Raw genomic sequence first — 225,930 nt, forward strand, 5'->3', positions numbered from 1 at the left:
CATAGCACCCTGATTACACGTTATATATAGGTATTGAAATACTACACCAAACCCTGTTTGTATCCATTATGTGTCAAGCAAAAATGAACAAATTGAAATCAATTTTTTGTTTCTTGCTTAGATTTTTAAAGCCATTTTTTAAAATTACAAATACTGATTTACATGGCTCAAAATGTGTAAGAAATTCACTGAGAAATCTGTTCTCTCATCTCCATCTTCTATAGGTACCATAAAAAACAATGTTTAAAATGAATGAAGACAATGAGCCTCTTGCTGCTGCAAAGGACCTTCAGTCACACGTGCTTGAATTAGGCCATGATGCTATACAAGCAAGTGCCTTTTACCTGGGAACCATTTCCCCATTCCATGGGTAACCATTTTTGATGAGTATTTTGTTTATTTTTACATTCTTCACTTACATACAAGCAAATGAAAATCTAAATTTTGGGGGGCAGGGTCACACTTTAGCCCCTTCCTACCTCAGTCTCCCAGGTGGTGGGATTAAAAATATGAGCTACCACATCTGGGTTGGATTTCTTTTCTCCTCTCTCTCTCTCTCTCTCTCTCTCTCTCTCTCTCTCTCTCTCTTTGTTTTTTTCAGGTAGGGTCTCACACTCTCACACTAGACCAGGCTGACCTGGAACTCACAATGTAGTCTTGGGGTGGCTTCAAAGTTACAGTATTCCTCCTACTTCTGCCCCCCAAGTGCCATGATTAAAGGTGTGTGCCAACATGCTTGGCTTTTTGTTGTGGTTGTTTTGTTTTGTTTTGAGATGGTCTCATGTAGCCCAGGCTGATCTTGAACTTGCCGTGTAGCCAAGAATGACTTGAATTCTTTATCCACCTGCCTCCAAAACAGAATATAATTGTGGGAGTATTTTTTTGATTAAGAAAATCTGGGGCTGAAGAGATTGCTCAGTGGTTAAAGGCACTTGCAAAGCCTGACTGCCTGGGTTCAGCTCCCCAGTACCTCTGTAAAGCCAGATGCACAAGTGACACATGCATCTGGAATTCACTTACAGTGACAAGAGGGCCTGGAGTTCCTATTTTCTCCCTGCTGTACCTCCCTCTTTCTCTCTCTCTCTCTCTCTCTCTCTCTCATTTAAATTATTTAGAAAAAGAGTCTAAGGAATAAAATCTTGAAAAGCATCAGAATATGGGTTAGAATGATAAAGGATATATCAAAATGATATTGCTGTGTGATAGGAAGGCTAAATTTGGAATGACAGTGTTAAATTGGCACCATTTTTGATACATTCCTCTAAATATAATCAAGAATCGTTTTTAAAAATTATGTATTTGAGAATGACAAAGAAAGAGGCAGATAGAGAGAAGGAGAATGGGTGCACCATTGGCTTCTAGACACTGCAAACCAACTCCAGATGTGTGCGCCCCTTTGTGCATCTGGCTTACATGGTCCTGGGGAATTGAGCCTCGAACCGGGGTCCTGAGGTTTCATAGGCAAACGCTTAACTGCTAACCCATCTCTTTAGCCCAAGGGTAGTTTTTAAAAGGAGACAGGGGATGGGCATTTGCCTGTGAAGCCAAAGAAACCAAGTTTGAGTCCCTAGAATCTATGTAAGCCAGACACAAAAAGTGGTGCATATGTCTGAAATTTGTTTGCAGTAGTTGGAGGCCCTGGCATGCGCATTCTCTCCCTCCCTCCCTCCTCCCTCCTTCCCTTATCCCTCTCTCTATATATACATATATATATATATATATATATATATATACATATGTATTATTTATTACATACATAATAAATAAATAAAATATTTTTCTAAAAAAAGTAGAGGAGGCTGGAGAGATGGCTCAGTGAGATGTTTGCTTACAAAACCTGCTGACCCAGATTCAGTTCCCCAGCTATTTCCATAAATCTGGACATGCATTGATTTACAATAGCAAGAGATCCTGGTGCATACACACATACATACATATGTGAACACATACACACAAATGTGCAAAAATGTAGAAACAGGCTGGGCGTGGTGGCACACGCCTTGAATCCCAGCACTCAGGAGGCAGAGTTAGGAGGATCACTGTGAGTCCAAGGCCACCCTGAGAATACATAGTGAATTTCAGGTCAGCCTGGGCTAGAGAGAGACCCGATCTTGAAAAAACAACAATAATAAAAAGTAGAAACAAATACCTTTTGCAATCAAAGTTTAGACTAATATTATAGAAGTATATTTTCCTTAATTTCTTCTACTGGGTTGATAAAAATAATTATTAGAGTGCTTGTTTGCAAAGCCTGAAGGCCTGGGTTCAATTCCACAATACCCATATAAAGCCAGATGCACAAAGTGGCACATACATCTGGAGTTCATTTGCAGTGGCAAGAGGCCCTGGTGCACCCAGATGCACTGTCTTTATCTGTCTCTCAAACAACTACTAAAATATTTAAATAGTAAACATTTTAGCTTGTATGATTAATTTTGAGTCTTGGGTGCTGAGGAAAAGACTTGTATTAAGGTCTATTATCTTAAATGAGCTACAATAGTCTATAAATACGAATCAGCAGTAAGAATGGGAAACAGACTTTAGAGCCCTTTGACCAGACAGAATGAAGATAATGAGAAAGATGAAGTTGATGACACTTCAAGTAATTACTTATTATTTTTTTTCAAATATATTTATTTATTTGCAAGCAGGGAAAGAGAGAGAGAGAGAAGAGAGACAGAACGGGCACACCAGGGCCTCTAGCCACTGCAAACGAACTCTAGATATGCCACTTTGTGCATTTGGATTTATATGTGTCCTGGGAAATTGAACCTGGGTTGTTAGGCTTTGCAGGCAAGCACCTTAAGCTAAGTGCTGAGCCATCTCTCCAGTCCTACTTGTTATTTTTTTAAAAATATATTCTGAAATGTTGTTAATTAGCATTTTGCGTGAGTGTGTCATTTAAAAAATTTCTGAATTGAAAACCATGAGGATTTATGAAGTTTATAGAAAATCCAGCTAGGGGTGTATAGTAGATTGCTCCACAATGCCAAGATAAACATCCAAACCAGGCACAGTTTAGGGGAGGAAGGGGTTTATTTTATGTTTACAAATCCAAGGAAGTTCCATCAATTGTGGAAAAAGCTGGCTCCCATTCATAAATCCAAGCAGAGAGAAACTACTACCAACCAGCAACATCAAAAACTAGCAAGCAAGAACCAGCAGCAAACAGGACCCCCCTCAGAGCCCAAAGCTCTCTGCATACCTTCGGGATGGAATTCATATTCCTTTCCACCTGCCAAACACACTTGTGGGCTGGACTCAGGTTCCACTCCCAGTGATTTCTCCTCTAGAGACCCAGGTTAAAAGCTTTAATAAAATACCTGAGTCTATTGGTGGGGCATACATTCAAAATTCCATAGGGAGTAAAAATAAAATGTAAGTAAGGGGCTGGAGAGGTTGTTCAGTGGTTAAAGGCACTTGCTTGCAAAGCCTACAGGCCCCCAAGTTTGAATCCCATTCTCTCCCCTCTTAAATAAATAATTTTTTAGATGTAGATAAATAATCATTATATTAAAGTGACCTTACAAATATATTTTTGTAAGATAAAATAACAGTGTTATACCTAAAAGATGATATATTTGGGGCTAAAGGGATTGCTCCGTGGTTAAAAGCATTTGCTTGCAGTGCCTGATGACCTGGGTTTTTGATTCCCCATTACCCATGTAAGCCTGAGGCACAAAGCAACACATGCATTTGGGGTTCATTTGCAGAGTCAGGAGGCCCTGTGTGCTCATTCCCCACCAATCTCTGCTTGCAAATAAATCTTTTTGAAAAAATGATGTATTTGATAATACTACCTTTGGATTTAAAAATATGTTAATAAATTTGGCAAATATTTCAGGTGAAGAATATTTTAAGACGTTTAGTATATTTGTGAAATTAATATAGCTTTTTGTTTTTTGCATAAAGTATATCTTTGTAAGTTATTAAAGCTTTGAACTTTGAATTTGGGGAAAGTAAGTGGCAGTTGTAACACCACTTGGGAATAAGTTTTGATTTGCTTTTGCTTTAATCCTGTGGCTATGAGTAATGAAGTTCAATTTTTAGTGTACCAAACTCTAGATGAATTTGTGGGAAATATCAAGCAATGCCCAGATCTGATGATACTTGGTGTTGAAAATTAATTAAGCTATTCTTCACTGACTGAAGGATAAAATTCCAAATGTAAGAATGCAGGTAATCCTGTCTGTTTTAAGACTTCAGAATAATGGATAATAAGATGATGTGCCCCGATGGTTAAAGGTATATATAACTTCATAGTTTTGGTATGCATATACAGGGAGAAGGAGATAAGGAGAAACTATACATCCCTATCCAATAGTAGTTCTTATACATAAATGTTCTACAACTCAGTGAAATATTTAGTACTAATTATCCAGAGTTAGCACAGACCCTACACCTTAAAGTTTCAGTCTTGGACCCACAGAATGTCAGCTGGTAGGGTTACACATGCTGTCAGGTAATGCCAGAATTTTCTAAGGTGCTTAGACCAGTTTATAGTCCTGCTATCTGAGTGCTATGGTTTAAATATGTTCTTTTTGGCCTGGAGAAGTTGGCTCAAAGATTAAGGTGTTTGCCTGCAAAGCCTAATGTTACGTCTGTGCTTCCAGCCTATTTCATGGTGCTTCCTGCATTCTAGACAGATCTCTCCCCTTCAGCATGTCAGTTGTCTGGTCATGCCATCACAGAAACACCCAAAAATGCTTTTATAATTTCTTAGGCATCTCTCAATCCAATCAAGTTGACAAGAGAGCCATCACATTAAAAATATTGGTTTCATATATGTCAGTAGTTTAAGTCTGACTAGCTTTTTGTGTTATCTTTGTTTTCTTGAGATTTTGTCCTATGCTCAGAGAATTATGCTTCTTCAACAAGAACTAGTGAAAAATTAGGTTACAGAATTAATAGATTGAAAGTCATACTTGTAAAACTTACTTATTATGATTTATGCAATGAACTCAACGTATAGCTTCAAGTATTGTCAACATTTGACCAATCTTGTTTCTATTCCTTCCCTATCTATCTATCTATCTATCTATCTATCCATCCATCCATCCATCCATCCAGCCATCCATCCATGCTCCATGTATTACATCCTACTCTCAGCCAGCATGATCCTGGGGCAAATGTTTGACATTTTTCCTTCTTTCTTTCTTTTTTACTTTACTTTACTTTTCTTTCTTTCTTTTTTTTTTTTTTTTTTTTTTTTTTTTTTGCCTTTTGAGGTAGGGTCTTCCTCTAGCTCAGGCTGACCTGGAATATGCTATGTAGTCTCAGGGTGGCTTCAAACTCAGGGCAATCTTCCTACCTCTGCCTCCTGAGTGCTAGAATTAAAGGCATGTGCCACCATGCCCAGTTCTCTGCCATAATATCTTACCTAATATCCAATGTTATAATTTTTCAAAAGAACATTCTTTTATACTTGTCAAATTAGAAGCTAACCTATTTCTTTTTTTAAAACAAAACAAACTTTTTATTGACAGCTTCCATAATTACAGACAGTAAATCACGATAATTCCCTCCTCCAGTTTCCCTTCCACACATTCACTCTGCATCATATCCCCCCCCCTCAATTAGTCTCTCTTATTTTGATGCCATCATCTTTTCCTCCTATTAGGAAGGTCATAATGTAGGTAGTACTAGGCACTGCAAGGTCATGGATATTGAGGCCAATTTGTGTCTGGAAGATTGCATTGTAAGCAGTCCCCCACCTCTTTCACAATGGACTTGAGTCTTGGAGGGTGTGATAGAGATATTTCAGTGCTGAATACTCCTCTGTCACTTCTTCTCAGCACTATGGTGCCTTTTTGTGTCATCCCAGTGGGCACAATCATCTGAAAAGAGACGTTTTTCTAACCAAAAGTGAGAGTAGCATTAATATATGGGTATGAATGTTAAATAAAGTGCTTACAGGGCAGTTTGGTGAGCATAATATATGTCTTTAGCCAGACAAATCAGGTGTTACACCCCTAGGGCTCATGACCTCCCTGCCATGGATTTTTTGACTAGGTTTTCAGTGTCAGGCATGTATTTCCTCCCATGGAGTGGGCCTCAAGTCCAAGTAAAGAGCAGTTGGTTTCCCCCATACCAGACATGCCACTATTGCACCCATTGGATCATTTGGCCTAGCTGGCCAAACTTAAGGCTTGCAGTGTCCACTGTTGTTTATCCTTGCGGATAACTTTTCTCTGTGGTACATATATACATGGATTTCTATTTAGCAGTAAGGAAAAATGAAAGAATAAAATTCCCAGGAAAATGATGGACTTGGAAAAAAATCATTCTAAGCAATGTGAGTAAGCAATGTCACTCAGGCTAAGAATGACAAATGCTGAATGTTTTCTCTCATAAGTGACTCCTAACCTGGACCAGCTGAAGTTGAGTGAAAATGGGAGTAAGTATAAGGATTATGGACATACAGATAGAATAAGACCAAAATAAAGGGGAGATAGGGAACGAAGGAATAACTAAAAAACTAGTAGAGAGAAAGAATATGTGTGGTGGGAGGGACATGGGTATTTGGGGCAAGGGAAAGGAGGGTAATTATACAAAACTAAAGGCTAAAGAAAGTAATACAATAGGAACCTTCCTTCTGGATACCAATATACAAGACAAACCTCAGTTAAGGAAGTGGATGGTCCAGAATGAAGTGTCCAGTAGAAGGTAGAGAAAGCTTAATCCTAAATCTATCGGCTCTGGTTTGTGAATCCCAGGGCCAGAACTGGGGTACCCCTTATAGCGATCAGCTGGCCAAGGGGACCTGTTGGGTCCCCAAAACAATGCAGGCCATTGCCAAGCACTTGATTACCCAACAGAGCAAAAAGGCAAGATCCTATTTCTGAAGACACCATAGACTGCTGTTTCAGGACATCAAGAGACCATGTGGCAACTGAGAGGAAAACCAGTCTCATGGTGCTGGAAAGTGCTATGGGAGTAACTGGATGATAATGATTGCCAACAACATGAATAAACAGGAGACCCTGCAAGCTACACTGTCAACCAGCCAGACAAGAAGTAAACACTTGTGTAGTAGTGGGACACAGCCCTTGTGGGTAACCTCTAATTGGACATGAGGCTTGCTCAGTGGGAGAAAACTCATAACTGGTACAGGGAACCAAGTCAGAAAACTTGTGGCTAGAAAACTCAAACCCCAGAGAGAAGCCCCCATTGCTATTTGGATAAGTAGAGTGGCATACACATCAAGATGTCTCTCAAACTTCTATGCATATCCCCTTAGTTGAAGCTGCTTTAACTCTTGGTTGGAGAATTTGTTTTATTTTACAGATATCAAAGAATACTGGGGAGAGCAGAGATCCATCAATATGGCAAATAAAGAGAGCCAGCTGCTCACCATGAAATGTGCCATCTCTTCCACATTTACCAGAGTCCAGAAGAAACTATAGAGGAAGCAGCAATACAAGCATTGCTGTCAATGCTAGCCTGGCAACTAGCTCTAGGGAAATGACAACAAACACTATTGTGAACTGAAACACATCAAGCTGAAATACAAAGGCTACAGAGAACTCAACACTAAAACTGCTAACACACCTGCAGGGATTGTTTCAGAAGAGGGGGTGGGAAGATCTGTAATAGCCACAAGGCAGGTGGAAATACCCTGAGACATAGCCCCTGCACCCAAGGCTGACAAAGGCCCTAATGACCCCACAGTTATCTCCAATAACCCTACTGAGGAGGGCTTTCAGGGAAATATGGACAAGGTAGAGGGGATATAAGACTATAACCTACATAAAAATAAGTAAGGCTTTACTACTGACTGTGGTAAAACAACTTAGAAATTAGGCTGAGCTCTTGAATATAACTTTTCTGTTTATAAATAATTCAAGATGTTTCCAAATCACTCCTTTTTTCTTGTATTTGTTAATTATTATTGGTTATTTTTATTATTGTTTTTGTTGTTGCAATGTTAGAAATTGCATAGGAACTTGCATATGCTAGGCAAGAACTCTACCACTGATCTACACCTTCCCAAATAGGTTTTTGAATTTCAATATTTTAAACTTTCATTTTTAATATAATTTCTATTTATTCATGAGAGAGAGAGAGAGAGAGGGAGAATGGGCACACCAGGGCTTCTAGCAACTGCATACAAACTTGAGATGCATGCACCACATGTGCATCTGGTTCATATGGGTTCTGGGGAATCGGACCTGGATCCTTAGGCTTCACAGGCAAGTGCCTTAACCACTAAGTCATCTCTCCAGGCCTAAACTTTCATTTTAATAGTATCATTGTTACATTTGATAAACTCACATATTATGTTCATTATAACTTTGTAATTATTTTTATAATAAATTTTGAATGAAGTCAAAATTTTCTGTTAACAGTCAAGATTTTTCTTTATATTATCACTTACTTTATATCCCAGATGCAGCACTTATACTTGAGCACTGTTTCTCCTTCTCATTTTTATGATGTTTACCCTTATTGTTTTTTTACTTTTAATTAATTTTAAAGTTAGCATGCAAAGCAGCAAGTCTCTTTTATGTATATTACTTTGTATTTTCAGAAGTAAGGTCTAAGTGCAGTTTGTATTCTATAATCATGATATAAGGTAGAAATTCCAATGTTTCATAATAGATCATGTGTTTTGACACATGAACAGAACACTCATAACTGGATATTTTGTCTTGATTCTTTGGTTAGTAGCAAATGAAATTCCTACACATATTGTCACAGCTAATTGATTTACATTAACCAAAAAATGAGTTTAGTGTTTCCATTAAGGTAGTACTTAAATTGGTATCTTACACAGAAAATCCAATGAGAAGACAGCAGACAAAATATCCTAGTCAAAGAGCTGGCATTGTGGCATATGCCTTTAGTCCCAGCACTTGGGAGGCAGAGGTAGGAGGGTTGCCGTGAGTTTGAGGCCACCCTGAGACTACATAGTGAATTCCAGGTGAGCCTACCTCAAAAAGCACCCCCCCACACACATATCCTAGTCAATTCATGTTTTATTTAATAATCCTCTTCATTAATTGTTTCTCACAGTGACTGCAGGCATTGTGGTGTTTGTGAAACTCTACATGGTCTTTGCTGTAACTGAGGAAATTGCTCTGTCACTTCTGTGAAAAATAACCACTGTTTCAGTGCCGGCTTGTGCCAGTGGTGCCTACAGTAAGCCAATTGTGCCTGAGGTGTTATAGTATGTCACTAGACTCAGTGTTTAGAGGGAATGTAGTATTGTGATTAGTCTCATTTGAAAGTAATGATTTGTTGCAGATCTAGGTGTCAAATAGGAAAGCACTGCAATTAGTTTGTAACTCATAAAGAAAGTGAGTTGACTAATATGAATGTAAACTTCAATTGTAAAAACATTTATACCCATACAAGAAGCCAAGCATTGCTCTGGGTACTGTTACAGGTTTTCTCTGGATTGGCATAAAGGTCAAAAGAGTTTGATTCACTGGGTGTGATTGTGCACCCCTGAATCCCAGCACTGGGAAGGCAGAGGTAGGAGGGTCACCATGAGTTCAAGGCCAGCCTGGAACTACAGAGTTCTAGGTCAGCCTAGGGTACAGTGCGACCCTACATCACAAACAAACAATACAAACAAACAAATAAACAAGAGTACTGTGATACAGATGTGTGTGTGTATTTTCACTATCCTAAATATGTATGTGTGTGTGTGTGTGTGTGTGTGTGTGAGAGAGAGAGAGAGAGAGAGAGAGAGAGATTGAGCACATTGCCCTAACTTTTCATATAATGCAAATCTTATTGGTTGATTTTACTTTTCTAAATTTAAAAATATGAGGGTTTTTGTTGTTGCTGCTGCTTGTTTATACTGCAGGATTTTTTGATGATATTTCTCACTAGATTTTTTTAAAACCCTAGTTTTAAAGAGTGCTAGTGTTTTAATTCATTCGTATTGCTCCACTGAAAAATTACTATAAGGCAGGCCTATAAAGACAAATAATGCATGATCTCTCCCTCAACCTCTCTCTCTCTCTCACACACACATACATACTTGGGATACTGCAAATACACACACACACACACACACACACACACACACACACACACACATTTATGTCACATTGCTTAAGGTTCTATATATAGTTCTTTAACTTAGCAAACTCTTGTTTTGTTTTGTTATCCTGAGCACATGCAAAAGAGATTGGTGTACATTCAGGTGGGAGGATCACTTTAGCCCAGGAGTTCAAGGCCTAATAATAATAATAAAATAATAATGATAATGATAAAGCCAGGTGTGGTGGCACACATCTTTAATCCCAGTACTTGGGGAGGCAGAGGTAGGAAGATTGCCATAAATTAGAGGCCACCCTGAGACTACATAGTGAATTCCAGGTCAGTTTGGGCTTGCGTGAGATCCTACCATGAAAAACCAAATCAAACCAAAACAAAACAATAATAATAAATACAAGAAAAAAGACTTGGAAAAATCAAAGTGCAGAGAAAACGTTGAGTGACAGAGTTTGTTAAATAACAGAAAAAACAACCCTTTTTTAAACCACTTAAAATTACATGCCAGGTATAAATCAGTGATCAAGTTTATGGTAATTGAGAGGGGGAGATATGATGGAGAGTGGATTTGTGGAGGGGAAACTGGAGGAGGGAATTATCGTGGTTTATGTTCTATAATTATGGAAGTTGTCAATAAAAAGTTTTGTTTTAAAAAAAGAAATAGGTTAGCTCCTAATTTGACAAGTATAAAAGAATGTTATTTTGAAAAATTTTAACACTGGATATTAGGTCATCATTTTCAGGAGATAAAAGAGGTTGTGGTTTACCTTGCTGGTAATGAGATACTGAAACTGCTGGATGTGAAGTCAACCAATCTTATTACAATGTTAATGTTCTGAACTACTACAAATTGTTCAACCCATGTGAGCCCAATGCCCCTAAGGTTTCAGTATTATACTCTATTAAGAGGTGATACCCTATGTTATACACTTTTAGATGTTCAATCACAAAAGTATGTAGTTTGTCTTGACAACTTGGATTTAAAAAACACCTAGGGGATTAATAAAGGTAGCACAAGCACACCTCTGATTATGTCTTTGAGAGCTTTTCGAAGAGGTAAGACCTTCTCTGACTCATAGGCTGAGTCTGCATCTGGAATAAAAGAGGGAGAAAGAAAAAGGCCCTAGCAAGCATTCTCTCTTCTTAGTGCATGATGTGAGCTGCTTTTTTTTTTGCCATGCTCTTTATGGAAAGACTTCTGAAACTATGAAGCAAAATATATCTTTCCTCCCTTAACTTGTTTTTCTCAGGAATTTGTCATTGTGACTAAATGTCTAACACACCTATTATTTGTTAAGTGGCTAATCATGTCAGACATTATAATATGAATATTATCTAGCCTCTGCAGTAACCCATCAAGGGACTCTAATCAATATTTTCCAGAAGTTCTTAGAAAGTGATGATCAATAATGTTTATAAATTCGCCCATAGTTGTTTTCTTACTAAGCCACAAAGGAGATTTGAACTTATGTATCTGTGCTACCAGAATCTGTACTGTTTTTATACTAATCTTAATTTAGCTGTATTATATAGTCAGGCTTCCTTACTGTAGATTCCACATCTGCAGTCAATCAGGAATGAATTGAAACTATTCTGACGGAGGTGGTAGGGAATGGTCTGTACTGAACATGTGCAGCTTTCTACCTGTTATTCTCTAAGCAATGAAGTATAAATAGCTACTACAATTTACATTATATTTGATGTTTAAGTTACCTAAAGATGATATAAAGAATAAGGGTGGATGTGTGTAGATTATATACAAATTTGATGTCATTTTATACCTGTGGTTTTGTGTATCTTGGTGTGGGGTGGTGAGGGTATTCTGGAACTAATCTCCAAGGCTACCAAGAGACTATGGTATTTATTGAATCACATCCTTATAGTTTACCCATGATACTATGGCTGTGTAACCACCTTATCAAGTTTGAGAAAAGTTTTAATCATGAAAGCATAGTCACTGAAATCATAGTTCTCAAACTGTAGGTATATAGGAATATTATATAATCTTAGACCTTAGCTAAAATGCATTCAATTAGATTTTCCATGAGCGAGTGTTAGATGTCACATCTTCAAAATCTTCTGCTACAATGCTTATGCAAGGACCACATTTTGAAGAACACTGTAAAGGATGGAGATGGTTCAGATACTACTGGCATTTAAGCTTTCTGGTTGAAGCTTTACTACAGTGATACTAGCAGTACCATAGATTATTATATGTTACTATTTCATGTCTGCTATTGTTAACTTAGCTGAGGGCAAGAACGTAACCAAGCAGCATGTTGTCTGCCTCCTGCTCTAATGCACATCATTTCCCACTCTGGTTCGTTCTCACTGGTGACCACACAGCTCAGCAAGGCCTCGTGGTGAGACTGTTTATAATGGAAGGCAAAAGTGTGGAAGTTGTGTAGGGAGAGAGCAGTGACTTCAAACCCTACTACTGCCTATCTGAACTTAGGTTCTCTCCTCCATAAAAGTGGGTTGGCAGAACTCTTTCCCAATGGTGTGAGCTGATACAGTGCTAGCATATACTTAATCTTTCAATAACTACTGGTTATCATCAATGCATAATGAAACTTTAAGTTTGGAGATAGAGATCATAGAAGTACTATGCTATAGGGAAATGGAGGGATATTATTTCTTAGTAATTTTCAGTAAAAGAATGATAAAATGAAACATGTGTCAACCTGTATTTCTTCATGAATAATAGCATTTTATTTCAGACTATCCTAAACTTGACCCAGATTAGACATTTACATTTAGCAAATATTTCACAACCATTTCTTCTTCATTCATTATTCACTAGCAGAGTAGGTCAACATGACCTGCTATTCTCTTTGGATAATACCTACGGATCAATTATTCAGTTATCAAAATGTTATTTTGAGCCAGGCATGGTGGTGCATGCCTTTAATCTCAGCACTTGGGAGGAAGATGTTGGAGGATCATCATGAGTTTGAGGCCACCTGAGACTACATAGTGAATTCCAAGTCAGCCTGGGCTAGAGTGAGATACCTGGAAACAACAACAAAAGTTATTTTCCCAAAAGACAAAAGTAACAATTGTACACACACTTTTGTTTCTGAGAATTATATTGTTCAGTCACAAATCTGTTTAGTATTCGGCTGGGTTTTTTCTTCAGAGGAAAATAAAAAAACTTTTACAAAGAAAAAAGCTGGAATTCACTATAATATTGCCTACCTAGGAATATTTAAATAGCATAAATATGATGAAGTAATCAAATTTTAACTCTTCCAGAATTCTACTGAGAGAAAGACTTTTGTTGTATTAGGTTGATAAGTGCCAAACTTGAATTTTTCAAGTTGAGATTGTTGTTACTAAGGATTTCTAAACCTGATGTATCAAAGAAACAAGGTGTCTCTGATGATGTTATGTGAAGTTATTGCTTTAATGCAACCAATAATATTAACTGGTACTACTGAATACTCAGGGCTCCAGACACTAAATTCTATTGCATATACTCAGTATTCAAAGCAACAATATTGTGCATTACTAATTTTCATAGTTTGTAAGTGAGGACCCAGAAAATCAAGAAAGTTTAGGAAATTTGCCCTATGTCATACAACAAAAAAGGATAGAGCTGGGATATGATCCTAAATCTGTTTGATTCTGAGCTCAGACATAAAACACTTTGTTATTCTCCTGAAACCTCAGAAGTGAATTTGTTTTTAAAATATATGCTGCTTATTTGGGGCTTTTATTCAGTTAGGTAAATCAAGTTTGTTTAATTACAAGAAAAAATTGCTCTGGTTTATCAAGATTATCAGGATAGTTTGGGTTTAGAATTTATTTTCTTTTTCTCTTTCTGTACACTCAATAAGCAAACATGTGCTTATTTGTGAGTTTTTCCTTTTTTCTTTTCGTTCTTTCTTTTTTTTTCCTCATGAACTCCAGATGCATGTGCCACCTTGTGCATCTGGCTTACAAGGGCCCTGGGGGAATTGAATCTGGGTCCTTTGGCTTTGTGGGCAAGAGCCTTAACCACTAAGACATCTGTCCAGCCCACATGTGTTTATTTGAAACAAGCAACTCCAAAACAATGTAAATGTACTGGTTGTTTCTACTCTCTGGACTGAAGTATCATGAAGCATTTGAAAAGATTTTAGGGTCTGTGAGGATGACTATGCAAGAAATTAAAAAAATTATTTATTTACATGTGTGTAAGTGTGTGCATGAGGGTCTCTTGCTGCTGCAAACTCCAGATGCATGTGCTGCTTTGTGCATTTAATCTGCATTTCCCTGATGACTAGTGATGTAGAACAACTTTTTAGATGCTTATATGCCATTCGTATTTCTTCCTTTGAGAATGCTCTATTTAGCTCCATAGCCCAGTTTTTGATTGGCTTGTTTGATTCCTTATTATTTAACTTTTTGAGTTCTTTGTATATCCTAGGTATTAATCCTCTATCAGATATATAGCTGGCGAAGATTTTTTTCTCATTCTTTAGATTGCATCTTTGCTTTTTTCACTGTGTCCTTTGCAGAGCAAAATCTTTGTAATTTCATGAGGTCCCAGTGATTAATCTGTGGTTTTAATGCCTGAGCAATTGGGGTTATATTCAGAAAGTCTTTGCCAAGACCAATATGTTGGAGGGTTTCCCCTACTTTTTCCTCTAGCAGTTTCAGAGTTTCAGGTCTGTTATTAAGGTCTTTAATCCATTTGGACTTAATTCTTGTGCATGGCGAGAGAGAAGAATCTATTTTCATCCTTCTACAGATATATATCCAGTTTTCAAAACACCATTTGCTGAAGAGGCTGTCTTTTCTCCAATGAGTATTTTTGGCATTTTTATCGAATATCAGGTGGCTATAGCTACTTGGGCTTACATCTGGATCCTCTATTCTGTTCCACTGATTTACATGTCTGTTTTGTGCCAGTACCACACTGTTTTTGTTACTATGCCTCTGTAGTATAGGTTAAAATCAGGTATGGTGATACCACCAGCCTTATTTTTTATTTTTTTTTTAATTTTGGTTTTATTTTTATTTATTTACTTGAGAGCAACAGACAGAGAAAGAGGCAGAGAGAGAGAATGGGTGCGCTAGAGCTTCCAGCCACTGCAGAAAATTACAGATGTGTGTGCCCCCTTGTGCATCTGCCAAACGTGGGTCCTGGGGAATTGAGCCTCGAACCAGGGTCCTCAGGCTTCACAGGCAAGCGCTTAACCGCTAAGCCATCTCTGGAGCCCCCACCAGCCTTATTTTTTTGCTCAGTATTATTTTAGATATTTGAGGATTTTGTGATTCCAAATAAATTTGTGGATTGTTTTTTCTATTTCCATGAAGAATGCTTTTGGAATTTTGATAGGGATTGCATTAAATTTGTAGATTGCTTTTGGTAATATTGCCATTTTCACAATATTGATTCTTCCAATCCAGGAACAGGGGATGTTTCTCCAATTTCTAGGGTCTTCTGCAATTTTTCACTTGAGTGTTTTAAAGTTCTCATTGTAGAGATTCTTTACTTCCTTGGTTAGGTTTATTCCAAGGTACTTTATTTATTTATTTATTTTTTGATGCAATTGTGAATGGGAGTGATGCTCTGATTTCATCCTCTATGTGTTTGTTGTTAGCATATACAAAGGCTACTGATTTCTGTGTATTTATTTTGTATCCTGCTACATAGCTGTAGGTTTTGATCAGCTCTAACAGTTTACTAGTAGCGTTTTTAGGGTCCTTTATATATAGAATCATGTCATCTGCAAATAATGATAACTTGATCTCTTCCTTTCCAAGTTGTATCCCTTTTATGTGTGTCTCTTGCCTTATTGCTATGGCTAAGACTTCCAAAACTATATTAAATAAAATTGGGGACAGTGGACACCCTTGTCTTGTTCTTGATTTTAGTGGAAAAGATTACAGTTTTTCCCCATTTAGTAATATGTTAGCTGTAGGCTTGTCATAAATACCATTTTTTATATTGAGATATGTTCCTTTTATTCCCAGTCTCTGTAGGACTTTTATCAAGAAGGGATGTTGGATTTTGTCAAATGCTTTCTCTGCGTCCAATGAGATGATCATGTGATTTTTGTCCTTCAACCCATTTATATAATGTATTGCATTTATAGATATGCATATATTGAACCATCCCTGCATCTCTGGGATGAAGCCTACTTGGTCAGGGTGAATAATCTTTTTGATATACTCTTGTATTCTGTTTGCCAAAATTTTGTTGAGAATTTTTGCATCTATGTTCATGAGGGAGATTGGTCTGTAATTTTCTTTTTTTGTTCTATCTTTGCCTGGTTTTGGTATCAGGGTGATGCTGGCCTCATAGAAGGAGTTTGGTAGAATTCCTTCTTTTTCTATTTCCTGGAAAAGCTTCAGAAGCAATGGTGTTAGCTCTTCCTTAAAGGTCTGGTAAAATTCAGCAGTGAATCCATCTGGGCCTGGGCTTTTTTTAGTTGGGAGATTATTGATAACTGTTCATATCTCCATGTTTGTTATAGGTCTATTTAAGTGATTAATCCCATTTTGATTTAATTTAGGTAGGTCATATAAATCAAAGAAATCATCTATTTCTTTCAGATTTTCATACTTTGTGGAGTATATGCTTTTATAGTATGTCCCTATGATTTTTTGAATTCCTCTGGAATCTGTTGTGATGTTACCTTGTTCATCTCTGATTTTATTAATTTGTGGCTCTTCTCTCTTTCTTTTGGTCAGATTTTCTAAGGGTTTATCAATCTTGTTTATCCTTTCAAAGAACCAACTCTTTGTTTCATTAATTCTTTGGATTGTTTTTGTTTGTTTGTTTGTTTCTATTTCATTAATTTCTGCCCTAATCTCTATTATTTCTTCCTGCCTACTGATTTTTGGTTTGCCTTGTTCTTCTTTTTCCAGGGCTTTAATGTGAAGCATTAGGTCGTTTACTTGCGACCTTTCTAATTTCTTAATATAGGCACTTAAGGCTGTAAATTTACTTCTTAGAACTGCCTTCATTGAGTCCCAGAGATTTTGATATGTTGTGTTCTTATTATCGTTTGACTCTATAAATTTTTTGATTTCCTTCTTGATTTCTTCATTGATCCATTCATCGTTTAGTAGTGTATTGTTTAGTTTCCATGATTTTGTGTATGCTGTATAGCCTTTTTTGCTACTGATTTGTAGTTTAATTCCATTGTGGTCAGATAGAATGCAAGGAATTATTTCAATTTCCCTAAATTTGTTAAGATTTGCTTTGTGTCCTAATATATGGTCTATTTTAGAGAATGTTCCATGTGTTGCTGAAAAGAATGTATATTCTGCAGCCTTTGGATAAAATGTCCTGTATATATCTGTTAGGTCCTTTCCTTCTTTGACCTCATTTAGTCCAGATGCCTCTCTGTTTATTTTTTACCAGGATGACCCCTCAGTTGATGAGAGTGGGGTGTTAAAGTCACCCACTACCACTGTGTTTGGTGTTATCTGTGACCTTAGTTCTAATAGTGTTTGATGAATTTGGGAGCCCCCATGTTAGGTGCATATATGTTTAGGATTGTAATGTCCTCCTGTTGGAGTGTGCCCTTAATCAATATAAAGTGACCTTCCTTATCTTTCTTGACTAACGTTGGACTAAAGTCTACCTTGTCTGATATTAGGATAGCAACTCCTGCTTGTTTTCTAGGCCCATTTGCTTGAAACACCGTCTTCCAACCTTTCACCCTAAGATAATGTGTATCCTTTGTAGAAAGGTGAGTTTCTTGGAGACAACAAATTGTAGGATCCTGCTCTTTAACCCAGTCTGCAAATCTCTGTCTTTTCCTTGGTGCATTGAGGACGTTGATATTAAGAGAGATTATTGAAAGGTGTGTATTTATGTTTGCCATTTTTTTTTTTTTTTTTGTGGTTCTGGTTCTACCTGTGCTCTCTTGTGCTAACTAGTGTTTGAGTACTGCTTGTTTTTCTATGTTCCTTATATGTGTGCTTTTCCTTTTCAGCATGGAGGATTCTATCAAGTATTTTCTGTAGATCTGGTTTTGTCTTCAAATACTCCTTTAACCAGCCTTTGTTGTGGAATGTCCTTATTACTCCGTCTATTTGAATGAATAACTTTGCAGGATAAAGTAACCTTGTTATCTTTCAGAACTTGGAATATATCACGCTAAGCACTTCTGGCTTTAAAAGTTTGTGTTGAATAATCTGCTGTAATCCTGATGGGCTTGCTTTTGTAGGTAACTTGATTTTTCTCTCTAACTGCTTTTCAGTATTTTTTCTTGTTGTGTGTGTTTGAAAGTTTGATTATAATATGGTGAGGAGAGGTTCTTTCCAGGTTTTGTCTGGCTGGGGTTCTAAAGGCTTCCTGTATCTCTATTGGCACCTCTTTCCCAATTTTGGGGAAATTTTCTTCTATGATTTTGTTGAAGATGCCTACTTTGCCTTTGGAGTGGAATTCTTCTCCTTCTTTTATGCCCTGATTTCTTATATTGGATCTTTTCTTAGTTTCCTGAATATCTTGAAATTCCCACTCATAATTTTCTATAAGTTTGTCTTTCTCTTTGTTGGCCTATATTAGATCTGCCACCTGGTCTTCTAGCTTAGATATTCTGTCCTCTCCCTCATCCATCCTACTGGTGAGATTTTCTACAGAGTTTTTTATTTCATTAACTGTGTTCTTCATTGCTAGTAATTCTGACTGGTTTTTCTTTACTATGTCTATTTCCTTATTTATGTCTTTCATTGTCTTTTTTATTTCATGAAATTGGTGTCCTGCATCTTCTTTGATTCCTTTGATTTCCTCTTTAAGTTCCTCTTTGATTCCTTTGATTTGTTCTCTGACTTCTTTGAACATATTTACTGTCATTCTTTTGAAATCTTTCTCAGGCATTTCCTCTAACTCGTTCTCACTGGAGGTCATTTCTGATGCATGAATACTTTTAGGTGGATTTTTAGTCTTGCTTTTTAGTGTTTCTTGTGTTATAATGTATATATTTTTGCATCTTGGATTAAGTTAATGTTTGGATTTTCTAGCTAGCTGGGTATTCTTAGCTGTATCAATTGATTTGATGTCATATATTTTCAGGGTAGGAGCTTAAGGTGTTAGGTGTGGCTCTTAAGACTCTGAGAATATCTACAAAGGTGTTCCTAGGGGTTGAGTTTCCCTGCTATGGGAGTATTCAAGTAGGCTGAGTAGAATAAAATACAGGTAGATTCTAAAAGTTAACTAAACACTGTACCCATTCAATCAAAAACAGCCCCAAGTATGTATGCCAGAGTCGTTATTATAACAACCAGATCCTCTATCAACATAGAGGTTAAGATTTCTGGTCTGTTGAGGGATCCAAGTCAGCTCGTGACCAAGTGAGACCCTTCCCTGGTGCAATCCCAGTTCCCTTTTTGATGATTTTGGTCTCAGTGAAGTTGCTGCCTGGGTTGTCGGGCTGCTGTTCTGATTTCTGGAGCTGGGCATTTGCTTTTCCTGCGGGGCAAACCAAGCCTGGCAACTGTGGCCATGCAGATCAGCACCCCAGCTGCTGGAACTTCTGCTGCTAAAGGTGCCTCTGCTGGGTCTGTCAGCAGCTGAAGCTGCTGCTGCTGCCTCTGCTGCTGCTGTAGCTGCCACTTCTGGAGCCACTGCTGCTGCTGAAGCTGCTGCTGCTGGGTCCACTGCTGCTGCTGCCACTGAAGCTGCTGCTGCCTGGTCTGCCTCTGCTGCTGCTCCTGGGTCTGCTGCTGCTGGGTCCGCTGTTACCGGTGCCAGAGCCTCTGATGTTGCTGCCAAACTCTGCTCCTGCTTGGTTCCCGCTGTCATTCCAAGTTGGTGTGGCCGGGTCCGGGACCGCTGCTCTGTTCACTGGAGCTGGGCTCAGGTGATGGGGGAGGGAAGGGAGCCGCAGCTGCTCTGGTTCTCTCACTGTTCCACATGTTCTTCTACCTCATGGTCTGCTCCTCCGTTGCTCACTGCCGCTCTCTGTTCATGTTTCTCGAGTTGTGGAGAGCTCTGGTGTGAGTGGAAGCTACCCGCACCTGGCTTTTCCTGCAGCTGGAGCTGTGCCTGGTGGCTTTCTGGTGCAGCCCGCCGCAGCCATGGTTGGAGGGGCTGCCGGGGCTGCTTTTGCCGGCCTGTGCAGGCTCTGGAAGCTCTGGATCTCTTCTACTTCTCCGCTGCAGCTTCAATTTCCTATATAGCTCACTGTTTAGTAAAAGTGTGTATTTTGCTGAGGTTTTTTTTTTTCCCCCCCAGGCTGCTTTGGTGTGGTACCTACACCCCCATCTTAACCAGAAGTCTCTCTTTTTTTTTAGCTAATCATTAAGGCATTTTGTCCCAGAGCTAGAGGAGGATATATGAATAGTTCTAACTTTCAGAGAAAAGAATGGAACAGCACTCCACATGTGATTGTTAACAAATCCTAGCCATTTAAGTGTAAAAAGAGGGTTTATTATATTTTAGATTGTTAATCTGTCTCCCTATTCTGACACATGAGTAGCTGGACTCTTACTTTTGACATTTGGAGTGAAAAGCCCTATGTGCCATAAATACATATAAGATATGTCATTAAAAACTGCCTTCCAGACTGGAGAGATGGCTTAGTGGTTAAGCGCTTGCCTGTGACGCCTAAGAACCCCGGTTCGAGGCTCGATTCTCCAGGACCCATGTTAGCCAGATGCACAAGGGAGCGCACATGTCTGGAGTTCATTTGCAGTGGCTGGAAGCCTTGGCATGCCCATTCTCAATCTCTCTCTCTCTCTATGTGCCTCTTTTCTCTCTCTGTCACTCTCAAATAAATAAATAAAAATGAACAAAAAATAAATAAAAACAACTGCCTTCCTGGGTCTTTTACATCTTTTCAAGGGTGAATCCCTTACTTTGTATAGAATAATGAGCATGTATTTTCTTGTGCATTCTTAGGACCTTTTTACTACCTTTAAATTGATTAGCAGGCGCCCCCGTTCCCACGTAGAATGAAAGGCTGGGGCGATGGTGGAGTGAAAGGGAGACCGCAACTTAATGACATAACTGACAAGCACTCCTAAAACAGGATTCCTGATCTTGCAAAACTGTAATAGTAAATATTGCTGTCTTAAGTCTCTAATTTTTGCATTAATTTTTCATGCAATTATATATTAGTAATACATGACAAGAGAAAAGAAACTCTATATCGATCACCTCTATTTTGTATTTTCTGTCATTGGACCTAAATCTATGTCCCTTGTCTAGTAAATTTGTAGAGTTAACCAAAGCCAACAGATTTCAAGATGCTTTTCCTAGGGTTTCCAGAAATTAAGAACTGGCAAAGGCCAAAGAAAATATCCTACTATTTTATAGATAAGGAATAATAGTGAAAATTTAGTATTTACTATGCCAGCTTCATGACTACTTCCATAGATTTTGTTATCAGGATAACCTGGTTTTATGGACTCTATCCCATTTTGCATGTGAAAAAATGGGTTCATGCTCATACATTTGTCTTACTGTCACTATACTACTAAAGAATAGTTGTAAGGCTGGGCATAGTGGTGTAGCCTGTAAATATCCCCATCCCTCAGGAGGTAAAACCTGGAGACTGGTGAGTTTAACGCCAGCCTGGGGCTATATGGTTTGTTCTGTGTCAGCCCTGAGATCCTGTCTGAAAAAAAAGAAGGTCTGGGCTGTTGCTCAGTGGTCACTCATTTGCCTAGCATGCACAGATACAAAAAGCTTGGGGTTCAATTTCCAGAACTACAAAAATAAGTAAGCAAATAGCCGGGTGTGGTGGCATACGCCTTTGGATCCCAGCACTCAGGAGGCAGAGGTAGGAGGCTTACTGTGAGTTCAAGGCCACTCAGACTATATAGTAAATTCCAGGTCAGCCTTGGCTAGAGAAAAACCCTACCTTGAAAACCAAAAACAAAAAATAAAATAAAGGGCTGGAGAAATGGCTTAGTTAGTGGTTAAGTGCTCGCCTGTAAAGCCTAAGGAACCCGGTTTGAGGCTCGATTCCCCAGGACCCACGTTAGCCAGATGCAGAAGGGGGCCCACGCGTCTGGAGTTCATTTGCAGTGGCTGGAGGCCCTGGTGCGCCCATTCTTGCTTTCTCTCTCTCTCTTACACACACACACACACACACACACACACACACACACTCGTTCTCTCTCTGTTGCTCTGAAATAAATAAAAATAAAAAATTTTAAAAAAGAATTATTTAAAAAAATAAGTAAATGTTTTAACAACAACAAAAAGAATACTTTGCAAGAGCTAAAGGTATAGCTTAGTGATGGAGCGCATGCTTGGCATGTGTGGTGGTTTGATTCAGGTGTCCCCCATAAACGTAGGTGTTCTGAATGCTAGGTTCCCAGCTGATGGATATTTGGGAATTAATGCCTCCTGCAGAGAGTGTATTGTTGGGGGCGGGCTTATGGGCTTTATAGCCAGTTTCCCCATGCCAGTGTTTGGCACACCCTCCTGTTGCTGTGGTCCATCTTCTGTTGGCCAGGGGTGATGTCCACCCTCTGCTCATGCCATCGTTTTCCCCTGCCATCGTGGAGCTTCCCCTCGAGCCTGTAAGCCAAATAAACCTCTTTTCCCAGAAGCTGCTCCTTGTTGGGTGATTTCTACCAGCAATGTGAACCGGACTGCAACAGTAAAGTGGTACCGAGGAGTGGGATTGCTGCTAGACACCCGACTGTGTGGCTTTGCCTTTTGGAGCTGATTTTCAAGAGGAATGTGGGAGGATTTGAAACCTTGGCCTAAGAGATGCCTTGCAGTGCTGTAAGTACAGCTTAATGGACTATTCTGGTCTGAGCTCCAAGACCTGAATGCAGTAAGAACTATGGACTGTGAGGTTTGGCTTATGAGGGTGACAAAGAGCTGTGCCTGGACTGGGCTAGCAGTTTGTGTGAGAAGCTTGCTCTTGTGCCTGTGTCCTGAGAAGTTGTGCAGGGTTGCTTTGCGTAGAAATGAACTGGTGTGTGCAGAGGGATATGGCACAGAAAGGAAAATCTTTGGGTGAACTGCTGCCCGTTCAGCTGCAACTGAGAGATTACAACCTTTGAGACTGGGCTAGCTGACCTGCGCTAGGGCAACAAGAAGAATGTCAACTCTTTTGAAGGTGTCTGAGTGCTCAAGGAGTGTCCTGTTCTTCAAAGTCTGCTTTATTCCCCCCTGGATTAACAAATTGGCACCCTACCTGGTATCGTGGAGTATAAGAAATGCTGGAAAGAGGGTCATTGAGTTTGCAACACGGTCTTGTGTTTTGAAAATGGCCATGGGCAGTGTGAAGCGGGTTTGCTGGTTGCCTGCATAGAGACCCCATGGGGCCATGAGGACGAACCGTGGCTTGCAGTGGAGACCCAGTGGAGATGCCGGGACCATGAGATGGCTGCCGAGGAGCTGCCGGCCCCGATGAAGTTTCCCAGGACTGTGAGTAGCCTAGCTGGAGGGGCGGAATTGGAATGCCAGAGACTTGTTGCTGGTTAGAATTACGGGACTTGAAGATTTGTCACTGGTTTGAGTTGCTGTACTTGAAGCTACAATTTGATGTTTGCCCTGGTTGTTTTAAATCTTGTATTGGTTGAATGTTTCTTTGCTATGCCCAATGCCATCTATTGCAGTGTTTATTCTGTGCCATTCTGGGTTTTTTGAGGTTATATTTTGGTATTATGGCTCAGTTAAAAGATCTTGAACTATGGGGATATATGAACATCACTGGAATTGATAAAAACTATGGGGACTTTTAAAATGAGATGAATGCATTGTATTTTACATCATGTATGGATATCAGTTTATGGGGGCCAGGGGCGGAATGTGGTGGTTTGATTCAGGTGTCCCCCATAAACTTAGGTGTTCTGAATGCTAGGTTCCCAGCTGATGGATATTTGGGAATTAATGCCTCCTGGAGAGAGTGTATTGTTGGGGGCGGGCTTATGGGCTTTATAGCCAGTTTCCCCATGCCAGTGTTTGGCACACCCTCCTGTTGCTGTGGTCCATCTTCTGTTGGCCAGGGGTGATGTCCACCCTCTGCTCATGCCATCGTTTTCCCCTGCCATCGTGGAGCTTCCCCTCGAGCCTGTAAGCCAAATAAACCTCTTTTCCCAGAAGCTGCTCCTTGTTGGGTGATTTCTACCAGCAATGCGAACCGGACTGCAACAGCATGCATGGGGCTCTGGTCCTCCAAAAGAAACATACTATTCCATTATAAGCATATCAGTTTTATTTCAATTTTTCCTGTAAGGAATAAGATGTAAGAAGTAATCCAGTGAATCACCTTGGTAGTGATATTTCAGAGTCAGTGAAGTTGGTTACATAGAATGATAACTAGTTGAAGTCACTTAGTTGTTTACTGACTTAGCTGGCTTGTTAAGTTAAGAACTTGCCTGACAGTTATTTTTGCATGTGTTGTAGGTTAACAAATATTTATTAGTTATCTATCTTATCACTCAACAGCATTACAGACCAAGTATGCAGCTGAGAGTACACGGACCCTAGAATGAGCAGGTGATTAGCCCATGGACCTACAGATAGGCAGTGGCTCAGATAAGAATTCAGGTCAGTGTTTTATATATTAACCAGGTAGGTCCAGAAGAACAATCATTATAACAGAAGTCCCTGTCTTTCTACCTATATAGTCTCAGCAATTTTAGACTTTTAGAGCATTGTTTTATGTAGTTTGGCATATTTTGTGTATTTTTTTAAGGAGGCTTTTGTTGTTTTAGACAGGGTCTCACTCTAGCACAAGCTAGCCTGGTGCTTACTGTGATCCTCCTGGCTCAGCCACGCAAATGCTAGGATTCCAGGCATGAACCATCACATTTTTTGCCCAGTCAGGGATAGGGAGGAAGGAAATATAATTGATATTTCCGTAAACATTTTCTTACCGTCTCTTTGGGCAAGGATTAAGCAATTGCCTGCCAGATTTCATCATCACAATGAATGTAAATCTGACAATTTACAAGAAACTTGTCAATTTTTTTTCCAGAAACTCGTGATACTTTCCCTTAATACATGAGGTAAACAGCTGACTTAAATTGTCCACGAAACTAGCCACTTTTCCCTCAGGCCATACACACTGCTCATTGCCAGACAGAGCCTTGACTTGACTTATTTATCAAGAGCAGGACAAATGGGCAAGAAGGGAAATACTCAGTGGTAGAGCACTTGCCTAGCACCCATAGGCTATAGGTTCAATCCCCAGCACTTAAAAAAAAATAAATGAACAGCAACATAAAAGCTAAGATAGGTAGTGTACATATATGTTTAAGAAATGGAAGGCTCTTGTCTGGAGTGCTGGCAAAGAAACAACAGACTGCTCTTCATATTTAAAAAAAATATTTTATTTTTATTTACTTACTTGACAGTGAAAGAGGGGGGGGGAGGAGAGAATGGGCATGCCAGGGCCTCCAGCCACTGCAAATGAACTCGAGATGTGTTTGCCCTGTGTGCATCTGGCTAATGTGGGTCCTGGGGATTTGAACCAGGGTCCTTTGGCTTTGCAGGCAAATGCCTTAACAACCAAGCAATCCCTCCAGCCCTGCTCTTCACATTTTATCTAAACTACTTTTCACCAAATGGTGATATAAAAGCCAGATTACGTGGCAATCCCAGCACTTAACCCTCTAGGAAGCTGAGGCAGGAGGATTACCATGATTTCAATGAAGCCTGACCTACATAGTATCAACTCTGGTACAAAGTTAGGCCTCTGATTCATAATTACAACTATTTTTCATTGTTTACTTTACAACCAACCCTCTATTGGGAGCTTAGTATAGCTTAGAACTGATCTCCCCTAATACTCCTTTCCAAAGTCCTCAAAAGTCAAGTTGAAAAATTCTGTAGAAAAGGTCTAGTGCCATCATACTTTCAATCTGTCAAAGAATGACTGGAACTTTCTGCCCCCTCTGTAGAATGCAATTTTTTTTTTTCAGAGAATGGGTATAGGGACAAGAGAGGCTCACTAATCCAACATGTACTCATACTTTTCACTGTTCTGTTAACATGTTTTATCCAGTCTTCTTGTGGTAGCAAGTGGATAGACAGTGTATTAGAATTTTTTGTTATACCTGAAACAATCATGTAGAGAGGTGACTAAGCTGACAACCTGGACCCCAGTAACAATTCCTATCTGCTATACCGGTAGGAACCTACAGTGACAATATTGCACTAGCCAATCTTGTTTTGGGCTAAAGTACAACATAAACCAACTGTGTGTGTGTGTGTGTGTGTGTGTCTCATATTACTAATTACTACATTATTCTGCATATGGAGATAATGTTAACAACTTCCTTGAAAGGAAAATTATTTATAGGCCTTATTTTTATTTTTTTCTTTCATTTTTATCATCTTAAGCAAATTTCTTGAAATAGTATAAAGCGTTGCTGTGAATCCTCTTTAGCTGACTGCACAGCTTTACATCTGGGTCACAACTGAACTCAGTAGATAGATTTTTTAAAAATGTTTTATTTATTTATTTGCAAGGAAAGAGAGGCGGTGATGGCAAGGAGAGAGTGAGAGAAAATGGGCATGCCAGGTTCTCCAGCAGCTGCAAACAAACTCCAGATGCATGTACCACTCTGGACATTCTGGCTTTATGTGGGTCCTGGGAAATCAAACACAAGTCATCAGGCTTTATGGGCAAGTGCCTTAACCACTGAACCATATATCCACCTTTGTAGATAGATATTTTGTTGCACACCTTTTTGATGAGACTGGTTTTAGTGAACAAGAGACACAAATAGGTAAGAAATTCAATATGGTGTGCTAAAAGTTAGTTAAAATAAAGAAATTATAAGAATGCCAGGAGCTCCCCATTCATTCTTAACAATTATGAGTCCAATAGACCTTGTTCTAGCTGTTCAAGATTAAACCAAATTGCACCTTCTCATGGCTAATTTCTCTATATAATTGGTTCACTTGAGGTCTTATTCTATATCCCAAGACAGCTCGAGTGAAATTTCAGAATGAAATAAAACAAGAGGGAATAAAGAAATGCCTTTTGAGGGTTACTATAAATATAGAGGTGACAAAGATGGAAAAACAGTGAAACAGGAGAGAGGGAGAGAGACAGACCCGCTAAGGATTTGGTTTTCTGTTCAATGAGAATTTTTTCCTGTTTCTTTGGGTAGATGGTATATGAGTCCTTGGTGCCTTGGGGAGTTTTGTCAGAACGAGATTCATATGGCCAGATTAGTTACTAATTTATGATACCTTGGGCTTAGAAGTTTCCTTTGGCACTGTCTCATAGCTGCTTTATCTAACATTGCTTTCAGACAGTATTTACTATGTGCTAGGTACTCCAAAAACACTTCCAACATATCAACTCCCTTAATTCTCATAAAAATCTTACAAAGTTGGTATTATCTCCCTACATCATTTTATATTAGATGCTACTGAGACACACAAACGTTATGTAGCCCATGGTCATACAACTGGCGTGGTAAAACGAGGGATTTACTTTTCATCTCCAGAGTGTTTTTAACTGTCTCACATTTCCTGTCAATAAATGTCACATGGTAAGATGAGAACTAAACAGATACACTCCAGGGTAAGGCTCCTTCTCACCCTTTCTGCTCCATTTGTTGACGACCTGACATCCCTCTCCCCCACCCATGAAATTGTGATGGAGAAGACACAAAGAAATTTGCCCTCTGGGAGATTATGGGCCTTGAGAAAATAACACAGCTCCCTGCACAGGCTTCAGTCTTGCTCTCTGCTCCCATCTCTCCATCAGTCCTGGAGCCAAAAGCAGCAAAGCCAACCGCGAAGGGAAGACAACCGAGGGTGGGTGACCTATGGGGACAAGGCTCACTGGCCTTTGCTTCCAGGCAGTAACTAGTATTTAAGTCTGGGCGTCGGCTTAAAATGGCGGGATTCGTGCTGAGGCTGGGAGCACCGCCTTCCACGCCAGCGTGCGGCCGGCTCTGCCCTGCCCTGCCCAGCGCTGAGGGAGGCCGCGGAGGCCCGGGCCCCGTCGGAGCACCGCAGGCCTGGGCGGCTGAGGATGCTAGGAGCCCAGGCCTAGCTGCGGGCCGACCCGGCCTCGGCCTCAAGGCCACGGGCGGCGTGGCAAGCGCAGACGCGCCCTGGACGGCCCGAACGACACGCCCTCACCCCAGATAACGTGTTCTCAAGAGGGGAGACCATCCGCTCCCGGCTGGGGCACACGAAGAGGGCACGGTACCGGCGTGGCGGCGGGAGGCGCGCGCGCGTCACGTGGGCTCGAGCACCGCATGGTGGCGGCCCGCGCGTCCTCGCGTCTCAGCAGCGCGGGGTGCGCGCGCCGACGGGGCGGGCGCATGCGCAGGGGGGCGCGCCGCCTCTGCCCCGCGGCGAGGGTGTCTATGGAGAGGCGGCGGCCGCGGCTGCTCCAGCCGAGGTTGAGGCCGCGGAGATGGCGCCCTTCCCGGATGAGGTGGACGTCTTCACCGGCCCGCACTGGCGGATGAAGCAGCTGGTGGGGAGCTACAGCGAGAAGGTAACGGAGCACGGGGGCCTCCCGCTGGGGGCGGCGCGGTCGGCGCAGGGCAGCGGGCCGGCCCCCGGGGCGGCTCGGCCTGCGCTGCGCTGCGCGGTGCCCCAGTCCCGGGTCCGCCGCCGCCGCCGCCTCCCGTGAGCCACCCGCCGGGCGCCCCGCAGCTCGCCACGCCGCGCGGGGTCCCTCGGCTTCGGCCCGGCGCGTCCTGCCGCCCCGGGGCTGGGCCTGCGCGGAGGGAGGGGCGCCCGCGGCCTGCTGCGGCGCCTGGGGAGCGAGGGGCAGCCTCCGGGGACCCGCCGGGCTCTGCCCTGGCACCTGCACGCCCGCCTTCCAGGCTGGCGCTGAGGTTCCCGAGTCGACTGCAGACATCATCCTTCTGACCCTTCCGCGGGCTTCCTGCCTCCTGTTCCGCGGGCGGCCTCCCAGCACTCCTGCGGATTTTGCCGCCTACTTTGAGTGACAGTCTTTAAGAACTCAGAGGACCTGCACTCATCACGCATCCTTATCCTTTGCGACTTTTATTTACCCGAGTATTACTCAGTTGTTGGTTTTGTTACAAGACAGCTGTTCTTCTGTTGTAATTTTATGTTTTTAAGTGGACTGAAATGAAAGGGGCCTCAGGAAAAGTTGGTTTGCCTCCGGAACGCTTTTTGGACTTCTAATGGATGCTGCAGCATAAGCCGAAGAAGCACTTTGTGGACAGAGTTTAGGGGCTTTTGTTCACGAGCCTAAGCATAGAAATAAACTTTTGAATTTTCAAAAATTATGAGACATTCAGGAGCACCACTGCCAACAGCGCACTCAGGGTTCTTAGAGCCCACAGAGGCAGTTGCAAGGTTCCCAGAGTTTTCAGTGCTGGTCCTCACCGAAGATTAGCAATTTGAAGTTTCAGATCTCAGTACCCCTGGCCCACAACCATCTTCTCTCTCCCTCCATTTTGGAAAAAACAAATTATACATACACATATTTCCAAGTCAGGTGTTGTTTTAAACATCAGGACTGTTTAGTTCTGAACGTGGTTGCTTATTAGTTACCTCAAAGGCTATTTGTTCAAAGTTTTGATGCCCAAACCCTCACTAAAATCATAATCTCTTAAGTGTGGAATTCAGCCATCAAGTATAATTTAAAGCTCTCAGGTGAGTGGTGTGCAGCCACTGGTGACTACCAATTACCCAAGAAGTTTAAAAAATAAATAAGCTGTTGAGCAGAAGTTTATGTCCCTGCATTTTTCAGTTGATTGTCTTGTTTTTATCTTCTCTGTCGTTTGAAATTTCTTATTTCTGACAGCATTTTTCAATCTCAAGACAGGAAATTGAGTTTTAAAAATTCTCTCAAAAATCAGAAAGGGAAATTAGTGAGGACTAGTGGCGCCCAAGCTTTTCTACAGTTTCTTATGGGACGAGTGATACAGAGATCCTGATGTTACAGAGAAAATTTTGTCAATGCATGTATTTTTCTATAACTTACAGATAATTGTGATTCCCTAAGTAATTGCAATTTTATTTAGTTCCATTCTAGATTATCCAGCCTTATTTTATAAATCTGAGGAAGTTAGCCAGGTGTGGTGGTACATGCTGTTAATCCCAGTGATAGGTGGATAGCAATGAGTTCCAGACCACCCTGAGACTATATAGTGAATTTCAGGTCAGCCTGGCTAGAATGAGACTCTACCTCAAAAAACCAAAATAATAATAATAATAATAATAATAATAAAAAATTTGAGGAAGTTATTCACAAGTCTTTGTTTTTGTTTTTTGAGACAGTGTCTTGTTTTTGTTTTATGAGACAGTGTTGTATATAGCCCAGGTTGGTCCTGAATTTATTGCCAAGGCTGGCATTGAAGTCCTGACCTTCCTGCTTCTGTATCCTATGTGCCAGGATTACAGGTATGTGCCGCCACATGAGACTCATTATTTTTGTGTCTGTCTGTGGTGATTGAGAAAGTTTGAACAAATTTGAAAAAGAAGCCCTCTACCTCACTTTTTTGAATCTGAGTCATACAAGATTCTTTTCAGTAATTAAATGTTCCCTGTTGCTTAACTAGATTAATAAAGCATTTTCAGTTAGATATAGCCTAAATTAAAGTTACCACTAATTGATTTCTAGCATCATAAAAGTGTTGTCACTAATTCTGAGTTAATTATCTTAATTAATGAGATTGTTGTGTATATTCATCAAGAAGATGAAAAGCTTAATTTTCTGTACTGTGACCAAAAGTGATTTAGCAAAGAAAAAAAAATCCATAGGAATTTTCATCATTATTTCTTCTTTATTAATAATCTCCCCTATTAGGATGCCCCAGGAAGAGCATGACTGGGAAAATATTTGTCACGGCTGAATGGTTCTAAAAGAATTAAGAAATTTTCTTTCTTTTTTTTGCATTTGTTATCACCATCTTTTGGCTCAATAGATTAAGGATAATAAATATGCAGCCTCCAGTAAACTTATCCAAAGTAAGAACTAGTTGTTATGCTCAAAACTAAAAAGCTACAAGCTGTATTATTTCCATGTCTTCTGAATTTTGACTCTGAATACCCTGTAGCTGTGAAGATGTCAGTTTTATTTCCAATATTGAACTTTTAAAATGAAATATGTTTAAAATGCCAATTTCTTAAGCAGCATTCAATAATTTCTATACTTAAACTCATTTTCTGGCCACCATTTATTTGTTGCAGGTGATGTTAAATATTGCTTTATCATACTGAATTTAATTCTTTTACACTTTCTTTTTAGTTATTTATTTGAGAGAGAGAGAGAAGGAATACGGATGAGCATTCTAGGGCCTCTAGCCCTTGCAGATGAACTCCAGACACATGTGTCACCTTGTGCATCTGGCTTATGTGGGTCCTGAGGAATAGAACCTGGGTCATTTGGCTTTGCAGCCCTTAATTTAATATTTTGCTGTAGGTTTTCTTTTATAAAAGTTCTTATGGAAAAGCTTTTATTGACCCTTGCTACCCAAACAACAGGCCTTTTGGATAGGAATAAGTAGGGAGTACTTCTGTGTTACAGCCTGGGATTTGTAGGCCTAGATGAGATAAGCTGAGGGTAGTTAGTGATAGGTCCAAATGGAAATCCAAGTCCACATCGAGATTCTTAGCTTAATCTTTTCCATGTGAAAGTACTCTAATTTCTGATTTGTTTTGTAACTGCAGAGAATTTTTTTTTATTTTTGTAATTCACAGACCTTCCAAATTGGGCTGAACTCAGTAAAAAATTTATATTGAATGATACCCTTTTCCCATTTTCCTTCTAATTCTCAGTTTGCCCAATCTTTTAAACCTAATTCTGTAGATGAGTATGGAGTTTTCTACTTATAAGTCGTGTTCACTGTTGAGAAGTTCACAATTTCAGATGTAACAGCATCTGTGTTAATATGGAAAGTAGAGTATGATGGGAGCAAAGAGAAGTATGTGGTCCAGTCCATATGAAACAGTACAAGTATTCCTTTTGAACTTTGTTCCTGAGAACTAAGTTAGGTGGTTGTTGGAAGGATACTAGAGAGATTTTCAGACTTAGACCTAAAGCATTTATGAAAGTTTGAATTGATGGAGGCCTTAGGAAATGCCTGAGTTTTTCAGGTATATTAAAAGTGCCATCATCTTTATCATTTGTTTCAAAAAAACAAAAAAAAAAAAACAAAAAAAACCCACAAACAACAGAAAAGGACATTTTATGACCATAGCTAAGAAGCTCAACATGATTTGTATAGATTACTTTTATAAAACTTGTATGTAACTTTCTGGTCGGGTTTCCTTGTTTTTCTCATTTGTCTACATTCCTGTAACATTGGCATTTGGGAGATTGATTTAAATGGAGAGAATATTGAATTGAGAACTGGGTTAGAAAGGAAAGGGGAATTTAATGAATTCTTACTACATACTGACATAATCCTCACGATAGCCCTGTAATACAAGCATTATCCCTAATTTAAAAGTGAGGAAACAGTCTTAGTGGTTAAATAATTTACCCAATTCACTCAACTAGTAATTAGTAGAACCTGCATTTTAATCTTAGGACTTTTAACTCCTCTGAAGTCTTTTTTTTTTTTTTTTTTCCCTTATTCACCTAGTTGCTCATTACTAACTGACTTTATGCACAACAGGTCATTGCTTCTAGACCTGTTGTGCATAAAGTCAGTTAGACATTGCATCTTACAGACAGAGCATGTATCAAGAATCATAAAAGCTGAATCTCACCTGCATAGTTCTTTGATTTAGGCCAAAATATTTCTGTGAGCCTGTTTTTGAATAGACACAATAAAGATATTTCTCATTCTAATATTGTTTTAAGAAGTAATATTTTAAAACACCTAGTATAGACTCTAGCACATTATATGCCTCAGTATAGCCTAGAATGGCTAATGCCTAGGTTTTATGTTTTTTTCTCAAGTAAGTCTAGATGTTTGACTATATTTACAGAGGGAAACAAAATATTGAGAAAAATAGTTTTTAAAGAATTATAAATGTATGTATGTTGCCTTGTTTGTGGTACAGGAGATTGAATCCAGGTCCTTGCACATGCACATTCTACTTGCTGAGCAACTGCAGCATGACTTCTTTTAACTGCTAAATCCACTAACATTTGGTGCCAGGTTAATAGCATTTGTACTTTTCATGTGGAGAAAAATTGATTTAGGTATTTTTTTTTTTTTAACTATCTAAACTTGGAGGTGGGGGGAAGAGAAAGACAGACAATATGGATTCCCTAGGATCTCTTGCCTGTGCAAATGAACTCCAAATGCATGTTCCAGTTTTTGCATCTGCCTTTACATGAGTATAGGGGAATTGAACCTGAGCTGGCAGGCTTTGCAAGCTAGTGTCTTTAACCACTGAGTCATCTTTCCTGCCTAGATTTGGGTACTATTTATTATAAGGACCTCTTTTTCTCCTTCTTTTCGTTACTGTTCTTTGGTCTTGTCTTTATTTATTAATCAAGTCAAGAAATACTGAGGATTTTAACCCAAATGAAAATCTTAATTTCTTCATCTAGTGTATAAATTTTTTTCTCCCCCAAGAATATGACTTTTTAAAAATTTTATTTATTTATTTGAGAGACAGAGAAAGAGAGTACGTGAGAGATTGGGCATTCCAGGCCCTGTAGTCATTGCAAACAAACTCCAGACACATGTGACACCTTATGCAATTGGCTTATGTGGGTACTGGAGAATTGAACCTGGGTCCTTACACTTTATAGTCAGATGCCTTAACCACTAAGCTATCTCTTCACCCTGTAAATGTGACTTTTTATCTTTGTTTTAAGCTTTGTTGAAGTGTAATCGACAAAAATTACACATATTCAAGATACACTGTGGTATGATCCACATACATCGTTTGTACTTACTACCAAAATGTAATTAACCAACACATCCATTGCCATAATTACCCTTTTTGTATGGGGGAATAGAGGGATTAGGACATTTATGATGTTTTCTTAGCAAATTTTAAGTATACAGTTTTGTTAGTGTTAATACTCTTTTTTTTTTTTTTTGAGTAGTCTTATTCAACCCTGGTGGACCTGTAACTTCTGTAGCCCAGGGTGGTCTGCTACTCATGATCTTCCTACCTCAGCCTTCTGAGTGCTTGGATATTAAAGGAAGGAGGCAGGAGCTATCAGCCACCATGCATATTTGCACTTTTTTTCTTTTTTTAAACTTTTTGTTATTTATATTTATTTATTTGAGAGTGACAGACAGAGAGAGAAAGAGGCAGAGAGAGAGAGAATGGGCGCGCCAGGGCCTCCAGCCACTGCAAATGAACTCCAGACGCGTGCGCCCCCTTTTGCATCTGGCTAACGTGGGTCCTGGGGAACCGAGCCTCGAACCAGGGTCCTTAGGCTTCACAGGCAAGTGCGTAACCGCTAAGCCATCTCTCCAGCCCACTTTTTTTCTTTTTGAGGTAGATTCTTGCTCTATCCCAGGCTGACTTGGAATTTACTATGTAGTCTCAGGCTGTCCATTGACCTCACAATGATACTCTTATCTCAGCCTCCTGAGTGCTGGACTCAAAGATGTGTGCCTCCATGCCTGGTCTTTGATACAGGTTTTTGAAGAATATATTTCTTATTTGCGAGGGGGGGGGGCAGTGTGTGAGGTGGAGGGCAAGCCAGGGCTTCCACTGCAAATGAACTCCAGAGGCATGAACCACTTCATGTATCTGGCTTTACATGCTACTGGGTAATCAAACCCAGGCTGTTAGGCTTTGCAAGCAAGAGCCTTTAAGAGCTTAGCCATCTCCCCAGCCCCACACCCAATTTTATAACAATTTTTTTGAACTCAGGTGAGTGCACTGTCATCATGCTGCACATTAGATTACCCAGCTTTACTTAAAAGTGAAAACATGTGGTCTTTGGATAACATCTCCACACTTCTTCCAACCCTAGACAGTTATCATTCTTTTTTTATGAGCTCGATTTTTAAAAGTTATACTTGTAAGGGCTGAAGAGATTGCTTAGCAGTTAAGGCGCTTGGCTGAGAAGCCTAAGGATCCACGGTCAGTTCCCCAGGACCCCTGTAAGACAGATGCACAAGGTGGCACATGTATCTAGAGTTCATTTGCACTGGCTAGAAGCCAGCCCTGTTGTGCCCATTCTCTCCCTATCGACCTCTTTTTCTCTCTGTCTCACAAGTAAGTAAAGAAAAATATTTTTAAAAAGATATACCTACAAATGAGACCATATTTATTTCTTTTAACCTAACGTGCTCCAGGTTCATCCATGTTGTTCCAAATGACAGAATTTCCTTATTTTTTTAAAATATATTTATTTGAGAGAGAGAGAGAGAGAAAGAGAGAGACAGAGAATAGGTGCGCCAGGGCCTCTAGCCACTGGAAATGAACTCCAGATGCGTGCACCCCTTGTGCATCTGGCTTATGGGCCTGGAGAGTTGAACTGGGATCCTTTAGCTTTGCAGGCAATGCCTTAACTGCTAAGCCATCTCTCCAGCCCAGAAGTTCCTTCTTTTTATTGGCTTAATAATACGTCCCTCTCTGGGTGTCTGTATATGTAATATATTTTTCTTATCCACCAGACTTGCAGAGTTGTTTGTATATCTTGTCTATTGTGAACACTACCATGGTGGTTTGATTCAGGTGTGCCCATAAACTTGGGTACTCTGAATGCTAATCTCCCCAGCTGATGGCAATTGGAAATTAAAGCCACATGGAGGCAGTGTCTTGTTGGGGGCAGGCTTATGGGTATTATAGTCAGTTTTCCCTTGCCAGTGTTTGGCATACTCCTGTACAGTTATTGTCCACCCTCTGCTTCTGCCATCATTTTCCCCTGCCATTATGGAGCTACCCCTCAAGTCTGTAAACCAAAATAAGCTTTTTAAAAAAAATTCTTTTTAAAATTTATTTATTTAACAAAGAAAGAAAGAATGGGTACACCAGGGCCTGTAGCCACTGCAAACAAACTCCAGATGCATGTACCCCCTTGTGTATCTGGCTAATATGGGTCCTGGGGAATTGAACCTGGGTCCTTTGGCTTTGCAGGCAAATGCCTTAACTGCAAAGCCATCCCTCCAGCCCCCAAATACCCCCCCCCCCCCGCCAGAAGCTGCTCTTACTTGGCTGATTTCTGCCAGCAATGTGAACCTTATTGCAACAACTATAGCATCTAGCATACAGATAGATGTGGAACTGTAAATAGTTGGATATTGATTTTGTTTTCTTTGGACATATACATAGAATAGGGTTGATACATAATTTTTAATATTTTTTTTGAGAAATTCCCATACTACTTTCGTAATGGTTTTATTTTTGGTTAAATATGAAAACCATAACGTAAAAGCATAAATAGGGGAGATAAATGTTATATTCTGTGCTCTTTAAATCTATTAACATTAAATCCTCACCAGAGCCAATGCAGTAGTGTAGTGTTGCAACTTCTTTCTTTCTCAGTGCTGTGTGACAAACACCCTATCAGAAGCAGCTTATTGTAGGACAGGGTTTATTTTAGGCTTACATATTCAGGGGACGTTTCATCAGGGCAGAAGAAGCTGACTCACTTCTATACAACTTTAGCAGAGAGAGACACCACCAACAGCCAGCAAACATGGAACAGCTAGAGCTCAAACTGGCTCTTTACACGCTTTTAAGGTGGGATTGAAAGATCTTTCCCCAGTAACACCTCCTCCAGCAGGCTGCCAGAGACTTAAGTAAGAAACTTAACCTTAATCAAAAATCGCTGAGGCTATGGGGAACATACATTTGCAGTCAAACCACCACAAGTAGTTAATAGTGTTAACACTGTTCATCAGATACAGAAACTAAGGTGTAGTGATAGTGACTTGATGGCAGAGTCAACTGGTGATAATGATCTGGCTCCAGTTTCATTACTTTGACCACACTGCTAGATTTGACTCTGTAGTGTTTATGTAGCTAACTTGCTTCTCAGTTGGTAATATGAAACAGGTCTTTACTTGAAATCTAAAAGAATTTCCAGTGAGAAAGTTATAAGAATTTCCTGCGTTTTTCTTAAAATGTTATGTTTCTGAACTCATGTGAGAGTATTTGTTTTTACTTTTGTGGTACTTTAAAAAGTTTTGTCAGTGGGCGTGGTGGCACACACCTTTAATCCCAGCACTTGGGAAGCAGAGGTAGGAGGATCACTATGAGTTCGAGGCCACCCCAAGAATACAGAGTGAATTCCAGGTCAGCCTGGGCTAGAGTGAGACCCTACCTTAAAAAAACAAAAAAAAAAAAAACAAACAAACACACAAACAAAAAAGTTGGGATTGTTAATTTGATTTACAACATATTTGTACTATGACTTTCTTTTCCCTCCTTGGTGCTGGGGATAAACTCAGGGCCTTGTGCTTGCTAGGCAGAGGCTCTACCACTGAATTATATCCCCAGTCTCTGTGCTAAGACTTTTAAAGGTATTTTTGTTTGTTTTATTCTTTTCCCCATTTAAGGAAAATGATTCATCATGGTAGTATTTGCAACTAGTAGTCAGTGATGAGGTTTGCTGTAAACTGGTATCATTTCTGAACATCCTTAAATACACAGTATGAGTTTTATCAGATTTGCCCTGCATACTGTTTTTGTTTTGGCTCAAGAGCTAAGTTATTTGTACATTGTTACATTGTTTGTGGGGAAAAGGATACGTGGGACATAAAAATTATATGAAAATTTTAATTTCAGTGTTTTTAAATACAAAGTTGTATGGAAATATAGCCATAAGCATTTGTTTACATGTTGCTTGTAACTACTTTTTTTTTTTTTTTTTTGAGGTAGGGTCTCACTCTAGCTCAGGCTATCCTGGAACTCACTATGGAGTTTCAGGGTAACCTTGAACTCATGGCAATCCGGCAATCCTCCTACCTCTGCTGGGATTAAAGGCGTGTACCACCACGCCCGGCTTTGTAACTACTTTTGTGCTGTAGCCGCTGAGTCAAGTAGTTTGCAGACTTACGTCCTTGAAAATTCAAAGATTTATGGTCCAACTCTGCACAAAAAGTTGCCAGACTGTGTTCTAGATGATGTACTCATGTATTGTGGGTCACTCCTTTCTGTATTCTTTGCATTAGAATGTAGATTCTATAAAGGTTGAGGTTTTCTTTGTGTTTACCATGAATCCAAGTGATCAGGACAAGTACCTGGCTCATCATAGCTGGTCAAAGAATATTTGAACAGAGTAAAAGATGCATGAATTTATAAAACAAAATTCAGCTTTCAAAAAGATGCTAGTTAACCCTAGTATAGTACAGGTATTTTCTTCCCATTTAGCACCAATAATAATAATAATAATAATAATAATAGTAATAAAAGACATTGAGAGGAAAGGTGACTTACCCAGGTAAACTATTGGTAGAACTGGATTTGGTTTAGGAAATCTGATGTTAGTATTGATTTTGAATGTTCTTACAGCTAGTCCACACTGCTCTTATAGAAGATGCACACTTAATTCTATATGTAGAATATTCTCAGTGATCCTACAGCTAGTCTACACTACTTTTCACAAAAGATGCACACTACTTTTCACAAAAGATGCACACTTAATTCTGTGTAGCAGATTCTCAATGGTCTTACAGCTAGTCCATACTGCTGTTCACAAAAGATGCACACTTAATTCTGCATGTAGTAGATTCTCAGTGGTCTTATAGCTAGTCCACACTGCTATTCACAGAAGATACATACTTAATTGTGTGTAGTAGATTCTCACTGACCTTACAGCTAGTCCATACTGCTGTTCTCAGAAGATGCATAGTGTTGCAGTCAGGTTTACATTGTTGGCAGAAAACACATGATCAAGAGCATCTTATGGGAAAAAGGACTTATTTTGGCTTACTGACTTGAGGGAAAGCTCCATGATGGCAGGGAAAATGATGGCATGAGCAGAGGGTGGGCATCATCTCCTGGCCAACATCAGATAGACAATAGCAACAGGAAAGTGTGCCAAACACTGGCAAGGGGAAACTGGCTATAATAATACCAATAATCCTGCCTCCAACAATACACTGCCTCTAGGAGGCATTAATTCCCAAATCTCCATCAGGTGGGAACCTAGCGTTCAGATCATCTATGTTTATGGGGGACACCTGAATCAAACCACCATATTCCACCACTGGTCCCCATAAACTGATAACTATCCATGATGTAAAATGCAATGCATTCAGTCCAACTTAAAAAGTCCTCATAGGTTCTTTTAAAATATTTATTTAGCCGGGCGTGGTGGCGCACGCCTTTAATCCTAGCACTCGGGAGGCAGAGGTAGGAGGATCACCATGAGTTCGAGGCCACCCTGAGACTACATAGTGAATTCCAAGTCAGCCTGGACTAAAGTGAGACCTTGCCTTGAAAAACCAAAATAAATAAATAAATAAATAAATAAATAAATAAATAAATAAAATATTTATTTATTTATTTATTTACTTGAGAGAGAAAGAGGTACAAAGAGAGAGAGAGAGAGAGAATATGAATATGGGTGTACCAGGGCCTCCAACTACTGCAAACGAACTCCAGATGCATGCGCTCCCTTGTACATCCTGGCTTATATGGGTCCTGGAGAATTGAACTGGGGTCCTTTGGCTTTGCAGGCAAATGCCTTAACTGCTAAACCATCTCTCCAACCACCCCCCATAGTTCTTATCAGTCCTAATAATGTTCAAACATTCCCATAGCCTGAGATCTTTTAACTGAGCCATAATACCAAAAAAAAAAAAAAAATTCAAAAAACCCACAATGGCACAGAATAAACATTCAGACCGCAAAAGATAGCATTGAGCATAGCAAAGAAATACTCTGCCAATACAAGATTTAAACAGGGCAAACATCAAACTCTGTATCTCCTACTCCAGCAACTCTAACCAGTGACAAGTCTCCAAGTCTGATGATTCTAACCAGCAACAAGTCTCTGGAGTTCCAGTTCCACCCCTCCAGCTAGTCTACTCAAAGTTCTGCAAAACTTCATCGGGGGCCAACAGATCTCCTTAGGAGCTGTCTTGTGGTCCTGGCATCTCCACTTGGGTCTATACTGCAACCCACGGTTCATCCTCACATCTCCATCCAGGCATCCAGTAAACGTGCTTCACACTGCCCATGGCCATTTTTAGAACACAAGACTGCTACAAATTTAATGACCCTGTCTTGCTTGCATTTCTCATACTCCACAATACCAGGTGGGGTGCCAATTTGTTTTTCCTGGGGGGAATAAAGCAGACTTCGAGAATAGGACACACCTTGAACATTCAGGCCCCTTCAAAAGAGTCTACATTCTTCTTGGTGCCCCCGTGAAGGTCAGGTGGTCCCATTTCAATGGTTGTGATCTCTCATTTGTAGCTGAATGGGCAGCAGTTTAGTCCCAAAGATTTCATTTTTTTCTGTGCCTATCCCTCTACTCACACCAGTCTATTTCTACACAATGCAACCCTGAACAAATTCTCAGGACACGGGCATAACAGCATGCCTCTCACACAACCTGCTTCTAGCAGTCCAGGCAAAGCCATTTCTCACCTTCACAAGCTAAACCTCATAGTCAATAGTTCCTACTGCATTCAGGTCTTCCAGTTCTGACTGGAATAGTCCATCAAGCTGTACTTACAGCACTTCAAGACATCTCTTAGTCCAAGATTTCAAATTCATCCACATTCCTCCTGCAAAGCAATTCCAAAAGGCCAAAGTGACACAGTCAGGTTTCTAGCAACAATAGCCCTACACCTTGTACCACCTTTACTGTTACAGTTAGATTTGCATCGCTGACAGAAAACACCCAACCAAGAGCAGCTTATGGGGGGGGGTAGGGGGAGGGGGAAGGTTTATTTTGGTTTATAGACTCGAGGGGAAAGCTCCATGATGGCAGGGGAAAATGATGGCATGAGCAGTGGGTGGACATCATCTTATTACCAATATCAGGTGGACAACAGCAACAGGAAAATGTGCCAAACACTGGCAGGGGGAAACTGGCTGTAATAATACCCATAAGCCCCTCCCCAGCAATACACTGCCTCCAGAAGATTGATTCCCAAATCTCCATCAGGAGGGAACCTAGCATTCAGAATTCCTAAGTTTATAGAGGACGCCTGAATCAAACCACCACACAGAAGATGCATGCTTAATTCTATGTGTAGTAGATTCTTGGTGATGTTACATCTAGTCCACACTGCTCTTCACAGAAGATGCATACTTAATTTTGTGTAGTAGACTCTCAGTGCTCTCACAGCTACTTTATTCTCCTATTTGCAGATGTGTACTTAATTTTGTATAGATTGGTTTTCCTTAGGAATTGTATGTCATCATTTTCAATGGTTTGTCACCAGGTCGCAATTCTTGATGTGAAAAGACAGTGTAGACTGAACTCCATTTTAACCTTGTTAGACCAGGCTTCAGAAGGCAAACCTAAAAAGTTTGGTGTTAGTAGCATTTGCCATTTCATTTACATACATGTTATATTAGCTTAATTCTTTCCCCTTTAAAAATGAATTTTGAAAGTGGAATTGATAAAATAGAAGGTAGACTAATACAGATTATGAAGAATTGCTTACATATGCATAAACATTTTTTCCTGTTGAATACTAGAATATGTACAAATCATGTTTTATTTCTGCATCTTTTTATTGATTTGTGTCCTTCACATGGATTGACTTTCCCTTGTTCTAGTGCATTAGGCTTCTGCATTGTACTATTGTAATACCTGCCACTCATAAGTGATTCTTATATAAGCTATCAAGTATTTATATCAATTTTCTTTTTTTTTTTTTAAATTTTTTTTGGTTTATTTTTATTTATTTGAGAGCAACAGACAGAGAACGAGGCAGAGAGATAGAGAGAGAGAGAGAGAGGGAGAGACAATGGGCGTGCCAGGGCTACCAGCCACTGCAAACGAACTCCAGACGTGTGCGCCCCCTTGTGCATCTGGCTAACATGGGACCTGGGGAACCGAGCCTTGAACCGGGGTCCTTAGGCTTCACAGGCAAGCGCTTAACCGCTAAGCCATCTCTCCAGCCCTATATCAATTTTCTTAAAAGTATAGCTCTGTTAAATTATCTAGTAATGTTCTTATAGCTCAATATTTTTTATTTCTTTCCTGAACAGATGAGTTTCATTTTGATATTAAAATTAAAACAAATTGTAGTGGAATTTTTAAAATATTTTTATTTATTTATTAGAGAGGGAGAGAGAGTGAGAGTGAGAATGGGCATGCCAGGGCCTCTAGCTGCTGCAAACAAACTCCAGAAGTATGTGCCATCATGTGCATCTGGCTTATGTGGGAGCTGGAGAATTCAGCCTGGGTCCTCAGGTTTCATAGGCAAGTGTCTTAATCGCTAAACTGTCCCTCCAGCCCAATATTTTAAATTGTATATGTAGTTATGTCATACAGGATATCTTGCACAAAGGAAAAAGAAACCATGGGGCTGGAGAGATGGCTTAGTTGTTAAGGTACTTGCCTGTGAAGCCTACAGACCCAGGTTCCACTACCTAGAACTCATGTAAGCCAGAGGCACAAGGTGATACATGCACACAATGTCACAAATGCACACAATGGGGAAAACACATCTGGAGTTTGATTTCAGTGGCTAGAGGCCCTGGCACACCAATTCTCCCTTCTTCCCTGTCCTTCATTAAAAAATAAATCACATTCTACATTGTCTTAAGCTAACTCTTTCAATGTTTTTGTATGTCTCTCTGGTATCCCTGCCTGTTAATGACATATTTGAGTAATGGAATTTTAGGATTGGTGGGAACCAGGGCTAATCTTGTTTTCTTTAAAGAAAGTATGTGTCTTGTTCATGTTCCTGTATCACCAAGTCCTTGAGGATGCAAACCAACAACTTCATGGCTAATCCTCTTTTCTTTTCCCTCCTTCCCTTCCTCCCCCCTTCCTCCCTCCTTTCCTTGCTTTCTTTCTGTCTTTTTTTGAGATTTGAGATAGGGGCTCACTCTTACTCATGCTAACCTGGAACTCACTCTGTAGCTCAGGCTGTCCTCAAACTTTAACCTAGCCTTAGAGTGCTGGGATTAAAGGTGTAAACCACCATGCCAAGCTCCAGTGTAATTGTCAATTATACCATTCTGAGTTGGCATTTTATGACTTTCCTTTAGTTGTACTGTAGGCCAATGTAAGAAAAATACAATGCTATGTGCAAAAGCTTAGTGCATTTTTGAATACATCTTATCATTACATTGTTTCATATTTTGATTTATTATGCTTTTCTTTTAAAATTTTTATTCAGCTTTCCAAAACCAACTTTTCCAATAACAACGATTTCCGTGCTCTTCTACAATCTTTGTATGCTACTTTTGAAGAGTTCAAAATGCATGAGCAGATTGAGAATGAATACATTATTGGTTTGCTTCAGCAACGTAGCCGGACCATTTATAATGTACATTCTGACAATAAACTCTCAGAGATGCTTAGTCTCTTTGAAAAGGGGCTGAAGAATATTAAGGTGAGTTACAAAAATGGGTATATGTTCTCCTCTGTTATGCCATTGGCAAACTTTAATAGTGATTTACAGTAAATAGCATTATTTTAAGGAAAAATAATCGTTCACTTATTAAGGCTGGAAAGACTGCAAAAAGGATGACTACAGTAAGAAAGAAAGATATAACTCAAGTATAAATACAGGAGTAAATAGGAATGTATAGTTGGGAAGCAGGGAATGAGCCAGTACATAGAAAATTCTTAAGAGAAAAATATCAAGATAAGCAAGATTCTTAATAGATTTTTTGTTGAAGGAGAGGCCAGAGCAGAAAGCCATTGGGGCTGGTGGCTTGATGAGGAATTTGATTAGAATATTGAGTTAATCACATACCAGGGGTAAGTGATTTTTGCAGACTTTGAGTAGTATTCTTGCTAAGCTATGTTGAGGATTCAGAGGAGTCTGTCTTAGGTTTGGTGAGAGTCTGTCAGTTATCTTCTTTATTAGTATTTAATAAAATTTATAATGAATACTGATCACCAAGGCTTAAAGTTGTTTTTAAGCTGAAATTCTAATTACCATGAAAGTGTTACTATAACCGTTGCTAAATTCTTAAGGCTATTAATGCAAACACTAGAAATATTAGTGACTGATAGTATAATTGCTATTTAGGATGCATATATTTTATAAATTTTAAAATTGAAGGCTGTGGGTGTGGTTCAGAGATTTTGCCTAGTGTAAGGCCTCGGTTTCAATCCCTGTCACTGAAAAAAATTGAATGGCAGCTGTATTGTTTATTTTATTTATTATTATTTTGTTTTCTGTTTTATTTTTCTTACTGTAGGAAACAGTAGTTAAAGAGATAATTTCAGTTGTGTAACATAAAAAGAACAGGTGTGGTGGTACTTGTCTGTAACCCTAGCACTTGGGAGACTGAGGCAGGAAGACTCTTAACTTGTTAGCTAGACTTGAATATATAGTAAAATCCTGTCCAGAAAAGTAATAGTGACAAATAAAGTAAAATAAGAAGCATTTTTGAGTGTGAATTAGTATATATGCATTTTAAAAAACATTTATTTGAGATTTTATACACACACACACACACACACAAACACACACATTAGAGAAGGAGAGAATAGGCACACCAGGGCCTCCAACAGCTGCAAGTTAATGCTAGATGCATGTGCCATCTATTGCATCTGGTTTTGTGTGGATACTGGGGAATTGAACCTGGGTCCTTTGGCTTTGCTGGCAAGCTTCTTAACCATTGAGCCATCTCTGCAGCCCTGTATATTTTTTTTAAAATAAGATTTATGTATTATGAAACTTGAAATTTTATTTTCTTTCAGCTAAGTGAAGTATAATTGTAAGTTATAACTCTGTCAAAGTAGCATGGTCTAGAAAGCTGACTCAGCAGCTAGGAGATTGGAAAGGACAGAAAAGACTCAAGCAGTAAGACTATAATTAAAGTGTCAATGTAAGTCTTTGGAAGAATACTTAGTAGCTGCCCAATGGGGATTTAGTGCAATAGGTAGAGGCTAGAGTATTGAATGGGAAGGGAAGAAATACTTTCCTATTGAAATTTCTTTGTACTTGTTTCTATTGTATTCAACTATTAACCTGTCAGTGAGTTCTGAACCAAAGTAATAGCTAGAGGAAGTACAGGAGAAGGAACATACTTGGCAGTTATGTAGGAAGTAAGACTGATGCAATGCAGTGATCGTACAAACATGTAGAGGAAGAGAGAGAAATGAATTGAGAATTGTACCTGACTTTCTAGAGTATGTACAGAACGGTAACTAAATGAGGCCTATTCTGAACATGTTAGATTTGAGCTGCTTGTATAATTCTGGTGCATGTTTTTATTAGTCAGAAGATTAGGCATAGATGGATTTGAAGGGCCAATGAGTGAACTAGTATAGAAAAAAAAAATCAGTGTTCTGTTTTCTTTCCAAGCATAACTGGAGTTTTATTAGAGATACTTTAATACAGACTTTAAGCATGAGGGAGAAAGAGGCACTTAGAAAGTAAGGAACACCAAAGAGTATGAATGTGAGCTTTCCTAACAGCTGCTTAGAAAACAAATTTGGTATTAGTTTACAAGTGCAATTGAAGGCATGTAGATGCATTTAAATCCCAAGAAAGTTCAATATCGAACTGAATATTGGGAAGCCACTGAATACATTAGTTCAAGAAAAAACTGGAGATGGATGCAACAGCGATAAAACAATCCCATACTTTTAAAGACTTCATTATTTTGTAAGCATTTCGTATTTCTAATTGGGAGGAGAAAAATAGAAGAGATAAGTTATAGGAAATAAGATTTTTGGTTCATATGAGGAACATCTGTTCAGCTGTTGAGTTGTCCAAAACTGAAATGATTCACTTCAAAATGAAGTGAGTCCCTTGCTTTTAGAAGTGTTGATACTATCTGGGCGTGGTAGCAGACACCTTTAATCCCAATACTAGGGAGGCAGAGGTAGCTGGATTGCCATGAGTTCAAAGCCACCCTGAAACTACATAGTGAATTCCAGGTCAGCCTTTACTAGAGCAGGACCGTATCTTGAAAAAAACAACCAACAAAGTGTTGATATTAATGCATGTGACCTATGACTATAATATTATGAATGTTTTACAGCAAATTTGCTAGATGAGATTAGGTTATGTGCTGTATCCTTTAAGCAGATTCTGTCATGAGCTAATTCAGTAGATATTTTTGTTTTTGTTTTTGTATTTTGAGGTAGGTTCTCTCTGTAGCCCAGGCTGAACTACAATTCATTCTGTTGTCTCAGGATGGCCTTGAGCTCACAACAGTCCTCCTACCTCTACCTCGGCCTCCCAAGTGCTGGGATTAAAGGAGTATGCCAACACACCCAGTTCTTAAGAACTGCTCAGAGACAGAGAAAACTGACACAGTGATAATGTAAATTAGAAATAAAATCAATAGAAGTTTTGAGCATATACTTGTTATTTTTAGACCTTTAATAACTTAAAACAGGATCACATTACTAAAATAATCAAAGCTTAAGCACTTGGTGGGGGCGCAGTGCTAGGGACTGTTTGGGATGTTAGCAAGTTCTGTACCACTGAGCTGTACCCCAGCCCAGAGTACATCTTTTATGAAAAGAGTATAGTATTTGTTTTATTTTGAAGTTTTGTATTGAATTTTTAAACTGACTATAAATAGTTGACTTCCTGGGATCAGGCACAATATAATGAAACAAAAAATGTTCATAAAGATTTACTGTTTTTTGCTTTCAGAATGAATATGAACAGTTAAATTATGCAAAACAGCTGAAAGAGAGATTGGAGGCTTTTACAAGAGATTTTCTCCCTCACATGAAAGAGGAAGAAGAGGTACGCATGGTCTTTCCTCATTATGATTTAGATTTATCAAATTGAAAAATTTTATTACCTCAATTGTACTTGAATAATGATTTTTAAATTTGTCATTAATATGCCTAAATGTACATATATTAGCAGATCATAAAATGAATGGGCTAAACTCTTTTTATCACTAACATGGAAGCCTAAGAGGGTAACCTACAAAAAGTGTTCCATGAGAGTAGAATACTTTTTTGGCTGTAAGTCAGTTATTATAGTGATTCCTAACTGTAGTTTTACCTTATAATCAAATTTTTAATTAATAAAATAAAACTTACCTTGAGAGATGGCATAGTGGGTAAGAGTGCTTGTCACATAAGTATGAGGACCTGAGCTCAATACCAGCCACCCACGTGAAAAGCCAATCATGGCTGCACATGACTATAACCCTAAAGCTGAGGTGGCAGAGACAGAGTAGCTGCGGTTCCCTGGTCAGCCAGTCTAACTGATAAATAGAGAGCTCAGATTTATTAAGACACCCTGTCTAAGTGAAATAAGGTTGAAGAGGAGAATAGATAACATTTTCCTATAGCCTCAGCAGTGTGCTCACAACAGGCTGTACACATTTCCATACATAAACTCTTAACACACCACTCAAAAACCAAAAAAAAAAAAAAAAAATTACAACCTACTTCCTAAACTCTTTACAGAAGAATTAAATCAGGTGTTTTTTCACATTGGTGTTTTAGGGCATTTCATAGGTTTTTCTTTTGTCTTTTTTTTTTTTGAGTTGTAATATGCAGCCAGGTAGTACTGAAGTTTGGGTTATTAGAGCAGAATTTCTTTTGTGTGGGTTACACAAGCTCTGGTGCGTGTGTGTGCCAGTTAAAAGATGACGTTGGGTGCTGGTCTTAGCCTTCCAGTTGGTTTGAGGTTAGGGCCTCTTGTTAGCACTGTCTTCTGTGAGCTTCTTTGTTTCACAGAAGAAATCTCCATTGATAAGTTTTATAGGAACCACTGTACTAAAATATGATGTGAGGAAACATCTTCAAAATCTAGAATCAGTGTTGAACATTTAAATATCTTAGTAGAATTGAGGTTCAGAGGCAGCTCTCTGAAAGTATACCAACTTCAAAGTAGGTCAAGTTTCTTATCTAGTTGCTATAAAGTTGTATAGAGGCCTGTCTCATTAGTTACAGAAGTCACAGGAAAATGGTCCTTTGGGCAGTCTACGTTTTTGGATAAATTAGCTTAATGATAATAGCTAATTTTTTAATCTCTTTGAAACATACATTCCCAACACTAGACCCGCAAAATGTAGAGAAAAATAAAACTAATTAACATCTTTCCTTATGAATATTTTGTTAACTTAAGGTTTTTCAGCCCATGCTAATGGAATATTTTACTTATGAAGAACTTAAAGATATCAAAAAGAAAGTGATTGCCCAACATTGCTCTCAGGATACTGCTGAACTCCTTAGAGGGCTGAGCCTGTGGAATCAAGCTGAAGAACGACAGAAGTTTTTCAAATATTCTGTGGATGAGAAATCAGATACAGGTGAGACCCATATATATATACACACATATACATACACACATACACACACACACACACACACATAAACACACACATACATATATATATAATTTTATTTTTTTAAAATTTTTTTATTAACAACTTCCATGATTATAAAAAATATCCTATGGTAATACCCTCCCTCCCCCACTTTCCCCTTTGAAACTCCATTCTCCCCATCTCAATCAGTCTCTCTTTTATTTTGATGTCATCATCTTTTTCTCCTATTATGATGGTCTTGTGTAGGTAGTGTCAGGCACTGTGAGGTCATGGATATCCAGGCCATTTTGTGTCTGTGGGAAGCACGTTGTAGAGGAGTCCTACCCTTCCTTTCTGCTACCTCTTCCGCAATAGACCCTGAACCTTGGAAGGTGTGATAGCGATATTGCAGTACTGAGCACTCCTGTCACTTCTTTCCAGCACCATGATGCCTTCTGAGTCACCCCAAGGTCATTGCCATCTGAAAAGAGAAGATTCTCTACCAAAAGTGAGAGTAGCATTAATAGAAGGGTATAAATATTAAGAGAAGTGCTTTCCGCACAGTTTGATAAGCATAGTATATATACATTTAGACAGACGTCAGTAGACATAACACCCTGAGGGCTCATGACTACCCGTTTTAAGTGTTCAGTATCAGGGTTGTATTCCCTCCCATGGAGCGGGTGTCCAATCCATTTAGAGGGCGGTTGGTTTCCACCATGACAAACATGTCACTATTGCACCCGTTGGCTCATTTGGCCTGGCTGGCCAAATATAAGGCTTGCAGTGTCCACTGTTGCGTATCTTCACTGGTGTTTTCTCTTTTCCCATTGAACTGCATGCAGAATGACTTCTTCCAGCTTTCTGTCAGCTGCTCTACATTAAGGAGGTTATCAGCTCTGTTCCAGCAGGATTTCTCAGTGGCCTTACAGCCCAAGTATGTGGAGTCTTCAGCAATAGGGAGACCCACATATTTTGATAGAGATCAATTTGTTAGTTCAGTGCCATTGACAATTGTTATGAATTTGTTTAAATGTGTAAGTTAACTTGTACTATGGTTGGTTAAAGCCATTTATTTTCACATGTAAATATAATTGAAGATAGTTGATTTTTGAATTTAGTGATTATGATAATCTAACATTTTACATACTTGAGTCACATGTAGTGTAGTGTTCTTGAGCAAATGTATTTGTACTCAGTAATTACTACTTTGACCAATCAGAATTGAGAATGGCCATATTTATAGCATTTTTGTAGTATACTGCAACTTTCTGAGCTCCACTGACCACAGTGGCTGCTTTTTACCTTGTGTTTTTTCATTAGTTTTCAAAATCATTAAAAAGTTTGTAAGTGGTCCCTGACTTAACATGGTTCAGCTTAGACTTTTGCAACTTTATAATGGCATGAGAGTAATTCACCTGCTATACTTTAAATTTTGCATCTTGACCGAGTTCTTTGCTGTGTGAAACTCAGTGCTGGGCAGCAGCAGTGAGCTACAGTTCCCAGTGAGTGTGTGATCTCATGGGAAGCAGCCAGTGCCCTGCAGTATGTGAGTTGCTCAGTTAAACTATTTGGTAGGTTAGGTGTACTAAGTGCACGTTTTTGTCCTTGTATGTATTTAACTTAGGATGGAAAGATTGTGATGTAAGTTGAGGAGTGTGTGCACTTTTATTTTCATCCATTTGTATTTAAGTTCTCTTGTTTTTTTAAAAAATTTTTAAATTTTTAATTTTTTCATTAATTAGTTTTGTACTTGGTTTGTTTCTAGTAATATTTAGCATTGTGAGTAGGAAAAACAAACCAAAGCTTTTCTGTGTATTACAAATAAAATATTCTTGCCTATTTTTCTTGACAGACTGCTTCCTTAGTTTTGTTCTTATTTATCTTAGTAGCTTTGTGTTTAAAGTGTTAATTAGTATCCTTAGGCTAGTAAAAATTCTTAGCTTGTTCTAGATTGGAAATAGCAATATCATTCCTATAATTTTTTGAAATTCATCCTTTCTGGTATTAAACAAAATAGTAAGATTCATGTTGAAACAAAAATTTTATAAGTCAAGCTATTACTGAACTCATGAATCTTGTAAGACTTACTGAGCTTATGTTTTAGATTTAACACTAAGACCTGTTGTGTCTTGTTTAATTGCACTTGTAATATAGGATTTTAAAAGCATCACACCTACTACATCCTTATTACATTTAAGGTTCCCACTCCTTCAAAGCAAATTAAAACAGCTTTTTATTTAAACTATTTGGTATTTTAAAAGTGGCAGTTTAAAGTAGTTTGATCACAGCATTTTGATGTTTAATGATGTTCATGAGAACAGGTCAGATAGCCAAGATAACCAGTCTTCAAAGTGCTTTGTAGATAACTCATTCGTAGGAAATTGTGTAGCCAGTGATTTTCAACAGTACTTACTGACAAGAGATTTTTTTTTTTTTTTTTTAATCAGTGGATCAGAAATAGTTGGGTTCACCAAGCTGGCCCTTAGTTTAAATGAGTTAAAATATTTGTAGATTAAAGAAGTTAGATTTCATAGACCTCTTACATGAAATGGGAAAATCAATCCATTTAGAGGGCGGTTGGTTTCCACCATGACAAACATGTCACTATTGCATAATCATAATGATAATCTAACATTTTACATACTTGAGTCACATGTAGTGTAGCCAGTGATTTTCAACAGTACTTACTGACAAGAGATTTTTTTTTTTTTTTTTTTTAATCAGTGGATCAGAAATAGTTGGGTTCACCAAGCTGGCCCTTAGTTTAAATGAGTTAAAATATTTGTAGATTAAAGAAGTTAGATTTCATAGACCTCTTACATGAAATGGGAAAATCAAAGTGTGAATACAAGAAAGGTACTCGCAGGAGTCATAATGCATGAATAGAAAAGGTGAGATTTGTGTGTGTCATTAACAACGCCCCTGAGATCTCATAATCTGACTGACTCTATACTTACTGACTTAAAGCTGTGCAACCTGTTTGGTTTGTTTTTCAAATGATGCTACTTATACTACAAAGTGAGTATTTTTTTAAATTTTTATTATACTTTTGTAAGAGGAAGTCTTACAATAATGTTCATTATTGTAGCTCCAACTGATGAAGTATGATCTGGGTCATGGTAGTTTAGCCCTACATGTCCTTAACATATTTAAATATCCCCATGTTACCTCTAATGCATGTTATTTCCTTTTCACATCTTGCAAGCAGGAAGGAATTAACTTCAGGCACTGGCTTTTACTTATGTGATTGTAATTTTTTATTACCTTTGCTTGTATGGCCTTTAATGCTAAAAGTTTTCTTTTTTGTTTTTTCAGAAGCAGAAGTATCAGTACACTCCACAGGTGTAGCCCATCTTCCACCTGAGGTAATGCTGTCAATTTTCAGTTATCTTAATCCTCAAGAATTATGTCGATGTAGTCAAGTCAGCACTAAATGGTCACAGCTGGCAAAAACTGGATCATTGTGGAAACATCTTTACCCTGTTCACTGGGCCAGAGGTAGGTAAATGGGACTTTTACTTTGCTTAATAAATATTTCAAATATGTTTGTGTAGCTGAATGTAAGCCTAGGGAAAGAAAACTCTCTTAGAGTATAAACAAAGATTTTATACCTGGTAATGTGTTCTTTCATTCCATTTTTAGAAAATTATTGAAGTTTTGGCAAATAAATTATATGATATTGTCCATTTCCTTTGTAACAGGAGCAAAAAGAACACAAAATATATTTGTGAAATGTTGCTAATTGTTGAGCATGGGAAATGGGTACAGTAGGATCTGTTGTACTATTTCTTTCTACATTTGACTGTGTTTGGATGTTTTCACATGGCTGGTTAGCTCAGCCCCTATTTATAATCTATAAATAACCCCAGCTTGGGTCACAGGAGGGAGCTCTCTGTACTGCTTCTTCTTTTCTTCTCTTAATCTAATAAAGTATCCCCAAACTTTAAAAAAGCTTAAGAATAAACATAATATGTTTTTTGGAACTGTTTTAAATATTTAGATTATCTTAAAAACGTGGATCAATTTTGTTAAATTTAAATGTAAAATACCATTGAAGTTACCTTTTAGTCATGTCTTCAAGATAAACAATATCTATTTTTGTCTTTAGCATATCTTTGTATGATAGTAGTCTCTTGTTCTCTAGATCACAATTTTGCTTTAATTTCACTGTGCAAAGTTACTTTCACATATGAAGTCATAGGAAATTTTGTTTCATATTCATACATGGGCTATATGTGACTAATATAAGATACTTCTGTTTTTGGTTATTCTTTTTTGTTAAATTTTTATTAGCATTTCCCATGATTATAAAAAAAATTCCATGTTAATTCCCTCCCTCCCCCCCACACTTTCCCCTTTGAAATTCCATTCTCCATCATATTACCTCCCCATCACAATCATTGTACTTACATATATACAATATCAACCTATTAAGTACCCTCCTCCCTTCCTTTCTCTTCCCTTTATGTCTCCTTTTTAACTTACTGGCCTCTGCTACTAAGTATTTTCATTCTCACGCAGAAGCCCAGTCATCTGTAGCTAGGATCCCCATATGAGAGAGAACATGTGGCGCTTGGCTTTCTGGGCCTGGGTTACCTCACTTAGTATAATCGTTTCCAGGTCCATCCATTTTTCTTCAAATTTCATAACTTCATTTTTCTTTACCGCTGAGTAGAACTCCATTGTATAAATGTGCCATATCTTCATTATCCACTCATCAGTTGAGGGACATCTAGGCTGGTTCCATTTCCCAGCTATTATAAATTGAGCAGCAATAAACATGGTTGAGCACGTACTTCTAAGGAAATGAGATGAGTCCTTCGGATATATGCCTAGGAATGCTATTGCTGGGTCATATGGTAGATCAATCTTTAGCTGTTTTAGGAACCTCCACATTGATTTCCACAATGGCTGGACCAGATTGCATTCCCACCAGCAGTGCAGAAGGGTTCTTTTTTTTCCACATCTCCGCCAACATTTATGATCATTTGTTTTCATGATGGTGGCCAATCTGACAGGAGATGGAATCTCAATGTAGTTTTAATCTGCATTTCCCTTATGACTAGTGACGTAGAACATTTTTATAGATGCTTATAAGCCATTTGTATTTCTTCCTTTGAGAATGTTCTATTTAGCACCACAGCCCATTTTTTGATTGGCTTGTTTGATTCCTTATTATTTAACATTTTAAGTTTTTTGCATATCCTAGATATTAATCCTCTATCAGATATATAGCTGGCGAAGATTTTTTCTCATTCTGTAGATTGCCTCTTTGCTTTTTTCACTGTGTCCTTTGCAGTGCAAAATATTTGTAATTTCATGAGGTTCCAGTGATTAATCTGTGGTTTTATTGCCTGAGCAATTGGGGTTATATTCAGAAAGTCTTTGCAAAGACCAATATGTTGAAGGGTTTCCCCTACATTTTCCTCTAGCAGTTTCAGAGTTTCAGGTCTGATGTTAAGGTCTTTAATCCATTTGGACTTAATTCTTGTGCATGGCGAGAGAGAAGAATCTCTTTTCATCCTTCTGCAGATATATATCCAGTTTTCAAAACACCATTTGCTGAAGAGGCTGTCTCTTCTCCAATGAGTATTTTTGGCATTTTTATCGAATATCAGGTGGCTATAGCTACTTGGGCTTACATCTGGGTCCTCTGTTCTGTTCCACTGATCTGCATGTCTGTTTTTGTGCCAGTACCATGCTGTTTTTGTTACTATGGCTCTGTAGTATAGGTTAAAATCAGGTATGGTGATACCACCAGCCTTATTTTTGTTGCTCAGTATTATTTTAGATATTTGAGGTTTTTTGTGATTCCAAATGAATTTTTGGATTGTTTTTCCTATTTCCATGAAGAAAGCCTTTGGAATTTTGATAGGGATTGCATTAAATGTGTAGATTGCTTTAGGTAAGATTGCCATTTTCACAATATTGATTCTTCCAATCCAGGAACAGGGGATGTTTCTGCACTTCCTAGTGTCTTCTGCAATTTCTCGCTTGAGTGTTTTAAAGTTCTCATTGTCGAGATTCTTTACTTCCTTGGTTAGGCTTATTCCAAGGTACTTTATTTTTTTTGATGCAATTGTGAATGGGAGTGATTCTCTGATTTCATCCTCTGTGTGTTTGTTGTTAGTATATATGAAGGCTACTGATTTCTGTGTATTTATCTTGTGTCCTGCTACATGTCTTTTGGTTTTTATCAACTCTAACAGTTTGCTAGTAGAGTCTTTAGGGTCCTTTATGTATAGAATCATGTCATCTGCAAATAATGATAACTTGATCTCTTCCTTTCCAATTTGTATCCCTTTTATGTGTGTCTCTTGCCTTATTGCTATGGCTAAGACTTCCAAAACTATATTAAATAAAAGTGGGGACAGTGGACACCCTTGTCTTGTTCTTGTTTTTAGTGGAAAAGCTTCCAGTTTTTCCCCATTTAGTAATATGTTGGCTGTAGGCTTGTCATAAATAGCTTTTTTAAAAATTTTTTTTAAAAAATTTATATATTTATTTATTTGAGAGTGACAGACAGAGAGAGAAAGACAGATAGAGGGAGAGAGAGAGAATGGGCGCGCCAGGGCTTCCAGCCTCTGCAAACGAACTCCAGGTGCGCCCCTTTGTGCATCTGGCTAACGTGGACCTGGGGAACTGAGCCTCGAACTGGGGTCCTTAGGCTTCACAGGCAAGCGCTTAACCGCTAAGCCATCTCGCCAGCCCATAAATAGCTTTTATTATATTGAGTTATGCTCCTTCTATTCCCAGTCTCTGTAGGACTTTTATCATGAAGGGATGTTGGAGTTTGTCAAATGCTTTCTCTGTGTCCAATGAGATGATCATGTGATTTTTGTCCTTCAACCCGTTTATATAATGTATTACATTTTTAGATTTGCGTTTATTGACCCATCCCTGCATCTCTGGGATAAAGCCTACTTGGTCAGGGTGAATGATCTTTTTGATATATTCTTGTATTCTGTTTGCCAATATTTTGTTGAGAATTTTTGCATCTATGTTCATGAGGGAGATTAGTCTGTAATTTTCTTTTTTTGTTCTATCTTTGCCTGGTTTTGGTATCAGGGTGATGCTGGCCTCATAGAAGGAGTCTGGTAGAATTCCTTCTTTTTCTATTTCCTGGAAAAGCTTAAGAAGCAATGGTGCTGTTGTTGGTTTTTCAAGGTAGGGTCTCACTCTAGCTCAGGCTGACCTGGAATTCACTATATAGTCTCAGGGTGGCCTTGAACTCAAAGCAGTCCTCCTACTTCTGCCTCCCAAGAGCTGGGATAAAAGGCATGCACCACCATGCCCGGCTGGAGAATGTTTTTGGTTTAATTTTTTATTTTTGCTTAAAAACAATTTATTTAGAAGAATATATAGCTCATGTTTATTGAAGTGTAGTCTTACTGGATTTCCCATGCTGACCTCTAACTCTCCCGTCCTTTTGCATTATTTTCCCAAGAACTGGGATTAGACGAACTTTCTTTATACAGTTACAAAATAAGGTGTTATTAGATATTTAATGTTTTGGCTAATGTTATTTGAGCTATTTAGTATATTCATAACTCAAACCATGGGAACTATTATTTTTGTATGGATTACTTTTTCTTATTTCTTATTTGTTGTAGGATAATAAAATACTGAATAAAAAGTCAAGGCAAATATCAAAAATGGCTTTTGTTCAGCTATTTTAAATTAAGAATTAAGAAAAATATCAGGGCCAGGAAGATGGTTTAGTGGATTAAAAGCCCACCCCACAAAGATGCGGACCTGAGTTCAGATTCTCAGAACCCACCTCAAAACTTGATGTGCTGGTAGGAATCTCAGCATGCCTCAGGGTAGAAGGGATGTAGACAGGAGCCTCTCCCGGAGATGTGGACCAGCTAGCCTGGGAGACTAAATGAGGAAGAGACCTTGCCTCAAATAAGCTAAAGGCAAGGACTAACATCCCAGATTGTCTTCTGACCTCCACATGGTCTGTAGCATGGGTTCCCCCCCCACACAATGAATTAAGAAAAATATATTATTAGATATGATTTGGTACAAATGCCATCAAATGTGATAATGATGTGCTAAGTTCCAGAGGTAGTCATATCTTAAATGTGCTTTTTCCTGTTTTCAACATATTTAAGTAAAAAATTTAGGTAAAATTATTTAAGTATTTTTAAACCACTGTTAGATACATTGAAATGCCTGGAGATGTTTTTGCTTTTCCCATCTTATTATACATTATACTGTCATCCGGTGGGTAGAGACCAGGTTGCTGAGAACCCTATAATCATCATTCCATGTTATAGAATTGTCCTGCTTAAAATGTCAGAGTTATCTAGGTTGAGTAACTCTAAAGTAAATACAATGTTAAGAATTTAGTAAATTGATTCTGTGTTGCCTCTTGCATCATGATCATGTAGTTTAGTTGTGGTGTATTTTTCAGGATGTATAAATTAATGATTTCATTGCACCTTGGTCTTTCCCTTTATTTCTTTTTGTACCTACTTGGCATTGCTGCTTCACTAGAGTAGAAAGTCCTGCATTCTTTGTTGCCTTCCAAAAGTTTTCTTAGACATGAGATTATGATGATGATAGTGGCTGGGCAGATGAGGTTGTCAGTAAAGTATTTGCCTCTTGAGGACCTGAGTTTGATCACTAGTGCTCATTAAAATGTGAGCACACTTGAACATGGACACCTGTACAAACATTAAATAGAGAAACTTCAGGGGTGGAGGAATGGCTTAGAGGTTAAGATGTTTGCCTGCAAAGCCAAAGGACCCAGGTTCGATTCCCCAGGACCCACGTTAGCTAGATGCACAAGGGAGTTGTCTGCAGTGGTGGGAGGCCCTGGTGACCCCCCCCATCCCTCCCTCTTTCTTTGACAAATAAATAAATAAATAAAATTAAAATAAAAAAAAAGAGAAACTTCTAAGCTGGGCGTGGTGGCGCATGCCTTTAATCCCAGCACTCGGGTGGCAGAGGTAGGAGGATCACCATGAGTTCGAGGCCACCCTGAGACAACAGAGTTAATTCCAGATCAGCCTGGACCAGAGTGAGACCCTACCTCGAAAAACAAAAACAAACAAACAAAAAAACAATAAAAGAGAAACTTGAGAGAATAGACACATAGCACATGTATAAAAGACTGGAAGTTTTGCTGGGCATGGTGGTGCATGCCTTTAATCTCAGCACTCAGGAGGCAGAGGTAGGAGGATCGCCATGAGTTCGAGGCCACCCTGAGACTCTATAGTGAATTCCAGGTCAGCCTGAGCTAGAGTGAGATCCTACCTCTAAGTTAAAAAAAAAAAAAAAAAAAAACGACTGGAAGTTTCTGTAGTTCTGTTTATTTGCTTTTAGACAAAAAGATTGGCATATAATTGTTTAATAATTAGCACTATCAGTTGATCTCATAGGCAGCCCGTTTGGGTGTCTTTGAAATTGAAATTTGTGATGTACATGTAATATTTTCTAGCTACAAATATTTATAAAAATAGCTGGCCTATTGCCTGGGGTTCAAATAGTTTTTGTACCAATTATTATTAGAGTATTAATAGTTTTTATGATGGTAGGCTATCTAATCTTACTCTGTTCCCTCTTTATTCCCTGGACAGGTGACTGGTATAGTGGTCCTGCCACAGAACTTGATACTGAGCCTGATGAGGAATGGGTGAAAAATAGGAAAGATGAAAGTCGTGCTTTTCAGGAATGGGATGAAGATGCTGATGTAGATGAATCCGGTATTTCATGTTTGGAATTAAAACTTTTACATGGTCCTTGAGCTGCCCTTGGAGCCCCCACTTTGCTAGAGGTCAAAGAAGGATCTAGTTTCTCCTTATTTCTTGCTGCCTAAAGGAGTTCTGTAAACAACCTGTGTCACTTTTTATGCAAGAGTTCCCTTTTCATAGAATTAAGATTCCTGGAAAGATTAAACCTGATCTTTCCCTTGTGTTTGGTTAAGCTCAGTCCCCAAAACTGTGGTTGTTTAGTTCAGTCCCCATTCAGAACGTATAAATGACCTCACTTTGGGTCTCTAGGTGGGCTTTACCCCCTCCTGCCTTCTCATGGGTAGGAGCTCTCTGTACTTCCCTATCTTTCCTTCTTTCTTTCTCTCTCTCTCTCTTTTTTTTCCCCGAGGTAGTCTCACTCTGGCCCAGGTTGACCTGTAATTCACTACGTAGTCTCAGGGTGGCCTCGAACTCATGGCGATCATCCTACTCCTCTGCCTCCTGAGTGCTGGGATTAAAGACATGTACACCACGCCCAGCTTCTTTCTGTCTCATAATCTAATAAAGTCTCTCTAAACTTAAATTATTACTTGTATTACAATGTGTTTAACTGACATTCTAGATAAAAGTTATTAATTTTATGTTTTATATATTTCATGTTTTGTGTATTCTCATGACACTTTTAAGCTTATTTTTAAAACTTGAAGGGATAATAAATTTAAAATTATTTTTTAAGTTTTAAAAATAGATAGTATCATTTTTTATATTAAAATAACAAAATCAGATAATGCATATTTTATATATGGACATATTCAACATATTCATTATAGTGCTTTATAGTTTAGTATATTCTTTAGGGCTATTTTGGTTAATTAGTTCATCAGCATTTGTTTATCTATGTCACTGAAAGAAAGGAAACATGAGCCTACTTAATTGTTTATTCATTTGTCAAATCACTTGTTGTAGAGTTAAGTAGTAATGTATGGGAAATATTCTGGGCTTTGATGTAGCTTAGTGGTAAGAGTGCTGTGTAACCTTCATGGGTCTTGGATTAAGCCCCAACACTTCAGGAAAGAAAAAAAGTTTCATATTGAAAATTCATTATGTAGTAAGTTATTTTCCCCCCATTAAGTACTCTGTGGGAGAGAGTTTAATGGTGAACTTGTAAAGAACTCAGAAATAGGGGAGAATTTAGGATACATAATTCTTAAAGATACATGATAGAGACTGCTACAGTAGAAGTACAGAGATGGCATTTGGGAACATGGAAGAAAAATTCTTAACATTGTCTTAGATAATATATAAAAGATGATAACAGTGAAAAAATTAACAGATTACATAGCCTTGCCCTTGGTAAAACTGAAAAGAAATTTCAATATATTTAGAAAGTAAGCAAGCTGATTTGGTGGAAGATCTGTATTTGTGTCAAAAGGAAGAGACCTGTTCCAGTAAGATTTGATCATGTGTCCTTACCTGTCCAGGCAATAGCATGTTTAGTTGTTAAATATTTTTAGAGTAAACAATACATGATTGGGATGGCTACAGAAAAAAAGAATGGATTAGAAATTAAAACGGAATAAGCAAGGTTTTCTATCTGTTGTATTTTATAGTTTACCTTAATTGAATTTGCTAAACTGTTTTATATTTAGAGACATCAGGTTGGATCGTTTTTTGTATTTTTTTTTTCCAGGTAGGGTCTCACTCTAGCCCAGGCTGTCCTTGAATTCACTTTATAGTCTTAGGATGTCCTTGAACTCAAGGCAATCCTCTTACCTCTGCCTCCCGAGTGCTGGGATTAAAGGCATGCGCCACATGCCCGGCTATCAGGTTGGATCTTTAGGTAAGCAAAATAGCAATAGGATCTTGAAAAAGGAGATAAAATTATTAGTTTCGTTTAGCGTAGTGTCTTAAATTGGTGTTGGTAGAATTCTTTTTTTCTCCTTTTCTTTGATGGTGCTTGGGCTTGAGCCCAGGCACTCACTCATGTTATGAAAGCAGTATGCCCCTCTGCTGCCTTCGTAAGTCTGGGGGAGGGGTGTTTATTTTTGTCATTGTGGTTGTTTATATCTGTGTTATACAAAGTTATTAAGTGAAATGAAGAAGCCATGCACATTGTTAACTGTTTAATGATTCTAAGGAACCTTTTGCTTGAAGATCTTTCCAACAAGATTGAGTTGTTGCAAATCAAGCTCTGTCTTGTTTTACTTTTACTGGTGCTATTTTACTGTGGATCAATTATTCCATTAATTGTGTGTTTGTGTGTGTATAATTCTCAAGTATTTTTTCTATTATTTCAGTGTTCATCATTCCTTTTTTTATTTTATGGTTTTATATTTATTTATTTATTTGAAAGTGGTAGAGAGAAAGAGGCAGAGAGAGACTGAGAGAGAATGGGCGCGCCAGGGCCTCCAGCCACTGTAAACGAACTCCAGACGCATGTGCCCCCTTGTGCATCTGGCTAACGTGGGTCCTGGATAATCGAGCCTCGAACCGGGGTCCTGAGGCTTCACAGGCGAGCTCTTAACCGCTAAGCCATCTTCCCAGCCCTCATCATTCTTTTCAAAATTGTTTTCATTGCATAAAACTGGAATTCTTTCTGAAAGGATAGCACAGAATGGTTCATGTTTAATGATTTGATGAATAGCCTAGTTCCAGTCGGTATATTAAGTTCTGAAATGTGTGAATTCATTTTACAGAAGAGTCTTCAGAGAATTCCACTGCTATCAGCGTTGCACAAATGGAAAAACGATTACTTCATGGTTTAATTCATAATGTTTTGCCATATGTTGGTACTTCTGTAAAAACCTTAGTGTTAGCATACAGCTCTGCAGTTTCCAGCAAAATGGTATGTATGAATTGACTGTAGCTTGAGTAATAAGAAAAAACACAATGATATAACTTTGATTTTCTCATTCCCAAGTTCAAATGAGGGAAAAAGAATAATTGAGTACCTTCACATAGATCGGGTACACTGCTAGCTTTCATTTAATTTCACTTACAGTAGTCTTTGTAGGGTATCATTATCTCCAAGCTACTGAGAAGGTAACTGAAACTGGGAGAGGCTAAACATTAAGTTCACAGAGGTTATGTGATAAAGCCCAGTTGTGTATGGCTAAACATTTATAATATGTAATACATGGCAAGATGGGCAAGGAAATTGAAAGTAGTGTTGTATAAAAGTATGACTCCTTACATCAGAATCTCCTTGGGGAATCCCTCAAAAATATTATATTCTGGATTCATTTGTCATAACTATTAAAATAAATTCTTAGAATTATGAGCCCAGAATAGATATACTTTTTGATTTTTAAAATCTGCACATAGGTTTGGGAACTGCTAGTATAGGTCCTCACAATTACTTTCTTCCCTTTTTAGGTTAGGCAGATGTTAGAGCTTTGTCCTAACCTGGAGCATCTGGATCTTACCCAGACTGACATTTCAGATTCTGCCTTTGACAGGTTAGTTTTTTTTGCTGTTTTTTTTTTTTTGTTTGTTTGTTTCTCGAGGTAGGGTCTCACTCTAGCTCAGGCTGACCTGGAAGAATTGTAGTCTCAGGGTGGCCTCAAACTCAAGACGATCCACCTACTTCTGCTTCCTGAGTGCTGTGATTAAAGGCATGCATCACCATGCCTGGCTTAGTTATGTTTAAATATTTAGATGTAATAAATTCTAACCATGAATCAAAATTATTGTCCAATTGCTTACTTTCATAATTGCTATTTACTCCTGCTATTATATTTTACTGCCATATCAGTATCATGTAAAGCTGGAATTTAATAGCACACTCCCAAGTGTTCACCTCTTGTCCATAGTTGGCAGTTGATCTTGCCGTATCATATCTTGCCATCTGTGATATAGTGTCTTGTATAGGTTTATAAATGTAGCTTTGTAACCATCTAAATTGATACACAGTTTTAAGCTTTCATTCATGTTCCTAAGTACAATTTGATAAAGGTGCTTTTTAATGCTTCATGGATTTCCTGGTTCACTACTACTTTTTTCAAGCCATATTCTTTGCATAGTATATTTTCTCAGATACTAATAATATTCCCCTTGGTCTAGATCACTCCCTCTTTTCAATTTTGGTGGTTCCTATTTCAGATGGAGACAGATTCTTCTCTAGATACTACCGATGTTTGGAGCTTATTTCTTGTGTCTTCATTAATGATTAGATACTCTCTTTCATATGTGTTCTAACTCTCCTCTGCTGCTTATTTTTTTCGAACAACAAACCGTAGTCTCTCCCATCCATATCTGTCTCATCCTAGCTTTCTGTTAGGTTAGTAATGATATTTGTTCCCAGTTACTACTCCTAGTATATGCTTGTATCCCTTCCTCTAAAAATAGTCCCTTACAATGGAAATTACATATAGGTTTGAGTGATTATATCAGGTTTAAGTTTTTTTTTGATACCCATCTCTGAACATACATGTAGTCTAATGTGTTTGAGAATCATAACAGTATTCTGTAGTAGTTTTGTTACTTCTGATTTCTAGTTGGTCATGGCTTGGTTGCTGCCAGAGCCTTCGGCATCTTGATCTTTCTGGATGTGAAAAAATCACAGATACGGCTTTAGAGAAAATTTCTAGAGCTCTTGGAATTCTGACACCTCATCAGAATGGCTTCTTGAAAACTTCAGCAAGCACGAGTACTTCAGCTGCATGGATAAATAAAGACATTACCATGCGTCCTACCAAGCAGTATGCTTGTTTACGTGATGTAACTAACAGAGGCGTTGGCAGAGAAATAGACAGTGAGCACACCTGGACTAAATCTGTTGCTCCTGAAAGTTTTACTTCTCCTTACGTGTGGATGTTAGATGCCGACGATTTGGCTGACATTGAAGATGCTGTAGAATGGAGACATAGAAATGTAGAAAGTCTCTGTGTCATGGAAACAGCATCCAACTTCGGTTGTTCCTCATCTGGTTGTTACAGTAAGGATATTGTTGGACTAAGGACTAGCGTCTGCTGGCAGCAGCACTGTGCTTCACCAGCCTTTGCATATTGCGCTCATTCATTCTGCTGTACCGGGACAGCTCTCAGAACTTTGTCAACACTCCCAGGATCTTCTGCAGTGTGTACAAAAGCATTAAGGACTACATTGCCTAAGGGAAAAGACTTAATTTATTTTGGGAGTGAAAAATCTGATCAAGAGACTGGACGTGTACTTTTGTTCCTCAGTCTGTCTGGATGTTATCAGGTCACAGACCATGGTCTCAGGTGAGTGAGTGGTTGCAGAATATTGGGAAGTAGGAAATAGACATATTGTTTTTCTTTTTTTTTTTTCATATTGTTTTTCTTAATGACATATTAAAAATTTTGGTCTTTCAGATTTATGTTCAATTTTTTTTTAAATAAATATTAATTAATTTATTTATTTAATTGCAACAGGGGGACAGAGATAATGGGCGTGCCAGGGCATCTAGCCACTCCAAACTCCAGATGCATGCACCACTCTGTTTTACATGGGTATTGGAGAATCGAACCTGGGTCATCAAGTTCTGTAGACAAACACCTTAACCACTGAACCATTTCTCCAGCCCCCCTTTTTTTTTTTTTTAATCAGAAGGATTAACCAAAATCTGTCAGTGTTGAGTCAGTCTAATTTCTGGTATCAACATGAAGTTTCATTTCATTCATTTCAGATTGGTTGTGATGTTATAGAAGAATGCAAGTTTAGTTTAGTATATACAAAAAGATGTTTGATTGCTATTTTAACATTCTTGTCTCATCAAGAAAGGTCTAGTCTAATACCGTATCTTGTTGAGTTAATCTTGATTTGTCTATAAGAATTTGTTCATTTTTATCTAAATTATCTTATTTAGATAGTTCATACTAATGTCATTTTTTTTCAGTTTTGTAAGTTTGGTAGTAATACACCTACTATAGTTTTTTTACTTTGGTACTATATTACTTTTCATATGTCAAATACTTGGCTGAACACCCTAAGAGAGGACAGTTTTATTTTGGCTCACAGTTTCAGAACTTTCATATAATCATGGCTTGGAAGGTGTTGCAGTCAGGTTTGCATTGCTGGTAGAAATCACCCAACCAAGATCAGCTGTGGGAAAAAAGAGGTTTATTTTGGCTTACAGGCTTGAGGGGGAAGATCCACAATGGCAGGGGAAAATGATGGCGTGAGCAGAGGGTGGACATCACCCCCTGGCCAACGTAAGATCAACCATAGCAACAGGAGAGTGTGCCAAACACTGGCATGGGGAAAATGGCTATAATACCCATAAGCCTGCCCCAACAATACACCATTTCCAGGAGGCTTCAATTTTCAATTGCCGTCAGCTAGGGAACCTAGCATCAGAACACTTTTAAGTTTATGGGGGACATCTGAATCAAACCACCAAAGAAGGCATGACGGACTCCATGGCAGGAGCATATGGATCAGGTTCCTCATATCTTGGTGATAGGCAGGAAGCAAAGAGAACAGGACTAGAAGAAGAGCTAGGCTATAACCCTCAAGACTTGCCCCCAGTGGGCTGTTTCTGCTAGCTATGCCCCATGTTCCAAAGGTCCCTCAGCCTCCTAAAACTGCCCTACCAGCTGGGGTTCAAATAAACCAACCTATAAAGGACATTTCACATTCAAACCATAACAGGTAATTCATGTTTTCCCCCCTTTTTTTTTTCTTAATCCAGCTAAAATGTCTGTCAATTTTGTTGACCTCAAAGACTCAAGTTTAGTTTGTTAGGTGTTTAGTTCCATTATATTTTTATTTTTTATGCTTTTGGTTTTTTGAGGTAGGGTCATCTTCTAGCACAGGGTGACCTAGAATTCACTCTGTAGTCTCAGGCAGGTCTTGAACTGACAGCAGTACTCCTACTTCTGCCTCCTCCTGAATGCTGGGATTAAAGGCGTGTGCCAACACACCTGGCAAAGAGAGGGAGAAGGAGAGGGAATGAGAGAATAGTACAACAGAGCCTCTAGCCACTGCAAATGAGCTTCAGATGCATGTACCACTTTTTTAATTAATATTTTTTTCTTTAAGAAAAATAGACAGGGAGAGAGGATGGGGAAGGGGGAGGGAAGGAAGGAGAGAATTGGCACGCCAGGGCCTCCCAGTGGCTGCAAACAAACTCTAGATACGTGTGCTTCCTTGTGCATCTGGCTTACGTGGGTCCTGGGTAATCACACCTGGGTCCTTTGGCTTCGCTGGCAAGCAGCTTAAACACTAAGCCATTGCTCCAGCCCACATGTACCACTTTTGTGCATATGGCTTTATGTGGGTACTGGGGAATTGAACTCTGGTTGTTAGACTTTTTGGGCAAGTACACTAACAGTTGAGCCATCACTCCAGCACTATTTTGTTTATTTTATTTTATTTTATTTTATTTTTATTAACATTTTCCATGATTATAAAATATATTCCATGGTAATTCCCTCCCACCCCACCCTCACACTTTCCCATTTGAAATTCCATTCTCCATCATATTACCTCCCCATTACAATCATTGTAATTACATATATACAATATCAACCTATTAAGTATCCTCCTCCCTTCCTTTCTCTACCCTATATGTCTCCTTTTTAACTTACTGGCCTCTGCTACTAAGTATTTTCATTCTCATGCAGAAGCCCAATCATCTGTAGCTAGGATCCACATATGAGAGAGAACATGTGGCGCTTGGCTTTCTGGGCCTGGGTTACCTCACTTAGTATAATCCTTTCCAGGTCCATCCATTTTTCTGCAAATTTTATAACTCCATTTTTCTTTACCGCTGAGTAGAACTCCATTGTATAAATGTGCCATATCTTCATTATCCACTCATCAGTTGAGGGACATCTAGGCTGGTTCCATTTCCCAGCTATTGTAAATTGAGCAGCAGTAAACATGGTTGAGCACGTACTTCTAAGGAAATGAGATAAGTCCTTTGGATATATGCCTAGGAGTGCTATAGCTATGTCATATGGTAGATCAATCTTTAGCTGTTTTAGGAACCTCCACACTTGTTTTCCACAATGGCTGGACCAGATTGCATTCCCACCAGCAGTGCAGAAGGGTTCTTTTTTTTTCCACATCCCCGCCAACATTTATGATCATTTGTTTTCATGATGGTGGCCAATCTGACAGGAGTGAGATGGAATCTCAATGTAGTTTTAATCTGCATTTCCCTGATGACTAGTGACATAAGAACATTTTTTTAGATGCTTATATGACATTCGTATTATTTCCTTTGAGAATGCTCTATTTAGCTCCATAGCCCATTTTTTGATTGGCTTGTTTGATTCCTTATTATTTAACTTTTTGAGTTTTTTGTATATCCTAAATATTAATCCTCTATCATATATATAGCTAGCGAAGATTTTTTCTCATTCTGTAGGTTGCCTCTTTGCTTTTTTCACTGTGTCCTTTGCAGTGCAAAATCTTTGTAATTTCATGAGGTTCCAGTGATTAGTCTGTGGTTTTATTGCCTGAGCAATTGGGGTTGTATTCAGAAAGTCTTTGCCAAGACCAATATGTTGAAGGGTTTCCCCTACATTTTCCTCTAGCAGTTTCAGAGTTTCAGGTCGGATGTTAAGGTCTTTAATCCATTTGGACTTAATTCTTGTGCATGGCGAGAGAGGAGAATCTCTTTTCATCCTTCTGCAGATATATATCCAGTTTTCAAAACACCATTTGCTGAAGAGGCTGTCTCTTCTCCAATGATTATTTTTGGCATTTTTATCGAATATCAGGTGGCTATAGCTACTTGGGCTTACATCTGGGTCCTCTATTCTGTTCCACTGATCTACATGTCTGTTTTTGTGCCAGTACCATGCTGTTTTTGTTACTATGGCTCTGTAGTATAGGTTAAAATCAGGTATGGTGATACCACCAGCCTTATTTTTGTTGCTCAGTATTATTTTAGATATTTGAGGTTTTTTGTGATTCCAAATGAATTTTTGGATTGTTTTTCCTATTTCCATGAAGAAAGCCTTTGGAATTTTGATAGGGATTGCATTAAATGTGTAGATTGCTTTAGGTAAGATTGCCATTTTCACAATATTGATTCTTCCAATCCAGGAACAGGGGATGTTTCTGCACTTCCTAGTGTCTTCTGCAATTGCTCGCTTGAGTGTTTTAAAGTTCTCATTGTCGAGATTCTTTACTTCCTTGGTTAGGTTTATTCCAAGATACTTTATTTTTTTTTGATGCAATTGTGAATGGGAGTGATTCTCTGATTTCATCCTCTGTGTGTTTGTTGTTAGTATATATGAAGGCTACTGATTTCTGTGTATTTATCTTGTGTCCTGCTACATGTCTTTTGGTTTTTATCAACTCTAACAGTTTGCTAGTAGAGTCTTTAGGGTCCTTTATGTATAGAATCATGTCATCTGCAAATAATGATAACTTGATCTCTTCCTTTCCAATTTGTATCCCTTTTATGTGTGTCTCTTGCCTTATTGCTATGGCTAAGACTTCCAAAACTATATTAAATAAAAGTGGGGACAGTGGACACCCTTGTCTTGTTCTTGATTTTAGTGGAAAAGCTTCCAGTTTTTCCCCATTTAGTAATATGCTGGCTGTAGGCTTGTCATAAATAGCTTTTATTATATTGAGATATGTTCCTTCTATTCCCAGTCTCTGTAGGACTTTTATCATGAAGGGATGTTGGATTTTGTGAAATGTTTTCTCTGTGTCTAATGAGATGATCATGTGATTTTTGTCCTTCAACCCGTTTATGTAATGTATTACATTTATAGACTTGCATATGTTGAACCATCCCTGCATCTCTGGGATAAAGCCTACTTGGTCAGGGTGAATGATCTTTTTGATATACTCTTGTATTCTGTTTGCCAATATTTTGTTGAGAATTTTTGCATCTATGTTCATGAGGGAGATTGGTCTTAATTTTCTTTTTTTGTTCTATCTTTGCCTGGTTTTGGTATCAGGGTGATGCTGGCCTCATAGAAGGAGTTTGGTAGAATTCCTTCTTTTTCTATTTCCTGGAAAAGCTTAAGAAGCAATGGTTTTAGTTCTTCCTTAAAGGTCTGGTAAAACTCAGCAGTGAATCCTTCCGGGCCTGGGCTTTTTTTAGTTGGGAGATTATTGATAACTGTTGGGGTCTCCATGTTTGTTATAGGTCTATTTAAGTGATTAATGTCATTTTGATTTAATTTAGGTGGGTCATATAGATCAAGGAAATCATCCATTTCTTTCAGATTTTCATACTTTGTGGAATATATGCTTTTATAGTATGTCCCTATGATTTTTTGAATTCCTCTGGAATCTGTTGTGATGTTCCTTGTTCATCTCTGATTTTATTAATTTGTGGCTCTTCTCTCTTTCTTTTGGCCAGATTTGCTAAGAGTTTATCAATCTTGTTTATCCTTTCAGAGGACCAACTCTTTGTTTCATTAATTCTTTGGATTGTTCTTTTTATTTCTATTTCATTAATTTCTGCCCTAATCTTTATTATTTCTTCCCGTCTACTGATTTTTGGTTTGCCCTGTTCTTCTTTTTATTTTGTTTATTTTTGCTTTAAGTTTTATTATTTCCTTTTCCTAGATTTGGGTTTAGTTTGAGTTTCTCTTTCTAATTCTTAATTGTAGTGTAGTGTGACTTTGGCTGATATGGACAAATGTGGTTACTTACCTACCACAAGACATAGACAACAGACCAAATCACCAGGTCTGCCTTGGTGAACCATTGAGTTTATGGGGGCTATTTACATGAAAATGGGTGAGGTGTTGACAGGGCATAGGTGGTTCAAAGGCAGCTAAAGCCTACTCTGGAGTCATGAAAGCTACATTACAGGAGCTTCCTGCTCAATTGTCAGTCAGCTAGAGTCTCCTCTCCCAGCAGTTATTTACTGTTTCTATAACATTGGAGAGGGGCCTTGTGAATCTTGTAAAGTTTCCTGAGTTTATTGACTCTAATAAGTTTCATGAGCTTCATGAGCCTTGTGAGCTTCCTCAGTCCAGGTGGGAATGTTTCATTTAAGAAGAAGTAATTATATAGCACTTCACTTCTTACATGAGTATATTGCCTGAACCTTAGCAGTAATTTCTTTTCTGCATTTATGGCTGAAGATTGGGCAACTGTCCCATGACAGTAGTCACTTACTCTCTCTATCTGGTCGTGTTAGGAACACCCTAAGTAAACACTGCTCACTGAAATTAGAAGTTTCTCTCCATGGCAGATGTTCACAGTAATCTATGGGCAGAGACACAAATGATTAAAAGGTAATTTGTAGGCACATCCCATCCCTTTCACAATACAATAGCCTCCCTGGCCACCAAATGACACATGGAGGTGGCCGCATTGGTATTATTTTCATTCAGCTGCCTATGCCGTGTGCATTCATTTAGTCAGTCTCTCTTCTCCATTCCTTTTCCCCTTCTTTTTTTTTGTCAGGGTGTCAGGTAGCCCAAATGGACCTTGAACTTAGCCCAGGTGGTTTTAAACTCCAGGTCCTCCTGCCTCCACCTTTTCAGTGCTAGTGTTTGCTGCCACATTGAGATCAAACTCTTTAATTTCCATTTTTACTGTTCTTCCAGATGCTTTTCCAAGTCTGTAAGACACCTAAGGGATTGATAGCATTATATACATTACCCTTTTATGGAGGGTGGCAACATCTTGGAAGGCTTACTGTCATCCATGCTTCTTGGTCCTGGATGCAGCAATTTAGGAGATACTTTAAAAAGTTAACAAGTTCTAATATATCATGAAAAAAATCCCATTTCTTTGTGGCAATTGTTCTGTCCAAAGAACAGCATTAGTACTGCAGCTTGGATAGGAGACATTGTCTTACTTAGCTGTCTCTGATACACATTCTCCATGAGCTGTCTGATTCCTCATCCTGGGATGCTGCTGCAGGGCGCCATGTACCGCCCACCTCCCATGGCCTTGGCAGCACCAGAAGAGAAGCAGGGTTGTGCTCTTTCTGCCTTGCTTGACTCTGGAACTGCCCTTCTGGTCTCACAGGCTCCTCTCCATTCACCTAGAGTGGAAGAACTCTGGGTTGAAACAATAATCCCCCCAGTATACTTTCTTTAAGTGGAGAAATGTACAATGCACACTCTGTAAGGATAACTACTCACTCCTAAGTCAGTCTTTTTCATCTGTACCACTTCATTATTTATTCATTTTTTCATACCTTTGGTGACCCATTGCTCATACTTTAAAGCTTTTCTGAGGCTCCCTAGCATCACAAAGCATTTGGCTTTCTGTCCGTTAAGTTATTATTATTATTTTCTGTAGGAATTACTGCTCCACACAAGTCTTTGCCATTTGTTTATGAGTAACTTGGACAGGCAGTACATAGTGGCAACTTAAGCTGTTAGGGACAAAGCTCTGGCTACATCATGGCTGCACTGGTTGCAAACAGTAAAATGGTAGAACCTGATAGTGTGAGGCCAGGTGTAAGTGGCAGCAAGGACTCTTTAGCAAAAGTCCAGTTGATTCTTAGGTCCTGGGGGGCAAGTACCTTAGTGACCATATTCTTTTGGGAGTGAGTATCTCAGCAGTTGTGACTTTATAGCAATACTTGTTTGGCTTGAAAGAGTAAGGTTTCACAGTCCAGTCAGTGCTATTTGCCTAGCATGTAGGATACCTTATCATCTTAGCTCTGCATTGTTCAACTCCTCATATATTTGATAGGCATGAAATTAATTCCTTGGAATCCAGGATGCTGCTTTAGCTCAGACATTGTAGGGTATGATTTCTGTGGACAGCCAAGGTATGGTTTTCCTAGAAGTCAATCAGTTCAGGCTTGGAAATATTTTCCTGCTTTAGGTGGTCAGATAAGACAGCATTTCCTTGGGAGGCATGGTACTGCTTCATCTTTGGCACAAAGGGGTTTGGCTATACATAGTGGCCAGGGCTTCGATTCTCTGGGAACCACCAAATAGGGGTGACTCAGTGATCAAAAAAGCCCTAGGGATGGAAGGGTGCTATAACTACTGCCCTCTGGAGAAGAGATTGTTCCAGCAGCTGCTCTGGTTCCAAGATGATGTTGCATAGTAGCTGTGTGGGCTGTGGCCAGGGAAACAATATAACTCCTCTGCTGAACATAATAACTTGTCAGGACTAAGTGTTCAAGCTGGGGGGCGGCTGGGGGAGTGGTGAAGGCTTGCTTTCCTTCAGGAAAAGTATCTCCTCCTTATGGGTTGGGGATTGGGTGATGGGAGACAAGATGTTTTCTCCCATTGTCTTTGAATGGGCCTGTGTGCTCCACTGGGTTTCTGATATTGCTTTCGTGTAACTAGCCTTTCTCCTTGTGTTACTGACATCAAAATACAGTTTTTATTCTTTGTTTGTCCTACCTTTTGTGGGGGGGACCACTTGACATCTAGTTGGGTATCTTGCACCATCACTCCTAAGAGTTCTCAAAGTCATTGTTTCCTACTTCTGTCATCTTTATTTATTGGTCTATTTCTATTGATTAATTTCTCCCAGGTTCTTTGAATATGTAGTAGTTTTGATTGTTATTTAACTTTGGACACTATCCCTTTAATAGTCGTCACTTTCTAGTCTCATTGATATCATTTCTATAGTTTGTTTATGTTTCTATAGCTTTTCTTCCATTATATGCTTTATTAATGATTTATGTTTCTTACCTTGATTTAGGGCAGAACTTGTACATTATTCACTTGGCATTTTATTTTTTAGTCCTGTTCTTGGCATACTTGGGCATTTGTGATAAGAGATAGATTTAATGAACTTTCTAGAATGCTTTTTCTTAATAGTTATTTGTTATTCCTCTTTCATTGTATTGTACTGCCCTTTGGTTAAAGCCCAAATTCATGGCCTTTGTTACCTCTGTACCTTCTCTTTTGTTACCTTGTTTAAATTTGTTGAGCACTAAAGAAAGTGAACAGTTAAATAATACATACATACCTGTAAAGATAGTGAACACTTCTTTGACTCCATCTCTTTTCTCCTTCCTCAAAGTTCCATGTTTCTTTTGTCTTTAGTTAATTGTATTTGCTTTTTGCAATATAACTTTGAGAAATGACAAAACTGATAATTAGTTTGAAAAGTTCTTGATGATTTTTACTTTTCTTAGACCATCTGGGAAGAAAAGGATCATTACAGCTTCACGGTTCAGTCTTTTCTTCCAATAAGAGTTAAATTATTTTAATGTTACTGTATGTTCTTAAGATGGAATAGTGTCAAGTACTTCTTGATTTTCATTAGGAAAAATGTAGAACATGTTTGAGTCACATGTACCTCTGTTTCTGCATTAAGTCAGATGTCATGGTTTTAGAAAAATTTTTAAATTTTCTTGTTGCAAAAATGAAAGATAGGTAAAATAGTGATCTAGTGAGCCATTGGGGTCTTCATACTTTTCATAGTCAACATATATTCTAACTACTAAATTATTTCTTTTGCAGGGTTTTGACTCTGGGAGGAGGGCTTCCTTACTTGGAGCACCTCAATCTCTCTGGTTGTCTCACTGTAACTGGGGCAGGTCTGCAGGATTTGGTTTCAGCATGCCCCTCTCTAAATGATGAATACTTTTACTACTGTGACAACATTAACGGTAATGCCTTTTAGCAGTGAGATACTTTGAAGGAATTAAGCTTTAAAATTTTGGAAGTTGTAATAATTTTTATAGTTTATATATTTTTGGATCCCTAAATGCATGAATTGTTTTATTTTCAGATTTAGTTCTTTAAATTTTATAAAATTAAAATATTACATTTTTTAAGAATTAACTTCTTGAAAGGTAAGTTCTTGAAGAATGGATATTTTACATATTTATTCTGCCACGTTTGAGGCATGTAAGAATTTAATCATTCAAAAATGACATCTTGTTATAGAAATGTTAATGCTAAGATATTGGCAGTTCTGTGGTGCTATAGTACTCACTCATTAACAGTTTAGAAGTGCTGACTGTTCAGATACAATTATTTCTTAGGGATGATGGGCTCATTTTTCTTGTAGCACTACTCCATCCAATGTAATAGATGAAGAGACCATTAGTAATGTGAACTTCTCAGGAATCCTGGGTCTAGTTCCACATCAATCTCACTGAAGAATGAGAGCAGTACAATATTGTGAAAAGGCTGAGATGAAAATTCCTGTAGTGTTCTGAAAATTGATTCTGGAACTTTAAAAAATCGTCAGTTTAAGTATTTCTTGAAACTGCATTTTTAAAAAAGTTTATCGTGCCTTGCAGTGACCCCATTGAACATATGCATTGAAACTACATTTGGTGCTCATTTGGACATTTGATAGTCATTGGTAGAGACTGAGTTTCTCAGAAGCACACAAAGGTACTTAGTTATTATTAAACAAAGTCATCTTCCTGTAAGCTATAATTGGGATGGACCAGATTGTACTATGTACCTCTCTTTGTATATCATAAATTATTATCTTCAAAAACCTAGTTCATTTAATGTGAAGGAAAATCTGGCAGCTGACAGGAGTCAGGAAGACTAGAGAGAACACTCACATACCAGGATGTAGAGAAGTTTATAAATGTGCCACTGCTTAGAAATTGGGTTTTACTTAAAATATATATCAGGAGGTAGAAAATTTCTGGAAGTATATTACTTAGCAGGAGATGACTTCCTGTGTCCTTGATAAAGTCAACATAAAATGGAGCATATCTTTTCTGTCTTGGTAGTGTGTAATCAAAGAATGATGAAAATGAAGTTATTTTTAAAACACAGTATGTTTATACAATGAAACATTTAGTTTTGTGGATAAAAGTGTTTCCAAGGGAGTTTTTGTTTTGCTTTTAAGTGTTTTAATTGTAGTTTCAGTTTACTTCCTAAGGCTTGCAGAATGTATTGTCAAGACTAATCAGTAAGCATTTATTTATTTTTATTAGAAAGTATATGAATTGTCTTTGAATTGTGCACATAATTTTATTAAAGGCTATGCTTGGGAATGAATCTCATTATCTAATTTGTTACTTATTTTTGGATTTATAGATGCCTGTTGATGAGGTATTATATGCCTACTTGTTTTATGTTTATGTGATCTTAAACTTCTTAAGAAGTTTTAGATGAATGTTAAATCCATAAGATCTCTTACATTTTCTCAGTATTATTTTCAAGCAAGTGCCTTTAATTGCTGAACCATTTCTCTAGTTCCTCAGCATTATTTCATCTTCATCTGTTTTGGGTATATAAAGTATTAATACTGTAGAATTCTAAATTTTTTGCTGAACAGTTTTTAATTTTCAATAAGTACATTTATTTTTGAGGTATGGTCTCATTATAGCCCAGGCTGACTTGGAACACACTCTGTAGTCCCAGGGTGTCCTCAAACTCATGGCAATCCTCCTATGTTTGCCTCTTCAGTAAATTTTAAAGAAGAGATTTGATTTTGAAAGTTTTAAATATAAATTACAATTCTTGAATAATATTGTACTCAATTGTGTGTGTGTTTGTGTGTGTGTGTGTGTGTGTGTGTGTGTGTGTGTATGTGTGTGTTTGAGGTAGGCTCCTGCTCTAGCCCAGGCTGACCTAGAAGTCACCATGTATTCACAGGCTGGCCTTGAACTCATGGAGATCCTCTTACTTCTGCCTCCTGAGTGCTTGGATTAAAGGCGTGTGCCACCAGTCCTGGCTCTATTTTTTTTAATAACTTGATAAATCATGCTTTGCAAAAAGTGAAAATAACTTAAAGTTTACAGGGTGACTTGTCCTAGAACTTGTGTTAATTAAAGCTAGTTCTTTTTAGTTTCTTGAGGTAGGGTTTCACTCTAGCCCAGTCTGACCAGGAATTCACTATATAGTCTTATGGTGGCCTTGAACTCACTATAATCCTCTTATTTCTGCCTCCTGGTATTTAAAGCTAGTTCTTAAAGCAATGCTCTGCTATAATTTTTTTTTCCTTAAAAAGAGGTATGAACACTTTATAAAGTGCCAGTATTGTATTCGATTTTAAAGATGATACTACTGGGATCTTTCAAAATAGGACCTATTTAATGAATGTTTAGGAGCTCTCTTATTTGTTAAGTTAGCCAATATGTTCTAATACATAGTTTTAGAAATATGTACTTTGACTATTTAAAAAATTAACATAAAGCCTCCGTGGTGGCACACACTTTTAATCCCAGCACTCAGGAGGCAGAGGTAGGAGTATCGCCATGAGTTCAAGGCCACCCTGAGAATAGAGAGTGAATTCCATGTCAGCCTAGGCTACAGTGAGACCCTACTTTGAAAAAAAAAAACATTGTGTTTTGTTAAAGTAAAATTGACATACTAACCACCAGAATATAGCTAAAAGAAGTAGATGCTTGTAAGCAGTAGTTTTAAATGAAAAGGCAGAATGATTGTTTTCTGCAATTTATTGGAGAGGCAAAATTGTCTCTGTAGAATTGCTACTTTGAGCAAGACATTGTACTCAGCCTTGGTACAAGATGAAAAATTTCTGATCCTTTTGAATGATTTCTAATTGTTCCTTGATTTGAATATAAAAGATTACTTAGCTATAATGCATTGACATGACTCTTTAACATCATTGAAGAAGTGCTTACTGTAATGAGTTTAGAGCTCTGAAGAACATTTGAACAATGACAGCAAATGAACTTTTTGTACTGATTTACATTTCAATGAATGTATAATCTAGGAATTAAAGTAGATTAGCTCATAGTTCTGGAGATGACATAGTCTCAGATGATTTGCTCTCTTATGTTTCTAATTTAAGTTATAGAGGAATTAAAGGTAAGTGAAGGTAAGTGTAGACATACAGCATGAGTAATATATAATACTTAAAACCAAGGAAATCAAGTTATTTTATAATCAAAATTTGGAGAAATAAAAGCTACCTTTATAATGCTTTTCATCTGATATTTAGAATGCTTTCTTAAAAGATTTATTCTTTGTGGTGACTTTAAGATTTTCCATGCTACTAGAATTTTACTTTTTAATTGTTTAATATAATTTAGCTTTCATTATCATAACTAACTTCTCTCTCATACATTAAGATAGATACTTGCTAGTGATAGCTCACATATATCAACAAAAATGTACTTTAAATTGTTGCAGTAAAATCTCTTGAAATATAGCTTTCTACCTGAGATACTTAGCAACCCAGTGTGTTTTGGTCATTTTTGCTTCTGCCTCACTTCCACTGTTGTCCTATTTTATCTTTTCTGACAGATCTTGTGTTGAATTTTAGGATCTTACTATTAATGTTTACAATTGTCATGCTTTGAAATATGTTCTCCCCTTGCTTTCTTTAGTATGAGATTTAAGTGTGAAACACTGGTTTTCTTCATTTGTACTTTGTTCTAGGCCTTCAGCCGCATGTAATCCCTTGATGGATACTTTTATGGATTATTAGAATCAGATACTGATTACTGCTCTGTTATTGAACTTACAATGGTAATGTAGTTTTGAGGCATTTAATATTGGTATTGGTTATGGACCTATGTGTGTCTCTTTATAGATCCTATTTTCTCACACTTGAAAGTATCATAGTACTATGTCTTATGTACTTAGAGTACCAATAGAACTTAGGTATTCCAGTACCTATTTGAAGGAAGTGACACATTTTATGTCAGTATAAGCAGGAATTTTATTTATTATTTTGTGATGAATATAGTGATGTTGGCAACAGAATTGTGATAGCTTTCTGTTTTGTCTGTTGTACAGATTTTTATAGACATCATTTTTCCTCTTTTCCTCCTCATGCCTTGGACTTTGAGGACAGTGATCCAGGTGCTCAGGGTGGAGACTGGAGATGCTGGCCTGTGTCTTCAGCTAGATGTGAGCCTCCAGGAAAGCAGCTTTCTTGGAGCACTTACTTTTGAGGCTCCCTTTTACTATTTTCTCCTCAAAACCAGTTTTACACTTCACTTGCTTCTAGCCGTTGCTTATGCTTTTGCCCTGACCACTGTTGAAGTCAGTTTAATATTCCTTCTTTACCTTTTTGTCAGTAAATCAGAGACGTGATACAAATCTGATCAGTTTATATGCATTTGTAGTCCATCTACTTGGAAGGCTGAGACATAAGGATTTCTTGAACCTAGGAGTTTGTGGGCTGCCTGGGCTAAATAAGATCTTGACTGTTAAAAAGTATAAAACATGTGTGTGTATGTGTGTTTTGTATGGGTATAAGCATTTTGAATTATTTTAAGTTATTTTAGTTTGGAAAATTAAAAGTTTTTATGTCTCCTATTATTTTCTTCTCCTTTAAAATTCTGAGAATGGAATTAGATACAAACAAAACATCAGACACATTTTGGTGAAAAATAGGCAGTTTAGACATTTCATAGATTATATGTCACAACAAGGGAATGGTAATGAGGTAGGCTTTAGTCTTTGAAAAAGGTACCAGATAGCTGGTTGGCAAAGCAGTAAGTATTTTTAGGGTTCCAGAAGATAAGCTAAGAAGGGAAATGGTAAGGCTGGATGGTGTATGGTAATGCATAAAATTGCAAATACATTCAAAGGAAAGACCTGGTCAAAGACTTAACAGTGGGAGCAGACTTTCAAAACTTAGGATTCCTTCTTGTCAGGGCATTTCTAATATTGTAATAAATGAATATGGGTTAGAAATTTTACATTGACCCAACAGTTTAGATTACTTAACTTGGTATCCTATTTTAAGGGGAAATAAGAAAAATGCTGCTTTATACATTTTTTTTGTTTTTATAAATTTTAACTATTTGTCATATTTAACTTTTAATTTAAAATAGAATATATTTTATTAAGTAACTAAAATGGACTTACAGCTATCTAATTTTAAAATATATAAATATATACTATTAATATACTATTATAAGCTGCAACAATCCTAAATTTGGGACCAACTTTTTTTTACTTATACTATTACCCAATTGCAAATATGTTCTGCTCCACCCCCTTTGAATTTGAAGTGAATTCCAGATATCATGTCAATTTTATAATTAAGTAATTGAAAATAAGTCAAATCACAAGCTATTGCAATTCCATATATGTGTGTCAAATTCATTGTTTTTCTTACTTAAATAAGTTTGTCATTTCGGCAGTGAAATGTTTGAATATTATACATCAGTGACTATATCCTAAGAAATTCTCCCATTTTCTTTTGTATATGCCATCTTGGGAAAACAATCAATTTTCTGGAATACATGTAATCTGCAGTTGCTAAAAAGTACTTTATTAGCACAGTTGCCTACTTTTAGAATGAAGAACTACTTAAAGTAGCAATGCACATTGAATCTGTGTTTCTGAATTAAGCTGGATATCTAGTGCAGCGATTTTTCAGTTATAATCCATGAGGTATTTTCTTTAGTCATAGTTTTTAAATTTCATTTTGTTCTGGCAAGGCACAATTGCAAGTGTTTGGTTTTTCTGTTGGGTACATAAAGAATATTGTGCAGGCATACACTAGTGCACACAATCCTTTCTATATTTGCTTTTCTTTATGAACACTATTTTTCATTCAGAATACTCAAGTATTGAGCATATGCTATGAAATTCGTTATTTTTAAATTTTATGTCCCATAATAGATTTTTCATCCATTGTTGGGGTGGTATAATGTGGCTGGGATGAAATTTTATTTATTCCACAAATGCTTTATTATTCTGTGTGAGTCATAATTTTCATTGTCTAAGATGTTAATTAATCACTTTCTATTCAGTTTTAAAAATAATTTTATCTAATGCTGTCATGTTTTGGGAGCTTACAAATGTTAATGAGAATTTGGCATATACATCAAATCTGTGTATAGTGTATATTTAAAAATTTGAATGTATTTATTACTGTAATTGTTCATCATTGAATTCTTTAATTGATCTATATCGGATAGACTTTTTTGGCCTTAGTTGTATTTCTAGGAAAAGTTTTCATATTATATAAGAACCTGTTGTTAAATTAGTCAGGTAGTCTGGATTTTGTAGATTGGCTTTTCATTTTATAAGACTGTTGATAAAAATTTCATTCCTTCCTTCCTTTAAATTACCTTTTGACCATGAAGGCTATATTAGATCAAGTCAAACTGTTAATAGCAATTTTTGCCTGAGTTTTAAAAATATACTCATTGTAAATTTCACTTCTGTGATATAAATGTAGTGTTAGTAAAACTAGATTTTTATAAAGATCCATAATAAGCAGATTCATTTTTATATGATCTCTAAAAATTTCCTCCTTTCACATACTGTGTTTTTGTTTTCATACAGGTCCACATGCTGACACCGCCAGTGGATGCCAGAATTTGCAGTGTGGTTTTCGAGCCTGCTGCCGCTCTGGTGAATAATCCTTGACTTCTGACCTTTGTCTACTTCGTTTAGCTGAGCAGGCTTCCTTTCATGCACTTTACTTATAGCACAGTTCTTGTGTTAACATCCCTTTTGAATGTGTCTTGTTTTGGCCCCATTTCTTACTATCTCAGAAAACTTACCAGTGAATTGTACAGTGTTGTTTTCCTTGCAAAATATATTTTTGTTTTAGAAAGGGATTATTAGGTCCTTTTGTTAGGATGAGAACAGTTTTACTGGATTTCTTTGAGAAGAATGTCAGTAATCCAATGCCATTTAAAGTACTTGGACACTAAGGAGGATCACAGGTTCTCTTGTGCAAACACTGTATAAGCTTGCAGGTTCTTTCAGATGGACATTTTGGAAGGTTGTTTTCAAAGACTGCACATGAGACTCTGAGTTTCAATGGGGGGGGCAGTCACTGGTTCTCTTGTGCAAACACTGTACAAGCTGGGCAGGTCCTTTCACATGGACATTCAAAAGGGTTTGGATACTAATCTTCTTCCCCCAACATTTTCTTTATTTAAATAGTTCTCAGGGGCCATTTCAAATACCCCACCCATGAGATTCTCTTAGGATTATAGAGTAAATTGGCTTCTTGGTGTTAGCTCAGTGAGCTAAGCAAGTACCAGTCTAGTTGTATTTGCTTTCTTTCAGACCCCTGGTTGCTACTGCTGCCCCTAAATTGTCAAATTTGGGAGAATTTTTAAAAATTTCACTATTGTTTGAAGAAATGTATAAATAAAATTTACTTTGAAGACTTTACGAAGTAGTGATTATTTTATAATATATGTGTACGCATGTATGTGAGTGCAGGTGTGTGCATGCCACAGTACACGTTGGAGTCGGAGGACAACTTTCAGGTTGGTTCTCACCTTCCACTTGATTTAAAGCAGTCAGTCTCTCATTCATTGTTTACTACTCCCATTTGTGTGCTCCTGGGAAATTCTCATGTCTCCACCTCTCCTCTCCCTGTAAACTTACTAGAATTGATGCAGGATTTGGGAGTTCAGGAGCAGTCTCCCAGACTTACAAAGCCCAATTTCGGGTCCTTATCCAACATTTTGAATTGATAAAATGAGCCTCAGGAAGTTAGATTATGAATTATTTAGTTTTTTTTTTTTTTAGGGAGAAATCACAAATTTGGGGGTTTATTTAAGGGAAATTGGGATCTAGGAAAAGTCTGGAGCAGAGTCACAAGCACATGGAAGATAGGAAATGCACACTCATGTGAAAGGCACAACACAGTTCATGAGGTTCATTCAAGAGAAATGGAGGCCTGGGAAGAGGTCAGAGCAGAGCCCAAAGTTAAGGTGTTTGTCTGCAAAGCCAAAGAACCCAGGTTCGATTCCCCAGGACCCATGTAAACCAGATGCACAAGGGGGGTGCATGTGTGCAGTTCATTTACAGTGGCTGGAGCCTCAGTGCACCCATTCTCTCTCTCCCCCTTTCTCTCTGTCAAATAAAAAAATTTTTTTTGTTGTTTTTAAAAAGCTTGTCTGTGCTGTTTCCACCTCTCTTTGCCCTGTAACCTCTGTCTGGATGCACATAAGTCTGCCTTTTCCCTAGGGAAAGCACTGTTTCTTGACCTGTGTTAGGTTTTCTGCTTGCCTCTGCTTTATGATTTGGGGTGACTTCTCACTTTAATTACATGTATGATTTTCCCGTGATCACTGAGTCTACCACATGTTTATTTCCTTTACACTTTAAACCTAATTGTGTATTTCCTCTAAACTCTGGGCCTGCTATCTGTATAATTTTTCTAAACTCTGGGTGACCATAATGCTCTTTATTATCCATTTCTCACTGCCTGGCACTCTCTCCTATTCTCAAACCATTACCACTTATTCTTAATTTTCTTCCATGAAGAGGTTCAGGGTAGAGGCTGTGCCTTCTACACAGGTGCGTGTTTCTTCTAAATTTCTCAACATAAGCTCATTTTTAAAAATTTGGTTGTTTTATTTATTATTTAGTTTTTTGACTAAATTTATTTGTTTGCAAGCAGAGAGAGAGAGAGAGAGAGAGAGAGAAAGAGAAGGTGAGAGAGTAGGCCTGCCAGGGCCTTCAGCTGCTGCAAATTAACTGCATGTGTCACTGTGCATCTGGTTTTACATAGGGACTGAGGAATTGAACCTAGTTATTAGGCTTTGCAGGCATTGATACATCTCTCCAGCTCTGTTTAGGTGTTTGAGTTCTCTGTCAATATAAGAAATTAATCTTCTGTCAGATGTATAGCTGTCAAAAATTTTCTCCGATTCTATACCTCAGATCATCTTTAGTTTCTCTTTGGAGTGCTTAAGCGTTTTTATTGTACAAGCCTTGTACTTCTATTGTTGGGTTTATTCAAAGCTTTTTTTTTGAGAGGGAGTAATTTATGAATAGGATTGTTTTCTGATTTTATCCTTAGCACGTTAGTTATTGGTATATTATAAAGACTACTGATTTCTGTGTTAATTTTATATCCTTCCACTTTGCTGAAAGTGGTTATCAGCTCTGTTTTCTAGAAGTCTTTAGGGTTCCTTATATATTAGAATTATATCATCTGCAAATAATGATCATTTAATTTCTTTATTTCTTATTTTATCCCTTTTATTTGTCTTCTGTGGGGATGAAGTGAAAGAATGAAATATAAGAATCAGGCTAGAGAGATGGCTTGGCAGTTAAGGTGATTTCTTGCAAAGCCTAAGGACCTGGGTTTGATTCCCCAGTACCCACATAAAGCCAGATGCACAATGTGACCCATGAATCTGGGATTCATTGACAGTGGCTAGAGGCCCTGGTATGCCTAGTCTCTTTCTATATATATACATATATATGTATATACACACACACACACACACACATATATGTATGTATATACCTCTTTCTCTCAATAAATATTAAAAAAATATATGAAGCCAGGCATGGTGGCACATGCCTGTAATCCCAGCACTCCAGAAGTAGAGGTAGGAGGATTGCCGTGAGTTCGAGGCCACCCTAACAGTACGTAGTGCATTCCAGGTCAGCCTGGACCAGAGTGAAACCCTACCTCAAAAAACAAACAAAAAAAGCAATATGAGAATGAGCTATGGTAAATCACTGGGAGAATATTTCTTATGGAACTTAGAAGTAACTTTTCTGGGAATATTGCTGTGATATGCTTTCTCTCCTAAATTCCTGTCTCATAATTTACCCAGAAGGTAATCTTACAACCATGCAATCATTGTGCATAAAATAATGTAACTAAGTCGCTTATGCCTTACTTTGTCTTTGGCCTGAAAAACACAGATGACCAGTATTGACAAGGAATGGTAAGAGATGCTGATTGATCTTGTTACACTTTTTGCCCTACTTCCTCAGTGACCTGGTTGTACTTCTGACACATAATAACACTTACATGAGTAAAATATGCTCACCATATTGAAGACAACACCCATTAAAAGTAACCAGTTAACTGTTGGAACTGTTGAAAAGAATAGGTGGGCTTAATGTAATTTTGTTTGTAAAGTGTGTGTGTGTGTGTGTGTGTTCTGGATTAGCCAGAACTGAATAGGTCATATCCCCAAATCCTTGCCCTTAATAAATGTTTAAAAAAATCCTTAGAATCAGAAGTTCCTTTTATTGAAAGGTGTGTATTAATGAATGTCATCTTTTTTTTTTTTTTTGGTGTTTTGAGGTATGGTCTCACTCTAGTCCAGGCTGATCTAGAATTCACTATGTAGTCTCAGGGTGGCACTGAACTCATGGCGATCCTCCTACCTCTGCCTCCCAAGTGCTGGGACTAAAGGCCTGTACCACCATGCCTGTCATGGATGTCATTCTTGATGTTGTAGGGCTTGGTGTTTTTCTATTCCTCTTTTGCATTAACTATTCAGGCATGGTTTGTTCATTCCTGTGACCTCCTGTATATGCTTTTCCTTCCTATTGGTCTCAAGGTTTGTTTCAAATATTTTCCATACATCTGGCTTAGTATAGACTTCCTTTAACCTGTTTTGTCATGGGAAATTCTCCTTTCTCCTTGAATTATGACAAATAGTTTTGCTGGATATAGTAGTATGTGTGGGCAGTTGTCGTTCAGGACTTAAATACATCATTTCAAGCTCTTCTGGCTTTTCTTTTTTAAAGTTTCTGTTTAGAGATCTGTTTTTATTCTGATGGGTTTATCTTTATGTAACCAGGTGCTTCTGTCTTACTGTTTTCAATATATTTTCTTTGGTCTCTGTATTTGCTAGTTTAATTATATGGTGATGAGAGGTTCTTTTCTGGTCATGTCTGGTGTTCTAAATGCTTTAAGTATCTGTTTTGGCATCTCTTAGTCTAAATTTGGGAAATTTTCTTTTATGATTTTGTTTAAAATACTTCCTGTGTCTTTAGGTTAAAATCCTTTTTCTCTCTGCCCAGAATTCTTAAGTTTTAGCTCTTCATGGTATCCCAAATGTCTTGAAAATTCTTGCTCATACCTTTATTTATTTCCTGTGAGAATGCTCCAAATCCTTTACCTTGCCTTGTCTTCAAGGTCAGATATTCTACCCTTTCCTTGATAATGTTCAGTTAGTGAGACCATACAGGGTTTTTTTTTGTTTGTTTGTTTTGTTTTTTTCAAGGTAGAGTCTCACCCTAGCCTAGGCTGGCCTAGAATTCACTATGAGACTGTACAATTTTTTATTTGACTATGTTTTCTATTTCTAGTATTTCAGGTTAGTTTTTCTTCAGTATTTCTGTTTCTTTACTCATATTTTATATTAACCTTCTTATTTCCTAAAGTTTATTTCCTGTGTTCTCCTTTAGGATTTTGTTTTCTTCAATGCATTTAATTTCTTTGAACAGACTTAGAAATTTTCTTTTAAATTCACTCTCTGGCATTTCATCTAATTCAGTCTCACTGGAGTTCATTACTGTTGAACTTGTAATTTTTGAAGGAGTTATGTTGCTTTGATTTTTAAAAAATGTGTATTACCGTGTTGGGATTTTTACCTCTCAGATTATTTCCATGCTTGGATTTTTGTTTATCAGCTGTATTTTTAGATGTGTAGGTCAGAAGTTGTATCTTTATGGTAGACTTAGTTGTTGTGGTTTTTAATCCTTTTCCTTTGGGCAAGTGTTTAAATACAGTGTTTTTCTTCCTCCCAGAGCCATACTGTTTTAGTGGGTGAGCATGTATGTGTATGTTTGCTTTATGTGTACATTTGCTTTCTTTTCTGTATAGTTACCTTATTTTAAGCTACTCAGCATATAAAATCCATCCTGCAAAAGTAATTTTTTTTCCACAGCAAAGTTGTAAATATGGCATTGAAAGGCAGACTACTAAATAAAGACACTTAGTTCTACACATTTTGAATGATATAATGATAATTTTATTTCATTATTCAAAAATATTTTCTCCCCATATCAGTATAATTAAAAAGTAGTATATGAATTACAATTTAGATTGATATTAAAAATAATGAACAAATTACCTATTGCGTATAAGAGAAGCAACATAGATCCAAACAGACAAAACATTTTTGGGATATGGGTGGATATATACAGCTAAAGCAAATTCAACATTAGGAACATCAATATTATGTACTCCCGTGCTATACACGGCTTCGATTAAAGGCTTTACTTCTGAATAAGGCATGTGAAGGGGAAATCCAGAGAACTGAGGAAAAAGAACCCATTTGTACTTATTAGTGAAGTTTGCAGATGGTAATACATTTTTGCCTATGTAAGTTTTATAATTTATAATATTGTCTTCTAGATCATGAGGTCATTTAATTCTGTTCAGCTATATACTAACAATATAGAAAATGAAGAAATTTCAAAAATGAAGTAGTGTCAGTATCTGTTTAATTGGTAGCATATAAATGCATTAATCCTGTTAGTCACCAGTCATTCTTTACTGTTCCCATTCCTTTTCCTGACAACATAACATTTGCTATAAGTATAACTTATGTAGTTCCACAGACGTCAAGCTAGTCAAGGCATTCTATCCTCAGCCACAAAAATTAGTCTCCATGGGTGGGCATGCGATCAAAGTGAATCTCAGGAAACTCATGAATAATGGCACCTAGATGTCCTCACCTGCTTTTGGCAGTATGTGTGCCCTAGACCTGTTCTAGCTCTTTTTTTCATGAGTAAAGCAGGCCTTAGGAGCCCATCATCCTGTGGAGGAGAGCAGAGTAGAAGACTTGTAGAGAAGTGGTACAGAATTGACGGCTGCTCACCTCTTAAGTTTTATGTAAGTAAAATTTCCAATGCTCAAATCTAAGTTTACATTCTGCAAGGCTGAATTCAGTGACTAATCCATTTTGACCTTTACATTATTTAGCTAATTGTACTTGTTATCAAACTGGCTTGGTTTTATTATCTACTCTTCAGGATTAGAATACAGGATTAGCTACCAAAAGCCAAAGGAAAAAATATAGTCTATTAACAAGAACTTCTCTTAGCAGTGAAATGCAATCTTGGTAAAATCACATCCTTAAAACCTTAGGTTTGTTTTCACCTTAATGTAGAGTTGAGATAATGGTTTAGCTAATGTTTTCTTTTTTTTTTTTCTTGTATGTTTAGGTGTGTGTGTGTGTGTGTGTGTGTGTGTGTGTGTGTGTGTGTTTTCGCATGTGGATACATATATCTGCATAGGTGTGAGTGCACATGTATTTTTGTGTACGTACTGACCGGAGGTTAATGTCAGGTGTTTTCACTTGGTTGTGCACCACTTTATTTTTTGAACAAGGGTCTCACTGAACCTAGAGCTCATGATAGGGTTAGACAAGCCAGCAAGCCTAGGGGATCTTCATGTATCATCACTCTAGAGCTCGGAGTACAAGTGCATGCTGCCATGCTTTTATCTTATTAAACCTTTGGATTTATTTCATAGACAGTACTATTTTTCATAGGGTCTTATTTAAAAGTGATATTTTTGGGCTGGAGAGATGGCTTAGCAGTTAAGCGCTTGCCTGTGAAGCCTAAGGACCCTGGTTCGAGGCTCGGTTCCCCAGGACCCACGTTAGCCAGATGCACAAGGGGGCGCATGTCTCTGGAGTTCGTTTGCAGTGGCTGGAAGCCCTGGCGTGCCATTTCTCAATCATTCTTTCTGTCTCTTTCTCTCTCTCTGTCACTCTCAAATAAATTAATAAAAAATAAACAAAAAAATTTTTAAAAAAGTGATATTTTTATTTTCTGTCGGCCCTTTTTGAGTGACATGTTAATTACTGAGGTTTAAAACGTTCTTTTTACACCAGGCATGGTGGTGCATGCCTTTAATCCTAGCACTCGTAAGGCTGAGGTGGGAGGATTGCTGTGAGTTCAAGGCTAGCCTGAGACTACATAGTAAATTCAAGGTCAGCTTGGGCTAGAGTGAGACCCTACCTTGGGAAGAAAAAGAGCCTTCTTTTAGTGTATGCCTTGTGTATTTACTTCATGGAGCCATGTAGGTATTGGAATGCCTAAAACCCACTGTTGTGTGATTTGTAGTTTGAAATGAGGGATTGGCTGGGTCATTTTCCCAGGCATTGTGCTTACCCTGTAGTCTCCCAGCTGTTTCAGCAGTTCTGCTCTGTGTTCATCTTCTACATCGTCACCTTGACTACTCTCCAGCAAAGGCAAGAAGTGACGCAGAGTAGAGGTACAGTACCTATTCCACCGAGTCAGATGGCGTGGCCTCCAGTCCATGATCTTTTCTTTTAATATTTTTTCAATCCTGTCCATAAAAAAGCAATTTCCACTCCTTTCTGTAATTTGTCTTTTCCCATGTTAAAAGGTTTAGTTTAGATTGTATGTACTGGGGTATCAGGTTATTAAATCACTATTTTTGATGGTAGGCAAATTAGTTTCTACTTTGGCTTTATCCCTGGGGATTCAAACCTAAGGTGACCCTTGTTCTTGAGGATTGTGTATGTACTGCAATGGGAAACAGACCTAAAAACAACTATAATATCCTGACCAAAGCGAGCCCTCAATGGAATGCATTCAGAATGACATTATTTACTTATTTTTATTATACAATATCTTCTTTTCCTTGGTAATGTGTAACTAGACAGATAAATTAAGCCTGGGCATAACAGGTGGTTTTAAAGTTGGACTTATGTATTTCTAAGACTGTTAATAACTTGTATTTGTTTTTTAACTCAATGACATTAATTATGGTAACATTTTTTTTTTTTTTTTTTTACAAATGACCTTAAAACTTCCTCTAAAATGCCAGTTATCATTGCTTTGGTTTGTAGGACATGAAGCTTAAACATAGAATGAACTAAAATAGTTACTATTTGTTAAGCCATTGTTTCCAAGGCACGGTGCCAAGTGCTTTTTACTGCATTTGTACTGACTTCCAACAAGAACTGTTTTTAAAAATATTTTATTTTTATTCATTTATATGAGGAAGGGTGGGGAGAGTGAGGCAGAGAGAAAGAATGGGAATGTCAGGGCCTCTAGCCATTGCACACAAACTCCAGATGCATGCCCCACCTTGTGCATCTGGTTTACATGGGTCCTGGGGAGTTGAACTTGGGTCCTTTGGCTTTGCAGGGAAGTGCATTAACCTCTAAGCCATCTTTCCAGCCCAAGAACTCTGTTTTTAAAGATGAAGACAGTTTGATGTGGGGTGAGTGATTAGACTAAAGGTGGTGGCATTCAAATTGAAACACTGCTGATTCTAAAGTGTTTTATACCCCCTTTTACTGAATGCTTAGACTTGGAGATCTGCATGACTTCTCACTGATGATAGACATGGGATTGCTGCTTTTGGGGCACTGAACATATATTTTTATTAGGTTTCAAGATGGTCTGAGAATGAAAGCATGGATGAACTGCCAAGTACTTCTAAACACTGGATACATTCAGTATACTTTCAGTTAAATATGCTAAAGCTATCAGAAGAAACAAGATTGTCTAGAGACTAGCCATTGTAGTTGGGGATCCCAGCAAGGATTAGCGAGAAACTGGGAGTGAAGTGATGCTTCATAGTAATAATGCCCTAAAGGTGGCCACATTTAGTCTTGTGTAATTTGACCTGCTGTTCGTAACCCTACTTTATTCTTTGGAAATGGCACACAGGCTTTGAAATCAGAATTATCTGTTGATCTCAGAAGTCTTCTTTAAAAGTTACATGGACCACTCTGAACCTCAGTTCCCACATTTGTGAAACTGGGAGAATAAATTCAGTTTTATAAGGCTTGAGGAATTATAAGGACTCGCACAGGTTTTAACTAGCCTTCTTCATGAGTTAGGTTCACAAACTAACTGAAGTCCTACCAGCCCCTAATTGGACAAAGAGGCATATTTAAGCTCGGGATTATGATGTGTCTCAAAAAGACTCATACTTACAAGATACATTCTCAAGTAAGGAAAAGCCTTTGGAGAACTACTTGTTACTAGGGCTCACATGTTTGTCCCAGCCAAGCTTATGTTAATACCTTGTTTGAGTCTTGGGATGTAGAGACAATATCTTTAGCTGGCATCTACAAACATTAATTAAAGCCCAACTGCTCTAATTATTCATATGGATCCAGGCTGAGATATGCTTAAAGTTTGTCATTACATTTCCAGTGATGGGTTGTATGCAGGTTTATGGATATTATATTACCTGTCTTGTAGTTCAGCCACAGCTGCTTTGTCTGTACGTTGATAAATTAGCTCTTCAGGCTGTAAGAAAAAATATGTCAGTAAAGCTAAAACGACCTACACTTAATTTGAATGGGTGTGCTCTTTCTAGATTTATTTATTGTTTGTGTGGTGTGCAAGCTTGTGTATGCACGTTTATATGGGTGTGGTACACATGTGTGTTTGCATGTTTGCAGGGCAGAATAACATCCACCTTTCTTGAAACAATCTGTTACTGGCCTGGAGCTCCACAGTTGGCTTGACTGGCTGGTCAGTGAGTTCCAGGCTTCCTCTAGTCTGCCTTCCCAACACTGAAATTACAGACATACATTGCTACACCTGGCACATTTTGCATGGGTACTAGAGATTGCATTCAGATCCTCATGCTTGCAAGGAAAGCACTTTAACATGCTGAACTATCTCCCTAGCCCCTTAAATTTATTTAAATTAAAAAATATTTGCACATGTGTGTATGTGCATGTGTGCATGACAGGGTCTCTTGTTGCTGCAGATGAATACCAGATACTGGGGAATTGAACCTGCACCATCAGGCTTTGCAATAAAGCTTTAACTGTTGAGCCATCTCCCCTGTCCATACTTTTTAAAAAAAATATTTCAGACACTGAATAAAAAGTAGAATAGCATAAAGAATAAGGAATGCCAGAGAATACAGAACACAATGTAAGTAAAGCATTACATAAAATGTGGTCTGTAGTTCTTTATCAATTTCTTTTCCCTTCTCTCTTACCCCAGAAGTAACAATGAGCTGAATTTGTATGCTTTCCCCCCCCTTAACACTCCATTCAACAAATATTTAGGACTTACTATTGTCAGACACCATTACAAGTGATGGAGATAGGTATGTGGCCATATACAAACATCTGTTTTTCAGTGTTTCTATTGTACTAAATGAAAGTAGACAAGTTCATTCAATGTGTTTGATTTTAATACAGACCTATGTACTTTTAGTCAAACATGTATTGTTTGCATTGTCTTCTAAACCTTAGTTTTATTTTATGAGCATGCAGTTTGCTTTTTCTACCTTAACAGTATATTAGGAATAATAATAAACATTTTTAGACTACTTACTAAGATTAGTTCATGTTGAGTCTTTTGATTACTACTAAGTATTTCATCATGTAGCATAATTTGTCTCTTCTATTATTGCAGTTTTATATTATTTTAAACCATGCTCCAAAGAAAGTTCTTATATATGTCACTTCAGCTGGGGAGAATTTCTTTTTTTTAAATTTTTTTTTTAAATTATTTATTAGTTTTCTGTTCTGCAAGTACAGGCAGTTTGGTACCATAATTAGGCTCATCCGTGACCTACCCCCCCTCCCCATTGGCCCCTCCTTGTTGAGGTATATGGGTCGTGCATTGTAGAGTTAGCCCACAGTTATTGGTACGATAAATGTCTCTGCATATCATGACCCAACATGTGACTCTGACATTCTTTCCGCCCCTTCTTCCGCAAAATTTTGGGGAGAATTTCTTAAGGCCAGTGATTTTTTAAATGTGGTTTTGAAAGATTGTGCCATAATAAAAATATATTTTATATTATGGATTTAATAACATTTAGCTGTCAAGTGAAATGAAAGTTTACAGAGACCATGGCCATACTTGCAACTTAGAATCTACTTCTGGTAGATCAATTTTATGAGCCCCTAGTGGATTGCACCTATAATTTGATTTCATGTTTCTTTAGCAGTTTGAAGTCAATATAGTGAATTTACAGCAGTATTTAAAAAAATGAAACAATATTTTATGATATTTTTTATGTCACGGTACTTTTAATATCAAAACTTTCAAATATGTCTAACATGTATATGCTAATTCACTTCCATATTATATGTTTCTTAGTGTGAATCTGGCTCAAATAAGTTTGAAAAATAAGCACTGTTCTAAATACCTAGGAGTAAAATTGAGGCCAAGAAATACCTAGTAACTTGTATAAGGATCCCATAGTTCTTTGTGTGCATTTAATTGTTAATAAAAGAATTATACCTGAACACTGGAAAGGCCAGGATATGGAAGGCTTCTAGAGAAAAAAGATTTCCAAAGCTTGGGCTTGGTGACATCAAAATTTATTCTTAGTGGAGAATCGTGCTCTTGGATATTAAACCAAATCTATAAAAAAAAAATGCTACATGAGCATATATGTTAGAAGATTTTTTAAAAAATTGTTTAAAAACATTTATTTTCAAGCAGAGAGAGAGAGAGAGAGTGTGCGCACGCGCAAGTGAATGGGTGTGCCAGGGCCTCTAGCCACTGCAAACAACTCAATATGCATGCACCACCATTTGCTTCTGGTGTATGTGGGCACTGAGGAATTGAACTTAAGTCCTTAGGCTTTCCTGGCAAGCACCTTAACCACTAAGCCATTTCTCCAGCCCTGTTAGCAGATTTGTACATATATGTGAGATGTATGTGTGGTATGTAGATGCAGTAAGCAGAGTAAGTGTTTAGATAGGCTATATAATTTCTATCATTTTTGAAAATGTATAACGTTTCTATTAATTTTACTATCAGAAGTATCATATGTTATTGTCCCTTTCACGTTTTGCAGTATCAGAAATCTTGGGGTGATCCTTACTGTTGATATATTTGGTGGAATGTAGTTCTGAATGTAAAATCCAGTGTAGGAAACAAGGACAACCTCTCCTTAAGCTATCTTTTTGTGGTGCCACCCTTCCCATTCTGTTAATTGAGTTGCTTGTCCATCTCTCTCCTCTTGTCTCCATGGCCCTCTGCAGTATCTGAGATGGCACTTGTCTTGCTGAAGTAGTGAACCATACTGGTCCTGGAACCACACCACTTCCATCTGATTTCACACCCAACATTCTCATTGTCTGACTCTGGATGATTTTTGTAACTTCTGTGTGTTTCAGTCCCCTCCTCTATAAAAGTGAAGGGAAAATAGTACCTGTTTCATATGGCTGAATAGTTTCAATGAGTTATTTCATGTATACCTCTCAGAACAATGCCTGGAATATAGCAAGTGCTCATTCAGTAGTTGGTAGCTCTTCCTACTCTGTATTGCTCATGACAGCCTCTCTATTTGTGTCTTTCCCAGAGGATAAAATCATTGCCTGAGAATACTGACCACATCCCATACTCGCTCCATGATGCAGCATAGTTCCTGGAATATAGTGGTCATATTGAAGACTGTGTGCATGAATGATAAACTTATTCATATAATGTGTGTAAGAAGTATTTCACCAAGCGTCTGCTCAACATATTTAGTCAAGTACCTGTGCAGCGATGGTTGTGGATAAAGTAGTGAATGAAACAGTCTCTACCTTAATGGAGTGTCTAGTGAAAGGATCGTGATAGATGATGGTATCTAATGAGGTGACAGGTCAAGTGAGCACGTGGATTATCAGATAATTTTGAGTGATGTGGTAGAATGTATCATTGGCCTCATTTAGGTTATTTTTGATTTATTTCCACCTCCCTATCCCTTCACTTTTGGTCAGAAGACTGGGCTGAAGTAACAATGTGTGATGGATCAGTCTAAGCTGAAGAGGTGTTCTGTGTTCCTGAAGCACAGTTCTGTCAACCTGCAGGTCTATAGTGAGTAGCAGATCTGTGCTACCACTGCATGCAGCCAAGCTGCCCATCCGCCTAGCCTCAATTAGCAGAACCTTCCCAAATGATGCACAGGTTGATGAAAGCAAATGTTTAAGCCTTTGCTATAGTCACTGTGTCTGTCACTAAAAAAACTATGGAGAAACTAACATTCAGGATCAGATGATATGTTAAGGTGGGCAGGTAAAGTCTCCCTGCAAAAGTGTCATATTAAAAATGCAAGATATGTAAAAGAAATTTATGAAGAAGTCCAGTAAGGGAAGAGTAATCATCAACACACATGAAGTATGAAGCACATGCAAAGTGGGTTTAATGACTGTCAGGGAATATTAAGTTGCTACAGAGGTGTGGGCATGTAACAGTGACATCAGCAGAGGAAGGGGCAGGATGGTGTAGCATTAGGGAGGCCACAAGGGCCATTTTGAAGATTTAGGTTTTGGGCTGGAGAGATGTCTTAGCTGTTAAGTGCTTGCCTGTAAAGCCTAAGGATCCCAGTTCGAGGCTCGATTCCCCAGGACCCATGTTAGCCAGATGCACAAGGGGGCTCACACGTCTGGAGTTCATTTGCAGTGGCTGGAAGCCCTGGCACACCCATTCACTCTCTTTCTGTCTCTTTCCCTCTCTCTCTGTCACTCTCCAATAAAGAAGTAAAAATAAAAACAAAAAAATATTGAAGATTTAGGTTTTTATTTTTACTTGAGCAAGAAAAACACAAGTACTTTGGGCAGAAGAGTGACATAATTTGCCTTCGTTTTAACAAGAATTTTCTTTGCTAATTTGAATTGACTGAAGAGGCTATGGCAAGTGAAGTCTTTAGTTAGGATGTTATTTTGAGTAATCCAGGAGAAAGCTATGGTGACTTAAATGAAAACAAGAACAGTGCTGTTGGTGAGCTGTGGCTGGACTCTGAGGATGCTGAGAGTATAGAGTCAGTAGGATTTGCTGAGAGACTAGAATGTAGAGCAGAGGATGGAGGATGAAAATGAAAATATGAATTCAAGTTGGGGTATGAGATGTCTGTCTGACATCCAGATGGGGTGCTGAACAGGTGACTGGATATTCTGGGAAGCTAGATGAGCTGTAGATACATTTAGGTGTCACTGCCATATATGGTTTTCTAGGGAAGAATAGAAAAGAGTTTTGGGGGATGTTTTCAATTAGCAATAATCTTGCCTTGGATAAACCTCAATGTCTACACTATCACTGTGCTTAGCTAGAAAAGTTTTGATGAGTTTGGAGGACCTTGAATGTTTCAAATTTAGAGACAGGTACAAAGTAGAAAAGGAAATAAGTAGTATTGACCCAAAGTTTGGATTAAGGCTCTTTTCAGAAGGCATCTGAGAATTTTAACTTGGCTGTAGGGTAAGGAATGTACCAAAAGCCATGGGGGAATACCAGCAATGGAATAAAGATAGAGTTCAGTGGTTTTAAGCTTTGAAATCTAGAGAGGTGTTTATTCTTAAAATTCTATACAGTGATGAACATTAAAACATTTAATTAAGCACTACTATCAAAAAATGAACTGAGCTGGAGTTTATTTAGTTGGAATGTTACATTAATGGAGAGTGAAACAAAAATGGCAAGATTTGGGAAACAGAAGAGGTAGGATTTATATAATTTGAAATATAAAATTGGATTAAAGATGAGGAAGTAAGAAGGGAGAGAAAAAATTAAGGGAAAATCTTGAGTTTGAATCTGAGTGATTGATATCCAAAGAAGCAGGAAACCAGGAGAAATAACACATACACATATTTCACACATATTTTAGAGAAGCATGTGTACTTTCTGTAATTAAGTTCAGAGGTCACCTAGGTAGAAGCTAATGATTTGTACAGTAATGACTATTGTCACCTCTGTTTTACCAATAAAGGGCCTGAGAGCATGAAAAACCAGGACTTTCCCATGCTCACATAACTAATAAATGAAGAAGTTAGGGTTTAAATTCAGGCAGTCTGAAGCCTTAACTCATGTCCCCCCCCCCTTTCTTTAAAGTATTCATTCCAAAATAACACATGTGCTCATTTTACTTCATACATACAGATACTTTATAGGTAGTTATTTCCAACTGACCTTTTCGAAAATATTTTCTATTTTTACTATTTTTATTTACTTATATGACAGAGAAAGAGGGGGCGAGAGAGTGAGAAAGGTGAGCCAGGGCCTCCAGCCACTGCAGACGAACTCCAGACGCATGTACCCCCTTGTGCATCTGACTAACATGGGTCCTTTGGCTTTGCAGGAAAATGCCTTACCTGTTAAACCATCCCTCCAAGCCCCTGACCTTTGTTTTTAATCACTACTTTATATAGCATTCTTCCCAATAAAATCAATGCCCCCAAACTGGGTACAACCGAAATTACTAGAGAATACTGCAGGTCATGGGTATCTTGGAATCTTGCTTTGAAAAAGAAAAAAAAAAATCTTAGGTGATAAAATTTGATTCTATACTGGAAACTGGACATTGTAAGCTCTATTTGGAAGAATAAGCAAGAAAGAGCCAGTATATTTTTCTTTAATTTCATTCTACTATGAAGGCCAGATGACTAACCAAAAATTGTATCTGGGTTTGTAGTTATTTAAAAAATATTTTATTTATTTGTTTTTTACTTATTTGGGGGGGGGTGCAGATAGAGAATGGGCACACCAGGGCCTCTAGCCACTGCAAACAAACTCCAGACACATGTGCCACCTTGTGCATCTGGCATATGTGGGTACTAAGGAATTTGAACTCGGGTCCTTGGCCTTCACAGGCAAGTATGTTAATCATTAAATCATATCACCAACCTTTTTCTGGGATTATTAGGTGGCTAGTTCTGTTATAATGTTTGTCATTTTTATGTTGCTATGTATGTGTATACATGTTTATGTTTGTGTATTTTTTAGAGATACAACATGTAAATCAGTCAACTTAAAAGAAAAATAACCCACAGTCTGCCAACGATATTTAGGAGGAAATGGTAATACTCACATTATCAGGACCAATTAAACAGCCTACAGTTTTCAAGGGACAGAAGGTATCATATTGTCCATAGCAATGCCCACTGCAAGGATTCCATATTAAATAATGATTTTTTTCCCGAGATAGCACATAGGCAGTTGGACCCTGAAAGGAAATAGCCATTAAAAATAATTAATTAAGCATGGAATTAAGGCCAATGGTAATTTGAACAAGTTATTTTAGCCCTCTGATTTCTAAAATCTCATACTTAATGGATTTCAAAAAATGCAATCAATTCTTTTCAAGAAATTTAAAGCTAATATCAGTGCAGTATAGTGACCAAATAAGGTAGTCACATTACCTAACTAGTATATCTTAAAATTGGCTGAAGACCTGTAGTTAGTGGAAATAAGCAGACAATAGCATTTTCTTTTTAGAGTCAGTAAAATGGCCATTTAAGTATCTAGAAGGCTTATAATGTCTGGATAGTTTTTTTTAATTTCTAATAAAATGCCTTTGATGTATCTACTTATATAAATGCACTGAAGCTTTGAAAGGGTGCTCATGTACATAGTGACTACCTGTGGATAGGAGCGTGGACTTGGGGCTTGGACCCTGAAGTACATTTACTCATTACTCCAAATACTTGTATGTTGTTAGATTATTTTATTACAATGAGTATTCACATATGGCTAGTGCACAATTTCACTTGATGCTCCCAAGTAGAGTAAAGTTGTGAAGTGACTTGCTTGGGGCCCATGTTCTAAGGAAGATTCCTCATAGACCTTCAACCCAAGCCTTGTGACTTCCTTGCCTGGTTACCTTTTCCTTGTACCAAGTTATGCTATGTACTATTCAGGATTCCTAGGTCATTATGGCCTCTTTGAAACAATTCTTAGATAAGCTGCTCCCTTCTACGTGAACTTTTAAACCTTGTGCCTGGAATTTCTCATTGTGTCCAAAACCTGGGGATATTTTGCTATGGGGTAGGGAATAAACTTCTGACCATCAGTAAAAATAGCAATAATAGTAACAAAATGTAGCAGCCGACATTGTTTTCTTTCTTCCTGTGGTTATCTTTTCTGTTTCCCAGATGTTTCTTAGATTAGCAGCAGTGAAAGACATGGGTGTGAAAGAAGAGATTCCTCGCCTGACCACACTTCACACTCTCTTTTACTCCTTACATGAAGACCATAAGATTACCAAGGGAATGAGATTATTTAGAAACATCAATGAGGTGAGGTATATATTAAAAGAACATTGCAAAACAGGGGCTTCAGATGGTAAAGAAAGGATTCAGGTTTGCCAAAGACACAATGTGAAGTTCTGTGTAAGGGCTCTGACTCACTTAAATCATTTCCTGTCTTTTCAATGCTTGCTCTGCCTGCCTGCCTGTCATGGTATCTATGTGCTTCTTAAAGCCTAACAAATCAAAAGAATGCTATAAAACTATTCCTGTTGATGATCTAGAACACATGACAAGCATACATGTCTTACCTCAGGAATGGCATTGCCCATCACCAGCCAGGCCTTTTTACCCAGAGAGAGAAAATAATTACATAGTAATACTGCATGCTCTTCTTCATCTCCTGCCAGTAGATCAAGAAATTGCTGGCAAAAAGAAAACAGGTTACAATGACTGCTTCATTCTGGATTAGTTTTCCAGGTCTTTACCCACTGATTTATGGCAAGAGTTGCTTTGTAGCTCAGGCTGATCTGGAATTGGCTATATAGCCAGGCTGGCCTTGAACTGTGGATCATCCTGCCTCAGGCTTTCAAGAGCTAGGATTTCCGACATGTACCACTCATGCAAGATTTTAATGTCATAGTTGAGATTAGTGACTTAATGCATCAGACCTTTTCCTCAAATCTTTTCCCAGTTTTCATACTGCACTGATAATTCTTTAGTGGACATAGTGTTTTCTCTAACATTGATGATGATGATAATGTGAATTTCTAGAATCAATAGTCATTATTAGGGGGGATGAGATAGGTAAATTTCCAAGTTTTAGTTTAAATTTTGAATATGTATATTCACTTAGGCACTATGGGCTTAATGTTCTTAAAAGCATGCACATAATATGACTAAAGATTCATTTAATCCTACAAGAGCTCTCTGAGGGAAGTCCAGTTCTACTGTTGCAGAGGTGAAGGTACACAGAAAGAGTTGATACCAAAGACATGGTGAAGCTCAGGCCAGCCCAACTGTACCTGAGCTATTTTTCTTCTTTATGCATTTTGTATTTACCCTGAGGGTTACATCTATCAAGTTATGAAACGTTTCTTCCAAAAGTTTTGAACATTCGCATTGTCAAAATATACAAGAGAGCAAAACATTTAAAGTATACTGAAATTTCTTCTTCTGTCAAGAGAAGTTGTAAATATTAAATTTTATTCAAACATAGTTCAACTTAAATCCAGAAACACATTAAATCCCTGAGATTACATAGGCTTGTTTCATATTACCTACAGTCCAGGATTTAGTCCAATGTCTCATATGTGGTAGATGAGAGAGGAAAAAAAATGACAAGGAGTATATTAAGAAGTAAGGATGAGGGGGTGGAGAGGGAGGGAATTACCATGGGATATATTTTATAATCATGGAAAATGTTAATAAAAATTAAAAAAAAAAGAAGTAAGGATGAAAGTTTGATATTTTTTATGAATATAATTGGGATGTTATTAATTTAATACTGGGATAAGTTAGCACCAAGACATCTGAAATTAGTTCATTTTGGAAAATATTTTTAAAGCAATGTTCTATTTTTATTTTTATAATTTACTTATTTTTATTTAATTTTTATTAACATTTTCCATGATTATAAAAAAATATCCCATGGTAATGACTTCCCCCCGCCACTTTCCCCTTTGAAATTCTATTCTCCATCATATTACCTCCCCATCTCAATCATTGAACTTACACATATACAATACTAACCTATTAAATACCCTCCTGCCTTCCTTTCTCTTCCCTTTATATCTCCTTTTTAACTTACTGGCCTCTGCTACTAAGTATTTTCCTTCTCACCCAGAAGCCCAATCATCTGTAGCTAGGATCCACATATGAGGGAGAACATGTGGCACTTGGCTTTCTGGGCCTGGGTTACCTCACTTAGTATAATCCTTCCAGATCCATCCATTTTTCTTCAAATTTCATAACTTCATTTTTCTTTACCGCTGAGTAGAACTCCATTGTATAAATGTGCCACATCTTCATTATCCACTCATCAGTTGAGGGGCATCTAGGCTGGTTCCATTTCCCAGCTACCATAAATTGAGCAGCAGTAAACATAGTTGAGCACATACTTCTAAGGAAATGAGATGAGCCCTTAGGATATATGCCTAGGAGTGCTATAGCTGGGTCATATGGTAGATCAATCTTTAGCTGTTTTAGGAACCTCCACACTGATTTCCACAATGGCTGGACCAGATTGCATTCCTACCAGCAGTGTAGAAGGGTTTCTCTTTTTCCACATCCCCGCCAACATTTATGATCATTTGTTTTCATGATGGTGGCCAATCTGACAGGAGTGAGATGGAATCTCAATGTAGTTTTAATCTGCATTTCCCTGATGACTAGTGACATAGAACATTTTTTTAGATGCTTATATGCCATTTGCATTATTTCCTTTGAGAATGCTCTATTTAGCTCCATAGCCCATTTTTGATTGGCTTGTTTGATTCCATATTATTTAACTTTTTGAGTTTTTTGTATATCCTAGATATTAATCCTCTATCATATATATAGCTGGCGAAGATTTTTTTCCCATTCTGTAGGTTGCCTCTTTCTTTGCTTTTTTCACTGTGTCATTTGCAGAGTAAAATCTTTGTAATTTCATGAGGTCCCAGTGATTAATCTGTGGTTTTATTGCCTGAGCAATTGGGGTTGTATTCAGAAAGTCTTTGCCAAGACCAATATGTTGAAGGGTTTCCCCTACTTTTTCCTCTAGCAGTTTCAGTTTCAGGTCTGATGTTAAGGTCTTTAATCCATTTGGACTTAATTCTTGTGCATGGCAAGAGAGAAGAACCTATTTTCATCCTTCTGCAGATATATATCCAGTTTTCCCAACACCATTTGCTGAAGAAGTTGTCTTTTCTCCAATGAGTATTTTTGGCATTTTTATCGAATATCAGGTGGCTATAGCCTGGGCTTACATCTGGGTCCTCTTATTTTGTTCCACTGATCTACATGTCTGTCTGTTTTTATGCCAATACCACACTGTTTTTGTTCCTGTGGCTCTGTAGTATAGGCTAAAATCAGGTATGGTGATACCACCAGCCTTATTTTTGTTGCTCAGTATTATTTTACATATTCAAGGTTTTTTTGTGATTCCAAATGAATTTTTGGATTGTTTTTTCTATTTCCATGAAGAATGCCTTTGGAATTTTGATAGGGATTGCATTAAATGTGTAGATTGCTTTTGGTAAGATTGCCATTTTCACAATATTGATTCTTCCAATCCAGGAACAAGGGATGTTTCTCTACTTTCTAGTGTCTTCTGCAATTTCTCGCTAGAGTGTTTTAAAGTTCTCATTGTAGAGATTCTTTACTTCCTTGGTTAGGTTTATTCCAAGGTACTTTATTTATTTATTTTTATTTTTTTTTTGATGCAATTGTGAATGGGAGTGATTCTCTGATTTCATCCTCTGTGTGTTTGTTGTTAGTATATATGAAGGCTACTGATTTCTGTGTATTTATTTTGTATCCTGCTACATGGCTGTAGGTTTTGATCAGCTCTAACAGTTTGCTAATAGAGTCTTTAGGGTCCTTTATGTATAGAATCATGTCATCTGCAAATAATGATAACTTGATCTCTTCCTTTCCAATTTGTATCCCTTTTATGTGTGTCTCTTGCTTTTTTGCTATGGCTAAGACTTCCAAAACTATGTTAAGTAAAAGTGGGGACAGTGGACACCCTTGTCTTGTTCCTGATTTTAATGGAAAAGCTTCCAATTTTTCCCCATTTAGTAATATGTTGGCTGTAGGCTTGTCATAAATAGCTTTTATTATATTGAGATATGTTCCTTCTATTCCCAGTCTCTGTAGGACTTTTATCATGAAGGGATGTTGGAGTTTTTCAAATGCTTTCTCTGCGTCTAATGAGATGATCGTGTGATTTTTGTCCTTCAACCCATTTATATAATGTATTACATTTGTAGATTTGCGTATATTGAATCATCCCTCCATCTCTGGGATAAAGCCTACTTGGTCAGGGTGAATGATCTTTTTGATATATTCTTGTATTCTGTTTGCCAATATTTTGTTGAGAATTTTTGCATCTATGTTCATGAGGGAGATTGGTCTGTAATTTTCTTTTTTTGTTCTATCTGCCTGGTTTTGGTATCAGGGTGATGCTGGCCTCATAGAAGGAGTTTGGTAGAATTCCTTCTTTTTCTATTTCCTGGAAAAGCTTCAGAAGCAATGGTGTTAGCTCTTCCTTAAAGGTCTGGTAAAATTCAGCAGTGAATCCATCTGGGCCTGGGCTTTTTTTGGTTGGGAGATTATTGATAACTGTCGGATCTCCATGTTTGTTGTAGGTCTATTTAAGTGATTAATCTCATTTTGATTTAATTTAGGTATTATTTTTATTTTTTGTGTTTAGTGTCTAACCCAGGGCCTCACATATTCTAAGCAAGTGGTTATGTAGCCCTTTTCTTTTTTGAAACTTATGAAATTTAAGAAAAATGAACCAGATTTTTTCCAAATTTAGCTCATCCTACTAAACAGATGGCCAAGTAGATTTTTACAATGATTAATGAATGTTGTGATATAAAATCATGTAAGCCATTTAGCTTACTTAGCCATTAAGTAGGCAAAAGTCTGTGAGGAAGAAGGACTTACATCAGATGTGCTCCATAGGTCACAGATGCCAGCAAACGAAACACTGTCCGGCAAGAAAGGAATCAGGGACACGTACCGAGCTACCAGTTCCTGTGTGAACAAGATTAGCTTTAAAAAATTTCACATAAAATAGCTGACATCCTACTTCATTTCTTAAAATGAGTTTCATGTGTGTACAACATGAAGTTAATGCTTTTAAGTGCTTTGTAAATGTTATATTAATACTACCTTTCTTAGTCCTCATCAAAACTATACAGAAGGTCGTATTTATTGCGTATCTTAATTTTTTATTTGCATATGTGTGTGCATGGGCATGATAGGGTCTCTTGCCATTGCAAACAAATGTCTGTTTGGCTTTATGTGGGTACTAGGGAATTAACCTTTAACCATTGAGCCATCTACCTAGCCCTATCAGACTTTTCTAAGAAAGAAATCTTTATTGCAATAAAATAGTTTCAATCATAAATTACTAATGATCTTCATGCAGTTCATCTCTTATACTATAGACTATGTAAAGGAATATATTGAAATCATAAAACACTTTGAACGACAGTACTGATTGGCTATGAAATACTTACTGTAGTTGCTTGTGAATTATTGGGGTAAACATTAAGGAGCTCCGGAGGAGGGTTTAAAGGTTTGAGATAACGTGTAATAAAAACTGTTTTCCCACTTATGTCAATTACTGTTGTAAGGCACTGACGATGGGGAAACTTTAAGGCACATTCAGCTTGAAACTTCTCTGTTGCTTGGAGCAATTTCTCATCTTCCTGAGAATCAAACTTCAAAAAGAAACACTGCATGGAGGTCATGATCATAGGACACACAGCAGAACACATTCAGATTCCAGTCAATATGAGTCACACATGTATTTTGGAAGTAAGGCCAAGTGTTTTTTTTTATGAAACCATCTTGTTCCACTGCCGCTTCAGCTTTTTTAAATTCAATTTTTAATTTACAAGTTAGACTGATCAGTGAACACATTCAACAAAAATGAAAAAAAAATAGTGAATAGGCAAGCAGCTATATGGAAACTATTGGCTTAATAAAAATCTTAAAAATTTGACCCACCAAAGGTTAGTGATAAGACCCTATTGCTGAAGACACCATATGCAGCTGACATGAAAAATGGAATGGCATGGCTGGAAGCCAGGAGAGAGTCAGTCCCCAAACAGTCAGCATATCTAGTACCAGAAGGTGCTACCTACCTGGGCAACTGGGGGAAATATCCAATCTCTCTCCAAGCAGCTCATGGTCTAACCTACTTAGCAACAAATAACCGGTTGTGATGCCCACACAAGTGCAATAGTGGCACACAGCCATGGTGGGGAACCAACTGCTCTTGATTTGGCTAACTGATCCCCTCAGTGGTATGGGACCCATAGCTGGAGCTGGAAAACAAGTCAGAATCATATCCAAATATAAATCCTCTCTCCATTATCAAGCTACCATCAATGATGGGCTACAAGAGGGCCTACACCTATTAAACTCTCTATTAAAAAAAAAGTAAGGGTTATTTCATTTATCCTGGAACTAACTTACTCTCCGTTGGAGAATTTGCTTCTCTTTTTCAGAGATCTGCAGATCCTAAGGAGAGAGCCACCCCATCATACCTCAAAAGGGCCCCAGCTGAAACTAAGGAAAATTAGCGAAACGAGCAAGGGTGCTGATTTCCTGATGAACCAGATGCCAGCACAAGGGGGAAGGAGACCAATACAGAGAAAAATCAACTCCTACCAAATCAGAGAGCCAGAGCCTCAGAGGCCCCCAACACCCCATCACTGAAGCAGACCAAAAATGAACCCAACATGGCTCAGGGAAATTTTGCGGAAGATGGGGCGGAAAGAATGTCAGAGCCACATATTGGGTCAGGATATGCAGAGACATTTATCGTAGCAATAACTGTGGGCTAACTCCACAAGACATGACCCATATACCTCAACAAGGAGGGGCCAATGGAGAGGGTGTAGGTCATGGATGAGCCTAAGAATGGTACCAAACTGCCTGTATTTGCTGAATAGAAAACTAATAAAAAAATAAAAATCTTAAAAATTAAATGGTGGGATACTGATGGATGACCCCAAGGAATAGAGTTTTTTGTATATTCTGATGCTGACTTTTCATAGGGAAGACTCAGAAACAGGACATCTCAATTATGTGACAGATTCCTAGGGTAGAATTGTCAAACCAGAAATAACTGTAATTTTAGAAATGCGAGGTATTATGAACAAAGGATGGTGTAAAAAAAAACACTGTTGAATTAATATGTGTTCCTTTAAATGCAAACATTTATTTATTCATCTACTCTTTTGAAAATACTTTCTTGGAGTCTAAGGTAGCCAGGTGTGGTGCCACACGCCTTTCATTCCAGCATTCACTCAGGAGGTACATGTAGGAAGATTACTGTGAGTTTGAGGCCAGCCTGGAACTACAGAGTGAGTTCCAGGTCAGCCTGGGCTAGAGTGAGACCCTATCACAAACAAGCATACCCCTTCCCCCAAAAATAATTTCTAGAAGTCCAAAAGATTCCAGACACTCTGGATGCAGAAGTGAGACACAATCCCTTCCAGAACTTCTAGTCTACAGGGGAACTGATAAGCAAGTAGGCAGTGAAGATACTCTAGCAGATTCTATGAGGGGTAGCCCAGGATGCCGGGGGTGGGTGCTGGGCGAACAGCTACAAGAGGAGTATGCAGGCCTCAGGGCATATCTATGAAGAACAACAGAATCATCACTAGTACTGACTCTTGACCTTTTAAGCTGACAAAAGCATGTCAAAAATGTTCTCAGCTACTTGGACTTGAATGTTCTGTTGTGTATCTTGGCCAGTCATATTGAGGGTAGATCCTGTGTTTGAATGTACCCCTTCCTATACCTACCACCTAGCTTGCACATGCTAAGCACTTAATACATATTAATAGTCATTAATGCTCAGCCACCAAAATGTCATTACATGGACTGAAATAGTAACTTAAGAAGAAATATGCTATATTTGAGGTACAAGAAATGTCATGGAAGGGCTTATGACCATGTTATATTGTCTATACTACTGGAAGTTTTCAATAAAAAGTTTTAAAACTTTTTTTAAAAGAAAAATGTCATGGAAAAACTGAATACAAAAAGAATTTGGGTTGTTAGTCTGAAAGAAATTCAGGTATGAAATTTGGAATGTTATAGGAAATGGAAAGAGTGTGTCCTGCCTTTGAACACCTACACTGGGATAGCTCTAACTAACCAGAGCTCATGTGTAGAGCTGTGCTGCCTCTGCAAGCAGCAGTCATGGGCTCTGCAGCTTTTGACGTAGAGCAGGTTAGTCCCATGTACACAGGTGATATTCAGACCCATGACTTTTTGGATTCATTGTCAACTGAAACTCTGACAGAATGAAACAGGCAAATAGATCAGAAAACAGTCTTTCTTTTTTTTTTTTTTAATATTAGTGATTGAAGACAGGGTCTTGCACATGCTAAGTCATACTTTACTACGGGACTGCATCCTTAGCCCTCAGCGAACATACTTCATAGATACTGTGGCATTGATATTTCCTTGCTAAAAAATCACACACACAATAGGACTCAGCACCTGTCTGTGCTCCTGGGGTTAGTGGACAGAAGCAGCTAGTCTAGTTAAGGCATAATAACTATTTGCTGATGGATTATGAAACAATATACTTGATACCTTCTTAAGCATGTCACTCATCTACCACAGGCAAGAAGGAAAAAAATGAGAGGAAGATTTTTGTTAATATACATTTCAAAAACTTGTTTTTAACCAATACAGTGTAACTAACGTAAGGGATTTAAAAATAACTATTTCAGTTCCCGTTGGCTTTAAAATTTTTTTTCACTAGTAAATACTTAAAAAATCATCTGGAATTAGGATGGAGGTGGAGGAACAATTCAAATCTGCTCAGCTGAAAGTTGCTATTAGTAAAAACAGCTCCTTCCTGGTTGTAGTTCTGATATTTCAGAGTTAGAGTCTCCACTTCCTGAGTAGTCTGCAGGTAAGGCACAAGTGGGAAATTCTGACTCTGCATTTGTAAGATAGCAGGAGCATTTCCACCAATGTGCCTTCTTTATCAAATAGTCAAATAATAAGGCCTCCTTGCAGAAGTGTAAGAGAAATGCTACACACAGTCACACTGGGGCAGTGAAATGTCTCCAAAGACAGCAGCTGGCTGCCTGATTCACAGCCTTAGGAAAGAAAGGTTGCAGGAATGAGAATTACGCACAGGAGGGCTCTCAGAGGCCCTGCAGGGCAAGGTTAGGCTGGGAATGGAGCCGCAGTCCTCAACCTCTCTGCCAGTCACAGATAGGGGCTGCTGCTTTCTTGTCTTTGGAAAGCTTATCTCCACATGACTACTTTTCTTAAGAATTCATGGAAATAGCAAAATCATCTGTTATTTTTCTTTTTTTCACTTATTTATTTTATTAATTTATTGGGACAGCATGTATCCAGGCCAACTCAATGTCACGATGCTGCTCTGAGCCTTGGCATTTCTGTATACACATGCTTATTGGTTTTCTCTTCAGTTTGCATATGGAGACAAACATTTAAGTATATATTTCCCATTCTGAAAATACTTTGAAATGCATCTGTTCTGTTTTCTAGGGACCTCAGCTATCATGAGAAACCCGGGAATCTAAGATCACTTTGAGTTTCAGTACACTTGTTTTTCTTCGAAACACCTGTCCTGAAAATGCATTGCACCTGGAATATACACATATTATTTTTCTCTGTGATCCAAACTGCAATCCTGCAAAACAAACAGAAGTATACTGTTTTTTATCTCAAGTCTTGATTACAGTGGAAACCAAGGAGTCAGTGCCATAAGCTATTCAGCTCAATAACTTAATAGTTAACTTCATGTACACATTTGCTTGGTGGAATTTCCCCCTGCTGTCTAGGTTCCTCTACCCCTAGTGCTTAAAGAATGTCTGTCTCGGGCTGGAGAGATGGCTTAGCGGTTAAGCGCTTGCCTGTGAAGCCTAAGGACCCCGGTTCGAGGCTTGGTTCCCCAGGTCCCACGTTAGCCAGATGCACAAGGGGGCGCACGCGTCTGGAGTTCGTTTGCAGAGGCTGGAAGCCCTGGCACGCCCATTCTCTCTCTCCCTCTATCTGTCTTTCTCTCTGTGTCTGTCACTCTCAAATAAATAAATTATTAAAAAAAAAAAAGAATGTCTGTCTCATACTGAATGCTCAGTAAGTCTAAATATATACTATGTAGAGTCACAGAGATGCCAAATTGTTACTCCTGCCATGTACGTCCTGTGTGACTGGACTAATCTAGCCTTATTTTCCCTAGCTGTAAATTGAAGACCCACTGCCCAAAACATCTGTATTAAAGGAGAAAGCATACATCTACTATCTGACAGAGCCAGGGACAGAGTAAGGATTCTCTCTCTCTTTTTTTTTTTTTTTACATTATTTATTTCCAAGCAGAGAAACAGGTAATGAATGAATATGGGTATGCCAGGATCTCTAGCTGCTGCAAACAATTTCTAGATGCATGCACTGCTTTGTGCATCTGGCTTTATGTGGGTACTGGGGTATCAAATCCTGATCATGAAGCATTGAAGGCTAGTCCCTTTACTTGCTAAGCCACCTCTCCAGCCCCAGAGTCAGGATTATAAATATGGTAGTAGTGGCTGTCACCACTGTATTAGTTTATATATGAATATATGATCAATCCTTTCCCAAATATAAAGAAGGTAGTAAATGTAAAAGTTGTACTAGTATGTTACATTAAGAAAGCTATTGCCATTTCCCAGTGATGAAGGTTGAGGAACAGTTGCCATAAAATGAAAATTCTAGAAATTGTTTTCTGGAGCTGTTTAAGAGTACTTGTGCATATGTTTATTTCATAAAGTGATTTGTGGTGACCCAATAAGGTCATCAGACATGATGTCTGTGTGAGTTAACTTAATGAATAGCATAGTCACAAATATGAGACACAACATGGAAATTACCTCGACATGCTTGCTAGTAAATGTCAGTTAGCAATCTGATTTTGTAATTTGTCATATTTCATTCCTTCACATAAAGAAGATTCTTCTAAAGCAAAACACAGTTGTATTTGTCTTGCTTTACCTCAAGTTTCGGTTTTTGGTTACCTTAACTACTCAGTTAGCTGTTCTCTCACCATTGTTCTGTCCTAGCTCAAAGAGCACTAAGTGCAGACCGAACCTGTCAACACGGTGCAAGAAATGTTTATGAAGCTTTGCCTTGCAAGTGTTTCTGATGCTTCAGCATCACATGGGTTTCCCAGTTGTACCCCATTACCTTTTCTCGAACTGGCTCTGCAGGAACAAGCTGAGGTTCAATGGTAATAAACAGGGTGATGTAGGAGCCTTCACTCAAGCTTCGGGCATAGTCGAATCCTCGCTCCATGATCATGTTGTGCTCCTTACTATACCCCAAAAGAACTGGGGGGATATCTATTTTAAATGTTCCATCAATCTGTAGAGAAAATATGACTTGGTAAACGGCGCAACAGAAGTTCAAAAGGAAGTATCCACAGCTGACAGAAAGCTGGAAGAAGCCGTTCTGCATGTAGTTCAATGGGAGAAAGAGAAAACACCAGTGAAGATACTCAACAGTTGACACTGCAAGCCTTATATTTATTTGGCTAGCCAGGCTAACGGGTGCAATAGTGGCATGTCTGTCATGGTGGAAACCAACTGCCCACTAACTGGACTGGAGGCCTGCTCCTTGGGAGGGAATACATCCCTGATACTGAAAACCTAAAACAGGTAGTCATGAGCTCGAGGGGTGTGATGTCTGCTGCTGTCTGACTAAATGTATATACTATCCTCATCAAACTGCTGAGTAAGCACTTCTCTTAATATTCATACCCATATATTAATGCTAGCCTCACTTTTGGTAGACAACCTTCTCATTTCAGATGACAGTGACCTTGGTATGACTCAGAAGGCATCATGGTGATGGGAAGAAGAGAAAGGAGTGCTCAGCACTGAAATATCTCTATCATACCTTCCAAGGCTCAGGGTCCAATGCAGAAGAGGTGGCAGAAATAATGTAAGAGCCAAAGGAAGGGTAGGACTCCTTATAATGTGCTCCTCCAGATACAAAATGGCCTGGATATCCATGACCTCACAGTGCCTGACACTACGTACACAAGACCATCAGAATAGGAGGAAAAGATCATGGCATCAAAATAAAAGAGAGATTGATTGAGAGGGGGAGGGGTTATGATGGAAAATGGAGTTTCAAAGGAGAAAGTGGGGGGAGGGAGGAATTACCATGGGATACTGTTTAGAATCATGGAAGTTGTTAATAAAGAATATAAAAAAGGAAGCATCTACTCCCTATTATCTAATGAATTAGATAAAAATTAAGCAAACCCCAGGCTAATCTTCCTAAGCTCTCAATCAGAAAAGACTCATTGTCCTTCCTTTTTTGGGTTTAGAAGTTACACAAATTATCTGTGTTCACACCTTGGTTTAAACCCACTAGCCTCAGCTTTCTCATTTGTAAAAGAGAAAATAACAGAAACCATAGTGAACATCAATAACCCTACTGAGGATGGTCCTCAGGGAAATGAGGACTAGGGGTGTGGAGATATAAGATTATAACCTATGTAAAAATATTGTTAATTTTAAAAAGATAAAGGGAGGTGGTGCATATGCATCACGATGTAGCATCAGGATTACTGGGATATAAGCACTGTGATGCCACAACAGTTGAGGCTTCAGAATGACTACTGCTTACGAGTATATCATATAAATTCACTGGGCAAAAGTATGGTTTTTGATGCAGTTGAATGAAGTGAGAGTGCATGATATTTTGTCATCTAATTAAAAACTGCAATTTAATTTTAAAAAGAAAACAGTACCTAGTTTGTGTGGCCACTGTGAGTACTGGATGAGGTAAAGAATATGAACCACTAAGAAATATCTGGCATATATAAGTGCTTAGGAAATACTGGCTATCAGCTTTCCCTTTTGTGGAATGACCCACTCGACCTTTCTGACTTTAAATAACTTCTCAAGGCTTAAGTCCCATATTGTCTCTCTGAATTTCTTTTCTTTCTCTCCACCCTCATATATAACTTGTGTTGTTTGATACTTGAACATTCTGCCTGACTTTATGGTAATGTGTGTATTTGTCATATTCATGTACAGAATTTCCCTCTACAGATGGAACCTGCTTTTACCTCTTTTTGTCTTTCTCTCTGGTAAAGAAGTGTCTTTTAAAATAGTAGGTGCTCAATGAGCACAAGCTTAGTGGATAACAAGCCTCTTTTCTAGAAAGGACCAATTTATGCAGAGGTTCAAAAAGGGAGAGGTTCTTTTATTTTTAAAAAATCAAAAGCAATAAATATACTAAAGACTATAATAATATATAATTATTAAAGGCTAGAATTTGAATTGGCAAACTTGCAGAGACTAAGTTTTACTTTAGTTTTTAGTATCATTCATGTCTCAGTAGAAATAAAGAAATGAAAATTCCAGGGATGGGGCTGGAGGTACCCACTTAAAGCCACAGGCACAGCGGCACATGCATCTGTAGTTCATTTGCAGCTTCTGGAGGCCCTGGTGTGACCATTCTCTCTAGCTCTCTGTCTCTCTTCTTCTTCTTTTTTTTTTTTTTTGGTTTTTCGAGATAGGGTTTCACAGTAGTCCAGGCTGACCTGGAATTCACTCTGCCGTCTCAGGGTGGCCTTGAACTCACAGCGATCCTCCTACCTCTGCCTCCCGAGTGCTGGGATTAAAGGTGTGCGCCACCAAGCCCAGCTCTTCTTGTAAATAAATAAAAATATAAAAAACCAGCTCCAATGATAAATTAAATGGTTCTAGGATGAATTAAACAATTATTTATATCAACAGAGTTCATCAAAGTCAGATGATAAAGGACAGGGAAAAGGGATATTAAAACCATAGACCTTTGCATAGCTGAGTACACTTACTCTGTAAAACAGGAAGAGGGGCTAGAAAGGACTGTGCACTAACTTTAAGTATTAAGAATTTAGAACAGGATTTCTTAACCTGGATATGGCTAGTATTTGGGTCCTGCTCATCTTTGCAGGATGTCTGGCAGCATCTCCCACTTCTACATGCTCGACACCAGTAGCAGCTCTACTATGTAACCTAGAACTGTTTTCAGACATTGCCAATATTTCCTGTGGGTCCATTTAAGAGGAAGGACTTTGGAATTAGACAAAACTTTAAAAATAACAAATATAATGAGGTCATCCTCCAAAGCTATATCGAGACATATAAATAACCCTATAACTTGGGTGGTTCTCTCTCCTTTTACTAGCCCTACTCCCCAGGGGTGAACAATGCTTGTGTGTTGGACATCAGTAAAAGTTGAATCCCAACTGTGCTGGAAGCTTTGTGATTTGAGTACATTACTTGACCTGTCCTGGTTTTTGTCTCTTCATCTTCAAAATGGAGATAATGATGCCTGTTGCATTATTGTGACATTTTAATAAAAAACAACATAAACAACCTAGTAATAGCATATAATATGCATCCAATATCGTTCTTCCTATTATTACCCAATTGGCACTTCCACGTTACACCTAGCCAGAGACAAGTGAAGCAGGACTAGGCATGGGAATGAGAGGGAAGCCCACAGCCTGTGGTGCACCACAAGGAAGCATTGGACAGAGCTAGTGGGAGAGAACCAACTGTTCCTGAGGTCGTGAGTTCTGAGATGGTGAACTCCACCATGTAGAAAAGGTGTTTGAAATAATTATTTCTGAGAATCCTCCAAATGTGAAATTCCACAAAGCCAAATATCAAGGGAAGTTTGATTTGTATAGTGGCATACTCTTTTTTTTTTTCATTTAAAATCTATTAAAAGAGAGTAGTGTAAATTCTCTTGATGTTAGCTGTCCCAGGTGAGAAGTCATTGAAGGACTAACAGATTCTATCAATCAGAATTGTGAACTCTCAAGAAGGATATCTATGATACATGTCTGTGCTCATGACTTTTCATATTCTAAACACTGTGTACTTTTGAAAATTTTGACAAGATGTACTTGCTTAAATGGACCATCAATTGTCTTGATTATTATTATTTTTTATTTCTCCAAGTCACTTTCAAGCAGTTAGCCACTACACTTTCAGGCTTCTATCCATTACACTTTTGTCATGTTGACACATTTTCACTTTATCTCACAGTCTTCATTTCCATATAAATGTTCTAAAACTTAACAGACTCAAGTAGTTAATGTCAGCTGTGAAGTCAAAAGAACACATGTTTAATAAGTCATACAAGCATGACAAAAGATCAATGACTATGCAGTGATTTTTATCATCCTGAGGGCTCTGCACATATATATTTTCTCAGTGTTAAGAGTTTAACAGGAAAAATGGGTGAATTCTAACTATAGATACTTACCCTTGTTTGGAAATATATAGTGCTGAATGGAATTTTCACACATCCCAACCAGTGTCTCTCAATGCGGGTATGGATTCCACTCCCTCGTTCCCGGTCATCCTAAGGGAAGAGTATGAAGTAACAATTGTTTCAGAACTGCAGACACTCATGTAATTAATTTGACATCAAGAAAACAGCAGAATTATAGCTGAAAGCATGTAGACTTCAGTTACCCTGACCTGATAAAATTCCACTTCTGAACCTTTCTAGTTGGTAGCCCTAAGAAAGTAATTTAACTGCTCTGAACTTCTCATCAAAGTTTTCTCATCATTCAGCTGGACATTTGACAATCAACTTACAGAATTATTTTGGGATTAAATATTGCAATATGTATGTAACAGTAAACACAACTCCTGGAACAGCAATAATCATCACTTACAAGCGACAAAAAAGACGAAAAGTATGTTTTGAACTTACACAGTGATAAAGTATAAGAAAATGAATGCAGACCTCCAATGTCTTCCTTACAGCTGAAAACTTACCTCTAAAACATCATATAGTACTTCATCAAAAATGTTAATGTATACATCGTCTTTCACGGACTGTAAACTGGCTGTGCTGTAATCCTCATTAGGGGCCCTGTGAAAAGCACATGGCCAGAATGAAAAGAAGAAAAACAACGAACACTCGAATCTCAGTGCTTGAAAGACACCAAGTGGGAACACACATGCAAAGGCCACCAGAAGTGCTTTCATTGCAAGTGTTTGTCTCATACAAGGATACTGAAGTGTATAGGACACATACTCTAATGGAGAGGTCACTGAACTTTGGTGCTGTGCAGCTCCAAGCCCTCCACCTGCCTCAGCTAGTGAGTCTTGAATCCCCCTGCCTCTATGGTGACTTTGTTAGGACCTGAGCTGGCTCCTAAATCTTGTGGGTGCTACAAGCTGTAGCACTGTAGTTAGTTCTGAACTCCCACTCACCTGGGCTCCAAACATACCCTCTTCAGCAAGAGCACTGCCAGCCATGAACTTCCTACTGTACTCAGGCCCCTCACTTTTCATATGTAATCCAAGCAATGCAAGTTGAAAATCCTGTCCTGGACCATAGCTCTCCTGAGATTTAGCATGCTCCTCCATGGCAGGACTAGAGACTGGGAAACTTCATGTATTAGACATTTGAATGGCAGTATCTTGTTTTGCTTGCTTATTGACTCAGCTACTCCTAACCTTTAATTTATTATGTGGTAAATCACTTTCTCTCTAAGGATTTTAGCTTTGCACCAGGAAAGGAGAGGATTAGATTAAATAAGGTCACTTCAGGTCCACAACTAATAGAAATCCTTGAAATATTAATTTAGGGTAAAAAATTTCACTTGGACTAAAGGATGTCAGAGCTAGGAAGAAAGCAGAGTGTCCCCAAGTTTCAAATGTTGGATATCTTTCCATCTCTATTCTTTTTTTAGTATTATTTATTTGACACAGAGAGAGAGGGAGAGGGGGAGAGAGACTGAGAGTCAGGGCCTCCTGTCAGTACTAACAAACTCCAGATCCATGAGCCACTTTGTACATCTGGCTTTAATGGGTACTGAAGAATTGAACCCAGGCCATTAAGCTTGGCAAGAAAGCGCCTTTAATCCCTGAGCTATCTCTCCAGCCCCCATCTTTATTTTTGAACAGAGCCAGCTGTGGGTATAGTGAAGAACATGGATGTCATGTCAAAACACCTAGATCTTGTTCCATTTTTCCTGTGGCAGCACAACCCTTTTACCTTAGCCATTTCTCATTCAGCCTCTTCAAGGTAACCTACAGAGGGCTGAAGAGGTAAGCCAGCTCTTGCCATGCAAGCATGAGGACCTGGGTGAATTCCAACACCCAAATAAATGCTGGTGGGCATGGCAGCTTGCCTGTAATCCAGGCTCTATGGAGGTGAAGACAGCCTCCCCAGGGCAAGATGGCTACCTAGAGTAGCAGAATTGGTGTCCCTGGGTTCAAGTGAGAGATCCTGTCTCAGTCAATAAGGTGAAGAAATATGAAGGAAGATACTTGCTATCAACAACTGGCCTCCACATATAAACCCACACACATACGCCTGTTAGCATTTGCAAGTGCGCGCGCGCACACACACACACACTCACACACACAGACACACACACACAGACACACACACACACACACAGACACACAAATTCTACAGTTCCTTACCTAAATGGAAGTTCAAGTTCTTCATTCCAGCTTGGATTTGGCCCTTCAGCAGTTGTTGTATGGCAAATTGTTCGCTGGAAAGAGACTTCTACAAAAGGCCGAACTAAAACCTTAAAATCAAGAACAAATCTCAAGTCCACAATGATTACTTTGTTCTTAACAGAAGGAGAAAATGCTGACTAAATAGTATTTATTGTTTTGTTCTTAGGTAGAGTAGAATATGCATACTAAATAGTGTGCCTCAGGAGCAGAATCCAAAAGTTTATAGGCAATTCCAAAAACATATAGAGAGCAAGATTTAAAGTGAAAACCGGGCTCTTTTCTCACCTGGCTGAGAGGGTAGTCAGCACTGTGTGCTGGGCTGTGTGCACTTGGGGAAGCCGCGTGTGGTTCACGGAAAGTTCTTGAAGATCTTGATGGCTGCTGGAATTTGCTAGAAAAATGGGATTAAGTAACAGAGAAAGTCTATCAACTGAGAAGATGATTTCTTCAGATATATGACTCTGGAAGCTGTCAGCATTGTCAGGCTGTCTCTCTAAGCTTGTTGACATTTCAGAAGAATTTTAGAGTTTCTAGTCTTCCCTTGAGCACTTGTGATTGCCAGCACCCTCCCTATCTTCCCTTCCTAGGCCTGTGTGTCTGGCAGAGAATAGAAGAAAATATCTCCTTCTCTTTCCTCTGCTCCCAGCAGGGACCTTCTTTTCTCTAGTAACTGAGCTTCAGTACCTCTCAGGTAGCAGACTCCCAACAGCCATTCTGGTTCTCTCCTCTCACACTGTACTTGGACTCCCCAGGGACTCTGGCTACATAAACTAAGCAAGGCAGCACTCTGGCCCTGCTATGCCTCACTGGGAAGGTGAGGCTGGGGAATGTCTAGATTGAGTTAAAATGAGTGAGTCTTCTCACCCCTCTGAGCTGCCATTCTTAAAGGAACAAATGAAGGTTATCTCCACAAATACTTTTCTACATACTTCCCCCACATCCTAACAACCCACTTGGCATATGTGTGCTGTGTTTTATAGTTTGCCAGCTATTTTGCATTCATTACCAAAAGTATAGATTGTTTCTTTCTCTCATACTGTAACCTTTTCCCAGCCTAAGTTGCAGACTATGAAACCCATCAGTTGCATTATAAAATAAATATGTTTAATACAAATATATTTAATACCAACTGTGAGTTAGGCTCTATAGTAGACCCTGGTACTGCAAAAGTGAATACGCCAACTGTGTTAGTTTGAATAGATGGCCCACAATATATTTAGTGTTTTATTAGTTTGTAGTTTGCATCTGTAGCAACCTGGGTGGAGGGGATGTCACTGGGCAGATCTTAAGGTGTGGTGGTGGGTTTAAGATTTCAATCTAAAGATATGCAAAGTGTGCCTAGCTGGAGTTCCTGAAGTGCTGTGTGGCTTTGGGCTTTTGGGCTTGTGCTTCTCTCTCCGTGTTTGGTCCTGTGAAAGCAGGACAGCTTCTTCTGCCATTATGGAACTTCCCCTGGATATGTAAGCTTCAATAAATTCCTTCCTCCATAACTGTGCCTGGTCTGGAAGTTCATCTCAGTGAACCTGAAGCTGTCTGCTACATCAACTCTTTGGCTCAGACAAAACTGAAAACAAATAAGCAAACAATCTTATTTTAGACTGCAGAGTAGGCATGGGAGCACCAAGAGGGGGGTGAAAATTTTATCTGGTTAGGTTCAAGAAGAGATGGTGAATATCTGGGGAAGTTAACGGGAAGGATAATGTCTCATCTGTCTTGATGTGTCTATATTGAAATGTGTAGCTTTTAGGGTCAGTGGTACTTCCTTGAATTACGTGAAGAGTTGAATACTTTAAAATAGTCTATAGAATTTAAAAATAATAGTCATTTCATGTTCTTCAAACAAAACAAAGCACAGCAAAACAGAACAAAATAGCTTTTTATCCTCTAATTGGGCTTTGAAGGCATCAAAGAGGAAGAGTCTCAACACCAGGACTTAAATGGACACTAGTATTAGAATCAAGACATGGAGAACAATGGGTGAAAATAGAAGTTCTGTAATAGGTTGAAGAATTAATCACTAAATAAAAATAGGACAAAACAGTAGCATGCAAGACAGATGGATGGGGCAAGAAAGAAGGACCTCAAGAGAGAAGGTATCAAAGGCTCTGCAACCTGGTAATGCTGGATGTTCTGACACAAGGCCAGGTCTGCAACCTGGTAGTGCTGGATGTTCTGACCCAAGGCCAGCTCTGCAACCTGGTAGTGCTGGATGTTCTGAGTCAAGGTCAGGTCTGGAACCTGGTAGTGCTGGATGTTCTGGCCCATGGTTAGTTCTGGAATAAGGTAGTGCTGAATGTCCTGGCTCATGCCTCTCACATCCTCTTTGCTTCCATTTTACCTTTTTAAAATTGTGATAGTCTTAGCAGTAAGAGTTAAATGAAATGATCCATTTATAATACTGTGGGATTGTTCATGGGAAATTTACAGCAAATTCTTGTTTCCATTTTATACTCATAAGGGTACCATCAAAAAGTAACTTCAATTCTTGGTCCTCTATCTCTGTTCTCTAAAGGAACAAGAAGCTCTGACTTTTCTCTCTTATGGGTAAGGTCTTGTCTTTGCCCCAGTATAGTGAACCATGATGGCTATAACTCACTTCAATGAAGAGCTTAGAGGGAAGGACCATGGGTAGACACCTCTTAGGTTCCTGACAGCTCATACCCACTTCTTTGGCCCTGCCTCTGCTACAGATAGATCAGTTTCTGACTCCAGTTAGCACGTTGGTTTCTCTCTTGAGAAGGTAATATTCATTTGGGACTCCTTCCACCACATGACAAAATGAAACAAACTCAAATGGAAGCAAGTAACAGAGATAAGGGGACTCAAGAGAACCATCTCAATCCCTACAGGCCATGTGTAGGTTTGTAACTCTTTCCCTGAGTTCTTTGAAAGGTTCCAAATACCACCTGTGGTAGTTTGAATGTATGTTCTCCATGGACTCAGGTGTTTTATTAAAACTTGTAATTCAGATCTACCGCTTCCTAGCTGGAGGAGGTGTCACTAGGGCGGATCTGAATTTCAGTGAAAGGTGTAAGAGAGCGTTCTGAGTTCTGGAGGTCTTGTTTACCGTCTGTTTTGTGCTTGCTGCTTTTTGGTGTTTGCTGCCTGGTGGTGGTTTCTCTCTCTGCCTGTATTCTCCTATCATTGATGGGACTTTTCCTGGATCTGCAAGCTGAAATAAATCTTGTTCCTCCTATAACTGTATTTGGCTGGATGTTTGTCCCAGCAATGTGAAACTGACTGCAACACCACCCTATCCCTTGATCAAAATTGTCTCTTACTTGCAGACAACAGGGCTTGGTCTCCATCAAGAATGACGGGCTCTGTTGCAGAAAAAATAACTATCAAAGAAGAGATTCTGCATATCCTTTTCTAGGGCTGTTCCCAGGACTCTCACCTTACTATAGGCTTCCTCACTGGAATGTCATAAGCCCGAATGATGTTTACCAGTAGCTTTATATCTCCATCAGAGAGATTTTGGGCTGTCACCTTCTTCCGACCTTTCCTCCGTGGCTTCAGTGGCCGCTTCTGTTCAGCCAGCTTGAAAAGGCTCAGGCCCAAAATGCTAATGATTACAGAATGGCATTAGAACCCAGTGGTAAAGAAAGATCAAGAAAGGTCTTATACCTCCCAAACTCATCTCCAAGATCTCTCAAAAAACTCTTCAAGGAGAGGATAAATAATTTAGAAATTTTCTCAAATTGGGTGAGCCTGCTGTAGGTCTCAATTGCTCGATGTCAAAGGAAGAAAAACCACACCTGACTTCTGCCTCTATCTCCCGCCCTGCTCTCCATCTTGCTCCCCCATCCACCCTCAGGCATGCCCAATACGCTCCACCTTTTCTTTGGCTCCCCACAAAGCAGATGCAACTTTATTCCCTCTCTTAGGGCCAGTTTGGAAGAAACCCTCCCTGAGCTGCTGTAGTGCTGTTAGCCTAACTTTCTTGGGCAGTTTTGAAGTAGGAGTTTTCCACTCCCTGAGGCTGGACAGACCTGGATGTGAGTCCTAGCTTTACTCTTTACTCTGGGAAAAATTATTTTTAGCTCTAAGTCTGTTTCATCAACTGTAAAATGGGTATAATAGTATCTACCTCTTGGGTGGTTGAGAGGATGAATGAGGACATGGGCACAGCATCCTGGCACCTAAGATGGTAACTGTTGGAATGATGGTGATGACTGGGATGCTTGTGATGAGGCTCGAGGAAGAGGTGGAAGGGGACTAAAGAGGAGAAAAGTCCATTTTTTTTCTTCTACTTTACATAACTGAGATATAATACAATCAATTAACACTCCAAGAACACAGGGAGTCACTGGAGAAAAGGCCATGGAGCAAATGAAATCTGGCCTGGAGGGACTCTGAAGAACAGGTGTGACTGTGCCTGGATGGTGACATCAATGTCAGCAGCAGCAGTGCACAGCAGAGTCACTGCGCAGAGCCACGGGCTGAGCTCCGGCTGCCTTGCTCTCTTGCTGAGCTGTGCTGAGCTGGCTGACACTGCAAGCACGGCTGGGTGAGGCCTCGTCCTGAAGCACTGCGCGAGCACTGCCGCGGCTCTCACGTGGAACCCTCAGACTTGGTCTCCAGGGTCCTGCAGATGTCACCTCCTAGTGCCATCTGTGTCACCTAAGTGCGCCATGAGCCGCATGAAGAATATTTCTTTTCTTTCTTTCTTTCTTTCTTTCTTTCTTTCTTTCTTTCTTTCTTTCTTTCTTTCTTTCTTTCTTTCTTTCTTTTTTTGGAGGTAGGATTTCACTGTTGTCCAGGCTGACCTGGAATTCACTATGGAGTCTCAGGGTGGCCTCAAACTCACAGCAATCCTCCTACCTCTGCCTCCCAAGTGCTGGGATTAAAGTCATGTAGAATATTTCTAATTTGTGCAAATACAACTATTATCCCAGTTTTTTTCTCAGCTAAGGAAACTAGAGGCTCTGAGAGGAGCTTTGATTTGTTGGAGGCTCCTCAGCAATGGAAGGAATCAAAGGTTCAAACTCAGCCCACTGACCCATTCTTAGTCCAAGGATGGGGGCCTCAGAGATACAGCTTTGCCAGGCATCCTAACACAACAAATCTATTCCCTTGCAAAATTTTCATCCCTCCCACCAGGGGATGACTACCCCTGTGAAACTTGAGCCATCAGCCTGGGTACATAATCGTGTTAGCTGACACCATGAGATTTAGAAACATCTTAAGATCAAGAACAAACTGAAATTATAAAAGAATGAACATACCCCGAGCCTTCAGAACTTAATGCAGAAAGTAAAGCAGAAAAAAAAAAGAAAGGAAAGAAAAAAACAATATGAAAAGTCATCATCTCTACTAACTTTAATTTTCCTGTCTAGGAAAACATTTAGTAAGTGGGTCAGGGAACATTCTGGGGCTATAATAAAGGCAAAGGTTTGGGATAGATTTATGTGGCTCTGCCTCTTTTCTGTGTGGAGATGGAGGTGCAAGGGACTGCCGTGGGTAGCCTCATTCTATGTTGTCTTCTCATCTTGACAGTGGGGAGGAAGTTCACGCATGGGAAACAACCTTTGCAGAAGACCAAGGTATGTGACAACAGAAAAGGTCCTGAAGTGAATGGGCCCTAGGCCATCACTGCAGGAAATTGTCTTTCACCTTTTATGCATCAACACCTGACTGAGACCATCTCAAGATTAGTCTAGTAGGAGTGAAGCAAATACGGCTCATTCCCAACTATGCCCATTTTTTTCTTACTGTCTTTGCCCTCGCCCAAGCATCCCTTTTAGCTCTGTGGAAAAACCAGACCTCACCTTGTGGCCCTAAAGTACTCCTAGCTCTGAGTCAGAACCAGACCTCACCACGTGACCCCCAACCTCAGAGCATGTGTGGTTTTAACCACCTCTGCTGTGTGTGAAGGAAAAGTAGGTAAGCCTGGCATTGGGAACTTAGAAAAGCTGAGAGATTGTGCTAGGGGAATTCTGTCAAAATTAGTTTAACTGGAGTGAGAAATGGTGAAGCTGGTGAGGTTGATTTGGAAATAGAGGAAGGTGAGATGGGAGGTACTGGAATGTGATGAAAAGGACCCTAAGATGACTTTTCTTAACAGAAACCCCTCAACGAACGTCACCAGGAACCATTATGCAGGTCTAACCAGTTCTGGGCCCAGTGCACTATATGATTAAAAAATCTTACAGACATTTTTCATGTAATAGAATAATATGATATAAATTATAGGAAGTAATAATGGGGTTGTTTGATTATTTTACCTGATATTGGGAACTTCTTCTTCTGCTACCAAATCAGTAAGAAGAAAATGGTGTTTTGCAATTAGAAAACGATTTACCACTGATTCTCTAACCTGGAAAAAGAAATTAGCCTTATTTAAAGTGACGTTATCACTTAAAGTCCATCACTTACTCTCTACACTTGTTGAGTCTTTGTTCAATGTCACCTCAGTTATCCCTACCTTCCTCCACCCCAGATGCTACATCTTTGCTACACTGCTCTTCTCTTGCTCTGAATGTTCACTGGAGTATAAACTTCCAGAGGTAAAGTTTTTCTTTTGAGTTTTCCTTCCTTTGTTAGTGGTTACATTTTTAGGACCTACAGAAACTCCTGAAGTAGGAGATAGTAATATCTTGCTGAATGGATGCATGAGCAATACAAAAAGCAAAATAAAACAAACACACAGGACCAGTTCTGAAGCATATACTAGTTTTTAACACCCTCCCCTAGTCAGAACGGTTCAATCTTTAATTTAATAGAAGGCCTCTAAATTGCCATAGACATTGTATTTGTACATGAGCCATAGAATAACCTTGACAGGAAAATTTCATTGCTATTATTACAGTAATTGTCATAAATTATGTTTTCTCAAGGAAAGGGGAAAAAGAAAAGTGGAAAGAAAAAAGAGAAAAAGAGAAAGTAAAAACACAAAGATATTTCAACAAATTTTTAGTTTTCTAGTGTATAAAGGTTGGAAGTATGTGGTTTAAAAGCTCACACTTTTTCTGATTCCAGTGGTTTTCATCACAACACAATGCAAATATCATAAAAAAGCATGACTTAGAAATCAAGTCCCTTGTAATTGTACTTCATTGGAGATAATCACCAATACCGACCATAACACAGTTTAGTGGATTCATATAGTCAAATGGTGAAGGCATTTGTAAATCAGCTACCTATGTGTACATGTGGGAAAAAAAATCTCGAGAGCTTAAGTAACTTACATAAGATAACAGAGGCAGCCCATCCTAGAATGCTGGCTCTTTTTTTCCCTATGAAAATGGCTGTAGATGTATTTCTTACCTGCTGAAGGTACTTGGCTACTGTAGCTCTATGAGCATCTAGGTGGTCTTTGGTTTCAATTACATTTCTGTCTCGTAATCGTTTCTCATAGTCCTAAAATTAAAAGTATATCATAATTTAATCATTTTAATGTGTTCTCAGTGGTTTTCTTGGGCTTGGGGGAATTATTTATCATATTGTAGTTGAAGTCACACACTATGGTTCTACATGTTTCTTCCACCTTCCTCATAACCTTTGGTTCAAAACACATCTTTGATGAAGTTCCCAGGGATATGGATCAGTGGGCTGAACACTTACTAGCAGAAGAGAATGCAGTGCTCTAGTTAAAGGCTCAAATCCCCATGCACAAGGGAACTGATAGCACTGGCGGAGCTGAGGAGGCCTGTATCATTCTGGACGCTCGGCTGAGCATTCGGCTTAGCCACAGCCCTGCTCACAGCCTGCTGTATCAATTTTAAGTGAAGTAACTACAAAAATTAAGAAAAGGTCCCACACAAACTCACCAATTAAACATGACCTTTGGATGCAGGTGACTTATGTCAGTTACACGGAGGAAAATTAGGGATCCTTTTGTTTTGTCTGTTCTGGCCTCTCTTTTTACTGTTGATAAAAATAATATGCATGCCTGGAAACTATAACATTGTTCTCTGGACACACTTTTTAGCCATAGCCGATTGCCCAACAATAACTTCTAACTTATGTTTGATGACTCAGAGCTATGTGCCAAAATTTTTGAACTTGAGATAGGAGAACAGCTCTTTCTCTCCCCCCCATTGGCTGAAACCAAATGGATGTGAACTTGGATAAAACTGGTGACCATGTGGCCAAGTACAGATACCTGTCTCCAAGTGAGAAGGAAGCCAGCATACCAGAATCCCACACAGGATGGAAAATGTCTGGACGATATCTGGGGGCACAGATGTGTTCCTGCTCTTCCTTCCCAAGCCTTTAGATATTCATCTCTATTTAGTGATTTCATCACACAATTACATCTGATGTCTGAGGTAATTCAAAATTGGGTTTTTATCCCTTAGAGTCATAAATTGAAATAAATCCAAGGAAGAACTAAATCACCAAAAATATCCTCCAAGAATAGATCTGTGTGATAGCTCTCAATGGCACCTATGTCTAGTGTCTCTGTGTTGACTTTGCCACATACAAACTGTCTCTATGTTTTTCAGTGGCTTGCCCAATCAACACACCCTGTTCCCCATAGTTCCTCAATAGATGCCCTACCCACCCACTGGCTTTTGATGTCTACGCTCTGCTGAGTCTCTCATCCTTTCCCTTGCCTGTTCATGGCTGCATTCTCTACTTGGTCTCTGGCTTCCTTCCTGCTCCAGCTGCCCCAGGCTATCCAAATCCTGCTTCGTTAGGTTTCCCTGGAATGTGCTGCTACTATGCCTCAGACTAAGCTTAGCCCAAACTGACTACATTCAAATGAAACTGACTAAGGCAGGAATAACTAGCTATCTTAGTTTGATAACTTTCAGTCTTCTTACTGTAGGCAATTTAACCAACTGACTTGGAATCCCGGTTACTGGTAGTTTATATGCCATTACATGGAGACAGAGATTATACAAATGTCAAAGTCAAGAAGAAGAAAGGATGGGCTACGTATGAAAGTGGTATAATGGAGAAACCAGTACTGCCGGGCATCAACAAGGTGTGCACAGGGCAGCATACCACTGTCTGCACTTCTTAGCTAACTATATTAACTCTTTTAACCTCTTTGGGGCAATTTCTTACCTGGAATACCTTTTCCATAATTTCTCGGTCATATATTGGAATTTGTTTATAATTGCGGAATTCTGGCACCTCTTGGCTTCTAAGACTGAGAAGCCTAAACCGTTTGGATCTACTTAATTCCTCATCTGAGACAAAGTTGAATTCCTGTTGCAGCTGTTCTATTCGAAAGAAATTGGGGATGTAGGATTCACCACTGGTAGCAATCTACAAAAGCCAGAAAATGCTCATCTTAGACAACAGGCACATACTTCCCCAAGAACTCAGCAATGGTCTTAGGGAAGATTGAAGAGTTATTGACTAACAGATTTGAAAAGTACATTATGTCAAAACACAATGGAGATCAGGCAGATAATATCATTTTTCTAAAAGTGTGAAAGTTTCAGTTTTGGTATGCATTATTCCCTAATACTGTTATACAAATATACAAAATACAAAAGAGAGATTTCTATTAGATTTTAGTGCATTAATGAGCTGCCTACAAGAAATACAATTACTGAGGATATGTATTCCATATAAGTATGATGTTTTAATTTATTTGTGTACACATGCAGATCAACCCCCAAGTCAGATTGCTTCATTTAGCCTTTGGGCTACCATAGTTGACTGTGTGAACAGCACCTCAAGACACTGATCAATAAGAAGTGAGCAAGAGACATAGATATGGGCCAGTCAAACTCCAATGCTCAGAAGAACCACTCCTGGACTCCAGGGAAAGGCTGAGCAGAGTGGCTGCACCCCTCAGGTACCACTGCCCACTCTTCTTGGTTCCTGCTAGTTGTTCTCCTGGGCAAAGGGGGCAATGAACAGTGACTTTATTAGGCTCTAGTTTCACAAAGGGAACCCTGCCTTTATATTAGGGAACATCTGGAAAGTTTCATTCTTCCATGAGAAAACAAATAGTTAAAAATGATCAATGTGAGCTGGGCATGGTGGCGCACACCTTTCATCCCAGCACTTGGGAGACAGAGGTAGGTGGATTGCTGTGAGTTCGAAGCCACCCTGAGATTACATAGTGAATTTCAGGTCAGCCTGGGCTAGAGTGAGACCCTACCTCGAAAAACAAAAACAAACAAACAAAAAAAAAATCAATGTGATATATGTATCATACTATTCCTGATTTCAAGATAGTAATTGAAATATGATTTGAAAACTATATGAAATATGCTACTTGTGAGATCAAGTGCTTTCTTCTTCATGATTTCTATTCTCCACACCAAAACCCATCATGTTTGAAGGCAGGTTTATAATGAAAATAGTCAGAAGAAAATAATGTGTTGTGAGACTTAAAAAGACAAAGGAAATAAAAATTTCATAGAACTTATAATTATGCAACTGATGATGAACTTATGCTTGTAACCATAACCCTGAGAATATGTTGTATAGACCCTGTGATGTACCCACTTTTCTACTATGTTTTTGTGCCTAAAATCCAGTGCATTTTATTCCAAGAAGCATAAGGTAGTAATGGCACACTTTTTAAATTCAATGAAGAACAGTTTTGAATACTAGGTAGAGGCCAACCATTCACCTACTAAGCACCTGTAGATTTCTCCCATCCAGGTCCAACAGTACTGAGCTGCTATGTTGGACTGGTTGTGTTTAGGATGGTATGGACATAGAGAGATTTCTTAATATAGCCCCTTCATATAATGGGGTAAAGAGAAAAAACACATGTTCTGAAATAAGATAACTGGCCTTGTGATCTTGAGCAAGTACTCTGAGTCCAAATCCAGTTTCTTCAAACAATGGAGAACAGAGTCTCTCTCTAGGGACTTTTCAGAATGTAGAGATCCAAGTAACAACAACAGGCTAATAATTATTACATGCAGATTTTGTACCCAGCTAAGTGTGCATGACAGAGCTTATGACCCACTGTGAAGATGGCACCAGCTTGGAACACTGATGCTTACTTTGGTCTCACAGCCAGAGAATCAGGAGAGGCAAAAGGTTTAACTCTCTCTGATTACTCTTTGCCCTTCAATAGCTGTACACCATGTAAAAGAGAGTGCTGGTCAGGGGCAAAGCTCTTCCTTTTATTATCACACTCAGTTTAGAAAGGGCATATATGTCTCGGACCACATTACCGAGATCAGCTGCATCAAAGGGGCATTGTTGGGGTCATTGGGGTCGAGCTTGGATTCTGCTGCCCACTTGGCCAACTTCTTCATGTCTGTCAGACCTGATGTGCCAATGGATGATATGGCATCTGCCCTCTTCAAAGCACTGCAAAACAAAGCCACACAAAAACAAAAAACCAACCATTTGGATCTTGACTTCACTATAGCAGTTTGCATCAGGACCATAAAATCCCAGAGACAGGGGCTGGGAAATGGCTCGGTGGATGGCGGTGCTTGCTCGCAAAGCCTGCTAGTTGCGTTCAAGTTCCCACTCATGTAAAGCTGGCCACGCAGCAACCAGAGACCCTGCCATGCCCATACACACATTCAAACACACACACAAGTAAGTAAACTTTAAAACTACTTTAACAATTCGAGAAATAAGCTGGGCATGTGGCACATGCCTTAAGTCCAAGCATTCTCAGAGGTAGGAGGATCGTTGTGAGTGCCCAGCCACCTTGAGACTACACAGCGAATTCCTGGTCAGCCTGGAGTAGAGTAAGAGCCTACCTCTAAAAAAAATTCCAGAAACATATTTACATGATCAATCTTGTGCAGGTCTGTTATCCACTGTCTAGTAAATCACCTCATAAAAACATTTAACCCAGTGGGTCAAAAACCAAACAAAGAAAGAAGTTATGACAAAAGATGGAGATTAATTAGGAAGAAGTATTTTACAGAGAGGGTGAGGGGGTTGAGAGAGGGTAATTAGAGGGGGAATAAAATTAAATTGTATATTCATCATATATCTAATAAAATCACATATATGTATGTATGAAAGTGTCAAAAATTAAAATGAAAATGCAATACACATACACACACACACACACACACACACACACACACACACAATCCCAAAGACAGTACTGCTTACAGAAGTCAGTGCCTTCTACCAGATGAAGAGTTACCACAGGACTTTTTTATTCTTCTGTCTTTGATGAATATAAAATATGTTGCAGGGCAATCAAGAAATGTGAATGGAAGGAATGCAGTCCAACAACACTGTCCAGTGCAGTGAGGTGCCCCTGATCTTGGCTGGGGTGAAGTAGGAACCTGAGCATGTGGTCCAGCAAACCCTGAGTGCCTCAAATTGCAGGCCATATGGGCATCAACTCTGGACACAGAATGCAAGAGATCCACGTTCAACATAACAGAGCCTAGGGCCTTATCCACGGTTGGCGCTTTTCATTGCACACACCGTGGTTTACCTCCTAAAGAATTGGAAGTGTCATCCTTCTGGAGATTCCTTAGCACTAAACTAAAGTGAAAGACAAAAAGCATCATTCCACGGCATAGCCAAGCCTCCCTCAGAAGTGGCTTCTTACTTGGTAGGGAGTGGCGTATTCCCATTGCAGTGCTATGGGGATGTTCAAGGAATGGAAGGGATAAAACAAGTCCTAGTCTGATTTTTCACATGTTGCAAAGGTGTCTCTTGATTGGAAAGTGTCTCTCCCATGATCAGTACAAATGCTCCCATATTATAGAGATGAGTCAACTCAGGCTCTGTACTCAGGTACAGAGGTGATGGACTTGGTATGGATGGCAGAGGGAGCTTCTGACAGAGGGATGCAGGCTCCCAGGAGGCAGGTCAGCCTCATTCCAGAGAGGCTACTGGGGATAGACAGGGATAGATGGAAGGCCACAGACTCAAGGATATTGCTATCAAAGGAGGCTAGAAAACAGAATTTTCATGTAAATAGAAAAATCTATACCAGTCATTAGCACGGAACCATTGAGGGGTACATAGTTATGACTGTGTGCTGTGCTCCTTCCAATCTGGAAGATGGAGAAGACAGAGTTCTTTGTGAAAATTAAAAAAAAAAATTCTTTTCACTGTATCTGACACTAATAAATACCTTGTTTTTATTAAAATTTTAGCATTTTAGGTTTTACCTTATGAACAATTAAATAGCACAAAACACTGTAAACTGAAAACAAATGGAAAAAAATACAATCTTGCTAGCCTCATCCCCACTCACTTTAAAAATAATGATGATATTGGTCACCTGTTCATTTTGGTCACATATTACCTTCGAAATCCAATGTTTTGTTGTGACAGTGGAGGAATTAAAGGTATCCCATTTTCTCCAATCGCCCATGCCACGCTGTGGGACACTTTTCCCGAGGTCATTAGAATCAGTTGATTGCTGCCATCAGCTTCAAAGGAGAAGGGCACTCCTAAGGAGGCATCAAGTTCAGAGGAATGCTGTTTAGAAAGGAGACAGTCCAAGCCTCCTAGCAAGCATGCAGATGGCTGACTAATGCAGCTGGGATGGTGGATGGAACACAAAGGCCAGGCTAATGCCACTGCACTGCTGCAGGTAATGCAGCACAGTCGGCGGCTCATGTGCTTCTCTCTTCTTTTCTTTTCTCTTTTTTGTTTTGTTTTCTTTCTTTAATTTTTTTTTTTTTAGAGAGAGAGAGAATTGCAATGCCAGAGCCTCAGCCACTGCAATCGAACTTCAGACACTTGTGCCACTTCTCCCTCTCTCTCCCCTTGACAGCTGAGTGCAATTTTTTTCATGGAGCTTTTTATTGGGCGAGCCCACCAGTGTGCTTATTCTGGCTCTGCTATTTTGCAGTTATGTAACCTTCCAAAGATTACTTCTTCTTTTACATGCAAAGGAGAATAGTACCACTTTATAAAAAATATTTCAAATAATTCAACACACTTATTAGAACTACTTTGTTTCAGGCATTATCATAGGTACTGAAGTTAGTAGTAAGGAAATAAAACTGACCAGAATTAAAACAGAAAAAGAGACCCTTTCTCACGGAGTTTGTACTTGAGTATGTGTGAAAGTGGCAGTAAATCAGATATCATGTTAGTGAATGAACGGTTCCAAGGAGGAACTTGCTGGGGAAGGTACAGGGAAAGTGCTTGCTGTGAACGAGTAGGAGAGGGAGAGAGTGAACTTTCTGATGTAGTGGCCTCAGAAGCCTCACTGGGGTGTCTAGTGAATAAATGGCTGGAGAAGGGAAGTGAGTTCTAAAGATACTTTTGGAGAAAGTGCTCCTAGCAGAAGAAGCAGGAGCTTTGACATATAAATGAAGACAAGCCCAGGAGGGATGCTTGTGAGGCTCTTGGTGCTCAGCAACTAATGACATGCAAGAAGCACTGAAGTGCTGGTTATCACTGAGCTTTGGTGCCACCAGCACACCTCATTGCTTTGTCCACCAGCAATTAGAAATAATGGTAAAACCTCCCTGGCCTGTATGTCTAATCATTAAAGGAAACAAAGATTTTTAGGCACTAAATATAGCAACTTTACAGTCTGGAATTTCAGTTACTATATTAATACATAACAGTAATAGCATTTTTATGCTTTTCAAATCTTATTAAAAGACTTCCTCCATCCTTTATTTTTGTGTGTAATTTAGAACTGTTTATTTGTTCTATAGATAGCATAATTTCTAACAGCAGAGTGTTAAAACTTCCAGAAATTGTTACTATTGCATTTCTCATGCAAGTTCTATTTAATTGTTGGTAGCACACACCATCTTCCCTATAAAATGCACACATTATAGATCATTTAGTCTCCTGTGAATTTTCTCCTTCATCATTAGGCAATAAACTTCTCCTCTAGTAATATTTGTCTCTCTGAGATCTTTATCTTATAAGCTTTGCAAACTTCTTTTCAGTAGTACTAGTATAGCTAACACTCTCATCCTTTTACTTTATCCTGTCTTTAAGGTTAGACTAGAATTCTTTATGTAGGCAGCATATAGTTGAGCCTTGCTTTTAAATCCATTTTAAGAATTTCTGCATTTTAGTTTAAGTATTTAGAATACACATTTATACCATATACATTTACAGTGAATATATTATGTGACAGGGTTTAAATCTACTCTATTTTTTCATTTTTGAAGAGCTGATGCCATGGATAGAACCTATGACCTTACACATGCTAGATGCATACTATGCCACCAACCTATACTCCAACTTCCTACCTTGTTTGCTTTAAATTTTTTTTTAATTTTCACTGCAAACTTAATATATGAACAGACTGTAATTTAGTTGTGTTCCCATCATGCAACTGTTCCCATTCCACTGAGAACCTTTCTTTCAAGGTAAGACTCCCTTAAGTTTTGTCTTCAAAGTGTCCCTATGAAACATTAAAGGAAGTATCACTTCATGAATGAGAAAGATAATTTTCAGAAGATCTACATAGGTATGAGAGTCACACAGCTTATTAATGTCACATCTGGAACTAGGCCTGGATCTCCAGACTTTGAGAATTTGGGCCTCAATTAATTCTTCCACTTGAAACTTCAGATATGATCTAAGATAAAGAATTATCACAACTATGAGCCATCATAAATAAGAGGCAGTAAAATTATAGCAACCAGTAAATAGGCATTAGAATGGCCAGACAAAATATTTTTTAAAAAATTAATATCTTTGAATGAATTAATAAAAAAATTGTTTTGAGTCTAATGAAAGGATAAAGGACAAAAAGCAATCAGAACTGACTAGACTGATTAGGAAAAAATACTAAACATAAAATCTAGAAAATAAGTGGAAGGAGAAAACAATGATTAATTCCAATGATTAGATAAAGCTGAAAAATGACTTCCAGACTTAGAACACAGATTAAGAGAAACACATAGCATGCAGCAATGGAAGAAAATGATAATCACATATGCTACAAACATGCTGGCCAGAGTGAGCTGGTCCATCAACTATTTTATTGAATTTAGAGGGAGATAAAAGATAATGTTAGTGGATAATATCTCATAATTATTAGTTACTATCTTTTAGCTTTATGAACATCACTATGACATTTCTTTTTATGTATGAAGTTTTATCTTCATTCCAATTATTTCCTCAAAAGACTACTAGAAATGGAATGTATGCATCAAAGAGCATTATTAGAGGCTTTTAATTCATACTGTAAAAATACATTATAGTTGCACAATCATATACATCACATGAGGCCAATAATAATTATTAAAATGACTTGGCAAAAGTAATTTTTTATCATTTAAAGCTTTTTTCTTCCTTCCTTCTTTTTTTCTCTTTCTTTCTTTCTTTTTTTTTGAGACAGAGTCTGTACATTGAACTTGAGGTACTCTTCCTGCCTCGGCCATTCAGGTGCTGAAATTACAGGTGCAAGTCACCACAGCTGGTCCTTTGAATTTCTGACAGTATTTGTGTAATTATCTGCTTGTTTCAGAAGTGAACACAAAGATATTCAAATTTGGTAGTGAAACTGTGAGATATTGAGGCATACCACTTCCAACTCCTTCATGGTCCAGTGTCACATGCTGGCTACTGCTGAACTCCACTTCTTCAATGGGAGCCCTTCCTGTGACAAGGGTTGTCTCAGGAATAGGCAGAAACACTTCTGCTAGCAAGGTGGTACTACTGTGCCCTACAGTTTCATAGACCTGAAATCCAAACAAAGAGATACAGCCAGTGAAAATGGCAGTGGAATGTATTTTCAGGTAACTCACACGGTTAGTGTCTGTTACTAGTCATTAACCCACCCAGAGGGTTCACTTCCAACAGCTGCATTTAGTTGTGTTACTGTGGTGCCAGCTTATACCTTGTTTGTGGCCAAGCTATTGGCATCCTGCTTCTTGTATAGCCTACTCTCCTGGTACAGGGAGATTGATTAGAGTCCTGTGTACTATAGTTACTTATTTTTACGAACCAACACACTGGTTCTTTGTAGCGTGGGTTTCTTCCTTTTCTTGGTTCAAGTTGCCCTCAGAGAGCAACAGCAGCAGGTGGAAAAGCTGAGACGATGAGGACATACCACTGGTTTCTACATGTACAACCTCCAAATGCCAGAAACCTCATTATTAGAAGTACTCAAAAAGTCACTTTTAAATCTGTCCATACAAAATCTCTCAAATTCTTCACTTTTAGATGTAATCTAATTTGTTACCTGCAGAGTCCAACTCAGCTCCATTTCAGACTTCCTTCCATGGTAAAGCCCACTAAATTCCCTGAAGTTCTGATATGAATTCCTGCGATGTGTTGTACCAGAATGTGTTACATGAAATAAAGGTCAAGGTAGCACAGAATAAGAATACTTATCTCTGCTCCATTTGATTGTCTTCTCTCTCTCTCTCTCTCTCTTTTTTTTTTTTTTTTTTTTTTTTGAGCTCACATTTCTTTTGTGGTAAGATGACAAAATACTCCATGGCTTTGTTACCTTTATCCTGTGTTTTATTCTTTTTCCCTATGAGGTCTTTCTGGTGGGTATACATGCCACTGCTAATTTTCCTACATTTATTTATACTAATGAATCCTCATATTTTTCTTCTTACATGGCAGAATCCCATTCTGACTGATATTTTCCACTCCCTAGTTGGATGCACAAAGATGACACAATGGTTCCTCTTTGTCCATCATCTCTTACAGACTACATGATGAGCTTATATATTTTCCCAATCAAATTTTATTATTTTTAACATTTTATTTATTTTTTAGTTAATGTTTTTATTTATTTGCATGTGTGTGTGTATTCACATGCACACGTGTGCCAGGGCCACTTGTCACTGCAAACAAACACCAGAACACATGTTCCACTTTTTGTATAAGACTTTACCTGGGTTCTGAGGAAGGGGACCCAGGTTGGCAGCCTTTGCAAAAAGGCACCATTGACCAATGAGCCATCTACTCAGCCCAAATTCTATTATTAACTGAGATAATTGTTTGGTAGTTTTAGTTGCATTTTGACTTTTGTATAAGAGAGGTATTTAGGGGCAGAGCAGGAGGGCTTTTGTGGGAATCAGTGATGACAGTGGCCTTCACACCAGCAAGATGCATATCTCCCCATATAGGTATTCAGATAGTAGAGGCTTCCAAGTCTCATACCCTGCAAGCATGAGGACACCATCTCCTGAAGGAAACCCTGGCTGAGAAAGGCTGCTCTCACTGAGGTATAAGTCAGTGGCAGGTACAAAGATCTTTTTGACATCTGAACTGGGAGTATCTTTCAACAGTTACTGCTGAACCTCACACTTGAGTGGTGATCATAAGATAGATTAGTTGAGTTACAGGAGGCAGAACTGCAAAGTCCACTTGGTCATTGCTTTGTTAAGAGAATGGACCCCATATGTGAACCTCAGACCTGAGAGCAGAAAGTAAGTAATGGTTGTGCCGTTGGCCAGTCTCCCAGATACTACCTGTTCTCATTCCCAAGGAATGGGCTGGTAAACCTCTACTTTCACCAAGCAAAATCACCTCACTTTATTTCCCTTATCTATGCATGCATGAACAAAGAAGGGAAAGAGTAGACATTTACATAGAGACCATTTTCCTACAGATGTATTCAGCAAAAAGAATTTCACATTTACAGAAGTTTTGGGTCTTCACCACTTCTCCTTAACTGACAAAAAAAAATCTATTTCTTCTCTTACCAATATAAAGCTTGAGCTAGCAAGAAATCAATTCTACTGTTTTTCAAGTTCCAGACTTAAAAAAAATTCCATGGCATTTTAGAGGATTATGAATGACTAGATTGAATCCAGTCCAAAGTTTCAATAAATATGTAGTCATACTGATATAATGCTGTTGTAATCATCAGGGAGTCGTAGGAATCATTGGTTTGTAACTAACGGCTAGCCTCCGCTCACACCTGTCCACAGATCACCACTGGGAAGGAACAGGACAGAACTACCATAGGGTCTAGAAAATCCCTCATCCAAGGTGGCTGACGTTAGGCACCCAGTGCTGTGGTGATTTATGCCTGTTTTCATCTTGCCAGGACCTGGAAGAACCCAGAAAACAAGCTCTGTGAATGCCTCAGAGTGATTATATAGACTAGGTTTTCTGAGAGAGATTATCTTGATTAGGCTAACTGATGCAGAAAGACTGACTTTAACTGTGAAGGACACAATTCCATGGGCTGGGGTCCTGGGCTAGATGATAAGGAGAAAGATAGCTGAGCACTCACTGGTATTTATCTCTCTCTGCTTCCTGACTCTGCATGCAATGTGACCAGCCTGCCTCCTGTTCCTGCTGCCATGCCTTCCTCACCATAATGGAATGTATTCTTTGAAACTATCAGGCAGAATAAATTCTTTTCTTCTGTAAGATGCTTCCTGTTAGGTATTTGCTTTCAGCAATGAGTAAGTAACTAATATTGCACCCATACTCTCATTTTTACTATTCTTCCTCCCCATTGTCAAAAGTAGCCCTTATCTTAGCATCTAGAATTTTTTTTTTTACCAGTCATAGGAGATTTTAGGACTGAACTTAACATCATAAGTGATGTCTGCATGGTTTGGGAACAAGGTTCTCGGGAAACAGCATGGAGAAAGGATCCCATGGTAAAGTAAAAGGGGACTTAAAATTATGGTATATGTGGCCATATTCTGGGGACTCAGAGTTGCAGCTATTTGGTGTTCAGTATAGCAGAGTAATGTATTGCAGTAAGTACCGGCTGCAGTGGTACCTGAAAACTTAGGTCAATGACCAAGAAGGAGCAGCTAGCTGGAAGCATGATGTTGAGAGGATTCTAAGGTTATACTGAGGCTAGTAGGGAAAGGCATGACAATCAGCTGTGGCAAGGGTGGTAGATGGGAATGAGAACTTGTTGCATTTGTAATGGGTGAGGGTCATTGACTTCTGCCTAGGTGACAGACAGAAAACAAGGGCTTCTATATGATTTATTTGCAGCCTTAGTCATCAATCCCATTGGGAGAGAGAAAGAGAGAGATCTGAGAGTGTCCTAAGATGATTCTCAAAAAAGCAAACGAGTTTTAAGACATTGGCAAAAATCAATGTATGCTCAACAGTTAGTGTGTTACCGAATGTAAGAGTGAGAGCTCTGCAGACACAAGGAGGTAAAGACTAAGAGTTTAGAGTGGACACTAAGTCTAACAAGAGTGTCCTCATAAGGGAATACAAGGACAGACTAAGAGAGAGGACACAGGAAGATGGAGGCAGGTTGAAGTAATGCAGATACAATATGGAACCTTAACAGCCACAGGATGCAGGAGAGGCAAGGCAGGATTCTCCTACAGAACTTTTGCTGGAGAAGGACCACACCCACACCTTAAAGGGAAACTTGAAGGTCTTCAGATCGGGCACTAGAACTTGTTCCCACCATATCTCCTGTGATGCAGTCCTATAATATATCCTGGAGGATGTGATACTGAAGTATTTCTTTAATGAGTGAACAAGCAATTCCCTTATCTTTCAAAGCCAGTTATTGTGCCAGGAGATGAGTGGAATAACTGGTCTCTTTCCACCAACTTCAAGACATTTTAGAAGTAAGAGGCTGAGGAAAGTTGTTTAGGGCTGGAGAGATGGCTTAGTGGTTATGGTGCTTGCCTGCTAAGCCTAAGGACCCAGGTTTAATTCTCCAGGTCCCACATTAGCCAGATGCACATCGTGGCGCATGCATTTGGAGTTTGTTCGCAGTGGCTAGAGGCCTTGGAGCACCCATTCTCTCTCTATTTCCCTCTGTACCTAATAAATAACAATTAAAAAGTTTTGTTTAAAAAGATGCCTATTTAGTCAATAGAAAATTTATAACCATGTCACACCTTCAATGACCACAAAATTCTTGGGGCATGGGCTATAGCTAAAGGCATACCTGAAGTGTTAAGCTCTCTGGCCAGTTGAATATCTGCAAGTTGAAAATCTGTCCAAAGTGAACTCGGAAGTCTGCCCCTAATTGCCTGCTGACAGTCCTGGATACCTCCTTGTTGTTGAAGAGCACCTTTAAATACACAGAGCGCCTCTTGACATCTTCCCTTCGCAAGACCTCAACCCTGGAAAGTGAAACCATTCACAGCAGAATTAGTGTTCATTAACTAAGGAGAAGGATCCCTGGGAGACGTGACAGGTACTGAAAAGGACACAGGGGGTTAAGGACTCGTTCCAATCATTGTTCTATCCAGTCTCCTCCTCCTCTTTCTTGGAGGAGCCTTCTGTTTCCAAAACAAAAGCATAAGTAAATATATTTATCCCCCTTTTAAATGCATTAATTCATTCACAATAAATAGCTATGATTTATGTTTGGTTAATAAGTTTTAAGCAGAAAATATAGTAGCCTATTGTATTAGTTACATCACATCTATTTGTCCAAGATCCAAGCTTTCTCTCAACATATTCAGAGGACAGGTGACTGCTCAATAAATGCAGGATATTGAGAAGTATTTCTTCCTTTAAAATTTTTTTTTTTAGATTTTATTTTTATTTATTTACTAGAGAAAGAGAGAAGGAGAGAGACAAAAAGTGACAATGGGTGCACCAGGGCCTCTCGCCACTGCAAAAGAACTCCAGATGCATGCACCACCATGTGTCTCTGGTTTACATGGGACCTAGAGAATCAAACCAGGGTCCTTAGGCTTTGGAGGCATGTGCCTTAACCGCTAAGCCATCTCTCTAGCCCACCATTTCTTACTTTTATAAATTATTCAAAACACAATACGAGAAATTGTGGCATTTTGAATTGAATCATAGTAGTCGTATGTCCAGAATTTTTTTAAAAAACCAAACAGCTAAGAGTGGTCTTCAATTTTATTGTATATGTTTGCAGACCCATCATCCAAATGCCAGCCAAGAGGAAAGGGAAAATGTAGAGTATTAAAAAATTGACAGTTTTTATATGTGGTTTAGTAATTAATATTTTGTTGTATTAAAATATATAAAATAAAATTTATCATTTTAACTATCTTATTGCATGAGTATACAGTATGTATGATGCGGTTTATGTATGTGGTACAATGGTATGTGTGTGGGGGGAGTATATATGTATGTGTTCAGATACATGTGCCTTGTGCACACATGTGCAGAGTCCTGAGAATATAAAGTATTCTCCTGTATCATTCATTTCCCCCCCTTATGATGGAACCCCGAGCTGCTGTTTTTAGTCAAACTGACTGATTGAAGAGCTCTAGTAATTTCCAGTCTTCGCTCCCCACAGGACTGGAGTTACAGGCATACGTGGTCATGCCCAGCTGCTTACATGAGTGCTGAGGAATCAAACTCAGGTGACTCAGGCCCTCTTAAGCTGCTATGCTTACATGGCAAGTCCTTTAACCACTGCACCATCTTCCCAGCCCCCCATTTTAAGTATTTTTAGATCCAAATAAAAAATCATATTAAATAAATTCATGTGCAACCATCACCATTATGACTCTCCAGAACTTTTTCACCATTTCACTTAATTGGTTGATAATTTTATATTCCTACAATTTGGACATATTCAGGCATGAAATTCATCAGCACTCTTGACATCTTGCCTTCATAGAACTTCTATCCCACAAACTGAGACCATTTGCAGATGGAGTTAAATGTTTACTCACTAAGAATTACCGGATTGACAAATGGGCACTGGATAGAACAAGGTACATCAAAGGCAACTCCACTGGTTATCTACAAGGTCACTACACCAAGCTGGGCCTGCTGGTAAAGACTTGTAATTGTAGCTACTTCGGAGGCTAAGTCAGGAGGGTTGCAGGTTCAAGGGCTGCCTTGGCAACTTAGTAAAACCCCAATCTCTGAAAAGAAAGCATAAAGAAAGGAGAGCTGTCTGAGTTGAGCATTGGCTGAGGATACAGCTCCGTGGTGGAATGAGCATAGAGTTGAGGCTATGGGTTCAATCCCTAGCACTGCAAAAACAGGCAAACAAAATAAAAATGAATGAATAAGTGACATTGCACTAAATTTCAAGAAATATATAAAACCCCACTGACCGGAATTCTACTCAAAGCTGCTGCTCTTGGTAACTTCATACATCAGACTGAGGTACAGCACCCCTTTTGTTTCAAGATCCCCAAACCTGATGGCTTGATGCATGGAGGATCATAATCACCAGCTTAAGTTCACTATAAAAATTACCAAATCAACTTTACAGTTTCCCTTATAAGTATATTTTTCATTCCATACTTTAATGCATTTTACAACATTATATAATATGGTTATGTGTCTTGAACACAACTTATTGCTGGGGAAATGTTTGTTTTCATGTATTATCTTGCAAAATTATAGTTTAGAAAATCATTATCATCTTAATTAAACTCCCACATCTGATAATGAATTTGAAGGCTGACTTAATTTGATTTTTCTTTTTATATTGGGATACTCCAGATTCCAATCTAAGATATTCCTTATACATTATAGATATTGAATAATTAAACCTGGGGTCTGGTGAAATGGTTGATTTTAACACATCCCTTTTAATTGATTGTCAGAAACATGTTGAGACCTGTGAAAACATGTTCATCCAGGTGCCACCTGCCTTTTGAGCTCAGCAGGTCTCAGGCAGAAGCAGAGTGCATCTCACACAAATTCTCATGAGATACTGATTTTGTCAATCCTGGGGCTACACCTTGAGGTGCAAGTGTATAAAGTACAAGAATTACATAAATAAAAAATTTTAAAAAATCATATTTGTTATAACAAAAAACAAATAGACATAATGCATGCCTATTAATTTACTATATGTAGAGAGAAAGTGATGTTACCCTTAGAGTATCTTGGCAATGCCCAGAAGTGAATTCCAGTCAATCCAAAGCATCTGATTTCCATAGCCTAACTTAAATACTACCCACAGCCCCTTAAATGTACCCACAATCTATTTCCAGAGGCTACAACAGATCTTCAAAGAGAGAAGCTGGCCTCTGAGGCAGCTGAAATCAAGAGACTAGGAAAGACTTTGGTTTCTCTGCCTGGGGAGGATTCATGCTACCAGCAGTGGCAGGAGACACAAACTCAAAGGCACACCATGGAAAGTGGGCAGAGATTTGCACTGGGATGCTTCTCCCAGAGGCATCTCCACATAGGAGACTCTTGTGTGATCCAGTGCTCTAAATTCTAGCAAATCACCAAAGTGAGGTAGCAGTTTCACCTACTGCTTATGCACAAAAGGGGAATGATTCTTCCAGTCATACCATGTTGTTCAATAGGACTACATCTCACATAGTGTGTGAGATGGCAGTCTCATGGTTTAGAACGTGCACTCACCTGGGACACTGTTCATTGGGCGTTGTGTTCCCGGCCAGAGTCAGCTCTGGGACCAGCTTGGGCTCTCCTGGCCTCCTCCTGCTGTGGACTGCTCGCTCCCTCACCTGCTGCTCTATGATGGCCGTGTCAGTAGGCTCTGGGGGTATGGGTTTCACAGGCTCCTCCTCAGGAAAGGGCTCCCCACCTTCCTCATCAGGGTTCTCTTCTGCTGCTTGTTTATTTTTCTTCTTCTTGGCCCTCTGTGGGGAAGAGGCAGCTTGACATCACACAGGAATCTGGGATTTTCCTTCAGGAATCTGGATGCACACCTAACCCATCTCTACCAGCAATTCTCTCTGCACCTCAGTTCTCTCACCTATCAGGTAGAGACAAGGGCAGGGAATGTGCCCAGAGCTGCTGAGATGAGGCGACACCTGAGAAGACCTCAGCAGAGGCATCAAAACCCTGCCTCACAGTGGTGAAGGACTCAGTACCATACCTGACATGTGATCCAGGTTTACAGATACTCAGGGATTCCACTGAACCAATCACACCAAGCTCACTCTGCAGTGAGATAGGTAGCAGGCAGTTTTTCTTTTTGCATGTGTATGTAGTATGCATGATTATGTGTGTGCATGCATGTGGAGGCCAGAGGCTGATGTTGGGAGCTCTCCTCAATAGCTCTTCACTTTATTTATTGAAACAACTTTTCTCACTGGAGCTAGCCAGCATCTCTGGCTTCTCAGTACTGGGATTGCAGCTGGGCCTCTCTAGGCCTGCCCAGCCTTTCCATGGGTGCTGTGGATGTGAGCTCAGGTCCTCGTATTTGTGCAGCAAATCCTTAATCCCCTGGGAAATCTCCCCAGCCCTGGGTGACCCTTTGAACAAATGCGCTCATCAGTCATCCTTGTCCTCTAACAAGGGCTCTGGAGAGAGACGGACAGAAGCTGACAGGAAACCCCATCTGTCTTGCTGTTCCAGATTCCCTCCTCCTGTCTCAGGAGCTCACCCTCCCTGACCCTCCCCAGCCAGCTCTGCTCCAGGCTGAGCAGTGGTTCTCAAACCTGGGCTTTCTTCCAGGCCTTCCACTGTTGATGTGACGTTTTATACTCTTCCATCTTCTGTGCATACTCTTCTGCATGCTCTTCCAACAATTCATTTATTTCAGCTTGTATTTCTGCTTCATATGCTTCCTCATCTGCTTTCTGATCAACTTTTTCCCTTTAAATTAATATATAGTCTTTGGTTACTGCTTGGAATTAAGTGAGTAAAAATACTCAACTGCTCTGTGAACTCACAACCCATGAGGTCCCCAAGGTGACTGCAGCACAGACAGGTTAGGTAACTTGCCCAGCAGCACACAGTGGGTGACGGGAAAAGCTATTGCCCACTCAGCAACAGGACCGACCACTCCAGGTCAGGATGCATCACTATTTCACTATCTTGCCAGTGAGGCTCTGAAAACACTTCTTGACATTGTAGTGATGATTTGAGTTTTCCTATGATGGTTTTGCCAACATTTCATCCAACTGTCTCAGCCAAACAAACAAAAGTTTCCCACAGTGTGTTTTACAGAAAATTGATTTTGGGAGGTGCTCTGTCAACAAAAAGTGCTGTGGTCACCTCAACACTGGATTAAATACACACGGTGGTTTCTTCTTGCTCACATACAAGGAACCTTTCCATGATGATCACTAGGGCCACTTTGGGTGAGGCATGAAAAGCTTGTAGTGCCCATAGCCCCCAGCACGCTGGAGTTAGAGCCTTGCATTGACTTCACTTGTTTGCCCGATGCAGTCTGCATCCCAAGCTTCACACACTGAAATTTCTCTATGCATTCTCAATAATCCTGGACAATCCAGAGCTGACATGTTTGCTTAGGAACAGGTGTGGATGGTAGTTTCCTGAGGAATACCTCTTTTAGGTCTCTAGGCTAACTACCAAAGACATCACTTTACATACACAAGACATTCCTGGAATTTGACTCATAAATTATGTTCCATCTCTGATGTACAGAATATTCCCTGTTCTCACTATTGTTTAGATGCATGAGTAGGGCTGGAGAGATGGCTTGGTGGTTAAGGTGTTTGTCTGCAAAGCAAAAGGATCTCGGTTTGACCCTCTAGGACCCAGGTAAGCGAGATGCACAAGGGGCTACATACATCTGGAGTTCATTTGCAGTGGCTGGAGGTCCTAGTGTGACCATTCTCCCTCTCTCTCTCAAATAAGTAAATAAATAAATAAATAGATACATGAATAAACTAGGTGGGATTTAGTAACATTTTGCAGAAAAATATACTTTATCATAAGGTAGGTAGATAAATCAAGAATTTGAAAATAAGCACTACAAAACATTTGGGAGATTGCTATTTTTCAGGCAAGGGTGCTTTGACCTTATGGCTAAACTTCCTAAAATGTACTATTTAAGAAGAGATGAAGGAAGGAAGAAAAGAAAGAAGGGAAAAGAAAGGGGAGGGAAGGGGTAAAGGGAGGAGCTAGAAAGGGCACGAGTAATAGGACAAGGGTCAACTCATCGCTTCAGTGGTAACTTAAAACTTGGAAGCAGAAACACTGAAATTTCTGAGAGAAGCCAAAGGCTTTTATGAGGCATAATATTTGTTTTAATTTTTTATACTAACTATTGTGGATTAGACCTGGGGCATTTCATGTTAGGATGGGATCTGTCATTGAGCTACATTATCAGTTTGAATTTGTTTCTGACTAGTAATTAACTGAATAGATAGTATGTGATAGATGCTCTGCTGGGGACCAGGTATCCAATGTGGCAAGGTCCCTACTTCAAAGAGCACAGTCTTGTATTTGTATTGAAAATTATAAGTGATTTTTAACTTTTTAATAATTATAGCCCCCATAATCATTTATAAATATCTTTAGCTAAAAAGTACTATTGTCATAGAAAAATGTCAGAGAATTGCCTCAAATTGTTGACATGTAGATATGTGGGCACAATATTTACCCTAAAGAAATATCTAGAAGTGATCAACTGTAGCAGCAGAACTGCTCTTCATGGAAACATGGTACATGGCTCTCCTCATCATATATGACAGGCTTATGAATTACCTAACATTCATGTCACAAAAGCACACATTTCCACATCATAAATATCGATTCAAAATGGATTGAGGATGGGCTGGAGAGATGGCTTAGTGGTTAAACGCTTGCCTGTGAAGCCTAAGGACCCTGGTTCGAGGCTCGGTTCCCCAGGTACCACGTTAGCCAGATGCACAAGGGGGCACACGCATCTGGAGTTCGTTTGCAGAGGCTGGAAGCCCTGGTGTGCCCATTCTCATTCTCTCCCTCTATCTGTCTTTCTCTCTGTGTCTGACGCTCTCAAATAAATAAATAATTAAAAAAAATGGATTGAGGATGAATTGGGCAAGATAAGACTGTAAAGATGGTCTGAGGCAGCACAATAAAACATCTAAAACATCTACATTTACTTGGGAAGGATTTCTTATGCAGCATACAAAATGTGCCAACCATTAAATGATTAGAGGAACTATTAATATATTCTGCTGCTTTAAAACTAAGAATTTAGAGGGAGAAGGGAGAGAGAGATCCAGAGAAGGACAGGATATTTGCTATACACCATCAAGTTATATTTTTAGGGTATCTCTAGAAATTATTTTAAAAGAAGATAAAAAGACACATAAGGACATTCAGAAATTAACCAAAACCAACAACAAATACCTCACAAGAAGGGAAAGACATGTAGTCCATTCACATATGAATAAAGGCCTACTTTTGTGAGTGGTCAGGTACCACCAAGACAATGGAGATGGTATAAAACAGCTCCACCTCTATGTAGTATGTTTGGAGTTAGTATTTCAAATGCAAGAAACATATCCACTGAGACTCAACAATCCCACATCAGGAGACATTTCTGGAAAACTTGGGTCCATGTGCCCTAAAACGAGTCTGAAAGTGTGTATAGTGGTACAGAAGTGAAACTCATGACAACTGAAAAGTGGAACTAACTCAAATGTCCATCAACAGTCACATGGGCAAGCTGGGCTGTGTGCATATAATGAAATTTTATAAAACAAACTATAGCCACATGCTGCCAATCATATAGATGAATATTGCACAGTACTGAAGAAAAGAAGAAAAAGATAACCTCTTGTAGTTCTGTAAAGGTCAAACACAGGCAATCCTAAACTGTACTTCAGAGGAAATGCACATAAGGAATGGCAAAAGCATAGATCTGGGGACAATGATCACAGACAGTTGGTACTTCTGGGATAGTGGTTCTGCTGGGGAGAACAGGAGCTGCTCAGGTGCCCTCCATGTTCGGGTCCTTAGCTTGGGCAGTGATTAGAGACACTGTCATCTGTTGCTAGTTTTTAAAGTTGATGTATATATTGTACATCTTTCTTGATGTATGAAACAGCCAAATTAAACAAATTTGAAAGATGGCTTACTTTCTCAGCACAAGCTTCAGGGGTGTATTTGTAAACCTCTGGAACTCTCGAAGGGATTTCATCTCTTTCCAAACTTTTATGATGTTCTTTAGCAGCGTCCGGTCTTTCTCTTGTTCAGCATCACGCAGTTTTCTTGTTTGCCTACAAGATATAACAATTCATAAGAAGTTATTCATGTGGGTTTGTTTGCAAATTAAAACTAATCACCATTGAATTTTGAATTAGGCAGCTTTCTTAAGAAAACAGATTTTTAAAAATGTACTAGAAAATGCAATACTGATGCCAATTTGAATACCATAGAACGAAGTATGTGACATTATTTATTTTTTATTTATTTGCACATATGTGTTTGTACACACACGCATGCCAGAATTTCTTGTTGCTGCAAATGAATGCCCATACAGCTTTACATAGGTCGCTAGAAAACTGAACCAGGATGGCAGGTTTTTCAAGCAAGCACCTTAACTGCTGAGCCATCTCTCCAGCCCCTATAGTCTTGTGTTTTGAGAGGGGTATTCCTTTTATTCCCTGTAGATGAATCTGACTTCAATAAACTATCTTTTAAAATTCTTGTCTAGACTATGGACCAATAAACTAACAGCCACCTCTGTCATTATGAAAATAAAGGCATTTTTCATGGATTCAGTGTTAGCACTGAGGATCTAATTACCAGTGAACACTGAAGTCTTTCTGTGTTAGCACAAACCATGAGTTCTGCAATGAGATGATGTAATGTTTTCACATGCTTTGGAAAATTTTCAGTGCTAATAAGATGATGAATATTTTTGGCTTGGGCTGAATAGTTTTCTTTTGGAATGCTTATCTCTTTATTTCAATTATTTAACATGTCTGGGACTTATGTGATACATTACTGTAAGTTCTCCTTACAAACAGTGGCCAATTTCAGATCCCAAATGCACTGTGGTATGCTACAAATCAACAGCTGGTTAAGGAATGAGACAATGACTTAACTTTTGAGCATGTGCCATGTATAAGTCCAGGGGATTTGGAAGTGTGTAGAAAATAGGAGCCATCTCTGTCCCCAGGGAGCTTATGGTTTAGCTCAGGGGATACACACAGAAATTATTTTGACATACAGCATAGGGTCTGCTTAAGAGTAGCGTAAGGCAGCCAGGGGGAGCACTGCAGAAATGAGTGTTTATTGGTTGTGGAAAGGCCAGAGAAGGGAGGTAGTGCTTGGGGTGACTTGGGTTGCAGAGATGGTGCAAGGGAGTCAAGGTTTCCAGCTGGTGGCAGTGGGAAAGGAAGATGGCAAAAAATGTAGGTAGTGGCTGGGAAGCCATGATTTAGGACTCTTTAAAGCCCTTAGAGAAGCAAGAGTATGACAAACTAGAATGAGGAACATTCTCCTTGGGGAATAGTCAAGCGTATGGTAAAGGGTACATTTGTTGACCAGACTACTCAAGTGTGAATCCTTGCTCTGGCTTCTACTAGCTGGTCTTGGACCAACTGTCACTCTATGATCATCTGTAAAACAGGAATGCTAACAGAAACAACAGCCAAGAATAGCTGGAAGTAATAGTGTGTGTGTGTGTGTGTGTGTGTGTGTGTGTGTGTGTGTGTGTGTGTATGTGTTTTATAGCCGGATATATGGTCCAGGGACATCATTGGTCATTCACAGGTAAGCTGTTCTTCCCTTATCCTTTTAGCTGCTACCTCCCTGCCTTATTTTTTATTTTATTTTATTTTATTTTTATTTATTTTTTTTACATAGGATCTCACTCTAGTCCATAGTCTCAGGGTGGCCTTGAACTCATGGCAATCCTCCTATCTCTGCCTCCAAGGGCTGATACTAAACTTGTGTCCCCCCATGCCTGGCCTATGCCTTATTTTTTTAATACTGCAATATAAAATTAGTTTACTGAGTTACATAACATTTCAGGCTTTCTGATATACTTTAAAAATATTTTATTTATAAGGACAGAGTGAGGGAGAATGGGTGCACTAGGGACTCTAGATGCTGCAAACAAACTCTAGATGCATGCACCACTTTGTGCATCTGGCTTCATGTGGGTACTGGGGTGCCAGACCATCCCTGGTTGTTATGCTTCGCAGACAAATGCCTTACCTGCTGAGGTATCTCTCCAACCCTGATGACATATTTTTAAAGCATTAAAAAACATTTCTCTTTATTTCCATTTGTAGTGCCTAAATAGAAATACTAAAATAAAACTCTTAAACAAGGAACAAAGGATGTAAATGAGCTAAAGAAACAGAGACTCTCAAAAGAACATTCACAAGTTGTGGCAAGAGCTAGGGAGCTCTGAAGAGGGAGGCAGGCATCTGAGAGAACTTCTGCAGCCTCATATAAATGAATGAAGTCTGGAGCATAAGACAAAGCTTTGGGAGCCACTAGCATCTACATGATTATTTTTTGCATGTGTGTATGCATGAAAGTATGTGTGAATGTGCAAATGCATGTTTGTGTGGGGCTGTACAGATGTTTGTTGGCACAGGTGTGTGCATGTGCAGGTCAGAGAACATCTTGAGAGTTGTCCTTGGGAATGTGGTCCACTTCTTTTTATGACAAGGTCTCTCACTGCCCCAGAGTTCACAGATTAGACCAGACTAGCCCCAAGGATCCTGCTGCCTCTGCTTCTCCAGTGCTGGGATTACAGACAACGCACCACCACACCCAACATTTTTAGATGGGTACTGGGGAATGAATTCAGGTGCTTATACTTGCAAAACAAGCCTGTACTGACTAAGCCATCACCCCAGATCTGGATGATTTTCAAAACTAGTACTGTAAGAGATTTGTCTGGGAGAGAATGCAGATTTAAAAAGGCTGAACATCCATCCCACCTGAAGAATTGTGCAATTTAATAAGCTAGGCACAGAAGGGAGATTACACAGAGGACAGAGGGCAAAGGGACAAGGACATTAGTGGAAGGTGGAGAGTTTGCAATCGGTAATTTGTGAGGACAATGTATCAATGTTCAAGAGCGTAGGGGGCTACAGAAGGGCCAGGGGCTGTGGCAAGATCTGTGTCAGAGGCAAGATGACATAAACCCTAAAGTTGTGTAGTTTTCATTGCTGGGGGCTGGGGCACTGCTACTACAGGCTTGTGTTCATTGTTTACTAGGCATGGTCTGTAGCACACCACACCTCACACACACAGGACTGATACTTTTCCATGTGGTTAATCAATATAACGCTATGGTAAACCATGACTGCTTTTGCAGCAATCTCTCATTCCTTCTCTCTCTTCCTTTCTCTCTGTCTTTCTTTTACTTCCCCCTCCCTCTCTTTTACTATCTCTATCTTTCTACAAACCCAAACCCTTGTGCATGCTCTACACCCTAGCTTGTCTCTTTTTCTTGCCTACTGTATGCTTAAACAAAAATTATTTTCAGGCTGGAGAGATGTCTTAGCGGTTAAGGCACATACCTGTGAAGCCTAAGGACCCCGGTTCAATTCTCCAGGTCCCACGTTAGCTAGATGCAGAAGGGGGTGCATATGTCTGGAGTTCGTTTACAGTGGCTAGAGGCTCTGACATGCCTATTCTCACACTCTCTCTCCCTCCCCCTCCCTCTTTTTGTCTCTAATTAATAAATAAAGTAAAAAAAATCTTTAAAAATTACTTTCATACAGAGGCAGTGATATATTTTTCTTTCTAAAAAAATAACTTTCAAAAGACTGGTGTGGTGATTCATGCCTATTAATTTTGCACTTGGAAGGCTTAGGCAGGGCAATTGCCACAAGTGTGAGGCCAGCCTAGGTTACACAGTGATTTCCAGTTCAGCAGGAGTTAATAGAAAGAGGTTCTGTTATGCCTTTAATCTCAGCACTTGGGAAACAGAGGTAGAAGGATTGCCATGAGTTTAAGGCCACCTTGAGGCTACATGGTGAATTACAGGTCAGCCTAGAGAGTGAGACCCTACTTCAAAAAAAAAGTATTTGATAATAACTTACATTTTTAAAAAATATTTTATTTATATATGAGAGAGAGAAAATGGGCACACCAGGGCCTTTAGCCACTGCATAGGAACTCCAGACACATGTGCTGTCTTGTGCATCTGGCTTATATGGGTTCTGGGGAATCTAACCCAGGTCCTTAGGCTTTGCAGGTAAATGCTGTAACCACTAAGCCATTTCTGCAGTTCCAATAACTTTCATTTTTAAGTATACTTTTCACCTTCTGTAATTATAGCATAAAACTGCACTAATTTCCACTTTTGGAAGAATTTTTGACTCATGCTTAGATTAATAAAAATATATACTTAGAAACTCCTTGATTTATTTTTTCTATTGTAAGAATTTGTTAAGCAGAAATAGCCATATACAGGTAGGTTTCAGACTTGTGATTATTGCACAATATCAATAATATAAAATATAATGCAAAGGTCTGTCAATTTGAGATTGTACATAATATAATAAATTTATATCATAAATGCCAATCTTTAAATGAGAGAGACTTACATGTACTTACATGTATATGTAAGACTTATATGTACTACAAGAGGAAAGTCCCAAGATATGTGACATATAAAAAAGCAAATTGCAAAAAGGCATATACATATGGTTCCTTAATAAAACACTTGTCCATATAAACATACTTGTGTGTATTATGCATTCACAATATAAAGCACAACAAAAATCTGTGAATCAAGATTGTTTCCAAGGCATGGGACATTGGGTAACTTTCATATCTTACATTTTCTTATTATTGGGAAATTATCAGAATTTCGATTTTTGAATTTTTAAATTATGAATAATTCAAAGAAACAGAAAGTTTAGAGAATAGATAATATGATTCCTATTGACATTAGTCTTGTTGATTCAGGATTTTTGAAGGAAGTAGGACAGTTACTTTGAAGATTCTCTTCATCCTATCACCTTCTTTCCCTCCCAGGACAAAGAATCTGCCATGTTCTTTTAAGTCTGCACCACACATGTGGGTACCATGAAGAATGGGTATTGTTCAGGTATTTGGGTATCATCATCATACAGAGAATGCCTGTGACATCTGGATTTTCTCATTCTTTACTTGTTTTCCAGGTTTACCTCTGTGAGTACATACACAACAATTTTCATCATCGTAGCTTATGTGAAGCTACATCCCTTCTGGTATTGGGCTATTTCTATTTCTCACTTCTGTGGGTGGTGCTGTGCATGTATTTGCACATGTCTTCCTGTGACACTCACATATGGCTTCCAGAGTCCACACACCTGAAGCAGAGCCTCTGGGTCCCAGCTATGAGCACCCTTCATGCTAGATTAGTCCATGGCACACTGCTCATGGAAGTGAGACTGTAGGCTTTACCGTTATCATGATAGGTCACTGTCATCATTCCATTTGTCAAAGTTCTACCTGTATTCAGTGCTTTTGGAAAAAAAAAACAAACATCTGGAGAGATCAAGAACACATCTAACAGGGGAAAAATCTGCACTTACCGGATTTCAGATTTGTATTCATTGATGTTTGTTTGGGTTGTATCAAGGGAATGATGAGATTTTTCAGGGTTAAGACCAGTCTGAACAGCATTTCTTAGAGCTTGTAGCTTAAAACGATATGGACACAAATTGTGTGTTAGAAACTCTTCCATACTCAACAAACAATGTAGCTAGAGCCACTCAGTTCTCCTGAGCAGAATGGTGAAAGCATGTGAGTGAATATGCCAGCACCCAGCTGTCTCCAGACCTTCACCAAAAACATGGGCACTGGCGAACTTGCATCTGTTGTTATGAACCTGGGACACTAAGCAACTGCAACCATCCTTGTTCTGTAGCCCTCATCAAACTGTAAGGAGAAGTATAACTCTCCTGGGTCCAGTGTCTTAGACCCTAGCTTACTTGTAAGTTAACAGAGCATTGTTTATTTGTCCTTGACATACAATGGCATTTTTTTTTTTGATATGAAGAAATCATATATTGTGGAATCATCTCTTCTTTAGGCAGTAAGGTCAGGTCATGAGGCTAAAATTGCCTACAGTCAAATTGCTGGTGAAAAGTCCCACAGGATGGTGTCACACTGCTATTAAATACAATGATATTCATTCCTCTGAGCAGCAGCTGAAGTAGCCAGCTGCTGTTGGTGAGACTGCCTCTAAGGAAAAGGATTCTCAAGCCAGCAATGGTTTAAGATCTGAGATCTCTTCAGCAGTAACAGACATATCTTTCATCTGATCCCTACTCTTTGGGTGGAATCACAAATCTTCCTTGTTAAGGCACCTGTGAGCTACTGACTTGGGGTTATGTTACATCCACATGATCTGGACCCTTCCTTTGGCCTCAAGTTAGGAACAACATGTCAAACATCCTGGCCAGAGGAAACATGTGAAAGAGGGACTGGGACATTTTTCTTCTAGAAAGTATTTTCAATGGACTCAACTGAAGGACCAGCCATCTACAATCAGCATAGAGAGCATATGTACCTTGTCTGTAAGGAATTTCGCTTTGTTCCTCTGGTGTCTTGCAAGATATTGGTCATATAACTGGGCCAGCTTGGATGCCAAAACATGCTCTCGGCTAAAACAGGGATGATGAGTGAAGATTAGCCCTGAAATGTCGATGTCCAGCTGGAAATTCCCAGGAGGGTCTCCAGAGCCAATCATATGCTGATGTCTGTGTATGTATTTTGTTGCCTGCCAAAGAGAGAAGACAGCTGGAACCTGGTTTAGGGCACTTACCAGAGGTGATACTCTAGCCCTCCAGGGAGGAGCAGACACATGCAGAATACCTCCTAGCCATGAAGCCAGCTGGAAGGTGCTCTGGTCCTGCCCTGTTTTGAACATTTTGAATGAAAATGCAAGGTTAGGACTGAGAAAGAAACTATTTCAGTCTTGCTCTTTTTCTACATATTTTGGACTATATCACTATCCCAAGTCATAATTTGAATTTTTTCCATGACAACTGTCCTGTTTCTTACAGTTTTGGGATCAGCTGGTGACCTTGATTTTTTTTTTTTATGTGAGAAATGCAGATTTTAGTCCAAAGTTGTGTTATTCTGATCATAGATAAACTTTCCTGTAAATAAAATGTTAAAATGTCGAACTTTTTGTTTGGCAATCAGCAGCAAGGGATTTTTCTGAATGTCACTTCATGCTGGTGCAGTTTTCCCTGCATTGAATGAAGTTAGCTTGCAGAATAATCGAGGAAGTGTGGGGCAGCTGAGCCAGGGTGCAGGAAATAGGAGTGGAAACTGCTGATGGGAATGCTTGCAACATCTGTGTACAGTGTTAGACAATGCTCCTCTGTTCTTCCAGAATATTTTAAAAGATATTTCACACCAACCAAGTGCTTATTGAACTGGGGTGCTTAGAGGTGGAGGTGACATCATTGATTTTGTGTTTTTCTCTTCTGGTTCCTGCACTGAAAATAGTCAGGATGTACTCTTTTATGGCAAATTATTCAGTTATTTTTGTGGAAATGAGCTTTAAGATTTCTTAATCTTTATTGAATAAATGAGAGGACACATGAGAAGTGCTCAACATGATGGCTTAGTCATAAGATACAATGCCATTTGAGATATTTCCCTCAGTCTATTCAATAAATAAAGATATAGCAGCCCAGAGACATGTGGCAATTCGCCCAGGGTCCTAGAGCAAATTCATGGTACAGCCAGCTAAACATTGGTACAATGGTTAATCCATTGATAGTATTTTCACTCTCAGTATCCAATCAAGTCTAAATAGTACCACCATCTGGGACCAAGTCTTCAACCTATGAGTCTTTTCAGGGGAACACTTCATATTCAATTCACAATAGGAAAGAAAAAGAGCAAGGAGGGAGGGAGGGTATTACCATGGGACATTTTTTATAATCATGGAAAATGTTTTAAAAAATTGAGAAAAAATAAAATAAAATAAGATTAAAAAAATAAAATATTACCATTAAAAAAAAGAAAAAGAGCAAGGAGGCAGAGATTAGCATTCTATCCAAGGAAGCTTTTCACACTTGATTGAAGTGCCTTTAAAACAGAGACCTGAAGCAGTTATGTGGGTTTGAAAACTAAAGTGAAGGACTTCCAGGTAAAATGGCAGCATAGGAGCTATGCCAAAGCAACCTATGGAGGGAAAAAAGCAGACCACCATAATACACTCTTATACCAAAAAAGTGAAGGTGTATAGGAATTATCAACCACAGCAGAGAAGCAGGAGAGACCCAGAGCTCCTAGCAAGCAGGCAGCCAGTAGGAATCCTGCCAAGACACCAGTGGCCCCTGTCTGTGTGCCTGCCCACCCTGCCTGGCAAAGAGCCACAGGAGCAGAAGCCTGGTGAAGGGATTTTCTGCTCCCACCAGTTGCCTGGAAAAGTCAAGAAACCCAAGGGGAAAACAGCAGGACCAGCTGAGCAGCTTCAGAAAAACTCCAGGCCCTCTGCATAGCTTCCCTTTCCCCAACAGCCAGTGCCACAAACCACCAGAGAGCTCATCCACCACCTGGCCGCACAGCCAATCAGAGCACCATATCCAGCAACCGAAGTGGCCTAACTGAATCCACAGCATAACAGAAAGGGACTGAGGTGGGAACTCAGAGTGGATGAGATTGGAAGCCATCCTGAAAGATAAAAGGGCCTAATTAACACAAAGCAGGTACACAGGCCTGCACTGGAACTGCTACTCTCTCTTTCCATGTCAGGGCAGGCTATGTGTTACACTTGATTGATATATTCTCTTCTTAAAATTTTTATTTATTAATTTATTTGACAGAGAGAGAGAGAGAGAGAGAGAGAGAGACCGAGAATGGGCATGTAAGGCCTCTAAACATGTGCACCCTCTTGTGCATCTGGCTTATGTGGGTCCTGGGGAATTGAACCTAGGTACTTTGGCTTTGCAGACAAATGCCTTAACTGCTAAGCTATCCCTCCAGTCCTGATTGATATATTCTTGATTTGCTTTACCCTTCTCAAATAAGCTGTATTTTGGTGTTGACTATTGTTGCCTTTTATGTTTCCTGATTTATAGGCCCTTTGTCTTTTTCTTCTGTCATTATTGGGTCAGGGTCTCACTTACAGCCAGGCTGATCAGGAATCCATTTACCAGAAATCTGTCTCCCAGTTGACAGGATTTAGGCTGTGGGGCAACACCTTAGGGCCTTTGGCTTTCTTAGGTTATCTGTTAGTTTTAATCCCCACTCTTGCATAAATTCTGAGTTGGTTTTATTTGAATGTGTATGTTGTTCAGGTGACTTTTAGAATTTGCTGGTGATTTGTACCACCTGGTCTACTAGAGTCCTTGCATAGCAGGTAAACTAAATACCTAGGGTCATTTCTGCTGATACTCTGGGAGTAATATAATTGCCACACCTGACATCTTAAACTCTTACCTTGAAGATATAAAAAGTTGGGTTTACACATCTAAGAACACTACAGATAATTAGAAAACACAAGGATCAAATTAAATAGGAGCCAAAAATCTCTACATTATGATACATGAAACACAAAAAACCAAAACAATATAATTCCACCAAAAAGGTCCCTTATAAATCCATCCAAAATGACCTCTGGTGAGACTGTTTTAGATGAAATTCTTGACAAACATTTCAAAAAAACTATTATAGCTATGATAAAAAAAAATCAAAGAAGAAATAACAGGAATCAAAGAAGAAAACAAGCTCCTGAAGGAATCCTAAAAGAACACAGGAAACTAACTCAATGAAATATGGAGATCAATACATGAAGGAAGTAGAAACAATGAAAACGTATCCAATCAGAAATACTAGAAATGAAAAACAGAGTATGTCAACTAGAAAAGTCTGTGGAAAGTCTCACCAGTAGAATGGATCAAGGAGAGGACAAATATCTAAACGAGAAGATCAGGTGGCAGATCTAATACAGTCCAACAGGAGAAAGACAAACTAATAAAAAAGCATGAATGGGAATTTAAAGACAGCTGGGGCACTATGGAGAGATCAAATATAAGAATTAAAGGTATAGTAGGAAGAGAAGAATTTCACTCCAAAGGCATAGTAGGTGTTTTAAACAAAATCATATAAGAAAATTTCCCTCAAATAGAGAAAGTCATGCCAATACAGATACAGGAAGCATTCAGAATGCCAAACAGACAAAATCAGGAAAGAACCTCTCACCACCATATTATAATTAAACTACTAAACATACAAACCAAAGAAAATATGTTGAAAGCAGTTACACAGAAAAATCAAGTCACACATAAAGGCAAGCCCATCAGAATAACTTCAGATTACTCAACATAAACTTTAAAAAACCAGAAGGGCTTGGAATATTGTACTTTAAGTTGTAAAAGAAAACAACTCAAAAAAAAAGTCAAAGCTATCCATCAAATTGATGGAGAAATAAAGACATTTCACAGCAAAAACAGACTAAAGGAACAAATGAACACTAAACCAGCTCTACATAAAATATTTGAAGAGATTCTTCATGCTAAAGAGAAAGAAAATCATACACATGAGGAAACATGGAAAAAATACTAACAGTTAATACAAGAGAGTGAAGGAAAACCAGAAGAACTACAAGATAAGAATGACAAGAATAAATACACATCTTTCAGTAATGACTCTTTAAAAAATACTTTACTTATTTATTTGAGAGCTACAGATACAGAGAGAAAGAGGGAGGGAGGGAGGGAGGGAGGGAGAGAGAGAGAGAGACAGAGAGAGAGAGAGAGAGAGAATGGGCACACCAGGGCCTCCAGCCACTGCTAACAAACACCAGATGCATGTGCCCCCTTGTGCATCTGGCTTACATGGGTCCTGGGGAACTGAGCCTTTGAACTGGGTCCTTAGGCTTCACAGGTAAGTGCTTAACTGCTAAGCCATCTCTCCAGTCCAATAATAACCCTTAATATGAAGGTCTCAATGCCCCAACCAAAAAAAACAAAACAGAACAAAATGAACAAACAAACAAAAAAACACAGGCTTATCGTCTGGGTTAAAAAGCAGGACCCTTCTATTTCTTGTCTCCAAGAAACCCATCTTTTCATAAAAGATGGACAATATCTTAGGGCAAAAGTTTGGAAAATGATATTTCCAGCAAATTGACCTAGAAATCAAGCAGATATTGATATCCTAATATCTGACAGGATAGACTTCAACATTTTTGATTAAAGGAAAACTCCAACAGGAAGACATTACAAATCTAAACATATATGCACCTAACACATATGCACCTAACATGGCGGCTCATCATTTCATCAAACACTATTAGAGTTAAGGTCGCAGATAACACCAAAAACAGTTTTAGTGGGTGACTTCAACACCCCACTCTCATCAATTAACAGGTCATCTTGGCAAAGAGAGAAGCATCTGGAATAAATGAGCTCATACAACAAATAGACCTAACAGATATCTAGAAAACATTCCACCCAAATACTGCAGTATATACATTATTTTCAGCAGCACATGGAATATTCTCTAAAATTATCCATATATTTGGTCACAAAGCAAATCTTAACAAATACAGGAAAGTTGAAATAATTCCTTATATTCAATCTGATTACAATGGTATTAAGATACAAATCAACACCATGAAAAGCTATAGAGCATACCCAAAATCATGGAAACTAAACAATACACTGTTAAATGATGAGTGGGTCAATGAAGGAATCACAAAGGAAATTTTAAAAAATCCATAGAATAAAATAATAATAAGAACACAACATATCAAAACCTGTGGGGCACAATGAAGGTAGTCCTAAGAGGGAAATTTATAGATTTGAGTGCCTATATTAGGAATTAGAAAAGTCACAAGTAAACAACTTAATGCTTTACTTTAAGGCCTCGGAAAAAGAAGAACTACATAAGCAAAAATCAGTAGATGGAGAGAAATAATAAAGATCAGAGCAGAAATTAATGAAGTAGAACCCCCGCCCCAAAAGCAGAGTTGGTTCTTTGAAAGGATAAGCAAGATGGATAAACCGTTACCAAATCTGATCAAAAGAAAGAGAGAAGAGGCACAAATCAATAAAGTTAGAAATGAAACAGATACCAAGGAAATTCAGAAAATCATAAGGGCATACTTGAAGAAAATAAACACCTCTAAGTTTGAAAATCTGAAAGAAATGGATGATTTCCTTCATTTCTATGACCTACAAAAATTAAGTCAAGATGAGATAAACCATTTAAACAGTCCTATAACAAGCATGGAGATTAAACCAGTTATAAAAATCTCCCAACTAAAAAAAGTCCAGGTCCAGATGGCTTCACAGGTAAATTTTACCAGACCTAACTAACCCAGACCATAACTAACACAAGTGCTTCTCAAACTCTCCCATACAATAGAAAATGAAGGAATACTACTTAACTCTTTCTACAAAAGCAGAATCACCCTGATACCAAAACCAGACAAAGATAGTGCAAAAAAAGAGAATTATAAGACAATATTCCTCATGAACATAGATGCAAAAATTCTCAACAAAATATTGGCAAACAGAATACAAGAATATGCCAAAGAGATCATTCACCCTGACCAAGTATGTTTTATCCCAGAGATGCAGGGATGGTTCAACATAAACAAACCCATAAATACACCATATAAATTGACCAAAGGACAACAATCACATGATCATCTCAATACATGCAGAAAAAGGCATTTAACAACATTCAACATTCCTTCACGGTAAAAGTCCTAAAGAAACTGGGAATAGAAGGAACATATATCTACAACAAAGGCTGTTTATAACAAACTGATAGCCAACATAATCATAAATGGGGAAAAACTTGAAGCTTTCCACTAAATTCAGGAACAAGACAAGGGTGTCCACTGTCCCCACTTTTACTTAACATACTACTGGAAGTCTTAAGCAACTCATGGTCTAACCTACATAGCAGCAAATAACCTGTTGTGATGCTCACAAAAGTGCAATAGTGGCACACAGCCATGGTGGGAACCAACTGCTCTTTATTTGGCTAACTGATCCCTTCAATGGTACAGGAGCTGGGAAACAAGTCAGAGCCATATGCAAACATGAGTCCGCTCTCCATTATCAAGCAACCACCAATCATGGGCTACAAGCGGGCCTACACTTATTAAATTCTCTATTAAAAAAATAAGGATTATCCCATTTTTTCTGGAGCTAACATTACTCTCCATTGGAGAATCTGCTTCTCTTTTTCAGATAGACACAGATCCTAAGGAGAGAACCACCCCATCACACCTCATAAGGGCCCCAGCTAAAACCAAGAACAATGGGCTAAACAAGCAAGGGTGCTGTTTTCTTGGTACCGGGTACCAGCACAAGGGTTTAGGAGATCAACACAGAGAAAAATCAACTCCTACCATATCAGAGATCCAGAGACCCAGAGGCCCCCAACACCTTGTCACTGAAGCAGACCAAAAATGAACTCAACATGGCCCAGGGAAATTTTGCGGAAGAATGGCGGAAAGAATGTCAGAGCCACATGTTGGGTCATGATATGCAGAGACATTTCTCCTACCCGTAACTGTGGGCTAACTCCACAATGCATGACCCATATACATCAACAAAGAGGGGCCAAGGGGAGGGGGTAGGTCATGGATGAACCTAACAATGGTACCAACTTGACTGTACTCACTGAGTACAAAACTATTTAATAAAAAAATTAATAAATAAAAAATAAAAATAATTAACTCTCTGAAAACCAATAAAACATTTAATTAAATGATAAAAGAAAGAAATAAGGCAAGAGACACACATAAAAAGAAAACTTGGAAAGCAAGAGATTAAATTGGATCCAAATTAGATTAAATTTGAACAAAATGGATCAAAGACTTTAATATTAGACCTGAAACTGGTAGAGAAAAAAGTAGGGAAACCTGTCAGCATATTGGCATAGGCAATTACTTTCCAAATATAACCTCAGTTGCTCAGGAAATATAACCAATAATCAACCACTGGGACCTCATGAAATTAAAAAGCTTTTATATAGCAAAGGACACCGTGAATAGAGCAAAGAGGAAACCTATAGAATGGGAGAAAATCTTTGCCAGCTATATATCTGACAAAGGACAAAGAACTCAAAAGACTAAATATTAAGAAATCAAACAATGGATTATGGAACTAACCAATACAGATGGCATATAAACATCTAAAAATTGTTCTACATCCTTAGCCATCAGGGAAATGCAAATTAAAACTACTTTGAGATTCTATCTCACTCCTGTCAGATTGACTATTATCAAGAAAACAAATGACAATAAATGCTGGTGAGGATGTAGTAAAAGAGGAACTTTTCTACACTACTGGTGGGAATATAATCTCTGGTACAGTCACTGTGGAAATCAGTGTGGAGGTTTCTGAGATAGCTAAAAATAGATTTACCATATGATCCAGCTATTTCACTCCTATGCATATATCATAAGGACTCAGTGCACTACCTTACAGATACTTGCACATCCATGTTTATTGCTGCTGTATTCACAATAGCTAGGAAATGGAACCAGCCTAGATGTCCCTCAACTGATGAGTGGATAATGAAGATGTGGCACATTTATACAACAGAGTTCTATTTAAGAGTAAAGAAAAATGAAATTCGCAGGAAATTGATGGATCTGGACAGGATTAACTCTATAAATAAATAACCACAATTAAAAAAAAATACAGTGTGAAAGTTACTAAAATAGAGTTAATCCATTCCCTCTCAAGCCTACAATATTTTCAAATGTACACCTATTTTAGCAAGATGTTCTTAAAATAAAAAAGTCTGTTACACTTCCATTAAAGACAGATAGAGGGGACTGGCGAGATGGCTCCGTAGGTGAGAGCACTCGCTATACAAGCATGAGGGCCTGAGAAATTTTGAGTTTGATTCCCAGCACCCACATAAAAATCCAGGCATGGCCATACATGCCCATAAGCCTTGTCCTGTGGTGGGTGGAGATAGGGGAATTGCTGAGATTTGCTGGTATAGGAAGTAGTCTGAACAAAAATGGAAGATCTAGGTTCACAGAGTGACTAGATCTTAAGGAAACTATACAGAGGAGGGATAGAAGGGGATAGCTGACATTTTCCTCCAGCTTTCACTTGAATGTACACAGGGTTGTATATATCTGTACACATATGAACACATCTGTGTACATGTGCATATGCACTGTATATCCAAACCCCATACCCACTGCACATACTCTAAACACACATGCCAAAAATGACAACCTGAAGATCATCACATAGAAATAGATAGATGTTTGGGTTAATAAATGTTGGACATGTATTAGAGTCCCTATATTATTTCTCATGAATATTGGTACAAGCAATAACATAACACAATAATCCATTTACTAGTAAATACTCATGTAAGCATGCTATACTATAAATCCAAAAATTGGAAATTATTTTGATGAATATTAGTAACTGAAAAACAGATCCTACTGGAAAACAAACAGAATACATTTCTATATATTCAGCACATACATACACACAACATGGAACATTCTCTTCTGTTTAGTCTTACCTAATACTCATGGGAATCTAATGCTAGAATCCTTTCTTCTAGGTTTCTGTGGTGGTTTGATTCAGGTGTCCCCCATAAACTTAGGTGTTCTGAATGCTAGGTTCCCAGCTGATGGATATTTGGGAATTAAGGACTCCTGGAGGGAGTGTATTGCTGGGAGTGGGCTTATGGGCTTTATAGCCAGTTTCCCCTTGCCAGTGTTTGGCACACCCTCCTGTTTCTGTGGTCCACCTTATGTTGGCCAGGGGGTGATGTCCACCCTCTGCTCATGCCATCGTTTTCCCCTGCCATCGTGGAGCTTCCCCTCGAGCCTGTAAGCCAAAATAAATCTCTTTTTCCCAGAAGCTGCTCTTGGTTGGGTGATTTCTAACGGCAATGCGAACCAGACTGCAACAGTTTCTAAATTTCATTTTCTGCACATTCCAAGAATTATTCTTTCTTCCTTTCTACATTGATTGGCCTTTGATTATAGACTCAATAGACTGCAGAAACCCACTAATCTGTGTTGGGTGAGAAGATATGTGTGAAGTGCTTGATATGCCTGGTGAACCCCAAAATGCTAATCAAACTTTTCCCTCAGACCCTACTTGTATAGATGAAGACAGAGAGGTTCATGGATAAACAGTGATTTTGCCTGATGTACCAAGCAAGAGCCAGGGCCAGCTTCTAAGTCTTCTGGCCCCTATCCAGCATCCTTATCAGACACCATGTAGAAGAATTAAGTGAAGAGATTACTGATCATGTTACCCATGGTTTGTGAACAATGGAAGCATGAATTCTGACTAGAGGTTTTACAAATTCCATTTAACCTCAAAACTTGCAAATTTATGCCACACAAGCTTGTAACTTGCCAGTCAACATAAATAGCTTCCAAAGCTCATTTGTGCAAGACAACTGATTGCTCTAAGCACACTCTGACTGTTGTCAGCAAGTACCATGTTAACAGTCTAGTAACCTGAAAAGTGTAGAATTGAGTGGCAATAATTAAATAAACTCATATATTCTTTCTTATTAATAACAGTACAAGGATTAACCTATTGATGAGTTCATATTGAATGGGCAGTTAGTAGGTGGGACCTTGTTGGAGGATGTGGGTCACTGGGGGCTTGCCTTTGAGGGATATATCTTGTCCCTGGTCTCTTCCTGTCTTTCTTTGTACTTTTCCCCCACCACAACTCATGGCCACCATGAAGCAAGCAGCTTTGCTTATGCCCTTCCTGCCAGGATATCCTGCCTCATCAGGAATGCCACAGTAATGGGCAAAGCATATATGAACTAAAACTTCTGAAATGGAACCAAAATAAATCCTATTTTTAAAATTGTTTCTCTCAAGTATTTTGTCACAGCAACAAAAATCTAACACATCTTCACTTTTTTACATGTTGAGAAGTATCATGCAAACAGCAGTAATAATGTATCTAAACATCGCCACCTGGGTTTACAGGAGGAAAGAAGCCTTCTCATAGATCATCTTCTACTGCTGTCTTATAGTATATGAAACCCCCTCATGGCTTTTCAAAACTGAATACTGATCATTAATATCCTTTTACTTTAGGCTTCAATATGAATATCAATTTATTTTCCTTTTTGTTCAAGTAAAATTTTTTAGCCATGACCTGTCTTGGTGTAAGATATTTGTAATCTGGGGTCTGAGGAGATGAGTCAGTATGTAAGAGTGCCTGCTGCATAAGCAGGAGGACCTGAGTTAGATTTCCAGCAACCATGTAAAAAACTGGGCATGGCCAGACATGTCTGTAGCCCCAGCATAGGGTGGAGGTAGAGATGGTAGGATTGCTGGGGCTCTCTGGCCAGCTTTTTCAGCCCCCAAATTACTGGCACTCCAGGTTCACCTAGAGACTCTGTTCTAAGGCAAAAAGGTGGGAGTGATAAAGAGGGCACCCAATATCCTCCTCAGGAGAGCACACACATCTGAATACATACTCATACATATATCACACTATAAACATACTCAAACACACACACACACACATACACACACACACACATGAGGTGTGTAATCTGAAGGTAGCCACTAAGTGTTTTAAGACCACTCACACAATCTGTGTTAATTAAAAACTTTCCACCTTATAAAGGTATATACAACTAAATGTCAATTCACAGACACAATGGGAAATTTTTCTTTAGTTACTTTGTGCCTTGCTTTTTCTGTGCCTGCTGGTTCTTGCCTTGCTTATCCCTTCTCCAGAAAGGTTTACAGATTTCTGAGATCATCCAGGTGTGGTTCACAGGTTCCGTCCTGTATTGATGTGAGTAAGCCATAGTGGACAATGCTTCTACATGACATGTTACCTAGGGCGCTGTACTTTGCATTCCTTCTCCAACTTTGCATGAGCTTGTGTTCCAGTAACTTCTTAAACTCAGTGTATATTAAACATAAAAGATTTCTGGGACTTCTGGTAGCTATTCAGCTATATTGTTCAAAATATCCCAACCTTCATTTCATTAGGGAGAAAGATTCTTGGATCTTCACTTTCTTGTATCTGCTTACATTTCTTCTACACTGAGAATGATCAGGAAAATAGTAGCAACAATTTCTCCCAAGGGCAGACAGTTTTCATAGCAGATATTTTAATTGTGAAATTGAGTTGATTCTTCATTTTTCTGTAATGGGGTACTTGGGGTCCTGGAAAATCCTTGAACCCCAACCCCTAGGTTTGTTTTTAATTTTAATCAAATAATTGAATAAGACCAAGAAGGATAATTATTATATTTATTGAGGGAAGTACAGAGCCAAGGAAAGGCACCCATATGGCTAGAGAAGGAACATGGAAGGCCTAGAAAGACAATGGAAAGAAAAGGGAGCTGGAGGGGATAAAGAATTCATGTGGACAGTAAAATCTAGGATGCTTTCCCCTCAGCTCAGCCTGGCTGGGCTCAGCTGAAGGAAAAATTCACCCACAGCTGGAAGTTCCAAGTTGTCAAAGAGCCTGCCCTCTCCTTGCAAAGGTATTCAAACCTTATAGTGGTGGGCTGTTTTCTGAGTCTGGTGAACAGTTGGTTGGTTAGGGCTAGGGGCAGTTTCAGGAAGAGGTTAGCCTTGACTCCAAGTTCCAGGAGCTGAACTTGAGCAATCACAATGTTCAAATCCTATGAAAGACCTCCCTCCCAGGAGGGGTGTTGGTTGTTTGTGGAAAAACAGGTCTAGGAAACTAGATAAGAGATTAGAAGTCAGGTCATCTTTTTTTTCCTTAAATATTTTTATTTATTTATTTACTTGATGGGGGAGATGGTTGTGCCAGGGCCTTCAGACAGTGCAAATGAACTCCAGACTCTTGTGTCACATTGTGCATCTGGCTTTATGTGGGTATGAGGGAATAGAACTTGGGTCCTTTGGCTTTGCAGACAAGTGCCTTAACCACTAAGCCATCTCCCAGGCCCAGAGCATCTTTGATTTGTAGCAAGTACAAACTTTCCTGCCTTTTTCACTTTCAGGGGTCCAGTCACCCTAACTGTACTCCCTCTCACCTTCAATGAAAACTGAAAACCAAAGCTATAAGGGTTGATGTACATGGATTATCTGCTGGTATTATCAACATATACAGAGATATATACTAGTAGATAAAAAAGCTAGAAGGTATGTAGGATATATATCACTGGTGTGGTTAGCATGGAAGCTTTTACATTTGTTCTGAGAAAATATTAGCAATAAATCCTGAGTGTGACTCAGAATTGGGGGTAGACTCCACAGTTATTGTTCCAGGTTTCCCTGGAAAACCATTAAATTTTCTCACTTCTAGGAGCATGCCATTTCTCCTGAACCACGAGTTGGGTGGGTACATAATTCATTAAAACTGATGAGGGTTTAGATGCATATTTGATGAAGTATGCTGTGGGTAAAATAACATTCCTTCTCTGTGGAAATGTTAAGCTAAGTCTTGAAGCATCATGCCTCCCAATACACGAAGAGCTTTGAACTGTGTGTGTATAAAATGAAAGGGTGAGACCCATAAATGCTCAGAGAGGACCAGAGGAGAGAGAGGAGAGAGGGAGACCCATCAGTGCTCAGGGAGGACCAGAGGAGAGAGAGGAGAGAGGGAGACCCATCAGTGCTCAGGGAGGACCAGAGGAGAGAGAGGAGAGAGGGAGACCCATCAGTGCTCAGGGAGGACCAGAGGAGAGAGAGGAGAGAGGGAGAGCCATCAACTTTCAGGAACAACCACAGGAATGGGAAGGCCAGAGATAACCCTGCTGTCAATTAGCCCATCCCAGCCTGAGGAAGTAATTTAAAAACTCCTCCTTCCATTTTGTGACTTTGTTTTGAGGTTCTCCTCACTACTATGATTTGTTAATCCTCCTTCATTGCTTAAGCTTATTTACACTTTTTGTTTTGTTTTGTTTTGTTTTACTTTCTGAGGTAGGGTCTCACTCTAGTTCAGACCGACCTGGAATTCACTACGTAGTATCAGGGTGGTCTCAAACTCACAGTGATGCTCTGACCTCTGTCTCCTGAGTGCTGGGATTAAAAGCATGTACCACCACGCCTGGCTCTACACTTGGTTTTTGTCTTCTAGAACCAAGGTGAGACAGAGCTTACAACTTAGCGTATGAGCAGTGCTTCTGTGAAAAGCTGGTAAGAATACAGAAAGGGAAAAATGACTTTTTTTAATCAAATGCTAACAAGAGAGGAGGTTGGAGTCCTGACCAATTCCTCCATTGGCATATAGCTCTAACAAGAGGCTGCCCTTTATACCTGCTTCCATTTCTGTCTCCCCACATGAGGCACAGAGTCTATGGCTAACATGGAATGTTGTTACTTATGTATTATCAGAGTCCAGTATGACTAAGTATACAGCAGATGTTGAGGATGTGAAGAATACACCAGATATGAGGGAGGAGGGAAAGAAAGAGGCTGCTGGGGCTACTTTTCAATAATTCTAGCTCATCTTTGGCATTGTAATTTATCAAAGAGCATTTCATATTATACTTCACCATAGTTAGCACTTTTTACTTTTTAGATTTGATTTAGTTCCTTTATAAAATTTGTGTTTAATGTGTTTTTCTCTGCATGACATCTCATTTTGCATTTCTCTATCATTAATGGCCTCTTCTCAATTTAGGAGCAGCAGAATATTTCAATTCTAAAATCCACATTTTTTTCTCTTTGTAATTACAGGAAATGTTCATAATAGCAGGGCTAAATCATAACTCCCTTCTAAATGAAACCATTGAATTATCTACTGGATTGGCATACAGTCTACCATTGTCTAGTGGTCTAGAATAGTTCATCAGATAAGAGGGCTTGGCACTAAGAGGAGATGGATTCTGTTAATCAGCTGGGTTTAATTAGCAGCAGAACCGGAAGCTATGAGGTATACCACTAAGGGCCCATGGAATTTCTAACTCCTAATCCAGCTGTCTGACTTGGTTTCTATCATTTGGTAGCAATATTAAGCCAGGTACCAAGAAAAGCTATTTGGCAACAGAGACAAGTGAGTCCAACAGTAGAGTCAACAGGGAAGCATTTTTTTTCTTCTAAATATGCTCAGCTGTAATACTTATTTATTTTTATTTATTTATTTATTTGGAAACCAGGGCTCATGTGTCGCAGGCTGGTCTCAAACTTACTATGTAGTCAAAGACGACCTTGCACTTCCCTTTCTCTTACCGGTTTCTCCCTGATGCTGGGATTACAGGATACATGTGCCACTAGGCCTGGTTAATATAAAGCTGGAGATAGAGCCGTGGCTTCATGCTTGTTAGGGAAGTACTCTATCAACTGATTTCCAGCTTCAGCTCCAGCTCACCTATAACATTTTGGTGGTAATCAATTTGCATGCATATTAAGGTGTTTGTGTAAGAGGAATACATTCAGTCCTGCCCCTGAAACTATTCTGAGATAGCAGAGTCAGAGGAAGAAATGGATTAACAATCTATGAACAAAATAAGCTCTGCCTGTTGATCTATTTCTCTCCTCCCTGCATAATGTCAAAAACTCCTACGTGGAGGGACTGTTTGGATATGAGCTAGAAAATACAGTACATGTGAATTAAAGGAAAGCTGTGTGGAACACTGCAAAAATAAGTTTGGCATTGACACACATGAGTAAATACAGGAAAAGGCTAAGGTAAGCAAAGAAATAGTTATAGGACTACTAATTCTGAAAAAAAAAAGTTGTTTTGAAATACATGGCAGGTTACAAAATCACACAAAAAATTTCTGGGGTATTCTAGTCAATGATAGATTTAAAAGGTAACCTGTTATGGAAAGACAGAATGTTAGGTATAATTCCTCCTGAACCCAATCAAAACCTTACTGCTTTTTTAGTATATACTCTGTAAGACTCTTCCTTTAGAATTAGCTATATGTTGAAACCCCTCCTCTCTAAGCAGTTCTGAGAAGACTTCAATGTTAAGGATTTGTCCCTTAACTGATTGTGCTCTGGGAGGTATCAGGATAAGTTCTTCTTAGCAAAACCATTCTCTTTCTCCACTTTCCTGTTTTCATCCAGGAATATCACACTTCTCTCAGACATTAGAAAGGGGGAGCTTTAAAAAATCCTACAAGTGAGTAAGAATATACTGTATTTGTCTTTCATACCTGACTTTTTTCACTTATTGCACCATCTTCTAGATTCATCCATATTGTGGGATTTCATTCACTTTTACTATTGAATAGTAGTATTCCAAGGCCCATGTGTTGAAAGATTGGCTCCCCAGTTTATGACACTACAAGAAGTCTACATGGTTTGGAGGATAAAGTACATGCTAAACAAGAATGAGTTCAGAATCCCGGATTCAGAGTCACAGCATCCACATGAAAGTTGGAAACTGTGGTAGGTGTTTGTAATCCCAGCCTCACCTATTGGTAGGAAGAGAAGCAGAGACAGGACAATCTGCTGGAAGCTTGGGGAACAGTTAGCTTTACAAAAGCAGTGGAGAACAGTGTGAAGCCCTGCCTCAAGGAGGGTGGAGGGTGAGGACCAACACTCAAAAGTTGTTCTCAGACCTCCATATGCACACCATGGCTCATACATACCTGCATGACCATGTGTGTACACATCACATATACATATACATCATGGCTCATGCATATCTACATGTAAATGTGCACACACATCACACACACAAATACATACCATGACTCATGCATACCTGCATGTATATACATGTGTGCACATGTCACACAAACATATACACATCATGATTCATGTGTTCCTGCATATACATGTGTACATACATCATACATACACACACCAAAAAAAGAGGTAGTATGTTTTAGAAAAGAAGCCTCATATGAAAAATGTCCCATGGGTTTGTCTTTGAAGGACATATTGGGATCTTATGCTCCACCCCCACATCTCTTTTCGTTTTTGCTACTTGCATGAGGGGAGTTGCTTACTGTGAACAGGGCCTCATGACAGGTACCTGAAAACTTTCAAAATCAGATCAAAATAATTTAAAGTTGATTATTTCTGATATCTTGTATATTAATAGAAAGCTGACTCATAGATCCATTGTGCATGTCTACTATGTTTTGCTTACCCATTCATCTACATGCTTTCCAGTGAAGTTCATTTCATGCCTTGGCCACCATGAATAGTGTTATAGTAGCTGGAGTGAAAGGAGAATGGGGAGCTATCATTCAGGGGATGCATAACTACAGTTTGAGAGAAAAAAGTGATTTCAAGAGATCTATTGCGTAGCATGGTGACTTTAATGGTGATATGTTATATTTTTGAAATATGTAAAGTAGATGCTATGTGCTATCACATAGCAAAATAGTAATGCACTTGGTAATTCCTAGATTTAACCACTCCACAATGTATGCATCCTTTAGAAAGTCATGTTGTATATGATAGATAAATGTTACTTGTAATCCCCCCCAAAACAATGACTGCTGCTCTCACAACTCATAACCCACAACTCCATGTTGAATACCATGTTGGAAAACTAAGTGGGGCCCTCAGTGGAATAGAGGCAGGGAGGAGAGGAATGATGGTAACAACCTTTGATGTATCCATACAAATAAAAAATAAAACATAAATAATAAAAAGTGGTTCTCATTTCAAACTTAAAAATATGCATGTTATCTGTCAACATAAAAGTGTTGGAAGGAAATACTATCCTTTTACATCCACATTTATATTCCTACTGGCTGCTTCTCGAGGGAGAAGCAAGAACTTGACTCATGGGAGAGTCCTCTCGAAGCCAAGATTGTGGATCCAGGTCTGTGCTGGGCTAGGAGAGGTGGGCCTCCAGCTAGACAGCTAGCTTTCTGTCTCTGGGAGATGTGCACCACCTCCTTGGCACCTATGGAGGCTTAAATGTAAAATGTTTCCTATAGCCGACGTGGTGGTGCACACCTTTGATCCCAGCACTCGGGAGGCAGAGGTAGGATAATCGCCTTGAGTTTGAGGCCACCCTGAGACTACAGAGTGAATTCCAGGTCAGCCTGGACTAAAGTGAGACCCTGCCTCAAAAACCAAAAGCAAAATATGTTTCCTATAGCCTCAGTGTTTGAGTACTTAATTCCCAGCTATGGCACTGTTATGGAAGGTTGTAGAACCTTTAGGAGGTGGAACCTTGCTGGGGAGTGTCTCACTGGGGGTGGGCTTTGATCAGTTCATCCCCAGTTGGTCCTGTTCTTTTGTTACCTCTTCCCTGTGGAGGTGATGATGCCTATGTGCTCCTCTTTCTTCCACCATGATGAAACTTCCCCTCAAAACTGAAAATAAGCCCTTTCCTTTCTTAAGCTGTTTCTGGTCAGGTATCTTGTCACAGTAACAATTAGCACCCAGCCAGTAAGCTTGTCAGAGCAGTTCTAGCGGCTCAGCTTGTTTCGAGATGGGGAATGCAGTTCATAGGAGAAGGAACAGGAAACTATCCGGTCTTGGGTCCTAGTGGCCCAAGTTCTACTTTTAATGTAGCAGACACTGATTCCTCTGATGCCCCTGTATCTCCATATTAGTTTAGACTTCTAAAGGTGACATCACATTACATGTCTCCTCATGCTCTACTTTCCATATTGATTATTTTCCAGTTTTCTAATTGTGACCCACAGTTTAATGCATCATTGTACCAGTATTTCATCCTGGAGTATATGGATAGATGAAGAGATAAACTGATGCATCATTTGATATGTATACAAATTCATGCTGTCTTGATAAGTAATTATATTACATATCTCTGTCATAAAACCAAATTTATGATCATGAGGCTGCTATGTAAAAAATGAAATCTCAAGATCTCATTTATTAAAGTTTGTGATAATAATTTTAAAGAAGTTTATGGTTTTAAAAAAGATATCCTTATATACCTCTCAGCACTCAGGATAACCCAGGGAAGGAGAGAATATTATTATCCTACTTTTCAATTACCCAAAGGGCAATGGGATCTGTCCAACTCTGAACACTAGATGGTAACTCATTTGCACAGATCTGCTCACATTCTCTGACTTGAGTCTGTTTTCTCTGTGCCCCACACTCTATAGAATGACCGTCATACCCCCTCCTTCTGTTTAATTTTATCACAGTGGTGATTTGATTCAGGTGTCCCCCATAAACTTAGGTGTTCTGAATGCTAGGTTCCCAACTCATGGAGATTTGGGAATTAATGCCTCCACAACATAGGGTATTGCTGGGGGTGGGCTTATGGGTGATAGCCAGCTCCCCTTTACCAGTGTTTGGCATACTCTCCTGTTGTTATGGTCCACCTTATGTTGACCAGGGGGTGATGTCCACTCTCTTCTCATGCTATCATTTTCCCCTGCCATCACGGAGCTTCCCCTCAAGTCTGTAAGTAAAAAATAAACCTTTTTTTCCCCACAAGCTGCTCTTGGTCGGGTGATTTCTGCCAGTAATGCAAACCTGACGGCAACAATCACTATGGAAATAGAACAAGTTTGAAATGACATGGCTTTCTGAAGGAGGTGATTCAGCAAAGCAAGAACAATGTAGCTGACCAGATATCCTGTAGTCCTGTCTATATACCACCACTCAATGCCACCATGCTGTTTTAAGCCCTTAAACACGGGTTTGACATGCTTCAAGTTTATACCTTGGAGTTTTATGTACTGGGAGCTGGGTCCCTGGGGTCTTGTTAGCTGTTGAGGTGGGAGAAGATGACTTGGTTATGGAAGCACTGACCTTGAAATGGACAGATGTTGATCTCACAGAGTGAGGCACTGGCCTCAGAATGGAGTGGACCAGTTCTCAAGAGCATGGGTTGTTATAAAACACCCAGTACTCTTTTGATTCTGTCCTTCTGTTACCATTCTCATCTTGTGATGTTTTGTGTATTCATAAAGGTACACACATGCTCCCACATTATGATGACCTCCATCTTGAGGCCCTCAGTAAAGCTGAGTAGTCACTTGAACCCCTCGAGCTGTGAGTTAAATAAATCTCCCTTCTATACAATAATCAGCCTCAAGTATTTTTTGTAGCAGCATAAAACACACTAACACAAATGTGTTATCTAATTTAATCTGCACAGTGGGACAAGAGATAGACATTAGCACTATGTGCACTTTACAGATGGAGAATTGAGGCACAGATTTACTATGTACACCTCCTGAGTGGTACAGCAAGGACAGTTTGGTGTATAATACTATAAGACAAGAAAATGCAATAAATCTTATTTACAAGGGTAACATATATCAAAATAGGTCTTGAAGAGAAAGAGGAAAACAGCCTTAGAGCATGTGTGATGATTAGAGAAAAGGGACAGGGCAAAAGAAGAAAACATGGAAACAAGAGCAGCTGCCATGGACATGCCAATAGATGCCACAGCCATTCCTGGCCAAGAAGCTCACCCCTCGCCCAGCAGGGATTAGGTGAATAAACTCACACTTACTCATGGGCATGCAATTTACTCTTTTTTAAAAAAATTTTTCTTGTTACTTTCATTTATTTGAGAGTGACAGACAGAGTGAGAAAGGCAGAGAGAGAGAGAGAGAGAGAGAGAATGGGTGTGCCAGGGCTTCCAGCCCTGCAAACGAACTCCAGATGCGTGCACCCCTTGTGCATCTGGCTAACGTGGGTCCTGGGGAATCGAGCCTCGAACTGGGGTCCTTCACAGGCAAGGGCTTAACCGCTAAGCCATCTCTCCAGCCCCCATTTACTCTTTTGTTTGAGATAGTATATTATTTAAATCAAAGTAGCAGCCAGGTATCGTGGTGCATGCCTTTAATTCCAGCACTTGGGAGGCAGAGGTAGGAGGATTGCCATGAGTTTGAGGCTGCCCTGAGACTACAAAGTGAATTCAGGTCAGACTGGGCTACAAAGAGACCCTACCTCAAAAAATAAAAACAAAACCAAAAAGAAATAAAGAAACTAATCAAAGTAGAATGTTACACCTTCAATGCAGTGTGTTTAATATGCAAAACAACCTCAATTTCATGTAATAAGGAGGGATGCAAAGTACCTTTTTGTAGAGTGTTTCCAGCTCTGCCTTGTTGCTCAGCTCCTGCGTGAACTGGGGCGGCCTCGAGGGAGATGGCTTGATGGGGCTGGGCAGAGCCAGGACTCTGCCATCATCTCCAAACCACTTCCTTCCCTGTGAGGCAGCAGAGGGAGGACCATACTCCTTTGCATTTGCACAGAAAACAGTTTAAAAACAGTGTTTGAAGAAAATGTCTGTGTCAACGTATATATTTCATGTGTCTCCTCATGCTCTAAAAGAGCATGAAAAGTTTCTGTTTTCATGAAATTGAATCTTTACTAACACCCTCTCTAATTAACTTATGATACAGTCCCTGACTCTCCTAAAGGGATAAAAATTTAAATGAATGCTTAATAAAAATTTTATGTTCTCTTCATTAAAAATTTAAGGGAAAATATATAGGAGAAAAACTTGAAAGTGAGAACATTCTTTATATTTGAGCAATTCTGCAACTTCTTCCACTGGCAGAGGATGTGCTCTGAGATGCAAAAAGGTGGTGTGGGTTGGGAATCGCTAAGAGTGCTGAGAAACAAAGGTGGAAACCAAAACCCATATGAAAAAGAAGCACCTCCTGTCTACAAACTCTACAGAGGAGCAGTCCCATGGATGGTGAAGGGGCCTACTCACGGACTCCTGCATCAGCAGTCTGTTCTCCATGATGTTCTGATTGTTGCGTGCCACCTCAGGTCTTGCCCCAATATACAGACCTTCATCTTCCAAGAATCTAGGCTGCACATTCTCAGGAAGCTTTTTATAGGTTGGCACTAGGGAGTTCACAAATACATAAAACACTAATGTTAGGCTCAAACTTCAAACTCCTATTTGGGGAATTAAAACAAGCACCAGGGATTTCACTTATGAAAACTATACATTTTCTCTATTAATTTCTAGAAGCAGAACTGAAGAAAAGATGAATGTGTTCATTTGAAATATTATGTTTAGATTCATGTCAATAGGAGATAACACCTGAATAATTCAGCATGTAGCTCAACAGTGGGTCACACTGACATTCTTATTATGTCATATTCAAAGCAGCAGGCTTGAGTAACATGTACCTATGTACCTGTTTTTATAGCTCTTTAGCCAAGCAAACTCAGGCTCAAAAGTTCTTTGAACTCTTTGCTTCTGTACTAGCAATAGTTTTTATTTCACTGGGTTCCTGGGAGAATGAGATGAAGTAAAGTATGAGGAAATGTTTTGTAAATTAAAAGGTTTGAGGTCTTGGCATGCAGCTCAGGGTAGAGCACTTGTTTAGCCTGCACAAGACCCTGTGAGGATTAACTCAATTACTTGTGCACTTTTTTTTCAATCATGGAACAAGCCCTCACTGGGAACCTTCTAATACTAAGTACCCATGAGATCCTGAGGACACTGCTGTCTGATTCCACTGGGGTGCCCGCAAGGTGTGAAGAGACACACAGGTGATAGGAAGAGAGGCATGATCATGAGATAAAAGAGAGGCTTTTATTGGGAGGTGATGCACTGAGGGAGGGCTGAGAAAGAATCAGTGATGTTGAGAAGAGTGGATTTCCCAAGAAAAGAACACAGGTGGTGATGGCCACACAGTGAGATTTCAGTCAGTTGCATATTGTATATGGTGGTGGTCCCATGAGGTGACACCAGCACTGAGAGTCTTCTAACACCTGCTGGTGCTGTACTTATCACTGTTACAGCTGCCTACAGCATCCGCAATGTGACCTGCTCTGTGAGTTTCTACCTAGGAGCCATGGGCTGTATCATACAGCATAGGTGTGTAGGAGGCTGTGCCTCTTAGGTTTCCATAGATTGTTCACAGAGTGACAAAATCATCTAGTGACATATTCCTTAGAATGTGTCCCTACTCTCAGACAAGACGTAAGTGTATGGAACACAAGGCATGTTGGGGAAACAAAGAATCTTTTCAGAATGCTGCAGTGTGTCAAGGGCGGTGGGAGAGAGAGCTCTGCTGAGGAGGAGACTTTCCAGGCTATGAAGCCCACAGCAGTCAAGCAGACTAAAGAAGATATGGCCAAAGCCAGGACAGGATAGCCTGGGGCCAGGGTGTAATCTGAGGATTATTGTTTTCAGGCTTATAATTTTCTCACTCTGACTGACAGTAAATACTTGACCATGTTGCCTTGCCTGTGGTCATTTGGACAATACATTCTCTCTCTCTCTCCATATATATATGTATATATATTGCCTTCTGCCCTATAACCAGTAATGCCAGTATATCTAGAAAATTCTCCTCTGGTCCCCAGAAAACATGGAGCAAGCTCATGCTTCATCTGCATTCACAAAGTTAGACACTGCTCAGCACTAATCTAGTGGTTTCTAAATTTTTTCATTATGACAGTTTTGGTTGCTCACCTAATATATGTATGCTTATTAATTGCACGTCTCTAACATTGAATTTGGAAAGGTTATAAGTAAATATAAGAAATCTGGATCTGCTTTTCTTGTATCCCTGACATAGAGATGTTTTCCTGTAGAAGTCACTGCTATCAACAACAGCAACCAAGGCAAAAGCTCTGAGATTTCATTACCTGTATATGTCAGCCACAATACTAGGTCATTCACCCATATTATTTCCTCAGGGCTCACAATCAAAATAAAGTCACTGTTTAGATCGTCTGGGAATAAAGGAACTTGCTGGAGGGTGAGGCTGAAATCTAGGAAGGGGGAGCTGGGTCAGTCTGGCTCTCCCACTATGCCTGGCCATAGCGCTGCCTCCTCACCAGGCTGTCCCTTGAGATTGGAGCAGGGGTGTGTCGGGTCAGGTCTTAGGTGCAACCAGAGTTCACTGCCCCTCTGCAAGGCCCCTGCCAATCCCTCTACTTCTGACCCTGGGTGCACCCATCCCCTGGGAAGGTTATTATGGTCTAATCTATGTCCCAGCTCAGGGGGTGCTCCAGGGAGAAGCCTGACAGTGAGTCCTCCGAGGAAAAGCGTGCATCACAATCTGCTTCTTGCCAGAAGCTGCTGACAGTGCATTTCTCCACACCCCGAGAAACTCCACTGTGCACATGAGCTGGGTGTGTCTCCTTAGGCCACTTAGAGCAGACAGCTGCCTCCATCACTTATTAGAATCAGTCATGGGCTATTGCCCTAACTTCCTGGGCTTCCACTTCCTCACGTATAACAGGCATGGGAAGGAAGGCTGTCCACCTCCCTGGTGCAGGCTCAGCTGGCCTGTGCATGTCATGCTCTTGGGACAGCACCTGGTGAGGAGCATGGGGACAGGGCTCATAAAGTCATACTCCAAGCATTTATTTGTAGCCGCTGCTTATTTCAGAAGGAAACGTAGGATGTTTGACAAATTCCAATTCTTTGAACATAGGTTATTTAAATGGCCTTTCAGGAAGGAAATGAGGGTTCCTGATTTGACATTAATCATAACTTTGACAGAATGTGCTTGTCCAGTGGGAAATCCATCTCCAAGAGGCTATCAATAAATATGTCTATTCTCTTCTTTCCCCACCTGACAGGAAGCAAGAGAAAGTAAGGAAGACCCCGGCCTTTGGCATCCTGAAGGGGCTCTATCACAGGACTCTGTGCATGGTCATCTCATGGGTTCACCCTTAGAAGTGTGTTTGAGATGCCCCAGGCACTGTCAGAGGAAAAGGGTAAAAGGAGGCCAGGCCAGAAAGAAGGCCAAGGAGCCAGTGACAGGTGTGTTTACCAGGTGCTGCCAACCTCTGAATCCTGACCACTGCCTCAGGGTGAGACCTCACCTAGCCCAAATCTCAGGGTCTCATACTCTCTTCCCCCAGACTTGGCACAGACTTGATGCATGGGTTCCCATAGCATGTTCTTCTTTCTTTTGCTATTGTGTTAGTAAGTGTTGGATTTTTCTCCATCTTTAATATTTTTCTTGAAGAAGACATTTCTTCATTATTAAATTAGAATAGAAACTTGAGCCAGCTCTGGAAAAGGCCCATCTTTATATGTTAGCCATATTTCACCTGCAGGAGACAAAGATGTCCAAGATGAGCAAGGAAATGAAAAACAAGAGTGAGTACCTGTCAGCCGGCTGGGTACGAAGAGGACTTCTTTTTCCTTCTGCAGCCGAATGTGGGTGCTTTCGTACTCTGCTGCTCTGACTGTCACAAAGTTGTGGGCTGTGGGATCTAAGCCCAATAGGAAGTCCTCAGCATCCTTGCCATCTAGCAGCCCTTCCTCACCCTATGCAGAGTTGACAAAGCACACGACAAAGTCATGCCAAGATTCTTAGCTCACCTGGGAAAATAATTCCTGATCTTCAAACCACCAAACTTAATCAGTCCTACAGCAAAATGCTGTTTCCCTTTTTTTCTCTCCAGTGAAAGTGTAGAAGTAGGTCACTGTTCACAGTTTGGAAGTGCAGTTTTGCCGTTGCTTGTCAGTATTTACGCTGACAGTATTTAGGCTGATTTGGGAGCAGTAAGCAGGGCTGGGAGATGACTAGGTGATTAAAGATGCTTGAAGAGAAGCTTGAGGGCAAGCTGGGCCCTTTCCCATGGCAAACAGGAAAGACTGTAGAAAGCGCGGTGGAAGGAGAGGACTAGTACCCCAAAGTTGTCCTCTAACCTCCACATGTGCAGCATGGTGCATGTGTGAACACATAAACACACACACACACACACATACACACACACACACACACACACACACACATACACAATAACTTTTAAACAGAAGTGCTTAAACAAGTCAAATCATAATAAACCTGGCTGCCTTTGAAGATGCTTATTTAAATAAACTCATTTAAAGAACCCCAGCTCTTCACTTCCTCAGCATCTGCTCTTCTACCAGCTCCAGGGCACAGGCAACAAGCAGACAGGTGGTGGCCAAACCTACAGCTTTCAAGCCTCATGTGGCCTGGGATTTAACAGAACTTATCATCTTCTTATCTTTAGCTTTCTCTCCTGTAGCTTGGAAACATCAACACAATTTATCCCTGAGGACTTCGTGGGAAGGAAATTAAATGAGGAATGTAAAAATCCTAAGACAGTAGGTAAAACATGCCAAAGTACATTGATTTTGAGTGCTTTGAAACTCTCTCTCCTTTCTTCTTGCTCTTTACGTTGCGTATGTGTGTGGGAAGGAAAGAAGGGGATCTTGCTAGGGAGTCCAGACTGGCCTCTCCCCTTCTGTCTCAGCCTCTGACGTGCCAGGATTTACAGAGCGGTGCCAACTGGCTAAGCCTCATTTTCTATCGGTCTCTACTGTCTTTCTCTTGCTCCTTTTACAAAGTTATACCTGGCATCTATGATAAAATAGTAACTTTTTTTTTTTTTGAGGTAGGGTATCACTATTTTTTTTTATTTATTTGAGAGCGACAGACACAGAGAGAAAGACAGATAGAGGGAGAGAGAGAGAATGGGTGCGCCAGGGCTTCCAGCCTCTGCAAACGAACTCCAGACGCGTGTGCCCCCTTGTGCATCTGGCTAACGTGGGACCTGGGGAACCGAGCCTGGAACTGGGGTCCTTAGGCTTCACAGGCAAACGCTTAACCGCTAAGCCATCTCTCCAGCCCAAATAGTAACTTTTTATTATGGTGTTTTCAAACAAATTACACTTTCCCTCTCTTTTTCCCTGTCCCCCTTTCCCCTCATCTCCTTCCCTACCATAGCCTCCTTTCCATTGTCACACTCCATGTATGATAGTCCTCCCCGCCTTTCTCATACTTTCTAAAGATCCTATGGAGAGTTCATTTAGCTGAAGACAATTGGGGATAGCCTGTCTTTGCCTCCTAACATTTCCTCTGCAAATACACAGGGCAGTCAGAAGAGAAAAGTAAGTGTCCATGGAAACCAGGCTTTCGGTATAACTTGGAGGCAAAGTGTGGTGGTTTGATTCAGGTGTTCCCCCATAAACTTAGCTGTTCTGAACACTAGATTCCGAGCTGATGGAGATTTGGGAATTAACATCTCCTGGAGGCAGTACAGTGTTGGAGGTGGTCTTATGGGTGTTATAGCCAGTTTCCTCATGTCAGTATTTGGCACACTCTTACTGTTGCTATTGTCCACCTTATGTTGGCCAGGGGGTGATGCCCACCCTCAGCTCATGCCATCGTTTCCACCCGCCATTGTGGCACTTCCCCTCGAGTCTGTAAGCCAAGATAAACCTTTTTTCCCCACAAGCTGTTCTTGGTCCGGTATTTTCTGGCAGCAACCTGACTCCAACACAGAGTATGTAAAAAATATTTATGAAGAGAAAGGCGAGCAGTGGCATGCAGTCTGTCTGGCTCCTGTCCTGCCTGCCTCATGGGCTCAAAGGCAAATGGAGTTGAGGTGCAGAGTCGTCGAGAAAGCAGTGAAGGGGCTGCAGTGTTCTCACATTGCCTAGATACATTAATCACTCTGAGTACAAAACTACAGAGTGTCCGCAGAGCAGAGCATAGAAGAGGGAAAGCACACTTTTAGAAATAGCTTTCATGGAACTGAAAAGGCTAAAGAAGGAGGTAGGGGTATCTGGACATAAGAATCATGACTTCAGAAGACACCTGCAAATGGATATGTCGACCTCCTGAAGGTGGAGCAAACTTTTCCCTTTGACAGTACACTGCTCTCCCTAACTTCCTTCTGATTGTAAGATGTGATGGCACCTGACTCCTCCTCAAGTTCTGTCTCTCAGATCACTTACCTTGGGGACATGTCATGAGAACCCTCAGCGTTGTTATGGGGAGGCCCCTGTTGCAAGCAAGGCTGGATGAGCTGTGCCTCTGGACATCTCAGTCGTGGTGTATGGTCTGTAATCTTATGAGAGTGCTTGAGCCAGAACAAGCTGAGCATTGATGTGTAAAAATATACTAGGGAATCGGCTGAAACAGTACCAAACTTGTATAAACATATCAGAAACCATACTTCTGGGAGGCGTTTGTTAAGTCAAAGGAGATGATTACAGGTTGAACACAGAAGTATGTCAACCAAGCAACCTGTGGAATATTCTACTATGTTTTCCTTTTTTAAAAATTTTATTTCAAATATTTATTTGAGAGAGAGACAGAGAAAAAGAGGCAGACAAAGAGTGAGTATGGATGCACCAGAACTTCCTGTCACTGCACATAAACTCCACATACAAGTACCACTTAGTACATATGGCTTTTATGGGTCCTGGGGAGTCAAACCCTGGCCATCGGGCTTCATAAGCAAGCACACATTAACTGCTGAGTCATCCCTCTAGCCCATTCTTTTTATTTTTATTTTTTGTTGTTGTTTATTTTTATTTATTTGAGAGTGATGGACAGAGAGAGAAAGAGGCAGAGAGAGAGAGAAAGAGAGAGAGAGAGAGAGAGAGAGCGAGAATGGGTGTGCCAGGGCCTCTAGCCACTGCAAATGAACTCCAGACACATGCATCCCCTTGTGCATCTGGCTAACGTGGGTCCTGGGGAATCGAGCCTCTAATCGGGGTCCTTAGGCTTTACAGGCAAGTGTTTAACTGCTAAGCCATCTCTCCAGCCCACATTCTTTCTATTTTTAATGTAGTAAAATAGATGTATTTTAAAATTTACCATTTCTGCCATTTTTAAATGTATGTTCAGTGGCAATAAGCACTTTCATATTGTGATGTTATATTCCCCAACATTCATTTCCAGAAAACTTTCATCTTTCCAAACTGAAACCCTATACTCACTAAACAACAATCCCCATTCTCAGACCCTGGCAACAACTATTATACTGTCTGTATCTATGAATTTGTTTACTCTAGGAACCTCATGTAAGTGAAGTCACACAATATTTGTCCCTTTATACTTTTTTTCTTAGTGTAATATCCTCAAGTCACATCTATGCTATAGCATGTGCCAGAATTTCTACTATTTTGGTGACTGAATACTATCATATTGTATTTATAGGACATATTTTATTTATCTATTCACCTGTCAATGTACACTTGGATTACTTCAATTTTGGGGGTATTGTAATTAATAAATCATGCTGCTATGAACATTGTAGTTATAACATCATAGTAGAAATGCTGGATCCTATCATAATTCTGTTTAAGGTTTTAAGAATTTTTATGCAACATTTCATATGCCTGTCAGCAGTGCACAATAGTCAATGTTTTCATATCCTGCTCCACATTTATTTCTTGTTTTAACATAATGGTCATTTTAATGGGTTTTAAATGGCACTTTACTGTTGCTTTCATTAGCATTTTCTTAATGGTTTATAATACTAACTATACTTTCCTGTGTGAAGTGGTCACTTGTATATCTATTTCCACTTTTACAAATGTTTATTGTGTGTGTGTGTATGTCTCTATTCATGGGTGTGAGTGTTGACACACATGTCATGTCATGTACATGGAAGTCAGAGGATAAATTTTGGATGTCAGCCCTCGACTTCCACTTCATTTGAGGCGGGCTTCTTGTTGCTGTGATGTTCATTGCTACATTTGCCAGGCTAGCTGGTCCTCAAGCTTCTGGGAAATATTTTCGTTCCTGTTTCTCATCTCACTATCAGCATGCTGGGATTACAGAGACCCTCTATGGCTTCTGGCTTTTTTGTGGAGTCTGGGGATCTGAATTTGGGTTCTCAGGCTTGAACAACAAGCACTTTACCTACTGAACCATCTACCCAGCCCCCATTTAAACATCTTATATGGAAAAATGTCTACTGAAGACTTTTGCCAAGAAGTATCCCACACATATGTGTAACTTTTACATTTTTATATGTTTGTTAAGAAATAAATTAGGAAAGAGAAAATAGAAAACTTTTGCCATTTTTACTGGTGTATTTTCCATTTATCTTATAGATACCACCCACATTATGGCATCAGAGTTATGGCTCAGGTGTGGTATTGGGCATGAGATGCGGCTCACTGGTGAGACTGTGGAAGAGGCATCTCTTCACGTGCCTTGCAATGGCAAACACTCTGTGTGAGATGAATGCCAAAAGTCATGCAAAGTCTAGCGAGGAAACTCAAGCCAGGTTACAGCATTTTTTTTTTTTTAACCATAAAAGAATTACGGACAGACTTAATCAAGGCCCTCCTACCTGATCTGAGGGGTGCAATCAAGGGCCATGGGAAGACACGTGAGGTAAACTCTCCTCACGGAGTGGTGATGCCCCGGCTTCTTCCTAAGACATGGTGAGCTGTTCTGTATGTTCGTGTAAGTTTCCTCAGGCCACTTTCTTCCCTGTCCTGTTATCTCCCTTATCAATTTCCTTGTCCACTTCTGCTCTGCACCACCATTTTTGTGTCAAGTACCGTTTCGTCTCCTGTCTGTGCAGGGCCTTCTTCCTCCCCTTCCTCCTCCTCTTGGTTAGCTCCGTCTCTACATATTACTGTTGGTTTTTCTTCTTGTTCTTCTGGCCCAGGATCAAAGTTGAATATAAAGAAGTTATAGGCCTCTTCTGCAGAAGGGAAGCCAGGCGGAGCCTAGGGGAAGCAAGCAGCAATACTTCAGATTATGAAACCTGAATGGGACACATGCAATTATCTGATAGTTGGCTAGACACTAATACTATCTGACACAATGTCACCTCCAAACTGGATTCTCTGTTGAAGGTTAATTAGATTATAAGTAATGGAATTTCACATGGGCAAAAAATAGTTGGCAGCCTTTGAAAATAATAATAATAATATAATAATAATAATAGTAATTCTAGTTACTTTTAAAAACAAGATCATCATGGGCTGGAGAGACTGCTCAGTGGTTAAGGTACTTGCCTGCAAAGCCAGAGGACCCAGGTTTGACTCCCCAAAACCCATGTAAGCCAGATGCACTAGAGGGTGCACACATCTGGAGTTCGTTTGCAGTGGCTAGAGGCCCTAGTGTGCCCATTCTCTCTCTCTCTCAAATTAATAAATAAAAATAAAATATGAAAATAATAAGATCATCAATTATGTATATTCTAGTAAGCACTCAAATACATTATTTGTAAGAGTAAGAGCTTCAAGAAAGATAATCAAGCTGTCAAAAAGAGGATTTATAGTCCTATAGGGCAACGCTGAGATAATTTTGTTTAATAATGAGAGGTATAAAGTTTGTTAGCCTTTTTAACAAATGGCATTTATGTACTTTTGTTTCTTGACTTGATCCCTCTCTTCTTCCTCCTTTGAAAGCTGCAGCAACTTCAGAACTAAACCAACTATCTCATCACTAACATTTCCTGCCTTCCATCTTCCTCTGCCCTTCCCTAAATGAAGCCAGCTTCTCTGGCTAGATTTTTGATGTTTTGAAAGTAAAATATAATAAATATATATAAGAAATTTTCATAAATAAAATGAAATTAAGAAAACCTAAGGAAATGATATTTCTCTCTGTCTCTCTCTCTCTCTTTCTCTCTCATGTTCCACAGTGACAAGAGTCAGGTGTGTAGATGAACATCTGATATTGGGTATCGTGAAAAGCATAAAGAAAAATGATTTGAAAAGACTTGACTTCTCACCTGGGACTTTGACTTGAGTTTTCGTACAGAATCATGGAACTTAACTCTTGTATAACTCTTAAGATCATCTTCTTGTTGAGTCCCTTGTATCTCTTTACTTGGCTACAAGAGGAAAAAATAACAAGTCCAGAGATGTTCTAAATCAAGAGTCAGCTCTCCACTGGCTTATCTTCTCCCCCAAAGATCAGCCTATCTCTCTCCAGCGCTAAGATTACAGCAAGTGCCACTATCTGAGAATCCAACATAGTTCATCAAGCTTAAGCCAGGAGCAGTGGTGCACGCCTTTAATCCCAGCACCTGAGAGGCAGAGGTAGGAGGATCACTGTGAGTTTCAGGCCAACCTGAGACTACAGAGTGAACTCCAGGTCAGCCTGGGCTAGAGTGAGACTCTACTTCAACAAACTAACAAAATCAAGCTTGCACAGCAGGCCCTTACTGAGTTATCTCTTCAGCCATATTTGTAATATCATCATGTAATAATTACACTTAGTTTCAGTGCAGTAATCCAATACTGAATGTCATGCCTATCGCATGGACACCTGTCCAGCTTGCGCTTTTTCCTCACCACTGAGATGGTTGCATGGTCCAGGAAGGTTTCCCTAGACGTCTTCTAACTTGAGCTAGCTCATTTCAGCTCTCATTTCTTTTTCTATTGTATAATCACAAAATATATTAGTTTTGGCCTTGATTTTTCTTCTAAACAGTATTATGATTAGGACATGGAATTTTATGTACTCTTAACACTAGGTCTGATATTAATCAAGATGCATAATTTACAAGTAAACTTATTTTCTATATTGCCTTTTTCTTGATGATTAGCTTGAAAGCACTAATGTTGTCAGTTTTGATGAAGTCCAATGGAGGAATTTTTGTTGTTGTTTCTTGTGCCTTAGAAAAACATTGAAACAATAGTGTTTTGGTTTTTTTTCCTTAATTCATGTGTGGTGGTTTGATTCAGGTGTCCCCCATAAACTTCTGAATACTAGGTTCCCAGATGATGGAGATTTGGGGATTAACATCTCTAAGAGACTGTGTATTGTTGGGGATGGGCTTATGGGAATTATAGCCAGTGTCCCCTTGCCAGTGCCTGGTACATTCTCTTGTTCCTGTTGTCCATCTGATATTGGTCAGCATTTTCCCCTGCCATCATGGAGCTTCCTCCTCAAGCCTGCAAGCCAAAATAAACCTTTTATTTTTCCCCACAAGCTGCTCTTAGTCGGGTGATTTCTGCCAGCAATGAAAACCTGACTGCAACAGTAATGTTGGTACCAGAGAAGTGGGATTGCTGATAGATGCCTAACTGTGTGGTTTTGACCTTTTGGAGCTGATTTTCAAGAGGAATGCAGAAGGATTTGAAACCTTGGCCTAAAAGATAACTTGCAGTGCTATAAGTACAGGTTGATTGAATATTCAGGTCAGAGTTGAAAAACCTGAATGCAGTAAGAACTATGGACTGTCTGGTTTGGTTTTATGAGAGTGAGAAAGAGCTTTGCCTGGATTAGGCTAGAAACAGTTTGTGTGAGAGGCTTGCCGTTATGCCTGTGTTCTGAGAAGTTGTGCAAGGTCACAGTGCATAGAAACGGACTGGTGTGTGCAGAGGGATATGGCACAGATAGAAATCTTTGGGCCTAAATGGCTGCCCATTCAGCTGCAATTATATAAGAGATTACAACCATTGAGATTGGGCCAGCTGACCTGCACTGGGGCAACAGGGAGAATGTAGATTCTTTTGAAGGGGCCTGAGTGCTCAAGGAGTGTTCTGTTCTTCAAAATCTGCTTTATTCTCTCCTGGATTAACAAATTGGCACCCTACCTGGTATTGTGGAGTATAAAGAATGCAGGAAAGAGACAATCATTGAATTTGCAACATGGTCTTGTGTTTTGGAAATGACCATGGGCAGTGTGGAGCAGGTTTGCTGGATTGCCCACATGGAGACCTGATGGAGCCATGTGAATGGACCATGAGTTGCAGCGGAGACCCATTGGAGATGCCAGGACCACAAGGTGGCTGCTAAGGAAAGCTTCTGTTCCCAGATGAGGTTTCCCAGGACCGTGAGTAACCTAGATGGAGGGGCAGAATTGGAATTCCAGAGACTTGTTGCTGGCTAGAGTTATGGGATTTGGAGATTTGTCACTGACTAGAGTTGTTGGACTTGGTACTACAGAGTGTGATGTTTGCCCTGCTTAAATATTGTATTGGTTGAATATTCCTTTGCTATGCCCAATGCCATCTTTTGCAGTGTGAATGTTTATTCTGTGCCATTATGGTTTTGGGAGGGATTTTTTTTTTTTTTTTGTATTATGACTCAGTTAAAAGACCTTGGAGTATGGGGATGTCTAAACACCATTGGGATTGATAAAAATTATGGGGGCTTTTAAAGTTGGATGAATACATTGTATTTTATATCATGTATGGTTATCAGTTTATGGGGGCCGGGGGCAGAATGTGGTGGTTTGATTCAGGTGTCCCCCATAAACTTCTGAATGCTGGGTTCTGGGCTGATGGAAATTTGAGAATTAACACCTCTTGGAAGCAGTGTATTATTGGGGGTGGGCTTATGAGTCTTATAGCCAGGTTCCCCTTGCCATTGTTTGACACACTCTCCTGTTCCTGTTGTTTACCTGATGTTGGCCAGGAGGCAATCTCCACCCTCTGCTCATGCTATTGTTTTACCCTGCCATCATGAAACTTCCCCCTCAAGCCTATAAGTCAAAATAAACCTCTTTTTCCCCCCACAAGCTGCTCTTGGTCAGGTGAATTCTACCAGCAATGCAAACCTGACTAAAACACTAAGATACTTCATATTTTATATAATCTGACATAATGTTGGAGTTAGGTGCCATTCCTGTGGGTTCCTGATAATTCCCAGGCACAAACCTGAACAAATATATCTGTCCATTGATTGTAAATGTTTCTGTAACTGCAATAAATTCCTGAGGGGCAGGCTGTTATCATTATCAGTCACCCTGTGTCCTGATTTTACTGTACCCCTGGCAGGAAGGAGTCTCCATAAATGCTGGTAGAGTATATTAAAGGGTAAGACTTTTGCCTACCTAGGACAGTGACCCAAGGACATATTGGGAAAATTTTTGTTTATGATTAGTGGTAGCCAAACTCTTTTGTTTCTCTCACTTTGGTGTTTATGGGTTCTCAGAAGTTTGCATTTGTTCTATTATCCCAAGTCTGCTGAGGATAATGGAGGAAGAACGCAAGAGATTAAGGAGTGATTTGCACTGGTTAGCAGGGACTACCACAGTGTTTCCCTATGGCTTCTCCTTTTCTCTTGGAGTACATGGAGACTCTGACAATAGCTCATACTTAGAGAAGGCTTTCTAAGTGGGAGTAAGGATGTAGCTTATTGGCAGAACAACTGCTAAGAATGGGTGTGGCCCTGGGTTTCATTTACAACATTGGAAGAAACAAACACAAAATCTCTTTTGCTTGAGAGGACTTAGCATGTACCATTTTTAATGTGTTAACTCATTGAATCCATAGACAATACCAAAAGTTAGGTTTTGTCCCTCTTAGACTGATGTGGAGACAGAGGTCCAGAGAGCAAAGAAAACTTCATGTCAAAGTAGAAAGAATTACATCTCACCTCTGTGCCAAATTCAGTCTCTGATTCTCTCTCACTGGGACTTCGAAGGCGCCTGGGTCTTGGAGTAGGGATTTCCTGTAGCAATGCACTTTCTGCCTTGGACTAAAGAGCCAAATAGAAAGTTATCAGTACATAACAGAATTCTTAGAAAACCCTATTTGTCATCTTGCAAAAGACTAATCAGTAAAAAAATTTCCATGCTAATCATTTTAAGGGAAAAGTACAAGGGGAATGGTTTAGAGTACTGACATTAATTCTTGATCATAATTTTTTTTTCTTTCCTTTTTTTTCTTTCAAGATAGGGTTTTACTCTAGTCCAGGATGACCTGGAATTCACTATGTAGTTTTAGGGTGGCCTCAAACTCATAGTGATTCTCCTGCCTTTGCCTCCCAGGTGCTGGGATTAAAGGCGTGTGACATCATACCCAGCTTTAATGATAATTTTTCATCTGTGCCAATGCAAAATACTACATTAACATTTAGAATATGAAGTATCAATCAAAAGTTATTCAAATCCACAGTTTGAGGCATAAAAATAAGAGAGACCTAGAAATTGCAATCAGCACTGCAAAGACTATTCCCGCAGCATCTCTTACCCTTGCAGCCTGAAGCTTCTCCCTCATGCGCTCCCTCATGGAAAACTCTGCAAAGCCTGTTCTGGAAGTTGATGGAACTGGAGGTAAGCCTTAAAAAATAAGGAAAATTACTTTTAAACATTAAATATGAACAGATGAGAGAAAGTATTGTTGACAGTACTTCATGTTAGCAGACATGAGCGGGTGTTGACAAACCTTTTTTCTGATGCAATAAGCACATAGCTTGGCTTCTTTGAAACTGAAGGGAAAGCTGGTTCCTGCCAGGGACTGTTGCTTGATTTAACCAGGAATAAGTGAATGACACCTGATTATTTAAGACACACAAACACTTGCCAATTCACACTGGGCTCCAACATAGTGATTTAAGAAATAGGCTTCTTCCATGAATGGGGGCTAATGAGTTGGGGTTTCAGGTTCACTTTTCACTTTACCCAGAGAAACTTTTTCTACAGACTTAGTCATGTCATGAGCTACAGCATAGAAATAAAATATATTTCATAGATATTATGGATTACCTATGTAAATATCTTGACCCAGAGGACAGTTATTCTGTGTCAAGCACTGTGACATGTGTGGACTACATTTCCCATCAGTGTTCATGACATTCAACCAGCAGAGCTCAGGAATTATCATCTCCAGGGAGGAGGAACAGGAAGTCTCATGTGAGAAATGGCTGGCTCCTTTCACATACTCAGGAAGCCAAATGCTTGGGGTTTTGTCCATGTTCTGTTCTCTGATGTCTAACACTATCCTAGAAGTAGTATAAGGAATAAATTTGATAGACAGAATGTAGTGGGATACAAGAAGAGATAAGTTTGCAGGATTTGAGGGTCATGTGATATGGCACCTCTAATGTCTTGCTAAGGAGTTTTGACTAGGACCTCCAGTGGGGGAAGTCTTGAAGAACATTGAGTGAGGAGGGATATTTTCAGGAGGTGCATCTGGAATACAGGGACAAGATGTTTGAGGTACAATAGGTGAGGTGCCACAGATGTAAGCTAGGATGTCCTAGTGCAATATAATAGGGAAAGGGGATTAGTGAGAGAGGAGACAAGACGGGAGAACTTTGTGGAGATAGGCAGGTAGGGTGTGATGAATGGTCAGTAGCAACAGCAGCATCTAGGAATACCTTCGACACACGGCTATAAACAATGCCCAAACCTACTAAATTTGAACCCAAATGCAGGTGCTTAAACTACATTCTGGTTGTAAGACCATGGTTTAAAGAATCATGGCAAAAGAGAAGGTTCTAAAGGTGACAGAGGTCATCAGGAGGGTGAAACTGCTGAGACTGAAACCAGGAGGAGGAGGGAGCTGGGCTTTTTAGTCCCGAGGAGCCTGGGAGAGGCAGGCCACAGTGTCTGAGGTTCTTGTCCAGTGAGCTCTGAGACAGGAGCCACATTCAAGGGATGACAATGTTTTAACTGTGGAGCATGCTGATGTTCGGTGAAGACTTTCATGAAGCTGAAGGGGATAATGCTGTAAAGAAAGGGTCCTGACACTTACAGACAACAGTGCTAGTAGGTGAGGAAGGTTAGCAGGTGAGAGAAGAGAGGAGACAGGGGAAAGGATTAAAGAGAAAAAAGGCCAAAGACAATAGATGTGCAAGTTCCTGTCATACCTGCTTTTTGACAACACAGTCATCCTGGGCCCCAGCACCTACCTCTAGACCAAAGCCACTTGGTTTCTTTGGGTTGTCTCTTTTGTTTTGTGTAATAGAAAGCTATAAATACTACTTATAGCATGCCTCCAGTGATTTTATTCTATATGGAAGTATGAAATATTACCAGTAGTGATGATAGTCTTGCATACGTGTTTCGAGGTTCAAAGTTCTTTTAAAAAGTCTCAATCTGAAGGCTGGGCATGGTGGTTTATGCCTTTAATCCCAGCACTCGGGAGGCAGAGGTAGGAGGATGGCTGTGCGTTCAAGGCCACCCTGAGACTCCATAGTGAATTGCAGGTCAGCCTGTGCTAGAGTGAGACCCTACCTCAAAAAAGCAAGAAAAAAAAAAAGTCTCAATGTGACCAGATGTGGTGACACATACTTTTTTTTTTTTTTTGTTTAACAAGGTAGGGTCTCACTATAGCCCAGGCTGGAATTCACTATGTAGTCTCAGGGTGGCCTTGAACTCACGGCGATCTTCCTACTTCTCCCTCCTTAGTGCTGGGATTAAAGGTGTGCACCACCACACCTGGCTTTTGACATAGTCTTTTAATACTGGAACTCAGGAGGCTGAGGTAGGAGAAGCATCATGAGTTTGAGGCCAGTTTAGGTTACAGAGTAAGTTCCAGGTCAGCCTGGGCTAGTGAGACCCTACCTCACAAAAAAAAAAAAAAAAAAAAAAAAAGCAGAACAAAAAGTCTCAATCACCTCAATAAAATGGTCATATGAATGGTTTAAAAGCTCATGGAAAATGTCATTATTCTCTATCTTAAAAATCTGGAACAGATCATTCTCAGCGAACTTACCCAATCACAGAAAAAAAATCGACACATAGTCTTACTCATCTGCAGCACCTAACCTGAATCTGCCCAAGATGCCTTACATACCCAGCAAGCACCTCATGGACTAGACAATAAGATGGATGGGAGGGCGGGGAGGGAATCAAAGGGTGGGAAACAGTAATCCGGACCCAAACGGCAATGGTACCATAAAATTCTACTTCCTTAAAAGACAGACCAAATGGCTGAACCTTCACTAGACCCTTACAGGAAACACCTGAACCACAAGACACTGGAGAGGGTAGGATCAAGACTGACCTAAATCTCCTACAGCTTCCCTCCCTCCCTCTCCCCCTCTCCCCTCTATCTCTCTCCTCTCTAACTCTTGTATATTAGTTATCTTTTTCTTCAATTTCTTAGTGGACACTGACCTGTAACCCCCACTTCCAGCTTGGGCCTACCATCCACAATGAGCTTTTGATCAGAGAAACCTACAAGGTTTCCCCAAACAATGACAGACTTCTGTCAGAGTACTTGATGACCCACCAAAGGCCAGTGGTAAGACCCTATTGCTGAAGACTCCATACGTAGCTGACGCGTTAAATGGAATGACATGGCTGGAAGCCAGGAGAGAGTCAGTCCCCAGACAGTCAGCGTGTCTAGTGCCAGAAGGCGCTACATAGGCGACTGGGGGAAATGACCAAGATCTGTCCAAGCAACACATTGTTTAACCTAATTAGCAACAAATAACCGGATGTGATGCCCACACAAGTGCAATAGTGGTACACAGCCATGGTGAGGAATCAATTGCTCTTGATTTGGCTAACTGATCCACTCAGTGGTACTAGACCCTTAGCTAGAGCTGGGAAACAAGTCAGAACCATATCCAAACACAAACCCACTCTACAATATCAAGCTACCATCAATCACGGGGCATAAGAGGGCCTACACCTATCAAACTGTCTATCAAAAAAGTAAGAGTTATCTCAATTTTCCGGATGCTAACTTACTCTCCGTTGGAGAATCTGCTTCTCTTTTCCAGATAGATGCAGATCCTAAGAAGAGAGCTGCCCCAACATACCTCAAAAGGGGCCCAACTGAAACTAAGGACAACTGGCGAAATAAGCAAGGGTGATGTTTTCCTGTGAACCGGATACCAGCACAAAGGGGAAGGAGATCAATGCAGAGAAAAATCAACTCCTACCAAATCAGAGAGCCAGAGCCTCAGAGGCCCCCAACACCTCAGCACTGAAGCAGACCAAACATGAACCCAACATGGCTCAGGGAAATCTTGCGGAAGAGGGGGCGGAAAGAATGTCAGAGTTACATCTTGGGTCATGATTTGCAGAGACATTTATCATACTAATAACTGGGGGCTAACTCCACAATGCAAGACCCATTTTCATTAACAAGGAGGGTCTAATGAGAGGGGGTAGATCACAGATGAGCCTAAATAATGGTACCAAACTGCCTGTATTTACTGAAAAGAAAACTAATAAATTAAATTAAAAAAAAAAATCATATAGCCATGGCAGCTTTTGTGCCTGTGACATAAGCTAAGAGTCTGGAGACTTTACAAAATTATTTATGTGTATGTATGGCTGTGCAATTTGCCATGTGTATATGTATATTGTATGTATGTATGGGCATCCACATTCCGTGTGTGTGTGTATGTGTGTGTACATGTACCTAAGGATAAAGTTGGGCTATTTGTTGTTTTTTGAGGTAGGGTCTCATTCTAGCTCAGGCTGACCTGGAATTCACTATGCAGTCTCAGGGTGGCCTTGAACTCATGGTGATCCTCCTACCTCTGCCTTCTGAGTTCTAGGATTAAAGGTACACCCGGCTCATGTAGTTTCTTGATGAATACCCACTTTCTCCCCTCTAAACTCCAGGCACATCATAACGGCCACTAAGCCTAGGTGGCATGCCTGGCTGGGTAGATAAATAGGACATCTAAACCAGGCATCTATACTTCTCTAGGTTGACTATTTTTGGACTTTGTCCTCTCTCTTTTCAGAAAACCAGTTTTCAGTAATAATAATAAATTGCTCTGAAGAAGTTAAATTATCCTGCTTATTTACTTCTACTCTCTTTTAAAGTAAGATTCAACTTTTTCTTTATACTTAACACGTATACATGGTTACTTGAACAGGGTGCACTAAAATATTTTAACAAAATAGTCTTTAAAAAAGATGCAAGCCCTGGCATGCCCATTCTCTCTCTCTCTCTCTCTCTCTCTCTCTCTCTCTCTCTCTCTCTCTCTGTCAAATAAATAAATAACTAAAAGTAAAATATGCCATGTAGTTGCCATGACAGTGTCATACAGAGTAGTTTAAATGCCTAAAAGTCTATGTGTATTTTTCCTATCTCATCCAACTCTTCCTGTTAATCCTTGGAAATCACTGATTGTTTTTAAACTTTGTGCTAATAAAACCCACAGGCTCAACTGGATCTGTACAGCTATTTGATGACAGCGTCTCTCTTCAATTACAGTATGAAGAGCTGGGGGAAAAATCTTGCTGGAGACTTCTGAAGCTGGTGTTTGTGGTGATGGACTGTCAAAGAAGAGCCATAAGGATATAAGAGATGCCATACTTTAAAAAGAATTCTAAATAAAATCAATGTACTCTTTATTTGGATGAAATCCGATGATTATGACAACTATTTCTTTGAGAATATTACAACCATGCACCCATGGAGAACCATGGGTACTAATTTACTGTCTTAGATGTATTAACTAATAGTGACCAAAAAGTTTCAGTTTTTTAAAAAAATATTTTATTATTTATTTTATTCATTGATTTATTTTGGGAGCTGGAGAGAGAGAGAAAGACACACACACACACATACACACACACACAGATAGAATATATGAGTGGGTATGCCAGGGTCTGTAGCCACTGCAAACAAATTCTAGAAGAAGCATGAGCTGCAATGCATATCTAGCTTATGTGGGTTCTGGGGAATCAAACCTGGATCCTTAAGCTTCTTAGGCAACTGCCTTAACTTCTAAGCCATCTCTCCAGCCCAACTTTCAGTTTTGTCTTGGAGCAGTATGACATATAATTACTTGAAACAGCTGAAAACACAAAGAGAGGCCTCACAGAACATTTTCCCCTAACTTATTACCATTAGGAGCCAGCTAGGCACTTCTGCCCCAGGGAGGAGGACTGACTTGACAGGCTTGAGGAAATGACCCATTCAGAAAATGATTCTCTGACAGCAAAGAAAGCCTGGCATGAGTAAAATTTCCATAGTGAGTGAAATCTGAACAATCCATACATTATTAAAGACAGACTGGAGGCACATAAGAACTTATGGATAACAAGAGAGGGACAGGTTACTCCATTAAGATTTATTTATAATGTCACTGTAGTATGAAATATGGACTCCTTCCTGCTGAGGGGGAGCAAGGGACCACTGTGTTACCACGTCACCTTTGCTTTCCAGCAAATCCATCAGTCCAAGGCTACACTCACCTCATGTTTGTAAACAACTTCCCGATCTCTACACTCCTGCCCATCATCTGCACACATCATGCCCTGCTTCTTCCTCTGTTCAGGCTGAATAAAATGATAGACACCTTCCATTTTTATTTTAACCACTTTTATACCTGACCCCTCAGAAAACAAGATGCTCCTATAAAAACATATATTACCTTCTGAAATAATGTCTTATTCCCCTTATTTTGTGTCCTTATACTAATGTGACCCAGAATCCAGAAGGCTTACTACTTTTTTTTAAATAACAACTTTATTGAGAGACAAGTATGCAAAGCTCATTTTTAAAATTTTATTTTTGTATTTATTTTTGTTGTTGTTGTTGAGGTAGCATCTCACTCTAGCTCAGGCTGACCTGGAATTCACTATGTAGTCTCAGAGTGGCCTCAAACTCATGACGATCCTCCTACCTCTGCCTTCTGAGTGCTGGGATTAAAGGCGTGCGCCACCATGCCCGGCTTAAGCTCATGCTTTAAAAGTGTGCAGTTCAGTGGTTTTAATTTTATTGCTCACCATTTCACAGACATTTGGCTATGAGGAATATTATTTCTGTGGACACTTGTTTATAAGTATGTGTGTGAACATCTGCCTTCAGTTCTTTGGGGTATAGATATAGTTGCTGAATTGTTGAGTCATATATTTTTGAGGAACTGCTAAAATGTTTTCCAAAGAAGCTATAGCATCTTTCGGTTCGACCAGTGATGCCCTAGAATTCCAACTTCTTTATTTCCTTGCCAATACTTGTTATTAGGTGGCTTTTTAGAAAGCATAACCACCCTGGTGGTGAACAGTGCGCTGTCATTGTTCTGATTCAGGTTTCCTAGTGGCCAGTGATGGTATCTTTCATGTGCTCACTGGCCAACTGTGCAGCTTCTTGGAGAATGCCTGTTACTTAGTACACTGGATAACTGGCTCTTGTATGTTCTAGATACTGTACCGTTTCAGATATCTGGCTTGCAAATATTTTCTTAATGTGTGGATTATAGAAAGAGCTTTAATGTCAGTCATGGGTGAAATGTTTGAACTTAGGTATTTCTTGAGCATGCAAATATGATGCTGGCATTTCAAAAAGACTTTTGGATAGTTCATTCCCTAATATCTCTTTAATTTTTTATCAGTTTCTCTTAGTAAGGAGAGAAAAAATTCACATGACAAAGTTCTAGGGTCTACAGAATGAAACATTTAAAGAGGAAGCACATTCATGCAACTTTTATGACAGCAGAGCATTGAAATTATTCTATTATTAGTTACTATGATTTTTACTGTGCCTAATTTGTAAATTAAACTTTATCATACATAGTTATGTATAAAAAACGTAATATAAGTAGAGTTCAATATAATCCATGGTTTTAGACATATACTGGGACTCTTGGACTATATTTTGGATGGATAAGTAAGAGCAGATCACTATAATAAAAGAAAGATAATATTGGAACTTTCATAAAGTATTCGCAGAAAAATTAAAGCAAGAGAACCAGGTTGCAAAACAGAATGGTAATTTCTTTTTTCTTTTTTTTTTTTTTTTTTTTTTTTTTTTTTTTTTTTTTTGGTTTTCCGAGGTAGGATCTCACTCTAGCCCAGGCTGGCCTGCAATTCACTATATAGTCTCAGGGTGGCCTTGAACTCACAGCAATTCTCCTACCTCTGTCTGCCAAGTGCTGTGATTAAAGGTGTGTACCACCACACCCAGCTGGTAATTTCCTTTAAAAAAAATTAAACAAGTTTATCATATGACCCAGAGACCCTACCACTAGGAATCTTCCCCCCAAATTGACTTATGTCTACATAAAGATTTTTGCAAGGGACACAGGGATTTTAATGTCAAGTCCTCCATAGCCTCACGTATCTGTAATTAAGCCTCATATTCAATCTACAGCTCATGGAACCTTTGGGAAGTGGAGCCTTGCTAGAGAAGGTGTGTCACTAGGGGCTAAGCCTTAAGGTTTATACAGCTCAGCTCTCCCTTGTCAGGGCTACTTCACTCTTATGCTATGTCTAGGCCTCTGGCAAGATGTGATGCCCAGCTTGGCTCTGCCATGCTTGCTCCAACACAATGAAACTTCCCCTCAAAACCGTAAGCCCAAAATAAACCTCTCTCCTTTCATGAGCTGCTCTGATTAGGTGTTTTGTTACATCGATTTGATAACCGCTTCAAGTGGTCATAGTGACACTATTTGCAAAAGCACTGAAATGAATACAACCCAAATATCCATCAATAAATGAATAAACAAAGGGTAGTATATTCATAGAATTGCATATAATTCAATGATAAAAAAGGGAAGAAATGTGGAGTTTACATTGACAACTTGCAAAAACAAGTTGTGTTAGCCTGTTATGATGGCATATGCTTGTAATCCCAGCACTCAGGAGATTAAGCAAGATGGCATGTTTGTTGGCTAGCTTGTGCTACATAGCAAGATACGGTCTCAATAACAAACAAATTAAAAAAAAAAAAACACAAAATAACTAAAGCCCTACTCTTAAGACCACAATGTACTAAAGACAAAGACTCTATACACAAATCATTATATAGGATTCAATTTACATGTAATGTCCAAAAATAGGGCACATTTATAGAAATAGAAGATAGTTAGTGTTTGTCTACAGTTGAGGGTAGGAATGAAGATATACAGTCACAAAGGAACTTTGGGGAGTATTGAAAAATATTCAAAACTGCATTACTGTAATACACAAGTTTATGTACTTACTAAAAATTCCTGAATTGCACCATTACAATGAGTGAAAGTGAGATGTAAACTTACCTGTATAAAGCTATTAAACATGACTGATTTTATTAGATATGAAAAAGTAGACATTACTTAGGCAGCTGCATAGTAACCTGGAAGAAATTTAGGCTGGAGACAAACATGTGAGTGTGGCCAATGTACAGAGAGAAGTGAAAGTCCTTATAAGACAACAACAATTAGTGTCGATAAAGAGGACAAAGCCCTGAGCCTATTCATCCCCAACACGGAGTGGTTGAGGTGTGAGTGAGACCCACCAACGATAAGGGGGAGGTGCAGTCACAAAGAGTAAAACTATGTAAATGTATCCCTCTACATGAAATAAACAAGCTGGAGGGGGTGGCAAGCTATGGTAGTCAAATGCTGAAAATCAGGCAAGGACCAGCTTAGCAAACGAACAATTCATTAGTGACCTTAATGGAGTTTTAAATGAATAAGCATTTGTTTGAATAAGCATACATTTAAGAAAGGACTGGACACAAAAATGGGAAAAGAAAGTCTGGAGGAAATTTGCTGTGATAAAGTTTTGTTGTTGTTGTTTCGATTATAAATTCTGCAGCATTTGGATGAAATGTCCTGTATATATCTGTTAGGTCCATTCCTTCTATGACCTCATTTAATCCAAATGCCTCTCTGTTTATTTTTTCCCGGGATGACCTGTCAATTGATGAGAGTGGGGTGTTAAAATCACCCACCACCACTGTGTTTGGTGTTATCTGTGACCTTAGTTCTAATAGTGTTTGTTTAATGAATTTAGGAGCCCCCATGTTAGGTGCATATATGTTAAGGATTGTAATGTCCTCCTGTTGGAGTGTGCCCTTAATCAATATAAAGTGACCTTCCTTATCTTTCTTGACTAGCAGTGTACTGGAGTCTACCTTGTCAGATACTAGCATAGCAACCCCTGCTTGTTTTCTAGGCCCATTTGCTTGAAACACCATTTTCCATCCTTTCACCCTAAGGTAATGTCTATCATTTGTAGAAAGATGAGTTTCTTGGAGACAACAAATTGTAGGATCCTGCTTTTTAGCCCAGTCTGCAAACCTATGTCTTTTCGTTGGGGCATTGAGGCCGTTGATATTAAGAGATATTATTGAAAGGTGTGTATTTATGTTTGCATTTTTTTTTGTGTGTGGTTCTGGTTGGACCTTTGCTCTCTTGTGTTAACTAGTATTTGAGTATTGCTTATTTTTTCCAGGTTCCTTTATATGTGTGCTTTTCCTTTTCTTCAGCATGGAGGATCCTATCAAGTATTTTCTGTAGAGCTGGTTTTGTCTTCAAATACTCCTTTAACCTGCTTTTGTCATGGAATGTCCTTATTTTTCCATCTATTTGAATGGATAGCTTTGCAGGATAAAGTAACCTTGGTTGACAGTTGTTATCTTTCAGAACTTGGAATACATCACTCCAAGCCCTTCTGACTTTTAAAGTTTGTGTTGAATAATCTGCTGTAATCCTGATGTGCTTGCCTTTGTAGGTAACTTGGTTTTTCTCTCTAACTGCTTTCAATATTTTTTCTTTGGTTTGTGTGTTTGGTAGTTTGATTATAATATGGCAAGAAGAGGTTCTTTCCAGGTTTTGTCTGGCTGGGGTTCTAAAGGCTTCCTGTATCTGCATTGGCACCTCTTTCCCAATTTGGGGGAAGTTTTCTTCTATGATTTTCTGGAAGACACCTACTATGCCTTTGGAGTGGAATTCTTCTCCTTCTACTATGCCTTGAATTCTTATATTTGACTTTTCATAGTGTCCTGAATATCTTGAAATTCCCACTCATACTTTTCTATAAGTTGTCTTTTTCTTTGTTGGATGTATTAGATCTGCCACTGGCTTTTCCTGCGGGGCAAACCGAGCCTGACAACTGTGGCCCTGCAGATTGGCACCCCTGCTGCTGGAACTGCTGCTGCTGGATCTGTCACCTCTGCTGCTAAAGCTGCCACTGCTGGGTCTGTCGCTGCTGCTGCTGCCTCTGAAGCTGCTGCTGCTGGAGCTGCCGCTGCTGCCGCTGCTGCTGGATCTGCCGCTGCTGCCACTGAAGCTGCCACTGCTGGGACCGCTATTGCCAGTGCCGGAGCTGCTGATGTTGCTGCCGGACTCTGCTCTTGCTTGGGTCCCGCTGTTGGCTAACATTTGCTGCTCTGTTAGCCAGAGCTGGGCACAGGCAGTGGGGGAGGGGAGGCAGCCGCAGCTGCTCTAGTGCTCTTGCTGTTCCACATGTTCTTCTACCTTGTGATCTGCTCCTCTGTTGTTTACTGCTGCTCTCCCTTCTCGTTTCTTGAGTTGCGGAGAGCTCCGGTGTGAGTGGAAGCTCCCCTTACCTGGCTTTTCCTGAGGCTTGAGTCGAGCCTGGTGGCTTTCTTGTGTGCTGCCACCGCCATGGTCAACAGACCTGCTGCGGCTGCTTTTGCCAGCCTGTGCGGGCTCTGGATGTTCTGGATCTCTTCTACTTCTCCACTGCCATTTCAATTTCCTATACACCTTACTTTTTAGTAAAAGTGTGTATTTTGCTGAGTGTTTTTGGCCTTCCACCCCCCCACCCCAGGCTGCTTTGGTGTGGTACCTACACCACCATCTTAACTGGAAGTCACTCTGTTGTTTCGTTTTTAAAGGAAGACATGAGGATTGAACCTATGGCTGGGGAGGAATATGGGGTCATGCCTTTCCTTTTAACCAATAGCCACAGGTAAGACTTATTAGTTTTTGTCTTAGTATTTTAATTCAGTCTTCTGAGTTCCATGTGAGGTGGTGAGGAGTAGGCTTGGAAAATTGTAGGCAGTTCCTACTTTTTCTGAGCATTTTCTGACTGAAATGTGCACCCTGCTCTCCAGCGGCTGGCCCCACAGTAACTTCTACAACCTGCTCCTTCCAGCAGCTCTCTGGAGTCTCACCATATTTATCACACTTGTTTCCTGGGTCAGCCTTTCCATGTCTTCATGACTTTGAATAAGTACATCCAAATTAAATTATCTATTTTGTTTACTCAAATTTCTAGATTCTGAATCTTCTTTTCTGTCAATGCTGAGAAATTGATTTTAATTAGAGAAACTAACATGAATGAATGGGAAACAGATACTAATGATGAGAAATTTGTCTTCATAAGAAACTACTTAGTGGTCTCTACTCCCTTAAGAGATGTGCAAAATAGAATCATGGAAGGATGAGTATATTTTATTTATTTTTACTTTTGACACATGAAAACTGACTTCTTTGTTAGCCAATTTAAAAAATGTGTTAAAAAAGAGGTTAGGCAGAAATACCCTATAGGGGTGTACATTCTGTGCTCAGAAACCATAGGTTGCTACAGAAAAATCTTGGTCCCAGGTTTGGGATACATTCCAGTAAATTGTTGGTCAGGGAGGTCTCTGAAGTCCTCAAAACTATATAAACTATTATGAAGGCTCTTGGTTGCCAACCAGACTAGATGGATGGTGAGATCCTATTGCTGAAGACACCACATATTTCAGTTGCAGGATGTGGAGAAATCAAGCTAGAGCTGAGCTGAAAGCCTCCTCTTTGCTGACTAGCTGTCATGATGTTGAAAAAAATCTGTGCAGGCTGCTGAGGGAGAAAAGTCCCAGATGGTCACTACTGCAATAGTGGCATGCCTGTTATCGAAGTAATCAACTGCTCTCTAATTAAATTTGAGGCCACTCCATGGGAAGAAATTCATACTTGATACTACAAACCTAGTCAAAAGCCTATGGCTGGGAAGATCACAAGTCCAAGGAAGGGGAAATTACTATAGTTGGTTGATTACATGAATATATTATGCCCACCAAATTATCCTCTAAATATTTATGTTTATGTAAATATATTAGGGCTGCCCTTGCTTTTGGTTAGAGAAGTTTTTTTTTTTTTTTTTTTTTTTTTTTTTAAGATAGTGTGATTGCTTGGGAGATTCAGACTCTTTAAAAGTATCGAGAAAAAGCAACAGTTGAAGGTTCAGCACTTTAAAGACACAGCTCTATCACAGCCTTTAATGTCCCAGAGATGATAGCAGAAAAGGTGGTGGAAAGAATGTAAGTGCCAAAGGATGGGGAGGAGTGCTTTGGAATATAGCTCAGACCCATGCCCCATAAGCATTTGGGAAGTCAGGAGAAAAAGCAAACATATGTAACTAGAGGGTCTGATTGGAAGGGTGTGGTGTGCTTAGTGCTCAGTGTGGTAAGTGAGCATAGGCTGGAGCAGACAGCACAGAGGCCAGCTTTAGACACCACTCACCTGCATGACAGCATATAGCTTTGTATGGTCCATCTGATTTTCAGCATTGTGTGAGTGTGATGGTTTGAATCAGATGTCCCCCCATAAACATCTGTGTTCTCAATGAGTATGTGATTGTGGTGGTTTGAATCAGATGACCCGCATATACTCATGTGTTCTCAATGCTTGGTCCCTACCTGGTGGCAATTTGGAAGGGGGAGGAGGTGTGTCGGGGGCTGAATGATGTTTTAGCCAGCTCCCTTTCCTGCTGCTCTTTCTCACTTGCTGTGGCAGAGGTGCTGTTCAACCTATGCTCATTCTCTGCTTTCCCTGCCATCACCAAGTTTCCTATTCTCCTTTCATTGGGTGCTTTGCTTCAGTAATGTGAAGGTAACTACCACAGTGAGGTTCAACATCAGTCTTTGCCCTTGAGGACTTCTGGTTTGGTGGAGGGAGGGTGATGAGTCACAAGATGACTTCAGATATTCATACAGGCACAGGTGGTGGGCTCACAGAGAGGACCCACTCAGGCTACTGCACATGGGGGATACTTTGCCAAAAAGAGGACTTATATGCACTAAAAGTTGAAAGACAACTAGGATAAACAAATAAAAGTAAGCAACATTATAGAACCCAATAATAGATGGGTCATCTGGGGAGAAAAAAGGGGAAAACCTACCTCACTGCCATTCTTTTTGGACAAAATTGAGGGGTAGCCATTTGACAATCCCTGTGAAGACTCCATTGGCTTTATGCCTCTTATTGAGTCATCTATGGGTCCCTGAGATCCAATGCTGGCTGGTAGCACTGTACTGTATCCTTAGCTCTTAAGACTAAGCATGGTGAAGTCTGTGGGAACAGAAACTATGGAACAACAAGTAAGAACATGAGTTAGCAGATCAGAGCTGGATTTGGCCCCATTACTTCTTTCTATTGATTCTCTGTGGATCTTAGTCTATTCACCTACAAAACAATGCCTGAGAATAAGACTGTTCTAGAATTGAATAGCAGAATGAATGTAAAGACTTAGCATGGTGATTATTATTATTGTTATTGCCTAGCTTAGAACATTGTCTTAGATTATTAGAGTTTAAAGTTTTCAGATTTATCTCATTTATGTGTTAGCTTGCCTATTTCTCTGTTTATCTTCCATCTCCCTCTAAGGTAAAAGTTTCAGATAAACCAGAAAGTGACATATCTTTCTTAGCATTAATCATGAGCGTAATCTTTGTTGCTAGGGGTGAAGAGAACACTGTTTGAGGTTTCACCTAGGAAAATGTAGACAAATAATGTTTATTAATTAGTGGGGAAGCCTTTGATCCATTTACAGAATCTTACCTTCAGCCCAAGCCTGCAGGCCTTTATGGTAGGCACACATCACAAACACCCAATTTCCCATTTAAAAGGGGGTTAGGGAGCATGGTGGTGGTCCCATGCATACTGGTCACTGATGGGTATTGCATAACAGAATAGTGACCAAAGCCTTAGGCTCATCCCAACTCTTTTGGAAGAAGCATTTGATAAAATTTATTACGTTTTAGGAAAAAAACATTAATAACCTAGAAGTAGAAAGAAATTACCCAAATATAATAAAGAGAACATAAAACTTCAACAGCTTGCATCACATTCAATAAAAAGTTTGGAAACTTTTTCTCTATGATTAAGAATAAGTAAAGAGAACAGCTTATAGTATTTCTATTCAGGATAGGATTGGAAACCTTACCCAGAGCAACCACACACAGAAAAAGACAATCATCCAAACTTAAAAGAAAGAAGTAAAATTATCTCTATTCCCTTATTCTATGTTCTTGTGTGTATAAAATCCAAAGTTTCCTCACATACACAAAAAACATTTTGAATTAATATATCATGAATTCAGCAAAGTCACAGAATACAAGACCAACACATAAAAATAAGTTGCTTTTTTTATAAAAAAAATTTATTTGAGAGTGTCAAAGGGAGAATGGCTGTCAGGGCCTCCAGCCATTGCAAACAAACTCCAGATGCATGTACCACCTTGTGCATCTAGCTTACATGGGTCCTGGGAAATTGAATCTGGGTCCTTAGGCTTCATAGGAAAGCACCTTAACTTATAAGCCATCTCTTCAGCCCTCAGGTGCTTTTAAATATCAATAATAAACAATCCCAAAATGAAATTATACAAACTCATTTTAAAATAACATGATAAAATACAATATACTTTGAAGGGATCCTAAAAAGGCAAAGCACTTGTGCACACAAACTATAAAACTATACAAATAAATGGAAAGTCTTTGCCAGTATGAGGACTCAAAGACTTAATATTGTTGAAATGTCAATACTATACACATCAATCTGTAAAGTTAATGCAATCCTATAAAAAATTCCTGTGGCACGTTGCTCTGTAGAAGCAGGGAAGCCCACCCCAAAGATTTCAAGAATATCAATGAACCCTGCACAGTGAAAATAATTTTGAAAAGGAAGAGCAAAAATCAAAGTCTCATGTTCTCTGATTTCCAAAAATTATGATGCTATGGTAATCAAAGCAGAGTGGCATGAGTATAAAGATGGAAACCAAGCCCAATGGAATAGTCTTGGCAGCTATGAACCAAACCTCGGCCATGTTAACGGAAACCACCATATAGCAAGTTAAGTTTCTACTTCCTCACCTAATATTCAACTACCAGAAACAAAGACTGCCATATAGAAAGTTAAGTTTCTACTTCCTCACCTAATATTCAACTACCAGAGACAAAGGGATCGTATGCTTGGTTGAATACTCCCCCATGCTGCTGGTAGCTGATGAAGAAACAAAGGCATTGTGGCTTAACCAGTAACTCTGTGATCTTTGGCCTGATTATGTCCCTTTCCCCCTACAACTTTATATAAACCTACATGTAAAAATAAAATCTCAAGGCCTTGACAAACACCTAGCATAGTCTCCTTCTTGTGTCTGTTTGCCTTTTCCCACTCAGGTTAACTTCCCCTCGGGTCCTTGTTCAACTCCCCGCTCTCCGGGGCAGAATAGAATGACATATCTAGAAATAAATGCTTGGATATTGTACAAACATGCTAAGACACTCAATAGGAAAGGAGTGTTCAACTAATGGTACCACAAAACTGAGCGTCCAAAGCCAAGGACTAAAAGTGGCTCCTTATGTTACAAAAAAAATCAACTCTAAATGAATAAGGAACCAAGCATAAGGCCTAAAACTACAAAACTATCAGAAGAAAACTACAGAAACCTATGAACCTATTGAAGAAATCATAAAACATAAGAGAAAGGCTTTACAGCACTGAATTTGATCATGTTACCTAGGATAACGACAAAAGCACAAAGTGGCACGAGAAAAAGTCAGTGACATGGATCCTCATCAAACATCAGCAGCTTCTGTACAGTGAAGGGTGGCACGGTCTACACAGGAGACAAAATCTGCTCCAGCTCCATCAGCAGAACACCACAGCAGTTCACTACAGGGACCTCAGGAGGACTTGAGCGAACTGAAGGAACCTGGTGATGTGAGAGGACCGGTCTGCGCCACAAGCAGCTCCCTGTAGCATACCCAGGAGGGGTGTGACACTGAAGGAAGATGGCTGAGTGGGAGAACGGGCCTGTACTGTGTTGGGAAAGGGCTACTCTAGAGGGAAAGCCAAGCCAACTGTCTGCATCTCTGTGTTTCTCCAACCACAGATCACTCTTACATACATGCATGTCTACATGGCAACCCAAAAAGGTCTCAAACTTTGCATGCACAGTCCTGATTTCTGCTCCAAACCTGTCCTTTCTGCATTTTCCCCCCTTTGGTGTAAGTGGCAACTCCATTTTCCATTTGGTCAAGACTCTTGACCATCAAGTTGGTCAAGCTGTTACACTTCCTCTTTTTGTAGCCCTTATTCAGTCCAGTCATAAACCCTATTAGCCCTACCTTTCCAATGCTCAGTGGTGGCTTGAATGTGACCTGTCCTCCCTAGGCTCACATGTATGAATACTTAATCCCTAATGGTTGGCTGCTTGGGTGAGGTGAGAGAACCTTTAAAAGGTGGAGCTTTCTAGAGGTAGGGTCACTGAGGGAGGGCCTTGGGGTGTGATAGCCTGGCTCCAAGTCTAGGACATTGTCTACTTCCTATCTGCCCATTAACAATAAAAGACCCACAAGGCAGGTGCAATTAGTTTCCTTCCTTCTGAATTTACTTCCTTCCCTTTCTTTATTCTTCTCTCTCTTTCATCCACTTTGGACTTCAGGTTGATCTTTAAGCTTACCAAGTGTGAGTGTGCTTTAAGGCCACTTCTTTTTTTATTTAATTTAATTAATTTATTTATATGAGAGAGAGAGAAAGGGAGAGAGAGGAGGGAGAGAGTGGGCACACCAGGGCCTCCAGCCACTGCAAAGGCACTCTAGAGGCATGTGCCAGCTTGTGAATCTGGCTTTGGTGCATAATGGGGAATAGAACCTGGGTCCTTAGGCTTCACAGGCAAGTGCATTAACTGCTAAACTATCTCTTTAGCCCATAAGGCCACTTCTGGAACATTCTCTCTTAGGAGGCCTCTCATTTCCCCTCCTTCCTCTTTTTTAACCTTCTCTGCAGTACTTCTCACTAGCTGCCCCATCGGTTGTCCTTCTTTCAAACGTTTTTGTTCTGCTCACTCCTTCCCCAAATGAGACATCAGCTGTGTGGAGGTTGTAAGGCATCCATTCCCACTCAGATTTCAAAAGCAAGGGGAACTGAGGTTTACAGAGGTCATGGTACTTGCATAGGTAGGGACGACAGGAAGATTTTGTACCTCTGCTTGTCCCACTCCATAGCCAGTGGTCTTAACCAATACAACACAGTTGCTTTTCAGTCAATTGTTTAATAAAGAGTGAAGAATTATCTCTAAGTGGGAAATCACCCCCAGGAATGCTCAAGTGGTCAGTCTTGAAGCATTTTAAGTGCAGTAAGGAGCCAACCATGTGAGGCTATTAGAGAAGAGAAGAAAATTCAAGATAGAAAGCTCAAATTGCCTAAGGCCTCAAACCTTAGAAAAAAATAAGGGTAAGATTTTTTTTTTTTTCTGAGATACTTGTTACAGACTTTTGAGTAGAAAAGTGAGACAAAAAAATAATTTTGAAGACTAATGTGTGGCGGTTTTAAAATATTTCCATGCATTCTCCCATGTCTCTCCATGAGACACTACTGGGTGTCCCAGTAGTGTTTCCTGGAGAGATCTATACACTCTTCAGGCTCATTCCTCTACCACCTTCTCTATGACCCTCACCCTCACTCTTGCCACTCTCCTCACAGCATCCAGCTCTGCAGCTTGTTGCCATCTATACTGATACCTGCTACGTTACTGCAACCACACACAGGGGCACCTGCCTTTGCATCATTAACTCTGAAAACGTGGACCACTTGAGTTACTTATCCACTCCATGGGATGTTAGCTCTGCAGCTGGACTCAACATTACTGCCAAAATCACCAACAACTTTCAGCTTCATTTGAGGCTTTCTAGATACCCGCTAGTCATGACCTTACTCAAGCAGACACGTTTGCAGCTCTGCATCAACTTCACATGTCCCTGTTTTCTCAACCATTTAGAAATAGTGCCTCCCCCCTGACTTTGAGAAATGCTTGCATTAAAATTCTTAGCTCAGTTCCTAAACACCTTAGTTACTGTGTATTTATCTAATGCACTAGATTATTTAGCAATACCCACATTCATTTTTATTTGACTTTCACACTTATCACCATGGTAATATTGAAGTATTTCCCCCATTTTAAAAAACCAAAACCAAAACAAAATAAATAAAGAATCCACTTTTCATACCACAGAATCTATGCTATTAAGCTAAGGTCTGAGCTATGTCTCCTTTACATTTATTTGCTGAAGTTCTAATCCCCACCATGTCTAAGTTTAGAGACAAAGTCTATATTAGTTGATTAAGAGCAAGTGAGTTTATAAGCATGGGGTCCTGGTACAATAGGATTGGTGACCTTGCAAGAAGAGCCACCAGGACCACTTCCCACAGAACTGCTGGCCAGGGAGCAGGGCTTGCATGAGGACTGACTTGTAACTGGCTTCCCTTTTTAATCCACTTTTCTGCACTGGCCATGAGTGAAGAGTGAGAGCAGACAGCGAGTGACATGCACGGTCCCGGGGACAGCAAATGGGGTGACGTACTGAGCAAGGTTCTTGCCGTGGGGAAGGTTCTCATGTGGGGCTGAGACTAGCATTCTAAGAGGTGAGGTCACCAAGAGCCTCAGAGGCTTACCTCACTGATGCCACATCTCTGTGATGGTCAGTCTCTCGTTGTCAATTTGACAGAATTTAGAGTCACCATGAGACAAAAGACTCTGGGAGTGCTTGTGAGGGATATGCTAAATATGGGTACTTGAGGTGGGCAATGCCCCTAACTGTGGGCAGCACCACGCTGTGGGCCAGGGTCCTGGACTGAAGAGAAAACAGAAAATGAGCTGTGCAGCAGCACTCATCAGCCTCTGTCCTCACTGAGGACTGGGTGTGAGCAGCTGCCTCAGGCCCCTCCCACGTGCCTTCCTTGCCATGATGCACTGCAACCCAGAACTGTAAACTGACATGAACTCTTCCTTCCTTAAGTCGCTTCAGGTCAGGTATGTGGTCACAGCAGTGAAAAGTCACTAATAAAATCTGATTCAAGTCCTGCTTCACTCACGTGTGTGTCTCCTCCATGTCATCCTCCTCTGAGTTTCTACGCATTTATCCTCTGCACCATTTCAATTAATGCTGTCTACATTATCTGAGTATAGAGACACCCCCAAGCTATAGACAACAAATATGGCAAAAGAGCAGCGGCCAAGCATGAAATAACCCCCTAAGAGATCTCCAGATAACTCTACCCTGTGCTCAAGACAGACAGCTAATAACCACCAGCTGAAGGCAACCAAGGCACTTACTCCGCGGGCCCCTGCGGGCTGTGGTACTCAGGAGATGAGTGTCTGGCTTCTCCTCCCCGGGCTCCAGCGGGGGACCAACATGACAGTTCTCAGACACCATTTCCTCCGGGCCTGGGGTCCGGGGCTGTGAATAGAGCAGAGTTTTAGACACACATTAGGGTTCGGAAGGCTCAGTTCTACTCTGAGCTGGTGGCTTGCCAAGAAGAGGTGGACCTCAGCACAACTGTGGTTCCCGTGACCGGTGGCATACATCGCCCTCCAGGGAAGTGGTGCTAACCTTCAGTTTTCATATGGTTGAGGCATCCCAAAATATGATGAGTCTGTTTTTCTAGGTAAAGTGTGTAGTGCTGTGGGAAAACCACAATTGGATAATTCATTCCCAACTCTGATTAGACACGAGGAAATAGCTGTCAAAAAGTTTCATTAGGGCTGGAGAGATGGCTTAGCGGTTAAGCGCTTGCCTGTGAAGCCTAAGAACCCCGGTTCGAGGCTCGATTCCTCAGGACCCACATTAGCCAGATGCACAAGGGAGCCTACTATCTAGAGTTCATTGCAGTGCCTGGAGGCTCTGGCGTGCCCATTTTTTTTTTTCTGTCTCTCTCTCTGCCTTTTTCTCTCTTTCTCTGTCACTTTCAAATAAATAAATAAAAATAAACAAAAAAATCTTTTTAAAAGTTTCACTCTATAGTCTGGGCAGATATTAACTTTGCGCTTTGGGTGTCCCCAAGAATAGCTGTGGCATCTTCCTCAAACTCTCAGAGAAAAGCAAGGGAAAGCGTTGGAAAGACGACTTCCGGCCAGGCAGACTAAGACTAACAGCCAAGTTACACTGACCACTCGTGGACTCTGGACAAGAATATAACTTCTGTGCATTCTCCTTTGGTCTGTAAAAGAACGCCAGTGTGCAGGAGGCACTTTGCAAAGCATGTGATTCTGACGGACACAGGTGACCGGTGTGGTGAGGCAGCTTAATAGAGCTCTAATACAGTCAAACAAACATGAACGGGACTGTGCCTATAAAGCTGAGCTTCCCAAACTGCAGCTGAGAGCGGCCACATTCCCTTTTCTACCCCAGTCCTTTTCTAATCAATCCCCGCAGGAGGGATGCTTCCTGTGGTAGATTCTGCTGGTTCCCACAGGGACAATCACCCATGAGCTACACAGACGGGCTTCTAAGCCTTCCTACCTGCTTCTTTCTTTGTTGTCTTTGAGCCCTTGACTTCTTAATCCTTAGCCCTGGTCACCCCCAGCTCACAGATTCTAAAGCTAAAGGCTTAACCACGTGACCTATAACCCCAGGGTTGCAATTCCAAATACACAGTCTTGTCCCGGACTACAGAGCAAGAGCTGAGTTGGCAGGAAGAGGTTAAAGCTGCAGGACGTAGGTGTGGCAGTGAGTCTGGTCTCTTAGTGCCCTGAGTGCCCAGAAGCTGTATCACGTGGCCTGGCAGCTCCTCTACGCCCGAGCCCGCCCCTGCATGGCAGCATCCCAGCCCGCCGAGCGACAGCCTGCCGGCGCTCCCGGCCAGCGTCTCCCTGGGGAGTGCCCCGAGCAGAGGCTGGAAGGCAGGACTTTTCTGCGACGTGGCTCCCCAGTCTCCTCTCTCGTCCCATCCCTCTCCTGACACCCCATTGTGTAATCGCTAGCTCAAAATGGCGTTTCCCTTCCCTCTCTCTCTCTGGCTGGCATCAAGATTTTTCCAGGCAAGTCATTCATCCACCAGTCTCATCCCTGCCTCCCTGGGGACAGCAGCTTTTTCCGAAAGAACTGGTTTACCTTGGGAAGGTTTACCTTGCTCTGACGCCCAGCCTAGGAGAAGAATTGCAGAGAGGTTGGGGAAGGACAGTCACAGACTGGGGAGACGGAAGCCGGCTTCAGGCTGGGAATTTGAGGCTTGGAGCAGGAGAAAGAGGTAGTTGCCTTAGATTTGTAATCGTGCACTGCCATCTACCGCCTGTCTCCGTTTATAGCCACCAGTAACAACACTAACGTGTTTCTTCCATCCCAGCTCAGGAGATGAGGAACAGCTTAAAAGGAAAGTCTCCAGATTTGGAACACAGCCTCAGTATGAGTGTCCGGTGTTTATAAGCTTCTATTCCAGCGACCTATCTATTGGACATCCATCTGTATCACTATCTCACAGGCCCAAAGAGCACGCCAAAAGTTGGAACCCGCAGGAGGGATGCTTCCTGTGGTAGATTCTGCTGGTTCCAACAGGGACAGTCACCATGAGCTACACAGCGGGGCTTCTAAGCCTTCCTACCTGCTTCTTTCTTTGTTGTCTTTGAGCCCTTGACTTCTTCTTCTGCCTTCTCACCTGCGCATCCTCGTCATTTTCAGTGAACTCCTTTGTTAACATGTAAACAGAAAAGGAGAAAGATCTTAAGGGAAGAAAATAGCTGTCAGTTTTAGGAATTAAAAATATTTTATTTATTTATTTATTTATTTCAGAGAAAGAGAGGGAGAGGATGGGCGCACCAGGGCCTCCAGCCACTGCAAAGGTAGTCCAGATGCATGTGCCCCCTTGTGCATCTGCCTTATGTCGGACCTGGAGAATCCAACTGGGATCTTTTGTTTTGCAGGCAAATGCCTTAACTGCTAAGCCATCTCTCCAGCCCCCATTTTTAGGTATTAAAATTATTAGCTTGACCTTGGGTCTCTCTCCAATCACACTGAACAAAGGGACCATCACCCATCCACTCTTCTCAAAGCAGACATGTTCTTCAAAAGCTTTGTTGTAACAGACTGTGAGATGGTGTTGAAGAGCCTTTGTTGAAAGTCTTCAATTGGCTTACAATGTTTACTGAGCACCTACTCTGTTCCAGGGCCTGGGCTCTCAGGGGCAAATACAACATGCTTCCCACACTCAAAGGTCAAATTCTAGGACAGACATTGAGTCATATTTGAAATTTCATGGGTTAGTTTTAACTGCATCCCAGCCTGACCAGCAGATATATATTGAGTCATAGTACATATTGAATTACTAGGAGAGTTTTGACTGGGAATTTGGGCAAATCCTTTTGAAGATAGAAAGTTTCAATCATTACTTTTGAGGGAGCAATAGGAGCAAGGTAGTTCTTTTTTTTTTATAAGTAGTCGGCTAGGGGAAGGCCCAGAGAGAGGGTCATCCCCGCTTGCTTCACCAGCACGGGAATTCAGTGCCTGGTCATCTCATGCCTCTGCGACAGTGTCCCCTACTACTTCCCCAGTCCTACGCACTACCTAGGTGGCCAAGCTCCTTTGAGTCCACACCAATCAGCTCTCTCCCAGACTCACCTGACCTGATGGTAAATCACATCCCAGTAAGCTATAAGGGAGGCATACCAGGTGGGTGATGCCTTCTTGGCTGTTTATGTCCCTTTGCCTGAACCTCCAGGTCCTGTTCTGGTAAGCAAGCTCTCCCCATCCCATTGCAGGCAAGGTGTCTGTTCCATTTTGTTACTCTCGTTTAAGCTAAGGGGCCCTCACTAACTGACCTCTTAGCTTTATTCATTCTTTTTACCAAACATGGTGAAAGTCTTACATCCTTTTATTCTACTTACTCCCCCTCTCTCATTCCCAATCTCTCTCTATCTTTCTGTGTGTGTGTGTGTGTGTGTGTGTGTGTGTGTGTGTGTGTCTGTGTGTGTGTGTGTTCCCTTAAGTTCTGGTCCTTTTTCACCTTCTCTGGAAATCCCCTTTACCATTCCATCCCTTCCTTGGATACTAATTTCCTCAAATAAACCTTATAATTTAACCTTTTTAGAATCCTAGTATCCGTTTCCTCAATTCTGTGTTGAAATGAACAAGGATATAAAAGTTAAGATTAACAAGGCAAGGAAAGAAATTCCCTGCCACCCCACCCCATACTGAACCACTTTCTTTTTGCATATTATATTTTCTAACATTTTAGATCTACGACCTTAGACCTAAATGTCAGAATCTACTGTAAGTGTTCAAGGTCTAAGGTTTTCTGTTTAGGTAGTTTTACAAACTGAGGCACCAGCATTTCTGTACAATCAAGCAGCTGCAAGATAGCTGTGTGCAGTAGTGGTTGCCTACAGTCCACCTCGGAAGCCCTAGCAGTAAAGTCACAGATTCTAGGTTAGCTGGGGTGCATAGAAAGTTCAAAGGCAGCCTGTGCTACAAAGTAATAAAATCCTCTCCCAAAATGTTGTAGTATAAACACAGAAATATGTAACTTTTTCTGGCATGCCAAATTTACTAGAATTATTTTCCTAAAATAGGAAAACATGCCAAAGCAAAGTAGGAACACAGGGCTGGACTTTAGTGACAAAAAATTTTAAAGAGCCCTGAGGTAGATTACTGTGTTAGGTCTCATTTACTCCGATTTCCCTTGATCATTGGGATCAGGGATGACTTGAGGTATAGAGCCAGTTCCAGAGGAGGGAGCAGAGATCCTAGCCAGAGAATGGGCTTGGGGTGGGCTCTGATCTGTGTGCTCTGCTTGTGCTCCAGAAGCCCCTCTTCACTCCAAGTCCTTAGGGCCTAGCAGCCAGGGAGTATTCCTATCTCAGAGATTCCTTGTACGATGCTGATATTGTCCAGGCATGCAAGTATGATGGTTTCAACTGTTCATTCAACAGTACCTACAATCACCTGGGAGGATCATCTATACTAGGTGAGCCTCTGGGAATGCCTGTGAGGGATTATCTTGATCAGCTAATTGAGGTAGAAAGACTTGCCTAAATTATGGGCAGCAGTATTCCAAGGGATTCAGCCTGAACAATGAAAAGGAGAGAGCTGACTGAGCAGCAGCAATCATTGCTCTCTGCTGCCAAAGCGTGGGCTGAATGTGACCAGCTTCTCTAAGCTCCTGCTGCCATGCCAGCCCTTTGTGATAGACTGTAACCTGGATCTATTACCCTTACTCTCTCAAACTGTTTTTCCCCTCAGGTATTCTGTCCATGTAACAAGAAGGTAACATGTTTTTGTATCTGTGCATGCACACACATGTACATACACCAGCATTTTTTGGTTCCACATAGGAATGCCCATCTGGCATTATATGGGTGGCTGGGCAATTAAACCCAGGCCAATAGGCTTTGTAAACTAGCGCCTTATATATTGAGCCATTATTCAGCCCCAGTATTTGCTATCTTGCTTAAAGTTAATCAGCCTGGTTTTATAAAGACTCCCCTCAGGCTTTTGTAAAATACTACATTGGAAATAGCACCAGTCTACTTTTGGTTTCTCTATTCTCAAATCTGTGAGCCTTTACTTCAAAGGGAAGTAAGATTCTAAGAGACACTGTCCTCTACTGAAGGAGCTGCAGTCTCCAAATGGTATAGAATTTCCCTTCTCTGGCCTTGGTGGTATTGAATGAGTTTTTATATACCAAAACTCGGAAATTTCAAGACTCTAGGGACAGAGAATTTCATTATTTAACCAGCAAAGGTCCACTTTTGTTAGAAAGCAGTGTGCTTCAGGCAGAGGTGGGCACAAAAGCAGATGGCCAGAGGTGCTGTGTGTTGGAATTCATGAACTGGTGAGAAAAGCTCTGGAACATTCATGTAAGAGTAAGACCCCATGGTGCCTGCAGGCCTACATGGCCTTTACCATCTGCTTCTTTCCCACCATGTATCTCATCATACCTAGTGTGGATATATGCTAAATTAAACTGTTTGACTGAAGAATGTCTCTGTACTTTGAAAACTTATTTAAGAAGTGACTATCTAACCTGGTATGGAAACTAACTAAAGCCTACCTGGGAGTATTTATTTGCAAGAAATAGCTCAGCCTCAGAACATCCCAGCAGCTGAGCCCAGACAATCATGGCAGCTAAATGATCAGAATTATTCATATAAGGCAACATGGAGTACCTATCAATCAGACTATTCCAGTACCTCACTTTTATTTTCCACTCATAATTGCTCTCTGCCTGTGCAGTGTAGAGCTGGTTCTAAGAGCTGCCCAAATAATTCTTTGCTCACACTCCATTAAATTTAATTTGTCTAAAGTTTCTCTTAGCACATGTAATACATGTGTGTTGCCAGGCTGAACTTTCTAATTCATAAATGCTTCCCAAGGGCGTACCCAAGCAATGGCTTACCTCTGTGATTATTTTTACTTTTTCTTCATTGGGATTCATCTTGGCTGTGGTGGGTCCCTGATGGAGAGAGAACAATGAGGAACTCAGGCATTTGGAATTGATTAACAGAGCATCCTTACTGTTCATGAGTCATGAAGCTCACTATGTTGGTCACCCAAGTGTTTGAGTCATGAAGATTTTCTATTAAAAGGCAGTATTTCATACCCCATAATTGGTGAGCATAAGCACTAGGGGAGAAGGAAGGGTGCCAAGCCACTTTTCCCATGGGCCTGGCTTCACTGGACGCACCTATGGACTCAAGGGACCTTGGCTGGATTCCAGCTGCAGAAGTCTACTTTAAGGCTCCTTCTTTCCCGAAGCCTCTACCTTCCTGCCCCTGCTCAGTCTTGGTTCTTGTTTCACTGAGTAGGAGGAGGGGTCATAGAAACTCCAAGTCCCTCTCACTTCATGAACCTTCTCACTGTGTTGGGTCAATTTTCTGCTTCCACTTGCTGTCACATTTACCTAGCCAGCTCTCTGCTCTGCTGGGTCTCATCACTTCTCTTCCAGGACCTTGATTTTGTCATCCCTTCCACCTGGAAAATCATTTTTCCCTGCTCCAACTGTGTTAAAAGTGCTATGTTTGTATTTTTTTCTATAAAACAAAAAAGCTCCCCTGGACTTTACTTCTCTTTTTAGCTGTTGCTCTATTTTTCAACCTTTCTGAGAAAAATATCTGGAAATATGTCCTTTTTCCTAACCTTTGTGTGAGGATGGGGTGGGGAGGAGGACATCTAACATCTTGAAATTGCTCTGGCCAGAGTCTCTTAATGACATCTGCATTGCTGTGTTTACTTATCAAGTGTCCGTCTTCATGGACTTGACCTCCTCAGAGGCATTGCTGGTGAAAGCCACCCAGCACGCCTTTTAAAGTGGTCCTGCTTCTGGAACAGGTTCTGTCCAGTTCTCTTTCCACCTGCTGCTCCTCCCTCCCAGACTCTGGAGCTAACCAGAAAGCAGATACATGAAATGTCCCAGGGCATAAACATTGCAATACATCCTTCTGGTCAATCCAGGTAGTGAAGAAGGAATCTCCATAAATTAAAAAAAATCATATATGAAAAAGAAAAGTAGAAAGTGGAAGCCTTAATGCTGTGGTGTTCTTTCTCATTCTTTCCTGATCATTACCTCTGAATGAGTTTCAAAGGAAATCAAATGACACCTAAATTTATCTTTCTTATAAACACTGCTGCTAAGAGAAGATAAATAAATATGACTCAACTCTCATAAGCTGCCTGCCATCATCATTGGCACTAAGGACTTGTTAATAAATTCCTATTGGCAATATCAAAATGAGGGTCATGATTTATTCTCTTGATTACTGACAACAGTTCTTGCTCCCCTAATTCAGGCATGAGGAAACTGAGACACATACAGGTTTCATAATTTGCCCAAGGCTGTACTTCTTACATCTCTTACTCAAAATCTGACCGCAGGAAGTGATCGTAAATCCCTCCTCTGTCTCAGCCGTCTCTCTGCCTCACCATTTACTGTTGCTCCAGACAGTCATCAGCAACAACTTGATCTCTGGTCCATGATTACAGAAACACAATCAAAGCCAAGAAGCACTGGGCTAGTAAGAAAGAAATTAGGCTACTTTAGGTAAATTTATTTTACTTAGTGCAGAAAGCCAGACACATTTTTCAAGGAAAGTACCCACACCTTTGTTTGGCCAAATGACTGTCCCCATGGCTCAGAGGATCAGACCCACACTCAAGAACCATGTGATGAAAGGAGTGAAGGAAAGAATGAAGAAAGTGCCTCTCAATTTTGGCTGCCCACAAATGAAACCATAGTGTTACATGAAACTATGGGGTTTGGAAATAGGCCTTCTAGCTGGGGATCTAGCTCAGTAGACAAAGTGCTTGCTGCCCAAGCATGAGTACCCAAGTTCAGAATCCCAGCACCCAAATCAGAAGCCTACCACTGTGGCAGGTGTTTGTAATTCCAGCCATGCCTACAAGCAAGAAAGGAGGTGGAGACAGGAGGGCCCCTGCAGCTCAGGGCCAGCTATCCTCGAGAATAAGCAGTGAAGAACTTGCGACACTGCCTCAAAGGAGGTGGAAGGTGAAGACTGATATCTGAAAGGTGTCCTCTGACTTCCACATGCAGACTGTGGCATACACATGTGCACACACACACACACACACACACACTCACACACACCATAAACACATGTACCAAAAAGAAAAAAGGAGTGTGGTGTTTGTAAACGTTCTGATCATTTCTCCTACCTGATGGAAAGCATATAGTTAAAATGCTTGGCTAGACCAGACTCTCTGTACTCATTGGTTTTATTACTGAGAGGCAGTGATGAAGGGAACAAAGCATGAGAAAGGTAGAAAGAGGAAAATAAGAGCTTGGGGAACAGAGGAGAGTCATAAGAAAAGTCATAAAGGTATTTAAGCCCAGCCATTACCCTCTTAGTACTTCATCTCCTGGCCACCATATGCACATTGCCTCTCTCTAACCAGGCCCAAGCCACTTGCATTGCTTTGTCCACTTATGGCTTTTCCAAACTTTCTCCCCTCTTGTCCATGGGCATTGTATTTTCCTTCTGATGCTAACAGGAGTTTGCCATCTATCCTGTTAGTAGCTAGGAACCCTCAAGAGACACCTTGTGAATGAATTACCTAACTCTGATTTATTGGAGGAATAGCTTCCCCAGTATAAAGTCAGTAACAAATAGCCTTGTGCAGTCATTGAATCAGGTGGCTGTCTCCTTTGAAGAGTGCAAAGTTCCCTGTCTGTCCTGTACTTTGTTGAGCTGCTCACACAATTGCTCCTTGGAGTAGAGCTGGAGCCCAGCCCTGTAAGGATACTGCTCTCCAAGCTATTGGGACCTTTGTGGGACCTTTGTACAAATCTCTCATGACACTAAGCTCCTTGTGCTGCATTATCTGTCTATAGGTCTGCCTTGCCAGCACATTCCCAGCTCCTGAGCTGGGCTAATGAATTTTGCATACTCTAAACTGGAGCATATTACATGCTGCATTATTCATACTCAATAAAAGCTTAAATGAATGACTGTAAATGAACTCCAGGTGACACATGCACACACACACCCACACACACACACACAAACACACACATACACACACACACAGCACATGAGAGAGAGAGCTTTCACACTGAATTTATTTGCAGAAAAGTTTATATAAAGCTGCAATAGCAGATGTATATTTCCCATTAGAATTTATTGGGCTTTTATAGCATTTCTTTGCAGAGAAGGGAAACAATCAGTTTGAATGACAGCCAGTAGATTTTCCTAAGATTTTGCTTTGTTTTGAGCAAGACTGACATGAGAGCCCTGTTGTTAAGAGCACTTTCTCTGTTCAGTGCCAAAAAGTGAAGTCTGCAATTACTAGTATTTCTCCCCTTGAAATATCTAAACTAAAAGGCCCTAAATGCAGCATGCAAGTGTGTTGGCCAGAGAGGCTTTCCACTAGGGGATTTCAGTGACCGGTTCATACTTCCTACAAACCAGACACCAAACAGCTTCAGGAATCTGAGCCGTGCAGTGCTTTAGTTACCATCCAGAGAAGACAGCAGCAAACCAGGGCAAAAGCAGTGCATTCCATCCAGCAGTGAGCAGTGAGGGGCAGGCTCCCACTGGAGTGAAAGCAGGAAGACCAGCCCAGCCCTGCCCTGGCCCATTAAGAACTGACTTACCTGAAACAACTTTACAAAGCACCCTCTGTGGATTCTGCTTTGTGGGATGGAGGGATGTGAAGAAAGGCCCCTTAGGTCATGCCAGGGAATCCTCTAAAAAGGAGCAAAGGGTTGGGCTGAGGGGTGAGCTGCTTGCTGGGCGGCTCCCTAAGAAGCCGCAGCCATGTCTCAGGGTGAAAACACCAGCTTAGCAACCCGTTCCCAGGGAAGGTCACTAGGGGGCTTTTTTTTTTTTCCTTTTAAAGTGACAGTTTACTTTTTTTAGTCTTAAACTATCAGCTTCCTTGATAAGCAGAGGAAGCAACCTTCAGGAGAAGAGCAAAGAGAAAACAACTTAGGAGCTGGACAGAGAAGGCTCAGGCTCTCAGAGCTGTGCCCTGCCTTGTGTCACCTGGATCAAGTGCATTGCTGGGGAAGGACAGCATGGGCAGTCTTTCTGGAGGTGCACCTCCAGGGAGTGTTGTGCCGAGGCTAACAGGAAGCTTGAATGAACAAGTGTACCCCACTACAGATACTTAAAGGGGATATGAAGGCAATGATTCAAAAGGCAATGGAAATAGGAGAGAAGATAAAGCAGATATAAAAGTAATAGAGCAGACAGCAGTTACACTTCAAACATGTGTGTGTGTGTGTGTGTGTGTGTGTGTGTGTGTGTGTGTGTGTGTTGGGGTGGGAATACTATATTGGCTTATTTTCTTTCTTCTTTATTTATTTTGACACTTGGTCTCATATAGCCCAGGCTAGACTAAAACTCACTATGTGGCTGAGGGTGGCCACGAGCAGCCCATCCTGCGGCCTCTGCATTCCCAGTGCTAGGGTTACATGTTACCATACCCAGGTTATGTGCTGAGATCGAACCCAGGGCCTCAGGCATGGGAGGCCAGCGCTCTACCACCTGAACTACATTCCCAGCCCTTATTTTCTATTTTCTTGAAGCTCAGACTTTTGGGATATTGATCCTGTATAGATGGACTCTCCAAAGATAACTTATTCCTAGATATAGCAAACAATTCCCCTGAAATGCCCAAATTCTCCTTTGATGTACACCATCCAAAACAAATCTGCACCTTCAACCACTTGTTTTATTAAATTTAGCCAAAAGCAATGTCCTGATGTCTTTAATTTTCAGAGCTAGGTGAGGAGGGAACACCTTTATGATCTAGAGCTCACAGAAATAATTCTATTAGATTCTAACCCCACAAGCATACCCACCTGCTTTATCCACACTTTCTTGGGAAAACACCAGTAAACCTCTGGTCACCCTCTACCCTTCTGCCTCTGCCTAACCCTGGTTTTCTCTATAGACTCAGCTGACATGCTGTGTGTTGGGATCTGAGAATATTTCACTGAAAGAAGGTTCTAGAATCACAATGTCCTATGCAACACTGTTGGAATACCCCACTCTTTTGGGTGAATTAATGTTGTCACTGCAGCAGTGGATTCACTATCCAAAGACAAGCTTGGCCTTCCTTTTCTCTGTCCTTATCCTCTCACCTCTGCCTTGCAATGAAGCAGTAAGGCCTTCACCAGGTCCCAGACCCAGTCTTAGAATTTCCATCCTCTATCCCTTATAAATAATACGTTCAATACTATTCTGTTATAGCAACCAAGATATATGTCTCCAGCTCCCAGGGATCTGTGTAAATATCCTTTCTCCATGACAATAATATCGATACTGCATATATCAGCACACCTGTAAAAATAAATCTAGAGCCCATTTTAACACAATATATACATAGCATATGTACACAGCAGTATGTGTGTGGTGTGTGTGTGTGTGTGTGTGTGAGAGAGAGAGAGAGAGAGAGAGAGAGAGAGACAGGGAGGGGGTTAAGCATGGGAATATGAAAGGAATTTATGTAATCTACAGAACTTCAGCAGTTTAGGATTGGAAGCAGTTGTATTATGGGTTGAATTGTGCACCTTGGTCTTCTCAAGTTATGTTGAAGTCCTCACTCCTAGTACCTCAGAATTGGCATTACTTAGAGGTCTTTACAGAGTGTAGCAGTTACTTTCTCAGTGCTGGAACAAAATACCCAGACAAAAGCAGATGATGGGTGGGAAGGATTCTATCAGCTCCCAGTCTTAAGTAGTTTCAGCGTGGCAGGGAAAGCATGGCAGAGAAGAGGCTGGGCATCACATCTTCTCATACCAGAGGAGAGGAAGCAGTATGAGTGAGCCTACTAGCTAACACTCAGTAAAGCTGAACTAAGACCTCTGGGGTCTGTCTCCAGTGACACACCTCCCCCAGCTGTTGAAGACGAGGAGATGAGCCCTGAACAGACCTTTGCCCTGAGATAACCTCTGCCCTGAGCAAACTTCTGTCCTGAGATAACTTCTGCCCTGCAACTTTTGACCTTTTCTCATCCCCCCACCCTGTCACACCTAACTGATTAACATCCTGCCTGGCGGCTGCAGAGACATGAGAACTATACTGTGACTTCTCAGAACAACCGCAAACTGTCCTCGGGCAAAGGCCAAGAAGATTCTGTAACTTTCCATTACCTGCCTCCTCCAGCCCCTCCCTCACCCAAAAACCCTAACCCTAGCCCCTTAAAAAGGCCACTGTGGCTCAATAAAATTGGACTCTTGACAAGTGTACATTTGCTTGAGTCTCTTCCTCTCTCTCGCCCATCTTATTTCCGGTTAGGGTCCTCCTCGCCCCCATGAATAACTAGGTCCCATGGGACGGGACACCCAGCAAAGTTTCTCCTCCCAAAGGCTCAGCCAGCTGACGATTGAGTATGAAGCTTTATCACAAACACATGAGGGTAAGGGGGACACTCCACATTCAAACTACCACATTCCATTCCTGGCCCCCATAGAATCACACCCATCTCATGATGCATTTTCTGTCATGTTTTCCTTTTCATGCTGGGACAGAACACCTGACCAATAACAGATGATGGGAAGAAAGTATTACTCCAAAGAAAGTTTCATCATGGCAGGGAAAATCAGCAGAGCAGAGGCTGGGTAGAGCGTCTTGTCACAGCAGCAGGAAGGAAGTAGCGCTAGTGGGCCTGCTAGCTAACATTCAGTAGAGCTGGACTAATAAATCCCAAAGTGTATTTACAGTGACACACCTCCTCTAGCAAGGCTCCACCTACCAAAGGCTCCATCACGAATACATAAGACTATGGGGGCATTCCACATTCAAACTGTCATGCAGAGGCAATGGTGTTAAGAGTGAGGCCTAGTTCAAGAAGACTGAGCCCTCATCAGAAAGGCACATCTGGGAGCTGTGGCAATGGCACAGTGGATATGAGCACTTGTTGCACAAGCTTAAGTGCCTGAATTGTATTCTTGGTACCAACATAAAAAGCTAGGTGTTGCCATGCAGTCCTGTAGCCCTAGTCTTGTGGGTGAATGAGACAAGAGAATTGCTAGCGCTCACTGGTCAGCCAGTTTGACTGAAGAAAATGGCAATTCAGGTTTCAGATACAGACTCCATCTCAAGCAAACAACATGGAAGAGTGATAGAAATTGACACCCAATGTTCTCCTTTGGCTTCTGCATGCACACATGGGGCTAATGTATCTGAATACACACATGCATACACTATACATGCACACACACACACACACACACACACACACCACAAAAAAGAAGTCGGGTACATTTGGAAATAGAGACAAGTATGCATAGAAGGATAAATATGTAAAGACTCAGGAGAACACCCTGTGTATCAAGCCTCGAGGCTACCATAAATAAGAGGTCAGATTCTTCCAGAGCCTGGTCAAAATAAAGCTGTTGTCTTTCAGAATTTGAAATACATAATTCCAAGCTCTTCTAGATTTTAAAGTTTCTTTTGAGAAATCTGCTGTTGTTCTGATGGACTTGCCTTTGTAAATGACTAGATGCATCTCTCTTCTTTCAGTATATTTTCTTTAGTTTGTGTGTTTAGTAGTTTAAGTATAGTATGGTGAGGAGACTTTATTCCGGCCTTGTCAATTTGGTGTCCAAAATGCTTCATGTATTTGTATTGGCATTCCCTTCCTTCATTTTGGGTAATTTTCTTGTGATTTTGTTATAAATATTTACTATAGCATGGGATTGGAATTCTTCTCCTTCTATACCCCAAATTCTTAGATTTGATCTCTATATAGTGTCCCAATGTCTTGAAATTCCTGCTTATACCTTCTTATTAATTTATCTTTCTCCTTGGAATGTTCCAAATCCTCTACATTGTCATTAAGCTCAGAAATTCTGTCCTTTCTATGATCCATTCTATTGGTCATGTTTTCTATGGTGTTTTATTATTTGACTTAGTGTGCCTCTCAGACTGATTTTTCTTCAGTATTTCTATTTCCTTACTTTATCAACCTCCATATTTCATTAAGTTGATTTCCTGTGTTCTCCCACAGGAGTTTGTTTTCTTCTCTGAGCATACTTATAATCATTCTTTTGAATTCTCTTTCTGATATTTCTTCTAATAATCTCACTGGAGGTCATCACTGTGTGATTCATAAGTTTTTTTGAGGGGATATGTTGCCTTGATTTCTTGTGTGTTTTGTTTCAGTGAATTTGGATTCTCACATCTAGAGCTATTTGTTGCTTGGATTTTCTGTCTGTTTTATCAGCTGTGAAGCTGGTTTCTTCTTTGCCTTGTCTCAGCTGGCTATGTCAGTTAGAAATTTAAATCAACTGGTTTAAAGGCTGCACATGAAAGGAACAAATGGGATCCCTTAGCTTCCTGCTGATGCATTAGGGAAAGGAGGCCTTGGAATGCTGTCTGGAATCACCCTGGAGCAGCCTGTCTGGTCCTGGTTTCAGTTGTTCTCACCCAGGTTCACTTAAATCTGCAGGGCTGGTGGGAGTGGTCCAATGTTCCCACTGGCTCAGACTGGTCAGGACAAGGAGAAGTGCTTCATCTTCTTGACTCCCAGCAGCTTCCTTCTACCTCTCTGCAGGGGTCTAACCTGCCTTAACAAACTTATGGATCTTGAGTTTTTCAGGAAGAGGGGTGAAAAGAAGCATATCTTGTATTAATTTGCCCTTCCCCCAAGGTTTCTTTGGTGAGGAGCCTGTCATGAACTTTCTAGAAAGCAAAGGATGTGTTAAACTAAAAGATGACTGAGCTGAAGAGAGGAGTAATAATGCTGTGAAAGGTAGATTGAAAACAGTGTGGCACCAAGAAATAGAAAATAGGGTAATGGGGCTGGAGAAATGGCTTAACTGTTAAGTGCTTGCCTGTGAAGCCTAAGGACCTCGGTTCAAGGCTCGATTCCCCAGGACCTACATTAGCCAGGCACACCAGGGGGTGCACATTTCTGGAGTTCGTTTGCAGTGGCTGAAAGCCCTGGCGCGCCCATTCTCTCTCTCTTTCTCTCTGCCTCTTTCTCTCTGTCTGTCGCTCTCAAGTAAAAAAATAAATAAATAAGAATAAACAAAAAAATTTTCAAAAAAGAAAATATGGTAATGGATAAAAGGTACTTGATAATGAGGAGGGCAGGTCTGCCACGTGCATGGGAGTCCCAGAATGAGAGAAGAGAGAAAGAAGTTGAATGCTAATTCTTGTCCTTGAGAAATATCTCAGTCAACTTCTTTAAGCTCTCTAAATTTTAATTTTCTTACCTGCAAAATGAGGTTAACCATACTCTGAGCTAGGTGTGGTGGTTTATACCTATAATCTCAACACTTAGGAGGATGTGGCAGAGTTATGAACATAATGTTACCTACATTGCTCTGTTTGGTCATTTGCATAACTTTGGGGAATGATGTATGCTGAGAGCATTTTGGGGGGTAGGTATGGGAGTGGGGTAGATAGATCTCTCTCTGACACTTGCTGTATTCTTATGAGACTATTCAAATTTAAACTTATTCCAACTTAAGTTTTAGTAAAGTCTTCTTTTTCTTTGATTTAACTTAATTGGCATGAGGTTTAAAAAATATGCTTCAATATTTAAAAATCAGAAAGATTTATAATAAGATTCCTTTTATTGCTCCTAATAATAAGCCCCCTGTGTTTTTTCTTGGCAAGCTCCTATGAGGGATATCAAAATAAAATCACCAGATTCTTTGCGATCATTTTTCTCTCACACACTGTGTGTGTGTGTGTGTGTGTGTGTGCATGTATAGTCTATTTCCTTGTGTCCTGACAGACTTGGTGATATGTTGGCCAGTTGAATTCAGCAAAAGTGATGCTGGTTTGCTGGCTGCATTCTAAATGGTGGTGCACTTCAGTTCCTTGCTAGGAATTTTTTATTTGCAGCCCTGAACCACCATATAAGAAGTCTGACTACTCTGAGGCAATATGCTGAGAGAGGGGAGCCAAGCCACATGTGAAGAATGTGAATCACACCGTGTTGCAAGCTCCAATCTGCGTCACCCTGGAAGAGATGGCTCCAGACGTGGCTGAACAGCTGTCTACATGATTGCAGTCCCTGGATATTTAGGTCACTCCTAAAATTCATGTTTTTTCCAGGCTGAGTCTCAGACACGAGGAAATGGAGAATTAACCAGCCAGATGACTCACAGAATCCATATGCATTCTAAAATGATTTCTTGTTTTCTTAAATTTTTTTTTGCATGTGTATATATGTAGTATGTGTGGTGTGCTGTGTGTATGCATGTATGGTATTTGCACATGTGTATGCAGATGTGCATGTGGGGTCCAGAAGAGAACACTGAGTCCTTCACCACTCATCTGCTTATTTCCCTTACTAAACTTGGAGCTACTGTGTTTTGTTTTTTCGGGGTAGGGGTATCAAATGGGCTGACCAGAGAGTTTCACTACCTCTCCTGCTTCTGCTTCCCACAGGACTAACACATCAGGTGTGCATGTCCAAAGGCAGCAGTGTAAGTGGGTACTGGGGAACTATGGTTACCTTTGCATTGCTGGGACAACACACGGACCCAAAGTAGCTGATAGGAGGACAGGGTTTATTTTGGCTTATACTCTTGATGAGGGAGGCATCATGATGGCAGAAGAAAGATGGTAAAACAGAGGCTGGACATCACAATCTTGTCACAACAAGTGGCAGTAGGAGAGTGAGCTGAGCTCTGGCAAGGGGGACTTGGCTACAGTATCCCTAAACCAGCCTTCAATGATACACCTCCCCCAGCAAGGTTCCACCTCCCAAATTGCCACCAGCTGGGAACCATGCATTGAAAACACATGAGTTTATGGGGCACATTTGATTTAAACCACCACAACACTTTAACTTAAGGTGAATCAGGGCCTCACGCTGGTGCAGCAGGCATTCTTACCTGATAAGCCTTCTGCCCAGCCATGATTTTGTTTTTGCAGTGCTGAAGATTGAATTTAGGGCCTCTTGTTTGCTGAGCCAGCATTCTACTACTGAGCTAATGGGGGATTGTGTTCAGCCATTACCTTTGGCATCATCTGTTATTCAACAATAACAATAGTGGGAATTACATATTTAAATACATGAACAAATAGATGAATAAATGAAAGTCACATTTCATACAGGAGTGTGAGGATCATAGATGTTGTCTTTGCTTGGGCAGCCATAACAGACTACCATTGATAGGAAAGCTTAAACAATAGACATTCAGTTTTAGCAGTTCTGGAGGCTAGAAGTTTGAGGATGGGATGCAAATATAGTAAGGCTCTGGGACATAGTCAGGTTCTGGGGTAGCTATCAGATGGCCACCATCTAGCTGTGTTCTCACATTTTGTGGAGCAAGTGAGCACTGGTCTCTTCTTCTAAGGGTAGAGGCTCCACTCTCATCATTTAGTCCTGGTTACCTTCCGAAGATAGCTTCTATCCAGATTACTTGGAAAGAAGAAGGGTTCCACTGAAGGGGGGATGGGAGAAGGGTAATGGGAGGGGATTATTATAAAAATATACCATGTACATGCATAAAAATTGTTTATTAAAAAGTTGAACAAATCAAATTCTCTCCTCTAAATACTATCACATTGAAAGACGGGGCTTCAACACATGAACTTTGGCGAGTTGCAGACATTTTATTCCATGACACAGGCATACCTGAATAAAGTAGGTAAATGCACCCAGTTCCTTTAAAGGCAGTGCTACTAAAGATGAGATCTTTCAAAGCCTCCTAAGGACCTTAGAGCTTTCTGTGGGAACAAACATCACAGAACTTGAGATGAGACTCTTCTCTTTGTGGAAAAACTAAAGAGTGCCTTATTTAGATCAGTAAATGGCTGAAAAATGTGTTTTGCACATGGGCATGTACAACACAGTTGATCCTTAGACGAGTGTGCCATTTTCACTCAGTTATTTGAATCCTACAATACTTGATTAGAGTTTGTTCATTTCTCATGAATGAAAAAAATGTACAAAGTCTGAAGAGATAGCTCAATGGTTGAAGATGCTTGCTAGCAAATCCTGATGACCCAGGTTCAATTCCCTGGTACTCATGTAAAGCCAGATACAGAAGTGGCACGTGTATCTGGAGTTTGTTTGCAGTGGCAGGAAGCTCTGGTATACCCATTCTCTTTCTCTCTCTTTCTCTCCCTCCTTCTCTCTCTTTAAATAAATAAAAAACATTAAAAAAACTTTAAAAAATATATCACAAGGACAAACATCACTAAGAGGGCTCACATTAGAAGCAGAAGACTCACCTCTGAGTCATACATTTTAGTAAACTATACACTTCACCTTGGAGTTTATATTTTCCAACTTATTGAATTTTATATTTCTCACCTTGAAATGTAACTCAAATAGCAGCAAATGGGAACCTCTTGTTTCTATAGCAAATGGAAAGAAACACTTATTGACTAAGATATATTGGTTGTGAGGCCCAGTTTCACTTTGCAGATATTAAAGCATTTAGTTTTCTTTGTGTGGTAGTATGATTTGGTGCTATGATTTTCAACCTATTTTGAATTACAGCAGTTCCTTGACATTTCACAACATTCTCTCTTCCTAAGAAAACGTCAGAACCATTGAAAATAAAAAGTCACAGATTTATTTTCTTTAGAGGTGCATCATAAGTTGAAATAATAGGGAATGCTCTTGTATTTCAGAAAAACCTGCTGCTAGAACACTGTTTCCTTGTTGAAAAGATTACTTTCCTCAAAGTTTTATACTCCTTTCTCCCCATCTACTTCCCTTGAGTGCAGCTCACTGGCAGGACCTGCTTCACCATCTTAGCTAGGAAGGCCATCATATATCTTTCATTTTCTAATCAGTAGCTTGTAGGTAAGCATGCCCATTTAATAGGACACCTGTTGTCTTCTTCTTGAAGCTTCTTTGCTACCTAGGATTATTTATAAATCTTGAGGGGCTTATTTGGTTCAAATGCCAATGAAGAAAGAATAGCAGTGCATAGGAACTTAGTGCTGGAAATGGCTGCAGGTATCACAGTGTCTAAGCGTTTTTACTCTCTGCTGTGAAGATGGGTCTGGGAGTCCAAGTGGGCGCACTGGATGCCACAAAAGTGAGATTTCAGTTAGACTCTTTGTATGCGTGCTTACCAGCCAGAGTGGATGCATTATCAAAAGCCAGGTCATTGGAAAAAAACTTGTGGACATCTTTGGTCATCACAGTCTAAAGGTGCATGTGTGTGCATTGTAGTTTGAGTGTCAAATGTCTCATATAGAATCATGTTTGAACATTTGGTCCCTGGCTGGTGGAACTCTTTGGGAAGGTTGTGCAATGTTCAGGAGATTGCATCTAGCTGGAGGAAATGGCTCACTGGGGGTGGGCCCTGTAGCTTGGTAGCCCAGCTGTATTTCCTGTTCACTCTCGGTTTTCTGGCTGTGGGTAGATATACTGTGACCAACCAGCCTCCTGCTCTTGCTGCCACAACTTCCCTGCCAACATAGAATATCCTCCTGAAGTGGAAGCTGTCAGATACTTGTCTCCAGCAACAAGTCAAGTGACTGGTCCAGTAGGCTACTTTCACCTGGCGAGGCGGAGGCAGGCTCGCTGCTGAATACCCTACAGCACATAGGACAGCCCCCCTGTGCAGTCCTAGCATGCAAAATGCCATCTGGCCATAATGTCACTGGGGCTGAGCAACCCTGGTTTCCCCAGTGATGGATATACCAACACAATCATCTATAGCTTCTAGCATCTGGGACTGTGAGGGCTAGATTTCAATCCTAGGCTGTACTCTACCATTCCCTCCTACCCCGGCTCTGACTTGAACTACAGTCACCGCTGCCTAGGCCATCTCCTTTTTTTCTCATGTTGTATTCTATTCCATGGTGTCAAGGGTCTTTTTGACTGATCCATCTGGACCATCCACGTTAGATATACTATATACTGAGCCCCACTAAAATGTTGCTATGGGTCTCTATACACCTGGACGTGTACAAGGAGCTCCTTGAAGTGGCCACAGAGAAGTCATCATTCAGGGTGGAAGGAGACTTCTTAGTGGTTCAGCTGTTCTGGGGTCCCCACATACTGTGAGAAAGCCCTCACTCTGCAGCTGAGGGAGGAGCATCCCGGGAGTAACCTTGACACAAGAAGCCCCAAAAGATGAGGGTGTCCAGTTGTTTTAATCTGCACAGTTAAAACAGTTGCTTGTCAAGTACTAAAGTCTTTCCCAAGGAGGCTTGCTGAGCACTGTAGATGGGAATAGATGAAAGTCCTCCTTTGTTAAAACAGAAGTTCTGCTTCTCTGGCATAGAGATCCACTAACATTCATGTCCAGTGCAAGCAGTGCTCAAATGCCTGAGAAAAGCAGTGTGTTCTTCTCATGGGAGGAGTGACCTCTCCATACTCCAAGTCTTTGCTGTGGGAAGCCACAGCTCCCTGGGAAGCAAGTTTGCTTTGTTCCCTGATACAAAGCAGTGGCAAATACTGGTGTCTGGGGCATATGTTAATACAGAGAGGATATAGGGACAGCCATGAGGTTTTATAGCCTGGACCCACTTCCTGTTCACTGTTTGCTTCCTCAGGCTGAGAGGTGACCATCTAGCTTGTCATGCCTTTCTCATTGTCACGAAGCATAAACATATATAAATTGTCTCATTTGTGAAGTGGCTTTGGGTCAAGTACTTGTCAACAGTAATGAGACCGCAGTGCCGTGCTGCCGCAGACAGAAGAGTATGTCTGGTAAACTCAGAAGAGGTCCCTATGGTGAAGTATGAAGTCTCTAAGGAATGAGGACATTTACTGTAAGACTTGATTGAAGTCTGAGATCTTCAATCTGCACTGGGTAGCAAAGCAAGTAGTTTTTGGCTTCAATTGTGTCTAATTTTGAATTAAATCTTATCTGCCTGCATCTATCCTTCATCTGACATTTATTTAGTACTTAACATGCGGCAAGCATGGCACAAAGCACATGAAGAGGATCAAGATAAGACCCTGCTCTCAGCTGGGAGGCCGAGGGAGGAGGCCTGAGACTACATAGTGAACTCCACGTCAGCCTGGGCTAGAGTGAAACCCCACCTAGAAAAAAAATAATGATAAATAAATAAATAAATAACCTCACTCTCTGCTTGTTTACCATTTAGTGGGCCATCGAAACCTCTACCCACATTTATCTTATAAAGTTTTGTGGCCAATGACTCTGAAACTGCAGCATCACTTTTTATTATTTACTAATTGCAGTATATCTGGAACAGTAGGTTTTCCATTTGCACCAGGCAATGGGAGGGAACGAATTAAATGAGAGCTACGTGGCCTTGTCTCCAGTCCCATCTGAGAGACCACTGCCCAGTTCTTCAACCACAGTGTGAGGTAGGTTGAAAAAGATGAGCTCTAGATACAGACGTTATAATCATTGTTGACCACTAGAGGTCAGCACCTAAAAAAGTACTGGCCACATTCCATTCTGCTGCCATCACAGTAAGCCTTGAGGAAAAAAGCAAAACAACCATTTTCTAATCTTCGGTTGGGAAGAAGCATTACCAAGGACACAATTTTCTCTGACATATGGAGCCTTACACTGACATCCTTTTTCTCCTTTAGCCGAGCCCTCAGTACCAAGTCTTACTCAGCCTGCTGTGGGAGATGAATGTAGCAGAGCCTTGGCCTTTGAGGAATTTATGGTTTCTGTAAAGACTCGACAGGAGGAAAGAGGAGTTGAAAATGACACTTGTAGAGCTAACCCCTAAATAGCCAATGACATGCTTGCTATTTGCAGGTCACTAAGCATTAAAGGGGAAGTATGTTTTCAGAATAGTTCTTTGCTCATAAATGGGATGGAAAGACATCATGTGTCCTCCCTCTAAGTTTCTGCCATTCTTTAATTTTTAAAATTTTTATTATTTACCGTGTGTATGTATGTCCACATGTATGTATGAATATAAGGGTGTGCATGTGCCATGGAGTGTGTGTGGAGGTCAGAGGACAACCTCAGAGGATTTCTCTTTTTCTTCTGCCTTTGTCTAAGACAAAGTCTCTCTGTTGCTGCTGCTTGTGGGTTTATACCCCCTCTTTTGCATGTTCCCTGGGCCTTGATGGGTGTGTGAGTCTACTTTAGTGCTAAGCTCTCAGCAATTGCTGGATTTCTGCTTTGATATGTTTTGAGAGTCCTTAGTGTCTATCATCTTCTCCCTGGCACAGGTTAGCTGGCTGGCATTGAGAGCACTTTGCAGAACTGGTCAATTCCTCTGTGGTTTCACCTCACCCCTGGTTCATGTGCAAGAAGTGGCTCATCTCATGATAGGGAGTCAGCTATCTTTTTTTGTTATGTTGATGGATTTTGATTCTCTCTAGTTTTTCTGCCTTCTGTTAAAAGAGAAAACATTCTCTAGCAGAGACTGAGAGCAACATAGGTTAAAGGGGAAAGGCATAGTTAATTAAGAGAGATTTTGATGGGTGTATCCTCCATTTTTGCAAAAGACTAGTGGGAGCTTCTCACTGGAGTCCATGACCCTCATCTCCATAGGATTCTGACTTGGTTCCCAGTGCCAGCCATGAGTTCCTTCCCATTGAGCGGGTCTCTTATCTAATCATAGAATCATTGGTTATCTGCCTACACTGAGTGCCACTATTATACAAGAATGTATATCTTGTCAGGCTGGTTGATTTAGTATCTATCAGGATCCCCTGCTTGTTCATAACATTGGTGGGCATTTCCCCCCAGCATCTCACTTTACAGAACTTTGAGGGTTAGTCATTAGAGACCTGGCTACCTTCCAAATTCTAGCACGATCTCTCCATGTTCTATGCCTGCAGC

General features: G+C 39.8%; 2 protein-coding genes across 6 annotated transcripts; one reads left to right on the plus strand and one right to left on the minus strand.

Moving 5' to 3' along the window:
• Nucleotides 1-28,233: 28,233 nt before the first annotated feature.
• On the plus strand, nt 28,234-79,742 carry Fbxl5 (F-box and leucine rich repeat protein 5). The gene is made up of 11 exons (XM_004656069.2): nt 28,234-28,391; nt 43,063-43,278; nt 46,513-46,608; nt 47,950-48,133; nt 51,449-51,631; nt 57,721-57,846; nt 60,531-60,679; nt 61,210-61,292; nt 62,331-63,056; nt 72,168-72,316; nt 78,900-79,742. The coding sequence occupies exons 1-11, from the start codon at nt 28,308-28,310 to the stop codon at nt 78,974-78,976; spliced, it is 2,073 nt and encodes a 690-aa protein (XP_004656126.1). The 5' UTR covers nt 28,234-28,307; the 3' UTR covers nt 78,977-79,742.
• Nucleotides 79,743-84,326: 4,584 nt separating this feature from the next.
• Nucleotides 84,327-213,040, minus strand: Cc2d2a (coiled-coil and C2 domain containing 2A). 5 transcript variants are annotated; one of them, XM_045161366.1, is made up of 38 exons: nt 212,863-213,040; nt 209,152-209,208; nt 205,363-205,446; nt 203,099-203,222; nt 183,321-183,409; nt 182,725-182,826; nt 179,126-179,227; nt 177,942-178,112; nt 172,769-172,931; nt 169,395-169,531; nt 168,750-168,881; nt 148,397-148,606; nt 147,417-147,523; nt 141,999-142,139; nt 138,621-138,777; nt 137,578-137,816; nt 134,201-134,378; nt 129,878-130,034; nt 126,674-126,821; nt 124,611-124,749; nt 122,527-122,730; nt 120,778-120,870; nt 119,736-119,827; nt 118,737-118,751; nt 116,906-117,073; nt 113,794-113,899; nt 113,467-113,576; nt 111,805-111,901; nt 111,284-111,382; nt 107,195-107,371; nt 101,491-101,694; nt 100,913-101,002; nt 96,568-96,681; nt 95,101-95,235; nt 90,549-90,671; nt 88,525-88,583; nt 86,463-86,640; nt 84,327-84,597 (listed from the first exon to the last, which is right to left on the minus strand). In XM_045161366.1, exons 2-38 carry the CDS (start codon nt 209,188-209,190, stop codon nt 84,409-84,411), a joined length of 4,872 nt encoding a protein of 1,623 aa, XP_045017301.1. In that variant the 5' UTR covers nt 209,191-209,208; nt 212,863-213,040; the 3' UTR covers nt 84,327-84,408. The 5 variants fall into 5 exon arrangements, with proteins under 5 accessions (XP_045017301.1, XP_004656124.2, XP_045017304.1 ...); XM_004656067.2 differs by lacking the exon at nt 118,737-118,751; XM_045161369.1 differs by lacking the exons at nt 116,906-117,073; nt 118,737-118,751.
• Nucleotides 213,041-225,930: the final 12,890 nt, after the last annotated feature.

The sequence above is a fragment of the Jaculus jaculus genome, chromosome 11 (genome assembly GCF_020740685.1).
Source record: "Jaculus jaculus isolate mJacJac1 chromosome 11, mJacJac1.mat.Y.cur, whole genome shotgun sequence".
Lineage (NCBI taxonomy): Eukaryota > Metazoa > Chordata > Mammalia > Rodentia > Dipodidae > Jaculus > Jaculus jaculus.

Excerpts from the sequence above, each read along its gene's own strand:
- Fbxl5 (XM_004656069.2), top strand. The coding sequence starts at position 28,308 with ATGGCGCCCTTCCCGGATGAGGTGGACGTCTTCACCGGCCCGCACTGG. Across the intron at positions 43,279-46,512 it reads AGGGGCTGAAGAATATTAAG|AATGAATATGAACAGTTAAA; the intron begins GTGAGTTACAAA and ends TTTTGCTTTCAG. Across the intron at positions 46,609-47,949 it reads ACATGAAAGAGGAAGAAGAG|GTTTTTCAGCCCATGCTAAT; the intron begins GTACGCATGGTC and ends TGTTAACTTAAG.
- Cc2d2a (XM_045161366.1), bottom strand. The coding sequence starts at position 209,190 with ATGAATCCCAATGAAGAAAAAGTAAAAATAATCACAGAG. Across the intron at positions 178,113-179,125 it reads AACTCAAGTCAAAGTCCCAG|GCTCCGCCTGGCTTCCCTTC; the intron begins GTGAGAAGTCAA and ends TGCTTCCCCTAG. Across the intron at positions 101,695-107,194 it reads CAGAGCCAGTTCGAGAAAAG|TTTGATTCTCAGGAAGATGA; the intron begins GTAATGGGGTAC and ends TTCTTTTTGAAG.